Source organism: Protomyctophum parallelum (assembly GCF_964188405.1).
Source record: "Protomyctophum parallelum genome assembly, chromosome: 23".
In the NCBI taxonomy this organism is placed as follows: Eukaryota; Metazoa; Chordata; class Actinopteri; order Myctophiformes; family Myctophidae; genus Protomyctophum; species Protomyctophum parallelum.
In genome coordinates this window covers 20,786,453-21,074,810 of record NC_139715.1, presented here as the reverse complement: position 1 = coordinate 21,074,810, position 288,358 = coordinate 20,786,453, and the positions used below count along the sequence as shown (strand labels likewise).

Sequence of the window (288,358 nt, the reverse complement as noted above, 5' to 3'; positions counted from 1 at the left end):
GCATTATAGGCCTTTTTTACTAGATCTATTATGCTCCTCGAGGTAAGGGATGTGCCATATGTCATCACTTGTCTTGTGCAATATTTAATGTATAAGGGTCATGCAATATATGGGCCAGGATATAGTGCAATAACCAACATTGTCAGTACCTGTGTAATGTAATGACATTATTGGATGGAAGTGCAGGTTTCAAGAGTTTTATTAAGTCCAAGCAAAAGTACAGTACTAAAAAGCAAAACCGTATAGTCAAAGGCAAAGTTCAGTTTAGCAACAAACACATGTGGCAGGCTAGTTTCAGAGAGAGGCCAAACAGTACTGCCTTGAGGTGGAGTGGAACAAAGAAATATGGGTAGACGCCTCATTCGCCGCTGCAATTCATTGGAGCAACCTGTGCGCCCATAGAGTTACCTGTATATGGGCATGAGTGTCATGGCGGCCTCCAGTCACCTGACTCACGTCATGTCCCTTCCTTTCATTACGTTCATTAGCAGCAACACGGAAGCTTGCCCTCACTTGAGAGCATTATCACCCCAGAGCTAGAAGAGGCGTCTACCTTTCTATGTCTATGGAGTGGAAGAGAAGGGTAGGAGTGAACTAATATGGGACAGGTGAGGGTAGTCTGTCTGTCTGTCTAATGATTATGTCCACACAATCAAACAATCACCCCTGTACACCTGTTCCTGTGCTCTTATTGGCTGTGGTATAGTTCATATCTGCTCTCTCTGCTGGTGGTCACAACACATTTCATGCTACATGAATTGGAATCGCTGGCAGGTCCAGATATCTAGCATGTTAGATATCTCTCATGGATCTATGCGACATATCGGCGAGTTTCTTTGTCAAGTTCGGATCACGTCTTTGAATAGTCCAAAAGTGAGATCAAGACCTCAGGGAGCGAACACTGATTTACTTTCCATCTGGGGCTTAGCTCAGCTTACAAAGGTGTATAATCATTAATCAGGTCCGACTGAGTTCCCAGCTATTGTGCATACACTACACCTGCATATTTCCAGATGATTTGATGTAACATTTACATCAATGTTGCTGTTTCCCACAGAAAAAGTAATGCACACAGCAGAATTCTGGAAATGCTGTTCTTTGCAATTGCATGGAGGAAGAATTTTATTAAATGCCAAAGTTGGGTGCAAGAGGTGAAATAAGTTATTTGTTTTCCATTCTGCCCTATAGAGCGTTGCAGTCCCACCCCCTACCAGGGCCCAGGAAATGATTCCCCGTTCATTTTCCTCATAGACATTTCAAAAAGTATTTATTTAAAGACCTTTTAAGCCTCGTACAAAGCCAACTGGAGTTGTGACAAATCATGACAACAAACACAATTTCTTGGGCCGAACAAATAATTAGAAAGAAGAAAGAAACGGCAGGTTACAACACTTTTTTTGTTGTTTTTCTTCTTTGTAATTATTTGTTTGTTGTCATGATTTGTCACAACTCGAGTTGGCTTTGTATTTATTTAAAGACCTTTTAAGCGTTTAAAAGGTCTTTAAATAAATACTTTTTGAAATGTCTATGGGAAAAATGCATTGCATGCATTTCCTGGGCCTGGCGTCGTCATGAAAGGGGGCGGGACTGCGACACTCTATAAGGCAGGCACATTCTGCTATGTCTGTCTCCATTATAGTCCCTTAAGTTTGATTAAAAAAGCATTATTTGACACAGAATACACCACATGACTAATGTGACTAATGTGTGAACTATGAGCCCGTAGAATCATCCATTACAACTCTCTTCTATTCACCGACACCTGTATGTTCATTAACCAAACGACGAGACAGGAACATATACAGAAGGCAGGGTAGTAGAGGTCTCCCCCGCACATGCACATGCACATTTCATTTATTTTTATTAATTTTATTATTTTGAGGGCTACGCAGCACCCCTATTGACCTGGCGGGGAACTGTTCCACTACAAGCTCACAATGCGTCTCAATGCAATGCATTGTGTACCTTTGTACTTTCAATAAAGTACATTTTCAATTCCGGACATTTACTTGTAATGGAGTATTTCTATATTGTAGTATTGATATGTGAAAGTGGATACTTTTTTCCAACACTGCTTGCCCCCTGCAGGGTCTTTTTGTTGCCATTGACAACACTCTGGTGACTCATGCTAAGAACCTGGTAAGTGGTCCTGCACAGTCAGCTTTACTTCAAAGCACATACAGTATTTGAACAATCACTCAGCCCTGTAGGTTCTGAAGATCAGACTCTTTCCCCCTCTCCATCTCATGTGGATTGTCAAATTTGTCATATACCGTTAGCATGCACACAGATCAGAGGTCTCACTCCTGAGGCATGGTCTGCCACCTTTCAGATAATATTATATCTGACTGAAATCGTACTCTCACGACAAACTCCCGAAGGAAGTGTCATGCAGCGACAACCTGTCACATTGCAAATATCAACCTTTGATTGACTAGTGATTGACACACGGAATAAACAATCAGACGTTGTGGATTACAGAGAAATTTGAATGACAGAAAGATGGAGAGAGATTGGAGAGGCAATGAAGATGAGAGATGAGAGGGATGAAAGTTACAGTAGAGGGAGGAAGAACTGGTAATCACATGTCACGTTACTTTTTAATGGCAGTAAATGTCACTATCAAACTTTAAGAGGGCGGCCGTGGCAGAACCGGCCCACATGTGCATTCCTCAGCCACACACACATTCCCAGAAAACCGCCCAATGATAGAAGTTTGAACCACAGAATCTTCGAATAATTGTTAGCTGTTTAAGTTTAATTAGGATATTATTTGAAGAACGGTGATTAATCGATTAACTATTAACATCCCTAGATAGATATCACTTATCGTCTCTACCAGGCCGAAGGCATGGGGAGAGAGTATGTTCAAGATTCAAGATTCAAGATTGCTTTATTTGTCATTCTTTCCAACTGCAGCAGCAGAAAAAAACGAAATTGCGATGTGCTGAGTGCACTTGTGTGTGTGTGTGTGTGTGTGTGTGTGTGTGTGTGTGTGTGTGTGTGTGTGTTAAGGCTGTCCCCAAACATTCAAGGTTCGAATGTTCGCTCGTTAGGGTTGGCACTCGAATCTTAATTAATGGGTTTGAACCATTCGTTTTTTGTATTAATTATTTTTAATAAAAATAAATATTATTATTTTTTTACCTTTTTTATTAACTCGAAAATATATCTTGGCGAGAATGTGATATGAGCATGTCATGTGTGTGTGTGTGTGTGTGTGTGTGTGTGTGTGTGTCCGTCCGTCCATCCGTCCATTCTTTCCGTCTGTGAACAGCTAATCTCCGGCACCGTTAACCCGGTCGATGCCAAATTTTGCACACACACTCCTTGGATGCCAACGATGAACCTCTGCCCCAGAATTTCCAGAATGGCCTGTTATAGCGCCACCAGGTTACAACATGAGAGCTTGCACCTTTTCGGACAGCCCATAGTAATGTGAGCCTGCTTTGCTCTGTGTGGTCTTAGTAAATCACCATTCATGTTGTCATGGTATTTTCAGGTCTCATCATGACATTGTAGTATTTCCACAACTTTACCTATAGCCTGAGCAGAACACAGACTTATTTCCCATGACAATGTGGAGGCAAACTTCAAGCAACTCTCACTTTTTGTCTCCAAACTCAAAACACTGCAGCACACAGCTGGCTCCTGGGAGGTGGGGTGGGGGGGAATCAAATTATGAAGGTGATTTTGTGATGGACACATTCCTTTCCTGGCACTGGCAACGTGGGCCTCTGTTTATGCATGTGTGTGTAATAGACTTCAGTATCATTAACCAGTCCATTGAACTGGATAATAATATGACTTACATGACAGAGGCCATAAGCCACCGAGATCCAGTTACTGTAGGGTACTTATAGTAGTACGTATAATATCACCTTAATAGTTTTGTGAGCCTCTGTGAAGTATATTTCACTTCAGGTGGAAGGTAACAAAGTACTAAACATTTGGAAAGTATCTGATTGATGACTGATTGTTAGATTTTTAGAATGGGGAATGGTAAGGGTTTGACAGGTACATTAACAACAAGCAACAAAAGGTTTACCACTCAATAATATGCTGTACACTGTACAGCATATTATTGAGTGGTAAACCTTTTGTTGCTGTACAGTGTACAGTATGCATTTATACCAGGCCATATGTTGGACCTGTCCAGTAAAATCACAGTCTACTGTCAGCCAGTGAGTAATAGCAGCTGTACTTGAGCATGTGGCAATGTTGTAACTGTGGGTGGAAGGGACTGTGCTTTACAGACACTTTCACTATGCAGATTTTCTCCTCTCCCTACTGTATGTTAGTAGTTACGTAGTTAATACAATACAACTAGTACATCTGCAGTGGTTTGAGATGGTCCATATAGCTTCCATTGAGATATAAGGGCTATACTATACTATATCTTACGCCACCCCTTATTTATTTGCCATTTTGTACAATTTTGAAAAAACGTAACTTATAGTTCAAAAAGCCGATCTACAAGCTCACAACGTGTCGATGAAGATTGGCCAGTTGAACTATTTTAAAATGTTTAAAAAAAAAGTAAAACATGGCAAATAAGTTTAGGGATAAGGGCCGGGTGGGGCAAGATAAGACCCCTAGGGCTATATCTTGCATCACCCCTTAACCCTTATCCCTAAACTAATTTGCCATTTTTTACTATTTAAAAAAACCTTTTAAAATAGTTCATCTACATGCTCACAATGTCTCGATGTAGATCGGCTAGTTGAATTTTTCTTTTCAAAATAGTAAAACATGGCAAATAAATTCAGGGATAAGGAGTGGGACAAGATATCCCATATAGACTCTGGTGTTGGGTAGGACACCTATACTGGTTCATAAATAGTACTGCCTGAAGAAGTACAATATCTCTCACGGCCAAGACTGCCTCTTGGATGGATGAGTGATACAGTACATTAAACTGGTCTCTCGTCTCATGCCTGAGACCTTTGGTTAAATGCATAGAACATAAAAGTTACAGATTGCATCTTTAACCTCTACATTAAGTACAGTCGGTTCCTACATCAAGGCTTTGTTATGAGGTAATTATGCTCTCCCTTTTGAAGCAGGAAGATTTACTTGTATCCCTAACACCATCCGGCATTGTTTCAAAGCCTCCCTTTTCAAGCTTTTCTAATTGTCTCCCCAGAGAGATACACCACAAGTTGGCATCATAACAGCGTTCAGTGTTCAGGTTAGTTGTTTACCTGGTATGCATGTTTCTTGAGGCACTGCACTCCGCATTCTATTTATGTGATTAATTGCCCTGTTGTTAAGTCGCTCTGGATAAGAGCGCCTGCAAAATGTCTGAATTGTGAATTGTATAAAGAAGTTGGGCTTGCTCTACTGTTATGTTTATTTCTGGTGCTGTTTCTGGCGACCGAGCAGTACGTAAGTGAAATCAGGCGAATCCAAAAAGTGTTCATCAATTAATGTATTTTATCGACCAGACCAAGAATATCATCACAAACAATGCACAAAGCTACTTGCCGACTATCTATACCTCTGTTCCTTGTCCAATCAAAACAGATAAAAGCTAGCCCCGTTCCCTCACAATGACATCCTATTTATCCCCGCCAGGATTCATGTATTTATTTATCGCACATTGCCAAGATTTTCCCCCTTTCAACCCTTGAATGGGTTGCTTGATACTTTTTACAAAAATTATACTTGTCCTGTTTAAATGATACTTCATTAACATTACCTCTATAAATGTGTATTTGTATATATATTATGTTAAACTAGTTGAGATAGACTGGTATGAGATAGGTGATGTTATGGTCCAAATACACCACACTACTTTCTTTTACTTTCTACTAGGGGTGGGACGATATGGGTACCTCACGATACAATATTAGTCCCTCGATAATAATAATATCCCGATATTCGATGTATTACGATATTCAATATATTGCAAGAGATTTCATCAATGATATATCACAATATCTGAAAATGAAAATGAAAAAAATAACCATAATAGGCAAAAATCGGGAATTATGTATTCATTCAAAATTCTTACAAGATCTTTTTGGGTCACAAACTGGCCAATAAGTAAAGGAATCTTATGCCTCCTCCAAACAGTAAACCACTGACTGCAACTTTGCTACTTGTTCACAACTTGTCTGTCCACAACAATGGGTAGCCTACTACTAGTACTAATTTATCAATATCACGATATTGGGAGGACGATCCAATATCGTATATATTGCAGCGATATATATTGTGATATATACCCCTATATCTACTGAGGAAATACACCAGTACTACACGAGGGGATATCTACTGAGGAATTTGATGGATTGAATATTAACAGTTTGCAGAAAAAAAGCAAGTACAGTTCAATACAAGGTCTCTCCTCCATCTACTGGGGGGAATGAGCATGAGTAACAAGCTCCCAGGAGTGCTGCACATAAGAATGTCTCTGCTTAATGTTTATTCTATTATCTGTAGTGGGAGAGACCTGACTGTAATTTAACCAAAATACGTTCCATTATTGCAAACAGATTTGTGGTCCACCCCTGTGTCTGTTAAAATGTAGGTAAAACTGGAGCAAGGCCTTTTGGAAAGCACATCTTTCACAACACAAGATAAAGAAATGCACCTTTTTCAATCCAGTTAGTGTCAAAGTGTCCTTGAGCAAGACGCTGAACCCCTAATTGCTCCCGATGTGCAGCTAGGTGCCTTGCATGGTTTCCTCCGCCATCGGTGTATGAATGTGTGAAATGTGAATGTATGAATGTAATGCAGAATCTATGTAAAGCGCTTTGGATAAAGGTGCTATATAAATGCACCATTTACCTAAATGTCTGTGCACGGCGTGCACGGCACTGCATTTCAGTGATTATTCAGTGGAGTTCCTACAGTATACTAGACCAACTCCACATACAGTACATAACAACCAACACCACCCCTACATACTGTACCATATTGCACCCTCTATCAATCAATGTGGTCCAACATTTGAGAGCATATATCACCAATAATTCTAATCCTGTTGTATTAACTGGAATAACATTAGCACACTATATAGATGGATAGCTCACACCAAACATTGAAGTTAAGCATCTGACAATTCATATTAATTGATATGGGGTCAATGATCACATCCTGCTCTTTACTTTACTGCCAACAAGCTAAAGGATATTAATGCCTTCTCTCAACTCTTTGCCTTTATTCTGCAGAGTGGCTGAAAGAAGGGAAAAATACTCGGCTCTCAGGTTGACCTCTGGAGACTAGAGAACAATATTGGTTTAGATTCATATACACCCACACAGCATTACTTCAGCTAGTAGTGCTTTCTCTCTCCCACTGTGCTTCACGCACGCACGCACGCACGCATGATAACATGATAATAAAAAACACACGCGCAAGTCGCGCATAACATTCCCTCACACCCTACAGTATTGGTTCATTGTATAACTAAATACGAGACTTAACAACAGACTTTATAGCCTAACATATAACTCTAATTACTTTGATGAGTAAGTGTTATCAGGAAGACTTTCTCAGAAAAACAACAATAATTTACCCAGTGAAGTTACACACATGATACTGTATGAATCAGAGTTGTTTTTAATGTGCAACACTTCAATGCAAACCTTAGTTGATTTATTTATTTGTAATCACCAAAGGTCTGCAGAGCGCTTCTGAAATATTGCCTCTTTTATAGGATATGAGCAAAATAACCAGGGCAGTCTTTGAGGAAACACACTCATGTGACAGTGAGATAAAACTATAGCAACTGAGGGATGGCACTGAACCCTAGAGCTGCTTATCTATATGCATTCTTCTACTTGAGCTTGTTTGCATGTGACAGCTCTGAGATAAATCCTGCCTCATCTCACATATCGCAAAAACTTCACAATCCAGCACAGGGATAGTGCTGGATTAAAGTAAGCATCTGGTTCACTGTTTTCCCAGAGGAAAGCCGCAGCACCATTCACTCAGGTTTAGGCTTTGTTTCTTTAACTGAAGGAGAGTGGAGGAAGTCATCTGTACTCTCGACAAGACTAAAGGCCTATTCATACTCCCGTTTTAGGTGATAAGGTGACCACCGAAAACTATGCCGTGGTGATAAGCAACTCACCACTCACTCAAACACATCTTTCTGTTTTTACTAACCACATCATCACCATAATAATTACGTTTCAAAAGGATGGTGATGAACTCATTCCCATTCCCAACTAGAAAATGGAGTGATCATGTATAGGGCCTACATTGTATATGGTAAAATGGTGTGGATCTTCTGTCAACGACTTATACCATGACACTTTTTATGACATGTCACTATTGAGCAGCACACATTCCAACTGACATTTGAAGCTTTTTAGTCAGACTCTTTAGTTGTACTTTAGACATACTGTAGGCCTACACATTAACAAAAATGTGCCAACAAGGCAAGAGTCACAGTCACTGGAGGAGGAGAGGGCGTTACTTGCCTCCCGTATACCTTTGCAGATATAGTGGACTTCACGGACCCGCAGTAGCGTAGGACCAACCAGATTAGTTTGGAACCAGGCTATAACCAACCCAGCCCAGTATGCAAATATGGGGCGGGATATTGCAAGAGATTTGTTCCTTTTTCACAACAAAGATGGGTGCCGCCATAGCAGTAAACGGGACATATGTGTGCTCAAATATCTTAGTTACAATGAAATTGAGTTGAGTTCTTTTTGGGTAACTGTTGCATTATGGCAGTTCCGCGATCCACTAAACCCGGGCAAAAAGTTAATCGTGACGGCCTGGGAGCCCCAGAGCCCAAAATGACATACTATTTCTATAATTTCAATTAATATGCAGAAACAAACTACTGTACATGAACAATGTTGCTACAACCGGAAATACATCTATTATATACACAGATTCAATAATAAAATATTTAGTTTTAGTTTTAGTGCGAGGGAAGCGAGCCGAGGCGAGACCGTAGACTGCGTAGAGGGACAGTCAAGCGGGCTGCACTACTCTGGTTGGTTGTAGTGGTCTGACCAATAGAGTCCGTTTGAATCTTTTTGTAACCGCTCTCTCATCCTAACACTTCCATTAAAAAAAAGGAAGCGTATGTTCATTAAGTAGATAAAAGAAAAGCGAATTGTCGGGTTGTTCAGTAGATAAAATGCGCATATTAAATAAGTTCATGAAATATGCAGTATAGGTGGCACTGTTTTGCCAGTAAAGTGAGGCGCGTGTAAAGTAGGCCTAATCCATGTTCACACCATTGATTTGATGCGCTTTGTGCGTGCTCTCAGTTTAACGGACTTATAAAATATATAAGAATAGATGAAGCATGCATGGATCGACTAGCCTGCAGGGACCAGGCTATAGGTTATAGCCTATAAAAGTTTAAACATCCTTTATTGGCGGGGATAGATTCTCGACGCGTAGTCCAAGTTTGTGTGTGTGTGTGTGTGTGTGTGTGTGTGTGTGTGTGTGTGTGTGTGTGTGTGTGATCATCCCTTGCATCCATACAGTAGCGATCCAGATATCAAAATGATCGGAGCTCCCCGATCAACTCGGGAGGATTCAGATCTTTGAACACTCTATCCACAACATCACTCCCTCCCTAGCCACCCTCCCCCGTTCACTCCACTGCCTCCCCATCGGTTTTTAATTTTATTTTCCAACTGTTCAAAAGCGATAGGCTATATGCGAGTTCAATGCTTTCTAATTAAAAACCTTTTCCGCAAGTGGTTCCATACCCTATTTGCACATTTCCCTTTTTTCGATATATATATCGAAAAATATATATCCAAATATATATCCAAAATCTGCCCCTGCAAGCACAAAAGTGTTTTTGCGAAAAATGGAGACTTCGCATTTGTGTTTCCATACAAGAGCCAATGCGCAAAAAAACGGCTTATTGGAAACACACCTACAGTACTGAGAGAGTCCAGACTAATATCCACACAGTGATATTTGTATGGCTATACGTGATCATGTACCATGACTGTGCCATACTGTATGTCAAAGCATTGCTAAATCAGGCTTGGAAATGGTGTAAGGCAGTCGTTCCCAGACTTTTTAGCCCGAGACCCAAAAGAGAAATTATTTTGGGTCTTTTTTACTAGTCTCTCCAAACTAGTGAAAATAGCAGATACAAGCTCACAATGTGTCGCTTCTTGCCGCATTGTGAGCTTGTAGATCAGCAATTTTCACTATACATTTGTTTCCTAATTTATGGAATTTCTCTGATTTATTATTTTATTTCTTAATAAATTACTGAAAGTTGCTTTTAATTTGAGCATTCATGAAACATTTTGCTTTTTTTGGGAATGTTGTTTGAAAGTGTTTTGAAATAATAATAATTAAAAACAAAATGTAGGAAAAATAAATTGACCCATAAAGATGTGTCCGCGACCCACAAATGGGTCCCGACCCAGAGCTTGGGAACCTGTGGTCTAATGTATCCCGTTATTAAATGCACACTTGTTTGCCTCAAGTAGCCTATTACCAATACCCACAATATATGACTAAATGCCTTTGGCTTTTATATTAACTCTTTTTAAGTCAGCAATAGATAATTTTCACAGCAACCATTTTGACAGGGAAACACAGCTGAAAGTAATTATGTAATGTTTGTATAATTAGTTTTGGGTGTTTCATTTAAATGTTTCTGTGTACCAGCGTGAAATTATAACTCCAGTCCACAGCAGCTGTTCATGCTGACACCCAGTATAACACCTAAATGAAAAACACCCACAACTATGCTATTAACTTCAGCAATGTTTATCCCATGGCAATTAGTCCAATGGATAGCCGGCCCGTTGTTCCGAGGTACCACATCATCGTCGTCCGATCAATGGTGCACATTATATTTTTCAGACTACTGGGATGTCGGAATAATGGGTGGGCACCCCTAATAAACACGGTGAAAAATTATAATTAACACCAAACTACGTTGCGTCATCTAAAATGTATTTCTGTTGCCATTTGTGAGACATTTAGCAAACTGTAGGTTCTTTCTCCCTTTATCATGGCTTTACTTGGCTTGGTATATCTGCATTCCACTGTCTTAACCTGAATGTCTGCATGGCAAAATATGTTTAGAATTGATTCTGTCAAACTTACATGCTATGTTCAACTTCCCTGATGAATCCGGTTAATAAATAATATACACTTTTCTGAGGTGTTATTGAGGGGCACTAGCCCCTCCTATGCCCAGCTTTGTGTGCTTGTACCACAGACATTATTCGATTGGCTGAGCACGGATGAGTTCAACTTCACCTCAGATATAATTGCAGGCCTCTGCCGTCATCAAGTGTGTTGACATTAGGTGAAATACATCTGGCGCTCAGCTGCGCTGTGCGAGTATTCGGTGCTCACCGCTCCTCCTCTGGGCTGTTTGTTGTAAACGCTGTTGAAATGTGAGAATGGATTGTGCCCGAGGGATGAAAACAATCGCCATCACAGCAGCAGCAAATTGAGGAGGAAATTTCAATTATTAACAATTATCACCAGCGAGGGCCCTTTCACTTGCTGTTGTGGTTGATTGTTTTGAGAGTGACATCCTCAGCAGCTGCTGTATTGTTTGACTTGGCATTGTGTTCTGTATCAATTACGACAGCCCAAAGAGGATGTTTTCTTTCTTCAAGTCAGGATACCAATTCTGTCTGTCTGTCTGTCTGTCTGTCTGTCTGTCTGTCTGTCTGTCTGTCTGTCTGTCTGTCTGTCTGCCTGCCTGCCTGCCTGCCTGCCTGCCTGCCTGCCTGCCTGCCTGCCTGCCTTCCTGCCTGCCTGTCTGTCTGTCTGTCTGTCTGTCTGACGTGTACCTTTTATGGAGATTTCTCTATCTGTCCACCGGTCTGTTTTGCATGAATTCAACCATTCACACACAGCAGAACACAGTTAGAGATCATTTGTGTTATATGGACCATGATACACATTCACACACTGATGGTGCAAGCAATCATGCAAGGCACCAAGCTGCTCATCTTGGGCAATTAGGGGTTCAGTGTCTTGCCCAAGGACACTTTGACATGAAGTGTAATTATGTCATTGTGGCAACTCTTAGCTCCGTCCAATCATCTCTACGAGGGCTCATATTGTCCGGATGTGTTCACAATAAGAATAGGAATGCTGATTGATTTAAATGACCGAAATTATCTTCATCTTCTCTTATTCATCACAGCTAAATGCATTGCGCTATTGAAAGTGTGATGATCACATCACAGATACACACATGTTCTCTCTCTCTCTCTCTCTCTCTCGCACGCATGCACGCACGCGCACACGCACGCACGCACGCACGCACACACACACACACACACTAAGCCCAGACCACACTTTTCTCCATTCCGTTGTTGAGCCGTATGTATGAACTGTCTCATAATCCACCTACTGGAATTAATGTACAGTACAATGGATTGACGTTCCCATGCTAATCCTTTTAATGAGCATCTCTTTTCAAAAACAATACGCTCCTGCAATTTGCCAACAATAGACATTTTCACCCTGACGGAGACCGTGTGAGGTCGAAACATGTTGGTGTTTGCTTTGTTTCAATTGAGACTGTTTCCTCTGCTTTACCACTGCCTGCTCCTGTTTTTCTCGGAATATATAAATCTGTAACTCACAAATTAGCTGAATATTCTCACCTCACAGCTTTGTAGTGCATAAGTAGTCCATGATCATCTACAGTATTGGCTACATTACTTTTCCCTTTCAAAATCTCATTATGTCCTTTATCCTAGTTTGTTAACTGCATGTAATTTAATTAAAAATATCATTTAATTCCAACCGGCTATTGTTTTAATGCTATTGCTGCCAGCCTAACATGTTTGTGCACATGCATGCACTATTATATTGATATTTATCTGGTATCCTAGCTTCTTTGAAGGGCTACGTTGTTCCCTTTGCATTCTAGGCCGTTTGGTTACTTTGTAACCTTTGTTCTCTGAGTGAAGAGACTATGGGGTCGATTTAGGACTTCTATTTTACTTACTTCTATATTACTAATCTAATTACAGTATTATGATCTGGGGGCGTGAAGTATGTCATATTGCAATTTTGGGCATGTTAAGAAGCGCTTTTGAGTGCGCAAAACGGCCTTGAATTAGTCATGGGTGTGTTTAATTAAGGTATGCATTATTGAAGAGAAAAGAGCAATTATCTTGTTGAAATATAACAGCAGTGCAGACTCACTTCTCATCGTCGGTGTCATCAGAGTCACCACTCTCTTCCTTGGCTTCCCCTGAAGGTCCTGCCTCTTCCTCCTGTGGTGCGGCAGGTTCCTGCTCCTCTGCTACCTTCCCAGCCTTCCTCTTCTTGCCTTTTGTGGTCAACACAAGCATGAGTAGAAGAAGGAGCAGTCTTGCCTTTACTTACATACATTTATTCTTTCCTAAATTATGGGCCCCATATTCAACAAGCACATCATAATCCATACTAGAAATGCACCCTAGTTTAACTAGCACAAAACAATTATCCTACTGTACGTGATTTAACCTGTGATTTTTCTGCATAGAAATCTACATAAAAGCCTGAAACCTGTACGTACTACATTTAAGGCGTGTTTGAGACGTACCCAATCAACATGTCCGTACTATTCTCTTTACCAGTCAGCTGATGTCACATACGGAATGCGCACTTTGGGGATCGTGGTATGACATTTCTTCGGGCTGGCACCATAGAAGACATGACATGCCTTTGTCACATTTGGGTTAATTATTCCTATTGCACTGCATGCTGTCACCTTTATGCCTCAAAAGAACAGACCCACCTTTCAGATCGGAATGGAATTGTGAGTAGATGCGTAATTAATTAATTCGATAACGATAGAACCATGTACCATACAGCGAATGAAAGCAAGATTCCTAAGGAATATGGAGATTTTTACATTTAATAAAACGGTTGAGAAATGAGAGAACCATGAGTGTTTATAGGCTAATATCAAGGTTTTTTTATGAAAGACCAAACGGGCTGTGAACTTGAAGAGCTCAATCACCATCCCGACACGGAAGAAATATAGCCTAGTGCATGCATGTATATGCACTGTTGCACTTGCACACAGTAGCCTACACACGCTCTTTATTTGTTTCTATTGAAAAACACCAGTAAAATAACGTTTATTATATTTTATTTCATTCAAGTCACGACGAAGGAATGAGTTGAATGCGTGCTGCGTAATGCTGTGGCCCCGATGGTATGGTCTTCGCTGAGTTCGCTCGTAGCATTTTATTGAAGAAGACTTGAATCGGGTGTGATACAGCATATGAAAGCACATTCCCACGGATTATGGAGATGTTTTTATTTATTTTTAAGGTTGAGAAATGAAAGAATTATGGCCGTTTCTAATCTCAATTTTTTTTTTTTAAAGACGCAAAACTGCCATGTCTCATAGAAACAAGTAAATAGGTCTATAAAAATAAGCGCATATAACAGGGGTCTGTAACCTATTTTAAATGAAGTGCCATGTTTTTATTTTCTAAATAGTGAGTCTGCCATATCCAGATTAATTTGAATGACACCACATTAAAATAAAAAAACATATTTTGATTGTCCACAAATATAAAGTTCTTCCTTCTTTTTAAATATGTTCTTGCACATTGTTATAATGATCATTATATATCCCCCTGCAGTCAGAGTTCATAGTTTTAATGAATGAATGTGATGCATTGTGAGCTGGTATAGATCTGCTATTTTCAAAAGTAATCTTTTTATTTAATTTTTGGATTAGCTGTCCTTTGTTGGGCAAATGCATTCATCTGGGGATCCTTGACATGGGAATGTGCTTGTTTTGCACTGGTTTAAACAACATTAGGAGAAAAGCCCAAATAACCACTTTAGAAACAAGAAAAGCAATCACACAGAAAGCAACTTTACAGAAAAATAAGCCGCTTATAATAAACAGACATGGCAACACTCTACCAGCCTCCCAGAGCCAGTCAAGTGTCAAATCAAACAGTGCTTTTTGCGTTTATGAGGTGGTCAGACCCACGTCTAATCGTTATGCGCTGAGTGTCTTTAGGTCAAGGGGCTTAATAGCAAATTGCGCAAAGCGAGAATAATTAACATATGGACACTCCCACAATGCTAAAATATTCAGGGACGCGGTATGCCAAATGTGTGTGCGTTCAACACGGGCCGAGTGCGTTCAACACGGGCCGATATGCCTTTCATAATACGAATGTGCGCAGAGCGAGGCCAATTTATGTATCACGACCTGGTAAACCGCACCTTCAAAATCGACCTGTGTATCTTTCCACCCAACATATTTCATATGTGTGGGGTCATTCGTTCCCCATACATATGAAATATGTTGGGTGCAGGGTGGAGAGATAGTCTTGATACGATAGAGAACTTCTTATGTGACCATTCACCCTGTTGTTTGTTGACTATAGGTTCATGCCAATCACTCTGAATCAATCTGAATCTGATCTCACAGTTCACACTTCTGGATAAGTCAAGAGCGTATGTGCTAAATGCCTAAATTGGAATTTGTATCAATCAAAATGCCATATATGCATGAGTTAAGAGTACATTATTGTGCTAGTTGAGACAGTTTAACTAAAGAAAAAATACTAATTGCAACTCATAAAAGCAGTAAAACTTGAAAATATCATCACCAGCTGTTTCTTAAAGTGGGTTGATCATGTAAAACCTTAAATCTGATTGGGGAGAAAAGCTACAACAACAACAACGCAAAACGTATATCGCATACTGTACTCTCACATTGTTTCATTCCAGTTCAACATTGAACAAGCTGCATGGTTCCAATAATTAGTACTCTTCCAACTGGAGTCATATGAGTAATAATTAATTAGTGCAGGTCACTGTTATGATACTGTTCTAAGTATTGGACCCTCGTCTGGTTCTGGTGTGTGACGACCCGGTTGATTATTTCCTTAGTTCGGCGGCGGACAGACAGACGGGCCGGCCCGGGAGAAGATTAACATGACACGAGACTGGTCACATTAAAACGTTCACACAGTTTATTACACATACAGAATCATATATAGCCTGGATCCTGGTGTCCTAATGACGTGCCACTGAGACATAACAATAACAATCAGCTAGCAGCAAGTTGACTTTGCTCTATGAGCTGTCTCCAGTGGCTAACAAGACAGTCAGTCTATTACACTACACAATACACAGTACACAATACATATCAAGTACATTGCATATTCACGTACAAGTACCTTGTACAAGTACACAGCATGTTGTATACTACAACAGTCACAAAGCATGCTTGTAAGCATGGTGCCACCACAGGGGGGGGGGTTCCTTCAATACTTGTTACTTATTATTATATGATTATATGATTATGTGATTATATGATTGTAAACAATGGTTGTGGATGCGACAATGACACATCGCAATCCAGGCAATCTATAATGTGCAAAGCATACTGTAATATTTAGGAAGGCTAGCCTCTATTACCCGCTGCTTATGTGTGATCTCTCTCTCTCTGTCAGGAGTGAGACAACAGGCATAAAACTTAATGGAGCTACAGTATATTTAATTATGTGAATGTAGGCTTTATTAATATGTGTGATTAAGACCCTTATTGGGGGGTTATCTCACCTGAAAGATTTATGATTTCCCTTTATGTTTATACATTTTTTGAATAAATCTCTCCTCTGCAATTTTATCACCTCATTTTTATGTTCTATCCCTACATGCTCAGTTTGTACGATTATAATGCATTTGCATTGCCTGGGCTCTGTACATTGCTTTCATTTGCTACCGATATAACAAGTGTATTAAAGTACGGTCTGTACATCACACGCACACACACTCGCACGCACACACGCAGGCACACAGGCACGCACACACACAGGCACGCACACACACAGGCACGCACACACACAGGCACGCACACTAGGGCTGGGTGCAATAACCGCAATACCGCCATACCGCCGGTATGTAACGCATACCGCGGTATCGGGTTCATTACTGCGTTTTTTTTTTTTTTTTTTTTTTTATGAAATGAAAAGTGTATCATAATAAACAGTGACGCTCAGTCAGTCTAATCATGCCAGCAACACAACACCAGAGGGAGTTCAAAAAACCATGTGCAACCCAGATTCGGCACAAACAAGGATTGATTGATTGATTGATTGATTGATTGATTAAAATATTTATTAACAGTTTGCAGAATTACACTACATTTCAAGCACAACTCAATACAAAGACTGTTAACATGTGAGTGGACACTTGTTTACAAGAGGGTCCACCTAAATTCATTTCACTCCTATGCCACAAAAATGTGGAACGCCCTACCAACTGTCATTAAGTTGTAAATCCCTTGACTCCACCCACCCCCACCCACCCCTTTCCCCCCCCTCACTGTATACGTTTTTCCCCCTTTATGATGATTTCCTGTTTTTGGCTTTATAGAAGTGCATAGTGTACAAAATGATATGATGAATTGAAAATGGTGGACCCTCTTGTAAACAAGTGTAATGCTTTATGGCAGGGGTATTCAATTAGATTAGGCCTCCTATGTGACACAGACCGAGTAGAAAAAAACGTGCCATTTTATCATGATTATTAGTGAGGACCTATTATATGAATATAAAAGTGGTCCTTTAATGATTACCGTCATTATGGTAATCTCACAATTAATATCGCACACACCATACCTGTAACTCTTATTATTACAGGTATGGTATGGGGGGGGGGGGGGGGGGGGTTGCGGCAATAACCGCGGTAATAAAAATCCCATACCGCCCCAGCCCTAACGCACACAAACAGGCAGGCAGGCACCCACACATGCACGTACAAACACACACACACACACACACACTCACGCGTGCGCAGAGCCACATGAATACTCATTAGTTGTGATAGCTACCAGAAGGTTATTATACATAAATGTCATTTGGTAATTAATTAATCCTGTCTGCTTGTGTGGCTCTCCCTGCCTCATTAAAGAGCACCGGTCTGGCTGATTATATTTATATCTATGTGTCCAAGATATATACAGCTTTATTCAGGATTCTCCGATGCTGTACAAAAGTTCACTTCATTAGCGATGAACACCGGGATTCACCGCAGGGCCATTTGACAGACAGGCTGTGTGTCCCTTCCTGTCAGGCACCCCCCCCCCCTGCAGCTGGTATAATGAGGACAACATTACGCAGCTCTGGAGTAAAAAAAAAAATAGTATAACAAGAATGACTCAGTCATAACTGCCAGGTGCAGAAAGCTCTCGTTTATGAACATCTACAGTATAATCAGTTTGTGTACCGCAGCCTCTGCCTCAGCTCACAGCGTCACGTTGCGGCGTTCAGAGTATGGGTTTTATGCTGTTCAGACAGTTGTGGTTTTATGGGTAAGTCTCCCATTGGCTTAGAGGCAGCCTAGAGACGAGGCAGCCAATCATTAAACACATAAACAGTGTCCACTACGGCCGCTAGTAGAGGTAGTAGAAAATGTAGTCCTGGCGCTTTTCAAGCACCTGGCAAAAGAAAGTGAGAGTGAATGTCTTGGTCGATGAGGCATAGTTCACCCACAGACCAAATGGAATCACCTTCAGTGAATAATGGGGTCCAACGAGACAATTACAGGGGTAATTGTGTGTTGCTTTGGGGGGGAATTGATTTTTTAAAGCCGCCCCAGAGGCACATTTATTTCTGTTGGTTTAAGTTTGAATAAAAATCCAATATGAATTTGAGAAAGCAGAGAGAGGAGTGACTCACAGACACATTAGACTAATAGAGAGAACAAACTTTCTGGTAAACAGCGTGGCATTTAGCCTGCCATGCGCTCAATAATTAGAGGAGATTTAGAGGAGAAATCTATTCCTTAGGCTCAACTCAGACACAGACCGAGCCATTGTCTATAAATGATAATTATCTTTACAGACATCAAGGGCCACATAATAATGTTTGAGCGGGAATGTGTGTGCAGAAGAAGTGAGACCATAGCCATAACCAGCGGTGGACAGTAATGACGAACATTTATGTACTATTGGACTTGAGTACATTTCTATAGTATCTATACAAATATTGTATTTTTGACCCCACTACATGCACTGTATTATTAATCAACCACTTAAAGCCCCATTTCAAATTGTGAAAATAGCAGATCTACAAGCTCACAAAGCATCATGATTGTTGATGTTGTGAGCTTGCACTATTTCACTATTAAATAGCGCTGTGAGCTTGTAGACCTGCTATTTTAGTATTTTCACTATGGTTGATATTTTGTACAATTTGTTGAAAATATTTTTATTTGGGAGAGAAGATTTCAATACAACAATGCATTGATATTAACAAATACATTTGTAATTGTGCTAAGTAAAAGTATACGTACTTTTGAATATCCTAGTATTTATAGAAGAACGTATATAGAAGAAAGTTCTCCAGTAATTTAATAAAAGTACAAATTTGAAGAGGGACTTTAGGAGTACTGTAGGAGCCAAACAGCTTATTATTTGTATTTGTGCACTAAATTAATTAGATGATTGATTGGTGATGGATGTACGTAGGCACCGTACTAGCACTTCATTGGTGTCGGTCCTTACCTGCTCACCTCAAGGCAAGGGGTGAGCTGGGAGCGATTATATTTTGTTGACTATGTAGCGGCTGATAGTTACCCCCAATAAATCATTCAGCCAGCAGGCTAAAAGCCTGGGAGATAAAATAAAATAATTTACTTCTCTCGACAGTGCACCAAATATTATAATTATAATTTCCAATAAATATATGTAATAAAATGTGCAGAGAAATAAGTTAAACATTGAGCAAAATGTGAATCAAACAAAATGCGGTCAACTAAATATGTCTCTCCCATGCCCACCCTACCTCCAAGTTCAAACCGACAGGTGAGATCCATTACTTATAACTGCTGGAGGCCACCCACAGAGCAACTCCCACCAATTGAGTGCCAATGCGGTGCTTCCATCTATTAGATTATCAATGATCTAATCTAGAGCACAAATACAAATTTAAACCCTGTTTGGCTCCTACAAGTACTATTTGACCAGTGTGGGGATTGAGTACATTGTCCACCAGTGACTGTAGTAACTCTTCTCTAATGCCTGATTTATGCTTGGCGGTGACCCGCGCCTAAAATATTTCCGCCGCGGGACACGTCACCCGGCAGAATATATAGGCATGAGGTTAGATTTAGATCCTGTGCGAGAGCCAACGCGCTGATCGCCCTGTCAATGTGTCCTTGGTCAACCTACAGTACTAAGCCCTCCCGTATGCGCATAATAACTCACTCTGGAACACAGCATTGGCAAGATGTCCGCAGCAGTGTTCTATTTAAATGAGTCAAGGGCGGAGTATTTTTAAGTATTTTACTTATGTGTAAGGTTGCTTAAATGCCCCTCAGATTCTCTCTCTGTCTCCCCCCTCTCTCTCTCTCTTGTAGGCCTGTGTTATGTTGATACATTCCCTCTTTGTTATGTTGATACATTCCCCATTGAGGAGATTTCTGTTATGTCCTTAGGACGCATTAGTGTGGGCTTACAATAATGAAATGAACCTTGGCTTCAATAAGGAACAACAGTTCCACAGTTTCACTAAACACTAAACCCCATCTCACTATAACTTGAACACAGAGGGGAGGGTGTACTACGTGCTCCCTCAAACTATTCAATTGAATAAAATTGAGATGAGATGAGATATACTTTATTAATCCCCAAGGGGAAATGGAAGCGTTACAAACAACAGCATAACACCCGTGTGAAGTGAGGGGCGCTAATATATTAAAGTCTAACTCATGTTGATTAGGTGACGTAATGGTGACGTAAAACAAACGGTGCCAACACAAATTAAATTCTCTTTATTTATTTATCTCTTTGTCGAAGATTACTGATCTGCAAAATCTGTGTGCTTGTAGATCTGCTATTTATTTGTCAAATGTTTTCTTATGACATGCCCAGAATTGGGGTTCATTCATCGGTTGAACAATTTCATCAGTGGGTGTAGAATTTCTAAGGACTTTGTGTGTACAGTTATTTTTGTGAACACACTGGTGGTACAGGAATGTGAACATGCCCTCACTGTATCACCTGTACAGGCTATAATACTCTTTGGTGTGATACTAGTGGAAGAAGTGCTACCATTTTGCAGGATAACCTTTGTAATGTAATTGATTAATTAACTGAGTAATTATCTCCTGTGCAAACACAAACTGAAACAAACTTGTCAAAAAAAGAAGGGGGCATCTATCAACATGACCTCCAGAGTCATCCTTAAGGCCTATATTCATACTGCAGTTTTAGGTGATAAGGTGACCAACGAAATGGTGGTTAGTAAAAACAGAGAGATGTATGTGTTTGGGTGAGCGGTGAGTCGTTTACCACCGCAGTGTGCATGGTGTAGTTTCTGGTGGTCACCGTATCACTTAAAACTGGAGTATGAATAGGCCTTTACTGGTATAGCCTACACAACCGCTCAAGAGCACATAAATATATGAAATAAAGCAGTGCCCATACTTCCTGGTCAGGCAACTTTATTCTGAAGAAGAAGGGATGGACATGGAAACATAAATAGAGTAGGAACAGCAGTGTGCAGATTTATCACAATGGACACTACTGTTTCCGATGCCTCCAGACACTGTAACATGTTGCTGGCATCATTTTATTTGTGGTGGAGTACATTAAACATAAGTACTGTACTTTAAGTAAAATGTGTAGGTAGGTATTTGTACTTTCTTTCCAATTTTCAATACTTTTACTTCTACTCCGCTACATCAGGCAAAATATTGTACTTTTACTCCGCTGCAATTATTTGAATACTTTAGGTACTAGTTAGTAGTTACTTTGTAGATTTTGATTATTTATTACAAAACATACATTAACTACTTCAGCCCCATATACATTTTGGGCATTTGAAAATAGCCGATCTACAAGCTTTAAGATCTGCTATTTTCAAAAGATTTGTATTCAGTATTTTAGCTGTGACGTGAGCGCCCCCTCCTGAGATACTTCCGGGTCCTACTTTTGTGTCGTTTTTGTGTCCCCATGGAGTTATACTGTGACGCTCCGTCGGACTAAATCTGAGACGAAAACAACCACGAAAGTCTAATTTTACCGCTTTCCTCGCAACAACAAAGCTGCGCTGCTCTCCCAAATCTGACAGTGACAGGCCGTCTGTCCCACATGGAATACTATCGCCATTTTATTTTATTGTGTCAAATAAATCCTCATAATGCAAACTAGATTCAACATACTCAAGCCTGCACACATTCTAAATATACCCCAGAAATATTTTACCGATCAAATGGACTGTTGCCACCTTCAATAATAATGATAATAATAGTCTTTATTGTCTCCACATCATATATTTTTGTTGTCATGGACACTTGTACAAAACATTAATAATTCCACTCGAGTTGGAAGCATTAAGACCCATTTTAACCCTCAATGGCTTCCTTTCTGAAAAATAACGTCACTGTAAAAAGATTCACGCGTTTAGATATTCAATTTACAATGAGATGCGGACGGGAGCTGGTGCCACTTGGACCCGGACGTAACGTAGCACTACAAAATGACGTCGGACTTAAATACTGAATACATTTGAAAGCTTGAAATGAGACATTCTGCATAATTTTACTTTTGTTACTTTAAGTACATTTTGATGCAAATACTTTTGTACCATTACTAAAGTACATTTTGAATTGTACTTGGTATGAAGCAGGTGGTATGAACCAATTGTCGAATTGATGCAATTTAATCTGCCACACAATCAAACATGCTTTCAGTTCATCCCACATGAAAAGGTTTTGATTACACTTCAATGATGCTTCACTTCACAGCGCAAAGGCTTAGCAGCACATGTGACTAAATTCCCTGTGATTTATTCCCTGATACTCATTATCAGAGCCCACTGTGAAATGGAGAGATACGTCTTTAGATATATGTCATTTAGTTTCTGTCGGTGTACAAATTACACAAATGTGTCAAATAATTGATCAAAGTCTTACTTAATCTCTCAAGACAGATTCAGCTAACCAGATTGGTTAGGACTAAATAAATAAAATGTATCAAGTAAGTATGTTTAGGTAACTCTTAGAGTAGCTTAAGTTTACCAGTAAGACACGGTACACCTGAGGGCGAGAAGCGACCACGCCCTAAGAGGTTGCGTGCACGCATCCACCGGGGAGACAGCAGACTGCTGGGCGAGCGCTGGCGCTTTGGCATGGGGGGTAAGAGCTTAATTTTCGGGCCTAGTTTTCGCCGGCTGCCGGGCACTAATAACTTTGGGGCAGGCCCGTCTTGGACAGGTATATCAGTCAAAAGGGAGACATCGAAGAGGAAGGATGGATGGGGAAGGATCAACATATGGAATGTCATGACAGGTCAGCTCCTATGGAGATCTAATATTTTGAGGTTTGAGGTCAGATGTAGAGTTTCTGGCCAATATTGATGACATCAGGGATCTCCATATATGGGATTAATATTGATGACATCAGGGATCTCCTTCCCTGATGATGTCACATGATGTCACATGCTCCATCCCTGATGATGTCATGTGCCCGTCCGACCCACCAACACACTGACGGGAAATGCACGATTCCATAGTTAACTGCGACCTTTGTTCGCAATAACAGAACAAGTTACATAATACGAATCTCCCATGGTAGCATATGTATAACCCCTCTGCTAGACCATTGTGCTGCTTTGACAAGCTCCACCAAAAGAAAAAGCTAAGACTCTCTCGAGAGGGTGATGCAACCTCTTCAACGGAATTCTTCTTACCCCAGCCTGCATGTTCCCTTATAGCAAGCTCCATGATAGAAGGATTTCATAACGTTCCCCCTCTTTGATACACTGGTAGGAAATGTCCCTAACTCCCTCAGAGACAGCAGGGCACAGAGAAGTGAAGCATGTGCGTGATTAAATGAGTTGTGTGCATCAAGGCATTGTGCGCTAGCTGGCTGACAGCACATCTCTCTGAACCTCATCAAGCTCCCAGAGCCTGAGGGATCGAGCAGCATCGTTTCCTCTTGTATGTGCTACTATACTTCCTTCCTTGCTTCCTTGTGTCTGAAGTGGATTAACAGCACTGTGTTTGTTCCTTGTCACTGACTGTACCCGCCTCACTCTTCTTAAGGTTATACCTGCCTATTGTACCAGATCTATCTCAGAATATCTGTGCTGCCGAGTGCAGCCGAGTGCAAATTGCACAGAGGGCAAAGAACAAAAATATACAAAGAAATCACTGACGCATTTAATAATATTTCCAACAAATGCACAAAATAGCAGGAATAGTTGATATACAAGCTTTCAACACATGACATATAATTAATTGCATTTGCTATTATCTCAAATAATTGTGATTAGGCGAGACCTACTCCCACTTCCTAGTTACATTTATTGTCTGTCCCCTCCAACAGACAGAGAAATAAACAAATAAATAAAACACAACACCTCCCCCAACCAACCAGTGTCAACAAACATAGAGACACTATAGTCTCTTCGGTCTTTTCCCAGTGTCAGAAACTAGACAGCAGGACCCTCCATGAGAGTGGAACTGGAGATTAGGGAAGTGGAGTGTCATTCCTGCCAGAAGGCTTACTGCTCTGGGGAGACACTCCTGCGTGCCTGCCTGCACAGCCCGAGATACCTGGCAAGCAAAGTTTGCATCCTCTTCACCCCAAATGTGCATGAGTGACTGTGTGTGTGTGTGTGTGTGTGTGTGTGTGTGCGTGTGTGCGTGTGTGTGTGCGTGTGTGCGTGCGTGCGACTGAGTGTGTATGACTGAGTGTGTGCGTCTTCCTTTAGTGAGAACAGGAGTCAGAACGTGTGTGTGTGTGTGTGTGTGTGTGTGTGTGTGTGTGTGTGTGTCTGGCAGCAATAATGGCATGGAATATTTCCTCTCAGACTTCCCAAACTTTTCGCATACAGCACACGGCATCATGGGAGGTCTGCAAGCTGAAAGATTATGGAGTGAAATATTACCTTAAGGCTTACCGTGCTATCCATTCACATTCCGTATGATATACTGTACCAGCCACATTCAATGGAATGAAACACAATTTACTAGCAGTTTCATGGCAATCCCCCCATTACATTTTGAGATACTGCATCTTTTATTTTGTTATCAAATGTTTTTTATTTTAAGACAAATCCCACAGTACTGTATGTACTTGTCTTGCACTGTATGTAATGTTGCAGTTGTGTATACAGGACCCCCTCTAAAACGAGATGCTGCATCTCAAGGGGCCATCCTCCCAATAATATTCTGACAAATTCTATGTTAACATATTGAGAGACATACCTGTATACACAGAAGAAAATTATGCAACAAGGGTGATTGAAATAAACGTGAAAATTGTCACCATCATACGCCTTTATCTTAACCCATTAAAATCGGAAAAGCATCTCTGTCATTTTAGATTTTACGCATGCATATATATATATATGGTGTACTCTCCCTGTAGTGTTCTCTCGATGTAGTGGCGTGAACTCATCTCTTAGCTCTGTTATCATATTATCACCAGTCTCTTCATTCCGTCCGTTCTCTCCATTCTCTGCACCTCCAAATTCAGAACCATGTGCACTACCGGTGATATCGTCTCATCTGACACTTCCGGGTACCTCCCTTCCTTCTTGCCCAGAACAGGGATCCTACTCTGAGAACTGATAACTGAGAACTGAGAACTCTGAGAACTGATTGGCTTCCCCTCAATACATTGAGTTTGTGCTTAAAATGTACAGTAAATTCTACAAACTGTTAATAAATATTTCAATCAATCAATCAAACCTTTCAGCTCTTTAAGAACAAGATTTACATTAAAAGTCTGAAAAGTCTTGAAAGTGTTTGTAACGTTTATAATCATTTTGAATTTCTTCTGGGCGGGTCCCTGGCACAAAACCTTTTCAATTGGGGGTACATATCATTTTCCTTGGCATAAAGTGTGAGAACTACTGATTTAGAAGGCATTTGTAGAATTGCCCTCAGGTCTTTCTTCACTAGTGCTTTGAGTCTGTTGTTGTACACTCCATACCTTTCTCATCCTAGTGTATATAGAAGGCATATTTGAAAACGAAAGGTGGCAACTGGAGCATAATTACTACGAAACAGTCTTGTTTATGGTATACTTCTTTGAATGTTGAGAGTACATTTGTCAAACAGATGCTCTTTTCCAAATGAGAAAGCTTGGAAAGAAAATAGAGAGTTGGCTGTCTAATAGAAGAGGCCCAGGTGCTGATGTGTGCGTTATGAAGCCAAGTTGTCTCGTTTAACAGACAGGAGGGGTTCAAGCCAGCCAAATCACAACATCTACAACTGCCAAATCACAACTACTACACCTGTCAAATCACAACATCTACACCTGCTACAGCTTTCAAAGGGCAACAGAATGAAGCAGACTCACATGAGGGCGCAGAGGTGGAGTGATCATAGGCTGTTATAACGGATCATAATGAGTACCTTTACTTTTGGTACTTTAAGTACATTTTGATGCCGACACTTTTGTACTTTTACTCAAGTTTTGAATTCCAGACTTTTACTTAAACAGTATTTCTACATTGCAGTATTGATACTTTTACTTAAGTAAAACAATTCAGTACCTTTTCCACCACTGCTGTTCTACATGTTGAAGTTGCTTCAAAAAAGACAAAAAGTATAGCACGCACAAAATACAAAGTACTTTCTGAAGATATACATGACATAAGGGCACAAGTTTGGTTACTTTAGGCTAGTTCGACACAAGGGTTGAACTACCATAGGCTCAAGCTAAAATAAATCAATCCAAGAGGGGCTGTATAGGTCAGAGGTTCCCAACCACTGGTACTAGTACCACTAGTTGTACTTGAGTCTTGAGCCCCCCTCTGGTGGTACGCAGAGGAGTCGGCCCCAAAAAAGGAGAATGCAATATTTATACTACTACAGGTAGCCTAGTTCTTATGACCAAGCAATTGGTTGAAATAGGCTCTCCAGCTGTGCTGAAATAAGCATGACAGCACACTAGTCGTTAATAGAAGATTTGAGGATGGATTAATCACATTAGAAATTCCGCACACAGGGGGTGCACGCACCACAGTTTGGGAATCCCTGCGTTTAGCCCCTAACATTTCCACGTGCCCCAGCCCCCAGTGTTTCATACTTGTTTGTATTGATACTTGATAGTAATCTCAGCACAATTGGAAAAAAAATTGTCCCCTGAGAATGAACTATACTCAATAATTTGTTCATGACATACAATACTGAGTGCATATTTGAGAGGAGAGAAAGAAAAGTTTTTTATCCCTGTAACAGAGGACCAAAAGGTTGATGAAAGGAATAGTGAAATGGAAATTGACTATCATGTGGTTCCACGGAAGGTGGTGTGGCCAGTCCGGAGGAAGATCCATTGGGAACGAAACGTTCTCCTATTAATAAAATAAAAAAACTAGTTCCATTAGCAGGCTTAATACAGTGTGCAGGACCTTTTCATTTTTCATCGAGTGAAAAGTGGTATTGAAATGACAGCGCTGAAATGACTGGCACCCATGGGAGTGGAATAGATTGTCCTCGATGATTTGCTTGATAGGCATGTCAACAAGTCAGGGCTGGTCTTATCTGCATGTGGTTAGCCTCTCTAGTCTGTACCCCCGACAGAATACTCCAAGCAAAGTGACACACACACACACACACACACACACACACACACACACACACACACACACACACACACACACACACACACACACACACACACACACACACACACACACACACACCTCTACAGTATCTGAATAGAGAAAGATGGCGTGCTCTCCAGTTTTCATTAAGCATGAGGCATGACAGTTTCATCAGACAATGTTTGGGCCGTGGACTGTACTCAGAAGAACTGTCTCAAATAGTGTTAGTCATTTGTTTTCCTTTTTAGAAATGGACTAATCTCATCTAATCTATTAATGGCACGAGTTCCAGGCGGATCTTGGCTGTCATGTGATTAGTCTATTATTACGTCAGCATGACGTCAGTGCTATTATTCATACAATAATGATCATCTTCGAGGCGTGTTTGAAGCCCGTCCTGGACGGTAGTGTACGTTAACACAATATTATTGTGGTGGTTATACTGTATGTCGTCTCCCTTTGCTCTTCTATTGAGACATTTAGATTGAGTCAAAGGTCATGGCTCGCCTAGACACAGGATCTGATATTTGAGTTAATTAGAAGAAGCTACGTCATAAAAGGTTGTTGCAGACACAGAGGTGTTCAAAGTTAATTGTTTGCTAAAAATGCTAATGTAATAATCCCACATCCATCCTACAGTTAATTGATGCGTGCGTGTGTTCGTGCACATACTACAGCAGGGTGTTTGAGGGAAGGTGGTTGTTCAATGAGATACTTCCTATTAGTATAGCACCTTACATACTGCCCGGGAAACAGTTTTCTTCTACCAAAATGCTCATTAACTTTTAATTTGCCCTCGGAAAAGTGCTTATCTGTATAATGAATAATTCAAGTATTTCATTGCATCAGCCTTGGGCCATATTTTCGCGTTTTCTTTGCATGACACTAAAAATGGTCAGCACATGTAATCACAGCCTGTCAAAACCTTGCTTTGTGCATCAATATCTTAAATTTCATTTTGAACATTTAGTTCACAATCCTTTAACCTAAACCCGATATACTTCACTGTACGTTAAATAGTGAGAATAGCGATGTGCTTGCTTGTAGACTGAATGTTTGCCCATTTCCGTTGAATGTTATGTATTTTTCACTATTTTAAAATGTTTGTATAAATAATAATAAATCACACCCATGTGAAGTGAGGGACGCTCTTATCATACATCATCTGATTCCGGCCAATCACAATTTGCATCCTCACTTTCGTCTTCAATGTTTGTGTTTACACAAACACTCAAAGCTCGAGGGGCTATAGCTCCCCTCAAATATGGAACGGTTTTGGACATACAAGATTTCCAACCGACAGCAACAATATGTCATTTGATTTTCCATGAACCGGTGAAAGGTCCATCTCTGTGATTTGTGCTGGACAAGCATGGACTGTAGGAACGTTGGCTAGACACACACTGTCACACAGTACTCATGGCTCTCTGCACCTGCACCGATACCAATTTCACAGAATTTGTTCCAAGGATGTGAAATCCATAGTAAATCTCTCCAATCCTATTATCTGCGTACCCTTCGCACCCTTGACTGTACACAATAAAATCCAGTGTTAAAGGGCCTGAAAGAGTGTCTCTCTGGAATAGTTCAGGTTTAGTGACTGACAGAGGTGAGCAGGCAAGGCCACCGGCTATAGGGAATGAAAGGAGGCAGGATTATCTTTGGCCACAGTGTGGCAATTTACTTGTGGTATGTGCTGGGTACATAAAGAAAACACAGATTATAGAATTGTATCAGCAATAATAATAATAATCATATCCAATCAACAAATCATAAATAGCAGTTCAATCCAATAATAAACCATCTGAATATCTTGAGATAATTCATATCCAAATAAGGCATCAATTAATAATAATGGCATATAGGCCTATAGAATGAGGGCCACACACACGATCAATGGTCAAACACTCTAATTTGTCCACATTTCAGTTTCAATAAACCAAAGGGAAATAACAGAAATATGAACTGCTGGTCATCTTATAATATACACACAAACTGTAGCAAACCCCGCAAAGGAGACACGCCTATAAAGGCCTGGAAAACTGGCAAGAACAGGAGGATTCTGCCTAATGGTGGCCCACGCACCAGCACAAGGTGGGACAGGCATCCGCCCTCTGCACTCGAGAATGCAGACCAGAAGGAGCATCCGTCATGGCAAACAGGAGGTACAGTTCATGTGCCCTCTGGTGGCTGTCCGATTCATGAGCCCTGTGGCTGAACAAATGAGAAGGAGAACAGGCGGTACGCCTGTCCCACTGACCGACCGGAACACCGGAGACCCGGTCCGACTGTGTGAGCCAGCCAACCAGGCGATCAGGCGATGGCTATCCCAGGGACGAGCGCACAGAACAAGATGGTTCTTGACAAACGCGAGCCACCACCGGAAGGGGACCTGCCAGTGCCACGGTGTCCGGATGTGGTCCAGGAGCAAACCGGTTAGATCAGCTCCAATGACTCGTCTGACTGGCTGGACTCGTCCGATAGTGGCGCTGAAAACCTGTACATGCAACTGCCCCCCAACGTGTGGTGGACGGACTCTGGACCAACATCTGCCTGCTCGTTCTGCTCCAGGAAAGATGAGACTATCTGGGCCTCTTCCAATTTCTGTCTTGCTGGCCTCGCTGTTGCATCGTGTGCTTCGTAATGTACTCCCTTTCCTGCAGATGCCTCCGATCACTCTTCCTCTCGTTGATTTGGGTCTCATGCAGTCTCATCCAAATAAGGCATCAGGTTATTGTGGCCTCCTGGTGGCGCTATAATAGGCCATGATTTGCAAAAGTCCACCTGTTGGTGGCACTATAACAGGCCAATGTGAAAAGGGTGGGATATATTCCTCAGCCTAGCAGGAAAGTGAAAGATTTCACGTAAATTGCACGCTGCGTTCATGAGTTAAGGCTTTTTGTTCAAAATGGGCCAATCCTGCAAACTTTGAAAGCCAATGTTGGCCAATTAGGATGGAATATGAAATATCGGATATATAATATAAGTAGTATAATATAATATATTATGCTTAGAATAGAGTATCAAAAATGTGCTTTTCAAAAATCAGCCTCCTGGTGGCGCTATAACAGGCTGTTCTGGAAAATGTGGGGCAGAGGTTCATCGTTGGCGTCCATGGAGTGTGTGCCTTCGGCCTGGTGGAGACAATAATGACACATTTCAGTTTCAATAAACTAGATATGAACAGAAATATGAACTGCTGGCCATCTTGTAAATTACAAGTTGTAATACACAAACTGTAGCAAACATTTGACACAAAGCACATTGGGCCTATGTGCTGTGAGTCCATAATGGGTGAAGAGGTGATGATGGCAATGAACAAACAGTTGATGTTGGCTTTCTGACTCACGTTTGTTCTTTGATGCACACAGTTTGAGGGTTGGAGAGAGATGGTAGTTCTGGAAGTTGGGAGACAAGAGACAGCACTGGTGTGGTGATCTGAGCATGCATGAAGGAAAGAGTGCAGCTAGTTCTACTTAGCCTCCCACACCTGTGCGTGGCCAATGAACAAGCTGCCACTCACTAAGGCTTGATTGGGTGACTCTCCATGAGCCTTTTGACAGGGCCACTTCACCCCTTTTGCAACCAGATCTTATTTTAATTATGTTTAGAATACAAGAAACACTTTCCTGGTGTTTCTGTGTGCAATATGTGATTTTTGATATTTTTGTCATGGTGCCATGTTCATGATCAAGATTTGTCATAAAATTGTGGTCTCACTTCCTTCCTGGACTACAAGTCAAACCTCCACGCAGCCACCCCCCTCTCCACAAGGAGGGGCAAGTACACCAAAGCATTATGGGAATTGCAGGAATTCAGCAATCCAGTCAAACCCTAGACTATACCTACACATTTCAAATTGTGCTACTGTTCTACTACAACAAATACTATTAACATTGAGTGACTGCAGTTTCTTCCAGTGGTGAAATATATGTCACTTTAACTCTGAGAATTTACCAATGTAACCACATTTGTACATTTGTACACTCAGGATTCCACAGTTGACGGTTACTTCCTCTCGTTAAGATGTGGGAAACGATCTCACCCTCAAACGAATTAGCTTGTTTTCTGTAATCATAGCATATTGGCATGTTGCATGCATCTACAACTGTGTTTTCCAGACAGACACGGTCAATTAATCCCAGATAGTGCTGCTCCATTGATTTTGTGTTCAGCTTCATCAGTAGATGGCGGAAACATAGTTATTAATAATCTCGTCTGTGTGTTACAATAAGGTCAGCCTAAAGAGCATTATCAGTGTATTGAGGTGGGCCAAGTCAATTTTAAATTCATTATTGTAATGGGGTTGCTAATGGGTTTCTAATGGACGTGACTGCAGTAAACATTAGCATTTACATGCTCTGCTGAAATTAATTTAACCTTTTATGCCCGAGCTATATCATTTCCACTTGTGACTTATGAGACATCATCTTGAATTGCATTGCATTCAGCCATTTCCGTTACTTTTGCTAATACATTGTCCACGCCCCCCTCCGCTTAGTGTCATTTAAATAGGATTTATTTTTCCTCTCCCCTGTGATATGAGAGTGGAAGTCTGGGAAAAAAAGAGAGTTCTTCGTCTTCTTGTGTGTACCATTGCACTCCAAGGTCATCCAAAGGGCACCCGACATATAACGTTAACCCCCCATACATCACGGTTCATTTCTGTAGGCTTCGACACAATCGACGCAGAAATGGCATTTTGTTCCTCCCTGCCACATTGATTTCCCATCAGATAAAAAGATGACAATAGAATGGTGGGTGGGAGATGTGCAAGGGCGGCTGAATGAGCAGTGAATTGCATATAGATGGTATCCTTCAGATGTTGCATGCATACTGTCATCTGCAGAAGGTGCAGCAAATGTATTGCAGGTTGGATCCTCCGAACTGCATTGTGAGTATTTTGGAGTTTGTTATATTATAGCATTATAATACTAATATATATTTTTACTAATATCAATACTACTATGACTACCACCTCTGTATCATTAGTACAACTACAGTACCACTATACTTGTTGTTGTTGTTGTTACTAATATGCAACAGCAATTACCACAAAAACACACCCTGAAGCCTGGATTATACAGTACATGTTGCGCTGCGATGAGTCCGTATTTTTCGATGTGCGACACTGTAGCCTACTCGTAGTAGACAGGAATAATAGTATACATAATCATATACCATGATGTGCAGTGGTGGAAAGTAACTAAGTACATTTACTTAAGTGCTGTACAATGTTGAGGTATTTGTATTTGTATTTCCAATTTCCAATACTTTTACTTCTACTCCACTATACATCTCAGAGGCAAATAGTGTACTTTAATCACTCCATATACATTTATTTGAAAACTTTTGTTACTAGTTACTTTGTAGATTGTGATTATTATTACAAAACATATTATTAACCACTTCAGCGGCAGCCCTACTGTATATACATTTTGGCCATTTGGAAATAGCCGATCTACAAGCTCACAATTAATGCGTCACGAATCACGATGTGACGCATTCTGAGCTTGAGCTTGTTCAAGAGCTGATCCAGCCGACTCCATTCACTGCCATGTATCGAACTTCCGGTGCGAAGTTCGATGGAAGTCCATTGCCAACCACTCACGTCCTTTCCTTTCATTATGTTCCTTGCCTATTACATACACACACTCCAACATGCTCCTCCCTGCTCATCCCGCCATCTCTCTGAAATTAGCTACAGTCTCTCCCTCTCTCTCTCCTGGCTTGCTGTAATAAGTCAAATCAAGTTAATTTTATTTTATAGCGTCAAGCGTGTGCATCATGTGTGTAGCTGTCATGTCTGTCTTTTTTTTTTTTTTTTTAGATATTTTTTTTGCGGCTTACGCCTTTTTTTTAATTGATTTTTTTAAGGGATAGATAGTAGGCTGACAGGAAACGGGAGAGAGATGGGGGGATGACATGCGGTAAAGGCCGTGTCGGGTCCGGGAGTCGAACCCGTGGCACACCGCGACTGGATCACCAGTCCGGTGCCCAGACCGTTACGCCACGGCCTGGGCCGTCATGTCTGTCTTTGTCACACCCTCTCCTCTGTCTGTGTCGTGGGTGTAGGTGTTAGGTTTGGGTCCCGGATTTATGCCTGATGGTGCACCTGTTTCCAGCTCCTTCAGTTATCACACATCAACTCATCACGCAAGCATTTTAGACTTTATAAACCCCATCCGATCACAATGTGAATAATATGATTCGGACACAATTTAGGACACCCTCCCTGCCTCCACTCCCATGTCATTTGTCCATGTGTGGTCCAGCTCAAATGAATGTCATTAGCATGTCTTACTACAACGTAGTATACTTCCTGTTAATAATTATGAGCACCAAAACAATATTTTTTAAATACAGTTTTATTAGCACAATGCATTCCATACATTCCATATAGGGCTGGACCACACACATGGACATTGGACAAATTACATCATCATCTTGCTACGGGCGCTGTCCGCCTTGAGTATAAAAATATTAACTATTTATAAAATGAATAAAATATATTGTTTTTAATTTCATTTTTTGTTATGGAGGGCAATTATAATGTACTAAGGCATATTTGGCTTATTAGCCAGGGATCCTTTCAAGAAACCTCTCTCTCTCTCTCTCTCTCTCTCTCTCTCTCTCTCTCGCTCTCAGTTCTCAAATGACTGTGAATGCCAGATGTTCATATTGTGACCTTCTCATTAACAGCTAAAGGAGGTTGAGGTCATTACAGAGTTGAGTGACGGCAGCCTCTGAGGTTCAGAGACAGAGAGCCAGAGAGTTTTTATAGAGTGTGGACTTTATAAAATCTCTGCAAACAGGCTAAAATAAAACTTCATTGCATAACGCATCCTTCCCCATTTTAAAGTCATTATGATTTCCTTTACTGCTGTTCATATATAGCCTCAGCTCAGTGGTGTGGCCTGAGCTTTCAAACACCTACAGTAAATTATGCAATTTAGACAAAGCATCATTTCCGCTTGACCTCTTGAAGACTCATAATTGCTTTGGCTTTTAATGATAATGCTTTCTCCTGCTTCTAGACCAAAGCGCTTTAATTGCAGCACATTCAACAGTGAAAACTCTTTTGCGAACATTATGGTGTGCTGTTGCTGTAGTATACTGTATAATCATCATGCTATTCCAAGATGTGACATAGCACTTGCCCTATAGAGCGTCGCAGTCCCTCCCCCTTTCAGAACGACGAGTGGCCCAGGAAATGAAATGCAATGCAAGTATTAAGTATTTAATTAAAGACGGTTACGCCGCAGAGAAAGCCAACTCGGATCGTGACAAATCATGACAATGAACACAATATTTTGGGCCGATCAAATCATAGAAAGAAGAAAATAAAGGCATGAGACAACACTATTTGTTTTGTTTTTCTTCTTATAAATTATTTGATCGGCCCAAAACATTGTGTTCATTCACTACATTGTCATGATTTGTCACGATCCGAGTTGGCTTTGTCCGCGGCGTAACCGTCTTTAAATAAATACTTAAAGAAAATCCTATGGGAGAAATGCATTGCATTTCATTTCCTGGGCCACTCGTCATTCTGAAAGGGGGAGGGACTGCGACGCTCTATAGCCTTGACGACCTTACAGGCGTATGCAAAGGCTAAACTACATCTACAATTTAGATAGCATATGTAGACATATATAATGTATACTCATAGTTTTATTGTACAAATATTCTACTGTTAGACGGATGCTAGGTTCTTAGCTTGCTTATGATCCTATATGACTATTTCTATGTATTTGATGTATTTCCATGTGTTGTTCTTGCTTACTGTAAATCACTCTGGATTCAGAGCGTCTGCTAAATGCCTAAATTGTAAATAGTAAATACCGGTATGGTATGTATTAAATTACCGCAGAAGCAGCATTACATTATTAAGCAGTGCATTATTTTCCAGTATTTTATTACCTTGGATGAGATACTAAAACCAGTCCTTTGTTAAATATGTTTGTTTGTTTGTTTGTTTGTTTGTTTGTTTGTTTGATTGATTGATTGATTGATTGGTATGTTATGTGTGTTTCCTTAATTTGGGCTTTGTGGCATTTGATTCATCATTTTGTTTTTAAATGAATGCTTAATATAAAATGTTTTACTAACACGTTGAATCTTGTGTGTACTATACTACCTTCGTACCAAAGACTTGTGGATCATTTTGCTGAACCATGTGTTTAAGTGGAGGAGACACATTTCATCGACATTCAGTTTAGTCAATATAATTATGTTCTCAGAATGGCTGATCTTCTTGCCTCTCTCCATCACCCTGCTTTTCACTTGCTTCTGTAGACACAGACGCACAGACGCACAGCCACACAGTCGCACGCACGCACGCACGCACGCACGCACGCACGCACGCACGCACGCACGCACGCACGCACGCACGCACGCACGCACGCAGTTAAGTTCCTAATGATGTTTTTAATACCTGTGGAATATACACTACAGGGCAGGGGTGGTCTGTAATAGATTCCCTGCACCACTTTGTTGTCGTGGTGTTTTTCATTTTGTCACCGGTAAATACAAATTTGACCCCAGAATGCCATAACTCATGCCACCGAGCACACACACTGTGTCTCTGTGACCGTATTGTGTTAAGTACCCACCATAAAGAACGGTTTATCCATCCTCCCTGATGCTTTATTATAAACGCACAAAACATATTTTAATGCGAGATCAATCACGTGGGGCCTGCACAGCTTGACAAACAGATATGTTCACCTTCATCATGTCTGCTATGATGCAGGCGATCGCTAGCGTGGGTGCCTGTGTGTGTGTGTGTGTGTGTGTGTGTGTGTGTGTGTGTGTGTGTGTGTGTGTGTGTGTGTGTGTGTGTGTGTGTGTGTGTGTGTGTGTGTTGTATGTGTGTGTGTGTGTGTGTGTGTGTGTGTGTGTGTGTGTGCGCGTGCGTGTCTGTCTGTCTGCAGATAATCTTACAATCTACCGGGGCAATCCATATTTTATTTCTTGTGCACACTCACAGGCGGCCAAAGACCTCAATTCCCGAATAACGAATAACGACAACTGCCAATATTGATGTCCCTCAAACGGTTTGAGCCTAAATCACCACTCTGACATAACCAGTCCATGTAATTTCTGTCTGCCTTCTAAAGCAGTTTTATCTGCAGTACCACAATGTCCTGATGTGGTGGGAGATCTGTGTATGAAAATGATTGTGTAACTAAACTCAACTTAGCCTTCAACCATAAGAATGGCTTACCCGTCTGGGGCAGGCCCGGACGGGACCGGTTAAGACCGGTTAAGACTCACCCGTGGCTTCCACGTGCGGTTAACTTTAGGTTAGGGTTTGGGCGGGGTATAGGGTGTCGGACTATTGCGTGTCAGACTGTTTGGACAGTCGGACCAATAAAGATATACACCCGCCTGTCCGTAGCAGCAAGCTAGCTAACATCCCTGTATCACACCAGGACAGACAGGGGGGATTCAGTCATGAAGATCCATGCATGGCTTGGGTGAGAGCCCAGGCTGTTGAGTGAGATAGATGTCCTGAGAGGGAGACTGTAATCGAGGCGGGGCTCTTGGCTCATGTATTTCATCGCTGTCCCGTTGGCGGCCTGGTTTGGGGGATTGATGCACTGCTAAGGCGAAAGGGAAGGGGGTGGGGTGGGCTTTCTGGTTGTCCCAGAACCTCCAGCGGGCCTGGAGGCTATCCCTCCGTAATAGCATTTTATCTGAGTCAGGAGTGAAGGTTTTCTCCGACTCGAGGAAGGCTGATTGATGGCTGTTGTAAATCAATATGGAGAGCCATGCTGTGTGCTGGGCTTCAGCGACGGGGAGACGGGATAACAGCCGGCCACATAATATGGAACTTCTATTCCTCCAAGCCAACCACAAGATGATCAGTTCTCCTGTTGTCTGTTCATTGTATGTAATGTGTAGTCTGCATGACAACAAACCAGATGGTAGTCAATCATAGTGAAAATGTGCTATTAAAGGTAGAGTAAGGGATGTTTTTTGGTTAAAGCAAAATGTTAAAAGTTTCTCTATAATCTGATAGTAATCATTGCTATAGACTGTAGAGTGTTTGTTCAGTAACAGGAGTCTGCCTGTCTCTCCAGGTCTTCCCATTCAGGACGGGAACCGTACTCCTTTTGGTGTTTTACCCATTCAGGACGGGAACCCTCTTTGTTGCTATATGTACAGTATATAGCAATGTAGAACCTTTTCTGAAAACTTAGGTCAGTATTTAGAAGGTGTTTTTAGAATCAGCCTTAGTCCCAAATGGGTTAATAAACAGAAAATACATTTTCAGGTAGGGTGACAAAATGTCAGCCAATCAGGAGAGAGTTGCCATGTATCAGCTACATTTTTATAGTGTTCCAGTTCCAATTCCAGATATAAAGCTTGTATGATGTTTTTGAAAAATCGTGAAAATGTGTGCAAAACTTTGGATCTATATTCTTTCACAGAGAACGTTTTTAACTCAAATCTTCTGGGGGGGCCCTGAAACAACATATTTTCAAATGGGGGTCGGCGGCCAATTACATAAAATTTTTCGGGTCCTACATGCACCTAGGCCAATAGTTTGATAACCACTAACATAGAAACATAGATTTTTCCGAAAACTGTCCTGATTTAGATGAGGAATCCTGTAGGTTCACACTCTATAACATACGACGAATTAGACCGTTCCTCACCCAGGAATCAGCCCAGCTCCTAATCCAGACAACAGTCTTGTCAAAACTCGACTATTGTAACTCCCTCCTTACTGGCCTACCAGCATGCGCACTTAAGCCTCTCCAGCTGATCCAAAATGCAGCAGCTCGCTTGGTCTTCAACCAGCCAAAATTCTCACATGTCTCCCCCCTGCTCCGCTCCCTCCACTGGCTCCCGGTCGCTGCCCACACAGAAAGCAACCAAAGGTATGGCTCCCCCATATCTTGCAAGTATGATTGAACCCTACAAACCCTCCCGCGCACTCAGATCAGCCAACGCAGGGAAGCTGGAAGTACCCTCACTAAAAACGCCGGGACAACGCTCCACACGTCCCAGACTCTTCTCCCTTCTGGCTCCAAAACTGTGGAATGCACTTCCCATTGCAGTCAGAACTGCAGCATCACTCCCAATCTTCCGCCGTAGTCTGAAAACCCACCTTTTCAGACTCCATCATGGCCCATAGCACTTACCCTACCCCCTTAGATAGCACTTCCGTAGACTTAGATAGCATTTGATACAGACTTATAGCATGTTATGTAGACAGCACTATAATTGCATTGTATATAGTCATAGCACGCCATAGTACATATTTATAGCATAGTAGTATATATGTATAGTTTAATTATATAGATATTCCACTGTTACTTTCTTAGCTTACGCATGTTTCATGATAAATGCTTTTATGTGATGTATTCCCATGCTTTTGTTCTTGCTTAATGTAAGTCGCTCTGGACTAAGAGCGTCTCCTAAATGCCTGAATTGTAAATTGTAAATTGTAGGAATAAGAGAGACTGTACTATGAACCCAAAACTGTGCACACTGGCACAACTCATCCTGAACCTTATATGGCCTTGCAATTATCTTCTTGGAGTGTCGCACTCGCAAATACAAATTATCTTAATTTCCAGGTACGTTTTACACTCACAGTGTAACAGTGTCACACTCCCACACATTTGTGTCACATACGGTTTTGGACATAAAACCCCAGAACACAACTACAGTTACCAGTGACACCCCTCTGCTTACATGAATGGTATGACACCATCAATGTCACAGTGTGATTTCGGGGAACACGCCTTTGATACAACTAGTATCAAATCCAACAAAAAGGAATTTGCAAAAGAATGGGAAATGTGCATAGTTAAATTAATTATCGGAATAATGAGATTTTGTTTCAAAAGTGGCCTCAATATAGGCTTGGAAAACAAAGTATGACGTCTTAAAATGGAAAATGTTTGAGACATTGAGATGTTCCTTCCAAAGCGACCTATGACATCAGTCTCCAATGTGAAGACAGCTGCTGTGTGAAGCCTTCGTCGGGTCTAAACCCCTCGGTGGGTTTGCTTCATTCCCTCACCCCTTTAGACCCATCTGACGAGGCAAGGCTGACAGCACACTAATAGATGGTCTAATTAACATGGTGTCCAGGGGGGTTTCTGTTCATGCATGCATGTGTTGCATTGCAAATTAGTTTTTATTTACAAACCACAGGCCAGCAAGTACCCAGATGATGATGCACATAGTTGTATCTAAATGTGTCTTGTCGTCTTGAAAGAGCTGTGGTACTATCATGACTGCTTAATCTGTAATTTTGAGACCTAGTCAGTATTATTATTATTATTAGTATTATTATTATTATTAAATAACCACATTAACCCAGACATTTCTATTTTGGGCACATTTTCAAGATCTTTAAGCCTTTTTTTCCGAATGTTTCAAAATGTTTTAATTTCAAAATTAGAGAATATTAAATCCAATCTACAAGCTCACAATGGGTTGCACATGCACCACATGAAATAGTTCGAGAACCACTGATATAGAAACATAATAAAAATAGATATTTTTTAGAATTGGCCTCAGGTCTAAATGGGTTAAAGCCCGGAGCTCTGAGGGGCTCTGGTCAGTGAAGAATAGACAGGATATACACACAGTACGTGGGTTAAAAGAACAAAAACCTGTAGAACTGCAGCAGGTAATATCTTTAGCCCAAGGACATTCTGACAGGACATGTGGTGATGGTGATGGACACCTGGGTTTTTTGGGTTATAAAACCTCTAGCCTTCCAGTTACTGTATACAGGACAGCTCTCTCTACAATAGGCCTCCTTGGAGCCATGATCATATAACTCCAAATCTCCAATCCAATGAAGCCAGGGTTTATTATGTCAAATCTTGAATGAATGGTTGAAAATCATGAAGACTTGGGTGCCGCCCTGGTGGCACAGCCAGTAAGTGCAGCTCCTATAGTCTTTCTGCTTGGGCAATGTAAACGTATGTTTTCTCATGCCAATAAAGCCCTTTGAATTTAATTGAATTGTGAGCACTGCATGGGTTCAAAATCGACCCCAACTTATCTCGCATATCTTTCTTCAAAACAGTAAATGGTGCATTTATATAGCGCTTACATAGATTGTGCATTACATTCACCCATGCATGCATACACCGATGGTGGAGGAAATCATGCAAGGCACCAACCTGCACATTGGGAGCATTTAGGGGCTCTGACTCTTGCTCAAGGACACTTCGACTCTGGGGGAGCCCGGGATCGAACTGCGAAGCTCACGGTTACCATCCAGCCACTCTACCAGCCACTCTACCCCTGAGTCACTGTCGCCACTATACTGTATCTGTCGCCACTATCTCTGCACTTGGTTTTCCTGTGTATAGTCTACACCATATCTGAAATAAAAAAGATTTCTTTAGGGGCTAGCCTCCTATATTAGTTTTTTTCGTCTTACACAAACATTAAATTCCCATTGACAATGAATGGAGAATTTATGTCATATGTGGACGAGAAAATCTGTATTTTTGAATGGGAATTTAATGTCGGTATAGTGCTGTCGCCTCACAGTTAGAAGGTCCTGGGTTCGATTCCAGCTGGGGATGCTGTGACAGTGCCCATACGCGAGGCGGGGTTGGCGAAAGGGCCTTTCTGTGTGGAGTTTGCATGTTCTCCCCGTGTCCCCTAGGGTAATTACCCTCACAAAAAACATGCAGTAATCCTGGTCTCTAAACTACCTCCCCCTGGCCAGCTAGGGCGCCTGATGGAGGGGAAAGGAACTGGTTGGAATAACTTGTTCCTTCCATGCGCTACTACGTCATACAGTACCATACCAACAGCATTGTTAGGATTAATGCTGTCATTTTCTACTGAAACTGACACACTTCGAATGTTTTCTGCCTAGGGAGTGAATTAATTTGTAAATTAGTTATTGCAGGACTGCAGGAGGCAAATGTGGTTTGCTGGCAGGTTGTAAAACAAATTTACTAACGTAATCATCATCACACAGACCCCCCAACACAACTCAGAATACAGGAACATTAATAATTCCTCACAATGCAATAATAGGATTCACCTATTTATTGTAAGTTTTAGCTGTGTAGTTCATGAACAAAGCTGCAATTAAGACCTGAGACCAGATTCTACAAAATGTTTTCTAAATCCTAACAGTTTTCTGAAAAACCTGTTTCTATATCAGTGGTGCTCAAACTATTTCATGTCAAGGATATGTAAATGGTCCGTGCATTCACCAAACTGTCCGCACTCCACAGTCATGTGACTAGTGAAGTGATGTCTACCTAATTAATGTCCAATCAGTGATTTTTTTGCGTTTTTTATTTTAGTTTACAAGGTTGTCATAATCATAATCCTCACAGAAACCTATGGCAGAAAAACAAAAACAGTAATAAATATCGATAAACATCAACAAACAGCACCAATCATTACAAAGGTGTGTGACGCAAAGTTAAGTTGTTTATTGAAATGCAAAGGGTATCCTGTAACTATACTGTGGCTTTCATCAGAAGGATAGGCATAATGCAGAAGCATATTCTGGGGTTCATCTTAAGTGATGTTTTATTTCAATCTATATATGTGCAGAATTGTCTGACTCTCACAAGAGAAATGTTGGCCGTCTCTAGATACTGAGGGAACAACACTGACCCTGCTAATGTGGATATATCCCGTCTCAGTCTGTGAGCTTTTCTGGCACGTTTATAAAAAAAACAGCTCCCTGCAATTTATCTAGACAAATCTCTACAAACTGAGCATTAATCATCACAATCCACGATTTATTTTGTTGCGCATGAAATGAAATTCAGTGCAGCGATAGTTCATGGAGCCACGCAAGTCAGGAGGCTACTTCTAATTATGTCTCCCCGGACCCCCCCCCCCCCCCCCCCATTAATTTGCTAATAGTTAATTCATACAGTATATACTCCTACTAATCAGTCTATCTGTTTCCCCATTCGCTTCAAGTTAACTCACACACGCCCACAGTACCTCCAGGCGGTCCATTTAAGCAGTCCATTATGCGTTCAACTCATCTACATGCTAGCTGACACAGTAGTTGTTCAGATGTCTGCGTTCAAATTCCCTCCACCTCCCTGGCATCCTCCCTGTGGCATTTAGTTCTGTATTGAGTGAATCTGTGATTATATGTGATTTATGGGTTGTACTATGTGGTATCTAGTTATGAAATGGGTGATTCTGTGATTATAATGTGATTTATGGATTGTTCTACAGTATATGTATCATATCATTCATATGTGAAAGTTGGTTAATTCTGAGCTGAAGTGTCTTAATGAAGTGTGTTTTTGGGTTATACACGTTAAAGTGTATAGATTGCTTCCTTGAAGGTATAGTGGTTCTTATCCTTAGCATTGACAAACTGAATATACTCCTCGCACTAAATAGAAAATAGACTTGAGGCAATGATGTGTTGCTTCATTCAACTTTTCTTTTTATATATCTATATATGAGGGAATTAAACTGACACATGGGGTGCTCATCCTCACTTAAAGGAGGAGAAAAGTGTTTTGTGTTTTTTGTTTTTGTTGTCTTTACTTTGGGGAGAACTGTGACAGAGAAGAATAATAAGTAAGTAATACATTCTGAAGCACAGTGGTGGGTTTTCTCAGTCCAAAGAGCCATGCAGCCCAGAAGCACTCAGCTGCCTGTGCAGCAGAAAAGGCCTATACTATTCTGTATAATCTTACTATACAAAATGAAGAAAACTATCCATCCTAATCCATTTTCTCCTTTAGGGGTTTACCAAGCCACCTGGAATTGCACACGGGCATTGGCATTATGCAAGGACTGATTGAAGATGATTTTTCAGTTTTTGTCCCAAATTTACATCCGTTCTCATTTATTTATTTCTGCTCAGTCAACCACTTCAATTGATGTGCATCAAGTGATGTGAAATTGCATATGTGCATTGGTCATTGGCATTATGCAGGGACTGATGGAGGTCACTTTGTGTAACTATTCCCAAATTTAAGCTACAATGTCAAATGAATATGTGTGAGAACATCAGCCAATTAGATTCTGAATCTCGGAATCAGTAGGATAGCCTCCAGAGGTGTACAGTAGATCATGTCTTTTTTTACAGGGCAAAAATTCACAAACATATATTTGTGCAAATCAATAGCCTATAGGGATCATAGATCACAGAAGAATCTGTATCAGTTAATTACGATGTACATAAAATACACTGCGAACTGAAGTTGAACATAAAAGATCTATTGCACATAGATAGAATACACTCTGACTTGGCTGTTTGCACAGGTAGCAGCCACTGTGAAAAAATAAATAAGGAAGAAGAATGCTGCTGGTGTATACAATATACCAAGAACTATTTGCAATGTAGATTTGATTTGATTATGCTCTTGAATCTTCCTCTTTTCTCTCTCTCTCTCTCCTTGCTTTTTTGCACTTTTTTATTTAATATTAATTTAATATAAATAATATTAATATTCTTTAATACTTTTCTTTTTTTATACTGTTGTTATTATACACTGAAGTGGTTTGTGTGTGCACCCCTTGTGGTGCGCGAACCGCGCGGCGAACGCCTTCTATGGGGTGCGTGACATGAAAAGGGTAATGGCCATTTTAGGCTGTTATTTAGCAGCACAAACGGCAAAATCCAGTAAAACACTGTTGTAAGGAGATGCATAGAGCAGCTGTGGGAGTATACAGCAGCTGCATGTCTCTCATTGCACTGACATTCTGTGATTATTTGCCATAATCATATAAAAAATGTATAATTTTCAGCCAAATTCAACAAGACTTAAGCGTTGGGGGTGCGTCAGCTATAGGTCAGGAGGTAACAGGGGGTGCATGGCCAATAAAGTTTGGGGACCGCTGATCTACAGTATGCTGCTGCAATGTCCTGAAGGAAGCGAAACCAAAATATAAGTTTACTCTTATGTGCCTGTACACAAGATGTAACAATAAAGAAGTATAACTTTGTACCTTGATATATATCGGGTATATTTCCATGGTCTTGTGTGCAGACTGTGCCCACACTGGGCTGGCAGTGTAAACACCAGTACGGTCTTGCTGTAAAAGTATATGTTCTCCCTGACTCTTCCTTGACTCTGCAGTAATTGGATGTTCATTTTCTCATTCTTTTTTATCTTACTGACTGAGTTCAACGCCCGAGAACTTTTCCAATTCTCGACTGTGCATGTCGAGTTGCACAGTGAATAAATACTATTAAACCCCATTGACTTATCTTTAGACACTTGTTCCAGTGTGATGATTTGTGTTAGTATATCATGTTCTGTTTCAGTACATTTCTTGTCAAAACAGTTTACAGAATGGCCATTGTGTTCTTTCGTTGCGCAGGTATCAAAATATCAGATTGTACGAATGGAAAAGAATGGGCTTGGACACGATGTGCAGAGCTTCGTTGTTGAATACTGAATTAGGCTGAAAATTGTCAAACATGGAATAATATTATATATTCAGCAAAAAAGGTCTATTCATCACATGCGACCTCATTACTTCCATTGAGCAAATGCATGTCATGCATAAGGCATTTATAAAGGTGTAACAACATAATTTCTGTTGAAAAAGAATAATGCAATTGTTTAGTAACATTCAGTTGTAAATTGTATATTTCTATGTTGTGCACTTTTTGTCAGTTCTCAAGGTAATATTATCGTATATTATTATCTACACATTTATATAGGATCAAACAGAGCTCCAGTGGTGTAAAGAAACAAAGTATATTTACTTAAGTACTGTACTTGCACTTTACTTGAGTATTTAAGTTAACTCACACACGCCCACAGTACCTCAGGCGGTCCATTTAAGCAGTCCATTATGCGTTCAACTCATCTGCATGCTAGCTGACACAGTAGTTGTTCAGATGTCTGCGTTCAAATTCCCTCCACCTCCCTGGCATCCTCCCTGTGGCATTTAGTTCTGTAATTAATCTGTGATTATATGTGATTTATGGGTTGTACTATGTGGTATCTAGTTCTGAAATGGGTGATTCTGTGATTATAATGTGATTTTTTGTCAGTTCTCAAGGTAATATTATCGTATATTATTATCTACACATTTCTATAGGATCAAACAGAGCTCCAGTGGTGTAAAGAAACAAAGTATATTTACTTAAGTACTGTACTTGCACTTTACTTGAGTATTTCCAATTTCCAGTACTTTTACTTCTACTTCACTACATTGCACATATTGTACTTTTACTTCACTACGATTATTTGGAAACTTTAGTTATTTTGTAGGATTATTATTACAAAACATACATTACCCACTTCAGCACTATATACAGTACATTTTGACCATTTGAAAATAGCAGATCTACAAGCTCACAATGCATCGCGTTGCATGCGACGCATTTGGAGCTTGTAGATCTCTAATTTCAAAAGATTTTTATATATTTAAAAACTTGAAATTATACATTCTGCATAAAGAGTACTTTTTACTTTTGGTACTTTAAGTAAATTTTGATGCCAATACCTTTGTACTTTAACTTTTGTACATTTTGAATTCCGGACATTTACTTTTAGTGCTTCTACATTGCAGTATTGATACTTTTACTTAATTACTTATAAGAATTGAGTACTTTTCCCACCTCTGCAGAGCTCAATAATGCTGTATTACTGTATGATTTTAAAACATATAGGGCTATACACTTTTATATTGTCAGTCTAGTCATATGTGTTAATCTGATCTCCTCTTATCAGACACGTCTGATAGGATGTCTGTCATGTTCAGCTGGGAGATTTAATTTGAAATGATTGCTTTTGACAGTGCCAGATAATGTGATTGTAATCTTCTCAAAGAAAAGCTTAGATACCACAAATCCTCTGCACCCACCATTTCTAAAACAGGCCCATGTTGTACCGAAACAGACATCGCTGCTGTCCATTTTTCAGGAAATTAAAAATCTGTATATTTTGAAAACAAAGAAATAGTGCCACATCAAAGTTGGGGGTTTCCTCCCGACAGCAACGACATATAGACCCCAGGAAGAGTAGCTGCTGTGACTCGCATTATAAGCTAATGGGGATCTAATAAATAAATCAAATCAAAATATAGCTTGCATGAATTCTATGTGTTGTTTTCTGTGTTAGTGAGGCGACATGAAACAATATAACAATATCCCAGTATGCCTCAACTAAAGAATGACATTGCCTGCTGGTTGTGCATAAGTCATTAGATGTCCTTCAAGAACTGGCCACTATATTCTGCTATAGTACATTTCTGCCAGTTAATTCATACAGTATATGGAAAAAAGGATATGTCCCAGTTGCATGCTAGCAATGTTTTTTAGTTCTTGTTTGTTATTAAGCAAATATAATAATAATAATAATAATAATAATACATACTAATTTGCAGTGGTGCAAATTACATTACTTAATATATTTTCTAATCTGGTTACAGAATTATTTTTTTCACTTTTTACTTATATGTGTGTAGGACCCCCTCTAAATGAGATCAACATATGGAATGAGTTATGTACTGGCCATATATGGAGCGTGTCTTGAGTGTACAGGGTTTGATGAGGTCAGATCAACATATGGAATGTCAGAACATTTGTGTGGACCCCAGGAAGACTATAGCGACCACTTTGTGGAAGCTAATATGGATCAGAATAAAGAACAAGTCAGCGCATATGGAGATCTACGGGTGGCAGCGGGGGCAGTGTCTTGAGTGTACAGGGTTTGATAAGGGCCCAGGCGTGACACGAAGCGTGACAATGCACTGACTGACGGGATATGCAGGTTTTTTCATAGTAACTGCGACCTACGGTCACAATTTATTGATAAGGTCTCAAGACAATCTGAATCTCAAGAAGATACCTGTATAAGCCATCTCCTGTAGCAATATTGCAGCACCAACTAACTGCTATGCGCAGCATAAGACCACAAGACTTCGAAGTTGCACCAAAGAGGCCGCGATCTTATGCCTATTTGTTACAAAGCACGTTGAATGATGCAACTCATTGCAACAGGAGAGCGGTGCTTCCAAGGCTTATGTGCTTTCAGTACAGTTGGATGTACATGCAGTACCGTACCATCACACAACACTTACGAAGTTACTTGTCTTATTAGTGTTTTTTTGAATTTCTTCAAAGCTATACTACCAGTAAGACGCCTAAGATCGAGAAGCGACCTCGCCCTTGTGTGCACGCATCCGTCTTGTTGACGGCAGACTGCTGGGCGAGCGCTGGCGCTTTGGCATGTGGGGTCAGATCAACATGGAATGGAATCTGTACTGGCCATATAAAGAGCATGTCTTTGAGTGTACAGGGTTTGATGAGGGCCGGACCTTAATTTTCGGGCCTGTTGAGAACCCTAGTTTTCGCCAGCTGCGGCTGCACTAATAACTTTGGGGCAGGCCCGTCTAGAGTTTGAATGGACAGGTGGGCCTGTTGAGAACTCTAGTTTTCACCGGCTGCCGGGCGCGGTGAAAAAAAAGCTGGACAGACAATCACAATTATGGAGTCTTTAACACTTATTTGAACCTAAGAAAATCCCTTACCCTACCTTTAATTATGATGCATGAAAGTTGCAGTCCATGTCATGAATATCTCAGACTCGATCCAGCCAGGGGACAAAGGGAGGTATAACCCTAATAATTACACCTCTTAAATAGAGGGAGAAATCTGAGAACATTGAGTGTCTCATAAGGTTTTTAACATTGTAAAATGATATAGTTATGGAAGGTGATATAATTGCACTTCTGCAGTAAATCATAAAATATGAACCGTCTTAATGTAGTAAAATGATAGTTATGATGCCATAAGCACTAGCTATCCCTTACACATAGTAAATCATAGAAGATTAAATGTCTATTAATGCAGTAAAATTATAGTTATGATATAACTGCACTCCAGTAATTAAATGTTCCTGCAGTGCATTCACTTAATGATTAAGCTTCCACTGGTGCATAATTAAGGTGAAACTAACTGCATGGCCACAACCTGAGCTGATGATGTCACAGCACCAGTTTTCATTCCAGGCTTCATGGCCCGAATAGCAGCTATTATGATTGTCCTTATATGATATCTTTATTGCATCATCACAACTTGTCTAGGGAGTGTGCATGCAGCATGCAACGTTTCATGCAGATTGGTGCAGTTGTATAGGTAAAAATGGTGAAAAGCTGCCTCATGGTGGCGCTATAACAGGCCGTTCTGGAAGATTTGGGGCAGAGGTTCATCGATCATCGTTGGCATTCAGGGAGTGTGTGTGCAAGTTTGACATTTGGACAATAATAGGCCTTGTTGTTCTAATCCATGGTTTTCTTGAAAGCAGTAATTAGTGTGGGCAACCAGACTATTGTTATTGTAAATGAGCAATACTTTGCCGCACTACTCCCAGTTTTTGCCACACGCACTGGAGCCATAATATGTCAAATCGACCGGCTTCATCGGGAATCGTGTGCTTGCTCATTGCTAAGAGATCCGTTGTATAGTTTAATTGATATTAATTAATTAGTTCTCCATAGACTTATAATGGGAAGATCGAAGACTAATTAAGGCTCCAATTGAAGTGGTTTTTTCCTTTGGAGACCATAAGAGCCACATTTACAAGACTTGGGGGGGAGGTTCATAATAATTATGAAAATTAGGAATTACATCAGTCTCATGGTGGCGCTATAACAGCCCACTTTGCGTTTTTCCCTATAACTCTTGAACCGTAAGTCGTAAAATATGTTGGTAGTGCGTATCGTTCGGCCGTAATCGTCGTCCGAAGAGAGTAGGAGGGGCCTATTTTACAAAAAATGCCATAAATCACGAACGGAATGTCCAATCCATCCCAAATTTGAATCACATGTCGCGGCTGGTTCAATCAACCAAGTTCCAAAAGCAATTCCATTTTCATCCATAGTGGGCACCGCAAATGCGAGAAATGTAACCGTTTGTCGCAAAAACATGATATTTGGGAATTGGGGGGTAAATCCCGAATTACTTACACATGATCACAGGGGTGACGTGACATTGTAAATTGGCAAAATTAGTGGGAGGGGCCTATGTAAGCGACTGTGGCAACCACACTTTGCAATTTTTCAAAATTGTGACTTTTCTAGTTAAGCATTGCTTCCAGTTTTGAGTGTTTGTTCAGTGTGCTATTTCCGAACGCGCCCCCTTGTTTAGTGTCAGCCAATCCAGAGTTAATTGTTAGTTCTGTTCACTTGTGTATTGTTATTCCCGTGTCTACTGTCTTAAACCCTCAGTCAGTTGTCCCCTGCTTGAGTATGGATGTTATGTTCCAGTCCTGTTCGTTTGTATTTTGGAGAATAAATCAGTGTACCCGACACACACCAGACAGATATCATGATATGATGATAAGGGTGTGATTTTTACTTATTCACATCACCTACATGTGAAAAAAAAGCTACTCCTGTGGAAGGGTTATCACATAATTTACTTAGTTATATTGATCCTTTAAACAATTTGTACACGTGCGCGCAGACGATAGGGTTGGGTGTGGGAGAGAAGGGGCGCTGCATGAGGAGAGGAGAGGCTAGTGCGTAGCGCGCGTGTGAGAAGGCACCAGAGAACAGTCACATTAGTCCGGCACCACGCACGCACAACAAGAGCTATAGGCGGTGTGGATACATAAAGCAGAGAGTGTGTAGGCTACCGTGCGTCGTCACCCCCGTGGATTTTAATTTACAACAGAAGAACATTTCCAAACAGCTCCGTCCAAGAAGCCGAACACAAGGAACGCTGTCCTGGTCCGTCAGCTTCGAGACAACTGCTTCGAAAATGATCCTCAAAGTCGTTTACCTCCTCGGGATGTTTGTCTGCGGCATTCAAGGTATGAATCAGAATCATGCTCTCCTCCAGCTTTGTGACTTTGTGCGCAATAAGTTGCGTCGTTGACTTGATCCGCAGCAGCTGCTTGTTTGGGAGAGAGAGAGAGCTGAGATGAGAGAAGGGCGTATTGTTTAATTAACTACCCTGGTGTTTTGTAGTTAAAGCACGTCTTTACAAGGGGCATGGGGAATGTTTGCTTTTCCTCTTATGATTGTGAACTGCCCGAGTTATGTGTTGTGTGATCGCCATATATAGTTCCTTCCATGTAGCTTATCGCTTATGTATTTCTGATCAAGGCTGCCGAGACACTTTATATTTAGCAGGCTGATTTCTTTTTTTAAAAGAAAATCTGAATTTTTGTGTTGACTTACAGTATAGCACATTTTGAACTGTCACTCACACCAGTTGAACTTACACGTTTCTCGGCTATATTTCGTTATTTTCTAGCCATTGTTTTAAGCGCAGTAGTTTGACTGTTTTATTGTCTTATCCTTCCCTACCCATCTCGATCCCTTCATCTAGCTTAGCTCCAGGCTCTGTAGACAATAATGGTCGAAGAGGAACTGCCATGCCTATAGGACTGTTTAGATTTCTTCAAGATCCATCACTTGTCTTGCACAGACATCGATAGCGCAAGCATACTGAGCACCCATTACATCGAATATTGTGCAAAGTTACTTTGTGCCAATGCTATGCCAGCATGTAGAATAATAGCAGCATGTATGGGGCTAGGAGGCTACAAGTTGATGCTGAGCTGGGACTGTTGGGCGCACCTGTACTACCCTGTTGTCCTCTGTGGACAATCTGTAATTGCAAGACGCAGATTTGATAGCTTTATAGTTCACACACTGCGGCTCCACTGCTGATTCAGTTTCGTGTTTGTTTAGGTCTTAAAAGTGTCGTGGACCCCGTGCGTGTCTCACTGACTCCGCACGTTCAATCCCTGGCGCTATACGGCAGGTGGCAGCAGAGCGCGCTGCAAAGAATGAATCCACAAACATTAATAGTGCGCAAACATTGCGCCTCTTTGTAGTGCTTACTGGACAGCGCAAACATTGACACAAAAATAAATGCCTGCACATTATTATAATTTCAATGTATTTATTTATATCCGTATTATCCGCTAATAAATGCTTTCCAAGTGCAGGGAATTAAAAAGGTTACCTTTACTGTTTTAAGTTGATTGCTATAATAATATTGTTTAAAACTTTTTGGTTTTTGTTGAAGGTCTATCTATATTGAAATAGTATAAATCATTGCCACAGAGGCCCCTTTTCCACCGAGGTTGAACCGGTTCGATCTGTTCTTTTTCCACGTCTAATCTTGGCGGGAGTGTTTCCACTGAAAATTAACTGGTGCAGAACCCTAAGTTGTTTCGGAACAGGAACAAACAAATTATAATAAAATAAAAAGGCCCCCCAGTTCTGTGTAAGCACCAAGGTCCCAATAATCTGGAACGGAACCAGTTCGAAAGTTATTTAGGTGGAAAAGGGGCCAGAATGTTTGTTCAGTTAAGGTTCCCAGTTTCCTGTATCTCCAATTATTTAATAAACAAATACATTTTCTGGTGGGTTGCCAATTTCAGCCAATCAGGAGAGAGTACCCATTTACCAGCTCAATTGTATAATACCAGTTCCAAGTTTTGTCTGCTCATTTCTTTAAATCATTACACTTTCACTTTTTTATGTACAGTAATAAAAAAGACAATCGCTTCATAGTTCAGTATTGTTGCCATTGCATCACGTCAACCATCTGCAGCCTCACACGTTTTCAAAGACGATACAAACTGTTCTATGAGAACATGTACAAATCCTGCAAAAATGTTTCCAATATAAGACCTGTTGACGTAATTCAGTATGAACCTCTGTCAGTCAAGTCATATTAGTCAATAATATGCATAATCAGTGTAAAAATAACTAAATATGGTTTCTGCTCACCTTTCACGGGTTCAAGGTTGAAAGTTGACTTCATTTCCCCAATATGAAATAATTTGTATGCAATCCATATGTCTATAATGTCATTGGATTTTAGACTATTAACGTATTTTAGAAAAGTCCTGTGGGCAGGTGTTACTAGCACTCATGCTGCTAATACACTGCAAGCAACACATCTACAAATTGTGCAACTGTGCAATGTGATAGTGATGTCCATGCCAAATAAATAAACATAACATAATGCACTATAATCATACTAATAATGCACTATAATCTGCATATTCATTATATTTGTCGGGCAAGACCTACAAATACTAGCCGCAGAGCCAAACTAGTTTCTTCAAGAAGAAGTTCATGTAATGTAAAAGCAACGTAGGTTACAGTATCTTTGCAGATGTCATCTGTTCTGCTCCTTCCTTCCGGTTCATTTTCAATCCCACTTCACTCTGTTGACGCTGCACTTACTTGAGTTTAACGTCCCTGAAGCTTTTATGTGCATGCCATGGCTTTTTCCTGACTCTTAGCTAAATGAATGATGTGCTTGTCATGGTTCACCAGAGACACTCCCAAGACGATATGTCAAGTGGCAAAATCAAGCTCAAATTAATAGTACTCCATCACACGTGTGGACGTTTCATGCCGAAAAGAACAGCTCTTACTGCTAATACGTTACGCAATGCACTGTTGTGTGACAAAGTATAAATTGGCCATTAAGATATTTCTTTGGATCACCGTAGTCGTGGGAAGAAATGTCAGTGACTCAGGGTTTAAAAGATTTATGCCCCCGGTGCTCGAGTGACTCCCCGTGCACAGTGCAAAGCATGGGCTTAAGCATGGATTTGTGGTCTGCTTACATGCTGTAGTTCATGTTGCATGTTCACATTCACAAATAAGCAACAAGCAGCTTCTTCTCACGCATGTTCACATGCAGCGAACGGCCGCAAGCCCACCCAAATAGAAACATCACAGGCACATACAGGTATAGCATGCCTTTTTCTGAAATTCGCACCGATGGCCATGCAGCAACAACCCTCTATAAATAAACATCCCTCTATGATCATTTTCGACCTTACTCTTAAAACTGGATGCTGCGGTTCCTTTAACATTATGCAACATGCACTTAAGTCCTATTAAAAACTAACATGCAAAGCTCTTTTCAATAAGAAATGGCCTCTATCCTGGTCCTGCGACGTATAATTGATTGTGTTATTTGGTTAACGGAGCAGGAAGGCTAGGGGAGACGCACGCGTATAGCAGAGTCAGTGCATATGAAAATTGAATGGTCCCCCGCAGGAAGCTGTGAATGAAAAATCTATTTAAGGAACGGCTGGAGTCAGCAGGCCATGTGGGGCCCTTTAGCACCCAATCCAGTTAAGTTCATAGTGCGGCCCCCGTTTTGCATTTCGTCAGAGACAAGCATAAGCCGGCGTCAATGTCCGTTTCTCTTCCTGCAGGCTTGCATAAACTTCAACAGCATTTTGAGTCCGAACAATACCTAGGTCTGCATTTATTCTTTTAAGAGGTTGCAGTGGGTGATCTATAGAAACTAGCTGGCTTGGATAAACAATCACTCTATACAAGCTTTTTAATGTCAAGGAACCCTAGTTTGATATACACAGATTCATGACCCAGGGCCCTATTAACATTGTTTTTTAATATTTTTGAATTGTTCAAATAGCCAATTACAAGCTCACGTGTCGATGCACATACACTCAGACTTTTGGAATCTCTGAATTTGGACTTTCCACCTTAAAGGGATTCTGGCTCAAACAGGTGCTCTGAGTTTCCTGCTGTTTGTGATGTACTGTAAGAGACAGAAAATCCCATATGTCAATGGGATTTGCCAGCAGTTTTCACAGTTTTGCCTGTTTACATTGCAGCTCAGAAGGCTTCCAAACCAACAGAGAAAGCTCCAGACCACAGAAAATACACTGAATGTTCAAAGTTCAGGTTTTTTGGATGTAATCACCCGCTTCGGATGTTATCACCCGATAATCAAGAGAATTTGTAAGGCGTGCCGTGTCTGGTGGCCTTGAGCCACGTGAGGAACCGTCGAGCGAGGCACTGTGCCGAGTGCCGAGTTACGTCCCGATAGGCAGAATAGTAAATATTAGTAGCCCCTAGTTTCCATGCCCCGACAATAGAGTTGGAAATGACATGTTCAGCAGGGGGGGTCCTTGACCAGGCTATGTCTGTCCAGACTGGCATATGGTTGGATTGGACCTCACTTCTGTCTGTGTATGAGAGTTCTATAACATACACAGACACGCCGGTTGCACCGAAACGTTCTGTATTAAATACTCTATCTTGCAAGTGAAGACAAGTATGTGGCCGGGCCCGGGATCTTTACCTTTTCCACGTTGGCTGCATCTCTGAGTGTGAAAACATACTGTGTACTGTAAAGGGCTTAAAGTAGCACAATATATGTTGCCATTTAAACCACGTTCAGCGAAGAACTGAGGGACTGGGCGTCAGTGAGTGAGACTGGTGTCACGAAGAAAGAGTCTAATTCATTTGGTTCAAGTAGATCTGTTTTCCGTGGAGTGTATTGAATTGTATCCAGATCCCGAGTCTCACTCTATGGTGTCGCATTGTGGCAGAATTAATAACACATAATTTAATCTTGCTGAGACACAATTGAATCAGTCCAAAACAGATGTGATTGGAGGAGACAGCTGCTGCATGTCTTGCAGTTGGTCTCCCATGGTTTACATTTACAACATGGCTTCAGAGAGGGGCAAAGGCGGGTGGGCACCATTGATACTACAATTTACAATTTACAATTTAGGCATATGCAGCTATAGAGCGTCGCAGTCCCTCCCCCTTTCAGAACAACGAGTGGCCCAGGAAATGGTTCTCCATTCATTTTCTCCATAGGCTTTTCCTACAGTATTTATTTAAAGACGGTTACGCCGTGGACAAAGCCAACTCGGATCGTGACAAATCATGATTTCATAGGCTAAATGCGTAACTCCGTACGGTCGCACGCACAGGGCACATACGTTGGTCCGACGTACTAACAGTCCGACATGCATCAGACCAACATGTGTGGCCAGTTAAGACACATGCATGGCCGTTTAAGACTCACCCGTGGCTTCCACGTGCATGTGGTTAGGGTTGGGGTAGGGAGTCGGACTATTGCGTGTCGGATAGTCGGACCGAAGATATGCTCATTCTCTCCTGTGGATTGTTACTGTGGGTTCAGATGTGGTTCTGATGTGTAATAAACAATGTATAGGTGTACAGGTCGAAATGGTTTCATAGAAGTTCGAACAGTGGGTCACATTGGTGCATTTTATGAACCTGTGTCACCGACCTTAGCTTTTAACCACTTTAACCATTTTTCTATACTTTAAATGATAGATATACAAGCTCGTAGCGTGGCACAGATGGGGGTTGGCGGCCGAATACAGATAATTCTGGGGCTCCTTGACATGAAAAAGTTTTAACACCACTGATATAGTTTTTCATGTCATGATTTAGAAGATATTTTTAGAATTTGGTCTGGGGTCTTAATGTGTTACACGGATAGACACAATTCACGTAAGGGACAATAAGGTAATGCCAGGTGTGATTGCCGAGATGTTGTCCTGTGCAGGCTTAGGAGGATCGACCAAGGTTTTTGTCCACCTTTTTGATATTGTATTTTCCCTTCAGGCATGTTGTTTAGTCTGAAGAAGAGCCTTGTGCTCGAATAAACGTCACACAGATAATTCTGGTGCAATAAAAAAACATCTGTTGTCGCATTGGAGCCCTCAGTGTGCGAGCGTTGTATTTAGTTCTTCCCTTCAGGCATGTTGACACAACACCTGGTATAGCTATTATCGGGTTACACACCAGAACTCTGAAGCCCGCTATTCCGACGCATCGCCATTCCGACTCGGTGCATATTATTAACCCTAACCCCAGTGGTGGTAAAGTCCATTTACTTAAGTACTGTGCTCGCGTACAATTTTGAGGAATTGGTACTTGAGTATTTCCAATTTCAAATCATTTTTACTTTTACTCCACTACATCTTGGATCCAAATATTGTACTTTTACTCCACTACATTTATTTGAAAACCTTTGTATTAGTTAGGCTACTTTGTAGATTTAGAAATTCAGTCCTATATATATTTCGGCCATTTGAAAATAGCCTATCTACTACAAGCTTACAATGCGTCGCCCCGCACCGAAACTTTGACATTCCGGATAATGAGTACTTTTACTTTTGGTATTTTAAGTGCATTTGAAACCCCTGGCAAATTAATCAACGCTTTCCCCCTATCCTGTGCATGCTTCGGTATCTGACACTCACGACTTTCCCCCGCTGGTCTGCTCAAGCGCCTCCATTTAAAGCTGTATGCATTACCATTAGCACATCGTACTCCACGGTGGAGTGAGGAGGACAATACAGGAAACATGTCGATGCGTAATGAGCCTTCAGCGCTCTGCGACACACTGCAATAATGACATGCTTTGAGATGGCGGCTGCAATTTGTTTAAATATATGTAAACTGCACGTGTACAGCGGAGGACCCTGATGTAAACAAGCCTTAGTGCCTTTTTTATGGCTTTATCCTCTTAGCAGTTATTGTATTGACCTGTACCTTCCTCTTGGACTGTACCCATTCTGCAATCTGTTAATAATTTTTTTCACTCAATCGATACAAGAAGTACAGTGTTGGGTTGATGTAAACCTGAATTGTAATTCCATTAGACAGATCTTTACGATTACTGTAGCCAGCTGGGTGAAATTAATCTTTTATACACAGTGTTCTTCCTGTCTGCATAATATCTGCTCTATGATGGGCTTAGGTCATTAAGGTTATTGGTATGGATAACCTATTTTATTTTTCATGCTGTACAGACTTGGGAGCAGTGCGGAACTTAAAGTTAGGTAGAAAGATAATGGATGGATAGTGGCTCAGGTTCATTAGAAAAGGGCTGTGGAGAAATAATACTCAGCTGTTTGGGAAATGGGTTTTGCTTGGCTGAATAGACGGATGGATGCATTGCAACTAGGCATGTCCTGATCACGTTTTGTTGCTCAATACAATATCCAAGATCACATAGACGATATCCAGTCTAATATCATCATATGGATGTAATATTGATACTAGGATTGTTGCTCCCAATCCGTTCATTTGATTTTGAGTATCTGCCGATACCGAGTATATATTTTTTATAGAACACTTATGCCATATCACAATAGTACGTGCAACGCAGACACTGGAATCAAATGCCTTTTTTGGGTATAGCGTTGTCTACATGTGTATTATGGAGTTATCGGAATCTTTGATTGAGATGGTGAGGGGGAAAAACTGTTTATTGGCCCCATTGGGCTTCAATCCTGTTCTCCAAAATATTGGAATGGTATTGGCTTAGGAATCCATTTGACACATAGGCCTCCATCTATGGGAACACCGAAACGATTGTTCCTGTAATTAACAGCCTCTCTTATCTTCACTTGAAGTGGATGTTGTGTTTACCCATCGTGTGCCAGAGCTGTACACCATAAAACCCATACCCACTATGGTCGATTCCTCTTTCTCCTCCTCTACGATTTGAAATCAGACATGCACAGACTTTGCAGTGGTGTAATGTATTGTACATACAGCAAATTTACACAGGACGTCTGGACACGTCTTTAGCTCCTTTTTAATGGTATAACATGCGACCGCTAAATGCATTTTTTGACAGCAGACGTTGCTAGTCAACGCCTTGCTCAGACCTCCCGGGACATGTTTTGCGTGCACGCAGCCATTCACTTCTTTGTTTATGGGCTGACAAAACTTGCCATTCTCTCTAAATCTCCATGGTTTTGATCAGAACGCAGATGTCCTGTCCTAATTTCTGATTTAACCAAGCATCTCGTTTGGAATATTAACTCTCCTTAAGAGAGATCAGACTTATTAGCGCGAGGTAGTAATGGAACATTATACCTCCCGGTTTTGGGGGGAAATGGAAGGCGTAGCTTTTCGGAGTAAAATCTGTCTCATCTGCTGGGCACTCTATAGCGCCTTTATTTAGTAAAATCCCGGGGCATAAAAGGTACTGTACTCAAATTTGAGGTACTGTATGGTGTATGCATACTTTACTTGAGTATTTCCTATTTCCAGTACTACTTCTTAGAGTACTTCTACGTAGAGTTTGATTATTATTAGAAAACATACAGTAACCACTTCAGCGCTACAGTAAACATTTCAGCCATTTGAAAATAGCCTATCTACAAGCTCACAATGCGACACATTGCAAACTTGTAGATTTACTATTTTCAAAAGATTTGGAAACTTTAATTGGGACATTTCTGCACAATGAGTACTTTTACTTTTGGTATAGTATATTTCAATTGCCAATACTATTGTTATTTTTACTCAAGTACATTTTGAAGTCATTCATTTACCTGTAACAGAGTAGTTTTATAAATTGATACCTTTACTTAAAAAACATGCCAGTACTTTTTCCCACCACAGTTGCACGGCCCCTGGGGCACTCCACTGATTAGGTCTGAAGATAAAGTGGGCTGTCCTACCAGCCTCGCCTCCCTTTTGTTTATCCTAGAAAATCATTCCACCCCTCCTCTCTCTCTCTGTCCTCCCAAAATACTCTGGGGCACTCCTCAGTCATTTGTCAACACAATTGTCTGTACACGAAGCATGCCTGCATGGTTTGTTTGTGTTTCTCCTGCACGAGATGCAGTGTGCAACTAGTGCATGTGTGGGTCCGACGTATTAACAGTCCCGACAGGCATTAGTCCGACACCCTACCCCTAACCTATAACCCTAACCTCGCCATGGATGAGTTTTAACCGGCAGCGTATGTCGGGAGCCACGGGTCAGTTTTTTTTTTAATTAGTTATTAAAGATATTTTGGGGGCTTTTTCTGCCTTTATTGATAGGTCGAAAGTAGACTGACAGGAAATGAGGGGGGGGGGGGGGGGAAGAGACAAAGGCCGTCGGGATCAGGAGTCGAACCCGCAGCACGCCGTCAGGCTGGCTCAGCAGCCTAGGTTTACCGCTCAGATTGAAAGGCTTTTTTGACCAGATGGAATATACTAAGCTCTTAATTTCTGACTTCAACATGCCTCTCGTGTAAAATATGAACGCGGGGGACACGGTGGCACAGTCGGTAGTGCTGTCGCATCACAGCTAGAAGGTTCGATTCCCGCTGGGGACGTGTTCCCTCCTCCGTGTCATCAGTGCCGAAAGGGCCTTTCTGTGTGGAGATTGCATGTTCTCCCCGACGTCCCCGTGTCCCCTAGGGTAGGTACCCTCACAAAAACATGCAGTAATCCTGGTCTCTAAACTACCTCCCCCTGGCCTGATGGAGGGGAAAGGAACTGGTCGGAATAACGTGTTCCTTCCACGCGCTACGTCCGGCCAGGGAAATTCCCCTCTGTCAGGTGAAAAGAAGCAGCTTGAACTCCTCATGCATAGGAGGCATGAGGTCAGTCCGCTGCCCCACCCAGGTTGGCAGAGGAAGTGTAGTGCCCAGGATTACATTAGATAATTGGCACTGGGTGAAAAAACTGGGTTGGAAAATCGTGGGATAAAAATGAAGAAGTAAAATATGAACGCGGGATTATCGAGCGACTTTATCGTAATCATAGCCAGGTAAGCAAGCAACATTGTTTCTCCCGGTTTTTGTACAGAACGGGGTGGCTTTCAGAGTAAAAGCTGCCATATCTGTGCGGCACCCCAAGCTGCTATTTTGAAATAAATCCGGGCGCTGATTGTGTTAACCGGCAATGCATGTCGGGAGCCACGGGTGAGTTTTAACGAGCCACGGATGTGTCAGACTAATTAATGCCTGTTGAACTGTGCGGTTGTACGTGCAACCTTCTACTTCCGACCTGCTAGCCCTATGTTCCAATTTTGGGACAACAAATGTCCCAGGAAAAACAATTAGATCATTATCAGATTATTATGGGTTAAAGGAGCATGAAACACTAGGATGTTTTATGCTTTTAGAGGCGTAAAACATGGCAGGCTTGCAAGAAATTTGCAAGACATTAGCAGTGGTCTGGTTACAGGTTGGCGTAATTTTGGGATAATGATGACCTAAATCCAAACATAATATTATTATACTGCATTGCATTACATAAGTTGCATCCCAGTCAGGAGGAATTGGCATTGTGTTTGTGTGAGTACAGTACAGGTGTACATGTGTGCTCATAGGAAAGAACAAGGAGATGAAATCAAAGCAATTCAGCATCATCATTTAGTTCAAGAGGTGAACATCAAGAAGGGACTTTTATCAACTCTCCCTCAAAGTGCTATATGTCATTCTAAAATGATTGAGTAACGATAATAACTGCAAAATTCATTCCTGTTTGTTTCAAGTCGATATAGAACCACAGGAGCTATTTTAAAGTTTACTGTACTGTATGTCAACTGTGATTCATATCAAGTCACTGATCATGAAACTACTCAGACTAATGCAGGATGTATTTACTGTCACACTCTTCGTGACTCTTCATTAGATTCCTCAAAGCGTCGTGAGGAACAGTGTTTTCCGGATGCAAGAAGCCTGAAGATAAACCAGACACTGTTTTTTTCCCCCTCTCTAATTAGTTTTGATACCATATCCTCATTTGTCCTGTTTTGATGGCGTGTCCTCGTTTGTCCTCTGCTGGTGATGATAAGGAATGGCATCACACTGTGAAGTTATTTTTGATCCTCGCTTCCGGCTTCACCTAAAGCTCTTCAAAATTAATTTGCTTCCAGTGTGGCTTTGGGGGATGATGCATCTTTTTAATGAGGTTTGGTTGCCTGAATGGTGAGATTAAAGGGTTATCTTTGCTGCGTGGCATTACTGCGCCCGATAACCAAAAAAGACTTTGTCAAACAGAAGATGAACATGTTTTCATTATGGAAAGAAATGACACAAGGAAAGACATTTGTGGTTATGCGGGGCAGAAAAAATAAGATCTCATTCATATCATACATTATCTTCTGGCATGAGAGATGAGACTAGCTACAGTTGAGATACAATATGTTCGGTATCTAGATCTCAAAAATAGCTGGGTAAATTTATTTTCAACCTTTATTTAGTTCTCGGAGAACACATGAGGTCTGGGACCTCAATTCAAAAGAAAAAGTGTGTATATTATCGTCACAATATGGTATTATCCCAATATTGATATTGTTATATTTGATTTTGTTCAGCCCTGCATAGAAACCCTTTTGTTCCTTTTTCCTCCTTATTGCTTCTTTCCTTTTTTTGGTATCTGAAATGCTCTGCGTGTGTGCACACACACACACACACACACACACACACACACACACACACACACACACACACACACACACACACACACACACACACACACACACACACACACACACACACACACGCGCGCACAGTCCCACAGTTGACATTTGCTGTGATAAAGTGGTGAGAGGTTTGCTGCCCTGTACAGGCCCTGCTTTGTTGTTATTATCTGACCAATATAGTCCCCAGATTAGATACAGTCACAAATACCAGCACAACAACAGGAGCAGGTTTCAGAGGCCGGGCTTAACGGAATTCCTAATCGCCTCACTGGCTGGCCACAGAACACGACAACAAACGCTGATTCATATTGGATCACAAAACAAACTTAATTTAGAAATTGGTCTGGAATGGCTTTGTGCTGCTGGTGAGATAGTGTGCGCTGTATGTGCACACTTAAAGACTTGTTTTATCCTGCTTGTTGACAGGAATGCTGAAAAATGCCTGACAGTTTGAAGGATCTCCATAAATTATTGAGTTGCCGTCGGTGGGTGTACAAAACCAAACCATGACTTTTCAGGAAATGGAAAAATAATAACTCTTAACTCTGCCCGCACATTTGTAATGCTACTGAAATTTGCATGCAAGTGGCATATGCCAATAAGATGAGGAGTTTTTGTGGTTTTTGTTTATAAATATTTGTTTATATTTTAATTATAATTATTTAGGGGAATGTTATATGTTCTACCTGCAGATTGTGATCTACTGGTAGATGCCGGTCAACCTTTTGGCACCCCTGAAAATAAAACTGTACTGGCACACCCGAAATCATCATATATATATATACAGTTAATATGTGCATGTGTGTTTGTGTGTGTGTTAGGTTGCGCACAGGTGGTGAAAAACAACCAGTGCTCATAGCCTACCTAGCCAGCCAGGCAGGCACCCACCAGCCACCCACACACATAACTCCGTAAGGAAGTGGTTGCACCACTCAAATACAATGTTTGTGACTGACAACGACAATTGTAAGATGTCAATCCCCCCCAAGGGTTAGATAAACACAAAAAAATATAATGAATACACCAGGGCAGTCCGATAATACAGTATCTCTGCAACATCTAGTGTGTGTGTGTGTTCATCTCAGTCAAGGTCATGGTGGACAAATCTTATTTTTGCCTCCTGGCTCTGTCTTGGAATGTTCCAAGGAAAGAAATGTCCTTCTAACCCCCATTACATTTTATCTCTCCTATTTAATCCTCCTTTCATGTCATTATAGTTTTATAATCTATACACTCATTGTAAATCACTTGAGGAAAAATGGCACCAGATAACTGGCTAAAATATACATTTAAATGTCTTTGTGAGACGGAATATAACATGATTGTGATCAACACAAAGAAACGCCCATGCAATATGGGAGTAGAATATAGGATGATTTTAACGCGGATCACACTGACCATCTAGCATGGTATATACTCGTATATATATATACTGTGTGTGTGTGTGTGTGTGTGTGTGTGTGTTTATATATATATATATATAATTTTCTTTGTCAAGTATGTATGCATATACCCAGAATTCATCCTCTGTTTTTAACTTAAAGGGATAGTTCAGATCTTTTTTAACTTAAGCTGTATGAAATACTTGCCATTAATATGGCAGGCGGTGGCTCAGGGGTAGAGTGTCTGGATGGCAACCGTAAGGTTGCCAGTTCGAACCTGGGCTCCCCCAGAGTTACTGTCAAAGTATCCTTGAGCAAGACACTGAACCCCTAATTGCTCCCGATGTGCTAGTTGGTGCCTTGCATGGTTTCCGCTGCCATTGGTGTATGAATGGGTGAATGTAATGCACAATCGTAAAGCGCCTTGGATAAATGCGCTACAGTATATAAATGCACCATTTACCAATATAGTGGTTGCAACTGTATTAATTGATTGCCAGAGACCCGTGGTGGGAGTTCTGCTCTGGTTTTGGTGAAATATTAAGTAGTTCTGGTCATTTTGTGGGGGGGGGGGGGGCACAGGGGGCCAAGCTGTAAAAGTAAATTAATTCACAAAACTAACGTCAACATTTGTATTGTTGACCCATTTCTAAAATATTAGCACAACTTTCGTTCAACTTTGACCCCTCTATCACATGGAACTATTTTTTCGGGCGTAGTGATATGGACACAAAACATAGTTCTGTATGATAGAGGGGTCAAAAATTTACGAAAGTTGCACTAATATTTTAATAGGTCAACGATACAAGTGACAAGTGAGTTTTGTGGATTAATTTAATTTTACTGCGTGGCCCCTTGTGCCCCCCACAAAATGACCGGAACTACTTAATATTTCACCAAAACCAGAGCAGAACTCCCACCACAGGACTCGGGCAATCAATTAATATAGTTGCAACAACTATATTAATGGCAAGGATTTCATACAGCTTAAGTAAAAAAAATCTTTAATCTTTAATCAGGAGCAGAATTTGCCCTCTGTATTTAATTCATCCTAAGTTAGGATGACTGCCTGCAGCTCCTAATAGTTGGGAAAAGCAGGCAGTCATTCTTATGGGGACCAACTCCTGCTCCAATTGAAGACAATGCAGCATTAGTCACCACACTGCACTCGGGCCTGGCCATTGATCTCCAGTCACAACAACAAGGCACAGAAAGCAGAGACTTGGGTCAAACTATCCCCTTCTAAGAATAATTACTGTCATCAGTCATTCAGAAGATCCTCAAAGGCGGGAGAACAAAACATTACCCGGTAAGACTGGCTAAGCAAAAGAAGGCCATTTGAGAAGTCTGTCAGGCTCATTGTCACGTGCACTTTGAAATGGACGAGAACAACATCCACCTTCCTTAGTTTGTCATGATGTCATCATTGTCAAGCGATCTTCTTTTTCTGCGGTAATGTTGTATGTGATCTATGAGCACACGATAAACAAGCTGGATGGGTCAAATTCATTCACTTTATTTTAAGTTCCTTCACATAGGCTACATGTATATCATGCCATTGTAGTCAAGGCAACATTGTCATCCATCCATCCATCTTCAAGTGCTTTCCGTCGTCTGGTTGGGTCGTAGGGGCAACATCTCCACTAGAGAGCTCCAGAGCAACATTAGTAATGATTGATGGATTCCTCCATCGGATCCTTCATGGTCTGCCTAAATTATGTTTACATTATGTCATTGTTACAAATTTCCTTTTTATAAATTGGTTTATGCGTCCGCGGGCCGTCGGACCACCCAGTCACTAGACTCAGAAGTAACAAAAAAGACGTACAAATGTGGCGATTGACCAATCAGAATCAAGCATTTAACCAAGCCGTGTACTGGTCAATCGCTGAATTCAGCGGTGGGTTATTTCTTAATGATCTCTATAACAGACCGCCGCCTAATCAAAGCCTCAGAGCACCTGCTGCGCTGCTTGGATTTTATGCAGTATCCAACATGAGTGACTGAATGTCATTCAGAGCTAAACGTTGAAAAAACATTTTGAGCGAGAAATGGACGATGCAGTAACCGGAAATTGGTTCTATTTGATCAACTCACTTTCTTCGTTTTCCGAGGTGATTGTGCTGCAGCTGGGCAGACTATCAGCGAGACACTTTCAAATCATTACCGTAAGCAAGGATATACCTCGTTTTGTTTGTTTGTTTGTATGAATAAAGTAGCCTAGTTAATAAGCGGGATAATGTATGACAATAATGTATGACTACCGGCGTGTCATACATATTGCATATTGGTCTGATCTGAGGTGTGATGTAGGTGCAGGGCCGCGTAGCTAGCTCTAGTGATGAACATTTATGTAAGTAAAAATTACTTTGTACCCTGACACTCCTAATGTTTTAAATGTTTCAACCCTATACGTTCTAGACCCGAGTCTCCGTACTAGGATCCCTCCTGTTTTCGCAGCACTGAATATCTTTGCCTTAAACGTTAGCCCCCACAATGGGGATACTTGTTGGACTACCTTTGTGTTTGAGTAACTAGTTGTTCTTGTAACCTCGGAGAACAATCGCAAAGACAAAACTGTCCATGGTGTGCTTCATTATCCCAACATCCCCCGGGCCACTAAAGAAAACCATTCGTTTGATGTTGATGGAGGGAAGGAGAGACGGGGAGGTGGAGAGGGGTGGTGTGTAATGTACGTGCTGTTGGATGTGAGAGTGTGTGTGGTTGTGATAAAGCGTGTGGTGGTGCCGAACATGAAGAACAGTCTGTGCAGTTCTGGCATAATATGTTGTTCTAAGGCTGGTAGGAAGAAGTTTTCGGTCCGTTATGGATTAGGTCAGGATGACATGACTCCAGAGTACCAGCAGCTTAACTTGTGTGTGTGTGACTGTGTGTGTGTGTGTGTGTGTGTGTGTCTGCAGCAGGTGCAAAATGGGCACAAAGTAAAAATGTAAACGGAAAAAGATTGGTGTGCTGTGGTGATGATAGTAGTGGAGGCTGTAAAGGACCAGCAGCCACAGTTTATCACAGTGATTCTGTCATGCGACCAATAAGGGGAAGGTTTCCAACAGTCATCTCAAAATGCTCCACTATGTTAAATGTATTTGAGGCCTGACGGTCCCTACACAGTTCATCTAAAAGTTGAGGGGATTTAATGCCAGGGAGGTGAGAATAAAATGAAAAGCAAACCGATCATCCGAGGCGGTCATTCAATATTTTTCTCCCAAAGAATTCACTGTGAAATGTAAATGTCTTCTGCATCAGTGTGCTCGCCCGTGTTTCATTACCCAGCAGAGGTGTATGCCTGGCCAAAAGATGTTTGGTTAAGGAAATGTGCTTATAAGTGAGAGAGAAGCATGAGCAACAGCAATAAGGTGTCCATTCTCAATAAACTCTGGACACGTAGTAGAGGATCGGACCATTCTATGTCAACTCTAGATATGTACAGTAGAAAATTGCACCGTTCTAAAACTGTGTGAAAATCCCAGGGACGAATGAACAGCTTGCCTTAGTGTGCCTAAAAGTTGCCAGTGAGTTCGTATGGCATCTGAACTGTGACTTCTATTGCCATCTCCATCCCATTCAAAGTCAAACTGAACCAATTTTCTTCACTTGTCCTCTCGTCTTGACAACCTGTCTCCCCATCTCCTGCTCTGCCTCCTACCACTTTGACAGCATTATTTCATATCCAGCTTATATGTGCACTGTGCATTGCATGTGCGTGTGTGTTTCATGTGAGCTTGTGTCCGTCTATGTGAAGGGCTGGCTTAATGCATGGACATTAAGTGCTGCAGCACTCTGCAGTGGGCACCAATCTTGGGGGTGGTATGGTGAAAGAGAAAGAAGCCTCTACTATCGCGGAAAGTGGCTGCTGAAGAACCGGTAAAACTGTGAAACGTGTCGGCTAGTGAAGTGAGAATTATCCACTGCGTGTGTTTTTGGAGGTGACATTGTACTGTACAGTATAGACTCATACAGGCATGCCATATCTAGAGTCTATTGATGTGTTGATTATCAGTGGTTCCTGCGAGTGATCATTTCTTCTTACAAAGTTTCATTGCTTCATTCAGTCACGTAATAATGTTCACCTGGATTTTGGAGATGATGGAGCGAATCGATACGCTTTAAAATGCCTCATCAAAAATAAAGCCTGGGATTCTTTTTATTTTTGGACATGCCTTTAGTTGGAAATTATAAATATACCACGAAACCATCAAAATGGAAAATAAGTCTCTCTGCCTTTTGATGATAATGATGGGTGGTGTTGTGCGTGCGTGTCTCAGGCAGGGGGGCAGTCAGCCAGATATTTCGTGAAGCCTCATTTGAAATCGGTAGTTCATATAATGGCCTGTTGTGGCGCTGGACCGGACCCAAAAAGCCCCATAGCTCCATAGAGGCCCATGTATTTTGGCCCAACTTCACCTAGACTGTATTACCTTAATAAACATGGTCATGAATACTTTCTTCTTCCAGTCACTAGTTTAAAGTCTCATTTCTAATGTCATAATATTCTTTTTGGAAAATTATGGTCCCATTAATTAAAAAAATGACCATAAAGAAAAAAAAACATCGCGTATGTTCTGAGGGGCGTGGCTACCATTACAGTCTATGATCGGGATTCCCCTCCCACTCGAGTCAAAATAAAAACCAACGGAGAAGAAGGGGGGAAGTCCCGCCTCGTTGTCTGGGCAGCCAATGACCAGCTGGTATACAAAACGGAGCCAGCCAATGGCCAGCTGGTACCAAAGATGGCGACTTACATCAGGAATTAGCATATTATTACAGGCTTCATTTTACGTTCATGTTAGACCCGGGGAACGCTTTGTCCATATTTTTTACAGTCTATGGTCTCAGGCCACTGAAAGAAGCCTTTCATAGTGGATGTGCTTGCTGACTCTGTTGAAGAGTCAGACAGACTGCGTGTGTGCAGTGCACATGTCATGCACGTGTGCACGGTCGTCTTCACGCACTCGCCCATGCTCGTGTGTGTGTGTGTGACTGTGATTGATGTTCCGTTTTTAATCAGGTGGTAGAAAATGTTATTAGACAGCTCCTCTCTGACTCCCCGTGCCTGCGATGACAAGAGCCCCTGCTGCATTCTGGGATAGCAGGCTGTAATTAGTTAGTTCTATAGGAAACCCGGCCTGTTACCGAGTGAGGTAGAGGCAGGGAGGTGAAGAGAGGTGGAGAGGGAGAGAGGTGGATGTAGGGTAGCCCTGTCACAACTAATCGCAATTATAAGAGATAATTGAATTTTTTTTGGCATAATCAGCACAATTGATATCCACTCATACTGTATGTACAGTACACACAGTCATCTGTTGGAAAAATAAATGGCCGATCTACAAGCTCACGTGTCACGATGTGACATGAGGTTGTAGATGGGCTAATTTACGTAATTGTTGAAAAGAATTGACGGTTACCATAAAATTGTGCCAATGTTCAAAACCAAATAAACAAATACAGATGTGCCATTCCAACTCTTCATACTTTCCTGATCTTTTCCTGAAGGTTTTCTAAAAATGCATGTTTTCCCTGCAGGTTTTATTCACTAATTATTCTTGCTAATTCTACTGCTTTGCAAATTGCTACTGAAAAGACACCTTGGCAAATGCCCACCTTTTCTCAATGTTCTGACAATGCACTGACCATCTACTGAATTGCCAATGGCAGGACATGTGAAGTTCTGAAATGGCACATTTGTATATTGTTAATTGTAATTATTTACATTAATTGGTGAATCGTCAACCAATATTTCATGATCGTGATTTATTGGTGGAGCGAGGTGGAGCGTTATAAGAAAACGCGAGTTGCTGGTATTTTAGCATGTACAGTGTAAATGTCATCCACAACTTCCAGATCTTCAGATACAGTTGTAGACATTGCATGTCTAGTAGTCGGACACCGTGGCATAGTTGTGTATATTGTGTTTTTTTGGTGTTAATCTGTTTATTGCATTTCCCATTTGATGTGGTACCTTTTAAGTCCTCTGTGGCTGGATATGCCATAATAGTAAAGGTATTTTTAACGGAACCGATTGCTTTGAAGTTTGAACCTTTCCTTCAATAATCTCAGAACTGTTCTTGAAGTCTCTCTGAACATCCTCTGTGGCACCTATGTTGTGCTGTTTGATTGTCAAGTAAAAAACTAAACCTAATCAAATATTCAATACCTCTCACTATGTTTTGAGCTTTACCTGTATCAGCGTTTCCTCTCGTTCCTCTGCGTGCGCGCGTGCGTGTGCGTTAGATACTTTATTCATCCCAAAGGAAATTTCAGCTCTGTCTATGCACGTGCGCACGCACAAATTAATGCATCTCTCTATATTCTGGCTGTCATCCTAGTCTGTAATTGAGTCTGAGCCAGCTGCAGTGTGCATGTGTGTGTGCGTGTGTGTGTGTACCTCTCATCTCTCTTCCTTGAAAAGCTAAATAAATAAATGAACAAAGTCAAAAGACCATTTTAATTCTCCATTTGCAGTGAACATGAATAGTGTGTGTAACTGGCTGGCTGTCTGTATTTGGATCTACAAAGTTGTGAATACATTTCATAGTCCACTGCACTCATTTACTAGGCCAAACCCCTTGTGGCTAAATCAACAAACATTCATACCAAAAGTAATGGTATACTAAAGTCAGTCAATCAAGTCCTTATTGTCAGGTTTTGATGACTGCATATGGAGAAGCTTGTTTGATTTCTCTTGTTGGAAACCTTCGGGGAGTCTCACTTTGAGTCAATGGAAGAAATATTGACATGCATTTCCCTGTGAATGGCTTCAATTTATGAGCTCAACTACAACAAAACATGTTTGTATAGAGCCCTGAAGTCTGATCAATATCTGCAGAGGGCGCTGTTCCCAGGGTTCGTGTGCTTTTTATTTTTTGCATTATAATCCCCATAGGGAATTAGTTACATTTTCGCTAGAAACAGACTATCAAATATGAGTGACTGGCTGTCGTAAACGATCCTGAGACACGTCCCCGACACTATCGCAGTTTATTTTTGTACCACAATTGTATGAGGCGATTTTAGAGAAACATCCGCAAACTCCTTGGAACCAGGGGATGAGCGAGTGACGTCAGGACTTCGGCAAGACCTGCTGCCCTTGCAAGGACCCTCAGACCTTCACTCTTTGACTGCCATCATTTAACTCCGCCGCTGTCCCTTCACGGGATGCACAGGGCCTTTTATTTTGAATACCCCATACATATGTATATATTGTCAGTGATTCCCAAACATCTTCATGTCAAGGACCCCCACATTGACACTAATTAGCCCGCAGACCCCCATTTGAAGAGATATGCCAGTTTGGACTGGACCTCCAGTTTGACATTAGTCTACGGATCCCCCTTTTAATGGCATTTCTATCTCTTGAGACCCTAATTTATATTGTAAAATCAATGTTAATTTAACTCTGAGTGTATTTGTATACTCCATTTGTACGCTCATTAGAGACCCATAAGGGTCCATTTGGTTCCAAACGATCATTTAGCTGGGGACCCCCTGGAACTCCCTCAAGGACCCCTGGGGATCCCCGGACCCCACTTTGGGAACCACTATCCGCCAAATCTTACACGCTTATTTCCATTGTGGTCCTTTGTCATATAGCACTTGTTCTTTCCACTGTAAGCCCCTGCTTTACCCACAATCCCCATGAGTGCTGCTTTTGTTACTGGGCTCTTCAACGATGGGCAGGATGCAGGTGTGTCAGCCTAATTGATCTTAATTCTTGTGTGATGGGCCTGTCTCCGTTCATCAATACACGCACAACAAGGCCTCTCGCTGCCTACATAGCTGGAGCTGATTAGACTTTCTCCACTCAGTTCCCACGATGGGTTTAATGACTGCTGAAGCCCTCCGTTTGGCATCGTGTATATACCTCCTGCCGGCACTCTTAGTGCCAGTCAATTGCATTGACTGCCTGCCGAATCAAGTCTAAGTTCAAAAGGTATCCGAGCTTATCAATGCAGGTTTTAGGGAAGCCAGTCCACACAGGGGTTTGTCTTCTTTAAGCGGCGCATAACCGCTCCAATGTCTGGCCGTGTGTGTCTGTCCGTCTGTTTTGGGGTCTCATTCGGGTGACACACTGTTGAGCAGCCTAAAGGGCCATTCACACTGAGCACTATAACTGCAGCCAGCCAGTGGTCCGGTGGTGGTGTTGAGCAGCCTGCACCGCTCAGTTCACACGGGTGTGATTTATTGTTTTGTAACTCGCACATAAAGGTACAAGCGGCAAATTCTTCTGCATTACTTTGCAAACATCAATACAATTATACAGTAACAACAAGTTGACAATCATACTAAAATATTTTAATACGCAAGAAGAAGAAATACAAAAATAAAGTTGGCAAATAAACAGCAGAATATAGTTAAATAGATTTGGCAATAATACACATCAAAAAAATATCGTACTGTATATTCTATGGATTATAGAATGTGCAGTAAGATGTATAGCATACAGATGTGCCATTCCAACTCTTAACGTTTTCCTGATCTTTTCCTGAAAGGTTTCTGAAAATGCATGTTTTCCTGCAGGTTTTATTCACTGATTAGCCTAATGCTAATTCTACTGCTTTACTACTGAAAAGAAGTGTCCAGCAGAGGAACTCTGTCTATTCAGGTAATCTGAATAGAATTAACATATATCGCCTTGGCAAATGCCCTACTTTCTCACTAGCAATGTTCAGTTTCTGACAGTCTACTGAATTGCCAATGGCAGGACATGTGAAGTTCTCAAACGGCACGTCTGTATATACAGTATGTGCATTATAGTAACGGTGTGAGCAAAAACTAGTTTTTACAGGTTGAAGGCAGTTTTTTTGTTTTTGTTTTTATCCTCTGAAGTGTTCAGTGAATGTAATGCATGTATTAATTAAGAGCTTGAGATAACCCAACCCCCAATCTTTTTGTTAAGACTTGTACACTTGCTTTCAGTTCCTGCTTTAATTTAATTTGTGTCAATATTCATCATATCACTGCTTATTTATATTATTACTTAGTGAGCCCTGCAATGTTTTGCCCTGAAAGGCAGAATGTTTCAAGCACTGTACATTTGGCAGTATAAAGTATAAATCTTGTGCAAAGTTCATTCCATGAACTCAGTCAGTTCTCACTATAACTTTTTTTTTTTTAATATTTCTCTGCAACTGCAGACCTGAAATAGCTGATACTTTTACTTGTACAGTAGCTTGTGTCTGATTCTTCTGCAGGATCTCTCTCCTCCTTTCTGATGCTTCTTGTGGTTTGAAACTTGTTCTCGATGCTCCCCTGTGGCTCTCTGATTTCCGCCGCTCCCGTGTTCTTCACGGTTCCACCCGGCAGGCAGCTGGTGTTTGTGTGTCCTTAAAAGGAGGACACTTAAAATGACCTCACCTGTTTTCAACCCCCCTCTTCATTCACGATTTCAAAATGAATTTGATTATCACACAAAAAATATTTAATTAATAATTAAATTGTGTTTTTTTTTTTAAATAGAACGTCGGAACGTTACAATTTGTATTTCTGTTTGCCTTTTATGCTTCGTAATCACAAATGGCACAGGGCAGATGCATGATCCAGCCTGATAGGATAGGGGAACTGTCCAGCTGGGCAGGTGCTGAAATCACCCAGGCCAGTCAGTGCTCAGTACATACCGGTACTCAACTGCTGACAAGACCAACAAAACTGTAGCAGTGCTGTCCATGGTGCTGAAGTCCGGCAGTAAACCTGACACTGCAGCATGCAATCTCAAAGCCCCGCTCTGCTGTATTACTGACAGGTGTGTGTGTGTGTGTGTGTGTGTGTGTGTGTGTGTGTGTGTGTGTGTGTGTGTGTGTGTGTGTGTGTGTGTGTGTGTGTGTGTGTGTGTGTGTGTGTGTGTGTGTGTGTGTGTGTGTGTGTGTGTGTGTGTGTGTGTGGTTATTTCCATGAACTCTTGTTGGCTCATTTGCTCTCTCTCTCCACACACGGGTGCTCTCTCTCTTGCTGACTTCCTCGCTGTTTTGCATCACGTGCGTGTCTTTAATGTGAATGATAGAGCCAGGGAGAGACTTGAACCATGGAGAGAGACATGAAGATGTGACAAGGTTGCGCGACTGTGACGGTCGGGAATATGGGAGACGTAGCATTTTGGAGGCAGATGAGTGGGATGAATGAAGAAAGCAGAAGAGAGCGAGGGGAGGATGGTGAAATGGGGTGGGGGGCAGGAAGAGGCCCCTACTCACTGTCTAGGCTGGTTGGTACATTGTTGCTCAGAACTCACTGACACATGCAGAAATGTCACACCTGTTTTGACTCCAGAGAGAGAGGGAGAGGGGGACCATTGTGAACTAGTGTTGATTTCGTTGACTAAAACTATGACGAAAAATGTTCGTTGACTACTTTTTTTTTGCTAATGACAACTAAAAGAAAACGAAATAAAAACTGACATGACTAAAACTATGACTCAATATACTGAGAATTTCGTCAACGATTAAAAACAACACTAAATGTTATGGAGGGACTTCCATTTCAAATGGAATGAAATTTAAACACCTTTTCCTGACTATGTAGAAATGACGTGTGTCTGCTTTCAGCTAGTCCATTTACATTGTGTAACTAGAAACCATATGAGCCATTTGGAAACTGGTGATAAACTCTTCCATCCACCACAGCTTGCTAACCTGGAGTCGCGTCATTTCCTAGGTGAGATTTTTTGGGGGAGGCATGCATGTGTCATTCACTTTCATTTCCTAGTTGAGATCTTTGTGGGGGACGCATGCATGTGTCATCTGCTTTCATTTCCTAGGTCAGATGGGGGACTCGGGGGAGGGTGCGTAATGGGTTTAATTAATTTCATAGGTGAGATCTTCAATATGTGTTTCCTTCATTTCCTATAGGTGAAGTTCTTCAACGCTCTCTAGGCCTATGGGACTAATATGAAAGAGTGAGTTGGGATGTATATACTGCATGTGTGCAGCAGTACATCCTTACATGCGTGTGACAGATTTTGTATTTGCGATTGGGAGATGATTAGCATTTTCGTGTATGTGTGTGCTGCGAAGCATCACAGGAGCAGAGAAAGGGTGCTCGCTGACTGAGCCTGCTGTGTGTAACACAGCAGGCTGCCACCTCCTACTCTGTTTGGTCTAACAGTTTAAACATCATGACATACTGTCAAGGGGTGAGGTTTCGTTTTTTTATATTGCGTCAGAAACGCTGCCGAGAAACGCAGGGGGTGCACCCAAAAAAATCTCAAAATAGCGGGAATAGCAGATCTACAAGCTTGCGTCACAAAGTGACGTGTTGTAAGCCCCCCTCCACCACTCCCTGCCCTGTAGCAGGTGAGAGATCAGATGGCTCTCTCCCAGCTGGCCACCTTGTTCCCAGCAGCACCATGGACAGCTCCTGGCTTCCTGCAGCTGCATGATCCAGCCTGGAAGGATTGGGGTGCTGTCCAGCTGGGCAGGTGCTGAAATCACCCAGGCCCTGCCGCTTTTCACCAGCCTATCTTTACCGTGCATTCACGTGTTGCTCGCCCATCCATAAGTGCTCTTCGCATCCGCTGCTTTGCTGTTTCTGTGTCCTCTTCCGCTGATCCCGTTTCCGTAATGAAAACTTAGACTTGTTTGACAGCACTATCAGTGTGTGACATGTAAATTCATGTTGTTTATTTGTTAATTTTCTATTAATATGTTAGAAACATAATCCATTAATGACATTTAATCTCTTAAATCCTCAATACTCAAAACCTCAAATTGACCTTTGGAAAATAAAGGTTCCTATCACACATTTGGCAGCCATATTTTGACAGGCACCTTCCAATTCCCAGGTGACGGTCCTCTCGTGTGTGACATTGTGCGCCCCTGTAATAACGTAAAGGACTATAGGGGCCCTGTGTTGAAGACCCATGTAATAATATATGCTACATGTTTTGGGAAATGAACAGGCCTTTAAAATTTATATTTTCTATTGTGTTGAATTGTCATCAAATGCTTATTGCACTGTATCGCATCGCATTGTCCAGAATTGAATCGCCATCAAATCACATCACAATTGGGAAGAGGGGTGTATCTCATCATATCACCAGGGGATCCCATGTATCGCTAAAGTATCGTATCGCTGGCAGTGCATCGAGATTCGTATCGAATCGGCCTCAGTGATGAGACATGCCTAGTACATACAGTTGTACAACTGTTGACAAGACCAACACAACTGTAGCGGTGCTGTCCATGGTGCTGAAGCCCGGCACTAAAACTGACAACTGCAGCATGCAATATCAAAGCCCCGCTCTGCTGTTTTGTGTGTGTGTGTGTGTGTGTGTGTGTGTGTGTGTGTGTGTGTGTGTGTGTGTGTTCCCTCTCTCTTTCTCACACACACGGCGGGTGCTCTCTCTTGCTGACTTCCTTGCTTTTTTGCATCATGTACGTGTCTTTAGTTTGAATGATAGAGCCAGGGAGAGACTTGAACCATGGAGAGAGATGTGAAAAGGTTGGGGGAATGTGGTCCGGAATATGGGAGACGTAGCATTTTGGAGGCAGAAGAGAGCAAGGGGAGGATGGGGTGGGGGGCAGGGGGAAAGAGACCCCCCCCCCCTTGCTGGTTGGTATAGGTACAGTGTCGCTCAGAACTCACTGACACATGCAGCAATGTCACACACGAGAGGACCGTCACCTGGGAATTGGAAGGTGCCTGTCACGACCAACTAGGAAAGTAGTGGACCCAAGTAATGCAGAGAGACCCAAGGGAAGTTTCACAAGAACCTTAAAGAAAGGGCAGATGCAGTCAAACATTAAGCATATTGACACCAAATGGGTGGACAACAGTAGGTGTTGGTCGACAACCAGTGACATGTTTTCATTGGCTACTCTATCCTCCCTTTGGCTGGGAGGAAATGAAGGGTGTCTGTTGGGTGCAGTCTTAAGTTTAGACATACTATTGGTCCGACTGTCATTAGACCGACAACCTACCTCAAACCCTGACCTAACCGCAAGCACGGGAGCAGCGCATGTTTGACCACATGTCCGACCAAAATGGTGGAAAAGCTTACAACTATCACTCTAGAATATTGTCAAGTACTACAGTATGTGCCATTTGGAAACGGGTGATAAACTGTCCGATCCACCACAGCTTGCCAACCCCGAGTCGCTTCATTTTCCTAGCATTCACTTTCATTTCCTATACTGTAGGTGAGATATTTTAATGGGGGAGTGCATAATGTGTTCCATTCATTTCATAGGCGAGATCTTCAATGCTCTGGCAGAAATGCCACTAATATGAAGAGTGTTTGCCTGAGGTGGGATATGTACTGCATGTGTGCAGCAGTACATCCTTGCATGCGTGTGACAGATTTTGTATTTGCGTATGGGAGATGATTAGCATTTTCTCGTACATGTATCTGTGTGCTGCGAAAGCAGAGAAAGAGAGCGCTCGCTGAGTGAGTTTAAATAGCTGAGTCTCAGCAGGACAGTTGTGTAACACAGCAGGCAGTCTCTTCCTACTCAGTTTGGTTCCACAGTTTAAACAACATGACATGCTGTCAAGGGGTGAGGTTTCTGTGTTTTGTTTTTTATTGCAGCAGAAACGCAGGGTGGGGTAGGGGGGTGAAGTGTCGCACCCAAGAAGTGTTTTAGTGCTGTTCACACCAGCATTCAAGCTTTTGAGATATTTGAGAGAATAGAGTCAAAATACACATTTCGATTTTAGGTATTTATCATGTGATTAACAACTTCTAGTCACTATAAGCAGCATAGTGCCTGCAAATAATAATAATATATAATAATGGTATAATTTATACCATTTAAGTGGTATAATAGTCAATCATATATATATATATATATATATATATATATATATATATATATATATATATATATATATATATATATATATATATATTAGTATAATATCGTTTTGTATCTTTGTGACATGCCTAAACATTCTCCGCTTCCTCGTCAGTTTGGAAGTGGGTTTTACTTTTTTTTACGCACAAAATCGATATCGGCCGATCGTGAGAGAAACAATGGGTGATGGGGATCGGTCCCAAAAAACCTGATCGGAGCACCTTTGCCACACACTGACTGCCAATGCAAGGCACCACCCTGCTCGTAGGGAGCAATTAAGGCTTCAGTGTCTACCCAAGGACACTGTGTTTTCAACACTAAACCAGTAGAGACTCAAACCTGGAATTGTCTGTGTCCCAGACGGCTATTCTACCTTATGAATGTGCCACTGCTACCTTACTAGTGGCTGGCCTTCCACTGATACATTTTGTCAATTATCCCACTCTGACCTGAGATCAGATTCATACGAGGTTTCCACTGGACACACACTGGTCTGATGAACCCATTCTGACCTGAGATCAGATTCTAGAAATGTCAGTCGTTCTTCGATTTTTCAAAAATAGCAGACCTACAAGCTCGTAGCGCACCACTCGGTGGCGCGCTATGAGCTTGTAGATCTGCTATTTTTCAATAGCTAAAGCATAACATGATGCACCAAAATGGGTTCCCGAATTGGTTAACCACTTTAACCATTATTTTAAACTCTAGCTGTTGAAAAATGGCTTGTAGATCTGCTATTTTAGAAAAATTGTGCAAATGTGTGCAAATCTTAGTTTGAATACATATCATTTCACAGCAAACGTTTGTAACTCTTATCGTTGCTTCTGGGGGGTTCCTGGAACTAAATATTTTGAGATGAAGGTCAGTGGCTAAATACATTCTAGGGGTTCTGGACATGAAATAGTTTGAGCACCACTGATATAGAAACGGGTTTGTCAGAAAACTCTTTGTAGAATCTGGTCTCGGGTCTTAATTGGGTATAATGAAAGAACACCCAGCAAAGCAGGTTCTCTGTAGAGTGAATTGACAGATCAGATGGAAAGTAGAAAGTCTGGAGTTTCTCTTTGAGATCCATGCCTTTCTTAAATATCACTTTTAAGAAATGACCCAGTCGGCCTTTATTCATCATAATTTCACTAGTCTGCATTTAGTGTGGGCGCGTAGGAATAGAGAGAGTGACAGATTAAACTCTGAGGGGAATGAAAACCTGGCTAGCGCAGCTTGTCACAGGTGGTGTCATTAATATTCTGCCGGTGTCGTTTTGAACGGCTAACGGCTAAATGTATTTTATGTTCATTTATTTTCATCCACCCCCGCACTCTGTCATTTTGATGCAGGAATCACAAGCGGAGCCACATTCTTGGCGTCCATGGAACATCCATCTGGGATGCATTTCTGTTATAAAAGAAGAACATCAAAGACGGCTAATCGGCTCAGCCCGTTAGATTTGACTCTGCCTGCCACTTCGCAAAAATGTGACTGATTAACATAATCATACAAAATATGACAATGACAGGGTTTTTCATTTATTTTTTTCACCCCCTGTACATGATGTACAGATGATCTTTATAGAAGAGGTCAGATGTTGTGATGTATCAAATCATGTATTTGTAAGGCACATATAAAAACAACTCTTGTCGTACCAAAGTGCTTCACACAGGTCAGAGAAAACAATACTCAAGTACTCAAGCAATAGAAAAACACAATGGCAGTTAAGAGCGGTTAAAACCCATTTTGGGCGGGAACCCCTTTTGGTGTTTTAAACATTACTGTATGTTAGGCCATTCGCCTGAACGGCGAATGGCCTAAGAAATGGCCTGCTCTGGGTTAAGAGCAGCAAGGCAAACATTTCCTATCAACATAAACGTGCATGCTCATTAATGCTCTCTATAAGTGGTTCCCAAACTTTTTTTAACCTGACTCCGCCAGATGGCGGCAGTACTGAGTTCACAAGTTCCCTCCTCCTGCCTGCATCTAGTCTCTCTCACGCAGAAAAGATGAACCCTGAAGCAGCGGGAGAGAAATCTGATATCTCCATAATAATTTCGAGTTGTAGTCTTGTTGTGTTTACATTTGCGCTGTGGCACAGCTTCAATATGTCATAAATCTCACGTTGATCCCGCCTCTAGCGGCCCCATACAGCCGCATATCGCTCCGGCCAGAATTGGTCCAGAGTACATCGTCTCTGCCTGAGAGTTCCCAGACTCACCCTTAGCTGGCAGAATGCAAATGTTGTCCAGCAGGGGGAGTGGTTCTACCAGGCTAATTTTAGATTTTATTTTATTTAGATTTCTTCATGAAATTACTGAAATAAATGATAAATTTGAAATAAATGATACATTTTGGGAATGTTTTCTGAAAATCAAAGGGTAGGAAATGAAAAATGAAAGGACACAACATTGTGAACGCGACCCACAAATGGGTCCCGACCCAGTGTTTGGGTGCTCTAATCAGAGAGGTTCCCAACCACCGGTCTCGTAATCTGGTCTCTGGTTTGGAAGTTTCATCGCAAGCCCTCACTTTTCCCCGAACTCACCAGCTATAGCCACTTGGAACAATGGAATCCAGCAGTTCAGCACTCACTGAGCCAAGGCACAAAACCTCCACACAACTCCATGCGGATGCAATAAAAAGATAAATGTCTGAAGACGGCGCACAGCTCTCTCTGTCTTTCCAGTGAAACAAACCTCTTTAATCATTCTCATTTCATAAGGATTATTCTGTACATTGTAGCACAAAGGAGTCTGACAATCTCTATCTCTATAATACCCTTTAGAAATGATAACCCCCTCCCATACCCGCGCCGGCCAGCACCTCTTTTAAACCACAGCGTGCAATTATTAACATGAAGGTGTCCAATTACAGTTGGATCAGCCTGCAGAAGATGGCCATATTGAGGATTCTGCCCAGGCCCCCAGAGCGGCTGGCCAACGTCGAACTTTACAATAACCTACTGGCCAAAGCTGGAACTGCAGGACGTCCGTGGAGGTGGACAGGCGTTCAGTGACGTCATGACTTAAAAGTGCATGACGGAGGACGCAAAATGGGTTTCCCAGCACGAGCCAGCCAGTTATAACGACCCAGAGGTATTTCCGGAAAGACTTCCGGGTGCTTCAAACGCCACTGAGAACTTCCATTGAAATCCGCTCTCTAGTTTATATGTAACTCTGTGATTCTGCCATGTTGCTACCAGGATTCCAAGTGGCTGTGTTAGGCACTGCCCTATATATGTGCTTTGTCGTATCAATCTCTCAAGACGGATTCAGAATTCCGCAGGCGAATCTGTTGGCTGAGCAATGTGTGTGTACCCCATAGTGATTTTGATTGGCTGAGCACGGAATGTAATGTATGATTGTATTTATTTATGCAATGGGTTCCCAGATTGGTTGTGATTGGTCATGAATAGCGAAAATATTAAATCTACAAGGTCACACTTTGTGAGATTGTATACCTGCTATTTTTGCTATTGGGCGTATAGAAACAAAAAATCCCTCAAAAAAGCCTGTTGGTTAGAGCTGGGTTCGGTCTGACAATTATTTATGGTACAACCGTACAAGTGCCTGTTTATGCAAACCGTAAGGATTAGTCTCTTCATTCATTGATGCACTACATGCTGCTTAGAAAACAGTTCAAGTGGCAGGTGTACTGTATGTATGCATGAGAAGTCACAAGCACAACCGTGACAGTTTGTGCCCGCTTGTTTTGCCAGAATTTCCGCCAGTCATTGTCTGTGCCTCCCTACCGGTCCCTACCTAATTGAAAATTAATTATTAGGCAGGCTCGTTGTCGCTCCTGTCTGGAAATAACTTCACTCCAACAAATCAACAGGTTATCACCACGAGAAGCAACTCGCTTCTCACCTTATCTGTTGGAATAAACTAATTTGCTAGAATAACTGATGTCTTCTAGAGGTGTGCATTGGCACTGCCCTCACCATTCAATTCGATTAGGATTCACCCGGTAACGATTCAATTTGATTCTACAATGCATTGCGATGCATCTCTAATATTGATGCATCACAATTTTCTATATTACTGCACAACATGGACAATTTTTCGTCCGTCAATACAAGCAGTCAGATTATTCTGAACATATTTCATTTAGAACACTTTCCTGTCTGAGCGTCTCCTTGACATAAATGTCTTAACATTAAATACACTTAAATATATACATGGTACAGATTATTGATTATATCAGCCGAATCACGATGCATTGCTGAATTGATTATGTTTGACAACACTGTCTTCAGAAGTTGACTAGATGCAACACATGACGAAAAGCACTATGTATGACAGTATTATCTCTCTCTCTCTGGCTATCTCTCACCCTGTTGAGCTGCTGCCTATACGGAAATTGTCCAGCCTTTTTATGTCAATAGCCACGTATTTAATAATTAATTTGTCAGGTTTACTCAGCCTTGGGCTCAGTATTGTATGTTGTATGGCTCTGGTCCGGCTTGGGTTTCACCTCCCATGTGTTAGTTCAGGTTTTATTTTCAGATCCGTTGAGATGATGATTGATTCAGCATGACGTTGATTCAGCATGCAAGGTTTTAATGCTCTCTCTCTTTCTTTTTCTTTCTCTCTTTCTCTCTCTTTCTTTCTCTTTCTCTTTCTTTCTTTCTTTCTCTCGCTTTCTTTCTTTCTTTTTCTCTTTCTCTCTTTCTCTGTTTTAGTTAGATTTTTGCCCTGCAGAGATATAATTCAGTAAATATAATCTGTACAAAACAATTATTGCGACCATAGGTCACAGTTTACTATGAACACCTGCATCTCCCGTTTGTTCGTCATATATGGTCATGCCTTGTGACAACACACCTTATATGGTCATGCCTCGTGACAACACACCTCCATATATGGTCACGTCTCGTGACATCACGCCTCATGTCATTAGTTATTAGTGCAGCCGGCTGAGTCTGAGTGCCAAGCAGGGAAGTCTTTGGAGGTTTGACCTGGCCGGGGATTGAACTCCGACATCCCAGTTTCAGGGCGGACACTCTAACGACTAGGCCACTGAGCTGGTTAGGGAGCCATGTTTGGGAGATTGCAGGGCATCGGCTTCCCCGATTGGCCAACCCAGCTCATCATATTTTTCGGATCGTTCAAGCTTTGTGTGGTGTTTTTGCTGACCATACGTATAAGTGGTAAGGGTGCAAAATAGAATGCCATTCCGTTATGGAGAGTCTTCGGTAGTCTTCTGCCTTACAGGCTTACCCAAACGTGAAATGTTGCACTGGACGGTGCATCTGAAAGTAGGAACGGAGAGAACCCATCATGCTGCTGTGGCAGTGGAGCACAAGGTGTACTCGTTTGGAGGGCACAGTAACAACATTAACATCTGCGATCAGATCGATGTGCACATCTTCAACACAGTGTCTCTGAGATGGATGACACCCCCAGTAATGGCCGGAAGAGGAGACCTTCCCTGCATGCGTGAGGGCCACACAGCAGTGCTGATAGATTATATCATCTACATCCTGGGGGGCCTTAATCTCGCCGGTATGTACTGCAACGTTTTATATGGGTTTGACGTCGACGGCCACAGATGGTTCAAGCCCAGTGTTTCAGGGACTATTCCAGAGGTGATGGAGAGCCACTCGAGTTGTGCCTTGGGGGAAGGAATGTATGTCTTTGGAGGATTCAACATGATAACTGGTTGCACTAATGACATCCACAAACTGGACACCACCACGATGGTCTGGTCTTTAATTAATACCACAGGCACTCCGGCACCTGTTTCCTCAGGTCACTCTTCCACCATCATCGGTACAAATATGTTCGTATTCGGAGGCCAAGGGGATCAGGTCGATCAATACTACAATGACATCAAGGTGTTTGATACAGAGACCAACTGCTGGCTGAGCACGCCGTCTGCACAGCTCCTCCCAAAGGAACGAGAGAGTCACTCTGCGTTTGCCTACAATGGAGAGCTCTACATATTCGGTGGAGCTGACATGACCCAGATGTTCAACGATCTATGGAAATACAATCCGGAGACCTTCTCCTGGACGAAGGTCGATCCCAGGGGGACGGGACCACAACTGTGGATGTCTTGGATGTGTTGTTGCATGGCCGGAAATCGCGCCATCTTCTTCCGAGATTACGGATACACACCAAATGATCTGTACATCCTAGACTTAAGTCCTAGTCTGAAGACGTTATGCAAGCTGGAAGTTATTCAGGATGGTCTGGATCAGTCTGGACTCCCACACGACATCAAGTGGGAACTGGCAGTCATGACTACCAAGAAAAAGAAGAAAAGAAAATGTAAGAAAAGAAAAACGTCAGACCAACTTCGAGGCAAAGGAACAGAAGAAAGGGAGGTCCGATATAGACCCTAACGGGCCTATATCATGAAATTTCCTTCTTTTTTTTTTTTTTTTTTATGCTCCCTCCTATACACAGCTTTGTGTGTTACCACGGAATGTGATGATTTGATTGGCTAAGCACTTCACACTATTTTTAACCATTTTGACTTTTAGAAGCCCAGCAGTCACATTCATTAATTGCAGATTCACTGCCATATATACGTTATGAGACATGAATGCAATGTGTTACTTTACTGTACAAAACTAAGTATTTATATCAGCCATGTGACGTCTCACGTTGTCACGCAGTGCCCCAAATAAACATTACAAGTCCATAGACTTGGTTGCCATATCACACAATTTCAAAAGCCAGGCAATTGGAGGGGCTATAGCGCCCCTCAAAAAATATTTTTAGCAGTGTTTATTTGTTGTCTGGGAATTTCTGAAAATGGGCTTTTGTTCTCCCCAATAGTGACATTACTGTAATGTGCTGTTACTGTGCTGCTTGTAATCCCACCAGTGTGTTTGTGTGTGTGTGTGTGTGTGTGTGTGTGTGTGTTCTGCAGGGGCCAATAGATTGTACTGTCTAAACGGCAGGGTGAAAGGTCCTATACTCTAAAGTCTAAACCCATAGGCAGACGTGTAAAGACCCAAATAGGCAGACGTGTAAAGGCCCAAATAGGAGTAAAACGTATTCAAATATTTAATTTTGACTACATTCTGCTATCTTCATATAATTGGTCCTGACTCCTGAGTCCTCTCCTCACTAATGTTCATGATAAAATACCCCCAAAAATTCTACTTGACCTCTCATGGGAGGGCTGTGGGCAGTTCAGAAACTCGTCTTCCAGTGACGTCATCGATGGGGAATCCAAGCTAATAGAAACTGCAGGCTTTCGTGTGTGTGTGTGTGTGGGTGTGCTCGCTCTTTAGGCATTGCAGCAGAAGCATAAAAAAATTATAATAAAAATAAACATAAAAACGACAGTAGGCTAATAATGGAATACATTTTAAATCAATCGATGCATAATTTCACAGCCTAGCAACAGCATACACAACAGTCTTCTTTCTATGCTACTTTAGTTGTAGTAGTTATTTGCATTGCAGTGACAGATGTTTGGGTCACATGCTGGTGGTATGTCAGCTTTACGGTACACAATGAAGGCAAATTATCACTGACAGCTGTGATGTGGGCTGTAAGCATGTGGGCTGCTTGATCGAGGTTTTTGCAACTGTGTGCTTACATTTGTGGAAAAAGACACAAAGAAATGTACAAGTGAGCACACAGTTGGTTGTACGGCTGTACAGCCTGTAAATAGGCTAAGAGAGACCCTACGGTTGTGCCACTTCTGAAACAAGCTTGTAAATGCCTGAAAACCCCTTACCTGTATTGTAAATAAGTTAAGAGGGAACATTCGGCTGTGCCATTTGTGAATATGCCAAGCCAACCTTACGAGTGTGCAGTTTGTGATTTTTTTTTTATTTTTTATATCTGAAACCCTTTACTTGTACTTTTTTGTGGTAAAGGCCATCAAACTTTCTTCTTTACTGCCTTGATCTCCTCTCTCCTTTCCCTTTCTTTGTTTTCTTGGGGAAATAACACAATGGGAACTGATGAGGCTGATTCTGATTCTAATGAGTTTTGATCACATTTCCCAGAAGTAAAAAAGCGGAACACACTCTGCACTAGGGATGCCACAAAGTGACCATTTGCCCAATCGAATAATCTACAGCTCTGGCGATTAATAATCGATTAATCGACCCCCCCTTCCCCCCATTATATGTTGAGTGCATGCTTTGATGGTTACAGTTTTATAATCAGTTTTGATGAGTAAACCTTTGTGGAGATCTTCTCATTGCCATTCAGGATGGAAAATGAAATCCATTTGGATTTGGGGAGAAGTAGTTTCATAAGGGGCTGGTATGAAGTACTTGATATAAAGAGAACATGTTCAGTTCACTAGTCTACACTCTACTCTACACCTGCCTTCATTTCATCTGATTGTCTGTCTGGCAGGCACTTAACAAGCGATCGTTAACTGTGTCTGTTAGAGAGAGGGACAGAGAAGAGTGGCTTTGCTCAACTTGATTTATACTTATATTCTCCACTCTGATGAAGGTACATGTTCGATATATCATGCAGCCTTACTTATTGGCCAATATTTTGGCTATATAAAAATAATAATATATATATATACTTTTTTCGATTATGAAATATTAAAATCGATTTCGGAGACTGCAACTATTAATCGGAAAATCGATTATTTGGTGGCATCCCTACTCTGCACTGGCTTCCAGTGAGTTGAATAATTGATTTTAAATTGTGATCTTTAAATCACTCAGTGGTTTTACACAATATCATCTCCGACCCTCTGGGTTAAAGCAAAAATGTGGTGAGGCAGTGGTTTCATTATTATACCACACATTGGGAACAAACTTTCAGAAGAAGACTTGCACCAACTATGACTGAATGTTAAATCCAAGCCAAAAGCACATTATGTTCACCGACTTAATTTAAAAACAAAAACCTGGCATACACCCGTTTAATTTCTAATCGTAACCTTATTTTTCGGAAGGCCTATTTGTATGAAATGCCCTTTCCCCCTTTTAAATGCCCTATTTATGCATTATGTAGTGCAGAGGTTTTCCAACCAGTGGTCCTTGAGGCGGTTCCAGCTTTCCAGGTGGTCCCCAGCTAAAGGAGGGAGAGTTGATAACCAAATGGACAGTTATACATCTTTAACTCTTGAGAGCGTAACAATAAATCAAATTGATCCCTATGGTTTCATTTTAAAGTCACACTCAACGAGAACAAAATATTCAAGGTTTTGGGTCTGAGATGCTAAATCTCATCAATTGGCTTAAATGCAGAATAAATAATGGACCTTGATATGAAGAGAGATGACTGCTCTGTTGGAGAGTGGCTCGTGGGGGCTCGGCGCTTTCTCATCCATTTGATACACGCACCACTGCATCTACCTCACACACAGCCCAATGGAACATCACAGCAGTTATTTTTCTACTGCCATCTACATGCCATATCCCAACATTAAACTGGCAGCAGATTTATTTAAAGCCTTTTTAAGTATCAGGAGTCATTTGAGGAGACGGTCATACTTCTGTTCTCTCCAGGGCTCTGTTTTCGCTCTACATTTTAACACATTAAGACCTGGAACACATCTATTGTCACCTTAGCTTTGAACTACTTTAACCATTATTTTAAGCTTTTAGCTTTAAGCTTATTTTTTGTATTTTTACCGTGTGACACACAGACAGACGAGCTAGGCAGGCTTGTATAGTAATCGCTCACTGCATTTGCAATTATGTGTGGGGTCCTTGACATGAAAAGGTTTGAGCACCACTGACAGAAAAACATAGGTTTTTCAGAAAACTGTCATGATTTAGAAGACATTTTGTAGGATTTGGTCTCAATATCTTTGTTGAAAATAGCTGATCGACAAACTCACTGAGCCCACTGAGTTTGTACAAGCACAGAATAAAAATGATTCCCTTTCAGGAATTGGAACAAAATTGTAGATGCAAAGTAGGCATTCAAATGACGAAAATACAAAGTGTGTGTGTGTGTGTGTGTGTGTGTGTGTGTGTGTGTGTGTGTGTGTGTGTGTGTGTGTGTGTGTGTGTGTGTGTGTGTGTGTGTGTGTGTGTGTGTGTGTGTGTGTGTGTGTGTGTGTGTGTGTGTCTCTGTCTGTCTCCGTGTGGGAAGTGCTCCATCGGATAGATGGGGTTTCGTGGCATCTTTTATCACATGTTGGCAAAGGCATAAAGTAATCTATCATTCTAGAATAAAGGGCTCTCATTGCACCATTTGACATTGATGTCAAAGAGGAGAGAAGGATGGAATTGGAACGAGCTTGGCAGGCATCCCTGATTCCCTGTCCTCCTCAGATTGACGTTTGCCCTGGCCTGATGGAGCTGCTGGCTCTGGGCAGGACAGACTCTAGAGCCCTGATTGCCTGATGAACGTCTTAGTTCAGTCGCAGAAGGGTGAAATCATCCGTCAAGGCCTTCTGCCAGAAATATGGGGAGGGGTAGGGGAGGCTTCCCCTCCCCTACTGGGCGGGACTTCTGCCGGGGTTTCTTTCTTTTTACATGAGTTGGGCGTTGTCATATTCTAATGCAGCCTGAAAACCTATTCTGGCAGCCAGCTCGGTAGCATGACTGGCCACTGGCTAGTTATTAGACTCCCAATCCACACCTCTAGGGTTCGAATCCTGCTCGCGCTATTTTTGTGCCAACCGCAAACACAACATTTTTGCAGATAAAGTGAAGTTTTAGGCCGGTTAAGACGACGGAGGCGAACGGACTCCGACATACATGGCCGGTTAAGGGCCGATTCATACTCCTATTTTACCGCTGTTTCGGCGCTGTAGTGCCGAAATGATTTTGGCTCGTCAGAAATTTTCAGTAGCACCGAAGACCCGACTTTAGGACGGTACCCCCCCCCCCCCCCCCCCCGAACCTCACATTGTATACAATGTGAGCCTATAGGCTCTACAGAGCCGAACCGACTTTTATTCGGCTCTAAAATAGGAGTATGAATCGGCCCTAAGACTTCCGCGTGCGATGCCACTCAAAGTGACTACTGGGTTGGGCTGCTGGATGCATAGGCCAAGCCCTGTTATGTCTGGCAGATATAGTTGGCGGCTGATTTCATCCGCGTGCAGCTTAGTCAAACAAAAGTCTGGTCCTCCCATTCAAGACGGGCAGGAAACCAGTAACGCTGTCTGTCCGAATATAAAAAGTAAATACTAGAAAGGTTTGCTCAGTGGAGTATAAATATCTCCACCAGGAGGCATGGCTCAATTTTCAATAACAAGTCCCATGTGTTCAGTGCGTTAATGTCGTCTGTTAGATATAGTATAGTATATATATAGTATATATATATTCTAACTGGGGACCCACCAAAATATTCACATTTGAACACTGGACCAACCATAATAATCATACCGTAATTAAACTGGGGACCAACCAAAATAATCATATTTGAACTGTGGACCAACCAAAATAATCACATTTGAACTGTGGACCAACCAAAATAATTATATTTGAACTGTGGACCAACCAAAATAATTATATTTGAACTGTGGACCAACCAAAATAATTATATTTGAACTGTGGACCAACCAAAATAATTATATTTGAACTGTGGACCAACCAAAATAATTATATTTGAACTGTGGACCAACCAAAATCATATTTGAACTGTGGACCAACCAAAATAATGATATTTGAACTGTGGACCAACCAAAATAATGATATTTGAACTGTGGACCAACCAAAATAATGATATTTGAACTGGGGACCAACCAAAATAATGATATTTGAACTGGGGACCAACCAAAATAATAAAGGCCTAGATGGCGTTGTAATGCCTGATTTTACACTTGGTTGCACACAAAATATTCAGAGGGCAACCAAACATAAAAATTATGTTTCGCTCCCTAACATTTTTGTCTAGTTTTTATCTGTTGATGAAATTGACAGTATATTTTGTCTTAGTTTTAGTCATCATGGCTAATATATTATTATTTCGTTTTTCGTCAGTGAAAAAAGGTAGTTGATTTTTAGCCATAGTTTTTTAACGAAATCAACACTGCAACCGACCCACCCAAGCAGTGGGCTACAAATCACAGGCAGCATACTGCAGCGCATTGCACCATGCCTTGCTCGTTTGATGGACATTTTTTATTTCCTTTATCTGTACAGTATACAGTATATTTTTCTTCGATTCCTGCTCTCCAAACAACCCAATAATAGGCCAGCGGCTTGAACCACATTAAATCTAGTTAAGAACATCCAACTGCCGAGTGCAGCTCCATCCATTCTTTACCGAATACAGTTCAGTGAAAGTTTGCAAGCCTTTAAGCCCTTCACTGTGAAATGCAAACCTATTTACTGTATACTGTCTTGGTTGCATGCTCAACTATGCATAAATGAGCATCTCATACGCACATGGCACACACTGACCTAAAGTAACCTAAAGTATATCAACATACAGTACATACCTGGTGCTATTTTTAGGATTTCATTTAGGTTCCCAACCGTTTGTGGAAAAATGGCATTTTAATGGTTTTGTCTAACAAAGAAAAAGAAAATAAATACCCTAAGGGTCTTCTTTTGAAGTATTCTGCCAGCTTTTTTTTTTTGCAAGGCTCTTATCACAGAATTCATGCCGTTTCCTGTGCTGAGGGTAAGGATGGCCGGATGCCGTCTTTCCAATCCCAGGTTCTGTATTGATTGATTGCACAGCTGGAGTGTGATCCTCTGTGGAATGTTGTCTTCTTGTAGATTGCAAGGGGCCTCGCTTTGTGAGTGTGTCACACTCTAAACAATAGGATAGGAGAGGTGTTTGATTGGACATGCCAATTTGTGACAGCTGCACTCCAAGCTCTTGCACATAAAATGATTCACGGATAGAAAACTACGGAAGACAGAAAGACAAAGCAGTTGAGAAAGGTGCGTGTGTGTGTGCGTGGCTGTGTGCGCACGAGTGCGAGGACAGCTTTTGTTGTTAAAACTATGTGGATAAGCAGAGATTAAAAAAATTAAATGGGAAGGTGATTGACTAGCAAAACTGAAACTGAAGAGACAATGCTTCACTGATTTGGTATTTAACCTTTATTTAACCAGTAAAAACACATTGAGACTGAGTCTCTTTTAGATGTGGGAACAGACCAAGAGGCAGAAATAAAATTACACTTCAAACTACTACACTACTGAAACCAGTGACTTAAATGGTAAATGGCACATTTATATATACAGTATGCATTGTACATTCACGCATGCAAGTTGCATGCTGTGGAGAGCAGGAGGGTTTCTTCAGTACTGGTGTAAATGCTGGGGTGAATTGGTCATTTGTTACACTGATGGCACATTGAATGTTCTCCATTGATCTTCATTAATAGATTCAACCAATATATATATTATAGAATGAGAATAGGCCTAAAAGTGTGGATATAATAATTCATCTCTGCTAACAACAACCAGGAACGCATACGCAGAAGGAAGGCATGAAGAATGCAGTCCCCAATTATTGGTCAGCTGATTGCCACGTCAGCGAATGACATATGGCTCTTGCATAGCACTGAATACACCCACATAGTAATGCATTGTATTACTATGCACTAAGTATGCGTGACTGAACCAACTCTGCTAGCTTTACGTATCATTTATAGCACGGTGTGTGTCGTATAGTCACACGTGAGTCGTTCTGTGTGAGCTTGTAGGTTGCTTGTTTTATGACGCCAACAAGCAAATTAAGTATAAATTGCAATTAGGCTGAGAAATGGACAAGATAAGCGCCTGTCATTTTCCTGCTGCAGACGCCATAAAGGACACACTCAAAGTCAGACGCCTCCTGGCCGGCCAAGCCGACCGCCCTGGCTGCTCCCGGCGTGCACACACATAGACACACACACACACACACACACACACACACACACACACACACACACACACACACACACACACACACACACACACACACACACACACACGCACAAACAAGCACACACACACACACACACACTTAGGCATACGTACAAGCGCACACACATACACAGACAGACACACAGGCATACAGACACGCACACGCACACACACGTACATGGACACATACGTACACAACTCTCTGAGGCACTCAGAAATTGCACTTTTTTGCCGTTAAATGCTGAGCTGGGCTGCTTTATTGAATTACTACATAATTAGTCACGGGATGAGCCTGGTTCTCTGACAGGACCATGTCAATCAATTGATTTAGCAACATTAGATTAAACCATGGGGGTTGGCATGACATTAATGTGAAAAATGGGGCTTGGATCGAGAGGATGGAAAATCTATTTCAACCAAATGACCGACGCAGTGTCAGATGGAGAACTCTGTCATGTTGAAGTGATAAAGTGGTAGAATGTGAATCGACAAAGTAAATTTGTGACAGTCATTGGATAAACCTCAATCTGGCTTTATGAATACAAATATCTCCAAAAATGGCCCTTAAGAGAGATTAACACACAAGCCACTGAGTTGATTTTAGTTTTTTTATCATGCTATTTCTTAGAGAAGCAGTGCCACGATTTTTGCTATATTACAAATCTTGTTAAATTTGATTAATCGAAAAAGTAATCCATAGAATAATCATTGAATAATGTTCAATAAAGAAACAACTAAGATGCTGTGATTTTATTTGAGTCAATTGCCTTTGCAGTCATAAGCAAGGGCTTATGACTACAGTCAAATATGACGCAATTGTTATGAATTTGCCCCAATAATGTCTGCAATGAGACTATTTGAAATGCTTTTTCTTTCGTTCCAGGTACAGTATAGCACTGTCAGAGCTGCCAACCTGCACACATTTTGTGTACCAACCACGCAATTATAGGTGTATAGACACCTAGAATTGCGTGGTTGGTACACAAAATGTGTGCAGGTTGGCAGCTCTGCACTGTATGTGGCAACGTGGGATACAAAAGCAAAAACCTTCTCTCTTAGACCTAGAGCACAGTTTATTTTAGGAACCTGGCGTGTGAGCCAAACCTGGGAATGTTTATTGTGATAAGTGCCAGTAGGTTTCTAAGCTACTGTTTTTTTATTTATAGTCTTTGGAAGAAAACAGTACACGGTCTTTAACAGCTGTCTGACATCATGTCACGCAAGCCTTTTGTTTGGTTTCTCCATATTTGTATCGATTTGCAGCGAGACGTGTTATACAATGACAGTAAAGTGCACATGCACTGCACTTGGTTGCAGTGATTTTTTTTAACTGGCTTATTGATGGTCGGTCATCTCCATTTGAAAAATATATAATATGTAAATTGGAGATACTAGTACGTACACACACACACACAATTACACTTTCAGTCCTAAAAATTGCATTTTTGGGGGGTCCCGGTGGATCCTTCAAAAGAAGGGTTTCACTGAGAAATGCTGGTGGTTAACGAGTGAGTTTATGAATTAATGCTGATGGGGAATGTGTTAATAGACAACAACCATGATAAACCCTCATACATGACTAGCTTCGACTGCTGCAGAGACTTCGGTTCAAATTACACAGTTACAAGTTACATATTTTTTGGGGGGGTCCTTGACAGGACATAGTTCGAGAACCACTGATATAGAAACATGTCATGATTTTGAAGACATTTGTAGAATTTGGTCTCGGGTAAACCATGATGCTGTACTGTAATCATGTTTGAGTCTGTTTGCTTCAAAATCATAAGGAAGTGGGGAGATAAATACAAGAGGATTATTATGAAATTGCCTCAAGTAAGTGTATTGTCTCTGTTTTTCTTTTGTTCCAGGTATGGTGGATACAAAAGCAAAAAGCTTCTCTCCTAAAGCCGAGCTTATTTTGGGAACATAATGGAGTGCCAGCCAGGTCTGGGAGCGCCAGTATAGTGCCAGTATAAGTATAAGTGCCAGTATAGGTTTCTAAGCTACCGTGTCATTTTTTTTTTAAGCTTAGATCCTCTACCTCTCTACAATAGTGTTTGTTGGTTCATGAGTGGTTCATGAGTCTCATATATCCTGTGACTTAAAGGACAACTTTAGTTTTTTTCAACCAAGGTTCATGTTTTAGTTTGTTATTAGAGAAACTAAAAGGTGTGTGTTAATTTTCTTTCATTTGCTGCTTTCTTTCGTTTTTGGGATTTTAGCAGTTTCTGACAGGGGGGCGGGGGCATTCGAGCATGGGGCGTATTTTTTTACAAAATATTATGGTGATTTATTATTTTATTATTTACTATAGTCCTAATAAACCCCAAGAAATTACATCTGGCCACAAAATATCACAGGATCTATTGAATGTGACAAACTGACATATTGAGCCTATACACACAGTATAAGCCTTCCCCCAGTAGGTAGATCACATTCAGTAGATCCTGTGATCTTGTGTGGCCAAATGTAATTTCCTGGGGTGTATTAGGACTATAGTCAATAATACAAAAATAAGGGGCACGGTGGCACAGTCGGTAGTGCTGTAGCCTCACAGCTAGAAGGTCCTGGGTTCGATTCCCGCTCGGGACGCTGTGGGTTCTGGCGGCGTGTTTCCTCCTCCACGTCATCAGTGCCCATACCCGAAGGCGGGGGTGGCGAAAGGGCCTTTCTGTGTGGAGTTTGCATGTTCTCCCCGTGTCCCCTAGGGTAGGTACCCTCACAAAAACATGCAGTAATCCTGGTCTCTAAACTGCCTCCCCCTGGCCAGCCGGGACGCCTGATGGAGGGGAAAGGAACTGGTTGGAATAACGTGTTCCTTCCACGCGCTACGTCCAACCAGGGAAACTCCCCCCTGTCAGGTGTAAAGGAGCAACTTGGACACTCAAGCATGAAGGAAGCATGAGTTAAGTCCGTTGCTCTCCCTAGGTTGGCGGAGGGTGTGTAGAGCCCAGGATCACATCACAGGATGATTGACACAGGGGTGAAAAATGGGTTACAAAATAGTGGGACAAAATAAATTAATTAATTAAAAAAGAAATACAAAAAAAAATCATAACATTTGGTAAAAAAATACATATTTAGCCCCATGCTCGAATGCCCCCGCCCCCCTGTCAAAAACAGCTAAAATCCCTAAAACGAAAGAAAGCAGCAAATGAAAGAAAATTAACACACACCTTTTACTTTCTTTAATGACATCCTAAAACATGAACCTTGGTTGAAATAAACTAAAGTTGTCCTTTAAGCCCAAGCCACACCAAAGGGTCGGGTTGGGACAAAACCATTTTTAAGGTACAACACACCAATGCAACTCTCATTGAGTTGCATTGGTGTGGTCTATCGATTCAAATATTTAATCACGATTAATCGCATGATTGTCCATAGTTAATCGCGATTAATCGCATACTTTTTTATCCGTTCTAAATATACCTTAAATCATTGGTTTTCAACCCACAGACCACCATTTGATGAGATTTAGCCTTGCAGACCCAAACTAAAGTTCTTCTACATCCTCTAATTGTCTTCTTGTAGTACTCTTAAGTAAGGCAGATGTTTAACAATAATTCAACTCTTTGAGAGTGTAAAGTGGAACCAAATAGACCCATAAGGGTCCACTTGGTTTCATTTGTCAGAGCTTTTGTTTTTGACCAATGCTCACTTCAGAAAGCGTCTGATCTTACACGTGGAGCGAATGAATTAATAATGAACATAACGGCTGCTCTGCCTCTGACAACTAGCTCAGCTACGCAGCTCTGAGCTGCCTGCCTGCCTGCTTGTTGCACTGACTGCTTGCTGCTGACTGAATGAGGAGCAGAGCGGACTCGGAGGCGGGGCTACTTGGCCAGTGCAGTAAAACGGCAACATGCATGCATGTCTCTCAACCGTTCTTTCAAACTTCACCGACCACCGTGTGTTGTTAATCGTGCGTTAATTGAATTAACGCCGTTAAAATGAATTTGCGTTGGCGCATGATTAAGGCATTAACTTTGACAGCCTTAATTATTATATAAGGAGGAAGAAGTTTTTCAAAAAAAGTGTACAATATTTGTTAAAATGTTGTTTTTATGTGGACATACCCACCGGTTCATTAAGTATGAATGGTTTGCCTGGTGGTTGGTGATGGGTGGTGATCCACCTGAACTGAAGCCGCACCCACAGCTGTTGTTGTATGATAAAGGGGGAGGGGTTAGGCCGGGGATGGGATGATATTGTGATGTCACTATATCAGTTTTTTTTTCATTGACATTTGGCACGTTTGACTGTCAAGGTTTCAGCCTCCAGGAAGAAACCCTAAATACAAAGGGAAGACATCATTGTAAGGAAGTACTGTCACCACATAAACACATGAAAAACCAAAAGATAAATAAATACAACACTACATCTTTCAAAAGGATACTAACTCACACACAGCTGTTTCCAGGAAGATGGAGCACACAGCATTGCCTCCCAAAACATTCTATGTGGCTTCAAAACGTCGCTGGACATTTCGGCCAAAACATTGGTCAATAAAACAGAAAAAAAACGTTTCGAGCCAAATATGCAGTTACTTTATCACTCTTTCACAATACTTCAAAACACTTTAAATGTCCATTAATGGATGGACAGGAGCAGCCAGTGCGTCTGCTCTGTAAAGCCAGAAAATAATTCCACCCGCTCCTGACCTCTGTTCCCCTCATAGAAGCATGTCAATCATCTGTGGACAAAACCATCACCAGGATCACTTGAAGTCATGGATTTTCCCTGCATTTCTCTCTCTGTCTTTATCTTATATTCTCTGTCGGTCTCTCTCTATATATATATCTTTGGCTCGAAGTTATTCTCTCCATGTTGTACTATCTGTCACGGTTTGTTTTGTCCCCATGCGCCATCACCTCTCTCATTTTAGGCTTTGAAACAGAGTTGGCTTTGAAAAAGAGTTTTATGGGATAAGTTTTATCAGTTGTAAAGTCTGATATTTCTCTCATTTTAGGCTTTGAAACAGAGTTTTATGGGAGAAGTTTTAACGGTTGTAAAGTCTGATTTATTTTTGCACCCTTCATCATTCTTTGAGTGCGTCTAGTCTGCGTTTCGGTACGTTTATCCCCATCTGGGACCCATGCGTAGGGGGAGGGTTTCGGTAAAGTCTATGGCTGGAACTATCGATTATGTTCTTGGATGATTAACCACTCAATCAACAGCATCAATGCATCATGAAAGAAAAATAGCGATCTACAATCTCACAATGCATCAGTGACGCATTATAATATGTCGTTTTATGATTCATTCCGTTGCTCATAACACATTCAGGCTCTCTCTTGTACACTCTACTCAAATATAACAAATGAAACAATCTCCCGCTCGCAACCGTGCATGTGAACAGTGAATATAGAATATAGAGGTATACAAGAAGGGCCACACTTAAGGACTGTCTGATATGATGTTTGAACCGCCTTCCTCTCGTCTCCTCTTAACCTTGAACACTGCCGTGCAATGAGCCAGTAAGTCTTTTCAAACGAGCGTGTGTACCATGTAATGGACACACCGGGCCTGGACCCCTCTCTCCTCCATATGCTGCAACCTTCCACACCAGCTTTATGATTTATCTACCCCGCTAGACCCCTGCCTGATGCTGGGTTAACTCCCTCTCACAGGGGGTCATTACTGGGTACTCCTCCACGCTACATTGATTTGTGGACGGCGGTCTACAACTGCACAGATTTTACCGCTTAAATTGCGGTGGCTGTTAGCCCCCCTAATTAGCACACTGCATGTTCTATATCTGGGCATGGAGGATGGAGATAAATGTCCACAATATCAACATTAATGCAGCAAGAGGTCAGAAAACCAGGAGCATATGTACGGTACGGTACATAATATGTACATATGGTATACATAATATTTGCATGAGATTGAAGGCTTTTGTGTGTGTGCTGTTTGTGTGTACATTTAAACATGTTTGCATTTGTGTGAGTGTGTGTGTATATATACACACAGTAGGCTATGTCTTAACCTTGTGCATATCTGTATGCATTCATGCGTCGTGTGCATCTGGGGACCTGTAGACTTTCCTCCGTTTCTTTCATTTAAAAAATTGGCCCTGCAAGGGTTCCCGACAGACTATATAGGCTTTGCCATTGATTTATTTACCCTACTGTATGAATTACATCCATACGGACCTAATCTGTGAGCGTAAAATAAATATGGACCTAGGGATAGTGGCAGTGCTGCACAATTCTTGCTCAAATTTCAATCTCCATCTTCCTCCACAAGAATTGAGATCACGATTCTCACACTTCTCTTTTTTATTCCATGAAAATATTTGTGTTTAGTCTGTAGTTGCTATACATTACTACATTCAAAATGTGGCACCTGGAGCCACTTACTGTGGCTTGAAACGGATAATATCAAAGTGCTGGACTAAACCTCTCTTAAAGTCTCTTATGTGTAGCAAAAAAGCACAAGAGTAACTAAAATGAATGAGATCACATAGGTGTTTATTTTTCCGATCAATTGTGCAGCACACTTGTGCGACGTCACCCACTGGTTTCTACAGACCAGTAGAGACCACTATGAGGCGACTATTTCATGTCACAAAACCACCATATTTGGATTTCCGGCCTCAAAATGGAGCTGGAAACTAATGCTATTGGGTGGACGGGGACCTCACTCAGTAGAACTCAAAATGCATGATCTGCTACTTTATCATCAATTTAAAAAAAGTACATATTGTACATAATGTACAAAAACTAGGCATGTAACGATTCACTAAACTGATACGATTCGTATGAGGTTCACGATATTAAAAAATATATATTTTAAAGAGAAATTACAGTTTTTATAATTTATCTTCCCCCCCCCCCCCTGAGATTTTTTATTTAACTACGTTGCAAAATAAGTAGCATTACTTTTGACAGTGCAGGGACATAATTGCCTTCCTTGATGAGAATCAACGACCATCACCTGGGCACAGACACAGACACGCACAGCTCCCCTCTACAGTTAGGCCGTGTTGGGACCCATGAAAAAGTGCTTAGAAAATGAGTTTCGTTCCCATGTCAAGCGAACTACGCATTCAATGCATTTTTTCATAGATAATACCCTTCTAGACTTTGGGTAAAAAGTTCTACTCATAAAAACCTGCTGTTTTTTTTTTATAGCCATAAATGTATAAACAGTTTATAACCAAAAAACGAAAATCGTGTGCTGCTGTTTTTGCTTGTAAAATGTGTTTTTGGCAACACATTTTTTTTCTCAAATGTCAAATGCATATACATAACATCTGACATAAGTATTGGTGCCTTTAGTTTACTCATATGTGAATTTATATCATGAAATGTAGCATATTTGTTAAAGAATATGCTTCAACTTAAGTGTTTGCCACACAGTACAATGAAACCTACACAGTAAATTGTGCCAAGAGCTTATGTTTCATACATAGAAAATGTCTCAACCTAATGTGTAATGAAAGGTAGAAAAGAAAATCAGGGCACCTTGGACCAACATGGCAGAAAATCTATCAAAATGTTACCACGCCCCCTAAATTGGAATAATGCAAAGAAATGGACAAGACTAAAAATTAAAGTACTAGAGGTCAGAATTATTACAACATATGGTATGAAACATTTATTTATTTACAAGTTCCGCAAAGTGTCACAGCATCTGTCATTTGTACATCCAACCCCCCCCCCCCCCCAGGAAATATATGAAAATACAAAATAGCATACAAATGTCATCATCCCATGTACCTCTTTCTTCTGTTTCCTTTGACACATTTTCACAGTCCTGGCAGTGACATAAATCAGTGCAAGACAGTTTTGCAGACATACATGAACATCTTTCAGTCTCACATTTGCTTTTTTACAATTACAGTGGACTACCTGCAACACACTATCAGGGGCAGGATTTCTAGTCAGCCATGTTACTTTTAACTCCCCATCCTCCATGCCCCATCCACTGCCAATGGGTGAAGGAGCACACATCCTACTAGTCAGAGAACGTCTCATCACTGCTGCTTGGTAGTTTGCCCTTTTGCAATGTTGGTGGAGAGCATCACTTGTTGGGGGAATGGACAGTTCTGGCAAAGCTGATGATGCCGTACAGAATGATTTGTACCTTGCATCCTGAAACAAGTTCTGTGGCCCTTGTCTTTTAGACTGTGGATTGTGTTGAATGTAGGAGGTGCTTTCAATGTGTAAACTGACTTCGGCAGTGGCTGTCTGTCTGGTCTAGACATTGTTTCAACAACAGAACTTTGTAGCATAATGCCATTTGTATGGTGAGTAGTTCCACAACCTGACAGTGTCTCCTCCCCAAAATCAATGTTATCCCACACCAGTATGGTAGGTGCCTTCTTTGAGAACCCCTTAGGAATTTTGTCTCTGCCCTCTAGAAGTTGTAGTTGAGCTAGGCTAGTGTCTAGACTGACAACTGTGTTCCATGAAGCACAGTGTCCTAATCTATTCAGTAGTGACAGAACATTGGATGAACCTGTTAAATGGCGAACAGTTAGACCAAGACACAGTGACTTAGGCGTCTGCTTCCGACCTTTAGATGCACAATGTATTGACAAACAGATAAAACTTTTAGGTTTACATCTTCAGGAATATCAACATAACAGTCTAGTGTTGGTTCCTCTGTTGCACCTATAATCCAGGAAATTACATTGAATAGTTCAACTGGCACAACAGATTTTGCTTCAGAAACATTCAAATCCTCTGCTGTGGGAGGCCAAGGGCATTTCATACCGGGAGTTTCATTTACAAGTTCAATATCAGTCCTGCACTATACAGTGTCCTTGTGTGCTCTGTAGTTTGTCCAGATGTGTGTTCATTGTCACTTTCAGCTTGGCTTACCTCGTTGACTCAGTTGTGGTCGTGTCTGATGGATAGCCTGTCTAACAGTGTATCTGCTGATAATGTTTCAACAAAAACTAGTTCAGAGATGTTGCGTGTTGCAGCTGGGGGAAATCACGGGCCAACCGCCTTTTCAGTTTATCCTGCCTGCAAAATGAAAATATAGAAAAAGACGGGCACAAATGTATAAATAAAGGGATTTTTTCACAATGAGAAACAAATTAATTTAAACATAGTGTCATAGCCTTTCTTGTGAGCGAATAAATCAATAAAATTGAAACTTTTCAGTATGAAAGAGGTTCTTTTTTGTTTACTGAACTGTCAAGGACACAGTTACCTGTAGTCTGAAGCATCAATATCCTCATTCTTCTTAACAATGTCTATGAACTTCTTCCTTAGTTGGTTCATTTTCAGGATGACTCGTTCGCAGAATATGTTGTAGCTGGCAGCAAAGGGTTGTTAATTTCTGAAAACACACACACACACACACACACACACACACACACACACAGACAAAAAAATACTTAACATGTGCAAAGGTGTCTGCTGTCAACATTGTATCTAAAGACAGCCAAAATACAGAGTATATATATAGTATCACACATTTACAATTCAAAATGTAGGTGAAATTTGTTTTTGTATCTTCTATCCATTATATGGTTATGTAATATAAAAATAACAGTGACCTGCCCCCTTGACCTCCATGCATTCCTAATAATGTAGTAATTCAATCAGCAGTGTTTCAGTCTCTGTTCTGTAGATAAACACTTTTATCAATGATAAGTATAATATAATATAATAATATATAAATGCACTACATCACAAGACCACCGCCTTTCTATCTGCAAACTTCCTTACCCAAAAAGACATGATATTCAACATATTCAACAGAGTGATCCCACAAAGCCTTGGCCTCAAACACAGCACATCAAAGACCTCTGATCTAATGGGAAAATGATAGGTCTGTATGTAAATACCGGTAGCACAGTTATCGTCATAATCAATATTTCACAGTCCAAAACTGGCAATGCATTTTCCAGTCCAATGTTAACGTGTGTGTGTGTGTGTGTGTGTGTGTGTGTGTGTGAGAGAGAGAGAGAGAGAGAGGGAGGGTGGTCGCTTACCTGACAGACACTGTTTCTGCTTGTGAAAGCTTCTTCCGTTTTCCAAAACAGTAATATATTTGTCCACAAATGATGCAGATGGCTGGAAGGACATGGCCAGCAGAAGGGACGGGCAAACCTGTCCGAGAACGACGTTTCTTTCGGGGGGTTTCAGACGTGACTGTCCGAGGCAGCGTTCTCTCTTCCCCCTGCACCGTCTGTGTGCAGCGTTTCTCGGCCAAACACAATCGTCTTTTACAAATAAAGCGACAGTAACACGTGGCGTGAAACACAGCGTCCTCGTTAGAGTCCTTTGATTCCCTTTTACGCACTTTTCCCCGCTGTTTTGGTTTATTTTTCCCCTCTTGGCTGGTTGAACTGGTGGCCGCCATTGCTCTAATATTATTATGGGAAGGGAATAAAGCTGCTACGCGATTGGTCCACGTGACCAAAACAACACCACTCCCCTTGCACATATTATTACGCCTTGTAAGAAATAGTCCCGTTTTAATTCGCGGATTATAAAATAACTGCAGGGCGGGACGAGTAGAACTTTTTTTTTAGTACTTTCTACCTATAAATCTCTTTTATGGAGAAAAAATTGTGTAGTCCCCCTTCCGTGGGAACGGACCTGAACGAAAAGGGACCTCACCACACGGCCTAAGTGCTCTACTACTGAAAAGTGACTATCATTTCGCTCCAAAAGCACTTGAATATGATGGAATATGACTAAAGCTCACATTTCACATCACACACTACCCCCCCCCCCCCCTCCCCTCAGATTTTTTTTATTTCAATGAATCGATTCATATCGTCTGGATTAATATCGATATATATCGATATACGATATATCGTTACATGCCTAACAAAAACGTATAACATCATTGAAAAGACTTTAAACTATAGCGAGTATTAATTTGACCACATAACACCTTTTTGTTGGCTGCACTGCACTGTCTCCTTCAGGATCAAATTTAAGATATTATTAACTGTTAAAGCTCTTAATGGTCTTGCTCCTAGTTATTTATGTAAAATGGTTGAATACTATGTACCCTTAGATATCTCATCACATTTCTATGCAGTCCCGCCCCCAATGAGCGGCCCAGAAGAGAATTTCCCATTCCCATTTTTTTTTGTCCCATAGACGTTTCAGAAAGTATTTATTTAAAGACCTGTAAGCTTCGGACAAAGCCAACTCGGATGGTGACAACTCATGACAATAAACACAATAATACACAAACAAATAATTAGAAGAAAAAAGAGCACTGTTTTGTTGTTTTACTTCTTTCTAATTATTTGTTCGGCCCAACAAATTGTGTTTATTGTCATGATTTGTCACCATCAGAGTTGGCTTTGTCCGAGGCTTACAGGTTTTTAATTAAATACTTTCTGAAACATCTATGGGAAAAATGAATGGGAAATTCTCTTCCGGGCCGCTCGTTGTCATGAAAGGGGACTGTGACGCTTTATAGGTTGGCCTTTTCATCTCCTTAAGTAATTTCTTGTTTATGATTGCTTTCTTTGTTTGTTTTCTATTATTTCATTATTGCATTTTTGTTGTATTTAGTTTTTTACATTGTTTTGATTGTTCAAGCACTTTAACAAGGACACATTGTGTTTAAAGTGCCATATAAATAAAGTTGTAGTATTATTATAGTATTAGTGACTGAAAGCATTATTGTATACTAAGTTACTAACCATAACATAGCTCTAAACAAACATTAGAAAGTCCATAGACTTGGCTACCACATGACCATAATTCCAAAATGTTGTAGGGGCTAGCCTCAAAAGAGCAGATCGATCCAATGTTTGAAATAATCCTGATATTGATTTGAAGTCACATTTATCCACCCAGCCCTAGTCTCTCCCTGAGGGGATGGGGGGGGGGCTGAGATTATGATTACAGTATGCTCGACCGTCAAATGAAACTTGGCTTCAGGTTGACCTAATTAGGTTGGGTATAAATCACAGGACCCTGCGGGTGCCTGCATGGCTGCTTTCAGCGGGGCATGAGCTATGGCAGTGACCCCACAGGAGAAGACAGGGCAACCAACCGTCATCCTTCCTCACATCAAGGTTAGCACTACATGGGGTGGGGTTGTGTGTGCGGGGGACTGATGTTGTGTATAATATATACCGGTGCACACACAATAGCAGATCTACAAGGTCACAATGTGTCACATCGATGTTCATCATATCGATATAGATTTACTTCAAAATGCAATATCGGTAAAAAATATAGGATGTTAATGGTATGTATGGTCACATAATATGTTTATATTACCAGTAAGACGCCTTGGGGCGAGACGCGACCTCGCCCTTCTTGAGTGTACAGGGTTTGATGAGGTCAGATCAACGGTAAACACAAGGGCCCTCATTTATCAACCGTGCGTACGCCAAAATATGGGCGCACGCCGAAATTACCGACATTTTCGGCATTTAACATTTCCGGCAAAGCTTGAAATTGAACTTGAGTAGGACAAATAGTCACGTCTGGTCGCGAGCTGGCGTACGCTGTTTTTCTGTTTTACACAAGCGGAGCAGCCTTGTCTGAACTGCTGAGAGGCTGTCACAGGCATCAAAACATATATGTATTCACTCCTAAAATGTTTATATAAAAGGTATGTATAATGTATATGGGCTACATGTAAAAAATAAATAAATAAAAATGTTAAGGAATACATGTGTCATATGAAATTAGTAGGAGATAAAATCGCGCAATTAAAAACAATGTTGCAAGAGATGCTTAAGCCATTTAAACAGTGTTTTGCATGAGCGCATACATGCGAGGATTTGGGCTGTCTGTGCTGAAATATTTCCATGACGGGACGTTGGAGAGTATAGGCTAGTGCAGCAGCTGCTGCAGCTCAGCTGCGGAGTCCCAACGTGCAGGTATAGCCTACTGTAGCCTAATCTACAGCATGAAGGCCGATGTCTTTCTTACGGTATGTGCAATAATGCAATATAATAAACCCGACGCGTCGCTCGAATGCCAAATGTACCGTGCCAGGCTCCCAGCGCAAGTGGGAACTGCATCGGAGATATAGGTATATTACCCAGCCAGCCCATGCACCAGCCACATGGCTGCACATTCATATAACAGTGACTAACGACTGCGAGGCAATCTAAATAGACTGGCGAACGTCGGAACGTGCATGGTCAGTTGGTCACGGACGGACCACTGTGATAGAGAGAGAGAGACAGACAGACAGACAGACAGGACAGGAGGAGAACCTGCAAAACAGCAGCGTGTGTGTGCCTATTTGTTATTTAATTATGGTTCACAGGTTCAGGTTTTCGTTCACTAATATATCTTGTTGTATATTAAATTAAAAATACTTTAATAATTTAATATACAACTAACAACACACAGTTAAAGTTGCAAATAGCGATATGTGCGTGCGGGGGGTGAGGGGGAAGCGAAGCGAGAGGAGAAACAGACAGCTTTATTTAATGTGTCATGTAGGTGCGTGCGTGCATGACAGCAAGGCAAGCGAGGTGAGAGGGAAACAGACAGGGATCCTGCATGAATTAAATAAAGTTGTAGGCCTATCCTGTCACAGGGTAGGCCTACAACTTTATTTAGTTGTCTGTTTCTCCTCTCGCTTCGCTTCCCTTGCTGCCCGCCTCACCCCCCGCACGCACGCTTTATTTAATTCATGCAGGTGTTCGTTCTTTATTTGTTTAACAACACACCAGTTAGTTGGGCTTGCAAGTTGCGTGTGCGTGCTGTGCGTGTGTATGAGAGAGGGGGGTGAGGCGAGCAGCAAGGCACGGGAGAAACCTATTTTTTCATGTAACCATGGTTTCAGGAAACGTATTGCCGTTGTTCATGTCGCAAAAACGAGGGCGAGGCTTGATTTCTTAGGGCGTGCCAGATCAAATTCAGCCGTGACATTTATTAACGTGAGAACAAAATTAAGGAAGGATCAGCTGTTTGCGATCACTTTATAAATGCCGTGGCGACGTGGGTGTACTACGAAACCTGCACTCGAATCTGTGGCAGATTTTACACTCGATTGATAAATGAGGGCCAAGGACTGTCGGAACAGGTCAGCTCTATCACCCATATATGGAGATCTAAGAGTGGCACCGGTGGCAGTGTCTTGAGTGTATAGGGTTTGTGGGGCCCAGGTAGGGCCGGGCCTTAATTGTCGGGCCTGTTGAGAACTCTAGTTTTCGCTGGCTGCCGGGCGCAGCTGCACAAATAACATTGGGGCAGGCCCGCCTAGAGTTTAAATGGACTGGTACCAGTCAAAATGGAGACATCTAAGAGTCGAGAAAGGATCGATGGGCAAGGATCAACGTATGGATTGTCTGAACAAGTTCTGACATATATCCATGCATGTACTAATATTGATGACATCAGGGATCTCCATATATGGGCTTAATTGCGACAGCAGGTCTCATTTACAGTACGAGTACTACAGTACACTACTGTACAGTATACGAGTACTACAGTATGTATATAGTTGCACCGCTCACTTCACACAGGTGTGATTTTTAAACATTGTTTAAAAACTCTGTTGCACAATATTTAGCCTACCTCACAGACTTTGCATTTGCTGCTATAGTACCTGGATGCATGGTTACAAATGACCTTCATATTCAACATCGTTGACATTGCCTATGCTTTGTACTGTTCCCCTGATGCAACATAAAATTGCTCATTACTGCTTCACTGTTAATGTTCATACTATACGTCATATTCTGGATGTAATCAGTTTCTGTTCTGTTCTATCTGTTTTTAATATATTATATTGTTTATATACCTCACCTCACCACTTTGATTTACCATGGGTCATTTCTGTCTACTTCAAAGGTAGTTTTAGCGGAAGTACCACAATGTCCTGATGTAGTGGGGGTGCCATGTATGCAAATTATTTTCTCCACCACTCCCTCATCCCAGCTATACTCCCCTGGCCTACAACGCTTAGCATTTTAGACAAAGACAAAATGAAAATTTGGAACTTAAATGGGGGAGTGATTATACAAAGTAGGGATGTATGACATTACGAGTAGTAATGTCAGTTGGCCAAATCAGAGACCACTGTACATAAAGACCCATTGATGAGATAGCCTGATTGTTCAAAATTGGGTACTTGTAGGGATAGAAGACGCGTAGGGGAGCCCTACTCCCAAAAAAAGAAACTCACCAAAATCAAGTTGTAAGACAAATCATTTAAATGTGAAGACACGGGGCTAAAGCCCCTATTATTTAACTCTCCTCCTGCCCAAACAATTAATTCACAATCATTCTAGTTGGAAATTCATACTCACCCTGAGATGATCGCTGCCTCACCACCACGTCCACGGGGGGGGAGTGGGGAAAAAAGATGAAAAAAAAAAGGTTTGTGAGTTTGACCAGGCCGCTGATCTGGTCAATGAGAGAAAGTATTAGGCTTTGGGTCACCAGGCAGAGGAGGCTCTGAGCCACTCCCCCCACCGGGAAACCCCATCCAGGTCACGGCACCAATGTAACGCCCTGGGATTTGAATAGTCAACATCTTATTCACTAGCCTAAAGGGGAAAAAAATCCCCTTTGGCCGTGGGAGATATTAGGCTTTTAGGTAACCGGGCAGAAGCTCTGATGAGCCACTACACTAGCACCTTGCTCATGAGGCCCGATGGATGGAGGTTGGGTTGGGCTGAAAGTATAACACCGCCCACATATGGAGATGAGTGACATCATACCACTGATGTCACAGACCTGGACCACGTCACACCCGAGGACACGTCCGTTATCACCAAGCCCCAGAACGGCTGGCCGACGTCGAAGCCGCCGGGTCTTTGCTTTGCGATCACTGGGCCTGCAGGCTCGCTCACACGTATGTATTATTTTGTGACGTGACGTGGAGGTACCACAGGAGCAGCGCGAGAGGTACTCTCATAGGAGCCAACCGATTTTATATCGAGGCAACAAAGGTACTTCTGGCGAGACTTCCAGGTTCTTCAAAACACCACTGAGCAACTTACATTGGGCTGTCGTTCCTGGGCCGCTCTCTAGCTTATCCATCCATCTTCAACCGCTTATCCTTATCCGGGTCGCGTCCAAGCAAAGGAAGCAGTGACTTTACTCAGAGTCTCTCTTGCGCGACTGAACTTCTCACCTTATCTCTAACGGAGATGCCAGCCACCCGTCTGAGAACTCATTTCGGCCGCTTGTATCCAACAACCTTATTCCTTCAGTCATGACCCACACTTCATGACCATATAACTCTGGTTATCACGTTACTTTAAATTCGCCGCAGCCTTGTCAGTCAGTCGGCCAGCCTCCTCTCCAGCTCCAGGGTTTCGAGGCGTTTCTGCAGCTGCTTCTTCTCAGCCTCCAGCGCGTCCACCACGGACACAAGCTTCCTCTTCTCGTCCTCCAGATAGCCCAAGCGCTGCTGGAGCTGCTCATACTTGAGCTTCATCAGGTCGACGCAGCTCCGGAAGCGCGCCTCCTCGTCCCGCTTCTTCTGCCGGTAGACGCGGACGGACTCGCGGTTCTTCTCCAGGCGTTTCTTCCTCTTGCTGTGGGCGTCGTGCGTCGGGGGCTGGTCGGGAAAGCGCATCACCCACGGTGACTGCATCATGGAATACCCGCCACCGGGAATGTCTCCGGTCGCGGTGGGGGGTGGCGCCATGTAAAGCATGCCGTTGTATTCCTGGTGGGGGTAATGATGTTGAAAGTTTAAATAAGGGTATTGTTCGTGCTTGTTCTGGTAAGCAGGTGTAGGAATAAGGGCTCCTTGGAGATGTTGGACGTTACCTGACTGAGCACCGGGTGGCGCCGCTGCCGTCTCTTCTGAGTTGATCTTCACTCCGGCGGGAGGAAGAGGAAGAGCCGCCGGCGTTGACATCTTGCTTGGGTGTTCTCGTCCTCTTACGTTAAAACATGTGTTGACCTGCGTGGGAATTTGATTAGTTAACATTTCTCCCTTTTTACGGTATGAAAAGGTTTTCTCTTTTGCCTTCTATATCTCTCTATAATCTCACGTTCTTGACACCACGTCACACTTGCTACTGCACTAGGTCATAGAGTATGTCATTACGACACCTCATATAGGCTGACGGGCACTGCTCTGACATCACGCGCAACACAAACCGTTGCCATACATGCCATACCGTTGCCACAAAATAGGGGTTCTAGCTAATCATTTGTGTAATGAGGACGGAATAATTACCATGTATGGCGCCGTGATTGGCCGTTGTGATTGGCTGAAAGGTGTGCTATTCTGCGCTGTGATATTCCGCGCTCAAAAATTTAGGATGGATTTGTGCCGAAATGCGTATGTAGGTTAATGTATCATCTATGAACCTAAGTAGGTTTTACTGACAGAGGAAAGACGATAGGACAGAGCCTCATTTACCTGGTGAAATGTACTCACAATGTACTAAACCAAATTCACCACATTCAGCAAAGGAAATGAATAAATCACACCCGTGTGAAGTGAGGGGCGCTCTTTTCATATTACATCATCATACATCATCTCATTCCGGCCAATCAGAATTTGCGTCCTCACCTTTTTGAGTGGTGCAACTTAATAATAGCAGTAGGGGGCGCCAGAAACAGTGAGAGGGGTAGTGTCTCTAATGAGAGAGAGTGAGAGAGAGAGAGAGAGAGGGGGGGGGGGGGGGGGAATTGCACCACTCAGTTCACACGTGTGTGATTTTTTTTTATTCAAAAAGAATAGCGTCATATCCTCAAACGGGTATGGACTAATAATGATGATAATGACAACCACACTATGATAAAAGGTACCGTATTAATTCCCAGGTACTGAGTACTGTACCGTGCTGTATCGCATCATATTGTACCGTAAGCCATTCAAATACATATTCACATAGGGCACACACACACACACACACTTCAACATACAAGAGACAAGTCGTACTGTACACGCAGGCCATTTAACCCTGAGCACAAAGCTGCAGAAGCACTTCATCTTGAATCAGATATGGAAGCGCCGTGATATGTCGTGGGCAGAATGTCAGCGCACACACATTCCTTATTCCCTGAGAATATTCCGCCCCTACCACTGTAGAATGTACTGTACAGAAGAATACGGGAGAGAAAAAATTAGAGATTTGAATAATTCATATGCCGAGTGAACCAGGATGCCTCAACAATGCATACATGTATTTCAAAACCACTCTGTGGGCTTTGTACGGCTGTACAGCCTGTAAATAAGCTCAGATGTTGCATTTATATAGCGCCTTTATCCAAGGCGTGCCGTTTGTGAAACAAGCTTCTAAATTATCTGAAACCCCTTACTTGAACTTTTGTGGTAAAAGTGCTCAAACTTTCTGCTTTCCTGCCTTGATCTCCAATACCATCTTCTTCCCTTTATTTTATTTTATTGGAAAAAATGACATGATGGGAACCAGTATGCACAAAAACAAATTTCACCCATTTTTTTTAACTTGTAAAACTGTGATGTAACAATAAACCTGGTTCTAATTAAAGTCTAGTCATGCCTCCCTAATAACTGACACATGGGGTCAGGGTTTGGCTTTGTTTTCCCTCGGCAAACAATCCTTTTTTTGTCCACTTCAACATGCTGTTTAGTTTCCTCACAGAGAGCCTATACCAGTCACTGAAATGCAGCGAGGAAGGGAATATTATACCTGACATCCGTGAAAGAACAACTTTCTTTCTTTATATATTCTTTCACAGCAAACTTTTTAACTTGCATCTTTACTTCTGGAGGGTCCCTGGAACAATGTATTTTCAGATGGGGGTTGGTGGCAGAATTCATAATTTTGGGGGCCCTTGACATGAAATGGTTTGAGAACCAGGCACTGATATAGAAGCATAGTTTTTTCAGAAAATTGTTAGGATTTAGAAGACATTGTAGAATCTGTTCTCAATGGGTTACAGTAAGAGGTTCATGGAGACAGTCAGTTCCTGAAGTATTGCTCTGAAACATTCGTCTCCTGTTTGTTCTTTTGTTAAAATATTCAAATACAGTACTGTATTTTTCCGCGCATATTTTGCACACCGGCAAATGAAAGTGTCTTTTCTGCTGTGGTGGAACTTAATGAATTGTTTCAGAGAGAGAGAGAGAGGGCGAGAGATTTATGCATGCATGCATAACTATTGCGATTTTTTTCCCGATGGGCCACAGCTGGGCCTGTCACAATTATTACATAATCGCAATTCCTTTTGCATAATCCATGTTGGGTTTTCAAACCGTGGAAATAGCGGATCACGTTGTGACGTGTTTTGAGCTTGCAGATTGGCCATTTCCACTATTCATATTATAAAGTATAAAATTATTAGTTTTGTCTGTTATTTGCCCATTGCACCTTTTGTTTACAAAGCCAAACAGAAATTAAATTTTTATTCATATGTTCTAAGACTCTATGCCAAAACCACAATTCAATCATTAATAGCAATTATGTGTGTAGCAATTAATCGTCAAGCTAAATGTGTAGTCGTGCCAGCCACAGCTACCGCTATGAAGTATCCACTGTGGGACTAGTATCACTATGCATTGGTAGGAACTGCTTGGATCTTGTTTATGTTTTCCCGGGTATTGCCCCCAAAAACGAGTGTATCACAGCCATGCAAACTCTAATTAAAGTCGTTTCAAAGTCATATTTTTGGAGGAGAATAATTATTTGCCTATAAAAACAGTGTGCCTGTATCTCAAGCTGGGCAGGCAGCGGCGCAAATTGCAAATAAAAGACCTCAGGAAATGTATTGTAACTGGTTCAACTATTCTGTATCCCCCTGCTACTCCAGATTGGAAATTAATGTGCGTCCAGATTTTGTATGACCATAGTGTTAAACAGTGGTGGAAAAAGTACTTACATTTTGTACCCATTTTAGGCGGGAACCCCTTTTAGTGTTATAATTTAGCTATTGAAAAATAGCAGATCTACAAGCTCATAGCGCGCCACCGAGTGGCGCTCTACGAGCTTGTAGGTCTGCTATTTTTGAAAAATCGTAAAAATGTGGTGCAAATCTTTGAATATATATTCTTTCACAGTGAATGTTTTTAACTCAGGTCTAAATGGTAAAAAAAGTACTGCACTGTCGAAATACTCTGTTACAAGTATAAAAGTCTGGAATTAAAAAATTTACTTGAGTGAAAGTACAAAACTATATAGTCTATTTGTATCAAAATGTACCAAAAGTAAAAGTACTCTTTAAGCAGTCTTTAAGCAAGTCTCATTTCAAGTTTTCAAATGTCTATTTTTCTTTTTTTTAATAGCAGATCTACAAGCTTGTAGATCGGCTATTTTCAAATGGCCGGAATGTATACAGGCCGGAAGTGATTACTGTTTGTTTTGTAATAATAATCCAAATTGACATGGTAACAAAAGTAGTGAAGTAAAAGTATAATATTTGGATCTGAATTTTGAAGTACCTAATCCACTTTTTTCTTTTTTACTCAGTCTGTGTCTCATACGGTAGGAGGGCTGTGAGCGGTTCCGAATCCATCAATGTGGAATCCAAGCTAATAGAAACTCTAGGCTTTCTATTCCTGAAAGGTTCCAATGTGATGGAAGCCATCGTTCTCACGATAATAAAAATCTAAATATATTTTTTTAAATCTTGTTAAAAAAAATAAGAAAAAAATCTGCCTAACTATGATGTCACTGGTGGACGGGTTTCTGAACTGCCCACAGCCCTCCTATGAGACACAGACGGAGTAGAAAATAATTTGGTATTTTATCAGCAATGAACATTACTGAGGACCAATTATATGTGACTAAATTTTATTGAACTGCCATTGGCCATTTTATTTATTTTAATTTTGGTTTTGTCAATTCATTTGAAAGCAGGGAATTATAGCTTCAAATTGACATTGGTTGTTCAGTTTGACCCACCAGTTTTGGAGATATGGTTTATAGAGTAATGTCATGCAGAAAACAGCGAGTTGAGAAAACAGGCTTGAAAGGTTCACCTCTGTGTTCTCTAACATTACACCTGGCGTCATGTTTAAGCATTTATTTCATATTTACATGACATTTTTTTTCAGACATGCTCTAGTATGTGTCTAGACTAGTCTGCCTGTACTAGTAACTCATTTTGGGGAAAAAGCTTTTCTCCTCTGGGGAAAAGCTGGAGTTTGCGCGATGGCAGGCTCTCAGTCAAATCTGGTCACATATGAAGATAGGTTGAAAAGTGGTGTAGTGGTCCAAAGTAAATGTATTGTGATCAGTTACTTTCCACCACTGGCGGTAAACTTCTAGCATCCCAGAGCCCATGCAGGGCTTTGCCAGCTGCTGCACTGATCCTCGCCCTCCGGGCTCCATCCATCCAGGCAGTGGTGTTGATGAGGCTTGCACACCACACACACACACACACACACACACACACACACACACACACACACACAAAAAAAAGATTGGGAGGGTTTTTTACTCCCAGAATGTACAAAGAGATCCTATATGGGTCCGTTTGGTTCCATTACACACACTTTGAGTTCAGATAACACTGAGGATATACAGTAATGTGTGCTTGTTAGAGCCGTCACTTTTTTTTGTGGCTTTTCTGCTTTTTATTGATAGTTTGAAAGTAGACTGACAGGAAATGGGGAGAGAGATGGGGTGGGAAGACTAACTTGTGTCGGAGACTGTGCACTTTTTCCGTAACTCACAGATGACATTGAGTCACTGGAAAGAAACGAAAGGTTATCTGGAACCAACAATCTCACTGTGAGTCCAGTCCACTGCATCATGGCACTCGGTGGTCAGAGGGAAAAGATAAAAAACATTGCCTTCATCTCTTTTCGCCTTCTGGGAAATTCTGTGTTCTCCCGCCATCACACTTTTTTTCTTTCCCCCTGGCTGCCAGCCATGCTAAAAGACGACGTGGCTCCATCTGCCATGCTGCCATATGTCCAAAGTTACACACCCACAGGCCCAGAAGCACCCGATATACTGTCCCTTATCAGTTTGAGTCCAAGCGTCCTGGGATATTAACCCCCCACCAGTGAGCCCAACTTGTCAGAACAGGCTCACACTCTCCTCTACCAACCAGCCCTGAACTTCACTCAATCCTGCTGTTCCTGCAGGTGCCCTGACATTTTAACAGCTAGCGGGCGAGCATCGGGCGACTATCAGCGACTTGGGCGATACAAAATCTCCTAGGGGGCTTGCCTGCGGTCATTACCGTATGTCCTCTAGACGCTATCGCCAGTAGTTGGCGGCCGGGTCGCCCCCTGTTAAAACGCACCACCAGTGGTCCTTGAGGTGGTCCCCAGCTAAATGACGGAGAGTGTGAAAATGAAACCAAATGGACCCGTATATTTGGTTTCATTTTACACTCCACTTTTGTTTTGGGTCTGCAAGGCTAAATGTCATCAAAATGGTGGTTCGTGGCACAAATGCAGCATAAACTATAAAAAGTGCCCCTCAGGGCACAGGTCTCCACCAGGGCAGGTCAGGTTGTGGCCTCCTGTTGGCGCTATAATAGGCCAATGTGAAAAGTGTGCCATTTCTTCTTACACATTGGATGGCAATTGGATGATTTGAGGCATTTTGTTCCAAAAATGTGTTTTGCAAAAATCCACCTGTTGGTGGCGCTATAACAGGCCAATGTGAAAAGGGTGGGATAATATTCCTCAGCCTAGTAGGAAAGTCCATGAAAGATTTCACGTAAATTGCACGCTGTGTTAGTGTGTTCATGATTTGAGGCTTTTTGTTCCAACGGGTCAATCCTGCAAACTTTGAAAGCCAATGTTAGCCAATTAGGATGGAATTTGAAATATCCGACAGATCTGTCTTGAACACATGACTATAGAGATAGTGTGTAACGATTTGTGGGATTTTTGGACAGAATCTGGAGTAATATGAAAAAAGTTTTTCAAAAGTCATCCTCCTGGTGGCGCTATAACAAGCCGTTCTGGAAAATTGGGTCAGAGGTTCATCATTGGCATCCAGGGAGTGTGTGCGCAAAATTTGGCATCTACTGGGTTAAAGTTGCCGGAGATAAGCTGGTAACGGACGGACGGACGGATTCACACACACTGACAGAGTGCAGAACATACTCTCTCCAGACAATAATGGGCCTTGATATGAAAAGGGTTGAAAACCACTGTTTCTAGATCCCTACTGTTTCTCAGGTGCTAAAGTTCTGGACATTATACCCCCACCACTGTTGAGCTCTCAAATTATGTTTTTTCCTTCAAGGAGAGGTGAAGAGTATATGACTAAAAATAAACGGCATAAATAATCCAGGTCGAGGAAAAATGTAAAGGTGTATTTATTATTTATGATTCTTACTCAATGAGTCAAAGGGCCAACGAGGGCCTTCAGGGTCAGTAACCCATTGAGTCAAACGTACTTTACATAGATTTCTGTGCAACCTTTCATACTGCGGATCGGCTGTACTAATTTGGGTGCAATGTGCTCCGCGTTTGTCGAAGACATTTGAATGCATTTCAGAATTTTGGATCATGTCCATTACATTTGAATGTGCTATTTGTTTAATTATTTTCAAGAATGACAACTAGTGCATAGGTCAGTGCTTCGGCTACAGTACATGCGTTTGTATTTTATTTTAGGGAGGCATTGATCAAGTGCATCAGTAAGTGCACCTGAAGAAATTGGCTTGGCTAGCTCCTTTGCACATGTGTTGGAGACGGAGTACGCGAACACAGATGCACATGCGTGTGCGTGCTGGAGCAGGGGGAACGATGCTGGCAACAAGGCAGTTGGGCCTGTTTACTTGTTTTCCACACACACACACACACACACACACACACACACACACACACACACACACACACACACACACTCACACTCACACTCACACACACACACAGGGGACCGAGGACCAGTCGCTTCTTCTCTCCACATTGTGACAGCAGTGTTTTGGCAAGATCTTGGCTGATGTGTTGCAGCATGGAGCTCAGCTGAGTTAGCGAGAGGTCCTGCTTGTGGAGCTCAACTAATGAGGTATACTGTAGGTGTAAAGATGACAGATTTATTTATTTATACTCGATTGCGTGCTGCTGTAACGCAAACGCACACAGAAGTTGACGAACTAGGATCTAACCCACCAGATTGTACAAAGTTACAGTTACACACATTGTATTAAAAACTGGAAAACGTGTGGCACAGTGACACTCACACCTTTTCATGTCAAGGGCCCCTAGAATTTTCTGAATTGCCACGTACCCCCATCTGAAAATGTGTTTTCCAGGGACCTACTGTACCAGGAGCAAATATTTCAGTTAAAAACATTAGAATATACAGTATATTCAAAGATTTGCACACATTTGCACAATTAAAATAAAAAGCAGATCTACAAACTGTGCCACACTATTAGCTTGTAGATCTGCTTTTTTAATTTAAATAATGGTTAAAGTGGTTAAAACGGAAATAGGTGACCTAGGATCTAATCTCAACGCATTACGCAGTGTCGCAAATTTGTTAGCGATACCAACTGGCAGCTAGTGTTGCAGAGCATTTTGTTGATTGCAAAGAGCTTTCTGAACGTATGATCCAGTTAATTGTGTTCACCACTGCTCTAAACAGATGGCGAGATCACACATTCATCTGGTGAGCTTAAGTTCCATCACAGTGTGGCTGATGGTGTCAGAACGGTAGTTCTAATGAGTGAAGCACTGTTGTCTTGTCTCTCTGCCTTGTCATGTGTTGCTTTCTCTATGGGAAGGTCCAGTTACCTGGGCTGTGATTGGTTGGGGAGGTCCAAATACCTGGGCTGTTATTGGTTATTGAAGTTGGGAGCACTGAAGCTGCTAAGTACACGTCAGTTTCCCTGAAACCTTCTCCCCCTCTGACACACGGCAATGCTTAAAAAGACAAGCTTATTTAAAGCTTACACTTTGCACTTGCTCACTGAACATTTCCGCTCGTGCGTGCGATGTGCGTGCGTGCATACTCGTGGGGATTTGTGAGCATCTAGCCAGCAGTGAATGTGGCTTCAGGGTATCAGATGTGAATTCCTGAGCTGTATGCACGCAGGTGCATCACGCAGTATGTGATGGGGAGGTGTTTTCTTAAACCCAGCCTGATCAGGCCTGTCACCTGTGTACTGTAAAAATCTTCCTAGTATGTAATCATAATACCTGATGAACATGTTTAATTCACACCCCCTTTAGCGTGTGTGTGTGTGTGTGTGTGTGTGTGGCCGCCATTTAACGATTAATCGTCGGAGTCTCAAATCGAAAAAAAATAATAAATAATAATAGCCAACATAATAAGTAAGGCTGCATGAGTGGAGAATATAAGTATAAATCAAGTTGAGCAAACCCTCTCTCTAACAGACATAGTTAACGATGGCTTGTTAAGTGCCTGCCAGACAGACAATCAGATGAAATGAAGGCAGTTGTAGAGTAGACTCAGTAGAGTGTAGACTAGTGAACTGAACGTTTTCTGTTTATATCAAGTACTTCATACCAGCCCCTTATGAAACTACTTCTCCCCAAATCCAAATGGATTTCATTTTCCATCCTGAATGGCAGTAACTAGCATACAATGAGAACTGAGAAGATCTCCACAAAGGTTTACTCATCAAAACTGATTATAAAACTGTAACCATCAAAGCAGGCACTTATATGGTTATGTCACGTGACCATGGCATGTGCATAATATAAAATATTAAAAGTTTTATCTGATAGTGAGGGGGGGGGGGGGGGGGGGTTCAATTAATCGATTATTAATCGGCAGAGCTGTCCATTATTCGATTTGGCTATTGGTCACTTTCTGGCATCCCTAGTGTATATACAGTATAGGAGGATGGAGAGAGGAAGCACTGTATTTATTATATACCTCCTCCTTCCTCTGGGACAGAGTTGGAGACACGGTGAACATGGTGAGCTTGGTTTGTACCTCCTCTTTCCTGTGGGACGTCCTATAGTTGAAGAGAGGAGAAAAGGGCGCTATATACTTTACATTTATTTCGACAATATATTTACACCAGCTTCATTCTTGAGTTGTATATGTTTTTCTTAAAGTCTGGCCTATTATTAGATACGTTGTGGTCTTCTAGTGTCAGAATGGTTATCAGGGTGTAGCGTGAGGAGGGGGGGTTAATTGACAAGGTGCAATTTGTGTCGAACAATGAAAGGAAAACATAGCCCTCAATTTGACCCCCTGTTTCACCACTGCTTGAGTGCAGGTTTATGACAAAATCCAGACCGGACCAAGGAGGGTTGATTATTACAAATGGTCACGCTATCTGGTGTGACCACAGGGTTGACCTTTGTGACCGAACGCTGACCCGCAAGGGAGGACTCTCGCCACATGCAACTGCGCACGAACACCAACAGACACGCACGCCGAGTGTGGACATTTGATACACATCACACACCACTGATAAATGTGTTATTCAGTGTAGACACACATCTGATGAAAAGTGTAATATTCTTATGTTGATTTCTTGCTGATCCTATTTTCATCTTCAACCATTGATTTATGACGGGAGAAGTGTGTGTGTGTGTGTGTGTGTGTGTGTGTGTGTGTGTGTGTGTGTGTGTGTGTGTGTGTGTGTGTGTGTGTGTGTGTGTGTGTGTGTGTGTGTGTGTGTGTGTGTGTGTGTGTGTGTGTGTGTGTGTGTGTGTGCGAGACGTGCACGTGGATCACTCAGAGGAGTGTAAAAGGGTGGCTAGATGGTCAGCGAAGATAGGTATGAGTAATGACCCACAGGAAGTTTCCTGCGTGCTGTTAGCATTTTCGTTAATCTAGCAGTTTAAGAAATGTTTAAACTAGTTTTGGGAAGGACAAAGAATGACGCCTCCCATTGGTGTGTGTGAGACCACTTTTTAATATAATGTGGTGTAACCAAGACACCATGCTCTTGTCTAGCGATAGCTCTGAGGAGTGGTCGCATCAACTACTAGGCCCCGCCTATGCTCTTGTCTAGCGATAGCTCTGAGGAGTGGTCGCATCAACTACTCTGGCCCACACGCAGGCAGTCGGTCCCAACAGGACAGCCGCCTATGCTCTTGTTACGCGGTAGCTCTCCGGGGCGGCCGCCCCAGCTGACCAACGCAGGCAGGCAGGACCCTAGCTGGGCAACACACGCAGGCAGTCGGCCTGAGGACAACCGCCTAGTCTAACGGCGATTAGGGAACCCTAGGACTTGAGAGCAGTCCTTGTTAAATATACCAGTTTAATGCGAGTTTTACTCTGAGACAGTGATTGACTTGTTATACTTTAACTTAGAGTAAAGTTATCCTCGCGCACAGCATCTGGAACAAGTGAATGAACGAACGCTTGAGGATCCCGGTGAAGGCAGATTTACTTTCAGGTGGGTCGGAGACTTATTGTTAAACATTCAGCCTCAAAACGACATTGGTTTGATAGAGATCTTAAGTGTATGTAGTCTGGCTGTAAAGAGGAGCTCCCTTTTTATTAGATTATGATCCAACTGAGACCTTTAACCGCACCAACCACCAGGCCTAAATCTCTCTCTCTCTGCGAGGCGTTACTCTTCTCCAATTTCCTCCTCTCCTCCCTCTTTCTTGCTGTGCTTATTTGTATTCATACAACGTGTTTTAAAAGCGAACCTATTTCAGTTGTGTATTGCGTTCGATCAGACGGGACCAGATAACGCGTTCGCCCTTGATATACTGACACATATTCTGTGCAGGCTATATCAACAACGAATCGCATACCGGCCTGACTAAACGCAATAAAACAATACGCATTTAATTGTTTCTCTGTGGCTCATGTCCAAATGGAAACAATCTCATGACGTGCGTGCGTGTGGTTTTCATATCATTTGTAACCAGTAATTGATATAATAAACACCCATTTTGATAATACAATCAATCTTCGTTGGAGCAGTTTATTTGATTCATGGTATTACTGTATATCTGAAAGTTGCATATGCAAAGGGAATTCTATTACATTTCATTTATTCAAGCGGTTCAACAACTCACGTCCGACAGAAGAGACGTTTTTAATGATGCGCTGAAAAAGCATTGAATATTCCCGATTCATTTTATTATGATTTTGGAATATAATATTGCTGATTAATCATATCGGATTAATCCACCTATCTCAGTACTACAAGGGCTTTCCTGTCTATTCCTGTAAGTATGCATGAGCCAGAAACTCTGCTTTAGTGCTGACACTGTACTAAAACAACGTGGTATGTGGGGGAAAGGGCTGCCTATGCAAGGCTATACCCACTTAAATGACGCCACAGATGAAAGGGATTGTGAGAGTCAGTTTGGAGGCAAAGTCAGCAGGTGACTGGAAGTATCAGGAACCCTCCTGCTGAGCAGCACACAGGCATTGATGATGACGGGGGGACCACCCAACATATGGCTGCATTTCTGCCTCGCTCAAGTCTTTTCAGGCAGCCACTGCTTGTCTTGCTATTGATAAGGACATGAATATATACCATGGGAGGATACTGTAGCTGACTGCCTGTCATATCTGTTACGGTGTGATTAAAAAAGAAGTGCTCATTTTCTTCGAGTTCACCTCCCGCGCTCCTCCGGTGGCGGGGGTGTCCCGGAGATCCAATGGGATTTTCTCTTGTCAATATCTGTAGAGGGCGCAGTGGAGTAACAAAGTATTTCAGTCAGGACAACTCATGAATGGATGGAATATATATTTATTGAATATAAAATATTGCCAGCAAGGTGCTAACTAGGTGCAACTTTGCATTGACAGCCCATTCACCCAAAAATAAATCTGATTGTATTAAACAACGTCAAACTCACCAACATTGCAGCTGTGCAAAAAGCTTGAATTATCCTCTTTCTATCTGCAAAGTGTTTGTTTCATAAAAATCCACTGTAGACTTGTTATGAGCTACTTCCTGTCAAGAAATTCCTATTATATATATATATATATATAGTTCCATATATAGTATTGGAGTTTGGAAGCACTTATTTTTAGCAACCTCCTGCTGCCTCCTGCATTATGTGCAAATTGTTATGCAGGGCTGTTATGTGGTATCCAACGAGCACTCCCAAACTCTGACACTTATACATAGTGTATAACCTGCACAGAATTTCTTGACGGGAAGTAGCTCATGACATTTTTATGAAACAAAAACTTTACAGTTTGAAAGAGGAAAATTCAAGCTTTCCGTACAGCTGCAATGTTGCTGAGTTGTATACTTTGTATACGTTGTTGTATACAATCAGATAGGACTTTTCTGTTTGGATGAATGGGCTGTCAATGGGAAGTTGCACCTGGGTTAGCACCTTGCTGGCAAGATGGCTGCGGTTTGAATATCGTCAATTGTGTATGTGAAGTGGACTAATATAAATCAGTCTTCGTCCCACAGCCAACATTCAATGAATGTTGGCTGTGGGACGAGGATGGGATCATCCACCCATCCTCGTCACAGAGCCAATAACATTCATCCACCCATCCTTGTCACCTAGCCAACAGAGCCATACACACCAGTTGACCACTCGCGTGCGTGCGTGCGTGTGTTGGGGGGGCTGGTCGGGGTGAAGCCCAGGGAAGTGTGTCTAAATCGAATGGAAACGGCATTCACTAATCACACAAGGATTCTGCTGGTCTGATCATTTTGATCTGATTCAGTGCGATGTGGCTGTCTGGCACGGCCCTAAACTATGTGCTAATCTGTTATTAGCTGACTTGGCTAGCTGAGGCGTGTCGAGCTGTGTGTGGGCCCAATTGGTGTGATTAACTGTAACTATCACCCAAGGGCAAACTATACAGTAGCAACAAGAAAACCAGGAATGATCAAAGGGAACGTGTACGAGCACACAGAATATTTAGTAGATCAATGTTTGCTCTTTTTTAGCTTGTTGTGTTTTTGTTGCTCACCCTTTAATCTTATGAATGTGGTAAATCAAGACGGATACATTATTGTATAGGGATGTTCAGGGAAAACAATATGAAGACATTACATATTCTTATTTTGGTTCGTGAACGTGAAGTGAGTCTTAAACATGCAGACACATTCGTCTTCCATTGGAACAAAATGTTTCCAGTGCTTTGTTTTTTGCTCTTTCGTAATATTTCCCTGTATAATGTTCCACAGTGTGTTCCCCTTTAACTTTCACAGCTGATTTTGTACATTTCATACGCATATGGATTAAAGTTCTCAGTCGCTGATTTCAGTCATTTGGATTCCATAGAAGCCATGCATATCTTCTACAGAAGCATGTTGCACAGCAAAAATAGCTTATCTGTCAATGACACATTGAGAGCTTGTAGATAAGCTATTTTTGCTTATTTTAAGATTGGAGCATTTGAAGTGGTAAAACTAGCAATATGTCCAGAAACATATTCCATGCCATCTTAATGGGCTTGGATATTTCATATAAAAGCAAACGTTTAAAGCCTCAGTCTGATTTTTTTTTCCACCTGGTTGGCTGTATGTATATAGAACAGCCGGAACTGTTACTAAAACATCGTAATTTTACATACCAGTAATTGTGTTAATTGTTTAGTAGTGGGTGCTCCGTTGACACCGATTCGCAAATCACCCACTATAGGACTTTAGGCCATTCCAACATTCTCAGTCGTGAGATTTTATTTTTGCTTTAAACCATGATGCATACGCCCAATGACACAAAACATTTCCAATGTTAGGTGTACAGTACATTACTCATGCATACATGATCTCCTCACACCAGAATAATGGGATTTAGGTTCAAAATCTGCAAAAGTGGTAATTATTACAGCGCTTACAGTACATGCTCATTCTGTTGGTGGGTATTTCCTTAATGTCTGCAGTGGGCGAGTCTTTCTTATCCATGGACTACTACAGTATGTCCCAGATACCAGACTTCCAACCCTAAAGTCCGGTCGGCACATGCATTGCGTTGTGAGCTTGTAGATCGGCTATTTTGGGGACAGAGGGAAAATGGAGATGCCCTAGTTATAAATTAAATACAGTTCTGTATTCAGTTCCTTTATTGGAATGTGCATGTCTCTGTTGCTATATAACAAACTGTCCAAAACGGTACCAAATGAAGGCAAAGTCGTGATTTAGCAGCCAAATGGTCCCAGAACTCGGCAGCATTTAATATCATAACTACAGTAACGGTAGTTCCTCCTTCATGCATTTATCCAGTATTGATATTCTGTACAGTTCCAGTCTATACTTAGGCCTTGAGCTCGTGGCTTAAAAGTCTATTTCCAGGGTATAATATCGTAATTCTAACTGCAGCTCTGCTGTGGACACGGATGCATTAGTGTACTGACTCACTGTGGTGTTATGTATTACAGCCTGGCGTATTGAAACACCTTCCTATTATCAGACGGAATTACACGCAATGTCATCGTGCCGCTTCAATTTTTGAGGCCGCAGACTAACACATCTGTTACTCATTACCCAGAATCCTCAGTATATGCATGCACTTGGCAGTGGTATAACGAAGTACATTTAGGCCTACTTAAGCACTGTACTTACAGTACAATTTTGAGGTATTTGTACTTTTGTATTTGTACGCGTGAGGATGTTACATTTCCAGTACTTTTTTACTACTACTCCAGGGGAGAGGGAAGGGGGGGGGGGGGGGGGGGGGGGGGGATGGGAGATATGGAGAGCAATATAGAAACGGGGGAGTAGAGCGAAAGTCACCCATTGTCCCGACTCGAGTGATGATCCAGTGAAGTGTTCAGTTCACGGCCCATTTCCCAGATGTGAACTTTGATGCACAGGTGCCTCATCCCCTGCAGCGCGGAACACACAAAGGGCTGCTGTGCTGTTCCCCAACCTCAGATTTCATTAGATAAGGCTCTCAGGGAAATTGTGGCACATTTTAAGCACAAAGCCGTGATCTTATTGCTGCTTTTTTACTTGAACTATCACGGACGGTCGTGTTGATAACAGCAGCCTGTGCAGTGTCGTTCACAGTGGTGGAAAGTCACGAAGTACATTTACTTAAGTATTTATAAAATCAAGGAGTTTAGCCGCATAATCAAGGATTTTTGCCGCGGATCATGACCCACCAGCACAGTAATAATTAATTTATCCATTCGTAACTCTGAGCAAGCATAATGTACAAATGTCCTTTTTGTATACGTTCAGAGTCAAATAAAACACTTATGATTTTGCTGTGCGTGTGTGTGGTTAGAGAAAGATCAATGACACGTTTCAAATCCTCCCCTCCTCACACTTGAAGTGGAACGCAGAGAGAATGGACGGATGAGTACCATGGAGGAAGAGGAGGAAGTCATTATTGTTCATGTGAGCGCGTTGTCTGTCCCTCCTTAAGTTCCAACCTTTTTGCCGGCTCCAGCAGTCCTCCAGAAACGACCGGCCGCACCGTGCATTGGCGACATGCATGTCCTCCATCCTTCAATCCTGCTGTCCATGACCCCTGTAGAGAAGGCATTTTTACTTGTAACAGAGTATTTCTATATTGCAGTATTGATACTTTGACTTAAAGATGGAGTGCCACGATTTTTTTCCACCCTAAAACATGATCATCAGGTATTATTATAATATAACGGTGTACAGTATTTGTTAAAATCATGCTTTTATGTGGACACGCCACCAGTTCATTAAGTATGCCTGGTTTGCCTGGTGAGTGGTGATGGGTGGTGATCCACCTGAACTGAAGCCGCACCCACAGCTGTAATTGTATGATAAAGGGGGAGGGGTTAGGGGAGGGGCTGATAGTGTGGTGTCACTATATTACTGTTTACTTCATTGGCCCGTTTGACTGTCAAGGGTTCAGCCTCCAGCCAGGAAGAAACCCTAAATACAAAGTTAATACACCATTGCACATAAAACAACTCCAGGGTGTCTAATGAAGTACTGTCACCTCATAGACGTGCACATGAAAAATTGTGGCACTCTATCTTTAAGTATTTTTTTTTTTTTTAAATGTACTTTTTCCACCACTGGAAAAGGTGGGAGGGACAGAGGGCAACACCAAAGGGGCATTCCAAGGCCTGCAGGACACCATGTGGCCAGAGGGGGCAGCAGAGGAGCAGAACGTGACAGTTATTTGAATCTGTGGTTGTCGCTGTTTGTCCCGACATGGCCTCAAGGTTAGGTACCGTACGGCGGTAAAAAGGTCATTCATCCTCTCCCCTTTGTACTGTGATCCTGCACTGCCTGTCACCTTAAAGACATCCTTTCATCTATTATAACGCACACACGCACGTGCAAGCTCCCATGTCATGCTTTCACTGAGCAGGATGTAAACCCACTTCAAAGTGCAGTGTAAGGGGCTTTACCACGCCGCTAATATGACCTGTGGGTACCGATTTAGCCGCTATAGCTGCAATGCTAATCCCACGTCTGTACTGTACCAGCCATGCACTACATCTAAGTCTTATGCTGTCCGCCATACATGCGTTGCACATGCACACTCGCAACACATCCACGAGTTACACACAATTTAATTCTGGTGGCAAAACGATGCGCCCGCTGGCGCCCGAGGTCTTACTGCAACTGGCCACAGTTGGCCAAAGTTGACAACCAGTGTCGCTGCTGTCATTCCCCACCTCTCTCTCTCCCCGTTTCCTGTCTACCCCTACTATGTAGTATCAGTATTTACTATTAATAAAGGCAGAGAAGCCCCAAAAATATCTTTAAATAAAGTAATAAAAAAAAAAAAACTGAACCCTAAAACCTAATTAAGATCTCCAGTGACTCTGATCAAAACAAACACCATGAATGAGGAGTTGTAAAGCAATAAATAGCAGATAAACATGCTTATGCCACGCTATCGGTCAAATGAATTTGGGGGGTCCTTGGCATGAAACAGTTTGAGAATGGGCCCCAGGTGAGAAGCCCGTCTGTAGGTCATGCTGGGAAAGAGACAGACTCGAGGTGTGCTGATTGCTATATACATTGAATGGAAAGCTGAGAGTGACTGCCGGGCGGTATCACAAGTTCAAACCAACATTATGATAAACAATAAAGTCCCACAGACAATGACGAAGTGGGCCAAATGTAGTCTCTTCTTGTCGCACGGTCTCTGTCCTCTGGTTTGTATATTTTAAATAGAGTTGTTCCTGTATTTGAATACTAATAGAGATATGTCCCAGACACACAGTCCCAATCTGTCCGCTAACCTTTGGAGTACGTTTACTCGTATAGAGAAGTATCAAGTAGAAGTAGAAGTATCAATCTTCTTAGAACTACTCAAGTAAAAGCCTGTAATTCAAAATGCGCTTGAGTAAAAGTACAAAAGTATTGGCATCAAAATGTACTTTAAGTACCAAAAGTTAAAGTACCATTTCAGGTTTTCAAATGTATAAAAATATTTTGAAAATAGCAGATCTACAAACTCACAATGTGCATTGTGAGCTTGTACTGTAGATTGGCTATTTTCCAATGGGCGAAATGTATATGGGCTGAAGTGGTTGATGGATGTTTTCTAATAATCTGAAAATCCAAAAAATAACTAATCAAAATCTACAACGTAACAGTATTCAAATAATTGTAGTGGAGTAAAAGTATAATATTTGCTTCTGAGATGTAGTGGAGTAGAAAGAAGTATTGGAAATACCCAAAGTACAAATATCTCAAAATTGTACTTACTACTTATAGTTACTTTATACAACTGCCAATGAGACAATGGTGAGAGTAGTGGTTGGGGAGAAGAGGGTGGATTTATGAATAATCAGAGTGGTGAGATGTTTTTATTTTTTATTTTTCTTACCTCATCAAGCATCATCAATCAAACATTTATTTCGACCTTGCTCCGTGACCACCTGTCGGCTATAAAGCCCTCAAATAACCTGTGCAAATGCTACCATTGTTTACAGACCGTAAACTCGGATGCAGCATCTGAAAAAACACAGCTTTTCAATGTTGCAGCGGCTAGGAGGTGCCAATTGGAAAGTTGGGGGAAATGGAAATACTGTAAATAATAGATAAAGTATTTAACCCACTAAGACCGGAGACCAGATTCTACAAAATGTCTTCTAAATCCTGACGGTTTTCTGAAAAACTGAAAGATCAGTGGTGCTCAAACCTTTTCATGTCTAGGACCCCCATAATTATCTGTATTTGGCCAATGATCCTCATCTGAAAATATTTTGTTCCAGGGAGCAAATATTTCAGATAAAAACGTTTACTGTGAAAGAATATATATTCAACGATTTGCCACATTATCAAGATTAAAAAATATATATAAGATCTACAAGCTATGAGCTCATACAAGCTATGAGCTTGTAGATCTCATAGTGAAAACCTGCAAAGAATAGAAACCTGCATCTCCCGTCCGTCCGTTAGTTAGTCACCCACGCCTCCATATATGGTCACGCCTCATGACATCACCCTTAGATCTCCAAAGTATATGGAGCTGGCCAGCAACTCTACATCTGACCTCAAACCTGTTCTGACATTCCATATGTTGATCCTCCCCATCCGTCCTTTCTGATCTGACATTCCATACTGTATGTTGATCTGACCTCATCAAACTCTGTACACTCAAGACATGCTCCATATGGCCTGTACATAATTCATTCCATATGTTTATCTGACCCCCCCATGCAAAAGCGCCAGCGCTCACCCAGCAGTCTGCCGTCACCTGCTGTCACCTGCTTCTCACCCCCAGGGCATCTTAATGGTATGGATAAAAGCTAAGGTGACACAGATGCGTTACAGGTTTTTTTAGTTTTTTTTAACTGAAATTCAGTTCATACAGTAAGATTATTGTGCCTTCTTATTCGTTGTTCATTCACACAGTATAACGAGGTCCTTCTTTTGACACCATTATCACGGAAGGTTGACCAGTCCTCCACCCCACCATTCTCCAGCGAGTTATCCTAATCCTAATATCACCTTAACATCTGCAGGTAGCTTCGGTGTGGCCCGTCCTCCATATTTAGTACCCTTAATTGCGGTTCATTGCAGTTCGGGGAGATATGAACAGATGTTGTTCGCCATTTCCCGCTTGTCATTTATCTAAATTGACGATGCTCTCACTGCCGCGAGGTGTTTGTCGCATGCATAATGGCCTCATATATGCGGCTTAATGTTCGTGGAAGGGAAAAGCGGCGGCATTGATCACGAATGTGTGTATAGGCTCAATAACTACCTGGTTTCTTGGAGAGGAGCTAAATGAGGCATGATCGAGCACTGCAAAGTTTGTGATTTGTTTAACATAAGTTTACTCTCACCCAGAGGTGGAAAGTAAGTAGATTTACTTAAGTGCTGTACTTAAGTAGCGTACAATTGGTGAGGTATTTGCACTTTACTTGAGTATTTGAGTACAATACTTTTACGTACGGAGCGTATCTGGAGTGTACAGGGTGTGCTGAGGTCAAGCATGCATGCATGCATGCATGCATGCATGCCGAAGCGAGCCCTGGCTGTGAGGCTCGTGATGAGTTGCATATCATCGACAGGCTTGAAATCATAAGTCACGTTGTGCTTGTCAACGTGTGACACGACAGGTAAGCCTGCCGCGACCACATCAATGCTTGGTCAGATGTTGCCCAACCCAACGGATGAATAGTGTCTCTTGAGTGTAAAATGAGCATTACTAGAATTTACAAGAAGTCTACACAATTAGAGAATGTAGCCTAGAAGAATTGGTTTGATCGTTTGCCAACAACATGGAAAAGGGTTGAGAACCGCAGGTGTAATCCGTTAAGGGTGGCTGTCATGTGTCCTATCACAAATGGCAGGAGGAAGGAATTCCTTTTAGCAATAGCCACGCTTTTGAAAAAAAAAACCCCATGGCATTCATCAAAAGAGCTGGACCTTAACGCTGGCAGTGGAGTAATGCTTTATTCACTGAGCTACATACACAGGACCTCGTTTAATTACTGTGTTTTGTTGACACTGCTCTCTCTCGCTCCCCCTCCCTCCATGAACGACTAGCCGCTGTTTACTTTTTCCCTTGAAGAACTCTGCTGGCTGAAAATAATTTCGGATATACAAGGCTTCAAATAAAAACATAATAGTGAGAGAGCCCTGAGGTAAATGTCAAAATGATTAATCATTACTGTATGTTCATTTCTCCATGTATACCAATATGCAATCAAACGTCTCTTTGATTGCCATCCTATAAAGTTAATCACCTTTGCTGCCACACATCTATAGCAGCTATACAGTATAATGTAAATGGAGGTATACTTTGTTCTGTGGGAGACACTGAAACAGATTATAACAATTTCGGTTCATTTTATCAAAGTGTGGCACATTTCTGCTACAGTAATTTAATCAGTTGCAATCTTAAAGTGTTTGATTTGTCAAAGCAAGCAAATACTGTACGATTATAAGAGCACCCCTCAATTCACTACTTAAAAGTAGCAATACAGCAATTAAGTAAAAGTCCAGAATTCAAAATGTACTTCAGTAAAAGTACAATAGAATTGGCATGTACTAAAATACCAAAAGTAAAAGTACTCATTATGCAGAATGTCCCATTTCAAGTTTTATAGCAGATAGATTGGCCACTTTCAAAGTGCTGAAATGTACATAGGGCTATTTAGGCTGGTTAATGTATGTTTTGTAATAATAAAAATCTTCAAAGTAACTAAAGTTTTCAAATTAATGTAGTGGAGGAAAAGTACAATATTTGGATCCAATATGTGCCGTATTATAACAGTGGAGTAGAAGTAAAAGGATTGGAATTAGGAAATACTCAAGTATGTATGAAGTACAAATGCCTCCAAATTGTACATAAGTACAGTACTTAATTAAATGTATTACTCAGTTACTTTACACCACTGCAAACAATTATGGAAAGAACAGTCTCTGTTGGCGAGACATCAACCCAGGCCAACTTACTTTTAGCTCCATTATAAAAATCCTGTCACCGATGCAGTATAGTGCCTTTTGGCTTCAGCTGGAATAATATATCGTGTCTTCTTCACCAATGAGGAGGTAGAAATGAATGAATGCAAATGAATGCACTGCAGCCTCCATATTCCACATTAATGAGGAGGACTGAGGTAATTGGGAAGGATATTAATAAGGAACACAATGATTGTGGTATTGCAGCCGCACCACGGTACAGCGTTGCACTGGATGAGCCTGGCCTGTGGCGGTGGCTCAGGAGGCAGAGAGGGAGCAGCCATCTGGGACCTAGTTACGTCCCTGGCTCTTCCTGGCATCATGTTCAAGTCTTCTTTAGCAGAGAAGGAGTATCAATACAGTAAAGGTATCAATACTGTACTATAGCGCTATGTTGGAAGAATGTCAATGCCCCTACGATCGGCTTTTGGCTGAGGAACTTAACAACCAGTTTGGCACATGAGAAGCTAACATAATTATGTAATTAGGAAGAAACCTGCGGTATTCTATAAGATATGGGAGAAGTTCTTGGACTTCATTAAGCGAGGTGATATTGAAGAGGCTTTGGATGTATAGTGGTTAATTGGAGTAGTCAGCTGTGGGGTGGGGGTAGGGAACTGTGACGAACATTGTTTGTTTAACTGTATGTACTGTGTTATATTTTCGTTTTATTTTTAGTTTTGTCATTATTTATTTATTTTTGTTCTTATTTTATTGTTTGTGATTTGTATTTGTGCTGCCATGGGGATGTGGGGGGGGAAATATATGTAAATTGTTTTGAAAATACTTCTTTGTAAAGAAAATCAATAAACCTATGTTAAAAAAAAAAAAAATACTGTACTATAGCAATACTTCGTTACAAGTAAAAGTCCAGAATTCAAAATGTACTAAGCATTGGCATCAAAATATAGCCTACTTAAAGTACCAAACGTAAAAGTACTCATTACAGGGCTGTGTCTTGCTCAAGGACACTACATTGGACAAGTTTTATTAACGCTTTGTCTTTGAATGGTGGCTTCCATGATGTGACGTCCAAGTTAGCATGCATATTAATGTTTCTATTGCTAGATTACGGTCGTGACACTGACTAAAAAATGGCCAATTACTGCTCCAGATCACTGACTCCAATGGTGGGCAGGAATGTGCTAATGCACCACAGTGTCTAGTCTTACAGCTGTTCTGAAAGCCCCTGCGTTTTCAGACCTTGGTGCAGCAGTACAGTGTCAGACTGTTGAGCTGCAAGTCAATGAGCTACTGTGAATGTAGAGTAGAGGAGAGAGAGGGTACCGTGTAAAGCATCTAGAAATGAGACTCTGACCTTCAACTATCATCAGCTTTAATAAAGATGATTCCTCTAACCACACACACACCCTTTAATTTGACTGATCAAAACATGAGCTGGCAGTGAAATGGCGACAAATGGGTACATCTTACAGAACAGAGGGAGAGAGAGAGACCATCCCAACGCATCATGTTGAATGCTTGATAGAGCCATTAAATTGTCTGTGAAGACGACGGCAACATGAAGGTTTGTTACCATCTCCCTGAAGGTTTTTTAATAGTGTCATTTCAACACACTGCCGTCAGCAAGAAGCGGTTTAACTGGGTATTACTGAACAAATATATACTTTAATAGTAGAACAAGGTTAAATGGGTATAGTGGTCTGATAGGGCTGTGGTCTGATCAAATAAACCCTACAATCTGTTCAATTCACACTCCGGTCTTTACAGTGTATATTACAGACTAAGACCCCTTTTACACGAGAATGGTGTTCATAGAAGTATCATTTGCGGGTGTCCTTTTAGACGAGAACGGCGAGAACAGGCAAAACGGTGAATCCGTAAAACTTGTGACATGGCTCACGCCGGCTCATGTTACATTGATGCAGAGCCATACTGTATGTGATATAATATTTGGAGTTCCGACAATGAGCAAGCGCTCCCTCCTCGCCTACATAGCGCCGCTCATCAGCGATGGTGAATGTAAAACCATGGTGTAAATTAAAAAGCCTTGTGATAGGCGGCAGCAGCGTTTATGTAGCCTAATGTATGTATAAAATATAACCATCCCGTGGCTCGCTCTGCATCCATGCCTCTGCGCTGCCTGTCAGCCTGTGTCACTCGATGCGGTTAGTAGAAAGCAGGCAGAGACGGCCACAACTCCGTTGTGGTCTGGAAGCGTCATTCAAAAGAAAAACCCTGATAGTGTTGCGTAAAAGCGGGAGCTACGTGGTTCTTCTTCTTGTATGTGGGTGACTGGCAGTCCGTTACCGCCACCTAGCGACATTATAGCGTTTTCATAAAGTGTGCGTTAATAAAAAATGAGAACGCAACAGGACTTTACCATTTTCTCTGGCGACCGTTCTTGTGTAAAGGTGGTCCCAGACAGACATGAACTTCCACTACATCTTTCTTAACAGCCAAGCTGTTTTCAGAGGGCCAAGTATAGGAAATAAAAAGCTTTCAGCAGTATAGCTGATTGTATACACATCCTGATAGTTCAAGGTTACATTATAGTGGCAGAATTGATACTTTTACTTAAGTAAAACAATTGAGTACTTTCTTTCCCCACCACTGTTTCTATGGCGATGGAAGTGCGAGGTTTGGCAACCAAACGGGCACTATCTCAGCTCACTACACACACACACACACACACACACACACACACACACACACACACACACACACACTGCTCAAATCAATGATCCATGATTTAGGGTTAAATTGGTTGGATTTTTCTTTAAAGGGGAATACCACTCATTTTCAACATTTTACTATGTCATTAATATACCTTGGAGGAGTTGTGTGGAAATAATAATAACGTCCCCCCCATTCTGTGTTGCCTATAACTGGAGGTCTGAAAAAAAATAAGACATAAGCGGAGAGGATATATCCAATTGTCTGGCTGCTGGCAACACAAGACTAGTAGGATAAGAGAAGAAACACTCAGCAGTGTTGGAGAGGTATCCGGATATGGAGAAGATACAATGTGAAATAAAAGCCCAATCGTGATTTCAAAACATTTTTCACTTGCATAAAAGCTAGCGATATTTATTATATATTATATGTCTTCTTATAGAAGAAGACCCGTCGTGTCAAATCATCTGTGGCTTTTACTGAAATAATGCTATGCGTGTTTGACTGCTTTTCCTTCACACTTGATTTCACAACCTGCCAAACAAACACATTCATCATAACATCCACAATACGCATAATACCCAATGCTGCGGATATAACCTGAAGCCTGTTAAATGTCTCTGACAACCACAATATGTGTGTGTTCTTTTGGTTTATTGTGTTCTATCTGCGAATCCCACGCTTTGCACAGCTGGCTACTGGCAGGCAACTGTATATATGCCGACCTGTACGGCTGAGGACAAGAATAATAAGCACTTGCAGTGGTGGAAAGTAACTAAGTACATTTACTTAAGTACTGTACTTGAGTACGATTCTGAGGTGAATTTGTACTTTACTTCCAATTTCTAGTTCCATATTACTAGTTACTTTGTAGACAAAGCATTTGAAAATGGCTGATCTACAAGCTCACAATGTGCCGCGATGCGACACATTGTGAGCTTGTAGATCAGCTATTTACAAAAGATTGTTAATACATTTGAAAGGGTGCATGTGTTTGGTCCGACGTACTAACAGTCCATACAGGCATTAGTCCGACACCCTATACCCAAAACCTAACCTCACGGGAAGCCATGGATTAGAGTATGCCTGTCGGACTGTTAGTATAATGTCAAACAACATATGCACCCCAGAGTGTGTATTATCATCTCAGTCCCAACGACTAAATTATTTGTGCGTGGCTTGCTTCCTGCATGGGGGTCAGCTCCTGGGGATTTGCCCTCAGTCTTTGTGAGGGCTTGTTAGGGCTGTTTGTTATTTCTGTCTCTGTATTCTCTTTGTTTGTGTTCTATTGTCAGCAAAAAAACTGAAGGACCATGGTAGTCTGTGCTGTTTCTTGTTAGGCTCATGTTGAACAATCGGTGTGTCAAAGGTGTTTTAGTTTTTTGGTTTGTTGGTTTGTTTGTTTTCTTTACCTAACAGGAAGTTATGTCTGATTCTCATGAAACACTAATTGCATTGTTGCAATCTGTTGTTCCATCCGCGGAGACACACAATCACTTTTCTTCCAGTATACGAATGGCCTGGCTGTCTCTCATATAATTAGATCAAAAACAAAACAAATGTTAGACCCCGCGCTCACATCAAAGCCTCATTTTGATTATGAGCCTCCGGAGGGCTTGGAGAGAGAGGGAAGACGGTCTTGCACCGAGATGGAAATGAGATCTGACTACCTCTGTGGATTTGATATTAACCCTCTAAAAAGAGGAAATAAATCAGACCAAAACGAGACAAAATGAGACCACGAGAGATGCGATAGAAAACCAAAGATAAACTTATTTTGTTGTTACAACTCTCTCTCTCTATTGTCCTAACCTATCGCCTCTCTCCCCCTCTCTCTCTGTACTGGTACACTTGTTTGTTGCAACTGTAGGTTGCAGTTTACTATGAAAACCTGCATCTTCTCCAGTCAGTCTGTCAGTCACACCTCGTGACATGCTCCATATATGGCCAATACAGAATGAATTCCATATGTTGATCTGACCTCATCAAACCCATATGTGCAGCTGACCTGTTCTGACATTCCATATGTTGACCTGACCTCACCAAACCCTGTACACTCAAGACACGCTCCATATTGGCCACTACAGAATTCATTGATTCCATACAGTATGTTGATCTGACCTCATCAAACCCCTAGATCTCCATATATGGCTTGGCGTCTTCCCCTTTGAGGATGTCCAGGATGTTATCAACAACCCTGATTAATAGATTAATAGTTTAACTCCTGCTTCTTAACTGTACCGTATTAATAAGCTCTCGCCCTCAGGGCGTCTTATTGGTAGGAGTACATATTGCTGTATTGTTACATATTATTTACCATGATTGTACGCGCAACAACGCTGGAATTGGCTATACATTCATTCATACATCTGCCGGCATTTGTAAATATTCATGATTACAGTATTCTTTAGTATTTACACCCACCTCCCCCTCTTCATTTAATTTCCCTATTATCCTTACTAAGAGCACTATAAACATAACGAGTTAAGCGCGTGGAGAAGCCATTAGACAGAGAGGGCTAGTAGTGACTGAGGCAAAAGTAAATCGAGGTGCGGGTTAAGTAGCACGGCAAGCATTTTATTTTTTCACCATTAAAGTGTGGTTATGTGCAGTCTTTGTTTTTGTGGGTGGTCGTGAAAGGATGGGGCACCTTGGGAGTCATTTGCCAAGGGTTCGGAAACCCCCATCCTGAGCACCCCGTATTCCAAGGTGAATGACTCCTTATAAAAACGCTAATGACTCACATTTGCCAGTCTAGGGAAAGAAGAGAATTATAGCTGTCACCGCCCCTTTATTTCAAATGGATTGACAAGATTATGATTGAATAATCCATTACCATAGAAAGAGACAGTTTTTTATTTAACCCATTAAGACCTGAGGACCTCATTCTACAAAATGTCTTCTACATCATGTGTCTGTCAGTGGTGCTCAAACCTTTTCTCATCAAGGACCCCCAGAATGATATGTATTTGGCTGCCAACCCCCATCTGAAAATAAATAATGTTTCAGGGAACCCCAGAAGCAAAGATATTAGTTAAAATTTTTAACTATTTAGTTTTTAACTTTTAAACGAATATCTTAGTTGTAATGAAATGTAGTTGACGTGTCTTTTCGGCTCGTTCCTGCAGCAACGCAGGCGTGCATTAATGACCGTAAAGCACACCCTCTCGTGTAATATTGCGCGCTCAGTCAGTAGTGGAAAGTAACTACGTAAGTACATTTACTTAAGTACTGTATCTGAGTAATGTATTTGTACTTTACTTGAGTATTTCCAATACTTTTACTTATACATCTTTCAAATATAGTATTTTTACTCCACTACATTTATTTGAGAACTAGTTAGTTACTTTGATCATCATTAAAAAACATACATTAACCACTTAGGCCGTAAGGGCGCCGCCATGTTGCTCACATGGTGCTCCATGGAAGGAAAGAAACATGCGCATTTGAGACCAAGGAAGCTGAACGCGGAAGTGTTGGCTGCATATAGCCCATTGCGCATGTTTCTTTCCTTCCATGGAGCACCATGGAGCAACATGGCGTCGCCCGTACGACGCCATGTTGTATTCGCGTCTCGTCCTCTTTAGACAGTCCTTGTCTCCACCCATGAAGCTCACCTGTTGTTGTGGTGTTGTCACTTCCCTCATCAGCCTGCCTCGTATCAAACTGGACTCATTCCCCTCTGTCTCTGCCAGCTAGGTTGCAATAATGTGCTCTTGTTTTGGCTCCCTGTCCTGCTGTTCTTAGTGTTGTGTGTGTGTGCCTGCCTGGCTGCCTGGGTCCCATCCATCCAGGCTCAGGCTTCTCTTGTGCCAGGTGGTAATAATAATCTTTATTGTCCCGAAGGATATTATTTGTCTTCACAGTCTGTTCAAACACCCACATAAAAAACAACACATAGCACATAACACCAGACAATACAAAAACATGAGGTCGCCACTGTACACATCCTATCGGCGGGGCAGTTTGTTAAATGCTGCGACGGCTGAGGAAAAAAATAATAAAACTGGCAATGTTCTGTATCTTTGTCCTGATGGCATGAGGGTAAAATGGCGATACAGGGATGTGATGGCTTTATTGTTCATTCCAGAAAGTGTGGGTGTAGGAAGTCCGATGATTTTGGAAGCAATACTGGTAATACTGAAATGTTAGTTTCTGTTGGGCATGGACAGTATGGTGTTCTCCATACATCCGGCCAGCTCGTTGGTGCTTTGCGCTGCTTCTTCCACATATGTACAGTACATCCACATATGTTGGTATGGGACGTCCTCGTGACCGGTGCCCAAAACCATTATTAAATGGTAACTCTTAGGCAAAAAATGAATAAATAAATAGCATGCCCTTTGGTTAATTTAAAACACAGACTATAAAAAACATAATCATGGACTGTATTAAACTGGGAAGATTGCGCACACTCTAGCTGATAAAGCAAATACCGTTTTGGCTATTTTTAGTTTATGTGTTCTAGCTAATGAGGATCTAAATAGGTCATTTTCCTTTGACTTGAATGCCATTAAATAACTTCTGTATTTCTTGATGGCCTTTTAAGAGGTGCGATATTATTTTTAGGCTGTGCCATTTTTCTTTATGATGAGAGTCCAAATGTTTCCATAAATCTGAGCAGAATCCTGTGTTTAACTATAGGCCTACTGTAAAATGATGAGCGTTAAACTGGGACACCTACAGTTGTGTACTGTATCATGAGCTCATAGTGTGGATATAGCACATGTCTGGTATGACACATTGGTTTGACCCATGCTTTAAAGTCACAGCTTGTTTGAAATAACTACTGTGCTGTGCAGATGCAGAGTACAATGTATTGAGACAAACCAATTACTTAGAAAAGGAACTGTTTATTTTAGTACTAACAAGCTTTCTCTCTCTCTCTCTCTCTCTCTCTCTCTCTCTCTCTCTCTGTCTCTCTCTCTCTCTCTCTGTCTCTCTCTCTCTGTCCATTCAATTGATGAAACCACCCTGCCGTTTGTCTGATCAATGGACACACTCCTGTTTTCACCAACATCATCAGGTAAGAGATGCTTGTGAATTGTAAACCATGTCTGCGGGGTAGAGTGGATGGAGCAGAATTAAAAACATGGATATCCGTGATCCAAAAATGTCTCTGCACTGTAACGCAGCCAAGCTGGATCCAAAGTGCCGCTAAATGTGTTAAGGGTCAGAGTGTACAAATTGAACCCATTTTATACACTATACAGATTTAAAGTAACACAGAGGATTTGTATCAGACTGGGGGGGGGGGTCCTTGAAATTAAAAAAGGTTGAGAATCAATCACCACTCTATGGCATATAATGTGCATTCAACCATCAGTGGTGGTAGGTAGGTAGGTCACCTCCCACATAAGTAGATAATGTCCTTGTGAAGTTAGAAGTGCATGCCGCAGACAATCTCATGTATTTTTTCTAAACTCTGGATTAATGCATCGCAACACATTGTGAGCTTGTAGATCTGCTATTTCGAAAAGATTTTTATACATTTGAAAACTTGAAATGGGTCATTCTGCTGTGCATAATGAGTACTTTTACTTTTGGTACTCTTTTGAAAGGTATTTTTTTTGTAAGTTTGTTCATTTTATTTTAGTTTTATATAGTGTACAGTAGTACGGTATGTGTGCCCCATGGTGACATCGATCAATTCTGGATTAAAAGCTTCTAATATATTATTATTATTATTACCAAAATCTATAAGTCTCACACACTCCAGCCGGCGGTTCCACACGCCACACAAGGTTCCCTTTTTTACATGAGCACCTGCCCCTCAAAATGTCTGTGCACGTTTGTGTTGTATACTATGCTACGGTTTCTCATGTGTTTCTATGAAGAACGGGCCCTGAAAACAAATGTCTCGCTGGGACAATGAAAGTCTAATCTAAAGAACAATAATAAGCTTTGAAAAGGCTAATTAAAGCAGTATATACAGTAGGTACACCAGTGCTACAGTAAATACAGTCAGGTTGTATGACTGCAGAGGGACAGTATGCAACTGGCATAAGATAAGGAACAGTTTTCTTGCAGCCATATGGCCACAGATTGAATGAGTCATACAGATAGCCGTGAGTCAGAGCAATTGTGGCTAAAGTGAGAACAAATTGAGCGAGAGATCACTTAAGAAGAGCCCGGCGGGGTAGACATGGATCCTCCGTGTGTGTGTGTGTGTGTGTGTGTGTGTGTGTGTGTGTGTGTGTGTGTGTGTGTGTGTGTGTGTGTGTGTGTGTGTGTGTGTGTGTGTGTGTGTGTGGTGACAAATGTGAGGAACACTGCTGCATGACAAGGTCAGCACCCACACATAAGTAGATTGCTTTCAGTGGTGGTAACTACATTGATTACAATTTCGAGGTACTATTTTGTATTTCCAATTCTTTTACTTCTACTCCGCTACATCTCAGATGGAAATATTGTACTTTTACTACACTACATTTATTTGAAAACTTGAGTTACTAGTTACTTTGTAGATTTAGATTATTATTACAAAGCATACATTAACCACTTCAGCGCTATACATTTCGGCCATTTGAGAATAGCCGATCTACAAGCTTAAACTTGTAGATCGGCTATTTTCAAAATATATTATTTACCCATTCCACAATAGCACTCTTTACTTTTAGTACATTTTGATGCCGATATATATACTTTTGTACTTTTGCTCGAGCACATTCTAAATGCGGGACTTCTACATTGCAGTATTGATACTTTTACTTAAGTAAAACAATTGAGTACTTTTTCCACCACTGCTTGTCACAACAGCATTGTGTTTATTCATCACCCTCTTTACACATTTGAAAATAGCAGATCTACAAGCTCACAATGCGTCGCATTGCGACGCATTGCTTGTAGCAATGTATCTTGTAGATTTTTCTGGACAGTTTTATACATTTGAAAACCTGAAATGAGCAATGCTGCATTGAAGCGTACTTTCCATACTTTTGGTATACCTTATGTACATTTTGATGCCAATTCTTTTGTACTTTTAGTCAAGTGCACTTTGAATAGTAGAGTAGTTCTACATTGCAGTATTGATAAAACAATTAAGTACTTTTTTCCACGACTGGCTGGTACAACATTCCTGTCAATGGTATTACTTATTCAACACAGAAACGGTACTTCACTATTCGGTGGCTGGTGAACAAGCGTGCAGAGTGGCTGTTGGGATATGGAATAATTGATCCCCTCTGCTTTAAGTTCACAAGACCACGGGCGTTGTGATGATCTATTTGACATGAGGAGCAGATTTAATGTAGTGGACCTTGAGGGGTGTGGAGCTTTGCAGACATGTGCGTGCGTGCGTGCGTGCGTGCGTGCGTGCGTGCGTGCGTAAATGCAACCATTTTGTTGATAGACTCACAAGTCGGTCAGTCTCTTTACGCTTCTTCGCTCAATAGAGATCTCTCAGTCTCTCAGCTTTCTTTGCTAAAACCGGGTGGTGGTTGAGTTAAAAAAATAAAACTGAATCGCCGAACCGCGGCGGTGTCCTGTGTCATGTAAGCTTAGGTTTGTTAGATGTCATTCTGTCGTAGCAGACGAGAGAGAGAGAGAGAGAGAGAGAGTGTGTGTGTGTGTGTGTGTGTGTGTGTCATGCATCTGTCTGTATCTGTCAGCATGTTTTGATACGTGAAGTGGAGGTAGTTTGTCATGGTGGAGCATGCGGTCGATAAGCTAACGGTATAGATCAGTGCGTCATTCAATAACGCGGAGGGAGCTGCTTAAAGAAGCTACATTGATCTTCTCTCAGCTCTAGTCAGTCACTTATAAGAAGCTCAGTGCATCTAAATGACAACATCGATATCATGAGCTCAGGCTTCGTTCATACACTACTTCATATAAGGCCAATACTGCAGTGGTTCTCAAATTTCACCGCTGGAAGAAACTCCAGTCACTCAATGTCAATAGTATTTGTAGTAATATGACAGTTGGCACAGTTTGCGATTTGCAAATGGCCAGAAAAAAGGGAGCACAGAGGGACGGGGAAATGGCTCATACAATGCTCTTCTGGCGATACAGCCAGGGCGATCTGGGAAGCCATCGGCAAACACAAGGGGGATTAGGGTGAGGAGATGAGGATAAAGGGCAATGCCATACTCCAGTTTTTAGGTGACTCACTGTGGTGGTTGGGAAAACAACAACATGATGTCACTGAGCCGTGGCAATTAATAAGCGACGCACCCACCGCTCACCCCAGCACATGCATCTCTCTGTTTTTATACTAAAACTACAACATGATGTCACTGAGCCGCGCCGATAAGAGACTCACCGCTCGCCCCACCACTTCTCTCTGTTTTTGAGGGGCGCTAACCCCTCCTGTGCACAGCTTTGTGCGTTTGTACCATGGAATGTGATGATTTGATTGGCTGAGCACGGAATGTGATGTTCCCCGGTTGGACGTAGCGTGTGGACTGTGGAAGGAAAACATTATTTCCAACCAGTTCCTTTCTCCTCCATCAGGGGTCATGGCTGGCCCGAGGGAGGCAGTATAGAGACCAGGATTACGGCATGTTTTTTGTGAGGGTACCTATACCCTAGGCCGGCCAGGACATGGGGAGAACATGCAAACTCCACACAGAAAGGCCTTAACAGAATATTTCCTATATTGCAGTATTAATACTTTTACTAAAGTAAAACATTTGAATACTTTTTCCACCACCGCATACGAACACACGGCAAAGAACTGCAACAAAGGAACTGCCCCTGGCACATGCTATGCACGCACGCACGCATTGATCTGTGTGTGAGATTGGGCACGATGGCTGCATGTGAATAGAGGCTATTGTGTGACACACATACACACACACACACCTTCACCCTCCCACACTCCTCTCCTATTGTTCTTTGCCTTCTCTCTTTATTGATCAAACAAGTGTGTTTGTCGTCCCCTCTGCACCACACCAATTACCGGCTGTCCATTTTCTCCTCTCCCCTCGTTTTGAGAGAATCTTTTGATGCTCTTATTTATGCAGCAGTTCTTAAACATTCTCATGCCAAGGAAGGACCCCACACATTGATGTGCATTTGGCAGCAGGTGGAACCCCTATTATAGAAATGGTTTTTTTCCCCAACAAAATAGTGTTTAAGCTGTTCCTTAGGTTGTATGGGGGACCCCCTGGAATGCCATCAAGGACCCCCCGGGGGGTCCCCACACACCACTGTGAGAGCCAGCGTTCCAGTGGTGGAAAGTAACTAAGTAGGCCTACATTTACTCAAGTACTGTACTTAAGTATAAATTTGAGGTATTTGTACTTTACTTGATTGTTTCCCATTTCCAATAGTTTTACAAATCCACAACATCTCAGATCCAAAATATTGTGCTTTTACTCCACTATACATTTATTTGAAAACTTCAGTTACTAGTTACTTTGTAGATTTGGATTATTATTACAGAACATACAGTATCCCTTTCGGCCATTTGAAAATAGCCGATCTACAAGCTCACAGTGCGTTGCGATGTGACGTATTGTGAGCTTGTAGATCGGCTATTTTCTAAATATTGAAATTTTGTACTTTTAGTACATTTTGATACCAATACTTTTACTCAAGTAAATCTTGAATTCCGTCATTTGTAACGGAGTAGTTGCGACATTGATACTTTTACTTAACATGTATACCGCCATTGGCCGAGATCTACGTCAATTAAAGCTCATTATTTAATAAAACCCTCAACGCCATTGCCATAGATCAATACAGCTCTCCTCTGACCTGAAATGGGATGCACAAGTTCAGTTCATGCTGAAGAAGGCTCAGCCAAGGGTTCATTATCTGAGTGGCCAAATGAGCACAGCTCCCCCCAGATGTGTTGACCCAGGTATATGTCACCTTTATCAGACCAGTGCTGGAATATGCTTCATGCACCTGTCTGGGCCGGCCTCCCAAAACACCTGATACAGGAACTGGAATGTCTGCAGAGAAGGGATACCAACTAACTCCTTCCCCTCTCTGGAGGCGAGGAGAGAGGAGGCCACTCTAAACCCATTCTGACCGGGCACCCATTTTGGTGTTGGCATCATGTTATGCTTTAGCTATTGAAAAATAGCAGATCTACAAGCTCGTATCGCGCCACTCGGTGGCGCGATATGAGCTTGTAGGTCTGCTATTTTTGAAAAATCGAAGACACTTTTAGAATCTGATCTCAGGTCAGAATGGGTTAATAATGAAACTGTCAGGATGTAATAGACATTTTTAGAATCTGATCTCAGGTCAGAATGGGTTAAGGGAATTCAATGGACTACTGAGAGAAGGGACCAGTCCAATGGTCCAGAGGACACTCACACAACCTGTGAGTCACACAGAAAGGCACCAGATGTCGTTCCTCCCAAGAGCGTACAAGCTTTATCAGAAGTAATAGAAACGTTTTTTAGTGTTGTATTTGTATTAGTTTTTTTGTTGTTAATAGAGCTGTCCTCTTGTGTCTCTTGTCCCTCTTGTAAGAAACATCATAATTCATACTGTTATGCAATGATGTTTTTTTTTCAAATACACTTGAACTTAAACGTGTGAGCTTGTAGATCTGCTATTTGTGACTGTATAACTTGTCTACTCATACTGGATCTCTTGTCCCTTCCTAACATTTTAGTCTAGTTTTTGTTTTTAGTCTAGTTGTTTGTTGACGAAATTGTTAGTATATTTAGTCATACTTTTAGTCATGATAGCTTAGTTTTCATTTTGTTTTATGCCGTCAGTGAAAAATGGTAGTCGACATGTTTCGTCATGGTTTTAGTCCACAAAATCAACACTGCTATGCTGTACAGTATAATCAATCCAATAACGGCGGTGTCGTCCAATGACGACGGTGTCATCCACAGACTTTATAAAGGAACTTTGAGCAGTAAGGGTTGTCGAATTGTGGATATACTCTCTATGCCTTCACTGAGACTGTAGCAAAGGAAAATGGATCACGTAGCAAAGAAAAAAGGGATCACGCTGGAATTATCACTCCGTTCAATCACTCGGAAAGCCCAATCATCTCTCCATCGGGCCACCGCAGAAATGACGGAGGTTGTTCAAGGGGAATAAATTGTCCTTTATTGTCGTAATCATACATCTGAGCACAAGACATTCTCTGGTTCACATTCACAATGAAGGCAGTGGTTTGGATGGGAGATAGAAAGAGTAGTGGGAGCGGGGTGGGGGGGGAGTAGTTAATGAAGCACATTTCAGTACAGAAATGATAGACACGTACCACATGCTTGAAATATGGACACGCCTCAGATGCTCATCACAGCAATCTGTAGGCAGCGTTTGGATGTCTTTTTTTGTAATTCTGTTCATTCCATGGTTTTCTGGGGAAATGATGATCGGACTGAAATACTCAGTACTCCACATTTTCACATTCCCGGGGGAGGCTGAATCACGGCTGAATGCTTTATTCACAAGTGGTTTGTGAATACGTGTCTGTATTTATGTAATGAGAGCTGATACATTTTGAACTTCTGCTATTACAAAGTAATGCATATATACTGTATGTAGTATAATGCTATAATGATTTTTTTGGTACTACTATGCCCATACTGGGGATGTCTTTGAATGATTCCACTGGTTAATATATTTCATACAGTTAGATTGTATTGCTGGTTGACTGCCGGCAATGAGCCCACATAAATCCTTAACAGGTCATTTCACACTACTAAAAGAACACATTCAGCATATGGCTGGCAGCTAAAAATGCTGTGTGTGTGTGTGTGTGTGTGTGTGTGTGTGCGTGTGTCTCTGATTGTGTGCACGTTATTGTGTGTGCACATTAGTCATTCAACTTGCGCATCATATTTCCTTCAACGAATAACCTCGGTGACCTTGAGTTTATCTCGACATCAGCAGCATCATGTGTCTCTCTACTGTCTGTTATTTATTAACACTTCCAGTGCGCCAGGGAAAATTTCAAAATAAAGGCGCCCAGAGTGCCCAGAGATGAGGCAGATTTTGCTCATTACCCTCCCAAAACTGGGAGGCATAACCGTCCGTTAGTATACCTTGCGCTTTCACATCTTAACTCTCTCTAGAAGCGTTTATATTCCAGACGAGATGCTCGATTAAGTCAGAAATGATGCCGTTTGATCAAAACCATGGAGGAGCGCCGTAGATTTAGAGTAAAGAGACAGTTTAGTCGGGCCGTAAAACAATGAAGTGAACAGCAGTGCACATGAAACATGTCTAGGATCGCTGAAGAAGGCATGGCCAAGCAAAAAAATAAATGTAGCGATCCCGTTTCATATCATTAATAAAGACCAAGACGTCCCCAGACGTCATGGGCTTCCTGCGGGGGTAATTCTAAAGACGTGTGGGGACGTGTTGGCCACACACGGTGTTAAAGGTGCAAATGTCACCATCAACAACAACTGCTGCTCTTGTGATGATCCTCTTAGAAATTGGCCTCATGAATAATGGCTGCCCAGTGATGTGTAAAATGAGAAAGTGTGGTGTGAGGACACTGTTGTTCTCCCCGAGGTCACCATGTCCCAGGACAGTGGAATTGTTTACAGCGCTGTCTGCAACATATTGTGATTGTGATGTATTTCAGCCCTGCACTCAGTTTCTTTGTCCGGCAAAGACTGCATCCCATTATAGTGCGATTATATCATAATAAACTTTTAATGCAGCTTGCGTTGGAAAGCAATTTGCTGATCTTATAGTCTTAAGTGTGTGTGTGTGTGTGTGTGTGTGTGTGTGCGCGCGTGTCTGTGGCTCGCTCAAAGATCTTGCAGTCTCTTATTGAATTCTTCCAGCTATTAGCAGGCACTTGTTATGTTACACATGCACACAGAGAGAGAGCGCAGAAAAATATAACATTTTCTTCTCGTCTAGCAAACTCCTCCATCATTCAGATTTCTCACGTGTTAGTGCGGCACTTACAGCCAACAGACAAGCATATCTGTCATCAAAACAAAGTCGTGAAAAAACGACGTATGGTGTTTCATCGCCAAGTTTCATAAAAAAATATTCTCATATTCTTATGTTGGCCATTACCCAGGAAACATTTAACGTGTGAGATGATGTTATCTTCCCCGCTAATGGTATCATTAGAGATAAACAGTGCATGAACCCGGAGTTAAGAGGCTTTTTCATGGAAAAACGTGTTTATCCATTTTCTTTTTTTACAAGCATCGCAGCGCCAGGTCTCCGCCGTAAGAGAAATAGGAAGGCTTATGTGCTTTTCTTTTTCTTCTATCCTCTTAAAATTACAACGTTCACAGTTTCCTGTACGGCGTGATGATGACAGAATGATACTTAGTAATCTCATGCATAGTATAGGCAAAGGATGACTATGAAACAGGTGTTATAAGGAGAGGAAGAGCGGAAATATTCCTCGGTTGTTAGAGAATTCTGCCTGCATTCTGCAACGGTTCACTTAGCAGCCATGGACAAGATTCATCATTATTCTAACTAAAGGCCTCAAGGGCCCCCCACATTTCACTAGAATAGTGTCCACTCAGCCATGCAGCCAAAAGTATTCTGCATTGCCGATTTTAATTCATTTTCAGTAGCCGAATGTTGATTGTGTTGGACGTACACTTAGTCAGATAATTAATTAAGGAGGAACAGCTGGATTTGGGGGTTGGGCGGGGGTCCTTTAACAACAAATTGTTCTTCTGAGGCTCAACACAAATCAAGGTCTAGTCAGCCGCGGGCGTGTGCGTGAAACAATTTCACGGCACCTCGCCAACTTCTCCGCACGTACAAAACAAACGCACGCCTCTCATTGAAAATGAATTACTAGGCGCGTCAGTCGCTGCCCGTCTGAAAAGGCCTTAACTGGTGCAGCCAAACAAAGTGATCGATGCACACACCTTGAAGGAGCTAACTCACCAATCAGTGTTCACAATGACAGTATGTGGATTATGTCCATCTGCCCACTATAATAATAATAATACTACGCTTTTCGAAAACAAAGTGTGTGAAAATAGCAGATCTGTTATGAGCTTGTAGATTGACTATTTTCGTTATTTGTTGTATGATTAAATATATACAGTAGGGCTTATGTTATGTGGTTAAACCGTTTCCCACCCACTCTCCGTTTTCCATTGTTTTATATACGATACTAGATCGGTGCTGTAGAGCACAGTCTGTAACGATGGAAGTTGGAGATCCATGCCCCACCCGGCTATGCAATACCCGTTGTTCCTGTGTCAGAGTACCCGTTCCACCCATCTGTCTGTGTCCCTTTTTATGCCCATATATATATATTTGTGTATCTGTCTCTCTGTGTCCCTTTATTTCTATATATATGGAGTTCTGTGTCAGGCCAGCTCCATATATGGAGATACGGCTTTTGTGCTCGTTCTGGACAACCGGCTATCCGAGGGACTCGACACCGGGCACTGCACTCCCTGTGGTGGTGTGGAACGCATGTGTCCAATTTGAGGTCGGTGGGGCGAACGGTTCTCGAGTTACGTGGATTACGTACACACGTACGTACATATGTATATGTATGTATGTATGTATGTATGTACGTACGTACAGAGACTTTAAACAAAGTACTTAGACATCTCTAATTGATTCAGCATGGTCTGCATCAGTAAAATGTTGACTTGAGATGCAACTTATTAGTTCAGAAAGGTCAACATTCATGTCAGCATAATATCGTGGCTCTACAGAAACATCAAAATTCTTATCTGGCAATCATCAGGCTGTGCAGTGAAATCTCACCGCCGCCCCATGCTATTGCAAGCTTTCTGTGGGACAAAACATTTGTCATGAGGTAGTAGTAGAGGAACCGAGTGATGCGTTTGGATTGTGTGTGTATACAATTTACTATTTACAATTTACAATTTAGGCATTTAGCAGACGCTCTTAATCCAGAGCGACTTACATTTAAGCAAGAACAAAAGCATGGGAATACATCACATAAAAGTATTTATCATGAAACATGCGTAAGCTAAGAAAGTAACAGTATATATATATATATATATATATATATATATTCTGCTCGTCATCCAGCCCACGGAATGTGATCTGTCTTCAAGGACACACAGGTGAAGTTCAGTCGGAACGTTTGATGCTTCTGTCACTACCGCTGACACTGAAATATTAACTATCTTCAGAGCAGGCATCCAAACGTCTGAGTTTCCGAGACTAGACATCTACTGCATTGCCAGGATGCTGTGACCCTTAATACCCACTACTGGCTGCCTGTAATGTTTGCAAATTCATTCCACCGCTTTGCACTCGTTGTAAGCTCCAATGTGTAGGCAGCGTGCCGAAAGAGCAGAAAATAAGACTGGAATTGAGCAATTTTAGACTATAGTCCGGCACCCACCACCCCACCACTTATACCACTACAGATATAAGTAATCAGTAGAACATTTTTAGATGGAAGTATGTCAGCTGACGCGTGACAAATCCAAGCCATCTGAAAGCTTTTTGACATGAATAAACCGAATGAGATTATGTCAACCCATGAACCCTAACTATGGAACTACGTTATGTCCTTGCTAGCGCTGTGCTGAAACACATGTGTTCTGAAGCGTCTCATTTGAGTGTCATTTCTTTCAGCTCTGCAAGTGCAAATAGGTGGAAATTCCATTTGTAATATGTTATCAGACTCTATCAGAAAAAGTCTGATAGACACTACATACAGTACTGCATACACTGACATCTTCTAACTTGAATTCCTATTAGACCAGGGGTTTTCAACTGATTATGAACCAGGGAGGGACCACCACCCTGACTGAGAATCAACCTGGGGGACCACTGTTGTGTTGGGAGAAGGGGGGGGGGGGTAACCTTCCAGATTAAACTCACGATGCTGTTCATTGCAATTTATGTATGTATGCGAGCAGACATGACATTGATGGATGATTATGGGCACATTCCCTTATAATAATGGTGACTCAACCAGGCAATCCGGTACAGTTTCCCCTTGAGATTCGAACTCTCTTCACTGTGGAAGTTCTTGATGTCTGACTTCCCGGTAACTGACAACATACGCCAACTACGCCTACATAATACTTTCCTACGTACTGAATGCATGGTTGGGGACCACGTGCAATACGCCAGTTGAAAATCCATGCGTGCTAGACTGAGACGTGTTACAAACTCATTGCATACTGCGGACTGATCATGTTACAAACTAATGGAGGACAAGAAGAGACATGCACATCCCACGCCCGAAATTGGGCCAATACTGAGCGACGATCAGTGCAGGAAAATGGAAAAACAATATTATAGGAACGAACAATGACACAAAACGCCCGTGAGTGAAAGTACAAAAGTATTGGCATCAAAATGTACTTAAAGTACCTAAAGTAAAAGTACTCATTGTGCAACATGTCCCATTTCATGTTTTCAATTGTATACAAATCTTTTGAAAATAGCAGATCTACAACATTTTCAGAGAGGCAGGCAGCTACACATGACCTTCAAACTGATGTTGAATGTGGAGTACACAGACTCTCTGACCGCCCGGCTACATAGAGGAAAGTGCATTGGGGGATGTCGAGTCACGGTCATCAATCCTGTCACATCTCGCGGGCCAATCAGAAGCCGTGGATGATGACAGCTAGGAGTCCGGACAAAAAGGGCTTAAAAATCAGAGATGCTTCAGATCGGAGGACAAAGCAGACCCCAGGCAGGCTGGCAAGAGCCGACCTCTCTCCCAAGACATCAAGAAGGGAAATACTGGGCAACAACAACACAATAAAAAGCGATGGTTATTTCTCAAGGCTCCATGCAGGGATGCTGTACTGTACATGACAGGGCATACACGCTTTTACAGACTATAAAATATATTACACCACAAGGTGATGTCAGTGATGCCTCCCTTGAATCCTGACAGGCTGAATTAATTCCATGCTTGGGTCTGAAGTGCTGAATCACATGCAGCCAGGGACAAGAAGAAAAAAACATACACCCCATCGCGGAGCAGGTACTTTGGCACAAGGAACAACCCTAAAGTACAGTACAATCAATCCATGTAAAGCTGCAGGAGCTGATAGCATACATGGTCAGGTGGTGCACCGCTAGCAGGTGTCTCTTCAGACATTTTTAACACATCTCCCAAGCATGCTATTGTACCCACAGGATATTCAAGGCTGCCTGCCGCCATCCATCGTTGCAATTGAAAATAGCAAAAATAGAAGATCTTTACATGCCACAAGCTCACGATGTGACACATTGTGAGCTTGTAGAGTTATTTTCAAAAGATTTTTAGACATTTGAAAACTTGCATAGTGTGTACTTTCCACTGCGTGAAAAGATTTGCCCGTAAACCTCAAGTTTAGCAGGCATATACAGTAATATACGGGAATATACAGGTTTATTGGTACAATTCGGGAGTTTACCGGAGTTTGTTGGAAAGTTTAACGGGAGTTACTGTATACACATCCGTATTCCATGCTTTTTGCGCAGTGCTACTTTTGGCACTTTAAGTACATTTCGATGCCAATTATTTTGTACTTTTACTCATTTTCCATTCACCATTTGTCAGCCTTCTGATTGGTCCCTGACTGACAATCAGCAGGCTCTTTCTGTTTCTTTTTTTTGGAAAAAACTAAAAACAAACAAGATATGCCCAGTCACCATGCTGCACCTGTGATGTTCCTTTTTACCAGGTTTAAAATAAGAATTGAATGCACAGAATATCAATACGAAGCAATTTTTGTCCAACCACGAAACGCCAACCAATGGGTGCGAAGAGGGGCACAACCATGGGCGGGACTTGACAAAGGGTGAATTCCGGACTTTTACTTGCAACAGAGTATTTATATATTGCAGTATTGATACCTTTACTTAAGTAAATCATTCAAGTACTTTTTTCCACCACTGGAAAGTGGATATGGATAGGATTATACACTTAGAAAAGACTGTGACAGGCTCTGGGCTATAATCCGCAAGGGAAGAGGACACCAGGTAGACTAAGAACCGACTGGAGGCTGTCCAGGCTCGATGAGCACAGTTACGATCGGGACCACCTCGCGAGATGCAAACACCATCGAGCAAAATTAAAGGAGACTTGCAGCATACACGGTGGACGCCTTACGTAAGCCACCAGAACTGTAACCTGTCTCAATGACTCTAGGGGTGTCACAGGTATTCATCATCGATTTTTCGACCGCGGTCGAGATCATGGATTTCACAATGCCACGGCAGACTTCCCGTTCCTTCATTGCCATCCCCAGTTCCTGCCTACTGATGCATGTGTCCCTAGCGATGACATCGGGGAACGACAGTTTTTTACCTCTGGTCTGCCCTTTTTTCCCCACCCAGAGTCAATTGTCTAGTGTAATCGTGGGCGCTACACTCCCTCTGCCAACCTGGGGAGAGCAACGGACTGACCTCATGCTTCTTTCCATGCATGAGAAGTCCAAGGGGGACCACCTGACAGGGGGGAGTTACTCCGGTTGGACGTAGCACGCCGTGGAAGGAACACGTTATTCCATCCAGTTCCTTTCCCTTCCAACCAGGCGCCCCGGCTGGCCAGGGGGAGGCAGTATAGAGGACAGGATTACTGCATGTTTTTTTTGTGAGGGTAGCGCTACACTAGGGGACATGGTGTTACGGACCACTCCTGGTCTAGGGGCAAACTTGGCCCACAACAGTTGGAAGGACGAGACTGTCACTTATGTAAAAGTATTTAATGCTATAAGCACTTAAATAGTTATGTACAAGCGTTGCTCATGACCGAATTACAGAATATATATATATATATATATATACAATGGCTCAGAATGGATGAAACATATATCTACAAAGGCTCAGAATATTGGATATCAAGTTCAGGCATCTGACTAACAAAAGAAAAGATGAACCTAATCCTAACTCAAAACCCTGACAAGCATACAGGAACAAAACTACAACTTAAACCTACCAAACGGACCTCCTCTCTCACCGGCACAAATAAAGCAGAACTGAACACAAACACAAACTAATGAAGTGGCTAAACATAACGAAACATGGCATCGGCTGCAGGGAGAGCTGCCGTAGTGTTTCTACTCGAAGAGCTGCACAGACTGTGTTTATAAAGCCCTCACTCCAGGAGGACAGCGAAGTCACGTGACAGCCTGGCCAGTGGGGAGCGTTGGGTGATGTCACACCCACAGGAATGGTGGCCCACGACGGACATCTCCTGCGGAGGACAATTCCCAAACAGTAACATGTCCAAAGAAACTCATAATAAGCAGCCTACTTATAGTAATAATCGAACTGTCACACATGGGGAGAACATGCAAACTCCACACAGAAAGGTCCTTTCACCAACCCCACCTACAGTATAGGGTATGATGGGAACTGATGAGGTGGAGGAGAGGACATGCCCCCAATCAAGTGCGATCACAATCCCAGTTCGATCCTGGGCTCCCCCAGAGTTAATTGCTCCCAATGTGCAAGTTGGTGCCTTGCGTGGTTTCCTCCGCCATCAGTGTGTGCATGGGTGAATGTAATGCACAATCTATGTAAAGGGCTTTGGATAAAAGCGTTATATACTGTAAATGCACCATTTATCATTTAGCTGTGAGGCCACACACACACACACACACACACACACACACACTGGAAAACAGGAACACCACCATCCACAGCACACAGCAGTTAATGGAGAAGCTCTTTCCGCACATCCCTCTGTTTCCTGTCAGAAAAGACAATTGACAGACGATCCGCATTGGCAGCAACATCTCACGTACCATCCCACCGAGTGCAAGGTATGGCCCCACAAGGCTGTGCGCTCCGCTCTCAGTCCGCTACTCTGCATTCTGCTCACGTGTGACTGACTGCTCTGCCGAATCCAGTTCAAACCAGTTCATCACATTTGCGGATGATACGACACAGAGGTGGGTCTTATCGATACCATGGGAGTGTGAAAGATAATACACAATAAACTTGTATTTATTCGCTCGCACATGCATGCAGACGCACGCACACACTAGGGGTAGGCCAGAGAGGGACGGTTCCAAAATGTTAGTTTTTATCTCACACACTGCAAATGTTTTTTTTTATCCAATACTTACTGTATATTCTGCATGTTTTCCCTGCATCTGGCCTAGTCCTGAACGTCACGAACGTCACCAGAGGACGTCATCATAACGTCATTTGGCTTGGAATTTGGCTAATTCTGCTTTACAACAAAAAAAAAGTGTCCAGCAGAGGATCAACTCTATCTATTCAGGGCATCTGAATAGAAATAACATATAACGCGTTGGCAAATGCTCCCCTTTCATACTGAAAATGTTTTGACAATGCTGTCAATCTACTGAATTGCCAATGGCAGGACATGTGAAGTTCTCAAACTATATAGTAGTAACCACCATGCACAGTAAACTTACAAAATGCTCTCCCAGAGTAGAAAGAATAATGAAAAAAAACAAAAGGTTGTTTCACTCAACATCAAATTAATCATGTGATATTTCTGGAACTATAGAGAGACTGCATGAATTACATTGTTCTGTAGAAGCCTCTGTGAGTGCAGCTGAAACATAAAAAATGAAAATAAATCATTTCTTGTGCCAACAAAAGTTAAAGTACCAGTTATATGGGGATATATCTTCATCCGTGACAGAGAAAATATAGCGAGTGGAAGCTTATACACATGGCCTGCGGCACATCCACGTCTATCTAAACAGATCTACCGCTGAGCCTGAAAGAAACAAACCCACAACGCCTCCTCTTTCTGCCATTTCTCAAAGGAAAAACAAGTATAGTATTCGGCGATGCACTGAAGTCGATTTGAAAGTCATTGACTTATAAAATTCAACTCTACAGTTGAGCTCAAACGTGTGTGTGTGTGTGTGTGTGTGTGTGTGTGTGTGTGTGTGTGTGTGTGTGTGTGTGTGTGTGTGTGTGTGTGTGTGTGTGTGTGTGTGTGTGTGTGTGTGTGTGTGTGTGTGTGTGTGTGTGTGTGTGTGTGTGTGTGTGTGTGTGTGTGTGTGTGTGTGTGTGTGATGGGAGATTAATTGGCAAACACATCGGTATCGGACGATTTTACTTGTTTTTAGATTAATCGATTAAACAAGCCCAAAGTAACAGCTTGGAACAGATCTACAAGCTCACAATATTAAATATAAAGGTATTTAAGTTAAATCTGACTTGCCTAAGCCTGCAGCGCAGATACCCTGCTACATGTATTTTTTCAGAATGGACAGAATTATTATAATTTTCAATACAGAATGAGATCATATAGACATCGGTAATATCGGTTATCGGCCATAACAGCAATTAATTATATCGGATATCGATATCGGCCGAAATGTCTCATCGGCACATCCCTAATATATGCATGTACAGTATGCATGCATTGATTGATTGAAATATTTATTAACAGTTTGCAGAATTACAGTACATTTCAAGCACAACTCAATACAAAGACTTAACTGTGAGTGGACGACCCAATAAAGCATTACACTTGTTTACAAGAGGGTCCACCTTGTTCAATTCATCAAAACATTTAGAGACGTACAAATAGTATGTATGCATGGCAGGCAGGCAGGCCCCAATGCTAGTACTCTCATTGTGTTTTCACATTATATTAATTGTAATGTATGCATATCCCAGGAGAGAAACAAACTTTTGGCTGAACAAAGTCAATTCAAACTACAAGCCCTTTTACTCCTTGAAGGTGAACAGCTATAGCAAACGTTCTTCTGTGGAAGACAAATGCATGTTAGTTCTTTTGAAACAAGAATAATTCAACGCTCCGTTATTTCAAGAATAAAACGCTGAGGGGGGGGGAATAATCTACGACTTCCATCTTGTATCAAATACTGAGCTGTACATCACCGAAATACCAATGCTCCTAGACAAACGGCGCTGCTATCACTATTTGACATTCAATTCATTCTAAAACAGTGTTTAGCAAATAGGCTCATACTGGGGTGGGCCACTCTGCAACACTATACCAATAGCTGCCAACGTATATTTGAAAACGTTTCTATTTCGACGTTCCGTCCAAGAAAACGACAGCATCCACAATCTAGTAACTCACTCTGTTCCGCCAGTTCCTGTTCATTGAAATTCAGTGGCGTGCACAGGTAGACACGAGGTAGTGTTAGCCCTTTTGCCCCCTGGACAGCAATGGAAGTTTGTTTTTAGTACAGTTTGTTAATTACATTTTTGTTTTGTACAGTCTACAATATGTGGCACATGGTGACATTCTGGATTAAAAGCGTTTAATATATTTACGTATTTATGTACAGTATGTATATTATATGTATGCCCCAAAATCTATAAATCTCACACACTATTAAGGCAGCCCGGCCGCGCTTCCATGCGCCACACAAGGTGCCATTTTTTCACTTGAGCATCTAGCTGCCCCCTCAAAATGTCTGCACGCCACTGTTCAAAGTACATGACAAACAATAATAGTCAAAATAGTGACTAGCCTACTTTTTATTTTCTTCTTATTGTGAAAGTATTCTTTGACTTTGGTTTTCGTACCTTTGCATTCTATGAAAGAACGGTGCAATGAAGCTGTGTCAATACTCTACAAGATAAGCTGATTGTCTACACAGCCAATAAACCGGAGGGAGAGGAGGGTTTAATTGTCTAGTTAGAAGTATTATAGATCACATAAGCCGGAGGGACAATTGCAATGTAATTGGCCAGCACATTGTACTGTTATCAGAGGTCTGTATAACAGAGAGGAACAGTAACATAAATCTGTTTGTTGATTATGAAATGCATTATAACATCTTTTCGCTTATCGTCTTACAATGTTTCGCTCAAGGACATTCTGTGCGTAGCTTGACCGGCACAAATGAAGACTGTGTGCGGGTTCTTTTTTTTTATCTCGTTAATGTCTGCTCCACCAAGGCGTCAGGCGTCCCTGAGTCTAAAAGCAGGTGTGCAAAATACTTTTGTTTGCCCGCTTATCTATGCTTGATTTGGCCTTGACCATAAGCGCTTATACTCCAAGACAGCATGTTTACCCTAATGATTTCACAGGATATTTTCTGAAGAGATTAAAACTAACATCAATTAACACAAAGCCAGACTGAGACAATAATTGAGGCTGTGACAGGCCACCCTGGCCTGCCCACGCAGTGTACTCACAGGTACGCAGTGGTGGAAATTAACTAAGTACGTTTACTCGAGTAATCTATTCAAAATGTCCAATACTTTAGTTTACTACTCCTTTACTTTACTTTCTTCCATCAGCGCTGGAAGGGGGGTGCGGAGGGTGCTCCAGCACCCCCTGCTGGTGGAGAGGAGAATTCTTTGACATGTCTATCAGAGCATGCTGAATGCAGAATGCACAGCGAGTGAGTTGACAGATAGACACAACATGACGAGACAGCAAAAACCTTTTGTAGTTTTACTTTCACCTGCACCAGGTTTAAAGAAATCTAACCCAAACAACAACACAATAAGAGTCACATACTGTTATTATGATTAACTCGGTTAACTAGGTCCTAAATAAGTCATTATTAGGCCAATTATACCTGAATAAGACCCGAAATTCTTCCCTCCCACCCTTCAGCCCCCCCTGGTATAAATACCTTCCAGCGCCCCTGCTTTCTTCACCACTCCATCTCAGATTTTACAATCTTACAATTTAAGAAATTTCTAATTATTTCATTTACTTAATTCATTTAATCTAAACATTCAGCTAAGTTTTTCTCCAGGTACCAGTAACTTGGGTCTGTGTGCTATTTCAACTCATCAGCATGGGGCGACTGTCTGCTTCATGGCCGTGACTAATATAAAGACTTTGTTTGCCGCAGAGTTTTTTTTCCACATTGTGTGTTGATGGAAGAACATTAATGCCCTGTCATAATAATGAGAACCATTTGCATAGCCAGCCACTACAAAATATCACCAGGAGGTACAGGGCATGCAAGGACTTCAGAATACTGGAGAAAGAACACACAGACGAGAGGTCTTCACTAGTCAATGTCTGATTGCTTGATTATGTTGTAGCAATTTTTTGAGTGGTGCAACCACTCCTACAACCAGCTTGCAATGTCCTCGTACCTGTTTGTGTGTGTGTCTGTGTGAGCACGAGTATGTGACTTAATAATAGCAGTAGGGGGTGCCAGAAACAGTGAGAGGGGTAGTGTCTCTAATGAGAGAGAGAGAGAGAGAGAGAGAGGGAGAGAGGGGGGGGGGGGGGGGGGAATTGCACCACTCAGTTCACACGTGTGTGATTTTATTAGTATTATGTTGTTGTAGAGGTGGTTTGATTTGATTAGTGTTATGTTGTAGTGATGTTTTGATTCACATAATGTAGTAAAGGTGTGTTGATAAGAATGATGTGTGTTTAGATTAGTATTATGTTGAGTGGTATGTTGATTAGAGGTGATTATGTTCGTTTGCACATAATTATGCCTTGACTCATGCATAGGAACACATCTGTCACTGCCCTCAGATTTTCCACCTGATTTGAAAAATGCTTAAACCTTTTTTTTTTTTTTTTTTTTTTTTTTGCAATTTGCGTGCAACATTATACACACAATCTAATCTATTGACTATTATCTGAAGTCGCTGTTGAAGATACGTTTGTACGTGAACATTAGATAAATAATAAATGTAGCTGCAAACAGCGATAACGGGCACTTTGAACAGGCATAACTCATGCCTCGTTTGGCTAAATGCCATGTAACTTGTTTACACATGTGCCTTGACTCATGCGGAACACATCTGTCACATTGCACGTGAAGAAATGTGTAAAAAAATATATATACCTGCAAGCAGCGATAAGAGAGGCCAAGGAATGCAGCAATAACAAAAATTGTTATTGTTGAGCAGCCTAAAGGGCCATTCACACTGAGCACTATAACTATACTGTAACTGCAGCCAGTCAGCTGTGTTTATTGAGCAGCCTGCACCGCTCAGTTCACACGGATGCAATTTTTCTTATTGCTTGGCCCCGTCTTATCGCTGCTTGCAGATATATTTCAATTTTGGTTTCCTGTTCACTGGGCATCCCCTCTTTCAGATCTGTATCTGTGTAGAGAGATTCATGGATGTGGTTCACCCACGATATTCTTCCTCGAGTGCAAACCCCTCGGGTACAGGATGGCTTGCACTGTATTGGCCTGGTTGGTCATTGTTGGACCTTCGCTATCATACATATGCTGTTGGGTGTATGTATAATAGAGTTCTCAAACTCTGCCCGAACCCGACCCGACGTTTTTGGGCTGGGCCAAAAATGTATGCTAATCAGTAAGCCCGGGCCTCGGGCTCCATGGAAGAAATAAATAATAATAATATAATTATAACTGGGAAAATGTTATATTTTTATTTGTGAGTTAACGCCTGCTTTTTATGTTGGCAATGCAGAGCTCTGAAACGACCCGTGCCATGGAAGGTGATTAGGGCGAGGGACAACATCAACAAGAGAGAATTCATCTTTTTCGGAACCTACTTTATTAGTTGCATTGTTGTTGTCATTGTCGAGGACAATTATTGTCACATGTCATTAGCTTTACATATAAGTGTACTCATCATTACTGTGGTCACTGAGTTTGTTCATCCACTGCTGTGGTTCATGGTGACTTTTACGTACAAACACTACTTTTAAACTTAGCACACACATTTTAACAGCTCATCTTCACATCACATCAGGTGTATAGCCTCATGTTTGAGTCCTAATGAAGTCAGACAAACTGTATTAATGAGCAATCATTTGATAATGAATCAGTAATAATTATCCTACACTCTGCTCTGGTTCCCACTGTACCCAGAAGTCCTTCAGTAAAGCTTTAATTTTCTAATAAAATTAGACAAACTGTATTAATGAGCGACCGTTGGTTCATTAATCTGTAATTATCTAAGACTCTGCTCTAGTTCACACTGTGACCAAACTTTCTGTGGGGTTATTTTTCACCCCAAGCTAATTTCCTACTCGGTTCAATTCAAAATGTGCTAGGCAAATTAGCATAGACAAATTGGCTTTCATCACATTTCACACAGAGTCTTTCACATGGTGGTTTTGGTCACATTGTTTGCCCAGACAGGCTTCCATTTTAGCTAGCCACTGAGGTGAAGCTGTTCGCCACCGCAGTGGTGGTGTGTCTAGATGTAGCTGCGGTGGTCGCATTCCCAGGTCCTCGGGGGGACTGGTACCAGAGGTGGAAAGTAACTAAGTACATTTACTTAAGTAGTGTACTTAAGTACAGTTTTGAAGTACTTTTACTTTACTGGAGTATTTCCAATTTTCAGTACTTTATACTAATACTACTTACTTGTATTAGTTACAATGTAGATTTTTATTACAAAACATACAATAACCACTTCAGCCTTATATATATTTTGGCAATTTGAAAATAGCCATACAAGCTCACAATGCGTCTCATCGCGACGCATTGTGAGCTGCTAGAGCTGCTATTTTCTAAATATTTTTATACATTTGAAAACCTGAAGTGAGACATACTGCATTAAGAGTACTTTCTACTTTTGGTACTTTCTTTTTTTTTTTTCCCACGATTTTGTAACCCAGATTTATTTTCACCCAGTGCCAATTATCTAATGTAATCCTGGGCGCTACACTTCCTCTGCCAACCTGGGGGGGCAGCGGATTGACCTCATGCCTCCTTCTATGCATGAGGAGTCCAAGCTGCTTCCTTTCACCTGACAGAGGGGAATTTCCCCGGCCGGAGGTAGCGCGTGGAAGGGACACGTTATTCCGACCAGTTCCTTTCCTCTCCATCAGGCGCCCCGGCTGGCCAGGGGGAGGTAGTTTTAGAGACCAGGATTACGGCATGTTTTTGTGAGGGTATCTACCCTAGGGGACACGGGGAGAACATGCAAACTCCACACAGAAAGGCCCTATCGCCAACCCCCGCCTCGGGTATGGGCACTGACGCTGATTCCCACAGCGTCCCCAGCGGGAATCGAACCCAGGACCTTCTAGCTGTGACAGCACTACCAACTGTGCCACCGTGCCCTACTTTTGGTACTTTAAGTACATTTTGATCCCAATACTTTTGTACTTTTACTTAAGCACATTTTGAATTCCGGACTTCTACTGTAATGGAGTAGTTCTACGTATTGCAGTATTGATAAAACAATTGAGTTTTCCTCCACTGGCTGGTACAACACTCAATGTTATTGCTTATTCAACACATAAACTGTACTTCACTATTCGGTGGCTCGCCACAAGAACCTTATTAGCTTGTTTGAGGGCTTTAGTCTGCTCTCTGATACCTGATGAACAAGTGTGCAGAGTGGCTGCTGGGATATGGGAGAATTGATACCCTCTGCTTTAAGTTCACAAGACCATGGGCGTCGTGATGATCTGTTTGACATGAGGCCTTGAGGGGTGGAGCTTTGCAGACATGTCTGTGACTAGAAGTGTGTGCGTGTGTGCGTGCGTGTCTTGTCCTGTCTTGTTATCCCGACCCTAAACTTATTTGCCATTTTTTACTAATGATGCGAAGCCTGCAGAGCTAGTTCAGGCAGGCAACTCGTGAGCGAGCCTACCTAATCAGGTGACTAGTCTCATGCACTCTTTTACCTGATCAGAGCGGCTATTTAAACCTGCCTACCTGCTCTTTCCTGGCTTCTCTCCCGCTGTGCGGTCGTGCGCTGCTGCTGCTGCTGTCTCCCTGCCTCGCTCGCTGCCAAAAACTTCATGAGCTGCTGCTCATGAAGTTTTTGCAAATCCCAGCGCCTCCCCAGCATCCACCTGTATACAGGCTCTGTTTCTAGATCCCCCTGCATGGGGGTCTTATTCATTCCCTGTAATTCTACTTGGCTTATAATTTAATTAAAATGTTAATGTTACAGGGAATTAATAGGGACAGAGCCCTGACGCCAATCTATGCTTCATATATCTATGCTAAATTATGCTCAATAAATATATATTCTAAATTCACTCTAAGGGTGCCATTTTGAAGATCCGTTTTACAATGGGGTAATACATAAATTGCCCTCGCTCTGCGCACAATCGTATAATGAAAGGCATATCGGCCCGTGTTGAACGCACACACATATGGCATACGGCGTTCCTGAATATTTTAGCATTGTGGGAGTGTCCATATGTTAATTATTTTCGCTTTGCGCAATTTGCTATTAAGCCCCTTGACCTAAAAACACTCAGCGCATAACGATTAGACGTGGGTCTGACCACCTCATAAACGCAAAAAGCACTGTTTGATTTTACACTTGCTCTGGGAGGCTGCTGGAGTGTTGCCATGTCTGTTTATTATAAGCGGCTTCTTTTTCTGTAAAGTTGCTTGTAAATAATGGTAGTTGTAGCCTACTAGTTGTGGTTGCTTTTCTTGTTTCTAAAGTGGTTATTTGGGCTTTTCTCCTAATGTTGTTTAAACCAGTGATCCTCACACAGCACATTCCCATATCAAGGATCCCCAGATGAATGCATTTGCCCAACTAAGGACGGCTAATCCAAAAATGAAATTAATTTTTTCCAAGATTACTGGAAAATAGCAGATCTCTACCAGCTCACAATGCATCACATTCATTCATTAAAACTATGAACTCTGACTGCAGGGGGATATATATAATGATCATTATAACAATGTGCAAGAACATATTTAAAAAGAAGGAAGAACTTTATATTTGTGGACAATCAAAATATGTTTATTTTATTTTAATGTGTCATTAAAATTAATCTGGATATGGCAGACTCACTATCTAGAAAATAAAAACATGGCACTTCATTTAAAATAGGTTACAGACCCCTGTTATATGCGCTTATTTTTATAGACCTATTTACTTGTTTCTATGAGACATGGCAACAGCCTCTTTTTGCGTCTTTTTTTTGTAAAATGTTGAGATTAGAAATGGCCATAATTCTTTCATTTCTCAACCTTAAAAATAAATAAAAACATCTCCATAATCCGTGGGAAGTTTGCTTTCATATGCTTTATCACACCCGATTCAAGTCTTCTTCAATAAAATGCTAAGAGCGAAGACCATATACCATCGGGGCCACAGGCACAGCATTAAGCAGCAGCATTCAACTCATTCCTTGACTTGAATGAAATAAAATATAATAAACGTTATTTTACTGGTGTTTTTCAATAGAAACAAATTATTTTGAGGCATAAAGGTGACAGCATGCAGTGCAATAGGAATAATTAACCCAAATGTGACAAAGTCATGTCATGTCTTCTATGGTGCCAGCCTAAAGAAATGTAATACCACAATCCCCAAAGTGCGCATTCCGTATGTGACATCAGCTGACTGGTAAAGAGAATAGTACGGACATGTTGATTGGGTACGTCTCAAACACGCCTTAAACACACCCATGACTAATTCAAGGCCGTTTGCAATCCACGGGGTGTCGAAAGCGCTTCTTAACATGCAGAAAATTGCAATATGACATACCACACGCCCCCAGCTCATAAAACTGTAATATGATTAGTAATATTATTTGAACTGCTTAATGAAGCCCTAAGAGTTGTCTGACTGAACAAACAAAAAAAAGAAACATTTTAAAATAGTTGTTCACTTGCTATTAAGGATCCCCATTAGTCTACACTCTACACCGTAGTGGAGACTATTCTTCCTGGGGTCCAGGCAAAAAAACATCAAACGTGAGCTTGTAGATCGGCTATTTGAACAATTTGAAAAGGTTTTTCAAAATTGTAAAAAATGGCAAATAAGTTATATGGGGTAAGGGGTGGTGGCGCAATATAGCCTGTTGTCTGTTTCAGTGTAGCTGGGATGGAAGTCATGCGGCTCTGTGTACTTGGAGCATTTGAACTGACACCGATCGAGGGCTGAGTGGTTTGTGTTTGTTGTTTTCATTGGACTGCTTCCATGGCCACTGGAAAGCCCTCGACACACAACAATAGCCTTTCTGTTAATAACTAGTCCATTCAGCAGCCTGGGAGCCAGTTTACTGTTGATGGTTGACCTAGTTACACTCCACTAGAGGAGGTCTTGACAGGCCTTCATTATCAAAGGGACAATGGGTGCATTTTTAGCTATCTGAGCTCAGTGTGTTGGTGTAATTATGGCTCATTGTGCATCGAAATGTTGTTGTTTCGGACGCTCTGGGTTCAGGCTCAGTCACCGAGTCTCAGAGTCTTAAAGTTGCAGATCTACAAGCTCACTACATGTCACATTTTCGGCATGCGACACCCCCCTCCGTTCGACGGAGTAGTTAAGCATCAGAGGACACATTTTTTGTCCTGTACAGTATACAGTGTATACAGTATTAAGCCCACCAGTTCATTAAGTATGCCTGGTTTGCCTGGTGGGTGGTGATCCACCTGAACTGAAGCCGCACCCACAGATTGTTGTATGATAAAGGGAGATGGGTTAAGGGAGGGGATGATATTGTGATGTCACTATATCACTTTTTTTTTTCATTGGCATGTTTGACTGTCGAAATGACTGGCGAGAAATGTCCTCATAAACGGCCTTGTTTCTGTAAGTGCAAGTGCAAAGTCTGACGTAATTTATTTCACATCCTACATGGTTTGCATTTACCACACCCCAAAAATAAACAAATATATCCCGGTGGTTTGACTCATGATGGATATGAAGAATCAACTGACGGCGATAAAACGCTAATGTTACTGCCATCGAATTATAAACATTTTTGCTAGAAACAGACTGTATGAAATATGACTGACTGACGTAAACGATAAATATCGCAGAGACAGTTTGTTTATTTTTGGACCACAATGCTTATGAGACAATGACCTTGTTGTTCTCCATGAAAATAACTTCTGCAACCCAGGGGATGAGCGAGTGATGCCAGGACTTTGGTACAGTACTATTGTACAGTAGGGATGAAGAGGTTCTTCCTGTTCCTCTCTTCATCCACCACACACACACACACACACACACACACACACACACACACACACACACACACACACACACTCTCACAGCTTGGGCTTGATAGAGTAGAGCCGACTAATGGGTTAAATCTATTATAGTTCAGTGAAATTTACTTAGGGAACATTTCCCACGAGGAATGGGATATAATTTCATGCTCTGAGCATTTCCTGAAACGCGATCACACAGGACTGTGGAGCTTTGCCGTGTAAATTAACTATACACCAGATGGTAGGACAACCTGCAGACAAGCCTGAAGACTTTTTATCTCCATTCATGAGACGGTATTAGCGCTGCAGCTCATCCTATTAAGTTTTTTATTGGAGTGATTTATTGATTACTGTTCCTGGTCCATTGTGTGATGAGTACGACACATGGATGTTACACATGGAGCCAGACAGATACAGTATATCGGCCAGACGATATATATCTGTCAGCCGCTGAGTCAAGCTGGCATCTCTTGGTTATATTACACGAGAGCATTTTCATAAATAAATAAATACAAATGGATCTACAAGCTTAAGTTCTGAGCTTTTGTTAAATGTTCTCAAATAGAAACTTTAATAATTTAATAATGTACAGGGTTAAAGGGATGTTGACGCTATACTGTATATAAACACATTTTGCCGGGGACCCCCCCTGGAACCTCCTCAAGGATGCAAATTACGCCTCTGTCACGCCTCTGGTTATATATATATATATATATATATATAGCGACAGCATCTCATGTCTCTGCTCGTGTTTTATTGATGGGTGTTCTCTCTGTATGAACAGCTCTCTGTTAGGTGCCATACAGCCCTCTGTTAGGAGAGAGAGAGGGCTAGAAGAGAGTGATCTTCATAAAAGGTGTCATCTGTGAAATCCTGCATGGGGAGACTAGCTGGAGCCTCCTCCATGGTAGCATAATTTATTCATCAACCATGTGTATGCGTGTCGAACACACACACACACACACACACACACACACACACACACACACACACACACACACACACACACACACACACACACAACAAGCTGCTTCATTGCTGTTTAGAAAAGGGGGTGGGATAAGCAATCAGGTCAACTCAACAAATAACTTTATAACATTATTGGTTGGGTGGTATCTTCATTTATCACATTCCCTCCCGTTAAAAAGAAAATATTTGAAATATCTATACATTGACCATGGGCTGGAGGATGGAGATCCCATGCACTTTCCCCACTTTTTGTGAAACGTATCCTCTTGTTAGTCTGAGTATGAATGTTAATCAAACTTACTAACTCCCCTTCGGTCTTGTGCCCTCCGCTCCAGTTGTTGCCATGACAGCCCTTGTGCCTTCATCTCCTGCTCTGTGGTTCTTCTCTAGGTGGATCTAGGCCTTCCTCTCTTCCTCTTGCCTTGCGGGTTCCATGTTAGTGAATGTTTTGTTACTGATTTGTTATGTCTTTGCAGTGTGTCCTATCCATTTCCAATGTTAAATAAGCTGCAACGGTTGGCTTTTCCTTTCAGGCTGATTCACACTTTCCGCTGCAAGTTAGGAGGGAGTCTGATATCATCTTTAGTGTTATAATATGTCGTCTGATTGGATCACTGGTTAATGAATTCATCTATTCACTCGTACTGTAATTGTATAATCATATAATGATCATATTCAGTCATTGTGTGTGTGGGCTGCCTTGAAGAGTCTGGGGCATAATATTCATCCAGAGGCATCATTCAGTCTGCTGCCAATTCCCCCAGCCCGTATTTCTGAATGATTTCCATACCATTATTTTGTCTACAACGTGAGCATAGCGACTCAGACAGGATGCAACGTTGTAGCCCATTAACCCAATGCCGTGCCCTCGCCAGGAGAGCAGGCCTGTGGCGTGACCCATCAAACTTTAATATCCCCCGGCCTGATATAAGACACCGATACAGAGCCGGAGAGAGCATGATGCCATTAACTTGGAACGGTTTGAGTGGAGAATCACGGAGTGGAGATTATTTTACGACCCCTCCTACCCCCACCCCACCTTCTGATTTAGCAAGGTGGCATGAGTCCATTGGCTTTGAAGTCTCATTAAAAGTGAAGTGCCTGAGCCAGAGCTGAGCAGTGATATCCTCTGTGTTGGACATTTGGGGCCCTATTTTGCGCGTCTTACAGTTACAGATGGAGTGTGTGATTTTTATGCTTTTTCTGTTTTGTATGTGTCCATGGAGTTAACATTACTCTAATAGACTCCCAGGTGTGGTTAGAATATTCAAATATGTCTTCCCTGTGTATCTTCCTGAAAGCTGAAAGCCTTTGAGTCAAAAGGCCCAATCGAAAATACCCCATTTTTGTGACTTAACCCTAAGAGGCTTAAGTTCAGGTGGGCGGTGCTAAGGTGAAAACCAGTTACACTTAATGAACTGGTGGGTGTGGCCACATAAAAACATATTTTTAACACTTTCTGTACACTTTGGGAAAAAATATTCCAAATCCTAGTATGACCATAATAGTACCTAGTACCTGCTGATCATGTTTCACGGCACTATCTTTAAGGTGAACAGCTGCACATGCCAGGAGTATGCACCTCTGTAGCCTACTAAAAGAGAATGCCCTGCTATAGACACTGCCCATTCCAGTGAGAAATACAAATCCAAGCAGTGAATCAAGTAAGAACAACAATAAAGCAATAAGCCACGAGAGGTCTCAGGTTACCGGGTATGCGCGTCGGGTCTGCCTATACGCCTCCCAGCGATTGTAAAATACCCGGTAAGCTGGGGCCTCGAGAATATTGCTTTTCTAAAACGGTTACAAACATATAGCAATATTTACCTAATAAAACTATTACATTCACAAAAGTAGCTATACGCTTTGCGCCACCAGAGCGAGCCACATTATTTTGCTCTGCAAGTAGGCTATGTGGCGGAAGAATAGCGCTTGATGTCTTTACGGGGCTGCCTGGAGCCACACATTCACAGTCATATGAGCCGGGCGGTGCTTAGACGCCCGCACGGCAGTACAGCTACAGAGATGTGGAATCAGCTGGGAATGATATAAAGTGATTGAAGGTGTGGGTTATCGGTAAAATTTACAACGACCACGTGACTGTAACCAGCCAATCAAGTATTGGGACTAACCGTTTTAGAACAGTTCATTTACAATTCTGTTTTAAAAGCAAGAGCTGGCAAAAAAAAAAACTGTGTGTGTGTGTGTGTGTGTGTGTGTGTGTGTGTGTGTGTGTGTGTGTGTGTGTGTGTGTGTGTGTGTGTGTGTGTGTGTGTGTGTGTGTGTGTGTGTGTGTCAGTCAAACGGAGAGAGAGCCACGGTAGCCTTATTTGTTTAGTTTTTTGACAAAATTAATTGCATTAGTAAAAAAAAAAGTGCTGGCTAATTGTCTAGTGCTGCATTCACACGGGCATATTCAAAGATACAGTCTACTATTCACTGTCAATGGAAGCCAGCGACATGAAGATGCATCCGATGTTTGTAGCTGAAGCAAAAGCTACAAAGCTACAAATATGCCGTGTAGCTTTGAATCTTTTGCATTCGCCAGCGTAAACACAGATGTCGGTAGACAGAGAACTGACTGTGTCAACCTCGTTCAAAAGATGGAGGGAGATGGATGGATGACAAAATGAAAGGGTGGATGAGCACGCTCATCGAGGCCTGCCCGGGGATCGTACATGCCTCTGGTTGGCTAGCGTCATGGCAGCAGCCGCAGTGACAGATGCAGACGGTGACAGTGTTAACAGATGAGACACCGTGAATATATCATTCAAAGAGAGAGAGAGACAACAGCCCAAATGTTCGCCAAGACGCATGCATGCCTACTTCATCATTGTGGTTATGTGGGGCACGTCGTGAATAGGAGTGTGTGTGTGTATGTGTGTGTGTGTGTGTGTGTGTGTGTGTGTGTGTGTGTGTCCTAATTTCTGACTTAACCAATCATTTTGTTTGGAATATTAATGTTTCTAAAGAGAGATAAGACTTATTAGCGCAAGGTAGTAATGGAACATTATTCTTCCCGGTTTTGGGGGGAAATGGAAGGTGGGACTTTTCAGAGTAAAATCTGCCTCATCTACTGGGCAGTGGGCACTCTGGGAAATATTCCGGGGCATAAAAATTTAGCAACATCCATTTTTGATTACAAAATGTCCCACCCCTGAATTGAATTACTCCGTCTTTAGTTATGCCACAGACTTTTCCAATATTTTCCCCACTAATGTTAAACATTGGCATCCGCTGTGACACTGCACAAATTGTCTTGTGGAATAATTACTTTTTAATACGAATGGCAACACAGACCCCAGATTTTTTTTTAACTACTAAAAACATACCATCTACTATACAATACTGGATATTCAAATTAGTGGGGAAAAAATGTCATAATCAAAAAATCGGGTTGTAGACTAAACAAAGTGCAAGAGAGAGGTAAATAAATAAATAAAAAGCAGAGAAGAGTTCCTTGACACACAAGTGGAGTCAGTCTGCTTAGATAGAATTATATTGTTGCAGCCAATCAGCACTGTATCCCAATGGGGACATAGAAGTCGAGTAGGAAATTGTCAAAGCCAGTGCCACGGTCAACAGAGTATAAATGTAGTAGAGGAGTGTTCAAAAAGCAACAGTAATCATCACCAGGAACAGCTCTAAACACCACGTTTAGAATAATTTACTTTGTTAACATCTGTTGGTATTGTTGTTTATGTTAGTGGTCCCTGCCCTGTAAAGAAATCTATAGTGTACATGCATGTACACAATGCACTACATGTAGCACGCACAATCCTAAATGGGAACATTATCAAAATATCAATATCTGAAAACGGATCATGTTCCATATCCTATGATTGTGTTTGAGAGAACTATCTACGTTATAAATGTTGCATGCTAAATGCATGTATTCAAATGTTTAGTGCTGGCTATACCGTTCCGTACGTGCCTTCGTGGCAGTCTTTGATTCTAATTGTATGCTTATGGCTGGCAGAAAGGCAGCAAACAAAGGCCTCAATAGTGGCTCAGCTTATCTCAATACAGCTGGCTGTCTGCACATCAGCCCTATTTACACTGGATTAGTGACTGTGTGGTGGTCCTCGTTTCTTTCTACAAGGTTAAGAACGTGACAATAACCACTCATTCTCTATTTAGTGGGTCAGTCAGTTGTGTCATCTTTCACGTTTACCACCTGTCCATAATATATACTTACATTATCATTGACGGTAAGAACTCAAGACAATTATAAACAAGGAACAAACGGATTAATAGGACATGTAGGATCTGGTGAAATAAGCCGACCCATAAGCTCACAACGCCCCTGAACAACGAAGCATATATAGGGCTTGAAGAAGAAGAAATCAGGTTCATAATATGGACAGAGTCGAAACTGGGTGAGTGGAGCTGAACTTTTCCCCCCCGCCCCCCTCTTTTTTACCAGGAGTTCTGTCAACGGTAATTTTAGGAGCTTCGTATAGAACGATGCCAGGTGCCCGCCGCGCTCAGGCTCTGCTCATACCAGCTGAAAATGGTAATTCTCCATTCCACTCCAATGACACATTGAGCATAGGAGCGTGCTATTCTTTTTTCCTTTTCCTCCCCTTCCTGTGGAGACGGCGTCAGAGGGTGTGAAGGTTGAAATGACACGGAAGCATTGAGCTGATTATTCTCCCGCCACGTCTTCTTGCCTGAAGGCTGTGACACGGCCATTATCTCGACCCCGCAGCTTAAATCAACCACAAAGCAGAGGTCACAGGCTCCTGCCGGCCCGAGGGGGGGAGAGGGGGGAGAGGGGAGAGAGAGGGATAGAGAGAGAGATACTCTCTCTCTTTCCTGGGGAATTCGGTGACCAGAGCAAGGAGGACGGTTTTTTTCTCGGTCTGCCTCCAATGAATTTTAAAACGGACATTCAGGGGGTCAAGAATCCTAATTGGGAGGGTGGATCACATGGCAGCTGCTGTTCTCGATCTCCCTGCGACGGCAGGCAAGGAGTTCCTGATGGGTCAATAAAAGCCGATTTCCCGCCCTGCTAAATTACCCCGGCCGAGTCGAAACATGGATAACGTTTGGGTCCATGTTGGATTTCATTGTCGTGCATGCGTATTAATAATAATGTTGCACCGAGCGCTCATGATTTAAACATGAGGGTGAACGGATTACATCAAACGCAGAATGAGTACGAAATGAGAATATGCCACGAATCCAGGATAACAAACTGAGAGGCTGTATTAAGCTGTGGAGTATAGGCCACATGAGGAGCTGTAGATTTCATCTACATTTTCATTCATATACTTGCACATGCAAATGTATGGAAATGTATACAATATAACGGATATAAATACAAAATGTATGGATATTACAAAATACAATGTACAGAATAAAAATCTGGAATGTGTCTATCAGATTACTATTAGCACCTATAATGTGAAATGAGGAGCACAATCTGCACAAAACCTTAAGGTTTAAAGAACAGCTTGACATTGTCTGGCTGATGATATCCAGAGGAATCTGTGTGAGTGTGTGCGCAAGCATGCGTGCGTGTGTGCGTGCCTGCCTGCCTATTCATAGTCCAGTGTTCGGTGAAGAGGTGATACAGTGGTTAGTAGAAACGGAGAGATGTGGTGTGTGAGCGGTGACCACCGCAGCGTGACGTGACAGACGTGGTCAGGTTGTAGTTTTCGGTGGTCCCCTCTTCACCGAAAACTGGACAGACTTATACCGTGGATTCACCGAGTCTGGACTTCGGCCCATAGGCAGAGAGTATGTGGAAGCTGCAGAAATCTGAAAATGACCGGGCCAATCAGTGACTGCGTTTCAACTGCTGTCCGTGCAACAGTGAAAAGCAGCCTCTTGATTGGTCCATGTGTATATGGTGATGTAACATACATGCTGCTGCCCGAATTGAATTACTCCGTTTTGACACGTAAAATAAATAAAAGAATGCTCATTGATGGCAATGAAAGAACAGTCTTTGTTATGCCACAGTCACATTTTCCACACTAATGTTAAACATTGGCATCCCCTGTAACACTGCATACAAGACGACACATTGTATTACTGTACAGTAATCTCTCTCTCTCTCTCTCTCTCTCTCTCTCTCTCTCTCTCTCTCTCTCTCTCTCTCCTGAAACAGGTGTCCTTCAGGTATCCATATCCCTAAACAAAGTCGAGTTGAGTGTTGGAGAGTCAAAGTTCTTCATCTGCACAGGTAAAGATTTACATCTCATGTACTGTGAATGGTAAATGGAGCATTTAAATAGTGCCTTTATCCAAGGTGCTTTACATAGATGTGTGCATTAATAATCATTCACCCATTCATACACCGATGGTGGAGGAAACCATGCAAGGCACCAACCTGCACATCAGGAGAAATGAGGGGTTCAGTGTCTTGCTCGAAGACATGACTACAACACTAACTGAAGACATGACTACAACACTAACTGAAGACATGACTACAACACTAACTGAAGACATGACTACAACACTAACTGAAGACATGACTACAACACTAACTGAAGACATGACTACAACACTAACTGGGGGAGCCCAGGATCGAACTGGAAACCTTGCGTTTGCCGTGCGACCACTCTATCCCTGAGCCACTGCCGCAAGTACAAGTACACAAGTAAATAAGTAAAAACTCATTGCATTATTTGTAACCAAAGAACATACCAAACACACCAAAAAACATAAAGATACAACATAGCATTCACCTCGCAATTGTACCGAAAAGCACAATTGACACAAATAATAATTTATATAATGTGCGTGCGTGCGTGCGTGCCTGCGTGCCTGCGTGCGTGCGTGCGTGCGTTCGTGCGTGCAGGCGTGCAGGCGTGCATGCTTGGCTGCATGCCTGTGTGCCTGTGAGCATGTTGTCAGATGTCCTCTTCAAACACACCCAGCGTGACAGTAACCTCACAGGGACTCTGAACATCAGGGCAACAATGTTTAATTGAAAGGACTGAGGCAGTATTATATCTATATATATCTATATATATATAAGCAGTGGTGGGAAAAGTAAAAGTATCAATACTACAATGGAGACATACTCTATTAAAAGTAAAAGTCTGTACTTGAGTAAAAGTACAAAATTATTGGCATAAAAGTAGTCATTATGCACAATGTCCCATTTCACAAAATGTATATTATTTTGAAAATAGCAGATCTACATCTGAGATGTAGCGCAGTAGAAGTAAAAGTATTGGAAATTTGAAAGACTAAAGTAAAGTACAAATAACCTCAACATTGTACCTAAGTACAGTAGTAAATGTACTTACTTTCCACCACTGACAGGGAGACAGATATGCAGCTGTCATCATTCATCAAACACATGCTCCTGGGTCAGGGACCACCCTATAACCAAGTGACACTGTCCTGGGATGCCCTGTATTAATTATTTGTATGTCAACTACGAGATATCGCATAGATAACTTTTGCTTTATCAAACGTGAAACGGTTTAGCTGAAAATCTACTTTTAACACTGGACCGGTTGCTATAGGCAACGCCTTGCATACCCCCAGCACCAGGATACGTCCGTGCGCACCCCATTGGGTCCCATTAAAAGTAAGATCTTCTTTGGCTCTTTTCTATGAAAAACAATGAAAAAAAATGCGTTGTCCGCGGCGATGATGATTTTTCATCGTCATTTCATAATGCTAACATAAGCCGTTCCTTACAATGGCGGTCTCAGAGCGGGGGAAACGGAAATGAAAGTACCCATTATGGTGAAAATACCTTGGCAAGGCTTACCCTTTGCTGCCACCGTGTGGCAGACTCTTCATAATATTTACAATTGATTTCACCCCTCAAGGACCACCAGTGGTCCTTGAGGGGCTCCAGCTGGTCCCCAGCTAAATGATGGAGAGTTGGTAACCAAATGGACTTTTGAGAGAGTAACTCAAGAGTTACATTATTGTTACATCTACATTAGTTCATTTACAAGTCTACACAAATTAGAGAATGTAGAATATTTAAATAAATAATTAATAAATAATAATAATAATAATAATAATAATAAACGACAATGACAACAAAATATTCGAGTCTTGTGTCTGAGAGGCTAAATCTCATCAAATGGTGGTTTGTACGTGGCTGAAATGGCAATTAAATAATGGTCCTTGTCCTTGATATGAAAAGGGGTTGAAATCCACTGGATTACACTATCCTCGAGCGGCGCTGTCTTGCCAGTTGGAGCAGCTTCAAGAAGCGTGCAGGGCAGAATGTAAAACGCCCTGGCTCTGTGCGTGAGGCAGCAGCCAGATGGAGTGAGTGGAAGAAGCTAGAATCAGAAGTGGAGAGTGCAGAGACATGGGGTTAATTTTCAACCTCTTTCATATCAAGGCCCATATTTTCAGCATTTGAGCCACGGACCACCATTTGATGACATTTAGTCTTGCGGACCCAAGACTAAAGAATATTTTGTTATCGTTGGATAACATTTTGTGCAAATTCCATGCTGTATTGATATTGGTACCATAGGAGAGATAACAGGCAGATGTTGATCAAAATAACAATTATTTTTTAATTGTGTAGACTTCTTTTAAATTAACTAATGCAGATGTCTAACAATAATTTAACTCTTGAGTGTAAAATGAAACCAAATGGACCCGTAAGGGTCTATCATTTCGCTGGGGACGACCTGGAACCCCCTCAAGGACCACCTGTTAAGAACCCCTGCGCTAAGCTGTTTACATCCATATTTTGGGTGTAAAGGAACTTTCCAAACTTCCTACGTCTGATTCAGTAATCATTTTTCGTCTGTGAAAGGGCCGCTCTTTCTCAAGTCTGCTCGGATGCAGACTTGTATGGGACATGGGAAATTTGTAAGCTAGTGAATCAGGTGTGTTCATCATTGTTCAATTGGATCAATGTGCACTGTGGAATTATAATTATACACTAAAGACTTTCACCCTGGCATATATGTTTTTGGCAAGTGATTATAGAAAAATAAATTCAGAGAGGGAGAGAGAGGGAGAATGAATCACTGGACATGGAGCACGCATGCACGCACGCACACACACGCATGCACGCACGCATGTGCGTGCACATTGCATTAAATTGATATCCTAGAGCTGGCTGTATAAACACAAGCTGACCCATTGGAACTGATCTCTTCCCCTGCTCTCTATTTCCCTGCAGACCTTTAAATCAATTGCTAGCCAGGCTTTGGATCCATGCTATTGTGGAGTTGCATCAGGGGAGAAGGCAGCGCCAGTGCCTTTTGGCAGATAATTTTAGCACCGAGCGAGGGGCAGGCGAGACAGCAATACATCTTTTAAGTGTGGAGAGTTGAAGTTGCTTCGGCGTTTCATCTTATTTCTGCTGTCTCTCTGCTGAAGAAAATCATAAACCTTACCTGGGATATCTTCCATATATACTGTACAAAGCTCTCTTGTTTACTCTGGTCTCATTTACGATTTCCATTGGCCACAAGTTGTTTATATAAAAATGCCAAACTCAGTATTCCCTGCTGTAAAGCAGCAGTAGTAAGCCTTGGCGAGTCATGAGGCCCATCTCCTGTTTCTGTAGCGTGAGGCAGCTTGATGTACAAGAAAACCCTCATGACATGCACATTAGTATGTCGCACTCGCAGGTCCCATTTTTCAGAGGCTTTGGTGTGACCCGGCCGGGGATCGAACCCCGACCTCCCAGTCGCGGGGCACAAGCTTTATTTTTCCTAGGAAAGCTGCGGTAAGGAGTGCTTGTTGAATTAAAAGCTGGACATATATTTATTTACAAACTGAACTAAAAACGATTTAAAATAATCACACCTGTGTGAAGTGATGGGCGCTCCTATCATCGTACATCATGGATCATCTCATACTGGCCAATCAGAATGCCTGTTGCCACAAATTTTGTGGGGACAGAAGCTGTATATTGTGTGTGTGTGTGTGTGTGTGTGTGTGTGTGTGTGTGTGTGTGTGTGTGTGTGTGTGTGTGTGTGTGTGACTGTGTGTGTGTGTGTGTGTGTGTTTTCCTGGTATTCTTTTTTTGATATGTCTGTTTAGTTTATAATATTATTATAAACTATAAAACAACATATCCTGCCAAATAGTGTAAATCTGCCGGTTAAACACAATCGCCATTTAAATATCCCACCCATGTTTATGATGCTTCAGAGGCCTTGCCCCCTCGCGTTTCAACACGAAGCAGCGGTATATACCTCCAAGAAGAGGAACTTTTCAAACGTGGGAAGTTACTGTTCCCCCATCAATCATCTCCGTAGTCCTACGCACCCCTATTTGCATACACAGCACACACGCCAATCACGTCTGCGTACTGTACGGGCACAAGCCAGCTAATTTGCATACACAGCAGCGCGCATGCAGGCACACTTGACATACCGACACATGCAATAAGAAAAGAACACAAATATAGCCTAACAAAAATACGACCGCACGCAAGTATGAATCTAACAAACAAACTATAAAGTGTAATATTGTCAGTAGGGTTTGTGGTATTGGAAGAAAAATCACTGGTGTTGTCAGCTGTGGCAGAGATACCGTAGCCTAGTAAATCCCTGATCTATGACCGTTTAATATTGCCTCAAACATGACGGAGAAACCAAAATAATAATAATAATAATAATATAGAAAAACAGGATTGCAGTCTTTGTCCTCTGACTCCTCTCCCACTCCCAGTTCTTCTTGAAGCATCTTCATAACATATAACTGTTAGAACAACTGTGCATTTGCCCAAAGTTCTGGTTCAGTTCTGTTGATTGGGTTCACTATTCCCCTGGTATGATTCCGTTTAGTTCCTGGCGGGCATCATTAACCAGGTTTGGCCCTGGTGCAGTTCTCTTGCTACAGTGTAGTCTATTTTCTTGAATGATGCAGCTCAGTTCCTGGTGGGTGTCACTGAGCCCATTCCTGTGTGTTCCTTTCCTTTCCTATCTGAATGCCCTTTTAAAGGCTCGTTGTGGGGCAGCTGAACTCTACTGTGTACACGCCATGCATTGCCAGCTCAAGTGGCAGACATTATGAACCTACAGGAGTGTGACTGAGGTTCGGCACAATATTGTGATAATGTTATTGCATCAGCGGAGTTCCATTGGATGTTCTGTTGTTGCAGCCAGGGAGCCATGGATATGCCAACCCCAAGACTTTGGACTGTACGACGGAGACAGAACCTCATTCATTGCTTCCAGAATGATGTTTGGTTTGGTCAGTTTACAATACGTTTACTCAAATAGGCCTGAAGGTTTCCCTTCACGATATTGATGGAATACTTTATTAGCAGATAGAATAGAGATAGGAGCAGAGATCAATCAATCTTCTTCTTTTTTGGCCGGCGTAAATATTATGTTCACAAGGTGCAAATATCGAATCTTGCATAACTGGCTGAGCCACCGCTGCCAGAATTACTTCATGTAAAGGCTTTTCACTTTGTGTCCAAGACAATACTCACAGATAGGCTATACCTGTGTGTCACCTTCCAGCTCTAAACCCCCCCAGAGGGAGAGGGCTGTTTGATACATGACATTTTCCCCTGACCTTCTCTTGCTTCAGTTCCCCAGGGGAAACCACTCCTCGGTGGGCCACAGCCGCCAGGATCTGGCAGGTTGATGCTCCCACAATAGTCAATAGAATAGTGGTGGCCAGCTCCTCCACACTGGCACTCTGATCTGCTGGATTTACAAGGGAAAGACACCGGGAGTCTGTCTCTGTCTCTGTCTCTGTCTCTCTGTCTCTCTGTCTCTCTGTCTCTCTGTCTCTGTCTCTGTCTCTCTCTCTCTCTCTCTCTCTCTCTCTTTTGTCGTTGCGTGTTTGTTTGCGTAGTTGTGTGTGTGTTGACTTTGTTCCCACCATATTGATGACATTTGTTGCTGTAAATCCACGATTGTGACGTGAACAATCGCATCATTTCAGGCCTTATGTTCCAAAAAACAATGTCGGATGGAACTCAGCTGCTCAGAGCAGCAGCAACATGTGTGAATTATTAAAGCTCTCATAATGCATGCATCACTGAATTGAACCCTGTTGGCATGCATCACTGAATTGTTGTTCAGTGCACAGTAAAATAAAACAGTTTGTGGTCAACAAACGCTATTTTCATACTCGGACGGGCAGACAGACAGTCACAGCCAGGGACACACATAGGTGTCTATAGGAGTGGCTAGCACCACTCAAAAACGGTTAATTGTCTCTACCAGGCCGAAGGCATGGCGAGAGACTATGTTTTGCACTCTATACAGTGTGTGTGTGTGTATGTGTCCGTCCGTCTGCTAATCTCCGGCACCGTTGTCTCGGCTGTTGCCAAACTCTGCACACGCACACACACTGACTCCCTGGATGCCAATGACTAACCTCTGCCCCAAATTCTTCAGAACGGCCTCTTATAGCGCCACCATGAGGCCGAGTTTGAACACATTTAATTAGTCGGATGGGAGCGCCACCAGGAGGCCACAACCTGACCTGGGCTGGTGGAGACCTGTGCTCTGAGGACCACTTTTTCTAGTTTAAAAGTGCAGTAGACACGGGCACGGTGGCACAGTTGGTAGTGCTGTCGCCTCACAGCTAGAAGGTCCTGGGTTCGATTCCCGCTCGGGACGCTGTGGGTGCAGGCGGCGTGTTTCCTCCTCCGCGTCATCAGTGCCCATACCCGAAGGCGGGGTTGGCGAAAGGGCCTTTCTGTGTGGAGTTTGCATGTTCTCCCCGTGTCCCCTAGGGTAGGTACCCTCACAAAAAACATGCAGTAATCCTGGTCACTAAACTGCCTCCCCCTGGCCAGCCGGGGCGCCTGATGGAGGGGAAAGGAACTGGTTGGAATAACATGTTCCTTCCACGCGCTACGTCCAACCAGGGAAACTCCCCCCTGTCAGGTGTAAAGGAGCAACTTGGACACTCAGGCATGAAGGAAGCATGAGTTCAAGTCCGTTTCCCTTGTCCCCCATATATGGGGACTAGGTTGGTGGAGGGTGTGTAGAGCCAAGGATCACATTAGATGATTGACACAGGGGTGAAAAATGGGTTAGAAAATCGTGGGATAAAAAATATATATTAAAAGTGCAGTAGACAACATTCAGCCACTACAGTATATTTTAGCACCCCTCTTGCAAGAGCTTAGTCATTTCCCCAATTCGTGTCTATAAGGCATTAAGCATGTTTGCAACATCGCAATGCAATGACTGCCTCCTCCAACCATCTCTTTAGTGGGAAAAGAACCTTGCCCAGCAAAAACAAAAAACACAAATGGGTAATGTCTGCCGTTAGTGTAAAGAGGTAAAGATAACAGTCATTCTGGACTAGACAAAAGTATTAAAATGATGATGGAAAAGCAATACTCATTGTATTACCTTCAGTGATTCTATAGCCTACAAATGGCTGTTGTAAAAAGGTCAGCTCATCTTTCTTTGCGCCGCTACAGTGGAATGATATTGTAGGAATAACCCATTTCAAACACTGGCATTGAATTTAATCTATAGGGTTTGTAGATTTGTACAACAATGTCCTGTTCTGGTGATTTGATTGATAATAAAATGTGATGATTTAGACACAGCTGAACTTTTATGAGGAGGGGAGGCAGAGAGAGAGCCTCAAGGGTCTTCACCTAGATATGCAGTTAAAATCTAATTATCTCCTTTATTCACTTCCAGTGGTGGAAAAAGCACTCAAGTGTTGTACTTAAGTTTCAATACTGCAATGTAGAAATACCAGAATTCAAAATGTACTAGAGTAAAACTCTAGTACTGTGTGCAGTCGACTTGCTTTCGTTGAAGCAGCATATTTTATAGTTCTGCTTCTTCCCGTCAATGAGGCACGAAGACCCCGTGAAAGGTGTGAGTTCAGAACGTGTGATGTTGAGTACCAGCTAAAAATGGAGCAGCTCGCTCATCTGTGTGTTGCTGTTATCTCGGTTGACGCTCCAGTGTTCCTCTCACTCACTCTGTCTTACTTCCCCTACCCTCCTCTTCCTCACACTGTGTATTGTTTACATGCACAGCAATATCTCCTTGATATTAAGTATACTGAGCACGTAAACGTGAAATAAACGTAGAAAAACTCTGGAGAAGTGTGGCATATTCAGCATACTGTGTCATCCTGTTGTTTACAGTTGCCGTTCAGTTCCTCCTCATGCTCTGCACTCTCATCCATAAGTTTGAGATGATATTGTATTCCTACAAAACTATTGTAAGCTACCTCACCTTCACAGTAAACTGTCAGCACTTGAACAGCTATAGCTGCGGGAGTGAGTGTGAAATTAGACTATGTGAGTGTTCCAGCAGGGTGGCCGGCTGGAAAGGAGAGGAAAGGGAAGAAATTAGAATATATAATTGTGTATTCACCTTTTTCCTAGGCTGTGTGTGTTCCACTTCCTGTCGATTTCATTGGATATCATTGGTCATCTGACCAGTTTCATTGGATTTCATTGGATCAAATCGACAGGAAGTGGAACACACACAGCCTAGGAAGCAGGTGAATAGAGAGGGCGGTTGTCATTTGAATTCAGTATCAATTCACACGATTTTATTGTCAGTTCAACCAGACCTCCCTAGTCAGAGGCTATAGTGATGATCCCTGGCACGATACAGTTGGGGAACCCAACCCCCCTGGTTTCAACCTTTTTCAAATCAAGGTCCATTATTATTCTACATTTGAGCCACGGACCACCGTTTAGCCTGCATGCACCTGCATGGAACCCCCTCAAGGACCACTGGCCGTCCCTGCCCCCGGACCACTGGTTGATAAACCCTGGTCTACATGAAGATCCAGAGAAATACCACTAGGCCTTTAGCAGATGATCTTAATCCAGAGTGACTTTACACTTACAATAAGCAAGTTAAACACATTCAAAGTAATACATCAAATGCATAGAAATAGTCATCTAGGATCATAGGTAAGATCCTAGAACCTGTCATCAGTTTTAACAGTATAATGTAAAAAAAGGAATAATTTGTTATTACACTATACTAATCTGTAATTTTGCTGTTAGCACTGACACATACAGTAGAAACATATTGGAAAGCAGGTTATTGCACTTGCATTTAATTCCAAGCATGTCCGGAACAAAAGGGTAACATCGATATGATTCAGTACTGAGAGCTTTTTCACAGCCGGCATGTTTGGCATGCCAACTTTTGTTCAAGCTGGCACACAGTAACACCTAAATAAAACAGACCTAGAGCTACTGGTGCAAAGTCACTAAGAACATTTACCTAGTACTGTACTTAAGTACAATTTTGAGGTATTTGTACTTGAGTATTTCCACATTTCTGTACTTTTACTTACTCCACTACATCTCAGATCCAAATATTGTACTTTTACTATTTGACAGCTTTAGTAACTGGTTATATTATACATTTTGATTATTATTCTTAGAAAACATGCATTAACCACTTCAACCCTATAATCCTATATAAATTCCATTTGAAAATAGGCGATCTATAAGCTCACAATGCTCACAATTTTAAACTTTTCCCACCACTGCCTAGAGATAATGTTACTCCACTCCACTGTGTTCAGCCTTATGATGAACTGTAGTCTCTAGAGAGACAGACTGTTGGCTCACATAATGTTCAAATGCTTCTGTCTAAAAGTGTATCTGAAGCACTGAAAATGCAGAGAATATAAAGTGGAATTCCCGCCTATACCCACTTCGGTTTCGGCTTTGCATGCTGTCTCATAAATAATTCCTACTGTGAATGAAATTAGTCGAAGCCTGCATGGCTAGCTTGCTGCTTAGCAGAAATGGACATTTCTGAATAGCGGATGACAGTGTGACAACTGCACACAATGTTTATAAGGCGTGGTCACACTCACAGACCGTCTGTAGCATTCAAAGTTCAAAGACTGTGGAAGAGTTGCATGGCTTGGGAGACTAACTTCTAGTTCTAACTTCTTAGCTTGTATATCTGCTATCAGCGACAGTGGCTCAGGGGTAGAGTGGCCGCTTGGGAAGTGTCCATGAGCAAGACTCTGAACCCCTAATTGCTCCTGATGTGCAGGTTGGTGCCTTGCATGGTTTCATCCACCATCGGTGTGTGAAAGTGTGCATGTGTGAATGGGTGAATGTAATGCACAATCTATGTAAAGCATAGTGCACAATCTATGTAAAGTGCCTTGGATAAAAGCGCTATATCAATGCACCATTTTACCATTTTTGCTATTTGACATGGAACAAAGCATGCAGCGTTTGTGGTTGACGGTCATCTATGTCTGTGACATACTGTACAGTATCTGCTGTGAAAAAGTACCCATATTATATATTATAGAATGGTCTATAATATGCACACATAATAACTCGTCCTTCGTTCACAGGTTTTAACGTTAAGGACCCCCATAACTCTTGAGAGTGTATACACATGGAACCAGATGGATTGGTTCCATCTGTACACTCTCAGAGTTACAGACCTGTATGGTGCCATTTGGAACCCACTCAAGGACACTTTGGTGTTAGCAGAGTGTTTCCAGTGAGCCAACACGTACAATTTGACCAGAATGGAACAGAGCCTTCATTATAGTATCGGCGCTAACGCCTGTGAAGGAAGTAGGGAACGCCAAGTTCTTTCCAAAAATGGCCTGTGTGCAACTGTGCATGTTCATTCACTCAAGACTCAAGATTGTCTTCTTTCTTTCTTCGTTTCCTATCATCCTCTCTCCCTCTGAACCCGCCCGCCCCGCCCCACCCAGCCATCGGCGAGCCGGTGGTGCGTCTGGAGTGGTTCAACCCGGCGGGCGAGCGCATGGCGGCGTCGCGGCGCGTGGCACTGCACGCCGAGGCGTCGCGCTCGCGCCTCATCATCTACAACGCCGTGACGGAGGACGCCGGCATCTACCGCTGCCAGGCCACGGACGGCGCGGGACGGAGCCAGGAGGCCACCGTGGTGCTGGAGATCTACCGTAAGTAGCTCGCACTATAGCCTCAGAGTCGATACCTAGGCTTTTACTTTCGTTCGCATTCGGCTCAAAAATGAAAGCCTGGGGGAACGAGATACTGTACATTTCCTGGTCTAGGAGTGGGAGTGACGTCAGTTTTCTCAGCTGTTTTCTACCAGGGAGGGGAGGGGCGGAGGAAGGCAGGGGTGGGCACTCGGATCAGTGAACCAATATTATCCAGCGCTTGGTCCATGTGCTACCCGCTACCCCTCTAGACCAGAAAGCACGCAGGCTGGGCCAAGCTACTCGCACTATAAACCAGTGGTTCTCAAACCTTTTCATGTCAAGGACCCCCAAATCGACATTTATTAGACCCCCATGTGAAAAGCTATATGCCACGGACCCCCACGAGAGAAGAGTTTTACGGCTCTAGGTAGCAGTGACTCTCAACTATTTTAATTTGAAGGACCCCCAGTTTGGCATGCATTAGGCTACGGACCCCTCCATTTAATGGCATTTCTATATCTCTGGGACCCCAATTTATATTGTAAAATCACTGTTAATTTACGTTACAGACCCATAAGGGTCCATTTGGTTCCTATAACTATCATTTAGCTAGGGACCCCCTGAAACTCCCTCAAGTACCCCTAGGGGTCCCCGGACCACCACTTTGAGAACCACTGCTATAAACGTGCCAGTGGTGGGAAATCACACCATAATGTGAATTGAGCGGTGCCTTTGGAGTCGAGCACAAAATTTTGTTGACTTAAAGCACGAGAGTTGTAATGACCCCTCCTTCCTGGAATCCGACCCCAATCAGCATCAGCTGCAGGGGTCAATAGGTCATACTCGGGCCGACCTGCACGCAGAACGACCTGCACGTAGATGTTTTGTCTGAGATGTAGTGGAGAAGTATTGGTAAATTCAGTACTCAAGTAAAGTACAAATACCTCAAATACTTTTTTAATACTGCACCCACTGCACATGAACACATTCATATCAATGTTTGCACGAGCCCATTCTTTTTGTTTTACCAGGCCAAACCGATTAATCATTGACGAAATAATCGACAGTTAGACCAAGTGAGTGACCAGACCGCTCTGACAGAGAAACGGTAAATGGAAAATACAAAGCACCTAATTCATAAGCCAGTATAGGCAAGTTGGCAACAACAAATACATTATTTAATGTCAAATATTTCAAACTATGACACACAGAACTGCACCATAAATAACATTTAGAGGATTGTTAATTCTATTGATCTCCACAGTGCAAAAGAACAAAGGGAATGCAGCCATGGAAAACAAAAGGAATTAAGGCGACCAAACAATGACCAATTAAATATGATCCACCACATAATGAATAATGAATGAACGGTTTCTCCTCTAAATGCTGAATATTACAGACGTACGTTTTAGACATGCATAATTTATGAGCCGGCGTTCTGTGTGCGCCGTGATGATAAATCTGGGATATTTCTGAGTGCATGCAAGTTAAAGAGTGCCTCCCGTCGTCATAGCCTGCTATTTTAATGGGGGAGAGTGCAATTAGACAGGCGCACAGAGAAAGTAATTCGGAATAATTAACACTAATGAGTTGACACAGGAAACATTCTCTTCAGTTTAATTTTGTGTTATTATTGCTGGTCTGGAATAAGTCCTGTCACTGTCAAGACAGGCAGCCGTCAGTGACAATGTGGCGTTCTCATTTTTTTTATTCCCACAAGTAAACCCCATTTTTCAGCCATTGTCAATTATCTAATGTAATCCTGGCGCTACACTCCCTTTGCCAACCTGGGGAGAGTAACGGACTGATCTCATATTTCCTTCCCTGCATGAGGAGTTCAAGCCACTTCTTTTCACCTGACAGGGGGGCAGTTTGCCCAGTTGGACATAGCACATGGAAGGAACACGTTATTCCAACCCAGTTCCTTTCCCCTCCATCAGACTGGCCGGGAGGAGGCAAATTAGAGACCACTGCAGACCAGGATTAACGCATGTTTTCTTTTAAGGTACCTACCCTAGTGGACACGGGAGGAACATACAAACTCAACACAGAAAGGCCCTTTCACCAACCCCACGTAGGGTATGGGCACTGATGACACGGAGGAGAGAACACGCCCACAGCGTCCCCAACGGGAATCAAACCCAGGACCTTCTAGCTGTGAGGCGACATCGCTCACAGCTAGAAGGTCACTGCCGTTTGCAAGTCACCAGATCCGATCTGTGTGTTCAGACTGACATCCAAATCTAGCCTGAATCAGATCTGTGCCACATCCACATTGGAATCTGATTTGTTTAAATAAGTCGAATCGGAGTTAGATCTGGTTGTTGCATTCAGACTGAGACAGATCTCCTGAAATCAGATTTGAATCAGATTTGAAACCAAACATCTAATTCTGTGAATTGTATGTATGTGACCTGTCTGCATTTAGACTTATTTAAACAAATCAGTCTCCAATCTGGATGTGGCACAGGCTCAGCTCTGATTCAGGCTAGATTTGGCTGCCTAATTGATGCTCAAATTCCATGTGAATTTCACAAGATTCATGCATCTAATTGGATGCAAAACAATTCATCATAGATTCACTTTTTGCCGGGCATTCACACTCGGAGGTGCTTTCTTTCCCTGGCTCAGTGACACCAGCGCACCGCCAACCGATGATGTTGGCAGGCTGGGAACGGGAAGCGAGGCAGCAGAAACGGAAAGAGTGAAAACTCCTCTCGGCGTCTCAGCTGAACCAATGGCTCAGAGGCAAACTGGCACAGCTCGTATGCGCACTTGACATTTTGTCCTCGACATTCGGCGAGCACAGAGCAATACTTCAAAAGACAAAGTCCTTGTGCCGCGCGAGCCAAGTTTCTTCTCAGTTCACCAGTTGACACCACCAGTCAACTGCTGCGGGGAGAGAGTTGCAAAGTTGAAAGCATGTTTCTATGACTCATTCATGTAACTACGAAAGCGAGGGAGAGAAGAGTTTAATACAAACAAACAAAAAAATATTGAAAACGAGAGTGTAGAACAAATGAATACCAACGATAAAAGCTTATGGCTTCATAGGATGTAAGATGCAGACACACCTTCCCCGCTCAGAGGGGGGCCATGGTGGGCGAGGGGGTTGCAGAACTCATTGTAAAGGAGCAGACAGGTTTAAATCTATCGACAAAATGCAAATGGCGAAAACCAGCGAGCAGAAGGGAGGGGAGGGGTTTGGGGGGCAGAGGGGTGTAGGGGGTGAGAGGGGGGATGAGATATTGTTGCTGTCAGGCAGAAACCTCATCTCCATAGTTCAACTTTGTATGTTTTTCCGCAAATTGATGCCCGATCGCCATACTGCCGTTTCGTACAAAAGTAGCAAAGTATAGCCGATCAAGAGCTTGTAGATCTGCTATTTTTGCTATTTGTCATTTATTTTTAAAGTGAAAGTGCATGGGTGTATCTGTGGGTATATGATACAACAACATGAAAGTATTAACAATCATGCAATGGGGCCAGTATGGACATTTCCTACAAATTGGCATTGTTGTCAGCCATTGTCAGACGTCGCATTTGACGCGCTGTCCGACTACTAACCTAAATCTTATACTTGTGTATTTATGTGATGGTCTCTTATGTCACATTTATGCATCTTTAATCGATTAATCGATCTAGATATTTATTTAGGCTATTTTGAGACACCTTTGTTTATGTAGGCCTACTATAATATTCCTTACACCTTTGCCTCTGGAAATAACAGCTGTCTGTATACAGTACAGTGTATATAAATGTACCCCAGGAGTATAAGAATGTTTATTTATGAAGTCAACTGTACTATACTGTATACCCCCAGGGAAATTAAATGCTTGCAGAAGTCCTCTTCTATGCACCAGTGCTCATCGGGCTGTAAACGGAAGACATCGACAGGATCTAGCTGTCAACATGCATACGCCCCGGATCACAGTGGGCACGATGTGATTAAGGGATGACTGGGGCGCGCCAACCTAGCTGTCACTGAGTTCTCTCTGGGGATTGTAGTTTAATCGTAATATGCATGTTTGTGTTTGTGTGTGTGTGTGTGTGTGTGTGTGTATTGGCTTAACTCTTTGCCAGATCCAAGGCATTTCAATGTAGTTGATACAGTACTGTCCCCTTCGTCTGTACCAGGCCAGTACCTAGAGGTACCTATAGGTTTTTAAAAGAACCTGGGTACCTCTGGAAGCCACACCTCTGATGGGTGTGGTTTAGTCTTAAGGGGTGTGTTTTTTTCACCCACTGTGTAATATAATAAACGGACAGTAGGTGGCAGTAGGACAGTAGGACAGAGGCCAGAGCAACAATATTTGCCTCTGAGATGTAGTGGAGTAGAAGTAAAAGTATTGGAATTCATGAATACTAAAGTAAAGTACAAATGCCTCAAAATTGTACAGTACTTAAGTAAATGCACTTACTTTCCACCACTGTGGAATGGTGAGTGACTTTCTTAATATCATTTAAATATAAAAACTTAAATTAATAGGTTTACCATGCATGCCAAAATAGGATCTTTTCAATGGTTTTGTGATGTCATCAGGAGTAAGTCAGTAACAGTTTATATTTACCCCTGACTGTCACTAGGCTCTTTGAATATGCTTTCTCAAAGCCTGTATCTGTTTAAGAGTAATAAAACAAGTCTAAGGTTTAATCCAGGGGTTTTCAACTGATTATGAACCAGGGACCACCACCCTGACTGAAACTTAACCTGGGGACCACCACCCTGACTGAGAATCAACCTGGGGACCACCACCCTGACTGACAATTAACCTGGGGACCACCACCCTGACTGAGAATCAACCTGGGGACCACCACCCTGACTGAAAATCAACCTGGGGACCACCACCCTGACTGAAAATTAACCTGGGGACCACCACCCTGACTGAGAATCAACCTGGGGACCACCACCCTGACTGAAAATCAACCTGGGGACCACCACCCTGACTGAGAATCAACTTGGGGACCACCACCCTGACTGAGAATCAACCTGGGGACCACCACCCTGACTGAAACTTAACCTGGGGACCACCACCCTGACTGAGAATCAACCTGGGGACCACCACCCTGACTGAGAATCAACCTGGGGACCACCACCCTGACTGAAAATCAACCTGGGGACCACCACCCTGACTGAGAATCAACCTGGGGACCACCACCCTGACTGAGAATCAACCTGGGGACCACCACCCTGACTGAAACTTAACCTGGGGACCACCACCCTGACTGAGAATCAACCTGGGGACCACCACCCTGACTGAGAATCAACCTGGGGACCACCACCCTGACTGAAACTTAACCTGGGGACCACCACCCTGACTGAGAATCAACCTGGGGACCACCACCCTGACTGAAAATCAACCTGGGGACCACCACCCTGACTGAAAATTAACCTGGGGACCACCACCCTGACTGAGAATCAACCTGGGGACCACCACCCTGACTGAGAATCAACCTGGGGACCACCACCCTGACTGAGAATCAACCTGGGGACCACCACCCTGACTGACAATTAACCTGGGGACCACCACCCTGACTGAGAATCAACCTGGGGACCACCACCCTGACTGAAACTTAACCTGGGGACCACCACCCTGACTGAGAATCAACCTGGGGACCACCACCCTGACTGAAAATCAACCTGGGGACCACCACCCTGACTGAGAATCAACCTGGGGACCACCACCCTGACTGAGAATCAACCTGGGGACCACCACCCTGACTGAAACTTAACCTGGGGACCACCACCCTGACTGAGAATCAACCTGGGGACCACCACCCTGACTGAAAATCAACCTGGGGACCACCACCCTGACTGAAAATTAACCTGGGGACCACCACCCTGACTGAGAATAAATAATAATAATAATAAAACAAGTCTAAGGTTTAATCCTATTTAAAGAAATAGGCCTATCAGTTTTTTTTCTTCCTGAAAACCCTAAAAAAAATAACTTAGGCATAACTAAAAAAACATTGCATGGATGCACCTGGGACGTATCCTCAGTGATGTATCCTGAGGTCATTATTTTAACAGTTTCCGTGCCGCGAATGGATTACTCCAGGTTAATGTCGCTGCCGTATCGGACATACCCGCCTTTTGTTTTATGTGTTTAATCCGCCGTAATGTAATGAATCAAAAGAAAATCCGTCTTCGTCGTGGAGTTTGAGACTGGATGCCTTCGCTGTGATGACAAAACCGGAAATCGTCACATGCTGTGGGCTGCTAGGGCTTCTGGGAAATTGAGGCCAATGGAAATGCATTGGGTGCAACGCCTCATTGAGACGAGTCTTGTGTGCGTCTTCCGTGTGCATCCGGGTGGTGGATGCGACACTCGGATCATAACAAACCACGGGACCTTTTTTCGCTGGATTTTCGCGGATTAAAAGCCCAAATAATCAGCGTATGCTCTAAAGGTAATACAACAATCTCGGCAGTGAAAGGGGGTTGATTAAAATGCGTGTTAAACGTAAAAAACAGTCAAACTGTTAAGAAGAAGACAACATTGAAGTGACATAATGGACACATTCCTTTGTTTTGTTTTGTCTTGTTTGATTATTGTTCAATGACATTCATTTGGAAAACTGCTTTGGGGTTAAGCAGAGGAATATACTGAGGGTGGAACCCCCCCCCCCCCACTCTCTCTCTCTCTGTAGGCTGACTACTGTATACAATTAACATAACCTGTTTGGAATACACATTAGTAGAATACTTGAGCACAGTAACTGACCCAAAACTAAGGAAAACTTTAACTCAATATAGACTCAGTGAACACAGTCTTGCGAGGAGAGCACAGTTGGCACCCTGGCACCATTGTTTGGGACACAGCTAAAGGTGTTGAATGCGCCGTGGGGGGTGGGGTAATATGAACTGTCTTGCCAGTAAACTGAAGTTCCCTGGCAAGTATTAAATTAAATTTGTATTTAACATCATTAAATACTCTATATTCTCTTGCATCCAAAGAGCCTAAAGTATTACCGATTTCCAATACTTTTACTTCTACTCCACATCTCAGAGGCAAATATTGTAATTTGGCAGGCAGACAGACCCTTACTATCAATCTATTTTTTTAAAACCTCCTTTTTGTAAAGAAAAACACTTGTTTCCCAATAAGTCACTTTTATTTTCTATAAATAACAAATCAAAATGAGAATAATAAAAGGTTTAACAACTTTGGGTTTTATGCCCTAACATTTTTTAAATGTTTCTTTAAGATGAGATGACTTGTAACATTCTTGTTAAGCTCTAAGTAAGTAAAAGAAAAAAAGAGACAAATAGTAAATACAAAGTTCAACCAAACAATTACGTTTTTTGGCTGTTACAAATTCTTCTACTTTGTAGAATGTTCACATTGTTTGAACAGGTAAGACTATAAGAGCGAAAGTGTGACTACTAGTGCAATTTGATCTGCATGGCTCAGCCCTTCAGTGATTTGTGCCCTCACTTTATCATACTGTACATGCCAGGCAACACACGTGTGGTCATATGCGACCTGCATGGCATTTTGTAACGTGGTTCTGCAACTCTCTAAGCCCTTCCAGCCTTTCAAAGTGTGGTGTTAGTTGGATTCGGGGGTTGAGGCCAAGTAGTAGCCTGACCAGCTTATTAGCATGTCTAAAGAGACACTTGAAGCTGGAGATCCTATCATATCGTTCTCAACCTGTGGGACCCCAGATGACAGTGAAGTGACAATTTAAGGACTTTTAAGACTTTTATAATGCCTCAAAGGCTCTAAAAGAAAAAATACCATTACTGCATCAAAAGTAATCAGCAAACCATGCTATAAAAACTGGTCAAACTGGTGAAAATAGCCGATCTACAAGTTCACAACGAGCTTGTAGATTGGCTATTTTCACAATATTTATCTGTGGAACCATTCTGTTGCTTGTCTGGGTGGGGGATCCCCAGTTCAAATATGATTACTTTGGGGGTCCTCAGAACAGGGGGTCCTCTCAAAAAAAATTACAAGATATATTGTGCCAGTTCAATTCTTGTTGGGAGCGTACCTATGTTCCCCAGGTTCTATGTTCCCCACCATGCAAAAAAGGTTCTTTGTTGAATATTTTGTTTTACATGCTGTAATTATACAGTTTGGCTGATTATTCCAATGAATTGGATTCAGTTGTAAAAAGAGCTGGCTTATTTAGTGGGTGGAAGGGGCCCGGTTGAAAAGTAATATAAAGTAATATGTAACTATATTACTCTTGATTCCAAGTAATAAGTAATGTCATAGTATTACTATTTCTAATGAGTAATAAGTAAAGTAAACATATTACTCTTAAGTAATATTGCCCCAGATGACAGTTGGTAACCATTTGGTTACCAACGCTCCATCATTTAGGCTGCATATGGGGACCACCTGGAATCCCCCCAAGGACCACTGGTGGTCCCCAGACCACCTGGAACCCCCCCAAGGACCACTGGTGGTCCCCAGACCACCTGGAACCCCCCCAAGGACCACTGGTGGTCCCCGGACCACCTGGAACCCCCCCAAGGACCACTGGTGGTCCCCGGACCACCTGGAACCCCCTCGAGGGCCACTGGTGGTCCCCGGACCACCTGGAACCCCCCCAAGGACCACTGGTGGTCCCCGGACCACCTGGAACCCCCTCAAGGACCACTGGTGGTCCCCGGACCACCTGGAACCCCCTCGAGGGCCACTGGTGGTCCCCGGACCACCTGGAACCCCCTCAAGGACCACTGGTGGTCCCCGGACCACCTGGAACCCCCTCAAGGACCACTGGTGGTCCCCGGACCACTGGTTGAGAACCACTTATTTAAATGCACTAAGGGGGTAGCTTCATCTCTCTGCTAAGGGGGTCCCTGCTTCATATCTCTCTCAGCTAAGGGGGGTCCCTGCTTCATCTCTCTCTCAGCTAAGGGGTCCCTGCTTCATCTCTCTCTCAGCTAAGGGGGTCCCTGCTTCATCTCTCTCAGCTAAGGGGGTCCCTGCTTCATCTCTATCTCAGCTAAGGGGGTCCCTGCTTCATCTTTCTCAGCTAAGGGGGTCCCTGCTATTAAGACTTAATAGCTCTGCTCATCATGGGCCGACGCCACCTGGTGGTTGAATAGCTACTCCACACTCCACAATAAACCTGTGGGTGTGGCTGAGAATCTGGGGGTGTGTCTGTGGGTGTGTCTAACATAGATACCTGTAGGTACCCATGGATGTCATTTTGAGATCGAGGAAGAAACGGATAGGATTGTACCGTATGATTCTCTATGGGATAATGCCGTTTTTGAATGATTTATTGAGCCAGAAAAATGTGTGCAAATCTTTGAATATATATTCTTTCACAGCTACTGAGGGGGGTCCCTGGAACAAAATATTTATTTTCAGATGGGGGTCGGCGGGCCAATTACATATAATCTTTGGGGTCCTTGACGTGAAATAGCTTGAGAACCACTGACATAAAAACAGAAGTTTTGCAGAAAACTGTCAGGATTTAGAAGACATTTAGTAGAATTTGGTCTCCGGTCTTAATGGGTGTATAATGCCGCCACCACCACCATCTCTCTGTCTCCCAGAGCGGCTGACGTTCCAGGAGGTGCAGTCGCCGCAGGAGTTCCGCCACGGCGAGACGGCGGAGGTGGCGTGTGACGTCATCAGCTCGCCGGTGCCCGTGGTGGTGTGGTACTACCAGAACCAGGAGATCACAGAGGAACGCCACAGTAAGATCACGCATGTGACCTATCTATCAGTGTTCTTGTCTTAAAGGGACATTTCACCGCTGGAAGAAACTGCAGTCACTCAATGTTAATGGTATTTGTAGTAGATGACAGTAGCACAATTTGAAATTTGCACAATAATGGCCAGAATTCTTACAATGACCACTGCACTCACCTGTCTTACTGATACAATATGTCGTTCAGGAAGGAAGTGAGAGCGTGACATCACAGGCATTTTGAAATACTAAAATACCGGTATCTAAAAACTACATTACACATAATAAACCCATGTTTCTTGTGTCCTAAATGTCATTAAAATAAGATCTGGTTGCAAAAGGGGTGAAGTTAAATATAGCTCTGTTATTTTCTTTGTTGTTTTGTGTGAATAAAATGTTATTTCTGTCCAATCTGTATGCTATTGTATGATAATGCAATATAACGTGAAAGGTACAATCCTGAGGAATTGCAAGTGTGGTAGCCTAGCTGCCCCTTGCGTGACTGCTGGCCTAGAGGGGCGGATGCCGGCGAAAACAGGCAACCTATTGGTTCATCTGAGCTCACGTCCACCGCCCCCTCCTCCCTGGTATAGACAACCGCAGAGAACACTGACGATTCTCCAACGGGTTTCCCCGGGCCTTTCCTTTTGAGCAGAGGAAAAGGAAAATAAAAGCCTGGCTACCGAGGCTACAAGTGTGGTTGCAGAAGAGGGCAGGGCATATAGACATCAGATTGTGATGTCACATCATATTCTCCAATCATATGAGGGCAATTATAGGCAGGGGCGTGTAATCATCGTCCAATCGGAGGAGAGAACAAAATATGACGTCATGGGGGAACACACACAGATAGATACAAATAGAAATTGCAATTAGTCCTTCGCTAAGCCCCACACACTCCAATCTGCGATGGCAAGCTGTCCTTCTCACCTCATCGAGATGTTAAATGATGGCGTTTCTCCATAGCTAATCGATCATTTCGGTAGCGAAATCAAAATGTCTTCTCTAATCTAGCCTATAGGCTAACAAGGCCTGCAGTATGCACTGGAAAAATGTGCATGACATTATTTCAATTAACTAGAAACACTATGAAATGTTAGTATCCAACTCAAATAAACTGTGTATGCGTTCCACAGCACAGCCATGCAACATAACACCGACAGCTATGAGGTGGAATTGGACAATCACTTTGGGTGGGGTTTAGTTGCACTGACCACACTTAGCTTGCATGTCAAGAACCTTTGACATGCTACACGTATAAATATATAATACAAAATTGTCGGGCAATTACTATAGTCTGGTTGGCAACCACACAAAACATATTAGATTAAAAAAATAAAACCGGGCTTAACCACTTTAACTCCATATTATGGGGAACCGGAGTTCCTCAGAGCTCAGTACTACCTAAATAATAACACTTCCATTCTGTTATTGTGGGGAAAGCCTTCGGTAAAAATTGTTGATCGACAAGCTTACAACGCGACGCAACTCATGCTGGGATTAAGACCTGGAACGCATTTTGTGTCAATTTAGCTTTTAACCACTTTAACCACTATTTTAAACTTTAGCTATAAAAAATAGCAAATCTACAAGCTCATATAGCGTGGCACAGTGCTATGAGCTTGTAGATCTGCTGTTTTTGAAAAATCTGGAAAATGTGACGCAAATCTTTTAATACATATGTCACAGCAAGCGTTTTTAACTTTGCTTCTGCGGGTCGCTGGTATAAAACATTTTCAGATGGGGGGTGGGGGGAGGTCGGCGGCCAAATACATCTAATTTTGAAACAATTTTGAGCACCCCTGATATAGTAACAGGTTTTTCCGAAAACGGGTCTGGATAGTTTTCTGCGCTCCACTTCTTACGAGAGATCACAGGGAATTACAGCCTTTGAGCACCGACTGGATCTGTTTGGCGTCCATGGTTTCGTGACTTAGCAGGGCTTCGGCCAGCATCCTGTGCTCCTTGCTGTGCGTCGTCAGTATGCTCTTCGCCCGCTCGTACGAGTCCTTCAGCAGCACGCCGACCTCCCGCTCTATGGCGGCCTGCCTCTCGGGGCTCTGCCGGCTCGGGTTGGGGCAAGTCGCGACGCCGAGCACGTCGCTCATCCCGGCCCGGGTGACCATCATCTCGGCGATCCTCGTCGCATCGTCAAAGTCGCTGGACGCTCCTGTGGTGACATTGTCGCGTCCGAACACAAGCTCCTCTGCCACGCGGCCTCCCATGCAGACGTCCATGTCGGCCAGCAGTTGGGCACGCGTCTGGTACCAGCGGTCGTCCTCCGGTAGCATAGACACGTGGCCGAGCGTCAGGCCTCGAGGCATGATGGTGGCCTTGTGGATGGGCATTGCATGCTGGGTGTGGAGGGCGACGATGGCATGGCCCGACTCGTGGTAGGCCGTGATGGTCTTATTGTTCTCGTTGATGTGTGCGCTCTTCCTCTCGGGACCCATGAGGATCTTGTCCTTGGCAAACTCCAGATCTGTCATGGTGACCGCGGGCCTGTTGGTGGCCGCCGCCTTCAGCGCCGCCTGGTTGACCAGGTTCTCCAGTTCGGCTCCGGAGAAGCCCGGAGTGCCCCGGGCGATGGCGCGTGCGTCCACCGCGGGGTCCGCCTTGACCTTGGACAGGTACCAGTCGAGGATGTCCGTGCGGCCCCTCACGTCGGGGATGGGGACCGTGACCTGCACGTCGAATCTCCCGGGCCTTACCAGGGCTTTGTCTAAAAGCTCTGGCATGTTCGTGGCGCCGATAACAATGACGCCTTGATTTGGTATGAAGCCGTCCATCTCTGCCAGCAGCTGGTTGATGGTTTGTCTGGCCTGCGCAGGCTCTGCTGGAGAATCCACCCTTTTGCCCCCGACGCTGTCCAACTCGTCGATGAAGATGACACAAGGAGACTGAGCTTTTGCCTTTTTGAAGAGCTTCCTGACACGGCTGGCACCAAGACCCACAAACACCTCTTCGAACTCCGACCCGGAGGCGTAGTAGAAAGGCACGCCGGCCTCCCCCGCCACCGCTCGAGCCAGGAGAGTCTTCCCCGTACCCGGGGGGCCGACCAGGAGGATCCCTTTGGGAAGTTTTCCGCCCAGCACCGTAAATTTGCTGGGATTCCTGAGATAATCCACGATATCTTGAAGTTCATCCTTTGCTTCATCCACGCCTCTCACATGATCGAATGTCACGTTGGACATCTGGGAGGTGTGTGCCTCCCCTGAGTCAGAAACAAGCTGAATGTTTCCCGACGACACTAGGCTGTAGATGCCAAAGCCGATGAGGGCCAACAGGAACAGCCTGAATCTCCTGGTTTGTGTTCGACTGACGTCCTGGGACTTTAGGAAGCCCTCGATGAAGCCTGTCTTGAAGCCGTCGTGCTGGTTTTCTGGAATGTTCTTCAGTTTCATCACTTCCACCGGGTCGGTGTCCAGTGTGGAGCGCAATCGGCTGATCCTGGACGACGACAGCGTCTTGAATCCACAATGTTGGATCCATACGGGAGAGCGGCGTAGCTCCGCGCAGACAGCACTCTGTGGACTTTGGTATTGTCCGTAGAATGTCGGCAAGCCGAATAATCCTGACGTTGTGAGCGAAAAGCCATGTTTGTTCTGGAAGAAGGTGTCTGCCGATATGTGGGTGGGCCGCCACGCTGCTGGGATGATGTGATGGGTTTCCTTTGCTCTCTGTGTCGGCATAAACCTGCTGACCATCGGCTGCACCAGCTGCTCGAGTGGAGTGCTTCCCAGCTCCCTCAGGCTCACCCTGTCCGTTTGGAGCGACGGCTTGTGTTCGGCCGCATGGCAGTATTTCCGCAGCCTCTGCATCGACAATGTGGCTGCAGAGTTAACCAAACCCCTCAAGGAACGGAACGCGACAGAGATCTGATCGAGAGGCAGCGCCACTTGCTGATGGTGCTGGAATGAAATCATTGTACTGTATATACCGTAGTATAATATTGTATAATAGACAGTATCTGTGTCGTTCTCTCTTTGTTTCTCTCCGTGTCTCTGTCTCTGTCTATCGCAAACTGACGACTAACATTTTAAATATTTGCCCAAAAGAGTCGTTACATCATGGATGCTGACATAGACGTGGAATTGCAAGAGTGGTTGCGATAAGTACTGTGTGATGATGATGTATTGTCCCACATTATGCCACAGGGACCCTAGTCACTAGTGTATACACAACAAACAGATAAACTAGACAGAGGCATATCCTGTGGATTTGCGAGTGTGGTTGCCTTTATAGCATATAGCATGATGTCACCGTATATTACCAATCATATGAGGACACATAGTTCACATGTTCTGATGTCACCGTATATTGTCCAACCGTGAGGGCAGTACAGTGCCTTCAATTAGGTAGGGCGTGTAATCTCAATCAGAGGAGAGAGCAGAAAGGCCGATAACAGTAGTCTGTTTGCCTTCGCTAACCACATATTCTAATAATAAATAAACCAGAAAAGCAGTTCCTGCAGAAACTGCGTGGACTCGCTGAAAACCCGCAATGTACGTATATGATATACAGTAGAAAATGTATTAAAGTTGAAGAAAAAAAGTGTATGGACTATGGACATATACTAATGACATCAGGGATCTCCATATATGGGCATAAAATGGACACAGACAGACGGGTACAACGGGTACTCTGACAAGGCCCCGGCACTATAACTCAGAGACATATTGGTCGGATAGGTGGAGCAACATACTGTAGTGTGAAATGTGTATGTGAAAAATACAATCAAGTATGTGGAAGCAGTTAGATGCCGAAAAAAGTATTTAGAAGAATAAATAAATAAATAAATATAAACTGTAGTGTAGAGAATGGTGCACAATTCTGGGAAATTGCAAGTGTGGTTTCAATTTACTTTGAGCAGCTCGCTATATGTACAGTATGATGTATTGACCCACAATACATCACAGCTGGTAACCAGATAAAGTTTATACGGAATAAATATATATAAAAAAAGAAAAGAAAAAAGTCAGGCAATTACTATAGTGACTGACTGCAACCACACTAAAGACAATAAAACATTTTGTTTTAACCAAAAAATATCACTTACCCTACCTTTTTAATATAAACCCCAAAGAGAGGTCAAAGGCATCATTGGCAGGATTCGACATTGGGGAAATAAAGACATGCAAGACGTCATAGGCAGTCAATACCCAAGAGTGTGTACAGGACACGTTGCTGACCCCAGAGTGCTCAGCAATACTCTGCACAGAATAATAATAACCATAAAATCACACCATGGTCTCAGAGCTGCTTCTACTGATGTTATCTGAACTCTCACTGAACCAAGATGAACATTGAGATGGTCAGATGTTTTTAATTTAAATTGACATATTCAGCACTGCTGGCGATGATGAAAAGTGAAGATGGCCATCTCTTCATCATATCTTCTTTGTATAATTACATTAGATATTGGCTTGGGAACAAATTGGCTATAATAGTCCAATCAATCCCAGTATTGCTGCAGCACTAGTATACAGTACTGTATGTGGGACTGTATGAAGCGGTTATCTATACTGTATGTGAACGTTATTATCAGGCAAATGTGCCGAGCTGAAGATTGACAGTTGGACTGTTGAGGAATGGAATGGAGGTTGCGTTTCTCATTCATCTCTCTCTCTCTCTCTCTCTCTCTCTCTCTCTCTCTCTCTCATAATTCTAATAAAATCTACGTAAATAATGGTTCATGCCAAGTACTGCACACCCAGTAAGTAATTAGGCCTGTCTCAAGCAGGAAGGATCTCCCTCCTCCTCCCTGTGCACCTTAATTGGAAATGAACCATTTCTGCCTTTTTTGATTGACAGTAAAGTTATCTTGAATCTGTGTCTCTTTCCATGTGTATCTGTCTTTCATTGTGATTCTCTCTCTCTCTCTCTCATATGGATGCTGGTGGATCTTTATGACACAGGTGTGGGATGGGTGTGGTATTGTATTTGGTTTATGTTTTAGGCACATATAAGCTTTCAGCTTCAGCCTATTCCTTTTGATCACCTCTATCTATGTAACAGTTTTCTTATGTTGATGAATAATTGTATTGATACTGTGAAGATGATCAAATAAGTAATATCTCCGTCTCTGTGAAGGCAGGTACCAGGTGTTGCCGAACAACAACCTTGAGATCCGCCAGGTGACCAAGGCAGACGAGGGCGTGTACCGCTGTGAGGCCAGCGTCGAAGCCCGCGGCGAGATAGACTTTGTGGACATCACTGTGGTCGTCAACGGTGAGCGAGCTGCCACTCCGAAGTTTCCTTAAGGGCAAAAACACACACAGGCTGCAAACGGCGCGCGTCAAAACAGCGGTGAAAAATGATTTTTCTTTACTACAAACATGACAGCCGTGCACCACATCCTGTTGGTGCTTATGGGCGGCACTTTGCGGGTGTCGATACAGTGCTGCTACGCTGCCTGTTCACAGCCTGTGTGTGTGTTTCCCTTTATACTTACACACACTTACACACACACACCCCCCCCCCCCCCCCCCCCGCTGGCTACATTAATGCAATCATGGCGGCCCCTTTGAGCGAGCGAGGCGAAACGCAAAGCAACGAGCAATGTGGGACAGTTTTGTTGTGATTGTCAACACCTCTGGTAAGAATGTCGGTGCACTAAAATGCACTAATATTATGCAAGTTTGCAACCCTCCACTGCACTGCCTCGAGAGGCGGGGTGCACATGTCGCTCATAGAGAGCAGTCTCATGTTGAAGCATATTATATTGCAGAGAAACACACTATGGGTCTGGATCTATATCGGATCGGATTGGTCGTACCGGGTCCAAACCAAGGCCCCAGTGAGGCTCTCCAACGTTGAGGCCCTAGTGGTAAGAGGAGGGACTACAGGCGGACCCGTGGATTCATGACAGGGAAACCCAGTGCAGCTCGGTTGCACTTCCGCATTTGACCACCAAAATTTGGTTCGGTTCAGATATCACCGGTCCCGTTTCGGACCGGGTCCAATTTTATGGACCCTGCCCTCTAGCTAGTATACGTATACTGTATGCTAGGGTTCAATTTATAATAAAAAACTTAACTTAACACGCCTAATTCATTCTGATATACTGTATATACTGCACTATGTAAGGGTAGCCTACAATAATTAATGCTGATATACTGTACTGTGTATATACTGCACTGTATACTGCATACTCCTACTACTGTTTGGGGATATGACATACCAAACACAAAAGCATGTGCAGAGTTTGGGTTTATGGATCCATGCTGTAGTCTTTTTGTTGTCTTTTTGTCTAACGGAGCTCTTTGAGGGAGATCATGTGTGACGTGGGCGTGTGTGGAGTCTGGACACAGAGTAGAGAACTGAGCAGAGGAGGACAGGGTCCAATACTTATCATGTTAGACAGATGCTGCTGCCTCGTCACAGTTGTCCAGTTAGTGCTATTGGACACGACTCATGGAGTTTGATCATTGCGTGGACTGAGAGTGTGTGTGTGTGTGTGTGTGTGTGTGTGTGTGTGTGTGTGTGTGTGTGTGTGTGTGTGTGTGTGTGTGTGTGTGTGTGTGTGTGTGTGTGTGTGTGTGTGTGTGTGTGTGTGTGTGTGTGTGTGTGTGTGTGTGTGTGTGTGTGATTTACAAATTATAATCATTGTGAAGTCATGCCAGAAATAAATGATAAAATATGAGCGCATGCCCCTCTATTCTGACTAGTGCGGTATCCAAATTGAGTGAATTTATAGTCCGGTGATTACGAATTCGCAAGAATACGATGGCGAACATTCCAGACAACAGAGGCGGGAGTGGCAGAGGTGCATCTGCCGCTGATCCAAAGCCAGCCAGCAGGGTCCGGAACCCAGCTCCAAAACACACCGGAAAACATCATGGAAGCATTCCTGGCTTCATCCCAAAGGCCGTTTCCGGCCAGATCAGCCAAGTCCTACCAGGTGAAGATGTCCCCTTAATAAAAGCCATCCGACCCACTCCGAGAACGCCCCGGAGCTCCACTGTGTCTTCATTCCCCTCCAGAAGTCAGAGCCAGAGTCAGGCCTTTAAAGCAGTGGCATTTGATGACCGTGATGATGATAATGATCTTAATCTTTGTGTAGAGAAAAAATACCCGATTTGCTCGTCCACATAATATGATGTAAATTCTCCATTAATTGTCAATGGGAATTTAATGTTTATGTAAGACGAAAATCTACACTATAGTTGAATATAGGAGGGGCTAGCACCCCTCAAAAAGAGTGTGTGTGTGTGTGGGGGGGGATATCAGGTTTTTGTGACAGCATGAATAACAATTTCACGCATATTACCTGAATTTTGATGAAGTGTAATTGATCAGTACTTTCACCTTTAACTCAAAAGATATTTTCATACCTTCTAAATAGACATATTTGCACACAACACAGTCTAAAAATGTAAGGGATATGAACAGTGTCATTATTACAGGTCATTGTTGAGAAATACACACAGAGGGATCTAATTAACCTGAAGGGGTTTTTATTTCTCAATTAATGACTAGCTCACTATTCATTACCCTGCTTGTTACACGGCTACTTCATAAAGAAATTACAATGACACAAAATGTATCAACAAAACGATGTCATTGATTTTTAAATAATTTAATTTCTTACAGTAAAGAAAATGGTCCGTCCACCATGACATAGTATGTGCTCAAATATGAATCAATGTTGAGTTACTGTACTGCCTATTTCTTGCCTAGTTGCCTACATTGTCTTATTGTCTGGATTTATTTATCTTCTGGAATATATATATTTTTATAAAGGTTGCAATACATCAAAGCAAGTATTCATATGCTCTCTCCCCCCTCCTCCTCCTCCTCCTCCTCTCTCTCTCTCTCTCTCTCTCTCTCTCTCTCTCTCTCTCTCCCTCTCTCTCTCATTAGCAGGCAACACGCCCCTACTGGTACTCATTATATGATGCTCATAGGTGAACGTATAGGTGAACGTCACATACATAAGTGAACACGGACAAAGCTGTTCCTTGGAGTGGTTGCACCACTCAAAAAAAAACAAATGATTGTTAAAATTGGTTATGCAGTTGAGAGTTGCCACCTGGCATCCCACAATGCAATGCTTTTCTAAGTGAAAAAGGAATAAATATTTGTCAGGAGAGTTTTGCCCAAACAAAGAGATGCATTCAACAGTCAAATAAGACTAATCTCGCCACACGTGTGCATGTGTGCGTGTATTTGTGCGACATTTTCTCCAGTTGAGTGCCGCATAAAGAGAAAGAAAAGAGATTTGTCCATGCAGGTCAACTTGTTTCTTATCGGAAATGAGAGAGAGAGAGAGAGAGAGAGAGACACGGATGAAGAGATGAAGAGAGTCCCATTTGTATTGAGCTCTCTTTCTGCATAGGTGTCATTGTCACCAGAGCTCCTGTCTGTCTCAGAGACAACTGGGCCAGCTCTCTGCTTTACTTTGACCTGTGGATAAGATGACACCTCTGCAGCTGATTGGAAAGCAGGAACACTCTACTTTGGCTGCTGCTAGTCTCAGGGGAGCACAGATTAATTTATTCCATACTGTATTGCCTGGAGCTTGAACTGCTGCTACTGAACATTGTTTGATCAGCTGAGTTTCCTCCATGTGTTGTTATACATGTTTCTATATTTATTTGCTATCTATCTATGTAGATTATCTGGCTGCCTGGCTGGCTGTGTCATGAGATAAATATTTATCAGTGCCCTTCCCCTAGGCGGTTGGCTAAAGGGCCTTTCTGTGTGGAGTTTGCATGTTCTCCCCGTGTCCCCTAGGACAGTGGTTCCCAAACGTTTTCGTGCCAAGGACCCCTAAATTTACACTAATTAGCCCGCGGACCCCATTTGAAAAGATATGCCAGGGACACCCATAAGACAAGATTTGTATGGCTCTAGCAGTGATTCTCATTCATTAGTCTACTCTACGGACCCCCATTTAATGGCATTTTCTATCTCTGGGACCCCCAATTTATATTGTACAATCAATGTTAATTTAACTCGGAGTGTACAAATGGAACCAAATGGTCCGGGTCCATTTGGTTCCATTTGTACACTCAGAGTTATAGATCCATGGTTCCATTTGGTTCCTAACTATACATCATACGTAGCTGGGGGTCCCTGGACCCCACTTTGGGAACCACTGCCCTAGGTTACATACCCTCCAACTGGGGAAACTCCCCCCTGTCAGTTGAAAAGAACTTGGACCTCTCATGCATATAGAAGGAAGCATGAGGTCAGTCCGTTGCTCTCCCCAGGTTGGTATAGATGGAGTGTATAGCACCCACGAAAATCGTGGGATTAAAACATTTATAATATATACAAAAGAAAGGGCTATTAGTATGACCCTCTTGTCTTCCAGTGCCTCCAGTTCTATCAGTGTTCCAGCCGTCCTTCAACGCCACCGCTGACTACCAGGAGTCAGTCACCTTCACCTGCATCACGTCTGGATCCCCTCAGCCCGACGTCACCTGGCACAGGTTGGTAGCACTCCGTTTTAACCTGTTATTATTTTAAGATGTTGGCACATATTTCTCCTCCAACATGAGGTCCTGTAATATTTGAATGATGCCTGGACGGGGCACTGCTGGTCTAGCGGTAAAGGTGCGTATACCACCAAAGACCAAGGGGGAGATTTATGGTCTTGCTTTGATTCAGGGTCTCTGGTTTGATTCTGACTGGAAATGTACGTGCGTCCACCTTTTCTGATCATATACTTGTCTGTTTCTTCCGTCTAAATAAGCCAATGTGTTTTTAGTTTTTTCATCTGACTGAACTATAATTGTATTTCCTCTTTAAAACATCCAGATCACAATTATGTTGTCAGCCCAGACTTCAGTTGGTGTGGATGTTTCCATAACCACTTGAACATTATCTATATGCATTGACCAAAGTCTCTGGGCGTCTATACCCTCTTATCCCCTCCTTTCCCCCCCTCTACACCAAATCCCTTTGCCAGAAATACAAGCTCACAACGCATTGTGAGCTGAGTAGATATGCTATTTCCTCACAATGTTTGCCTATTTTCACCGAATGTTTGCCTGAATGGGCTCTATGCACACAGGCCATGTTGGAAAGAACATGGGCCCCTTCCCTACTTCCTTCACAGGCATTACCACCACTGATGCCAATAAAGGCTCTGTTCCATTCTGGTCAAACAGAGACAGGGGTGTTGCTATTGTGCGTGTTGGCTCACTGGAAACACTCTGCTACACCAGTGGGTCACAAGGTGTCCTTGAGTGGGTTCCAAATGGCCCTGTATGGGTTTGTAACTCTGAGAGTGTGAGAGTGTGCAAATGGAACCAACATAACATTTGTACACTCTTGGAGTCCTTGAAATTAAAAAGTTTGAGAACCACTAAATGAAATAGAGCCTAGTATCATCGGTAACACCTGTGAAGGAAGTATAGGGAATGGGCCCGGGAGTAGGAAGATTTATTCTGTGTGCATAGAGCCCCATTGGGATGATAGGGTAAGGGTTCATGGGGGTTAAAGCCTTTGAGGTATACCTTCTGCTACGTGTGATTTATTTTCACATTACCGTGCCCTTGTTGTGACTACCGCTCTGTTGCTTAATGGCTGTAGACGTTTCAGGCTCTCACACACTTGAGTCAGTATTTCTCGTCCAAAATCATCGCATGTTCAAAAAATAAATACAACCTCACATTGTCGGTCATGTTTACACACACACACACACACACCTGCCTCTGGAACTGTCGTCCCAATATTTCAGATCAGGTTCAATATATATTGCACTGCGTTTTTAGTTTTCTTTTTTTCTGCATCTGTCAACGTTTCTATTTTGTGTTTCAAGGTGTGTGTGTGTGTGTGTGTGTGTGTGTGTGTGTGTGTGTGTGTGTGTGTGTGTGTGTGTGTGTGTGTGTGCGTGTGCGTGTGCGTGTGCGTGTGCGTGTGTGTGTACTGCAGGTCGCTGTTCAGCATCAATTGAGTTGCGGAAATTGGTTTTCTTTTTAATATGTGGCTCCAGTATTGCTAGCAAATCATCAAACCCGGGCCACTGAAATGAACCTTGAAACGATGTGGATAATTCCACAGGTCCTTGCTCAGCAGGTGAAACTGTCTCCTCGCTCTTTACCTGCAAGACCAAATTATTATATTTCCTTTTTATTTTTTCTGTTTTCAACAAGCGAGAGGACCACAAAATCACCCTCGCTGATGCTGCTGACTCAATTCTGTTTTGTCCTGCGAAACAATGTGCAAGGTTTCTGTGATGAATGAAAAGACAATATGTATTTGGCTGCCAACTCCCATCTGAAAAGATTTTGTTCCAGACACGCACGCACACGCACGCACAGTCGCACACGCATCACGCACACAGTCGCTGCAGGAGATACAAATCACAGAATCACCCTGGATGTAAACACTTTTCTTTTGACGTCGCCCTCCTCCTCTTACATTTCCTCAGTGTGTGTGTGGTTTCCTTTCAGCATGGGGGCTTCACAGCATGGGGAGAACGGACATCAACAATGATCTCAGATCCAAATATTGTACTTTTACCTTTAGCTTTTCCCTCTAGTTACTTTGTAGATTTGGATTAATCATCACGGAACCCGCTCAAGGAACACTGGATATCCCCGGACCACTGGTTGAAAACCACTGCCTTAGAAAATTGACACTGGGTGAAAATAAACTGGGTTACAAAAATTGGGGGATACAAAAATACAAAAGAATAAAGGCTCATACATAGTCTGGATTTTCTGTGGTTAGGTGACCACCGAACTACAACATGACGTCACGAGTCGCGGTGAAGAGCAAACCACCGCCACCGCTCCAGCCCTTCTCTCTGTTTTTACTCACCACTCCTCAACGTTATTTTGCGGTGGTCAGCGGTGGTCAGCGGTGGTCGCGGTGGTCAGCTCACCACCGAAAATCCAGACTATGAATAGGCCTTAAGGGTTCACCCTCTATTTGAAGTATTCAAAATAAATAAATTATGACGACGATCACTTCCTTGTCCTTATCTCGTGTTCCTCCAGGAGAGGTCAGCAGCTGCAGCAGCAATTGGAGAAGTACGTGATCTTGGGTCTGGAGGCTGGCCGGAGCACCCTGACCATCCACAGCATCCGACAGGAGGACGGGGGCCCCTACGCCTGCAGGGCCACCAACAAGGCCGGCTCCCAGGAGCGAGAGCTCCTCCTCAAAGTGTTTGGTAAGTAAGCCCGCGTAGTGGTGGAAAAAAGTACTCAAATGTTTCAACCCATTCTGACCTGAGATCAGATTCTAAAAATGTCTTTGATTTTTCAAAAATAGCAGACCTACAAGCTCGTAGAGCGCTACTCGGTGGCGCGCTATGAGCTTGTAGATCTGCTATTTTTCAATAGCTAAAGCACATCATAATGCTAACACCAGGGGTTCCCGCCCAAAATGGGTTAACCCATTCTGACCTGAGATCAGATTCATACGAGGTTTCCGCCGGACACATACTGGTCTGATTAATCCGTTCTGACCTGAGATCAGATTAAAAAAAATGTCAGTCGTTCTTCGATTTTTCAAAGAATAGCAGACCTACAAGCTCGTATCGCGACACTCGGTGGCGCGATATGAGCTTGTAGATCTGCTATTTTTAAATAGCTAAAGCATAACATGATGCCAACACCAAAATGGGTGCCCGGTCAGAATGGGTTAAGTATCAATACTGTGCTGTAGAACTAAAGTCCGTAATTCAAAATGTATAAAGTGCAAAGTATTGGTATCAATTCAAAATATAAGTAACAAAAGTACAAAGTGCTCATTATGCAGAATGTCTCATTTCAGCTTGTAGATCGGCTATTTTCAAATGGCCGAAAGGTATAGCGGTAAAAAGTGGTTACTCTGTTTTGTAATAATAATCAAAATCTACAAAGCAGTAGCTTAGTAGCTAAGGTTTTAAATACGTGTAGTGGAGTAAAAGTACAATATTTTGATTATTTGCCTGTAGTGGAGTAGAAGTAAAAGTACTGGAAATTGGAAATACTCAAGTAAAGTACAATTACCTCAATTTTTTAATTACAGTACTTACAGTACAGTACAGTACTTAAGTTACTTTACACCACGGATTTGGGGCAGGACAAGGTTGCAGAGAAATCAAAATGTTTTAATTCTCTCTGAAGCAGCCTAACTGTGAAATGACACTGAGGGCTATATTTTGCGTGTCTTAAGTACCAGGTCTTATTACTTAACTTAAAACCTGGAGGCGTGGTCAATGCTCTATGGCCACTCAGAATAGCCAAATGGCATTGATCACGCCTCCAGGTCTTAAGTTAAGTAATAAGACCTGGTACTTAAGACACGCAAAATACAGCCCTGAGGGCTCCATTAAGCAGTTCAAATAATATTACTAATCATATTACAGTTTTATGAGCTGGGGGCGTGTGGTATGTCATATTGCAATTTTGGGCATGTTAAGAAGCGCTTTCGACACCCCGTGGATTGCGCAAAACGGCCTTGAATTAGTCAAAATAATTAACATATGGACACTCCCACAATGCTAAAATATTCAGGAACGCCATATGCCATTATGTGTGTGCGTTCAACACGGGCCGATATCCCTTTCATAATATGATTGTGCGCAGAGCGAGGGCAATTTATGTATTACCCCATTGTAAAACGCATCTTCAAAATGGCACCCTGAGGGTCTACAGTATAAGGATCCCATGCCAGGAGGTAATATCATGAATTTCTCATGTTATCCATTCACTTCCCCCGAATTCTCGCCAAATGGGACACCTGAACGAGTTAACCCATTAAAAGTGTGACACCGGTGCACAACCAAGTATAAATCCATTAAGGGTTGCACTAGAGCACCATTTCCCAAACAGTGGGTCGGGACCCATTTGTGGGTCGCAGACACATTTTTATGGTTCCCTTGAATTTTTGTTTCCTACATTTTGTTTTTAATTATTATTATTTAAAAACATTAAAAAAGAAAATCCCTAAAAAGTTAGTTTCATGAATTAATACCAAATTAAATGATTTAAAGTAATTTCTTGATCGAAGAAATTCCATGAATTAGAATGTTTAATATGTACTGAAAATAGCCGATCTACAAGCTCATATAGCGGCGCGAATCGATACCTTGTGAGCTTGTAGATCGGCTATTTTCACTAGTTTTCTTCCTGGGCAAACGTCTAATTTCTCTTTTTGGTTAACTGCAAAAAGGTTTGGGAACTACTGCCCTAGAGGAAAGGCACCAAAATCTGTATGGCTTTTTGGGAACATGACACTCTGTTCCATAGTGGTGGATAGATGAGATGATAGATGAGCCACCCCTTGGGGCTTGAAAGGTTTATGAGCTATACGCGTTGCATTTATGTCACCTTAAATCACTGACGTATACAGCACTGCGTTGATCAAAAAACAAAAAAATATTCCCATTTGATAGAAATGCATCATGGAATGCGAGCAATGTCATCAATGTGATTCATTTAATTTCAAAAGTCGCATTTAATTTACTGAAACACCGAATATGAGATCCTCGTACAAAAAAAAGTTTGTAATTATTATTTTCATGAAGCTCTGAGCTGTTTTCCACACATTCTTCATATAGTTCTTCTCCCACCGTGAAATTACATGGAGATTTATACGCCATTCATCAACAACTTGTCAAGTCGAGAGAAGCACTCGTTCTTCAAAATGTACAGTTTAATGAAGGTAACAGGGGGAGTTTTGTTTTGCAATGGGAGGTATGGGGTGTAGCTGTAAGTTAGTTTTATTGTCCTTGACAGCCCATGCGGGGGAGGGGCACAGGGAATGTATAAGCTGATGTGCTTGTATTGTGTACGTGCACATGCATATGCCCCTGCTAACAAACGACAGCCTAAAATTACCTATGAAAGTAAGAAATGTCAGTCCTGCTTATGCACGATTCCAGTAAGTAGCCTAATAATATCTGAGGTGCCACCACTCACATTAGAAGTATTAAAATTCTGTTTGAGTTTAGGTCAAAAAATAGTCTTGCAGAATGTTGGCTGTCATAGATAATTGGTATCCAGCTATTCCAGTATCTCAGCAAGAATGCTAAGAATTACTACCATAGCAAAGCTATTCTTTCCACAGACAAGTGCTTTAACTGCCTTTGTGGACATTCATCTATACATCTATTAAATATAAAGACACCAAACTGCTTAGCTAGCTAATACGTTGTTAATGCAACTGAGATATTGGATGGTAAAACAAGTGTTTTAACTATGGCAATTCAATTAAAGCTCTGATCATTTGCTGATGTTTTAACGCTAATTTCCAGGCTATTGCCAAACAATGCCCTGACACCAATAAGGGTGATGATGTGGGTGGACTGGAGTGGGGTCGAACTGGACCAGTTTTCTGAATTTATTCAGCTGCTGCAAGAAGAGCAGCCCTTTGTTGAGCGCTCTCGGTGAGGATCGAAGGTTCTCCTCCCAGCTTGAGTTACAGATTGTTGTTGCAGCAACTACTTTTGGTCTTGTCATTCAAAAACCTTATTGCTTGGGGAAGTACAGCTGCTACAGAGCCTACAGTACTTCTCTTAATGACCTTCTGGATGCGGAACAACTTGTCTCTGCCAGGCCTAAGGCGTGGACGAGAATGTTTTGTCCCTCCCCTGTCTGTGGACAGCTAATCTCCGGCACCATTGGTCCGATCGACGTGAAACTTTACTGTGGACACACACACACACACACACACACACACACACACACACACACACACACACACACACACACACACACACACACACACACACACACACACACACACACACACACACTCACACACACACACACACACCTTGAGGAAGAAAGAAAGTGGAGATTATGTGGTGGTGAATTATGATTAATGTACATAACTATGTATGTACCATTAATATGTGTATCTTATTCAGTTCGGCCACACTCCACAGCCTGAGCAAAGACTGAGCTGAACTGTCTTGGGAGGTAGAAATGTCTAACTGTGTTGGTCAGCAGCTGGAAGTTTGAAGAACCGACCGGGGAAACGGTCCAGAATGCTGGAGTGGAGTGACGGGCATGCTGGATTCCAGCCATGCATGTCTCCTTGAATGCCAGAGAACACAGCATAGTACCTAATTTCCCGTTGGTGTTTAATCTGTGCGTGCAGCTTGTTTAGATCATTTTCGAGGGACTGAACATTTGGCTAGCAGAATGCTACAGGCAGAGGAGGTTTGTTGTTTTCTCTGCCGGGTTGTGCAGAGTCCTAGGTTTTCCTCCGGTGACGACGAGCAAGTAAACAAAGTACCCATGGGGGAGTCCATGGACCGTGATGATGCCAAAAGTTGGCTTAAACTTAAAGTCTGAAATGGCTGACAATGGTCGTATCTCCTAAAGTGTTTGACGGAAGATCTGTCAGAATGTTTAATGAGTCTGTCTTGAAGCGACGGGAGTATTAATAAGAACATGTTAAGAACTTCTTTCTTTTTTAATACGAGAGCATCTTAGGTCTATGGTATTTTTCTTTTCTTTTGAAAGCTTTTGAAAATGACGTCATAAGGCAGCCAAGTCTATTGTTTAGGGCACTAAATATCAATGTGAGACATCATGTGGCCAATATAAATACATGGTTTCGTTTTACACAATAACACACTGACTGCATTCATGTCTCGCAGTCATTATAAGAGAGCTGTCTGGCGCTTATAGACAGCTATATGTTGTTCTGTACCTATCTCGTACCGACTCGGCCTCTACTCGGTCTTGACCTCCTCCCACACTCTGTCTTGACTCGGAATCGACTACAACACTACTCTTGACCATGCTTTCTCTCTCTCTCTCTCTCTCTCTCTCTCTCTCTCTCTCTCTCCATCCTCCAGTCCAGCCTCACATCACTCAGCTCCGTAACGTGACGGCGGTGGAGGGCAGTGCAGCCATGATCTCCTGCGTGTCCGAGGGAGAACCCATGCCTGATATCTCCTGGAGGAGAGCCAGCGATGGACACACATTCACCCACGGAGACAAGGTATGTGTGCGGAAAGGTTGGGGTGTGTGAACAGTGGTGGACAAAGTACTCGCCTCGTGTTTTACTCGGGTATAAGGGGCTATCGCCTCACAGCTAGAAGGTCCTGGGTTCGATTCCCGCTGGGGACGATGTGGGGACGGGGGGGTCGCTAAATAATTTGGGGACGGGGGGGGTCCCCAAATTATTATTATTATTTTCTTTTTGCAACTGAATGGCTGGAAAATGGAAATTAAGAGTGTACATAGTACACAGTACATGCATACACCTTCCCTAATGTAGCAGTAGCAGTCAATTTATATTGGGGGTCGGGAGGCGGCAGGGCAGGGGTCCCGAGACATTGCCAAAGCATTTGGCAAAAAACTTTGATGTTATAGGCAGTGGTTCTCAAAGTAGGGTCCGGGGACCTCCAGGGGTCCTTGAGGGAGTTCCAGGGGGTCCCCAGCTAAATGATAGTTAGTAACCAAATGGACTTTTATGGATCTGCAACTCTGAGAGTGTACAAATGGATCCAAATAGACCTGGCCCGTTATGGTCCATTTGGTTCCATTTGTACACTCTCAGAGTTAGATTAACATTGATTTCACAATATGAATTGGGGTCCCAGAGATATCAATTCCATTAAATGGGGATCCGTAGCCTAACGCATGTCAAAGGAAAAAGGAAAAAGTTGGTATAATGTTCCTTCCATGCGCTACGTCCAACTGGGGGATTTGCATGCTCGTCGATGCATACAGTGTTGGTCTCTCCAGATAATTAAATGAAAAGGGTGATTCCCTTTTGTGAGGTTTTATAACTGTTACCATGGAAACATGCAACAGCTTGCGCTGGTCGGTATTCCTGCATGGCGTTATCTAAAGTGTCCATGCACCAGCGTCACTCAAGCCCTTGATGTGCGATCACATTGCTCACTATTCAAACAACCTTCAACAGACAAGCACTTATAGATTTCATATCTTATGTATTCTCATGGTACTCGTATGAGAAACCACATTACTGCTCTGTGACTATGAATAATAACAGAACTGATGTTGAAGAGTAGCCTACAAAGCTAGCAGGAGCCCATTTCTTTCATTTTCATTAGTTTTTTGTAGTCCCTCTCATTGTAAACATAAGTTACCTTGAGGCAACTCATTTAAATCCTTTATTGTAGGCTATTAGCCTGTGTAAACCCACTCCCCCTGCTGGACAACATTTCATTCTGCCAGGCAGAATGCAAATCTGGCGAGGGGGAGGGGTTTACCCAGGCTAGTAGGCTATAGCACTGAGAATCCAAGACAGTCAAATATTGAATTTAAATCTGCTTTGGTCAGCCTTCATGTAACGTAATACTTCATACTGCCCAGCCCCAGAATGGAATAAATATCACTATTGCTCATTTACAGCAAGGCTTTTATTTTTGGTTGATAATAAATGGATATTGATATGACAGACAAAAAATAAAAAAACATACACACACAGTCAGAAATTGCGGATTTGCCTGTTTGGTCAACTACTAAATAATCTGACCACATAACTGCAGCTGTTATTTTTCAGAAATAAAAAAACCCATATATTTTGAAAACAAAGCAATACTGCTGCATCAAAGTTGTATGGTGACTTTTGTCAATTACTTGCATGAGAGGGGGACAGGTGGTGGAGTTTTAGCAGACAGTTTAAGTGTCCAATGGAGTTAAGAGGTTTTGTCCGAATCGCCTTTTAATACGTTTCATTGGTTCCATATGTTTTTAGCCAACACACGTAAAGGGTGTTCAATAGCACTGATTTATGCAATACTGCAGTAAAAGTCTCATTCAAGTGAAAAGCTACTACATGGTGTGTCAGTTTCTCTGGGTGATAAGTGAGGAACAAGTGGCCACGGTTGACAAGGTGGCGTGCGGAACGGGGAAACTCCCAAGGTGCATTGCCTCATTTACAAGCGTTCATCGATTACAGGAGTGACTGCACTATTTCACTCTTAATTGACCCGTTTGCCCAAATTGATACAATCTGTCTTCATACAGATGTAAAGACCTTGAGGGTAAATCCACAGCTTTATGAGATCGATGGATTGATGACTCAATCTAAAGCAGAAGGAGAGTTAATGTTCAAAACCAACTGTATACCTACGTTACTACGTATAAAGCACTCAAAGTGCTCGGAAAAGAACAATATAGTTATCATGGTCAACACCAACTCTAAGCTACCCACATAGCAAAATTGCTCCAGCCAGTTATGGCCCACATAATCCACTACATTCGTCCCACTTTGAGCAATGAATTTCTTTTATGGCCCAGATCTGGTTTGCCAGAGCTGTGGAAACACTGTTCTGGCCCAGTATATTTACTGGAATATGACTATACTGGAATATAATTGTGCGTGTGATGGTGTACATGTGTGTGTGTGCGCGTGCTTGTGCGTGTGACGTTGTGCGTGTGACGGCGTGCGTGCGTGCGTGCGTGCGTGCGTGCGTTCAGAGCAAAGATGGCCGTTTTGAAGTCCGCGGCCGCCATGGGAAATCCACGCTGAGCATCAGTGACGTGCAGATGTCCGATGTGGGCCGGCTGGACTGTGAGGCACTCAGCAGGATCGGAGGCCATCAGAAGAGCATGTTCCTGGACATTGAGTGTGAGTACACCAGCCTGAAATCTGGCGTGGTCGCATTCGTAATAAATAAATCGATACATGCATCACACCTCAAATGTGTGAAAGGAAATAAAGGATTGCATGCGGTATTGGTCCGAGGCCATATAGACAGACAACTCCCTGGGCTGACAACTTGCTGGGGGCAGCAGATGTGGTGAGTATTCTCATCCTCATTTGGTGAGCGAATGTATGCGCCCCCACTATCAGTATCCATGCTGTCTCAGCATATGATGCTTCAACAATATGCCACCCTCCTCTCAATAAGTGGTGCCTGCCCTGCATGCCAGCAGTGGTGGAAAAAATATTCAAAAGTTTTGACTTAAGTCAAAGTATCAATACTGCTCTCTTACAAGTAAAAGTCTGTAAATCAACATTTACATGAGTAAAAAAGTACAGAAGTATTGGCTTCTAAATGTACTTAAAGTGGCCTATAGTAAAAGTATTCATTGTGCAGAATGTTCAATGTAAAGTTTTCAATTGTATAAGCACTGTGAGCTTAAAAAACTACATTTTTCAGTAAAAGTACAATATTTGGATGCGAGATGTAGTGGAGTAGAAGTAAAAATATTGGAAATAAATTAATAATACCTCAAAATTGTACTTACAGTACATGTTATGTACTTTCCACCACTGCCTCCCAGCCACAGAAGAACGCTTCAGGGGGAGGGAGACACTGTCAAAAAAATTGCATAGGGCACCAAAATCAGCTATAGGACACTATGTGTGCAAAACTTATACAGTATAAGCGCATGCAAAGTGGCAAAGTGATAGACAGACTGGATTTGTACCCAGGAATATTTTAAATGGTTATTTTTTTAGAAATAAGTCCCATGGATGGTAGATATTGAATGGAATTTCACAAGCACCCGGTTTCTTGCTGAAGGATGCAAATATACAGTATTATGAAAATACATGGTCATCCCACAGTGTTTGCAGGATGGATGGATCTCATGTTGTTCTTTTTTTTTTTTTAAAGAGACAGAATTTTCAAATACTTCTATCAAACTGATATTGAGGTATAAATATGAAGATAAGATAATTAATACATATCGTAATGCATATATACATATCACATCGGGTTATTCCCTGCGTGTGCAGTCACAACGACGTATCCATATCGAGATGCAACGGGAGCAGGCTGGGTGGGAATCAACATGAACGAATGCGGAACGGGACAAAAGCCGCCTGGAGCAAAGAGTGTGTTTTCCATCCGCTCCACTCAGCTCATGTGCACTGATAGCTTACACCTATCTTGGCTATTAGTGGAGATATGGGATGGATGCCCATAAATATCAGACACAAAGGTGGGATGTTTAGACTTTGGAATAGACTTTCTTATTTTCTTCAAAATAAAGGCGCTAGAGTGCCAGAAGATATGGGAGATTTTACTCTGAAAAGCCCCGCCTTCTGTTCCTCCCAAAAACCGGGAGGCATAATGTTGCTTCATTGCTTGCTTGCCTCGCGATGATTACGCTAAAGTCTCTCTAGAAGCATTAATATTCTAAACAAGAGGCATGTTGAAGTCAGAAATGACTTAAGTGGGTGGATCACTTACATCTTGAGTTTGACCAGATGAAGAGCCTTGGCTCGAAACGTCGTCAATAGATTTATCATACAGAAGTATGCTATTTTGGTCAAAACCATGGAGAGCTCCCTATATGAGATACGAGGCATTCTTTCTCAGCCGTAAACAAGGAAGTGAACGGCAGAGTGCATGCGCGAACAGCCAGGAGTATGATTTTTATTGTGATCTCTCGCCCTTGAAATATATAATCCTTGGTTTCTGTTGTTTGAACAATAATAGCAATTCAAATCAGTATGTATCCTGGGGTGCATCTCACTAGCCAACACACAAGAGAAGGTTGAATGCACTGAAACCAGCACTCCCCAAAACAACAGGTTTGGAGATCTGTTGGGAATTGATTACATGGAACACCCATGCGCCCAGTCCCAATGTTTGTAAACAAATATTTGGTCTATATGTCTGATGACAGACTAACCAAAAAGATTTTCATAATTGTATTATTTAAATAGATTATGCTGTAATATTCATGAAATACAAAACTATGTGTTCCTTGGGTATAGGGAGAGTTGGGTTGTTGATTTATGGTACAAACCAAAACTAAGAACATATTGTCTTATTCAAAATTATTATGGCAATGAACCGTATGTTACACAAAATGTATCCAAAAGTCAAAGATCTTTTTGTGCACAGTTGCATTCCGGGACCTTACCATTATAGCTTTAGAAACGGGTAGATTCATTGGTACTCCTGAAGAGGACAGAATGTGTTTAGAGTCTGATTTGGAAGAAATTGAAAATGAAATAATGTTTTTGTTTTACTGCCCATGATGAATTAAGACATTATTATTTTGTAAAATGACAACTGTTTGTGTATAAAAGAGACAATATACCTATTTGCTCAGACACTATGACATAAAATTGTCAATGGGAATTTAATGTTTAGTGTAGGACAGAAAATATACACTAATAGCTTAATATGGGAGGGGCTAGCGCTCCTCAAAAATAACTGAAATTCACTCTGTGTGATATCCACTACCCTTGTTTTTCATGATATTGATTTGAATGGATATCGCACCAGAAGTGATTACAAGAAAAGTCACTTAGTTACTTTCCACCACTGGTGATCAGTGGCAGCAAAAACACTGAACAAAGCACACAGAAGCGCACACAGAAAATAAATACGCACTCAGAAGAAGTATCAGAATGCACACACATTTAAAGATACGCACGCACGCACACACCCATAGGACGCACAAGTAATGAAGTCATTTACTAAGTCACCGCTGACTGAGGGACAGGGGTGTGTGACAGAGAGCTGGCCATCAATCTCTTTAATGGGATCCTGTGAGCCAGCATAGAACAATAGTAATACCTCTCCGTCTGAGCCGGGCCGGGCCAACCGGGCTCCAGGGGGAAGCCAGAGAGACGTGCACGCTGCTGCCACTCATGTCATCCATTAATCATCTTTATGTTTTTGGATTATCTGCTCATAGACGCCAGTTTGAAAAGTTGCTAAATCTGTCTGTGGATTTTATACACATTTAACTAATGAAAAGTATTAAGAGCTTGTGACTAAGGGTGGTGCAGTCGGTAGCGCTGTCGCCTCACAACTACAGTAGAAGGTCCTGGGTTCGATTCCCGCTGGTACTGCTGGGGGCGTGTCTCTCCTCCGCGCCATCAGTGCCCATACCCGAAGGCGGGGTTGGCGAAAGGGCCTTTCTGTGTGGAGTTTGCATGTTCTCCCCGTGTCCCCTAGGGTAGGGACCTTCACAAAAAACATGCAGTAATCCTGGTCTCTATATACTGCCTCCCCCTGACCAGCCGGGGTGCCTGATGGAGGGGAAAGGAATTGGTTAGAATAACGTGTTCCTTCCACGTGCTACGTCCAACCGGGAAAACTCCCTCCTGATAGGTGAAAAGAAACGACTTGGACTCCTCATGCATACTGTAGAAGGAAGCATGTGGTCAGTCCGTTGCTCTCCCCAGGTTGGCAGAGGGAGTGTAGCGCTCAGGATGACACTAGACAATTGAGACTGGGTGAAGAAATGGGTGAAAATCGTGGGATAAAATTACAAAAAATAGCTTGTGACTAAATAATAACTAGTCTACATTGGATCCCCCCCCCCTCCCCCATTTCGTACCGGTTTAGGATGTGCAATACAAGGATTCAACCTGACACTGAAGACGATCATTTATATTCAGGATTCTCTCTCTCTCTCCGTGTGTTCTTTCCCTGTGTGCAGACATGCCAAAGTTCCTGACCAACCACACCATCTATTACTCGTGGGAGGGCAACCCGGTCAACATCAGCTGTGAGGTCATGTCCAACCCGCCGGCCACCATGCTGTGGCGGCGGGAGCGTCTCACCATCTCCGCAGAGGGCATGGCCAACATGCGCGTGCATGACACCGTGGACCGCTCCCTGCTAGAGGTGAGTGTGTACCACAGGCAGTGGTGGATAAAAGTGCTTGCATGTTTTACTTAAGTAAAAAGTACTCTGTTCGTAATTCATTCATATATATATAAGTATACTCAAATGTATAATAGAACTTATAGTTCAACCAGGTTGAACTATAAGTTCAACTCAATATCACTTTTTTCAGGTTTATTTGTTGTTGTTGTGGTTATGGTCCCATGCATGCAGGTGACACCAATGTCTGACAGAGATTTTGGACGCTACAACTGCACAGCCCGAAACAACATCGGAGTACGCTACCAGGAATTCATCTTGGCCCAAGCAGGTGAGCCCACTACAACCCTGTCACAATACAGACCTAACGAATGGTTACCTGTTCCCACATAAAACGAACACTCACCATGTATCAGTATCGGCCGATATATGCAGTTATCGGTCAATATCTGTATAGGCAAATATAACTGACATTAATCGATATTTATCTGTTGTTGATAAGCATACATTTTGCGTCAGCTACTGTATGTTGGTATGTTGGTTATCTGCAGCCTGCCAAGCTGTATATTCTGAACATTTATTTCCTGTATTGAAGAAGTATTTGTTTCCCTGGCACAAAGGGGGGATTCAACAAAAGGTAAATAAACAGTATCGACTAGCGGTAAAATTGCTATTTTAAACATCAAGAATGTCCTATATCGGCACATCCGCAGCACAAATGGAATCGAACCAAATGGACCTGCAAGCGCAATAAGACATTTGGTGCCATTTGTACACCCTCTGAGTTACTGGCCTGTAAGGGTCCGTGGTCCCAGGAACACCCTAAAAAGGGACCCCCATTTAGAATCACATTTTGTATTTATTTTTGTATTGAATTTTCCTTGTGTGTAAACAAACGTAGATGAAAAATCACACCCGTGTAAACTGAGTGGTGGAAACCCCCCCCCCCCCCTCTCCTCTTTCTCTCTCTCTCTCATTAGCAGGCAACAGTGCAGCACTAATACTATCTCTCTCTCTCTCTGTTTCTGGAACAACAGCGCCCCTACTGGTACTCATAGTCATTGGCTCATTAACCAACGTCACATAGGTGAACACATACTGTAGTCTGTAGGTGAACACGGACATTGCTGTTCTTTGGAGTTGTTGCACCACTCAAAAAGAAAAGACTAGGACATTACATACAAACCAACCACTCTCTTAACAAGACACCCACCAATTCAGTACAAGACTGGGTGACTGAAGTCGGTCACCTTCAAATAGGTATTCAGAGAGCTCTCAAAGCAAGCTCAGCCTTTGGCTATGTAGTAGCCTTGGAGCTCTCTGCTATCGCTAGCCTTTATGCAATTCCCGTGGAGATACAGTACATTCCACTACAGCTTGCAGCCCCCTTTTCAGCATAGCCTAATCTCAAATAGTGCTGCGGCTGCTGCCTGATTTACCATATGTGTTGACTATTTACTGAAGTACTTCCTAATTTACTGTGGCGCAGCAGCCCAATACACAACAGTGTGGTTTAATTTTCTTTAGTGGAGATTGAATTGCCACAGCTTAGTCAGGAAACTTACTGGGCAAAAAGATGAGCTAATGTAGTGTTTAAAGAGGCAGTGCCATGATTTTGGTACTTTTATCAGCTTGCAGAGCTGATCAATGATCAGACTTTCTAGTCTAGTCACGTGGTCTAGTGTCGAGATTTTCATGCTGCCCTCTAAGCCAAAGGGAGACTAGCCCTATACGGCCAATGGGACACTAAACCCGCTCTCCTCTCCTCCACCGCACCACGACTAGACACTGCAAAAGCCCCCTAAGGTACAATATGCAAGAGAAGGGAATGCAAGCTGATATATAATGACTTGAGTCATTTCTTGTTTTGTTTTTGTGTCTATGGTGTTGACATTGCTCCGATCTATAGGCCTATGCCACTCAAGTGTGGTTAGATTACGCAACTGTGTATCTTTGGTTTCTTTATTGTAAACTGCAAGCCTCTCTGTCAAATTAGCCTGCATTGACTTGGGCCAAGTGCCCAAAGCCATGCTGTTCCTCCCATCAAATTAATTTTAACATTGAATCACATCACTCAAAACGACATACCTGTCGTGTCTCCCCTGAAGTTAATGTGCCTCAACAAACAGGAAACGAAGAGAATGTGGAACATCTTGATAGTCTGTGTAATCTATGCATATAAAACGTTATTTGTTGCAGCTAATGTCCAGTTACACCATGATGCACTAGACTTGAATGACATGAATGAGCACGGACACATTAAAGGGCCACTTCACCCCTTTTGCACCCAGATCTTATTTTAATTATGTTTAGGACACAAGAAACACTTTCCTGGGGGTTTTTATGTGTGTAATATGTGTCAGTCACTGGTCTCACTTCCTTCCTGGACTACATGTTGTCACATACAGTACACCCATAGACATAGAAAGGTAGACGCCTCCTTCGGCTCTTGGGCGTATGCTCTCAAGTGTGGGCAAGCTTCTGCGTTGGTGCCAACTGCCAAGGAACGTAATGAAAGGAAGGGACGTGAATCAAGTCAAGTGACTGGATGGTGGGGATGTGCCATATAAGGGTGCACTTCCACCTGCGATACATGTCACGCCAATGAATTGCAGCAGCGAATGAGGTGTCTACATTTCCATGCCTATGGTCACACCTCCATGCAACCTCCCCCTCTCCACAAGGAGGGGCAGTGCACCAAAGCATTATGGTCATTGTAGTAATTCAACAATCCAGTCAAACGCTAGTCAAACACACAGACTTCATTGTTTTTTCTGGCCATAGAGTGCAAATTTCAAATTGTGCTACTGTTGTCTACTACAAATACTATTAACATTGAGTGACTGCATTTTCTTCCGGCGGTGAAATGTCCCTTTAAGTGCTTAATCGTTGCACACCGTCTTTGACAAACTGTTCTTGTTTCTGTGTTTTGTTAGACGTGCCGTCCAACCCGTACGGCGTACGTCTGTCGGCCGTCTCCCAGCGCACGGCCACCGTCACCTTCATGAAGCCCGACTCGCACGGCGGCGTTCCCATCGGACACTACCGGGTCCAGTACAAGGAGGTGGGCTCGTCGGACTGGAGGGACGCCACGTCACATGGCATACAGAGTAGGTACTAATGCCTGTGTGCATAAGGGTAGGCCTGTCGCAATTACCCCTTTGATAAGCCCCACCCCAAAAAGCGATTGTCCAATGCCAAACCATTATCCATATAGTTTAGCAACCGTTGCTAAGCTGGGCAAGCTTTCGTCACCTCATAGCTGTCAGTGTTATTCTGATCAGGGTATTTGGTTTCCCATACTCAATGACATCAGTGCTATGATGACAAACTGATGACATCAGGTATCTCCATATTTGGGTATTTGCATGGTTAAAAAAAATGTCACAACCGGAAGTGTAATTTCATATTTGGGTAATGCTGACATCAGCAATGACCTCATCAAGTCAGCCTATATAATGCATTGTATCCCAGACACCGCACCATTCATAGCTGTGTTTTCAACCGATAGGTTTCTGAGGAATAACAAGCAATACTAAGCAATAATAAGCAATACTTTTTAAGCTGTTCAAGGTAGCTACTCAAATTGCACAAACATGCAGATCTTTGTCAAGACCCTAACTGGCAAGACCATCACCCTGGAAGTTGAACCGAGCGATACCATCGATAACGTCAAGGCCAAAATCCAGGACAAAGAAGGCATTCCTCCTGACCAGCAGAGGCTGATCTTCGCTGGTAAACAACTAGAAGATGGCCGCACCCTTTCTGACTACAACATCCAGAAGGAGTCCACCCTCCACCTGGTGCTGAGACTGAGGGGAGGAATGCAGATCTTTGTCAAGACTCTCACCGGAAAGACCATCACCCTGGAAGTTGAACCAAGCGATACCATCGATAATGTCAAGGCCAAAATCCAGGACAAAGAAGGAATTCCTCCCGATCAGCAGAGGTTGATCTTTGCTGGTAAACAATTGGAAGATGGCCGCACCCTGTCTGACTACAACATCCAGAAGGAATCAACGCTACATCTGGTGCTGAGACTGAGGGGAGGAATGCAGATCTTTGTCAAGACTCTCACCGGCAAGACCATCACCCTGGAGGTTGAACCAAGTGATAACATTGAGAACGTCAAGGCGAAGATACAGGACAAAGAAGGCATTCCCCCTGACCAGCAGAGGTTGATCTTTGCTGGAAAACAACTGGAAGATGGGCGGACCCTTTCTGACTACAACATCCAGAAAGAATCCACCCTCCACCTGGTGTTGAGACTGAGGGGAGGAATGCAGATCTTCGTCAAGACTCTCACCGGCAAGACCATCACCCTGGAAGTTGAACCAAGCGATACCATCGATAATGTCAAGGCCAAAATCCAGGACAAAGAAGGAATCCCTCCTGACCAACAGAGGCTGATTTTTGCTGGCAAACAGCTGGAAGATGGACGGACCCTGTCTGACTACAACATCCAGAAAGAATCCACCCTCCATCTTGTGCTACGTCTCAGGGGAGGCATGCAGATCTTCGTCAAGACCCTAACTGGCAAGACCATCACCCTGGAAGTTGAACCAAGTGATAACATTGAGAACGTCAAGGCCAAAATCCAGGACAAAGAAGGCATTCCTCCTGACCAGCAGAGGTTGATCTTTGCTGGTAAACAACTAGAAGATGGCCGGACCCTTTCTGACTACAACATCCAGAAAGAGTCCACGCTCCACCTGGTGTTGAGACTGAGGGGAGGAATACTCTCACCGGAAAGACCATCACCCTGGAAGTTGAACCAAGTGATAACATTGAGAACGTCAAAGCAAAGATACAGGATAAAGAAGGAATTCCTCCGGATCAACAGAGGTTGATCTTTGCTGGTAAACAATTGGAAGATGGCCGTACCCTGTCTGACTACAACATCCAGAAGGAATCAACGCTACACCTGGTGCTGAGACTGAGGGGAGGAATGTAGATCCTCAAGTTGAACGGAGCGATCCCTTAACCCAGCAAGACCCAGACAGAGATGCTTTTGGGCAACATTTATATTTTATCAAAAGAGTTTAAATAATTTGTTTTCCTGTTCATTTTTTCACCTAAACATCATCATTGGGTCCTATTGTTTAGTCTTACAATGCCATTGCCAGGATATTTGCATATAAATACCCCCCACAGAGGCAGAAATTCACACAACTTCAACATCTCTGGAGAGATTTTCTCTTTTTCACTGGAAGATATTCCTCACATAAAAATTATTACAATGCTTGTAATGTTTTTTTTTTTTTTTTTTTAACCATTAAAATGTCTAGAACATTCTTCCACCAGGAAAGCAAGCGGCGGCTCTGAATTTGAAACAATGACATTAACTACAGTTGTGTGGTTGGATTAACTATATACAGCATACTTTTTCCTAGAGGTCTAGAAGATTGTATTTTGTGTGTGTTGTCTGTAGGCGGCTAATCATCCAATCGGTGCCAAATTTCTTGTGCACAAAGGAAGTACCTCAACGCATTTTTCCCCCCGCCAAAGCTGCTTAACATTATGGTCCGATCATGTCCAGATTTGGAGTGTTATATGGCATAGATGAAGATGACTGAAAGTAACATAGATCTGCACATCCGAGATCCACATGGGAGCCACACTGTTTTTACCCAGTATAACTCTTTTTCTATTTTCGTAATAACACACTGAACGAAGACACGTCACAATCAAGGAGTGCTTATATTCTCCTCCTCTTTTCCTTTTTTTCTTCTTCTTTTTTTCCCCAACTACACTGTATGGAAGATCTACAGTATATTGAACCTGGTTATCTTGTAAACCATTTAATTCCCAGGAATATGAAATTCCATGTCCCCTCTGTCAAATAAATAACGGTATAGTGGGTCGCACACACCAAGGCTTTTCGGCTATGCAGCCTTCATCAGTGTGGAGAGATGTCCTCTCTGTCCCCACACTTCATTGTTCTAAGGTGTGTTAAACTGAAGGACAACACTGGGCCAGACAGGACAGAGTGAGGCAGAACTAGTACAATGCTCAGCCATTCAAATCATCGCTAAGGGGCACACACACACACACACACACACACACACACACACACACACACACACACACACACACAAAGTTGGGCATAGGAGGGGCTAGCGCCCCTCAAAACAGAACAGGTACTTGGAGAGACATACTCAGGAAATGGCCCGGGTTGTATAGGGTTTCTCGGAAAGACAAAGAGTCAGAACAACATGACACTGATTGCTGTCTCCATTTATCCAGCAACGGTGGTGCTGATTGGTCTGGAGCCCAACATCACATACGAGGTCCGGGTGGCAGCCGTCAACGGCAAGGGCCAGGGAGAGTTCAGCCACACGGAAGCCTTCCAGACGCTACCCATCCGTAAGACGCACGCATGCACGCACGCACGCACGCATGCATGCCATGCCAGACACTTCCAGACATTAGCAGTGGTGGAAATTAACTTAAGTACATTTACTTACGTAAGTACTAGGGTGACCTGCAGATCCCAACTCACCAGATGTGGGACAAAGAGTGTGTTTGTGTGGGACAATGTGGGACACGTGCGGGGTTATGTCGTACATGTGAATGTTGTTAACATGAAAACAAAAATAACATTTCTATTCCTCAATTAGACATTTCTATTCTTCTCCATCGCATAGCATCACTATGCTTTGCCATCTGTTTCATTCAATAATGTTATGTTGTTATGTTTCATAATAGGACTATGATCATAATTAACCTTTATTTATATAGCACCTTTCAAAACGAGGTTACAAAGTGCTTTACAGAAAAATAAGAACAAATGCAGTGCACACCATAAACAACAGTTGACAATAATAAAAATAAAGAACAGGCAATGTACAGAAATGCAGTAGGACATAAGAACAATAGGGAATGTTAAAAAACGTTTAGGTGTTAAAAGCAGCTTTATAAAAGTGAGTTTTTAGGTGGGATTTGAAGCGGGGGACGGATTCTGCGAGCCTTATCTCGAGCCTTATCTCGATGATAAACTCAACAGAAATGCATTTAAATTAAATATTTACTGGACAATACAACCTACAAACAATACAACTGGACCATGAACCATCCAACAAAGGGGCTCTGATTTGATTGTGAAGGCATGAATTACAACAATACAATAACCAATAAAGAAATGTTTACTTCATCAAAATATCTTCCTCCTAACAAAGCCAACTACTGCAATTTAGAAATTACACAGGCACTACAGGCCTGACAATGGATCACATAAATAAAACCAGAAATATAATCAAAATTGGTTAGCGTTGGAGGCAACTTATAATGAAGTAAATTGTAAACTTAACAAACTTGTCCACCATAGCAGCACAGGCTATGCACTTTTTAGGTTTTGTCCATCACAACACCAAGTCTCTCAGTTTTCTCCATCACAGCAGCAGCTATAGGCAGGTCTGTCCACACAGGTAATGCACATTCAGCACCATCGAAAGCACACGGACCGCCCCCTCCCCTGTGTCACACACTCTGTGATGACAGCCTCCGCTGCTCACAGCCAGTTTGATAAAGCCAAGATTTTAAGCGCACATATGAAAAACTGGAGCCTGTCAATCAGAATGCTGGGACAACGTCTCAATTTGCGGGACGCATGAAAAGTCGTTGAAATGCGGGACAATCACGCACAAATCTGGTTTTTGACCGTTGAACTCGCCTGCATCATTCCATGACATTTTATTTTTGCAAGATCATAATAAATAATAAGTAAATATAGCTGCAAGCAGCAATTAGGCGGTACCAAGAAAGAAGACAATACGCAATAAGAACAATATGCACAAATAAGAATCACAGGCTGAGTTGTCGTTACCTGCATTTGAACCAGTGACCCTGTGAAAGCTCTACCGACTGAGCTATGCAGACACAGTAAGTTGACTCATTCTAAACAGTAACATCATGCAGTATTTTTGGTAACAACTGTCCTGGTCTTTATCCATTACTACAGTGTGTTTTCACGTACAAACTTCTTTTTGTACGCTTTCAGTGCTATTTGGCATGACCCTCTACTATACTGTACAGTTGCAAAAGCATTATGACGCTGCATGCATGTATTAGGGACAAAAGAAGAATTTTCACAAACCAGCCATTTTCATTGGCTCATAAACACTTCCAAAACGTCCAAAGGTCACGTGTAGACGTTTTTGTGCATTTTGATCAAAGATCCTTGGAGGAGATACATTTTAAATGTTTTTCATATGATTAAAAATGGCGGGTGATCTAAAGGTCAGAGGTCAAAAGTCAGAACACGAAAGTTGTTTGGCATGAGGAGACACATATGTGTATCAAAGTGTCATTGCAACATGAGATATTCACGTTCAAAGTTTGCATTTTCAATTGAGTGCTATAGCGCCACCATTTGGCCAATAGTCACGGGCTTCGCATAGTCATGGCCAGGCATGGCCCTCTACCAGATTACAGCGTTTCGCGAAACCGACTGCACCGTTCAGTCAGAACTGCAATTTTTGGCGGAAGAAGAAAGAAAAAACACAAAAACATTAAGTGACCTTAATTATTATGATTATAATGTTATAATACATTATAATAACTGTTTTTAATATTAGTCACTGTAAATGGTCATAGTGGGCTTTTTGAGTAAAGGATGATATTCCTGGAGGTGTAGAAACATTTTGGGTGTTCTTGAATAGCTTTAATGCTATTTTTACTTGAAGAACCCAATGTCCACTTGCAGTATAGTGACATACGTAATCGGTATAATGTATTGTGTACCATTTATTATAATTATGAAATCTCACTCGTGTGAAGTGAGGGGCTATCTTATCATTATACATCATCATACATCATGCTGTGCTCAGACAAACAAATCATCACAGAAGTCATTCCGCCCAATCACTTTTGGCATCTTCACTTTTCTGCCCTCACTTTTATCTTCAATATGTACTTTGCTCAACCAATCAAATCATCGCTATGGGGTGATCAGCCAATCACCAGCCAATGTTTGTGTTCACACAAACACTCAAAGCTGGGCATAGGAGGAACTATCGACCTGCCCAAAACAAAATGTCCATGAATGACCAGCAATTATTAACTTGTACTTCATGCATGCTTTATGCGTATTTAACCACTATTATACAGTTTTATAAGCAGCTTATAATGCATTATAGTTATGTTTATAATGGATTATAGATTATACAATTCAACTGCATGCACACTTGCGCAGGCGTGCACATGCGCGCACACACACAAACTATTTGCCCTTTCTCCATGTTCCTAACCATATTCACCTCCCCTGCCGTTCCTCAGGAGAGCCGAGCCCCCCAGCCGTCCACGGGCAGAGAGGGATGGGCAAGGCCTACCAGCTGGGCTTGGTCAAACAGGACGATGGAGGGATGCCTATCGTCGAGTACATAGTCAAATACAAGACGGTACGTATCACTGGGTCTCAAAACAAACATGGCTCCTTTGAGCATCATTGACGTGTAGGATATTGTCAAGATGCAGGATTCTCATGCATTCGCCGAAAATAGCGGATACGAGTTCGTAGTTCGAACCTATTTAATTTCGGAAAGTGTGTAGATGAAGTGTGCAGGCGCCCAGTACAGAGCTGACCCTGGTCAGCTAAGTATTAGTTTACTAAATATAAAGGGTTTAAATCATGAAAAGTGGATCAGGCCGCCTCCCAAGTACATTTAGTGTCTTGCTGGCCGGTAACCAATCACAGAATGTATGCACGCGCACACATGAACACACACTCACATGAACACGCACACATGCACACACATTAAGACGGAATGATACATGGTCAGTTTTAAAGCTCAGCCCCGTCACGGGTACTTCACAATGTGATGTTAATGTGCTTAAGAATCAGTATCTTAGACTTTAGGAATAGAAGCCTGTTGGCCACAAAAGTCTGTCTGTCTGTCTGTCTGTCTGTCTGTCTGTCTGTCTGTCTGTCGCTACGCTTCACTTTTGGGTTTCTATCAGTCCTGACCATACAAAGGTGTCAACGAAGAGAAAACACTGACAAAAACATGAAAGACCATGAAGGAAGGGAGAGAGAGGCTGCTGGGAACGGCTTACTTCAGTAAATGTGTTTACGTATAGGTGTGTAGACATCACAGGTTATTTGAATCCACACATTAAACACAGAGGGCAAGATGTTTACTGAAGTGAATCAGGGCTGCTTGGATGATGTCTCAATTAAACATACACGTCACACGTCCATTAAAAAAATATTATTTCATAGGACTGGAGCCATAGGCGTGACTATTAGGGGCCTGAAGGGAGGGAGGCCCCTATTGTTTTTTCTACCGTTTTTTGTTCTTCTGCCACATTTTGCAGTTCTGCCCGTTCTGTGCTGTCGCTTTCCATGACATTCGGCAATATGGTAATGGTAGAGGGTCAATGGAACTGAAGCTCACAGTCATCCGTCAAAGGACCTCTGACCTTTAGATCTTCCAATTACTGTATATGATTGTATGAATTATTTGACGCGAGTGTTATTTCTGTCTCTCTCTCTCTCTCTCTCTCTCTCTCTCTCTGTCTCACTCTCACCCCTTCAGGACAAAGAGGACCAGTGGATGACCAAGCTGGTGCCCGGTTCAAACGACGTGGCCATGCTGCAGCCTCTCCAGTGGAACACTCGCTACGAGGTGGAGATCACGGCGCGCAACGTCAAGGGCCTGTCGGAGCCCACCTTCTACCAGTTCTTCATGCCTCACAAGCCAGACATCACAGGTATGAACCACACCTCGAAAGCCACAGGTACGAACAACAACACCTCACAAGCCAGACATCACAGGTATGAACAACAACACCTCACAAGCCAGACATCACAGGTATGAACAACAACACCTCACAAGCCAGACATCACAGGCATGAACAACAACGTCAACGGCCTGTCGGAGTCCATGTTCTCGGTTCTTCATGCCTCGCAATTAAGCCAGACATCACAGGTGAACATAGCAACGCTTGATTGAATTCATAATCATGACATGAAAAGTAACAACAAAATCAAATCATCATAAAAAGTAATGACAATAAAAATGTATTGGTGCCATTTTTTTGAGGCCGGGAGTCGGGGGCATTCCACGCTTGGGTGGCAGTGCTGTAGAAGGAGAATTTACCCACCCGCAGCACGGGTGATTTGTAACCTGCAGCACGGATGATTTGTGACCCGCAGCACGGGTGATTTGTAACCTGCAGCACGGGTGATTTGTAACCTGCAGCACAGGTGATTTGTAACCTGCAGCACGGGTGATTTGTAACCTGCAGCACGGGTGATTTGTGACCCGCAGCATGGGTGATTTGTAACCCGCAGCACGGGTGATTTGTAACCTGCAGCACGGGTGATTTGTGACCTGCAGCACGGATGATTTGTGACCCGCAGCACGGGTGATTTGTGACCCGCAGCACGGGTGATTTGTGACCTGCAGCACGGATGATTTGTGACCCGCAGCACGGGTGATTTGTGACCCGCAGCACGGGTGATTTGTGACCCGCAGCACGGGTGATTTGTAACCTGCAGCACGGATGATTTGTGACCCGCAGCACGGGTGATTTGTGACCCGCAGCACGGGTGATTTGTGACCCGCAGCACGGGTGATTTGTGACCCGCAGCATGGGTGATTTGTAATCTGCAGCACGGGTGATTTGTGACCCGCAGCATGGGTGATTTGTAACCTGCAGCACGGATGATTTGTGACCCGCAGCACGGGTGATTTGTGACCCGCAGCACGGGTGATTTGTGACCCGCAGCATGGGTGATTTGTGACCCGCAGCATGGGTGATTTGTGACCCGCAGCACGGGTGATTTGTGACCTGCAGCACGGGTGATTTGTGACCCGCAGCATGGGTGATTTGTGACCCGCAGCATGGGTGATTTGTAACCTGCAGCACGGGTGATTTGTGACCCGCAGCATGGGTGATTTGTGACCCGCAGCACGGGTGATTTGTGACCCGCAGCATGGGTGATTTGTATCCAGCAGCATGGGTGATTTTTATGTCAGACTTTTGGTATGTCAGGTGTGTGTGTGTGTGTGTGTGTGTGTGTGTGTGTGTTCGTAGAGTGCATGCGTGTGTGCGTGCGTGCGTGCGTGCGTGCGTGAAGGAAAAGTGAAAGCCCACGCCCACGGCCATTTACAGGAGTAGAATGAATAATACTGATAATAATAATTATCATCATTATCACAGGGAAGCAGGTGGAACAGGTGGCTGACCAGGCTGCTGCTGCTGCTCAGAATCCATGTATTCCTCGTTGAGCCTAATCTCTGCTCATGTAGACATCTGTTATAGCTTGACCTTTCAACTTAATAAATCACATGCTCATTCTCACTTAGGTTCTTTGTTTGTCCACGGCATGCAGGGCAGTCGCGCGTATAGCCAGACAACTATTCCACAATCTCTGAATGCCATTCATTGCTATGTGTATAGAATCTGGAACTACACCTCCCGAAATCCGAGCAAGGAATCTGCCATTTCGGTTCACGGAAATACATTTTAAAATATCTTTACATTTTATTAGTCCAGCTGCTCTGCCGGCCACTCTACCCCTGAGCCACTGCCGCCTAATTCAGTTGTCATGGTAGCAACATATTGCAGGAGACGCACAACCGAGGAAAACATTTAAGGATTACCAACTTGTTCATTTTTATTTATCTCCAAAATACAGCGTTTCCCATCTGTCTGTGTTTTGTAAAAACAAGGATTTAAGGGGCTTATCTTAAAAAATAGAAAGAAAAAGCAAGAGGAGATCAACACGCACACTCTCAATAGATAAGAACACTTAAAAAAAGAATCCCTCACACTTTTATCTGCCTTATTTGTCACCGTTTCTGTATCTTTTTAAAAGTACCATTTATTTAAGTGAGCTACTGTATCGTTTTTGAGATGGATACGCAGTAATGTCCTCAGTGTTAAGTTATCCATTTGTATTGATACAAGGAGAGTGTACAAAATGTAACCAAATGGACCCTTAGGGTCTATTACATTTGTACAGTCTTATCTCTTAACACCGTTGATTTAACTTGGTAGATGCCAGATGTCACTGAAGCAAATTTTCCTTTAGGCTGGGAGGCTATACAGACAGCCTGGCCTATAAGCCAACAAGCAAACACAGCAGTTTGAGGTTTAGTCTGGGTTTTATCTTCATTTTCGGGCGAGTTTGCCGGGGGGTGGGGGATGGGGGTGCAGCAGACAACAAGTCAGTGGGATCAGAGCAGAATCCAATGACACCCCGCAGAGCTCCCTTCGGGGACACGGAAAAAAAACGGGGGTATAGCCTGGCCTTTTAAACCAACAGGCAAACACAGCAGTTTTAGGCTTAGTCTGGGGTTTCTCTTCATTTTTCATTCAACCAGTGAATCCAATGACATCCCAGTAGGTCCCCTTTGGAAACGTTAAAAAAAGTGTAAAAGTAAGTGGCAGTGACAGGGTGTGAGCAGATGGGTGCCTGTTCTTCCTTAGCCCAAGGCAAACCTTTCCCAACATTTTTGTGGTGTTGGATGAATCCATTAGGAAGTTGCATGCCTTTTTGAGCACCCACTCCCATCCTGGCCACACAACCCGTTATGGCCAATTAGTGTAAAAAATGCTTCCTTTCCCAATACTGACAAAGTTTAATGCATATCCTTTCATAGCTTTTGGAGATATTGTGAAACAGGCAAACAAAATGTTTATCTTGTTGGCCTTTATGTGAGTTGTGTGTAATGCTTCTCAAATAGAAAACAAGGCTTCAAAGCTTCAAGGTTGCCTGTCCTCTCTTAAGGCAGATCTCTTTGATTGGCTGTCCTCTCTCGAGACGGGTCGCGTTGATTGGCTGTCCGCTCTCTTAAGATGGATCACTTTGAATGGCTGTCCTCTATTTGTAATTGAGCATGGGACGTTGGAAAAAGACAAAGTGAGGGGGAAAAGAGAGAGAGAAAATAGGCTTCTCGCTTAATGTGTTGATTTGTTTAGCTAATAAGACAATAATGGATACAGAGCTATGTTGAAAGATGTGTCATGCTGTGAGCATGCAGGTATAAAATAAGCGATACCTCTGGTGTCACCCGACTATGACTGCCTTGTTTGTTCATTATTCATTTCCTTCTTTACTTATCTTCCCTTGCTCTGTCTCCCAGGCACATGTAAGCAAAATGTTCTTTCATCCACTGTGTCTGCCGGTATATTCTCAATGCGGTGTCAATGTGAGCTTCTATATACTAATATTCAAACATTTTTCAAAACATGCCGATCTACAAGCTCATGCACAACGTGGTGCTGTGCAGCCGCAGCACGTCTTGTGAGCTTTTAGATTAGTTTTTTTGTTGTTGTTTTTGCGGCGCGTAACACCGGTGTGCAATTAAGTAGAAATCGGGCTAAATAATGTCTGCAGTCATCTCAGGCTTACTCTCTCACACACCCACACATACAGTAGTATACATACATACAGTACATACATACTGTGTATACATACATACATACATACAACCCCCTCTCCACCATACACGCCAGTTATTTAAGAGACACATATGATTTCCTGGAAAAAATCAAGCCCATAGCCGTGCCACCACACACATACATTTTCACCATAGACATTGACAGCCTTTACACTAACATACATACAGCCACTGGTTTACAGGCAGTTAGAAATCTCTTCCAGACACACCCGGACAACACTAGACCAGACAATGCCATTTTACAACTATTAGAACTTAGTCTTAATTGCAATGATTTCACATTTAATAACAAACACTATTTACAGATAGAGGGCACGGCTATGGGCAAGAAATTTGCACCCGCTTATGCCAACATTTACATGAGTGAGTGGGAGAGAGAGGCCTTGGCAAAGTGTCCACTACAACCTACCATGTATTTCAGATTTTTAGATGACATCATAGGGCTCTGGCCACACACCTTACAACAGTTTGATACATTTTTACAGATTTTGAACACACACCATGCTTCCATAACCATCAAACACATAATTCATCCAACAGAGATTAACTTCCTGGACACCACCGTATTTTTTCATACAATAGATCCTACACATAAACAACTACTGACTTTAACTACTTATTTTAAGGACACAGACACACACGCACTACTCCATAAACACAGCTACCACCCCAAGCACACTTTTGCAGGAATCATCAAATCACAAATCATTCGGTTTTTCAGGATTTCATCCAATAGGGAACATTTTAATCAGGCCACACACACACTTTACATCATCACTTTACATCATCACCTGCACACAATGTCACAAACACTATATAGGAGAAACCGGACACACATTAGAAACACGCCTCAAACAACATTTATATCACATCAAACGAGCAGACATACACACAACTCTGTACACACACTTCCAATCCCATCCCATCACTAACCTCATCATTTCAGGTCTGGAATGTGGAGTCCGATGGACCAGTGGACAGCGGAAACTCATGGAGCACAGATGGATTCAAAAATTGCAAACTGTAACACCCACTGGTTTAAATGAAAGAAGTTGAATTTGATCCCTTTTATGTTCATTTATCTTAAATAAATGGTATCCAGGCCTTGCTGTGAACTTTTACTCTTTTATGGTTTTAGGTTGTTTTATTAATGTCAATTTTTACCATTGGGTTTTAGACGATATTTTCGGACCATGGTTTAGGTATGCGGTCTAGTCTAACTTGGACTCAGGGGGGTGAACGCCTCTGCCTTGCATAGTCCCCAGTGAATAGGCAGTTTGCCCTTCACTGGTAACCCTATTTTGAATTATTTTTTAAATATATGGAGGTATTGTGGGCTGGTCTTTTTACATAAAAGCCCCCCTTTTAAATACATACACACATACATACATACATACATACATTTCAGAAGTTTTAGCAGTTTTTAAGGACCACTTTTAGGCCAGTGCACCAGAGCAAGCTCTTGCCTTTTTTTAAACCCTACCCATTTTAACCAAATGCATACAAAAGTGAGTCCAAGTCTAGACCAAGTCTGAGGGGGGTTGAGTCCAAGTCAAGATCTAGTGTGGGAGGGGGTCAAGTCCGAGTCAAGGCCAAGACCGACGGGAGGCAAGACCGAGTTGTGGCCAGATAGGTACAGAAAACACTGCGAGAGCAGGCAGGTGCATCAGCTACACTCCGTTAGTGCCAGCTACTCTTATAATAGGGTGGCTGTGGCTCAGGAGGTAGATCAGGTCGTCCAATGCTCCTCCTGTCCACAGTATCCTTGGGCAAGACACTGAACCCTACATTTCCTCCAATGAGTCGGTCGGTGTGAGCTTGCCACCATGAATGTGGGAAGTGAGGACGATCGCCGCTTCACCTGAATGAATGTACCATTGTAAAGCGCTTTGAGCACTTGGAAAAGCGCTATAAAAATGCAATGAATTATTATAATGTTAATGTGAATGGGGTCCTCATAATATAGGTATAATTGCATTGTAGTGACTCGTGACTCGAGTGGTCTCGGTGGGGGAAGAGTCCCAAGTAAGTGTCCTGAGACCCTTGGTCCGACTCCCAGACCGAGTCCAAGTCAAATTAAGGGCGAGACCGAGACGAGACAGAGTAGATGAAAATGTGGACTCGAGACCGGACTTGAGACGAGTCAAGGACTTTAATACTACAACACTAGTGTATTATGTATGCACAAGTACATACCCACTCAAAGTACCTACGTACCCACATACTGTACACTCACACTGATAAATGGCAAGGCTGTCCTTGGCGCTACAAAATCTGTATGTATGACTTCTATCTTTCACAGTCTCTCCTTTCCTCTGTTTTATGAATCTGCAGAGGGTGGAGTCTATATTGATCCTTCCTTTTACAACCTTTTCTGTCTCTCCTCTCCATCTCTTCTCTCTCTCTATCCTCTTTTCTCCTCTCCTCTCTTCTTCTCTCCACTGCTGTATGTTCTATCTCTTAAACTAAAATGTCAAAGTTGTCCTTGGTTTGTTTCAAACCCCCCCCCCCCCCATAGCATTGCATTTCATTGTCAGAGGCTGACTCATCCATAAAGAAACCTATCCTTTGGTTTAAACTGACTTGTGTACTTGACAAATGTTAGTCGTCCTGTCAAGGAGGCACTTTATTTATAGAGCCCATTACAAGCAAACAACACTGACCAAAGTGCTGCACAATACCAAATTAAAAAGTGAACAAATCAAAGACACAACATAATTTTGCTACAGGGCACAGTAACGACGACGAGAATACATGGTACAAACAAACAATGAAAATATGACCTTCAGGGAGCCTCAAACATAGTCTTGCGTAGCCAGACAAAGTCTATTCCACAATCTTCAAATGCTATATAGAGTCTGGAACTACACCTTAACCCTTTTACTGCTGCCATTTATTGAGAAATTAGGACCTAATTCATGCCAGCATTTTTTTAATTTGAGCTCTTATTTTGAAAAGCCACATTTTGCCTCAACCGGAAGTGAGCTTATCCCTGCCAGCTTTACGTTGCCAAGACAACCTTTGTTTACATGATCGAATCATGCCGGTACATTTTAGCACTCCACAACGTCGGCTCGTGCCGTCAAAGAAACGCTGTTTTGACCAAAAATGCCATCTGGGACAAGGAATAGGAGATACAGGCGATTGAAAGAAACGGATAGAATGGATTCTTATGGCGACGGTGAATTAATATGAACGATCCAGTGCAGTGCTAACAAGACTGCTAGCTAACCGGCTAACGTGAGTAGCATTATGGCTTGATCAATCATAAGCACTATAAAAGAGCAATTGCCGAAGGGCTTCGGCAATGGCAGCAAGCGTTAATATCAAATTAATGCTTCAATTGCCGAAGGGCTTCGGCAATGGCAGGAAGACGGTTAAGGAACCATCCATTTTGGTTCACGATAATATATTTTAAAATATTTTTTTCTTTCTTTTTTTTACATTTCTTGCTAAGCAGCAAGCTATATATACTTAGATTTATATTAGGATACATTTGCGTGACTGTAAAGACGAAAAGGAAGTAGGGAGGAGGCCTCACTTCCGCTTCATCGCTTGCTCATGATCAGAGCTTCCGTTTCTCCAGTCCTGTAGGACTGTATGACGGAAGCATCCGGACTGTATGACGGAAGCCTTTGAAAATTGGGAGGGGCAACAGTCTGGCAACGTGAGAACTCAAACACAATGGGATATATGGTATTGGCTTTCAAGTGAGATTCAAACATGGCAATGATAGAGCAGACCCTAACACAGAGACAGCTTATTCTACAATTTGTGACCAAACGCAGCATCTATAGATGGTCCTTTTTATATTGTATTTCATATCATTATGAAATTATTATTATGAAAATCAGGCATCGCTTGACTGGCAGATTTAGGACTACAGGTTGTAAAAGTTTGTCTCTGAAAACTGAATTCTGGGGGTAAGATTTGAGAAGGATTTTCATACTTTCATACTACAGCTCCAAATATATCTTGCAAGAGTTGGATTTGCTCAGGGCCACCACGTTTGATATTACTCCTCTGGTCATTTATTTGGCCGGTGGGGATATGTTTCATCCCTGTTTCTGGTCAGAAAATACATGCATTTCCATTTGGTAAATGTAGTAGACTGTCTGTTTCATATTTAAGTTTGAGTTTGTAAATACATCAAAGATGCGTTGAAAGTTAGAAATGGGGAAAGCGAAAGAATATACAGTTGGAGGATGTATACCGCATTTAGTAAACAGAGCTATGTCCCATTGCGTTAAATACATGTTATACTGGATATAAAGCTTTTTTGAAACATAATTTTTTGTCACTTTGGGACAAAATAGCAGCATGTTTTCTCAACAATAGACTAGACTGTCACTGTCCTTTGTTGCCTTGTTGTTGTTGATAGTCAAACTATGTGGTTTGACCATGTTTTTTAGTCAATAACCACAAAAAAGTTGCAAAGATAGTTATTTGTCCTCCCGCTCTTTGTTTAGCAAACAAAAATCCCTTGTAATGCACATTGTAAGGTTCTTTGAATAAAGGTACTATAGAGTTGTAGAGCAATTCCAAAAACAGATCACATTTGTTGGTGCAATGGAGCGAATGCCAACACTTTCATGTTTGTCTTGCATGTTCTTTTTGCTCTTGTGCTGGTCATGCTTCATAAAAAACACTTGATTGCAAAAATAAGGCACCAGCTTGAGTTTTATTTGTGCGGGACACAATAATGGCATCAGAGATATTCATGAGATATCCCAGAGAGGCACTTCATCTCAGCAGGGATGAGAGAATTCCTGGAAATGATGCCAGCAAATCAAAATGGATGCTTTTTATCTCTGCCTATTACATTAATCATCTTCCCCTCATACATTTTCATTGTACAAATTATCAGAAAGCAATGGAATGTAAAAAGACGAGGCTTGCTTGGCTAGGAGCTCTACTATGTTCTATCATCTGTATTCAAACCACGCTGTCCACTAAACAAGCTCTTTTAAAAGAACCACTTTTGCTTTTCTTGTTTATGGCATCGTGTTTATTTGATGAGATTGCTACCGACTGCTCTTTACAGATCTGATTACCAATAAACCCGATGGGCATGGCAGTGAGAATGTTTTACATCAGCTAATTAATAGTGCTCTTTGCAGATTAATCCTTAGAGATGGGCCTGGACCGAAACACAAAAGGGTCGGAAAGAAAGCCTTCAAGAACATTTTGGTCATACTTATGGGGTTACATAATTATTTAGCTTAATTTGAGCTATTTCTCTAATAAAGCATAAACATAAAAAAGGATGCACATTATTATTATGAATAATTAATATTATTATTATTATTATTAATAATAATAACAAAATTGTGCAGTGCAAATGATTAAAAACATTTCAAGAAAGAAATGGATACTGCCACTTTATACGCCAAGCATAGGCCAAGAATGAGTGCATTCATCCATTCTGTTCTACAACCCTAACGGACACTTGGGTGCTTTGCTCTTTTTTTTATTTTTTTATATAACTTTGTTTATTGGTTTTTTTCACAGAAGCATTATTGAGATAGAGTTTGAAAAAGAATAATTAACATTAACAGCTTCTCTTAAATAAACCCCACAAGTATGACATAAAAGAGTAAACACATTGAATTTTCACCCCAAAGAAAAAGGACAACAGAAAACAAGACAAACAAACTTAAATACAAGATCAGTAAAAGTTGAAAAATAAAAGGCAGACAAAAACAGACAAAACAACAGTACACAACATCCTATATAAAAATAAAAATAAACACAGGTACATGATACATCCATAATCCAATCCAATACAATCCATACAATCCAATCACAGTATAAGCTACTTTTAAAACAAAAGTCCAGCAGACCTCACTCATCCCCAAGCAGAGATGGATTCAAATTCTGAATGAATTGAAAGAATGGACCCCATATCCTCCCAAACCTATCGGAAGAACCATTCAAGGAGTGTCTAATCTTCTCCAGTTTTACACAGTACAAGGTGTCCCTAACCCAATGAGTGTGAGAAGGGGAAGTGGGCGATTTCCAGTTGGTCAGAATTAGTCTCCTAGCTAACAAAGTGACAAAGGCCAAAACATCCCTCTCTGGTTTGGAGAGCGACGGTATTGAGGGAAAAACACCAAACAGGGCCCCCAAAGGTGTGGGCTCCACTCTTTGCCCGACTATCTTTGATAAGGAATTGAAGATATCGGTCCAATATTTGTGCAGAGAAGGGCAGAGCCAGAACGTATGGATGAGGTCTGCGGGAGCCTGCCGACATCTATCACACTCAGGAGACACATCGTTATATATTCTAGACAACCTGGCCTTGGTGTAGTAGACACGGTGTAGTAATTTACATTGAATAAGAGCATGCCTCGCACAAATAGAGGACCCATGTACCCGATGTAGAATTGTATCCCAAACCTCCTCAGTTATCTCCTCTCCAATATCCACCTCCCAACGAGCCTTTAATGAATCCAAAGACTCTGGGCGCAAACAACAAATCTCATCATGGGTGCTTTGCTCTTTAAAAGCTTGTTCTGTGGTGACACTCCATTTAGACTTTGTCTTGGATCTACCTGGGGCAGTATAGGGCCCTGTTGTTTCCACTTTTCACAGATGCATTATACTGTAGCTCTGCCAAGCCATTAGGAGAATGAGAACTTACAGTAAAACAGCTCCATGCCTGTTGGTTGGTTGGTGCTGGTAACATCCCGTTAGTCGGTTAAGACTAACCCGTGGCTTCGGCATACGTAGCCGGTTAAGACTAACCTGTGGCCGGTTAGGACTAACCCGTGGCTTAGGGTTAGTATGCGCGAGTTGGACCAATGCAGCATTGGAACAATGAGCTGCCGGACTAATGACATGACACCGGTGGCTCAGCAGGTTGTGAGTTTGGAAAGGAGAGTATCCATGTGGTATCTAGTTTACTTTTATTACATTTTACTAAGACTATAGTTTACATTATTACATTATTATACTGAGATATGACATTCATGTTGTTGCAGACGGGCAGACATCTTGTTGTTGTTCAAAAGCTTTACAGGAAATACCTGTATTCCCAATGTATATTATTCCAATGGATCCTTGTAGTTTTTAGTATTAGTATTTAGTCACAAGCTCTTTCTTTTTCATTTCTTTAAAATAAATGGTTTTGGACAGGTTTCCACCCGTAATGGTACTCGTGTTTGCTTTTAACTTGAGAATGTAGTTTCCTTGGTTTTCACTTTTCTCAAAGTTGTCTCTTGACGTCTTGAGTATACTCGAATCCCATCAGGACGCCGATTGGTTCTTGACTACTCCGCAAACTACCAGATAAGATTTAATTACTGTGTTTACTTCTCTCTGGACTTCCTGCAGACAAACTTTCTCTTTCGCTCGCTCGCTCGCTCTATAAAGGAGATTAAATTGAGCACTCAGGAAATGTCCCTCCCTTAGTCGCACACATCCACTAATGATTATGTTTATCCCACAAAGCATTAGCACCTGCTAACTTCCCCAATCAGTGAATGCCCATTCAATCATCATAAATCGACCAGCGAGCCTCCTCAGATGTAATCAAGGGAGAGTCAATCAGCTGCTGAAGCTGTAATGAGCTGATAATGTCAGTGGGATGCAGATGAATGGTCGCCCAGGTCAGGTGCAACAAGTTGGATGACTAGCAATTGCAAGCCAATCGAATGATACTTCTAGGCGCCCTATATATCACCAGCCAATCAGAGGCATGCAAAAGGGTCATTAGAGCGAGATAATTATAATTGAGGATCAGAAAGGTTTCCTCTTCTTTTTCTCTCTCACACACACACACACACACACAAACACATGCACACACGCTCACACCCATACACTGCACCGCCCAGTTCTCACGATTGCAATGTTTATTTTTCTCTAACCCATAGGATGACAGGAGTTTTTGATATTGTGCGATTATGATATTGTGTTATTTTATTATTGTAAAATTCAAAACAACAAGGTGGTGTTAACCAGCTGTGCCAGATACCCATCTCTCACGGCAGAAGTTGTTTATAATTCTCCATCCACATACAGTAGATGAAATGTTTCAGATTCTGTGTTTCATCGCTCACATGAAACCCTGCTGATTCTCAACAGAAGAGAATGATACAGCAAGAATTGGACCATGTCAGCGTAACATTTTTACCTAACCTGGTACGTAGATGGAGTGCAATTACTCCTTCATCTCCTGCATCACTATCTATGTTCTAATTCTCTCCATTCCTGACACCTACCAAGGGCTGTCAGAGTTGGGGCGCAGCCTTCAGGCTTTTGGGTGACTTGAATCCCCATAGTTCTATTTATTAGGCCATTTTGTTCACTGCACCGTGCAACACGGATGCATAGACTGACTCCGTGCTAAACTAGCCGTACAACTAAAACATACAAGCATTAATGGTATTAATGCTTACATCTGCCGGTGTGCCCTGGGGTGGCTGCACTGACGAGAGCTGTGGATTTGCTCTATATTACTTGCTCTTTTTACACATTTGGCGCTATCATATTCAGTGATAGACAAACACATTTGGAGATACGATCCTCTAGGGTCCTTTGTTTACTTGCAAAAATAAAAATAAAACAAGATAGGGATGCCCGGGGCTCCGTAATAACCCCAACGGAGAAACAACAAGCCTCATCTGTCCCGGCATTCTGCTAGCAAATGTTCAGTCCCTGGAAAACAATCTACTGTGTATGAGTTGCGTGCACAGATTAAACAACAGGACATTAGGTAGTGCTGCTGTGTTCTTGGCATTCCCTGAGACGTGGCTGTAGCCCAGCATGCCTGTTAAGTCGAGAGGAGCTTTATGGATAACTCTCTCCGTCGGCCATGTAGGTCTGTGTGCTTTTAACAACACACCGTTTGCTCGTTCCGGAGCTGCTGACCATCAAAGGTAGACATTTCTACCTCCCAGGAGAGTTCAGCTCAGTCCTCCATCGCAGCTGTTTACACCTCCCAACGGGCTGATAAATCTCTAGTACTGGACTTGCTGAATACGATTGTAAATGGACTGGTGTATACTCACTCACACACCCACGAGCATGCCGATAGCAACGTTGTGTTGCACATATGGTACAACACATAGTTCAGTCAGATAACTCGCAAGTAGATATTATAGAATGAGAATACAAGTACCCACGAGCATGCCGATAGCAACATTGTGTTGCATATATGGTACAACACATAGTTCAGTCAGATAACTCGCAAATAGATTAAACAAATATTTATTATAGAATGAGAATACAAGTATGAATATGGGCGCCTGAGTATGGATATTTTTCTGCCCGGCACAATTAGACAACCATCTTTAAACATTAAGAGCAGGGAGATACAATTAATACAAATTATACAAATGTAGGCCTAGGTGGGCCTAAGCGGGTGCCTATATGAATAAAAAGATCATGCACATTAAATTATTTAAAACTCTGCACAGCTACTGTAATTAGAATCTAATTAGCTGTGCATGTTTTAATCAAAGCATACTTTGCCCCCTGAACGTGTACACACCCAGTAATGTTTGTAAACAACAAATCCATTTATTCAAAATGCTGTTGATTTTAACATCTTACTAAAAGTGGAGTCAAAGCACTGCTACTATACACAGTGTCGCTGCTGGTGCCTCCACTGTAAAATAATGACTAATAATAACATATATTAAACCAGTAAGACGCCTAAGGGTGAGAAGCGACCTCGCCCTTCGCATCCGCCTCGCTGGGCGAGCACAAAGCTTTGGCATGGGGGGTCAGATCAACATGGAATGAATTCTGTACTGGCCATATAAGGAGCATGTCTTGAGTGTACAGTTTGATGAGGTCAGATCAACATTTGGAATGTCAGAACAGGTCGGCTCCATATATGGAGATCTAATGGTGGTAGCGGGGACATTATCTTGAGTGTACAGGGTTTGATGAGGGCCGGGCCTTAATTTTCGAGCCTAATTTTCGAGCCCGGCTGCCGGGCGCGGCTGCACTAATAACTTTGGGGCAGGCCCGTCTAGAGTTTGAATGGACAGGTATCAGTCAAAAAGGAGACATCGAAGAGGAAGGATGGATGGGGAAGGATCAACATGAACACATGGAAATCGCATTTACTATGACATCAGATGTCATAGTAAACATTTTCATAGTAAATGTGACATTCAGTTCTAATAATACACATTTATTTGATCAGTTTCCCTCGGTGCACAATAAACAGAAGAATGTTAGAACTAGTTAGTCTAGTTGATTTAGTCGACTAAAATAAATGTTGGTAGGTCTTGATGGCGATGCTGAAAATAGCAGATCTACAACATGTTACATTGCAACGCATTGTGAGCTTGTAGAGCTGTTATTTCTTATCTTCTCTACTAGTCCCTCCACAACATTTGTTGATGAAATTGTCAATATATTTAGTCATAGTTTTAGTCATCATAGCTTAGTTATTATTTTGTTTTTATTTTGTTTTCCTCCGTGAAAAAAGGTAATCGAGGAACATTATCCGTCATAGTTTCGACAAAAAAAAAAACACTTGACTGAATTGAATATTCTGGAAGAGGCATCATCCGGGGCGCTTCAAGGGTGAATAGATTCACCTCTACCACTGAGAGTTTAGTGTGTAGCACACAGGGCAGAGTTTGGTCTGTAGCACACAGGGCAGCACGGCAAGAAGTGCTGGCCTTTTTCATTAGTTGTTAATGGTGCCAGAGTGTGTTGCGTCTGTTTTCATGGAGGGTTGAACAAGGTCTCCAGTACTGCATAACAATGGCAAAACGTGTGTTTCCTCCCTCTATTCACTCTCACTGCATGGAGAAACTGGTCTCAAAATCACACCAAAAGATTAAACTCAAACCAGGTGGATTCTGACAGTATGTAAATCACAAGAGAATATAATGTTTTTCTTTTTCTAATCATTCCAAAAAAGATCCTGACATGAAGATAGAATTGTCAGTTCTTCCCCATAGAAATGGATCTGAACCGTATTTCCAAAACACGCACAGAAAAAGTATTTCCAATGCACACACGTGCACACATACTGTGCCACACACGCACACACACACACGCGCAGCCACAAACCTAGAAAGCACGCCTACCACAACCACCACTGTATTGGTGACAAGCAAGGGGCGGCAATGGCTCAGGGGTAGAGTGGCCAGTAGAGCAGGCGGATTGCAACCGTGAGGTTACCAGTTTGATCCCGGGCTCTCCCAGAGTTATAGTGTCCTTGAGCAAGACTCTGAACCCCTAATTGCGCCCAGTTGTCGCCACCATTGGTGTGGGATGTGCATGTGGCAAGATGCTGGCGTCGACTGTTCGCCGTTTCACCTCCTAATGTATGAATAAATGGACCATTGTAAGGTGCTCTGACTGAGTAAGCACACTGTGGATGGAGCACAATCTACTGTGCTATATGAAAATGCAATATTAAAGGTTTTATGACATTCATTTTCATTAATTTTTTGTTTAAGTTTTTCTTTTAGGTTTCAATTACACCCACACAAGCTGGACTTTAAACAGTCAGTGGATTTCCTGTGGTCTGGGGTTTTCTCTGTGTGTTCTGAAGCCTTTTTAGCTGCAATGAAGACATGCAGAATCCCTCAACAGCGACATCCACTGGCAAATTATGTCATATATGGGATTTATCGACTGTTACATCACAGTCCACAGGCAGGCAAATGAGAGTACTCGTTTTGAGCCAGAAAACCCTAGACAACAGAAAATCTTAATGTTAAAAGTTTAGTTATGTTTTTTTGTGCAGTTGACCTATAGCTACGCCCCTCCCCAAACTGCTATGATCCAATCACAGCTAAGGATAATATGGGTTAGACAAACCTCTCCACCAATAGTTTTCCTATTATGATAAAACATTGTTTTAAAAAAGAAATGTCACACACATTTTTCCAGTGCATATGGCAGGCCTTGTTGACAGATTTGGAAGAGATTTTGAAGGTCTGGTTCCAAAAATGAAGCAGTATTTAATGTGTAAAACCCATGATATTTACATTGGAATGATTGAGCCTTGCTGGAAAGTGTCCAAGTGGGAGTGTCTAAGTCGTAGAGGGCGGGTCTTTGCTAAAGGTGAATTGAGCTCAGAAAACCTAAAAAACAATAAGAAATTACCAGACCTTTAAGCAAGCATTGCTTGACTGTTTTCTTCCTCTGTGCGTGTGTGTGTGTGTGCGTGCGTGCGTTTCCCTGTCTCAGCAGAATCTCTGTTCAGCGGCCTGGGTCTGGGCGTGGTGGTGGGACTGGGCCTGGGGGCTCTCCTCCTGTTCCTGCTTCTGCTGGACGTCAGCTGCTTCTTCCTCCGTCAGTGCGGTCTCCTGGCATGCATGACACGCACACTGTGCAGCAAGAAGACCTCCACCAGTAGCAAGGGTAAAGAAATGGAGGAGGGCAAAGCAGCCTACCTGTGAGTCCCCCTGATTTACCATTTTTCTTTTTCAGTGGTGGAAAAAAGTACTTACAATTGTTACTTAAAAAGGGCCACTTCACCCCTTTTGCAACCATATCTTATTTTAATGATGTTTGGGAGACAAGAAACATTATCCTGCAGGGTTTTATGTGGGTAATGTGTGTTTTTTTTTTGTATTTCAAAGTGTCTGTGATGTCATGGACACTGGTCTCACTGCTTACTACAATGACCATAATGCTTTGCTTCACTCACACCACGCCACCTTGTGGAGAGGGAAAGGGAGGAAGTGAGACCACTGGAGATCACTGGCACTTTGTAAAAGAGACTTCAGTCTCAATGTGGATTTTACTGGTTAAATAAAGGTTCAATAAATTAAAAACAATAACTTTTGAAATACTGAAATATCTAAAACACCACACATAAAACCCCCATGAAAGTGTCTCCTATAGCTAGCCCTGGTCCAGTGTGTTTAGCGAGTCTCTCACTAACACCCTGACGGGAACGCCTCTGTTGCACACAGGTACAAATTCCACTGCCGTGCAAGGGGTCCAACTTTACCGAAAATGAACAAATCTACTCCGCTAATCACCGAAACAAAGCCTGTTTTGTGTTGGTTAAAGTCTATTCTCTAGGCTGGGAAGCATCTTATGTCCCCAGCTTCTCTATAATATGCACTATGTTTGCCATGAAATAAAATGCATCCAACTGGATCGGTGCAGGTTACTCTGTCCGGTACATATACTTTATTAAAATGGCACAAAGTGAGAATGAGAATAGACTTTCACCAACACAAAACAGGCTTTGTTTCGGTGATTAGCCAAACATCATTAAAATAAGATCTGGTAGCAAAAGGGGTGAAGTGGCCCTTTTTAAGTAAAAGTATACTGCAATATAGAAATATTCTGTTACAAGTTAAAGGCCAGCATTCAACATTTACTTGAGTAAAAGTACTAAAGTATTGGCATCAGATGTGCCTAAAGTATCAAAAGTAAAAAGTACTAATTGTACAGAATGTCCCATTTAAAGTTTTCCAATGTATACGAATCTTTTGAAAATAGCAGATCTACTACTATTTTCAAATGGCCAAAATGTATATAGGGCTGAAGTGGTTAATGTATGTTTTATAATAATAATGATCAAAATCTACATAAATAACTAGAAACTAAAGTTTTCAAATAATTGTAGTGGATTAAAAGTACAATATTTGCCACTGAGATGTAGTGGAGTAGAAGTAAAAAAATCATACATCACATTCTGGCCAATCACAATTGGCGTCCTCACTTTTCTGTCCTCACATTTTATCCTCAATTTGTGCATTGCTCAGCCAATCAACTCATCCCTATGGGTTGCTCAGCCAATCATGGCTATGGGGTGCACACACAAAGCATAGGAGGGAGGGGTTAGCGCCTCTCAAAAATTACTATCAATTTCTTAAATTAGCCTTGATTGTATATTCTGGACAGCAATCCGAATGGCTTACAAAGAAATTGGCCCGAGGCCAAACTTAATTGCAGACCCTTGGTGGTTTAGGCCGCAGTCACACTGTGTCTTGTTCAAACTGTGATTACAGGAAGTAGGTGTCAGAGAGCCAGCTCCTGTGAGTTGCATTTTCTCTGACAAAACTGAGTTAAGTCAATTGGAATTCTGATACTGATTGCCTCAAATGACAGAGCACAAAAAATAAAGAAAAAATCACACGTGTGAAGTGAGGGGCGCTCTTATCGTCATACATCATCACATTCTGTGCTCAGCCAATCAAATCATCACATTCCGTGGTACAAACACACAAAGCTGGGCATATAGGAGCGCCCCTCAAAAAAACGTTGCAGTCGGTTTCTTCATTTTCATTTTATCTTCTCCTTAACAAACATCAGTTTTCCTGAAGTCTCTTTCATCAGTTCCTTATTTGCCCAAAGTATCTTTTTGTTTCTACATTCATTCCTGATGGAGACCGGTTGGGCATAGTAATTCCTATTCATAGAGATCGTTGTGGTCATATCTGCCACTACTTTCAATTATACTTCCACCGGCAAAAGCCATATCCGGAGGCATTATTTCTGTTCATGTCAGTAGTCATGGCAGCCAGTTCCCACCTGATTATACTTCCACCGGTAAAAGCCATATCCGGAGGCGTTATTTCTGTTCATGTCAGTAGTCATGGCTGCCAGTTCCCACCTGATGTCGTGCGGGAGTCCCAACTGCTCCAGACCGTAATGAATAACTGCTAGCTTGCATAATGTCTTCAGACTAGGACTTAAGTCTAAGATGTACAAGTCATCGGGTGTGTATCTGTATCCTCCAAAGAGGATGACACGATCTCCCACCATGCAACAACACATACTGGTCATCCCATGTCCTTTCCCCTTGGGCTCAACCTTCGTCCAGGAGAAGGTCTCTGGGTTAAATTTCCACAGATCGTCCAGGAGCCAGTCCAATCTTGCGAAGTTATCGCCACCAAATATGTACAGCTCCCCCTTGTAGGCAAAGGCTGAGTGATCCTCTCGTCCTTCCGGGAAAATCTTCACAGAAGGCGTGTCGAGCCAACAGTTGGTCTCCGTGTCGAACACAGACACGTTGTTGTAGTTGGTGAAGTCTCGCCTACCCCCGAATACAATCATCTTTGTCCCGATGATGGTGGCAGAGTGACAGTCCGAAACAGGCGCTGGAGTGCCTCTGGTGTCGATCAAAGACCAGACCATCATGGCGGTGTCCAGCTTGTAGATGTCATTGGTGCGCTGGGTCAGCTGGTTGTACCCTCCGTAGATATACATGACCTTCCCCAGGACGCAGGCCGAGTGCTTGTACCTCGCCTCGGGAACGGTCCCTGAAACCTCGGGCCTGAACCACCGGTGGGCGTCGACGTCAAACGCATACACCTTGTTTGAGTACGCCCTCCTGTACGTGACCCCGCCCCAGATGTAGGCGACGTCGTCTACGAGCACGGCCGTGTGGCCGTAGCGCATGGAAGGAACCTCGAGGGCGGTGCGCTGTCTCCTTCCCTGTACTGTCACCGGGCGCAACGTCATCCAGCACAAAGACACAGTGTTGAAGACGTGCACATCGATCTGATCCATGACCATGATGGTCTTCACGTTACACTTCCCCCCAAACGAGTAGACCTTGTGTCGGACTGCCACAGCAGCATGGTAGTATCTGTTGAGAACCCCTCTCAGGTGCACCGTCCAGCGAAACATTCCACACGCACAAGCTGTTTCAGAAATGTGACACAGAATGGAGTGCTCTGGTTCACGTGCGCTGACACTTATATAGAGCTGTCCACGCCCAAATATGGATATGGCTGATGTTACGACATCACCGAAGGAGTCGGCCACGTGGTTTATTGTTAATAAACACCCAGTAAAACCTTATTTGCTCTGACTTCCACTCTCACCTCCCCCCCCGTACTACTCACCTAATACCTATACCTTCCTGAGAGGCTCCATTATCCATGCCATACTCCTCCACATTTTCTATTTTCCTACATCCGAATACAACCTCAGATCAGAACTGATAATCTGTTAAATTTAAGCATTATACTAAGCAGAGGAAAATAATCAAGTATTCCCCCATAAAAATTAAATTTCATACACTTACCTCTCCCTTCTTTCTCTCGGCTCCCTGTCTCTCCCCCTTTTCTCTCTCCCCCCCTCTCTCTCTCATCTCCCCGCTCTCTCTCCCCCTTCTGTCTCCCCCTCTATCTCCCCCATCTATCTATGGGTGTCCCCTATGGCACAACCGTTATGCGATGCTCAGCCAATCGCAGCGCAGAATGGCACACCTTCCAGCCAATCACAGTGTGCAATATGTGCTGAATATTCCGTCCTCAAATTTCAAATTTTGAGGACGCAATTACTAACAATATAAGTTATTAGATAGATGCACAACGGTGTGTTCCTTCACCCGTGCTGACTTGTCATATTTCATTTCTATCAAAGTCTCTAACTAGAGAACTCTGTAATTAGCAGGTGCGCAGGTACGCATAACTCACCTCTGCGTGTTTCTAGTATTGATTTTGACAGCAAATTGTATTTAGTTTTGGTCATAGTCTTTTGAATAAATTTTCATTTAGTTTTAGTGTCATTTAGTCAACTGAAATTCTTTCGTGTTCATATCGTGTTTCGTGTTCAAGATTTTAGTCGACTAAATCTACAGTTGATTTAGTCTACTACAATGTATCTTGGACGGGCCTTGATGGCGTCGTACGGTCGTAATGACTGATTGTAGAGTTGGTTGCATGCTGAAAATAGCCGATCTACAAGCTCGCAATGCTCCACATTGTGAGCTTGTAGATCTGCTATTTTCAGCATGCAACCAAGCATAAAATGACTTTGTCTTTTAGTACTCTCTTCTCCACTAGTCCCTCCATGACATTTTAGTCTAGGTTTTTATTTGTTAAAATCGTTAATATATTTAGTCATAGCTTATAGTCCTCATAGCTTAGTTCTTATTTAGTTTTCATTCAGTTTTCCTCTGTGAAAAAAGGTAGTCGACGAAAAAATGTCATCTTAGTTTTAGTCGTCGAAATCAACGCTATTCTGCATTGTGTGTGTGTTTTTTTTTAAATCTACCACAGGAAACTACCGCTGAAGGAGGAGAATGGCAAGGACACTCTGAAGCAGCCGGACACGATGGAAATCAAAGAGCACTGCAGTGACAACAGCATTCGACACACGACACACCACCACAGCAAAGCATGAGAGGAGGATGATGCCCCCCGCCATCCTCCTCCCCTCCCCCCAACCCTCACATCAACCCCTCCCACGGTACCACAACCCACCCTTCCACATCCCCCCCCACATCCACCACCACCACCCCTCCACGAGACCAAAACCCAGAGAAATCTCTGCACTGGAAAATACTGGAGAGAAGAAAAAAAACCCACGAAAGAAACGTGTTTAGAACAATGCCCCGGGGAAAGGCATTTGTAAATACAAAATATTACAGAGGAAATGGGAAGGAAGGCTCCGAGATGATTCAGTAACGTGGTAGCCGTCAAAAAAGGACCCAGTTCCTGCACCTTCTATAACTTACTGCCAGCACTGTGTCGCAGGCTGAGCTGATCTTAACACACAACTCTTCTCCTTCAAAGTGTTACGTGTCATTGCAGGTTTGCAGTGATATGGACTGCACTAGCCTACGCATGGGAACCGGCAATGACTACATTAAGAGAAAAAGAGAAAGACCTGTGTAACATTTTTAATAAAAACAGTGCTTTAAACTACAGAGAATACAACTTAACAAAACAAAACAAGAAAAGTTTTGCCCAGGGCCCTTAAAAATTGACCAAACCTTCAACCTCAGCTTCCTGTTGCGTAACAGCATCGGTAAACCAGACCAACGTGAAGACGAGGAAGCAGCGCGCCGACCCGCTGAGGACGGACGAGCCGAGGACCCCCCAGAAAGACCCTCCGCTCCACCCCAACAGGTCAGATATGTCAGACTGACCCTCACCACTATAGTGCTAGCCTGGGCAGCTTTCCTTTTCGGCTTTATGATCCGGTCGATTATATCGTTACGTCATGTTGTAGTCATTGTTTTGTAGTCCTCAGTATTCAGGAAGTATTATTATTCCGGTTTGAGGGAAAGGATGTTCTGGTTTAGAGGCTTCCGGCCTGATGACAACAAAACAATGACTACAACATGACACAACGATATCATCCGCTCCTGACCGGATCATACAGCAATTTAGTAGCACAGACCAGGCTTTCCTCTAAGGTGGAAAGCCTGATGACGTGAGGTTACTATAGTGCCAATGCTTAATTAGCCTAGATTATGATATCAAAGAACATCCATGTGTATGATTATGAGGTCCCAGAACATCCAGGTGTATGGTTATGAGAACATAGAGGCCAATGGCCATGGTGATGAGGTTGCAGAACATCCATAGCCTGACACATTTTGTTTCACTTCATTATGATGATGTTTCTAAAACCTGTCGTTTCTGTAAAGAAACTATTCATCATAGGGCGATTTAATAGCCATATCGATATGGTCACAAGTTACCACAGTGGGGGCATAGCCATGTTTGTTTGACGTCATCGAGTTGAAACGGCGCTGATTTGGTGTCAGATTTTCAACCGAGGCTGACATAGTCACCAGACCTGAATCGCCAGAAGAACATGTTTTTTAATCAGCATGGCTAGCGATTCAGGTGCTAGAGCCAGGCTATAACATCCAGGCTATAATGATGAGGTCCCAGAATATCCAGGCCATGGTTATGAGTCCCAGAATGCCCAGGCTGTACTTCCCTACAAAGCCGTAATTACTGTACTGCTGTAATTACGTGTTTGTGTGAATTGTTCTCCTCAGCTGACCCATCTCTTGGAGCGGTTAGTTACCCCCCAATCAAACACTTGATGCCCATTTTTACAGTTATTTTTATTATGACCCGGCTGGGGATCAAACCCAGACCTCCCAGTTTCAGACACTCTGACCACAAGGCCACTGAGCTGGAGCTGGTTAATCTGTGTAATATCACTTATATGTCTATCTCATTTGGCTGACCATGCAGTTAAAACACTTTAAAACCCATTCATCAGTGTTTTGATTGTTTGTTGTTTTTCGTGGTTACTGCACTCTGGCTTTGTAGGGCAGTAAGTATAGTGATGATGTAACAGAGCATCCAGCTTTGTGGTTATGTGTCCCAGAACATCAAGGCTATGGTTATGAGGTCCCAGAACATCAGGCTATAGTGATGTGGTGAGTAGGCGGAGGTAAGAGTTTCTGGAAGGTACTTTCACAACAGTGCTTCATGCAGTACGCTGCTGTTCAAGCAACTAGGGTAAACGGGTCATATCAAATCTAGCATATCCGTCTAAACTCTAACATACATCGATCTTCTCCCAGGAGAGAGGAGTCTATAGTAGCAGGTCACTTAATTGGAGCATTGGCCAAGGCCAGCACTGTCCTGTGTTTTCTGATGGAAATGTGTTGGAACAGTGGTTCCCAAACTTTTTCGCCCGTGATCCAAGAAGAGAAATTAGATGTTTGCATGGGACCCTAGACTGGGGTCCACTTATGCATTATATGGCATAGGCAGCTCCCGGCAGGATCTGCCGGGAGAATGTAGACGCAGCTGTGCGCCATGAGACTAATTAATTAGAGCGACAGAGAGATAGAGGAGTGTGTGTGTATGTGTGTCAATTTAACAAAGGTGCAGACGATCAGAAATCAGCAGAGAGTGATCAACGTTTGCGCTACTGTATGCCGAATTGAAGTGGACTCGGCCCCAGACTTTTTTTCTCTCCCTAGAAATAAAAACGTCTGGGTTTCCGTGGACCCAAACTAGTGGAAATCTCTATCTCTATCTACAAGCTCACAACGCATTGCTTCACTCCGTACTTGTAGATTGGCTATTTTCACTACTACTTTGTTCCCCCTATTTGTTTTTAGTCTCGCCAGAGTTGGAATAAAATATAGATATACCAAACAAACTATTCCAAGACTTACTTGAAGAAACTTTTCAGTTTCATGCACCACATCAACGCTTTCATTGGGTAGGCCCTAAATTACGATACCCTTGATCAAAGGGAATTTGGGGTACTGGCTACGGGCTGGTTAGGTTAGGGTTTGGGGTCGGACTAATACCTGTCGGACTGTTGGTACGTCGGAAACAAACACATGCACCCGTGAATGTGATGCACATTGTAATAATTTAATGCAATGTTTAACTTTGTATTTCCTTCCGTCTCCCTCCTGCTTTCTTCAGGTTGAGTTTTACAGGAAGCTCGTCCCACCCGTTTCAATTAGGCAACAGTGATGATGTCATATCCTAACTCCTTATAAAATGGTTTACTTTGACCGCCACGGCCAACCACACCCCCTGCTGCTTCTCCAATCATGGACCTCTGCTTTCTGTCGTGTGAGGTGAGGTTTGATTGGCGTAAAACATGGAATAGCGGCCGATGGAAGTGATGCTGCAGCCGTTGCTGAGCTCCAAGTCCAGGAACCTCTTCAGAGTCAGAGGGGCATTGTGGGAAAAGGAGTCTTAATTGCTCTGCCATTTAGTTCAACAGATAGCAGAATGGGCACGAAACACAGACCTTCCCCAAGAAGGGTCCTATTTGTATGGGGGGCGCAAGAATGACCATGAACTCAATTTGACTGATGCTGAAATTGTTCCGCCGTTTGACATGTTAATTTGTAGTGCTGTTGATATCAAAAGTATACGTTTGGACTTTGTTTGAGATCACTGAACAGATTTTTTTGAAGACAAGGAACATACATTAATACATTATATTGATCATTGTCAGCGACTTTTGTCTGACTGACTAAACAGACAAACTCTGCAGGTGGTCGTACGCTGCTGACATTAGAAACTGTATAAACTTCAGATACGATGAGATAACAAAATAATTAATTGTATTTTTCTTCATCAAACTGCTGAAATACACTTCACCTGCTATACTTTTCCACCCCCCCCCCCCAGTCAAATATCTTTTTTCAACAAAACAAAGCTAGTGGGTGTTTCCATGTGTTGCAATGCAATGCAAAAAAAAGTCTGCTTAAGTTTATGAACTTGGCAACCATTAATCTAAATTTACCAGCATAGGCATTTCACATATTTTTTTATACAGTAAATACATGTATATGGCTGAATTGGTTAAATGTACACACTGTCATGGGAAACTTGACAAACTGATAGTGTGGTATACTGGTATAGTGGTATATATAAAGTAAAAAAAAAGATAGATGTTTGGATAGATGTTGAAAATATTGCGTATAAATTTGAATTGTCTTCAAAACTTTTTGAAAAATATTTTTCAAAATGTGTCTAGAGAAAGATAAGGTCAATCCTATTATCACTATGATTTTGTAGAATACCAAACAACTCGCCCCTTTACCAACTCGCCCCAGGCGTACAGCCGGCAGAACTGCGTGGCCTGGTATTCCTAAAGTAACCTAAGTAAATTATGCTTAAACGGTTAACCTAACCTTATTCCTAACCTTAACCTCAGTAAAGCTATGCCTAAACCTAACTTTCCGTATACTTACATCGTGATAAAACTGATCTATAGAACAAAGTCTTCAAATCCAGACAAGAATGTAAACTATGGGCAAAGTAAATGGATTTAAAAGGGAGAATAATATGTGGGAGTGAACTGTCAAGCCATATTTCTCTTAAATGACCTGGCATTTTGCCTGCACTTTGTGAGATCAAACCTTCAAGAGCAGAGGAAGTGAGTCAACAACAAAAACGTTTTCATCGAAGGCACCCCTGAATTATATTGTTACTTTATAGTGTTGGCTCCCAAACCTTTTAGCCCGTGACCCAAAAGAGAGGTAGGTCTCCCCGGACCCAAACTAGTGAAAATCGCAGATCTACAAGCTTGCAGATCGGCTATTTTCACTACTTTTTTTCCCAAATGTTTGGTTGCTACATTGATCAAATGCTATTTTTATCATCTGTGTGACTAATTAAGTCTATATGGGTATGTGATCAACTGATTCCCCAGGTATTTGTCATTTGTCAATTTGTCATAACCTCAGCAGCGATGTTGTACGTGTGTGTGTGTGTGTGTGTGTGTGTGTGTGTGTGTGTGTGTGTGTGTGTGTGTGTGTGTGTGTGTGTGTGAGTGAGAGAGAGAGAGTGTGCTCAACAAAATAGGTCTGCAAAATTGCAAGCCATATTCACTTCTAAAGGAATATTTGACTGTAATACCACAGTTTAATAAAATTATCTTGTAAATCTCGTATAAGGAATTATTTGGCGAGTAGAAAATCCAATGTGTGTGCTCACCACAATCTGGCCATGAGAATGAGAACAGATTATCTATTGAAAAGAAGCGTACAGTTCCATAACCCATTCAATAAGTGTGACGACTTCCAGAATGGCTAATCATCTTAAGCATACATTATTCTGTGAAAATGCATTCGCTTGGGAAGTAATACGAATGGATTCATTTTTTTATTCAAAAGCTAATCATCATTTTACATTCAATTGAATGTAAAACTATACAAACTATACAATGTATATAAATATGTTCCCTTGGTGATGAGCTTTTTTTCTGTGCCCCATTTGAAAATGTCAGCACAATAAAGATGTTTTAAAAACATGGTTACATAATTAGGTTCAAGCTGTGTCTTTCTGATTGTAGACCTGATCAGAGCTGCATGGTTTGAAGTGAATCTTTGTTAGAAAAACAACATAAGATAAACACAACATTGACGACAAAGTTCAAATACTTTAAAAGTGAACAAATGTAACTTTGCAAATAAATGTGGTTTTGTGTCCAATGTCCATTCATACTTTCACTGTATCAATGTTGTAGGACCCCGATACGATTGTACAAAGGATTTATTGCCCCACACAGTGTTTGTAAAACAAAGTGTAATAAATTGATACATTTCAAATGTTAATATCTTTACAATGTTTACATCTGGTTTTCAGTTTAGCAACTTCAACTTGGCTTGTGGCAGACATATCAAAACAAAAAGAACAAGCATATCTCTGCTGTTTGGAAGTATTAAACAATTTTTCAGGAAATTAAGAAAAAACAAGAAATTATCACATAGTGATATTTGTCAGGTGAAATAAGCGCCGTCTCTGTTGTGTTCCCCCCCCCCCCCCCTCCCATACTAGTATGATTATTTTAGTAACGTATGTTTGTGTGACAACCTCGCACCTCGCAGCCGTTGTGTGCGTGCGCTATCTCCGTTGTGTTCTCCCCCCCCCCCCACACACACACATATTAGTCAGATTTTTTTTTTTTGTTTCCGATGTTCTGTGCGTGGTTCAATGACTGTTTTGTTGTAGCTTTGCGTTGGCTGCGCTGCGCTGTTCCAGACGCGTTTGGTTTTAAGTTATATCGAGTGACGTGCGAGCATTGTCAACTAACTGTAGTATTAGTATAGTATGTAAGTACTAGTAGGCGTGCCTGTCTGCAGCCTGCTTTGCTGCTAGGGATATTTGCCCCTCCCCTTCCCATTGGCTAGCTGGTGTAACTATATTGGTACATTTACTAAGTACTGTACTGTACATAAGTACAATGTTGAGATATTTGTACTTGAGCATTTCCAAATATCTCTTGAGCATTTCCAATACTTTTGTACTTTTACTAAGTTTCTACTTAGGTAAAACATTTGAGTAGCCTACTTTTTCCACCACTGGTAATATTGGAAAAGAAATTGCTATAGTCAGTCCCTCGGCGATGCAGGTGAAAGGCCTTCTCTCCGAGTCCGGCACTCACATGATCCGAGGTAGTGTAGGTAACTGGCTTCTTGCGGTTTCTTCCATCAGAATGTTATTTTCTCTGCATTTCAATACAACCCCCTCCCCACACACACACACACACCTGCAGTACCAATTTAGCTGTCAGCCGGCTGACATTTCTCCGCATTCACCCTCCTCCACCCTCTCCCACCCCAACCAACCAGAATGAAAAGGTGAGAGAAAAGGATCTTATAGCAGATACAGTATGCTGGTCCATTGGACTGGTCCCACTGTGCGGTACTACACTACTGTACAGGATGCACTGATATAATCCTATATTAAAAACCCTATATTAAAATTTGCTATGGGAGGATTGGTCGGTTCGATGTGAGGGCCTGAAGCTCTAGTGTTATAAATGTGATATAAGGGGCAGGTTTCACCTCTCACACCAAGTTAACAAGAAAGAAATGTTAAATCATATCCTACTGTATACGGGTACAGATGTGCCGTTTGAGAACTTCACATGTCCTGCCATTGGCAATTCAGTAGATTCAGTCAGTGCATTGTCAGTGAGAAAGGGAGGCATTTGCCATGGACAACATATAACTATGTTAATTATATTCAGTTTCCCTAATTAAATTGAGTTTCTCTACTGGAAACTTCTTATTAATAGTAAAGCGGTATAGTATTGGCATTGGGCTCATCAGTGAACCTGCAGGGAAAACATGCATTTCAGAAAACCTTAAGAAACATATCATGAAAGCACGAAGAGTTGGCATGGATGGCACAAACAATGCTCTGTGTCTAGGTGTGCATAGGTGTCTAGGTGTTACAACTAACCCGTGGCAGGTTAAAACTAACCCGTGGCTCCCGACATGCGTGACAGGTTAAAACTAACCTGTGGCTTCCTGTGAGGTTAGGTTTAGAGTTTGGGTTTTGGGTAGGATGTCAGACTAATGCCTGTCGGACGATACACATGCACCCCTGTGTCTGTTTTCACATTAGGCTGTTTGCTTCACACTGTTTCAAAGCATATTTTATTTGGTTAACTGTCTTTTTCTCAGTTTTAATTAATTAAAGTAATGATGTTTTCTGAAATTATCCATTATTCAACTAAACACAGTTTAGGAAAAGATGATCTTTCCGCTAAATATGCTGTGGAAATCTTCTCTAAGGGACAGATTTACATGGTTGTGTTAGCTGGGTGCATGTGTTTGGTCCGATGTACTATACATAACAGTCCTACAGTCATGAGTCCGATACCCTGCCCAAAACCCAACCCTAAACCTAACCTCACCGGAAGCCACATGTTAGTTTTAACCTGCCACGGGTTAGTTTTAACCTGCCACACATGTCGGGAGCCACAGGTTAGTTTTAACCCGCAGCACGGGTTAGTTTTAACCTTCCACGCATGTCTAACAAACGCATGCACCCTGTGTTGGCGAAACCGCTAACCTGACGGGACTACTCTAATCTGGGTCCCTGTCCTGCCTCGGCTCCCGGGGCCGTGCCACCGGGGGTCTTTTGTCTACTCGAGGCAGAGGGCCGTGGACGGGGAGCTATACCGCCTTAGCCACTTAGCTTAGTGCCTCTATTGAATAGGACAACAACGGAGAGTTCAGAGTCAGACCTTTAATTTACAGAAGAACATGAGCTGTATAGTTCCAAAGTGCAATAGGTAAATGCTCCAGTGCTAGTATCTAATGCTCGGGTATGGGGACAAGTTTGGCTCCGGCATGCACCTCCTTCAACCCTGTGTAGTTTCACTGAAAGCCCACGTCCATGGCATGCCGTGTTCACTGCGCAGTGCTCACAAAGAGCACGCTTCGTTCTTTTTTTGTGTGTGTGTTTATCAGTGGTGTAAAGTAACTACGTGCATTTACTTAAGTACTGTACTTAAGTCAAAATTTGAGGTACTTTTAGTACTACTTTTTATTATTTCCAATTTCCAGTACTTTTAAATTCTACTCCACTACATTTTTTCAGAGGCAAATAATGCACTTTTACGCCACTACATTTATTTTAAAACTTTAGTTACTTTGTAGATTTAGATTAATATATACATTTACCACATCAGCCCTATATACTGTACATGTCGGCCTATTGAAAATAGACGATCTACAAGCTGTTTTATAGAACAGTGGTTTTCAATCCTTTTCATTTAAGGTCCATTATTTATTCGGCATCTGAGCCACGGACAGCCATTTGATCAGATGTACAGTAGCCTTGCAACAGGAAAACGTTGATCAAAATAACAATTCTTCTACATTCTCTAGTAAATTATGCAGGTGTTTAAAATGTTAAAATGCTCCCCACCCGCCAACTGCGGAGATTTGAACAATAATGTAACTCATTGTACACCCTCAAGTGTTAAAGATATACAGTATAAGGGTCCATTTGGTTACCAACTCTCCATCATTTAGCTGGGGACCACCTGGAACCCCCCATGACCACTGGTGGTCCCCGGACCACTGGTTGAGATTGAGAACCACTGTTATAGAATGTTGACAGGCAGCTGTGAAAGATGGAGAGTTCCAGACAGAGACTCCAAATAAAACAACATGCATATTGATGGGGTCTTATAACTGGAATCCCTGTGAGCTTCTAGCTAATTAAGAATGTGACTTCACAAAATGTGGGGATCATAAAGGAGAGTTCTTTATCACCCAAACGCTCCCATACACAGACATATTTCTCTTTATCTCCCCCTCATACAGACACACACAATATCTCCTAGAGGACTCTGAAAAATGCATTCAAACAACTCGGATAAAGAGCTTACAGTATAGCAAGAGCAACATTTTAAAAGTCACAACTCAAAAGTTCCATTCACCCGCGAATACAAAGCACAAAGCAAATGTGTATGCTTTCATCACATTTAGCAATGGTTTCACAGTCTGGCTTACTATTCACAGTACAATCAGAGTGTTAATTCTGAAAGGACACTGTAAGAATATTGATTTAATTCTGAAAGTACACTGTAAGAATATTGATTTAATTCTGAAAGCACACTGTAAGAATAAGGTTGATGTTGACCACATGTTGACCGCAATATCCTTGCTGGTTTGATTCCAGCTGTTATGTGCAGTGGTGGAAAGTACCTTTACTTACCGTAAATACTGTAGGGCCTACTTAAGTACGATTTTGAGGATTTTGTTGCTACTATACTTTAACCCAATCCAAGCCAAGGAACGACAGGTTACAGGTTTTATTTATTTTTTACTTTTTTACTTTTTTTTACTAGTTACTTTGATTATTATTACAAAACATACATTAACCACTTCAGCCCTATGCGACGCATTGTGAGCTTGTAAATCTGCATAGTGATTACTTTCTATTTTTGGTACTTTAAGTATACATTTTGATGCCAATACTTTAGTACTTTTACTCAAGTGCATTGTGAATTCCGGACTTTTACTTGTAACGGAATATAGTTCTACATTGCAGTATTGATACTTTTATTTAAGTAAAACAATTGTGTGTGTTACGTGTCCTTATCTTCTGCAGTCAGTCCATCATTAGCTTGTATCTGAGTCAAAACCTCCTATGGACCTTGGAGCGCGCGTGCAGCGCAGCTCAATTTCTTTAAAAGGAATTCTAGTTATCTCTAGATCACAAGTTAATGATGTTCTTATACCACAAAGATAGCAAGCTAAATTGCGTAGCTTGACGATGATGTCACAGATAAAGATTGTGTTCCTTATTGGATGGATGGCTCTCTAATAAATGAAAAGCAAGTTGGCAATAGCAGCAAGATCGTATACGGCTTAATAGTCTGTCTAGTGTAGAGCATAGCAGTGGGTCTTCTGGACCCACTGAAAAATCGGCAATTCATTTTTCTCATCAAGAGTTTCACAAATATTCATATGAATTGTTTTAAGCCTAGAATGAAGCCATCCGGGATCCTGGTGAGTCATGACCACCACTTGTTAATGTTATTATTGATGGAGGCAAATTTCACTTAAACAGTCTTTAAACGTTCAACAAAGGGACACTTGAAGCTTTATTTCAAGCTTACCAGTTGTTGTCTGGCCTTCTGACGACGTCAGTTATATTTAACCGCTTTTCTGTCAACATCGTATAATCTAATCTTGACATAATATTAATTTATCATATCAAGTTTGTTCCATAAGACCCACATGGATCTAATGGATCTTATTACTGACAATTGTAATGGTACTGATTGTTTTTATTGACAAAAAATGCATGTACATTAACATAATTGTACATATCTGTCAAAAGGATCAAACAAAAACGCTCTACAGCTAATTTCCATTGCGGTCCTTTGAGTGCAAATGTGTGTGAAAATCAATACCATATTGACTCAGAAAGATAGAGAAAGGCTGAGTTGATGGTTAGTGATGTGCTCAAAAAGTCACAGGCACAGTCACTGCTGATCAATAGTGAAGAGAAGACGCATGCTTGCGCTAGCGGGCCCTCGATACGTAACAATGCACTCGCAGTGCATTGTGGGACTTGTAGTATTATGGTGGTCCGTGCAATATACCAGAGGGCCAGTTCTAATACTAATTCAATATCATCCCGCGGGCCATAGATAATTCACGGGCCTGATTGATTTGGCCCCCTGGCCTTGAGTTTGACATATATGGTCTATATGAACACATTAACCATAATTATTCTAGGTTGAACATTTGGTAAAAAATAGCAGATGTACAAACTCATAACCGACCACACCAGCTGGGCATTCTGGTATAGAATGTGCTTCAGACTGGAATATTTTCAAGGACTATTCTGAAGTCATCCCGAGGCGTGGTGGTGGTGACATGTAGAGAATCACTGATCTATGCAAGTCATTAACTGTTCAAGTCAGCTCCCGCTATTCACAATGACAAGCAGCCACCATTCACCACCTTGCATGGGAATGAATGTGCGAACTCATCCAGGAATGTGGATGTGAAATAAAGGCACAGATCCTTAACAGGAGTAGAGCCATATGGTGCTCTTTGTTTTGTCCCCTCACACCTTTCGCTGTAGAGCTGCAGCAGCTTTGAGTCATTGCGATGCAGGGACAGCATACTATTTGTTACCAGAAGGATGCTCGCTCAGGGGCTTCCATGCAGGGGCTGAGATATATGAGAGCCCAGCTTTCTGCCCCATTGGCCAAGAGGAACATTTCCCTCCAGACCCTCGATCAGTTTGGCCAACCTCCTCTCCCCTCTGTGAGGTGTGATGCTTCCCCACAGCCGTTCGTCATACCTCTGTAAAGTATGACCCTCGGGTTGCACTGCTGTACTAAAATGCCTGCAGCACGCCGAAAGTTTGTCAGTTCACAGTGTCTTGAAGAAAATACGAGCGTGTGTTGTGTTTGTCCTTTTTAACTGATGCGTGTCACATTTTTCTACCAGCATTACCTGCCCACCCATGCCTCAACAATGCATGACAGCATCATCCAAAAACACCACCTACTCCATGTATCATTTGCATACAAAGTGGTTCCAGATCTTGAGATGGGGAACTATATCCACACGTTCAAATGTATGAGAAATATGTACATCTAAGGATGCTTCATGTTTACCAAAGAGTAAATGACAGGGAGAGAGAGAAGATTTAACACCCAATAGTCGCTTTCAGCCCCCTCGTTTTAAGATACCAATAATTTACATGTCTTTGGTGCTTTAAATTCCATTCCCAGTTGTTTCATATTCATAGAACGTTATCGAGAAGGGAGTCTTTGGAGTTTACAACCATTTTATAATGGCAAAATTGCTCTCCATCTCTACTTTGTTAGTGAGTGTATAGTGGGGAAGGGCAGGGGTGAGGCAAGAGAGAGAGAGAGAGAGAGAGATAGAGTGCATTTTAAAAGTCCCTTCTGTGACAAAGATTTTTGTTTACTGACTGGACATTGAGAGAGTCAGTCAGACAATATCGCAACCTAAATACTAGATATAAAATGAGAATGAATGTCTCGTGTTGGCTTCTAGCTATACTTACATTGGAATGGGTGACTCTAGTAGTGATTCCTATTTTGTGATGCCATGCATGCAGTCTCACTGTCTGCTTTGTTGACAGCTTGAGACAACCTTGGTTAATAATTAATTAAGCTTGTCTTTTTCACAGTGATTCTTTGTTTGATAATAATAATTATAAAAACAGCAAATAATTCTCACAGGCATATATAAAACTAGTGCTCAGGGGAATGCATACACAAGAGCTTTTTCAGGTGAATCTCTTAAACCAATTATTAAGCATTTTGGTGATAGAGCAACAGTTTGTTCATAGAACTAAAATAATTAAAATCTTAAGTAATATCTGAATATTGGAAAATCGGAACATCGGGATATAAATTGAATGCTGGCATTGTAAGGTATAAGCAAATGGGAAGAGGGTTTTAGAAAACGCTATAAGTAGGCTATCATATGTGTATGTACTGTAGATTGTGCCAGCATACATTGACAGACACCCTGGGTAATGCACATCTCAGCTGGTTACAGTAAGTCATTCGTGGCGAGGTTGTTGACACTGCAGTGGTCTCAATCATCAGCCCACACAGCAACGCGACCACACAAGGTCTACAGAGAGAGAGAGAGTATTCTTTGAAAAGAAGGAGAAAAAAAAACACTAAAGAGATGTGGCCACTGGCCAGTAGGCTCAGTCTGTCCAATGAATTGGCCCATAGGGTCGGTGGAAAGGGGTCTGTTATAGCAAGTGCAGATTGAAATGTGGACGGTGGTGCAATGAGTTTGCAGCCTTGCAGGGAGTTTGAAATGGGGAAGAGAGGCTTATGTGACAGGGAAGCACCGTGGAAAGTGATACCGTCTTTATATGAAGGCATTAGAGTGGCTGTGGGGAGAGCGGAGATGAAATGAGGAGGAGTTAGCCCTTCACAAGCCCCCCTGACACACACGCGAAGACACACACACACACACACACACACACACACACACACACACACACACACACACACACACACACACAATCACACTCACACTCACACTCACACTCACACTCACACTCTCTCTCTCACACACACACACACACTCATACACATCTCTTACTGCTCTGCTCAGCATGTTTATATTAACAGTAGATTACAAAATATGAATAATGTGAGTCATTCAATTTACCTCTGGCTGTTATGTCCCACTTCCCTCTCAGTGCAGAAGGTACTGTACAGCCAACCTTGTTTCACTTAAATATTCTGCAAAGGCCGGAGCTAATATAAACAATATGATATTCGTTGTTTAATCGTGTTATAAGCGTCGTTTCCCCATTAGGTCATTCTCATTTCATCCCTATAAGATTTCTATCACACTCCACTTGTAAAGGAAATTGCCTTTTCTTAAAGGGGAAAGGGTACGGAAGCACAATTTTAAATATGTTGTACCTGTGATCAACCGTGGATGTAAAGACTATCTCTATAGTCTACTCTAGATTAATGCCACCGTCGTGAACCATGTGCACCCTTTAATCAATCTATATTAACATCATCTGCTTATTCCGTAATTGGGTTCTAGTGTGCGTGTAAAAGATGCCATTTGGGGTAAGAAGTGAGGTGATTATTAGAAGAAGCCTTTCTGTGATTCTGTAGGCCTGTTTGTTATCGCTTGGCTATTTGAAACCAACAGGCAACACTGTATCTCATCAAGCTGTTTTTCAGCTGTCTATAGCTTTCGAGCTTTGAAGGTGTCGTGGCTGGCTGGCAAAACAAAGGATCAAATCTATTCTAAGCTGACACCCTAGATACAGTATGCATGGGATTTGTTACATATTGTACACTGGTTAACCAAATACTTTGTCATATGTACATGGATGGATTAAAGTGAAAATTGGCCCTGTGCACAAAATCACAAAGGCACTTCCAATTATTGTCCGTCTGACAAAGACTCACCTCTTCAGACTCCACCTCACTCCTATAGGCCTAGCACTTCTCCCTGCTATACCACTTTATGCTAATTGTTCTCAGGTTTTTGTTTTGTAGATGTGTTATTCTCGACCATAAAATGTTAAGAATGTGATTTAGATGTTAAGATGAGTTAGGTGTATTGTTTGCCCGTGTATACTGCTGCTTATTTGACTTTGCCCTATTGCTCTGGATAAGAATGTCTGCTGAATGCCTACAATTCTAAATTGGCTATTTCCGTTAACTTTGAAAACAATTAAGATTCTGGAATGTTTAAAACAAATCACACCCGTGTGAAGTGAGTGCTCTTATCATCATACATCATCTCATTCCAAGCATTGCCAATCACAATTTGCATCTTCACTTTTGTCTTCAATGTTTGTGTTTACACACTTTTGTCTTCAATGTTTGTGTTTAGTATGTTTACACAGGCCCTCAACACAGGAGGGGCGCCCCTCAAAAAAATATATATACAGTATATCTCTGCCAGGTAGAAAGTGTTTAAACTTGAGTCATTAGTGGCAGAGAATGAATGGGTGTTTCTTTCAACAAGATTTTTAGCACTTCATAGATCAAAAGGAACAGCATTATTTCATACAGTAGGATATGGTGTTCCTCGAACGGTGGTGGACTATGCATGGCAGGGGCGTCCTCTTCCCTGAGCCGTGACCTCATTGCAAAAAAGGAAGTTTTGCTAAAATAACACCACGTTGACGGTCAGGCTGACAGTTTTGTGAGACTTTCCGGGAAAGCTGAAGGTGAATGCGTCTCCTTCAAAGCCTCTTTCACTGCCCCCACCCCTCCCCCCCCCCCCCATCTCTGCTCCTCGCTGCTGATCTGATTATCAATATGATATTAATGCACTATTGGCCTTGTCAGCCATTTGTCATTATATATTGATGGCGGATCAGATTCCCCAGCTGTCTCCCTGATGGACGGTCGTTCACAGCCGCATGATCCTCACATCAACTCCACGTCTTGCACATCAACATCCAGGCTCCTCTCTCATCTTGTTTTGAAATGGAAGTCATTCCTTATTGATTTTGGATCAGACTGCACATCCGTCAGATTTCTTCACTTTCATATATACGCCTCAGTCATACTCCTTTGTAGCTGCGTGATGCTATACTGACTCACCTCAAAACCTGTCCCCTGTCCTGTGTGTTTGTGTGTGTGTGTGTGTGTGTGTGTGTGTGTGTGTGTGTGTGTGTGTGTGTGTGTGTGTGTGTGTGTGTGGGGGGGGGGGGTGTACCAGGAACAGTTTATCTGTGGTAATACAGTATAATGAATTCCCGCCCACGCCCGTTCCCGTTGACTTTTCATTCCCATCCCGTCCCAATCCCGAGATTAATAAAAAATAAATCTATCCCATCCCGCGGGAAATCCTGAAAAAATGTCAGCCTGGTGTGTTGGTCTTTAAATATTTTCAGTAGATGGCCTTTTGATGTTGAATCATATACTACATGTAGCCTATATGAATGTATGTAAATATCTCTGGTTATTAATTTTGTATATCATTTTTACTCTTTGTTCTGGTTACGTGAGATTGTACACAGCTGTCACACATTCCATGTGATCACGTAATGTGATCATAAAGATGTGTTCCTCTGTGTTCTTCAGTCTGAGGAAGAGCCTTGTGCTTGAAATGTCACAGTCACTTTAATGGTGCATTGAATAAAGGCATTGTTTTCTTTATTTTTAGGCTCATGATACCCACATGATATGCCGTTATTTTGTGTTATTTTCTTTCTTTGTTTTTGGTGTATGATGAAGTGTGTAGGGCCGGCTTCATGATTATAAGAAAGTGTCTTATCCCTGTTTGTTTGTTTACAAATACTTATAGTAGGATATGCATGTGAGATACATTTGCACACCATGATCACGCTTTCAACATTCCCATCCATGTGCGTTCATTATCGGCTCTGTTGTTCAATAAGCATATTTCCCCTCTTGTGGTATAATTACTTCCCAATGTGACTGCTCTAGTCTAGAGTTCACCATCTTGCGAGAGTATGATCCTAGTATAGACAGAGAGAGAGGGAGAGCTAGAGACGAGAAGAATAGGTTACTCAATTTATAGCCAAACATACGTCACACATCCATAATGCAATCAGAGCTCATGCATGCTCTTAACAGAACGGTTCCCTTAATACAAAACAGCTTTGCATTCACTTAATCTCTGCTTGTCTTGCTGCCTGCTTCGCATTCACTGATGCTCTGCCTCCTGAGGCATAGGTATAGGCATAGGCTCAATTTAGCTCAAATACAGGTATGATTTATGTCTGCTGATCCAGGCTAAATATCATGTCATGTATTGCTTATGTATTACTGTCATATCCCTGTGGGGGTTTTGCTTTATAACGTTCCCTGATCTCCCATAAACGGGAGCCTTTAACGCCAAATCTAACCTCATACCACAGACCCTGTGTGTTTCCAAATATTCTCATGTTCTACCAGGAACAAGTAGGCCACAGTTACACATCACTGAGTGAGTATTACTATTAACATGTATGTATGCTATGTAATGAAGTAGTACCCAGCAAGCCAAATGATGTTATGATGACGCTATGACGACGACGTCCGGTGACTCTGGTGACGTTCAGCACTAGGCCAGATCCCAGCTCATATGGGGATGATCTTTACAGTACGTCATTTCCAGGACGTCTTCACCAGTTGAAATAATGTAACTTATTCTGGGCCAGATCTGACTAGTTATGATATGACGTAAGTTGATCTGGCCTCGATCGGACACTCTCTGATTCATCCAGGGACGTCCGTCTTAGTGGGAAGAATTTATGTTGGTTGAAATCAGGTGATATTCTGGGTCAAATCTGACTAGTCTTGGTTTGACTTGATCGAGCCCCAATCGAGACGTCACTAATTCGTCCAGGTCTTGACCGTGCTTGCTGGGTACAAACAGTATTCAGTATTCAGCTTGTTCAAATAAACCGTACTAACCGTTATTGTGCTAATAAAACAATTATCTGTAGAATGGATCCATTCGTACTGTCTGCCATATAGTGGCAGTTTGAGACCTGAGACTGACTACTATAGTGACAGATTAGCCTGTGAGAGATGTAATGCATTGATTAATGGTGATATTAAAAGTTTCAAATAACCATCACTGGCCCACAACCAGGTGATATAATGTAATCCTATATTTTACTCATGTGGTGTGCTTATAGGATCATACATATGTGTATGTATATTTGTATAGGGATGTCCCGATCGAGTTTATTTATTTTTTGTTCCCGATCCGATTCTGATCCGATTTGATTTTGAATATATGCCGATACCGATTTATCCCGACAAGAATTATGCCATATCACGATAGTATAATATCCAAAATCACAGACAATATCCAGTCTAATATCATGATATGGATATAATATTGATACTACGGATGTCCCGATCACGTTTTTTCGCTCCCGATCCGATTCTGATCATTTGAAAATGATGTGCTCGGCCCCTATTTCTGATCACGTGATTGGATTGGGACAACCCTAATATTGTATGCATGTATACGATGCGTATACACACACAGGCCAGTTTAGTACAGACAAGAACCTATAGTGATAAGACATTCAAAAGCCTATGTCTGATTATTGCCACTAATTAATTAATTAAGGTAGTAATAATAATAATAATAAACTTTTAATAATAATAATAATAATCTATTTAGTATAGCTCCTGACCTGGCAGTATCATCATACAGTGCAGTAATTTTCTCCTGCTGCCTTTAGATTATTAATTGTACATGTTATGATACAAATTAGGCAATATGTTAAATGCACTGTAACATATGGAGATGGATCAAAAATAGACGCAAACAGCAGGTGGTTTGGTTGCTTATTCATCCATTATTATGCTTGCATCTTATTATCTTGGCAAAAACAGCACTTCTGGCTGGCATATACATACGGCTCAGTGCAACTCGGGTGCAATATAAATTACATCACACAATTTCTTGAATAAATCCCGCTTCCACCTTCCAGAGAGCAGGAAATGACAGGTGAAGGATGAAAACGGTGCCGGCGGCCGACAGTATGGACAGACCCGTGGACGGATATTAAGCCGCCAAGACCTGGAACGCATCTGTGTCACTCACCGTATAGCTTTTAGCCACTTTATCCATTATTTTAAACTTTAGCTGTTGAAAAAATAGCAGATCTATAAGCTCATAGCGCAGCACTCTGTGCCGTGCTACGAGCTTGTAGATCTGCTTTTTTTTTTTTTACCGTGAAAACGTGTCGCAAATCTTATATATTATTTCACAGTGAATGTTTTTAGCTCAAATATTTGCTTCTGGGGGGTCCCTCGAACAACATATTTTCAGATGGGGGGGGTCGGTGGCCAATTTCATATAATTTTGGGGGTCTTTGACCCCTGAACCACTGATATAGAAACATAGGTATTTCAGAAAACATGATTTAGAAGACATTGTTGTAGAATCCGGTCTCAAGTCTTAATGGTTTAAGACAGAGAAGGAAGACAAGGTCACATTGCTGTACCAGGGGTCCATACCCTTGACGCACGCACACACACACACGCACACACAGGGCCCCTCCCCCCAGATCTGACGACCAGGGAGAAACGGTGTGGATGAGCCTGACCGTGACGTCTTCTCTTATTTTCTCTGGGACGATCTGTCAGTCCCTCCACCTTCTTCTCTTTTTTTTTAACCTTTCACTGCAGGATGTATTTCACACCCAGAGAAAAAATGATCTGTCAAAGCTGTGAAAGAAGCGGGTCACCGAAGGGCTGACCGGTCACTTTGAGGCCTGCAGGCGTAGCAGCTTTGAGGTGTTATTTCACAAGTGACCAGCCGTGAAAATGTCTGAATATATGTTGCGTCTCCTGGCCGTCACATTCTGTCGACCTGAAATCTCCACACAAAGTTTAATGGTGTGTGTACACACGAGCAAAACTAATAAGCCAAATGCTGCTCGTGCTGCACTTGTACATTCAGCGTCCAAATGATGGCTTTGTCGGATGTGAATGATGAACCAAATCAAAAAGATGACTTTGTATTCATGCCGGCCCTCGTAGATGATCACATGCACGTGCATCCAAGCTGACACACTAAACAGAATACAAGTGAGATTATAGGCTTTGTGTGGGTCAGCCACACATTGTTCTCAGTTAACCCCATTAAGACCTGAGATTCTACAAAATGTCTTCTAAATCCTGACAGTTTTCTGAAAAAACGTATCTGTGGTGCTCAAACTTCATTCAGCCGCCGACCCCCATCTGAAAATATTTTGTTCCCGGGACCCCCCAGAAGCAAATATTTGAGTTAAAAACGTTCACTGTGAAAGAATATATTCAAGGATTTGTACACCTTTTCAAAATTTTCAAAAATAGATATGCTATTTTTCAACAGCTTAAAATTGGTTAAACGCTAATGTGATCAGAACTTAATAGGGCCTGGCGTTCCAGGTCTAAGGGGAATACCACTCATTTTCAACATTTTACTATGTCATTAATATACCTAGAGCTGTTGTCTTGTCATCAAGATGTGTTTCACCATGTTAATGATGTTTTTCAGATCTCCAGTTCTAGGAAACACAGAATGGGGGTAGCCTACTTTTTTTTATTATTTCCACACAACAGCTCTATGGTATATTAATGACATAGTAAAATGTTGACAATTAGTGGTATTCCCCTTTAATGGGTCAATGCTATGGCACACGTATGAGTAGTGCATGTGCAGTGCATGGTGCTAACCAGCAGGACCTGTTTACGGAACGGGCATGTCCCCTGAGGGCCCACGGACCTGGGGATGCCTGACATATTCACTGCATATACTGTACATATGCAACATAAGAGTATAAATATCACACTGACAGGCCCCTTGGCTCCCATACAGTTTTAAATCATTATGGTGTCCCTAGGCATGTTCTGTATTGATATAGAGGGACCTACAGTCTCTGCTAGCAGGTCCTATAGCCACCATGTGCGTTGCAGCCTTGTTTCTACTCTGTGTGGAAGCGGGTGGCCTAAGGGTTAGAGGAGCGCCCTTGTTGCCGAAAGGCTGCTGGTTCGATTCCCCGGACGGGCAGGAAAAATCTGGGTCGGGAAGTGATTGTCATCACTCACCCAACACCGCTTAAGTGCCCTTGAGCAAGGCACTGAACCCCAACTTCTCCAGTGGAGCTGCTTAGTGGCCAAGAGTATAAGACTGTGGTTGTACTGGTCAGCTCCCAGGTTTTAATGTGTGTACCCTGGGTAAATAAAGGATACAAAACAAAAAAAAGCCTGCAGTCTTAGCTATTTAGCGTTTTGACTCGAGAGCTACTTCTAAAATGACCCGGTGAATTGAGGTCTACCTGCACAGCCTTTGTGATCTACTGGTAGATCACTATCTCCCTTTTGGGCACCCCTGGTCCATAGGGACAGTTGTTACGTGTATAGGTCCCAGATAATAGAGTCACTGCCTTGGGCCCACATAGTAAAGACCGTGCCTAGGGCCCACACATTAGAGGTACTGGCTAGGGCCCTTTGGAACAGGGGTTTGATCAGTGAGCACAAAAGACCCTTTGACGAAGACACATCATTTATTTGTTTTGGATGTGCTTAAACAAAAAAGTAAAATTGTGAAGTGTTAATATTAACGTTTTAATATTTTGTGAGGGCTTTACTCATGCCACCTATCTATGCCGCATATAGTGTATATAGTCACGACATGTACTCCTGTACTGTACAGCCTTCACAGCAAAGTGTCCAACCACTGAGGACTGGAGGATGAAGTCAAAATGACAGCGAGTCTCTTCGTTCTCCATTTATCTTCCCCATGCATCATTCACATGAGCCGGTGGCACCGCACAGTGCTCTGTGCTCCATTAGTTTAACTGACCGATGAGCCGTCTGCATGCAGGGCCTCATTGATTCCTCTTTACTCATGCTTGGAAACATACAGAGATGAATACTGACACTGAGAGGTGGTTTGTTGGATAAAGATGGCTCTTTGAATGCAGAGCAGCTTTGCTCAATGGCTACGGCTCACATAGTATATAGGCAGGGACAGATGCTAGGGAGAGAAGAACTCAGGGAGGACACAATTTAAGGCCCAAACCACACCGGTAGGGACTGCTTGGGACACAACCGTTTTAAGGTCAACCACACCAATTCAACTCATTGCAACTCAATGAGTTGCATTGGTGTGGTTGACCTTAAAAACCGCCTTGTCCCGTCTCGACTCTTTGTGCAGTTTGGGATGATGACAAAATTAAAGAAAAAAGAAAATTAAAACTGAAAAGTATAAAACTGATGCTGATAAATGGCTTTCACTCTCCGGGTTGAATGAAGTTGGTGTCCCACCTGGAAAATGTATTTTCTCTTCACTAAAGAACTGGATCTATACAGTACAAACACTCTTATCAATGAGATTATCTGCATTTAACTTGTGTCTAATGTACCCTACATGTTATAGCTCTCATAAAGTTGGCAGCTATAGACTGTTGGGTCACAAATAAATCAATCATACAAATTAACTGTTCACCTGATGGAAGGTTCGTGTTTCTTTATGGTTTGGACAGGATATGTACAGTATGTCAGCGGCTGCAGATATGTGGGCAGGCAGACCATAATTCACGATGATGAAACACATAAGTATACGTCCATTTAGAGAAGAGAAATTTGCTTCCAATTAGGCATTCATTACGACTCTACTCAAATTGCCACCTGACAAAACTCCTGTACCTTTCTCCTGCAGTGTTTAAATGTCCTGAAATGTTCTGGAAACGTACAGAAAGAACATTTTAGCCTACAATTAGCCCTTCACTAAGACCCACCCACTCCACTCTGCGATGGCAAGCTGTCCTTCAGTTCTCACCCATTGAAATGCGATTTCTCCATACAAAAATAATCTATCATTTCCGTAGCGAGAGCAATGTCTACTAAATCTAGTCAACGAGGCCTGCAATAGGCTATGCACTGGACAAATGTGCATGACATTATTTCAATAAACTAGAAATACAAGCAAATGTTATAGGGACAAACGGTATCCAACTCAATCAACTTTAACGACCGTCTGACATGAGTTTTCACGTAATGCATGCACGGTAAGACTACGGGGATTGGCATTACGTGCTATCACCTGAAGTGGGTCAGTCGTGTAACTTTCCTGATGTTAAGCTGTGTATGTGTTCAACAACATAGCCATGCAAAATAACATTGACAGACAGCTATGAGGTGTCGAAAGCTTGCCATCCTTAGGAACAGTGGCTAAACTGTTTGGATTGGCATTGGACAGTCGCTTTTGGAGTGGGGCTTAGCGAAGGGCTAATCACATGAACATACAGTGGACCTTTAAGTTGCCACTGCTATGACATTGAAACACTGTTTCGGAACACACCGTACGCAGGTGAATGTTTCCAGCAGAGCGGTGTGTGATTCACCCAGGCAGATCTTTCAGAAGTTACTGCCTGTTCTCTCAGAGATCAATTGGTTCTCTGTTGTTTTATATATGCTGAGAAATTGACAGAGAGCCCCAGTGCCTTGGCTGCAGTCTTACTTGATTCATCAGGCATGACAGGCACCTATACTGTACCTGTGGTGCTTTGAAGAGAAAGGTTGTGGTGGAAATCCAGAGATGAGGCGTATACTTAAGTTAAGATGGCTCATATGGGTCACTCAGCAAAATTCCAGAAGTCCATTCAGGGCTGCAAGCTAAAAATGTCAGTAGTAATTTGAAACGTTTACAATTTTATTTTGTACCAGAGACAGTCTGGTACAAAATAAATTAAGAAAACACATTGTACAAAATGTGTAGAGAACATAATGAACAGATTATCACAGGTGAATCAATAAGTGGTTAATATTATATATATATATACATATATATATATATATATATATATATATATATATATATATATATATATATAATGGTCAGGCCATATCACTTTCTCTTGATACAAACAATACAACAACTAGAATTTTGTTCAAAACAATGACAATAACTAATTATATTTTTATTTGTACCATGACGGGCCGCAGATACATTAAGCAGGGGGCGCATGCAGGGTAGCACTGCCATAGAGTGTAAAAACAACATCAGAATGTCTCCAATCAGCACCACATTTCTTGTGCACACTGCCAGTAGGCAGGTCAGTGAGTCATGCTTGAATGTGAATGCACAGATGGGGCCCAAAGAGGGATAGACATAGAGCAGTGGTTCAGGATTTCTTTAGCAGTGTTATTCTTGGCAGCAAATTTCTATTTTAGTTTTAGTCATTTAGTCTCTTGAATAGTTTTCATTTAGTTTTAGTCACATGTTATAGTTAACGAGTCGCAGTGCGCGGCGTTGTGAGCTTAAGTAGCCTAGTTCTGCTATTTTCAGCATGCAACCTAGTGTAAAATCATATACTGGATCTCTTGTCCACTAGTCCCTTCCTACATTTAGTCTGTTTTGTTTTTAATTCATGAAAATGTGTGCTTTTTCGGGATGTTTTTTGAAAATGTTGTAGGAAATGTGTCCACGGCCCACATGTGGGTCCCGACCCAGTGTTTGGGTGTTTTGTGCGCTAGAGCGTGCATGTTGATTTACTGGCAGTCAGTATTGGCCAACTATCTTTCTATCGGAGAGAGCAGCAGTGTTCTTGGAACTGATTGATGGCTGTTCTTCAGCCGTACGGTACGGTACGCCACTCCACATGAGACACGACACAACGCTACTCACCGAGGGCAATTAACCCGCCGCCACGCCACCTGCCACTGCTCCTTATTGCCAATGATCCAACAGCAATGAAAGGTGTGAATTGCGCAGATAAGAGTCAAACCTTCACTATAGCCTACAACAGTACCGCGGTGAGCTGTTCTGTAGCATTAACTCTACATCACTGTTTCCCAAACACTGCATGTGTTCACTGTGTCCAAAATTCAATGATTTGTTTCAGTAACTTGCATGAAGAAATAAAATAATAATCTAAGAAATTCCATAAATTAGAAGAAATAATTAGTGAAAATAGCTACAAGCACACAACACGGGGCGTTATTGAGAGCTTGTTGTAGATCTAATTTCTTTATAGGGTCTTGAGCTAAAACGTTTGGGAACCCACCGCTCTACAGTACATTGAGCCAGGTGGCCTTGTGTGTGTTACTTAATGACTTACCCCCAGATGGGGATCTGATAATATTGTGTGGTTTGGGACCATACCATTTAGCTGTGGGGGAAGCAGGGGTCTTTCTAAGGAAAGTGAAATCATCCATCTTTGGGACAGACTCTGGATCAAAGCTCAGCCGTGTTGGAAGAGGACAGATGTCTGTGTTGGGAGAGAAACACAAAGCACCGCTAGACAAGAGACAGAGGAATTGTCTGCTAAGAGGACGAGCTGGCTAAAAAATCAACAGCTGTGCATTTGTCTCAGTCTTTTTTTTTTTTTTGTAAATGCGGGAACATGCATAAATGAAAGAGTACAGTCCAAAATCCTATGTAATCATCTTGTAGAGAAAATGGGCTATATGCACACATTAATTCTTCCTACTTCCAGGCCCCTTCCCTATACTTCCTTCACAGGTGTTATGATTGATGGGTATTTTATCGCTAAAACACCCATAACAACTATGAAAGGACTGTATAGAAATTTAAAGACTATAAATAGCTTCGATAGCTTGAGAGCTATGATACTGGGAACGCTCCGGAGCAGAGAGCTAAGATGCACCGGAGCTCTGGAAATACTTTTAGGAGTAATCCAATTACAATATATACTTAACTTTAGCTTTTACCAGGATACTTTAAGTAAATAGCCAATATAAACACTGTTAATTACCTTATAAATACCAAAATGTTACCTGAGTCCACCCAAGGAGAGACATCCATATCAAAGTGAGGCTTTTAGTCATCTTTATATATTGTTTCAGAGAGACAGAACAAGGATTCACAAAACAGCATTATAATTTACAATCCAATTCACCCAGACCCCGTAGGGTCTGGTGAGTAGATGGTTTCTCTCTACCGTCTCAAAATGAGAGACAGTATTTATACTTCTTCAATACAAAATGGAGAATGGTACAAAGTAAACGTGGCAACATAGAACATCTTACTCAATGAAAAAGGGATATGTAGTTTAGGGAAAGACCTGTAGTTCATAATTCAAGTCACTGGATGGAAAAACACAGAGGCGGCCTGGTTGCCATGGCACCCGGCTGATAAGATACCCCAGCAAGGTCAGAAACCTGCAGTCTCAAGACAGAGACAGAGTGAAGTGATAATACTTTTTACTAACTAAACGCCATAAGACAGCGTGAAGTCACTACACAGGGCAACCAGATTAAAAGGTCAAAAGGTCAAAGGACCATTCACCCATAAAATATACAAAATTATCTATCAATGATACTATAAAGGCTCTGTTCCTTTGTGTACAGTGGTTCTCAAAGATTTCATTTCAAGCACCCCCTTATGCAAACATACCGAGTTAGTTCTAACCTGCCGCGCAAGTCGGGAGCCACGGGTGAGTTTGAACCCGCAGCACATGGGTTAGTTGTAAGCGCATGTCGGGAGCGACGGTGTTGTCGAACTGTCGGACTGTTACGTCTAACCAACAGGTGTATTGGTCCTTTAGCATGTCTTTGTTAGTACTATAGGCTTATACATCCTTCTACCCTAATAGAAAGGGGGTACACAAGCACATTGCGCAACATTTCGCTGTGATGCAAATTACATCACAACTTCCTCATTCCCCGGCACCTCCCCTTTTCACTGCACACACACGCACGTGCGCACACACATACACAGGGCACAGCAGTACAGTACAGTACAGTACAGTACAGTACAGTACAGTACAGTACAGTACAGTACAGTACAGTACAGTACAGTACAGTACAGTACAGTACAGTACAGTACAGTACAGTACAGTACAGTGGAGTACAGCACAGTACAGTGCAGTGGAGTACAGTACAGTGCAATACAGCGGAGTACAGTACAGTGGAGTACATTGGAGTACAGTACAGCACAGTACAGTACAGTGGAGTACATTGGAGTACAGTACAGCACAGTACAGTACAGTGGAGTACAGTAAAGTGGAGTACAGTACAGCGGAGTACAGTGCAGTGGAGTACAGTACAGCGGAGTACAGTACAGCGGAGTACAGTGCAGTGGAGTACAGTACAGTACAGTGTAGTACAGTTGAGTACAGTACAGTGGAGTACATTGGAGTACAGCACAGTACAGTGGAGTACAGTAAGGTACAGTAGAGTGGAGTACAGTGCAGCGCAGCGCAGTGTACTGCCTCAGGTTTGAAGCCATAAACATTTGTTGGCATAATTGCAATGTTCGGTGTGTTGGTTCATTCACAAGAGCAAAATTGCAAGGCAAAAGGCAAGTGAACTTTGGGATTGGTTTCACAAAATAACTTTACCCTTCCATTACATTGTTCACTGTATGCCTCTCCAACATTGCCATTCTTTGCACGCACGCACGCACACACACACACACACACACACACACACACACACACACACACACGCACACGCACACGCATACTTGTAGGTATCTGGGGATTTCTGTAAGCCTCTGCCCTTTGGCCAGGTATGAGAAAGTTGTTCTGATTGTATGACAGGCTCCAACACTTGTCCTCTTCGTAAACAGGTCAACACGGTGAGTATTGACAATCTGTTTTAGGCATCAAATGGCTGCTCTCTCTCCAGTGACATTTCAGCACTTCTCCACCTCTACACTGTCTGTACACTGATGAAATATGGCCTGATCTCTGGCCTCTCTCCAGTGGCCTTTTAACACCTCTTCCATCTCTGGCGTCTGAGCGCTGATGATAGATGACCTGATCTTTGTGCGCACAGTGTCTTGTCCGTCTCGTTCTGTCTGAAATTAATTTCCTTCTGAAACTATATCATCTCCTCTCAAACTATACTTTGTTTTCCCTCACGCTTCTTGAACACCAGGATCAGTATAATTATTTGTAATTTTCACTCCTTTTGCTTGTCCAGAAAAATACTTTACAAATTGTTATTTTCCCATGAACTGCAATGATATCTGCACATGAATGAACTAATGGACTATCATTGTGTCGTTCATGGCATGTACAGTCACATACAGTACGCAAAAGCCCTGCTTTTTTAAACCTATAATAATAAATCAAACTTATTACAATGGTTTGATACATGTAAACATGGCTGGGCCTCAAAGAGGTGCAATATCGCAGACATGTTTTCCACCATGCAGCCATGCACGGCTCATCATACACTGTAAGCTCTGATAACCACAAGAAGAATGTTCCGTTGCTGATGTGTTGATTTTGCTCACCTCTCGATATATCTCACTCTTGCAGCGTGCACGTGCCACATCCATACCTTTAGGCCATACATGAGCGGACAGCACAAGTAAATAGCAAGTTTTTAATCCATAAAGACCTGGAACGCATCCGTGTCACCATAGCTTTTAACCACTTTAACCATTATTTTAAACTTTAGCTGTTGAAAAATAGCAGATCTACAGCTTGTAGATCTGCTATTTTCAAAATTTGTGAAAATGTGTGCAAATCTTTAAATATATATTCTTTCACAGCAAATGTTTTTAACTCAATCTTTACTTCTGGCGAGTGCCTGGACAACATATATATCCACATGGGGGTCGGAGGCCAATTACATAGATTTTTTGGGGTCCTTGACATGAAATAGTTTGAGAACCACTGATACATAGGGTTTTCAGAAAACTGTTAGGATTTAGAAGACATTTGTAGAATCTGCCTGGTCTCAGGTCTCAGTGGGTTTAATCCAATATTACCAGCCACAGTGGCATTGCAGTGGAAAATTACTTGGTTCTTGCATGCAGCACAGGCCGCGCTGTTGTGCAATTGGTGCGTGAGATTAAAGTTATACTCTCTCCCTGCAGAGCCCCAATCGGCATGCAACATCAAAGCAAACGGGACGCCGGCCGGTGTCTGATTAATCAGAGAAAACATTGGCCAATATCGCCACTCAACTGGGCAAGTGGTGAAGGAGAAAAAAGTAAATAATTAAACAATAGTGAAACAAATAGCAACACACACACACACACACACACACACACACACACATAAAACCTAATTTTAATGAATAGGTTTTGATTAAACGTATTGCATCCACCACGGAAGGTCCAGCTGATTCAATTGGCATTTTAAGAAAGGACTTCGCCCTGCAGGAAATTTTGTGATGAATGGAAGGAGAGGCTGTTTAGGACAGTTGGCTCAATAACCAGGCGATTGCAACTCTACTGAATTGAACATTAAGCCATTAAGGCCTGGAACGCATCTCTGTTATCTTGGCTTTTAACCACATTAATCACTATTTTATACTGTAGCTGTTGGAAAAATAGCAAATCAAGCTTGTGTAGATCTGCTATTTTATTTAATCGTGAAAATGTGTGCAAATCTTTGAATATGTATTCTTTCACAGCTATTTTTTTTAACTCCTATCTGCGTCTGGGGGTCCGTGGAACAACATATTTTCAGATGGGCGTCGGTGGCTGAATACATCATCATTCTGGGGGTCCTTGACATGAAAAAGTTTGACATATAGAGATAGGATCCAAAAGGAAGCACGCACATCTCCAGGAATTCTACATGTGCTGAACAAAACCACTGACATAGAAACATAGGTTTTTCAAAAAACTGTCAGAATTTAGAAGACATTATAATCAGGTCCTCAGGTCTTAATATGTTAAACAACTGCCTGCAGTATTGATGATGTTATCTGCACATAACCTTGTTTTGAAAATGCTAGTTGGTCTACTTCATTGAAAATAATCTTATTGTTTCACACACTTTCTTTTCTCTCTCAATACTTACCCTCTGTTGCTGTCCGTGGTGCTGAAAGGGTGCATAGCATAAGTATGACCTATGCCATGCACCCTTTCAGCACCACGGACATCAACAGAGGGTAAGCATTGAGAGAGAAAGAAACAAAAGACCTGTGTTCCAATTGAAATGTGTGAAACAATAAGATTATTTTCAATAATTTCACTTTCCTTAGAAAGACTCCCGCTTCCCCCACAGCTAAATGGTATGGTCCCAAACCACACAATATTATCAGATCCCATCTGGGGTATAAGTAACACACACAAGGCCACCTGGCTCAATGTAGAAACAAATAGGCCTATGCCATAGGCCTATCCGAGGGAAGTTGACAAATCGTATAAATGCAATATCTTGTATTTGCATGGATTTTGCACTGTTAAAATAAATTGATTGTATCCCTGTACTATCTGGAGGTTCAGTGCAGTTTTGTTGATGTGATATTAAGCAGTGAGCTGAGCAGTGATTTAATTTATCAATGTGCTGCTTTAGTTTAATTGATCAATGTGAAATTCTTTAGTTGATGTTATTTATACAACCAGGATCAGGTTTTTTGTTTAATTGCACCCCCTCTGTATTTTCTCCTGGTCTATTTAACAGTTTTTTCCCCGGTTCTTGTATTCTTATAATATGTTCTGTTACGGATGTAGGGGTGCAGGTCTGCTACATGTGTTTGTCTGTGTGCGCGCCTGTCTGTCTCGTCTCTGCAGATCTGTCCTGCCCAGCCATTTCTTAATATTATGTTTTCAACTCACACTAACTTGATTGTCTTGAACAATGTATAGCTGAACTGAGATACTTAGTTTTCATTTAAAAATGTGAGAAATGAGAGAGCCTCAGAAACATTGTGTGATCATTTTGAGGGGGTCTTTTGATTCCAGAGCACTTGTGTTCTTAATCCAGCCCTGTCTACTGTGTCTAGTGTAATAGACGGTTATATGACTGTACTAAATCTTATATAACAACAACAATTCTTCTCCTATGAGAAGTGTTGAACAGAGGCATGAGGCAACAGGGATTAAGAGACTGCTAGAGTTTGCAGGCCTGCAAATTTGGCTATGTATTGCCTTTGAATGCTGGAATATCAAACTGCTTGAAATGAAACGACGGCCATCGATTCAGAGGCTAAATCAAAGAATTAACAAAACAAAAACATGAAGAAAAATAAATAAATGAAGAGAAACCTTTTCCACATTTTAGTCTGTTAATTCTCCACCTCGCCAATAGTAATGGCCTGGCTCGATTTTGTTTTGTTTCAAATGGGGTCCATGGGCCTAACACATGTCAGTTTGACCGTTGCTTGACATCAGAATGTTTGAGAACTATTGCTTTATAAAGTGTGCAGTGAGGTTGCAAACAATCTTATTCTGACTTACTTTCCTTTCTCCGGTGATGTGCATACACCTGCATATTTCCACAAGGTTTGAGGTAATATTTACATCACCTATTTTCTAATGAAAAAGTAAAGCACATCAGCGGAATTCAGGAAATGCTGTTCTTGCTTAGAAGACGGATTTCATCATGAAATGCTAAAGCTGTGTGCAAGAGGAAATAAGTAATATTTTCCCGTTAACACAAACTCATACAAATTAAAATTAACGATGGTATCCAAACAAAACATGTGTAAAAGGCCAGCATGACCAATTATATAAATAATATTTATTTTGGGGCTTTTATGCCTTTATTGATAGGACGGTGTACTGACTGGAAATGGGGACACAGATGGGGAGTGACCACGCAGCAAAAGGTCGTCGGGAATCGAACCTGCAACACGCTGTCAGGCATAGTGCCCCGACCACCACGCCGGCGACCCGGGCCAGATATCTCCAGTCAAACACACAGAGAAATCCAGACGTAATTGAACTGTCGTCTCCTATTAACATTGGTATCAGAAGTAACAATACCACAATGTAGAACTCTGTTGCAAGAAAACGTCTTATATTTAAAATTATTCAAATGTACAAATGTATTGGCTTCAGAATATACTTACAAAATGGAAAAGTATAGGGCCATTACCCATGCATTAGTGGCCCATGCTGTAGTAATGTGTCTGTGTTCATCACTTTAATGTTGCAGCTCTGGTAAAGGGGGGCGGGGGTGGTAATTAAACTACAATATACAGTACATCATATTGCAACATTTAATGTACTGTATGTTTTGTATTAATATTATAAATCTGTAGAGTAACTACCAACTATAAAGCTTTCAAATGATTGTGTTGTAAATCGTACAATATTGGCCTCTGAGATCCTCTGAGCATGCAGTACTAGTTGAGTAAATGTAGTGTGTTACTTTACACCAGTGGTTTTCAACCCTTTTCATATCAAGGTCCATTATTTTTTTGTCATTTGAGCCACGGACCACCATGTGATGAGATTTTGCCTTTCGGACCCATAACCTAGAATATTTTATTATCGTTGGATAAGATTTTATCCACAATTGCTGTATTGATGTTGGTACCATAGGAGAGATAACAGGCAAACGATCAGAATAACAATTATTTGACATGCTCTAATTGTGGACTTTTGTAAATTAAGTAATCCAGATGTTTAAGAATAATTTACCTCTTGAAACCAAATATACAGGTCAATTTGGTTTCATTTTACACTCTCAATAGTTAAAAGATCTACAAGGGTCCATTTGGTAACCAACTCTCCATCATTTAGCTGGGGACCACCTGGAACCTCCTCAGTGACCACTGGTGGTCCCCCGGACCACTGGTTAAGAACCACTGCTTTACACCACTGCCTATTAGACACCTGTATGTTCATTAACCGAAAGACGAGACAGGAATATATATCCAGGCCGGCCATTAGGTGGCCTGGCAGCATTTCCTCTCACCTTTATTGGGATTTAAGTGACTTTTATAAGGTACGCTGGGCAGTGAGCAGACTGTTTGGGTTGCTAATAAGGCCTGGCTCATGTACTGCAGCTCAATTGCCCAAGGGGTTTTTATACGTGAGTGCTACTTAAAGAGATATGGTGAGATTTACAACGAGGCCTGTTGCAGTCAGAGCCTTTGGAGGCTCCTTAGCAATGGCTCTCGTCGGATGGAGAAGAGACTGGAACGTTATTTCCCCCCGGAGACTGCATTTGCTGTGTGGCGTGGTAGAGAGTATGTGTTCAATCTTTATTGTAGAAGACTAAAAAGATCAAAGGAAGAGAAGTGTACGCGGGTACCGTCTTTTCCCTTCGTCTTCTCTCCTTCAGCATAGTAGGTTGACGCAGCCAGCCGGCCTGTGGGGAAAAGGCTGTCAGAGAAACCTGCGTGACCGATGACTTTCTGTACATAAATGGTACTGGGCTCTTTTTTACACATTGGTTCCAGCCAGGAAATTCTTCCTTCTTATTATTGAAAGGTATAATGAGACATAGGGCAACATTTTCAGGCTCTTGCATTGCCATCTGGTGGCTGTTTTGCCATATAAGCTCTGGGTTTGATGCTCATCAGTGATTGCCGCCTGTCTATCGCCATATAAAATAATAAATTGCTAAAATAGATCTATACAAGGCAATGCGTGGTCAGTTTATAGATCTGCTGTCCACGGGCATCCATCTGAAAATGTGTTGTGTTAGAGACCTCCATACAGTGTTGTTAAAATGTTTCAAAAACATTCTCAATATGTTTTTAAATAACAGATGTACAAGGTATTTTCCTTTTTGCCGACTTAAAGTGATAAAACATTTGGGCTTGTTTCCATAGACCTGGCCGCTTGTTTCTCTTGCAAAATCTGGCAACACTGGTCACAGCAGCAACAGGAAGAGGATGTTATGCACACATTTCACGCAAAGGCTCATGGGACACTGGGAACAGGTGGATAACTGGATAAGCATAGAAAACCTTAAATGGATCAACTTTCATCTCTGAGTCTGCAGGTACCTACAAAAAACAAGTACTCTTACTCTTACCTGTGTTTCAACAATGGTGATCGAGTGAGTCTGTCAGTAGCACATAGGCTATTTCCTACTTTAGGCCGTCCTGGCTCAGCAGTCTGCAATAACATGCTATCTGAATAACATAGGCCTATCAGCCATAGGGCTTCTATGCTCTGACTGCTCCAAGCTTACTGGCTGCTACTCCAAAGTTATCTCTATGTGGCTCAGAAGCCATGCTGCACAGTGACACTCATCATCGTGACACTGAGGAAGTGTTGTGTGTGCCACAGCCATCACTCCTGGCAGCATTTGCATTCGTCTCCCCTTTTTCCTTTCAATTCCTGTTTGCAGGAAGCGCTCCCATCGACGTTCAGTCATTTTGAGCAATGCTTCAGGTGCCCAGGGTTAAAAAAAAACAGCCAAACATGATAGAGCACCTCCATTGTGGCAAAATTGGTAAACACTTTTTTTGTATTATTATTACCTGGCCTTTTGTGCTTTGGAAGTCTAAAATTATTTAATAGTCACTGTACAGTAAATCAAACACCAGCGAAGACGAACTAAACGTCTTTACAAGTTTAAATGAGGATCAACTGTTTCATAATCATAAGAGGGATAGTGTTAATTATACACATGCAGATAACTAGAACAGCATCTGATCTTCTCCAACATTATGTCCCCTCTCGTTCCCTCAGGTCAAGTGAAGCCAACCTCCTGGAGGTCCCCCACACCAAGTATCATACCTGGGGGGGACAGACAGGGCGTTCTCTGTTGCTGCCCCCTCCCACTAGAATGCGCTCCTCAACCTCAAAGATGTCCTTTCCTCCCTCCCTTCAACACCACACACTCAAAACCCAACTCTTCAGGACAGCTAGCCCCTCTCAGAACCCTACGTAAAGTTTGTTTACACTACACTTTACATAGGGTCCCTCCCCATCTGTACCAGGCTAAATGTTATACAGACGTGCATACCTTCGGAAACGGCCGTGCTGCGCTTTATTGATGGGGGTGAAATGTTTCAATGACAACGGAAACCTCAGCGAATTTTCATTTGGCGCAGAAGCCATTAAGTATTTTGTACTTTGTTTGACCATTTTGGCAGCTCTGAAATTCTCTCTTCCTTCCTTCCTTGAATTCCTTATTGACATCCCATTGTACCGCCTCCCGCACCGACAGTGGCTAGCTGCGACAGAGCAGATCAGAGGCAGGAACGTAGGGACGTCTGTATAACATTTAGCCTGGTACAGATGGGGAGGGACCCTATGTAAAGTGTAGTGTAAACAAACATTACGTAGGGTTCCGAGAGGGGCTACAGGACAGCCTTTCCCAGCTGAGGTCAAGGTAAGATGTCCCCCCATCCCATGCTTAGCCTTTTTATCATTTTCAATCTAGCACTTTTCTTTTTCTTCTTTTTTTTCTTGATAAAGTTGGTTAATTTTCTATTATGCAAAGTGACTTTGGGTACTTTTTATTATTATTATTATTATTATTATTATTATTATTAGTAGTATTAGTAGTAGTAGTAGTAGTAGTAGTAGTAGTATAGCTTCTGTCACATGCATGTATGAGTTCATACAACATGCAACAGACTTTCAGTAGCCTACTTTCAGAGTTTGAAACTCTTTGCCAGGTGCTTGAAAAGTGCCTGGACAACATTTGCACCCACTACTACTGATGACCGTAAAGTTGACTTTAGTGGCGACTTTAGTGGCGACTTTAGTGACGACCTAGTCATGATTAGCTGCCTCCTAGAGACCTTACTAGCGACCTAGTCATGATTGGCTGCCTTCTAAGCCAATGATAGTATGAACAACAAACTATACTCTGAGCGTCACAACGTGGAGCGAGTGGCAGCAGAACCTAACATAAGCTATTATGAGCTAACTGGAGCTAGAGGTCAACCATAACAAAACACAGTGAGTGAACCAACAAAAGTCGGAAACTATTGAAAACGGGCGCTACAAGAGCTTGTTACACATGGCAGTTATGACCGAGAGTCATTCTTGTTTTTTTTTTTTTGTTACTTTCTGGCAAACAATATTTCTAACACCACCTCATCTCTCAGCATGGCATGGTAGTATTTCCACAACAGTGGCATAACCTGAGCAGAACTCATATTTATTGAATGACAATGTTGAGGCAAACTTCAACTCTCTTATAAAGTCACTTTTCTCTCCAAATTCAAAACACAGCAGCAGCAGCACACAGCTCGGCAGGAGGTTCAAATCAAAATAATGCAAAATAACTTTCTCAAACTCAATTGTAATAAATTGGAAATCATCATCTTCGGTCCCAACTCCCTCATCAGTTCTACCCAAGATTTCTCACTTAACATTGATGGATCGATCCACTGTCACTGTTGCTTGCTGTAAATCGCTCTGGATTAACGTCTGCCTAAATTGTAATTATAATTGTAAATTGTTGTAACAGGCGTTTTCCTAACAAGCATGGAAAATGTCCATAGGCCTCTCCCCTTTTTAAGCCTTTCTAATTGATTCCTCAATGACTTGTACCGCAAGTAAGTGTCACATAATAATGTGAGTCAGCAGTGTCAAGTGAAGCCAAGCGATGAATGTCTGAATGGATTCATTTCAGGACGTCGCCACGTTTTGCATTTCAAAGTCATCGTTGCTGAATGGGGAAATTGGGCTACAACAATGCAAGACGTATGCTGCGGTAAGCTACATTCAAATCCACATTGAATAATACACTAATGCTCTACCACCTGCACCATTCCAAGTTCGCACACACACACACACACACACACACACACACACACACACACACACATACACACACACACAATAAGTGGGGAGCTCGTTGTCATGGAATGATAAAAATATGAGAATAATATCTACTCCCGAGCCACATAGTCCATAGTTCCCTACTGTGTGTGTGTGTGTGTGTGTGTGTGTGGTGTGTGTGTGTGGGGGGTGTTATTCATCGTATAGAGGCCTTCCATTATTCACATGCAGCATATCACAAATGAGCTCCGGGCATCCTTTTTTTCGCCCTTTCTCCCATATTGTGCTGTGCCTCGGTATAGCTTGAGGATATGTGATTATTGGATTTGATGTAGCAGCCAGGCGATGTACTGAAAGGTCACTGCTTCTGCTCCTAGCTGACCCAGACCAGGCCACAGGGGGAGAGACGACCCTCTTGCATTCTGGACGCTCCATATGGGCCTACCAGCACTGTAATAGAATTGTCCACTTTTTTTGTAACGCGGAGAGGCTATAAGCCCTGCAGCTCTAAGGAGAAGGAAGCTTATATACGGTTGCCAGTGGTAGAGAAAGTACTCACTTTTTTTTTTTAATCAGTACTGCAATTTAGAAATATTCCGTTACAGGTAAATTCAAAATGCAATTGAGTAAAAAAAAACAGTATTGGCATCAAAATTTACCAAAAGTAAAAGTGCTCATTAAGCAGAATCTCATTTCATGTTTTCAAATGTATAAAAATCTTTTGAAAATAGCCGATGTACAAGCTCACAATGGGTCGCATCGCAACGCATTGAAATAGGCTGCTGTTTTCGCTATATTTCAATCTATTGTTGAACATTTCTGCCTATAATGACATGCCCAAAATAGGGATAGCACATTGAACGAGTGCATACAGTATTTAACCAAAAGTATTAAAATACCTTGTGACTATATAACTAGACTGGATCCATTGGAATAGAGCCCAGGGTCTTTTCTCCATTCCCTGAGGTTTCCGCCCGACAGCAACAATATAGTTCTATATCTTGTACTGAGGATGAGTGTGCAGTTAACTTCATCTTCAGCTATTATTTTTGCAACAACAAAGGGTTTTAGTCAGAGAAGTTCAGAATTAATTATTTTCAGAATAGCACAGTTGTAGATCTATTGAAATGTTGAGAGGCGATATACTCTTAATTTATTCTCCTGTGGAATAACATTTCCATCTCAAGCAGCAGTTCGTTCCCTTGAGTAACTCTCCTAGAAGAGCTTTCAAAAGGCCCTGAGTTTAACAATATCTGTTGTTTCAGTGGGGAACTGTAGGCTACTGCTCAGAAGCTGTTTCATTGTAAAATATGTATCAATTGAATCATGCTGTTATAAAGTGTGGCCCTGTAGGAGGATGTGGCATTTATGAGAATCTGGTGGATGCTGCGGAAAGGCTACTCAAGGTTAAACCTATTTCAGCCAACTGTCACCTGGGTTCCATGGGTTGCCATAGCAACTGCTCCTCCAACCTCCCTCAAAATGAGATGCGATGGTCGAGAGATGGAAGAGTCAGACCCTCCTCACCATGAAGGAATCGGAGGAGATCGAACTACGTATATGAAACGAATGAAGACAAACAAAGCTTCACATGATTTAAAATTATGACCGTCAATTTAGTTAAGCACAACTCCTCCTTCAAGTCCCCCCTAGGCCTGGAGCAGTACCACTGCTGTGACACTTTGGAGAAGTGACGATGTTTGAATTGCTTCTAAATAAGCGCTCAGATAAGTCTCTTGCTGCAGCGACGATATATGGTCTGCGACGATTAATGAACGCTGTTGCTAAGAACTAAGCTATACGACAACAATGCCCACAACGGCGACAGCTAGACGCAGAACCCAAACTGGTTCTTCCGACTAGTGATGCCATTTAGAAGAAATAAACCCTCAGACCATTGTTCAAGAAACCTTAAAACCTATATGCACTTAATCGACCGGTGTCTCTGCAGGGGTTTATTCGATCCACTGCTTTTTCCTCCTCTACAACATGACATCATCATTTGATTTCACACACCATGATGAGGTTGTTCAGACTAAGTTCTCGGTATTTGAGACATTCCCTTCTCCCTGCACACATTCTGACTGACTTGGACTATTTGTGTTGCTTTTACTTTCATGTTATGTAACTCACACCCGGTCCCTCACAAACACTAGTATTCTATTCGCCAGTGCTGCTGGTGTTCCATTCATATTGTCTCCTGTATTTTTCTATTTGGTTCTGTTAATATACTTATATTTCCCCTGGAGAGAGTAGTAGCCTACTGACATTGTAGTCACGTCCAACACCTTCAGTATATACTTGATCCCTAACCATATCAAAGTTTTTGTTTTCTGACGCAACCCAAAGAGCAAAGGGGGGGGGGGGGGGGGGGGGGTGTTGTTTTTCATGGTTTTCGATGATTTATTTTTCCCGTATAGATTTACAAAAGTATTTATATCAATTATTTTTGGCCTAGAATCAAGCCATCCAGGATCCTGGTGAATGATGACTATAAAACCTTTGATTCTGTGATAGAAAACACTAAACAAAGGGTATTTATTAAATATCATATCATTTATTATAATGTATTTATTTATTACTTTCACAGAATCAAAGGTTTTATGGTCATGACTCTCCATGGATCCCGGATGGCTGGATTCTAGGCTTAAATTAATTTATACAAATATTTTAGTAAATCTCTATATGGGGAAATATGAATGGCAGATTGTTCAGTGGGAGAAAACCACGCCCACTGGGTATGCTCTATAGTATGTCGTTTTTCATGGTTTTCATATATGGAATCATAAAAGGAAAGCGGGCTATGAGCTTTAGTTGAAGAAACTCGCTCCAGAGTGATGCTGCTGTTAACCAAAACCTGATTGTCCACCTCCATCTTCTGGGGAGAGCATGGCGGGTAACGAGCTCCCAGGACAGGATTGCTGTACATGAGATTATGTCTCTGTTTGATGTTTATTACTTATGTGTTTATCTGTAGTGGGAGAGACAGGGATTAAATCAACCCCATTTCATTTTGGTTACTCATTAATTTAAAACCGCTCTCATCGAAAGAGAATTAAGTTAACCTCTGACCAGTTATGCATTCTATTATTGCAACAATTTAGCAGTGGTGGAAAAAGTACTCGTTTAGTAAAAGTCCTGAATTCAACATTTACTTGAGTAAAAGTACAAAAGTATTGGTATCAAAATTGACTTAAAATAATAAGTAGAAAGTAGTCATTGTGCAGAATGTCACATTTCAAGTTTTCAAATGTTTAACATCTTTTGAAAATAGCTGATCTACAAGCTCACAATACTATTTTCAAATGGCCGAAATTAAGCGGTTAATGTTAATGTTTTGTAAAAACAATCAAACTCTACAAAGCAACTAGTAACTAAAGTCAAAATAAATGTAGTGGAGTAAAAGTAGCCTATAATATTTGGATCCGATATGTATTGGAGTAGAAGTAAAAGTATTGGCACCTCCACATCCCATGCTTCCTCCATCAATCATTGTGGGCCAACATTTTGGTTGCGTAACACCATTAATCCTAATCCAGTTGGAACTCCAAAATGTAAAATTTTCAGGAAATGAAAAAATATAAAAATTTCAGGAAATGAAAAATATACATTTTTCAGGAAAATTAAGAAAACCTTATATTTTCAAAACAAAGCAATAGGCTACTGCTTCATCAAAGTTGGTGTTTTTATATTGTCAATTACTTGCATGAGAGGGGAGAGGTGGTGGAGTTATTTGCTTTAGCAGACAGTTTTAGGGTCCAATGGATTTAAGAGGTTTTGTCCAAAGTGTTTTTTACTACTTTCCATTGGCTCAAGATTTTCGAAACAAAACACACAGACGTAAAGGTGTTCAATAGCACTAATTTATGCAAAAAAATAATATCATAAACCTCAAAAAGTTTGGAGTTAGGAGGTTTCCTCCCGACAGCAACGATATACTGTAACTCAAACCGACACACCAAACATGGAGTTAAGGTTGAGAATTCAAATTAATTCTTAGAGGTCAATGATCACATTCTGCTCTCACAAATATGCTCTCTTTGCTGCCAACAAAATGAAAGGGATATTAATGCCTTCTCTGAACTCTTTGCCTTTATTCTGCAGAGTGGCTGAAAGAAGAGAAAAAATACTCTGCTCTCAGGTTGACCTCTGGAGACTAGAGAACAATATTGGTTTAGATTCATATACACCCACACAGCATCACTTCATCTTAGTGCTTTCTCTCTCCCACTGCTTTCCCTCGCACGCACGGGCACGCACTCACGCACAGTCGCACACATGCACGCATCGCATGTGCACACACAGTCACACGCTCGCACGCCTCCTGCAGTGCAACAAAATCACTTTCCACGGTCATTATGAACGTTTATTTCTGCAGTTATGTGCACACAAGGAACATAACTGGTGTCAGAATTGACAAGAAAAAGATTACTTTTGGGGCCTTTATGCCTTTATTAGACAGTAGACTAACAGGAAATGGGGACAGAGATGGGGAGTGAAACGCAGCAAAAGGTTGTCGGGATTGGGATTGAAACCTGCGACATGCTGTCAGGCTGGCATTGCAGCCTATGGCCCAGACCAGCACACCGGTGGCCCGGGCCTTGACAACACATCTCTATGATGCAAATACCTGCATTATAAATCACACCCAGTAGGCCTATGAAGTAAACAGTGTCTTTGATGAGTAACTGTATAGCTCTATTTATAGTATTTCGCAGTGTTGGAAAGTAACTAGGTACATTTTAAGTACTGTTCTTGAGTACAATTTTGAGTTATTTGTACTTTACTTGAGTATTTCCAATTTCCAGTACTTTTACTTCTACTCCACTACATTTCAGAGTGCAAATATTGTACTTAAGTCTTTTACTTACTTACTTTTTAAATCTATTTGAAAACTGTATAGTTACTATAGTTACTTTGTAGATTTGGATTATTATTAGTATTAGAAAACATAATTCAGCGCTATAGTTCGGCCATTTGAAAATAGCCGATCTACAAGCTCACAATGTGTTGAGATGCGACACATTGTGAGCCTGTAGATCTGCTATTTTCAGATTGGTAGACATTTTAAAACTTGAAATGGTAAGAAGATTTTACTTTTAATAAGGCAACGTTTCGTTCCGGACCTTCTTCAGGCTTGAGTACATTTTGAATTCCGGATTTTTACTTATAACGGAGTAGTTCTACATTGCAGTATTGATACTTTTACTTAAGAAAAACAATTGAGTATTGTTTTCCTCCACTGGTATTACGTTGAGTAGGGCAGCTTGATGTACAAGTACACCCCTGGACATATCACCTGTATGTCACAGGGTCTTAAAACCAATCCAGCCCCTTGATGCTGAGTGACATGCAGGAATTAGCTGGGTCAGATTTTTATAGTCCTTGCTATGACCCGACCTTCCGCTCTCAAGGCGGACAGTATAACCATAAGGCATAATATGATTTGGGGATCGTTACAATACAATACAATACCAATGCAAAAACATCCCATACTGTATGCGTGCATGCGTGTGCACGCATGCAGTGCCAGCCAGTGTGTGTGCCGATCCTATAAGCGCCTTCTAAATACTGAAGTTTTCTGTAAAACTTCACGGACGGACAAGTGGCGGCCGGCACCAGCATAACCATTAATGGCCTGAGAACTCCTCAGTTTGAATCCGGCGACTTCCTCAGATTTCAAGGAGTAGCTGAACAAAATAACCAAAATCAAGGCAGTTTTTGACAACAGACTCATGAGAGTTAAGATCAACCTAGGAACCGTCCGGGAGATAGCACTGAAGCCTGGACTGCTCACCATATTGCATTATTCTAGTCACGCTTGTTTGCATGCATGTGACAGTGACTCTGAGATAAATCTTATCTCATGTATCGGAAAAACATGAGCACAATCCAACAGGGGTTTAAAGTAAGCATCTGGTTCACCCCGAGGAAAACCTGCATGCATTCACTCACCTCTTCAGGGGTCTCATTTATAAAACGGTGCAGATTCCATACTAAAGGATGTGCGCACGAAACACAACAATGCATGGCCTGCAAAATAATCATACAGTGTATTTAATAAAATGCAGCTCCTACATGATAAATATCACAAGTGCACTTGTGCATATTGACCCGAGACAGTTCAACAGTGACACTCGGTCTGTTGCTGTGAGTGCGAGTCAAATTGAATTTAATTTACTGCTGGTGTCATATTTTGTGTGCAGTAGCTTTGGTGCAATTGCATTTGCTGTGTATATATAGCATATTCGTTTGTCTGCTCTCTGTTTGGTCAACATGGTCGCAATTCATTGTCGCTTTGGTGCTGAAATGTGGTGTGCAGATTGTGCACATAATATTACTTGGGTAACCTTTTTCTAAGATATTATTTGGGCTTTTGTTTGCCTTTATTGATGTATACGTAGTAGGTAGACAGGAAACGGGGAGAGAGAATTGGGGGGGGGGGGGGGGAGACACACAGCAAAGTTTGTCGGGATCGGGACTCAAACCTGCGACACACTGTCATGCTGGATTTACAGCCAAGGTGCCTGGACCGCTAAACCGGCCCGTGCCATATTACTTGGGTAACTTTAGTTCTGCTGGGATCTTGTGCTCCAATCTTATAAATCGTGTAGCCTACTGCCTAGAACAACAGGTTGGTTATTCACCCTTGTTAGACAGCCAGTACATGTTTACGTAATTCTCCATTTGTACAACAGTGTTGTATTTTCTATATTGTTCTGCTTTAACATGTGCAGCACTTTGGGTCAACCACGGTTGTTTTTAATTAAATGTGCTCTATACATTTGACTTGACTTGACTAGCTAGGCCTGTAAATTGTCATGCAGTCGTTCTCTTTGCCAGGCCAAAATCCATCCTGTCTTTGTGTGTGTGTGTCCGCAGCATATAGGCATATATGGGCATATAGGCATATATGGGCATAAGGCGGCGGAACAAACTAGCACTGGAAACTGACGCCGCCTCCGCCTCCCCTCCCCCTTGAGCTTGTAGATCTGCTATTTTCAAAAGATTTGTATATAGCCTACATTTGAAAACTTGAAATGGGACATTCTGCACAATGAGTATTTTTTACTTTTGGTACTTTAAGTACAATTGATGACAATATATACATTTTCAATTCCGGACTTTCACTTGTAGGGATCCGTAACAAGCGAAAGTTCGGAATTGAAAATGTACTTTTTTTTTGTTGCTGATTTTTATATACTAGGCTATACACAATGATCTTTGTTTAATCCACATTGTATTTCTATTTTCTACACTGCACGTTTAGTACATGTGAAATACATCTGGTGGTATATTTGTTGCTTGCCGTTCCTCCTCTGAGCTGTTTGTTGTATAAACGTTGTCGTTGGTGGAGCGGGAAAGAACAGTGAAATTGGATTACGCCTGAGGGACGTGAACTGCATCATCACGACGGCAGCAAATTGAGGAGAATTCAATTATTACAATTAGCACTTCATACTTTTGTTGTGGTTGATTGTTTTGAGAATGGCCCCCTCGTGTAGTACATTTACTTACAGTAAGTACAAATTTGAGGTATTTGTACTTTACGTGAGCATGTCAAATTTCCAGTACTTTTACTCAGAGGCAAATATTGTACTTTTACTCCACAACAATGATATTAAAACGTTTCGGCCATTTGAAAATAGACGATCTACATAAAGCTCACAATGTGTCGCTGCTTGATGCACATCTACGATCTGCTTGTAGATTTTCAAAAGATTTGTATACATTGAAAACTTGTGAAAAGGGACATTCTGAATAATGAGTACTTTCTAGTTTTGTTACTTCCTACATTTTGATGCCCATACCTTTGTACTTTTACTCAAGTAAACATGGAATTCCAGACTTTTACTTCTAACAGAGTATTTCTATACTAGCCTACAGTACTTTTACGTAAATAGAAATGTCAGTAGTTTTTCCATCACGGAACTTTAACAGAGGACTAGTAGTCTTTCAACGTGTCATATTTT

The 288,358-nt window shown here is 42.2% G+C and overlaps 3 protein-coding genes across 3 annotated transcripts; 1 reads left to right on the top strand and 2 right to left on the bottom strand.

The window, feature by feature from the left end:
* The first annotated feature begins 50,206 nt into the window (after positions 1-50,206).
* ncam2 (neural cell adhesion molecule 2) lies at positions 50,207-245,181 on the top strand. Its single transcript, XM_083758886.1, has 17 exons — positions 50,207-50,286; positions 168,363-168,437; positions 178,865-179,074; positions 188,583-188,726; positions 194,813-194,950; positions 199,041-199,158; positions 201,676-201,848; positions 206,475-206,620; positions 209,074-209,224; positions 213,010-213,197; positions 213,411-213,507; positions 216,113-216,286; positions 219,423-219,542; positions 222,453-222,574; positions 223,712-223,886; positions 239,753-239,960; positions 244,537-245,181. Exons 1-17 carry the CDS (start codon positions 50,235-50,237, stop codon positions 244,658-244,660), a joined length of 2,415 nt encoding a protein of 804 aa, XP_083615012.1. The 5' UTR covers positions 50,207-50,234; the 3' UTR covers positions 244,661-245,181.
* LOC310854321 (ATP-dependent zinc metalloprotease YME1L1-like) lies at positions 190,591-192,540 on the bottom strand (the record flags this gene model as incomplete). Its single annotated transcript, XM_083758918.1, has 1 exon — positions 190,591-192,540. The coding sequence occupies one exon, from the start codon at positions 192,538-192,540 to the stop codon at positions 190,591-190,593; it is 1,950 nt and encodes a 649-aa protein (XP_083615044.1).
* On the bottom strand, positions 242,030-243,157 carry LOC310854320 (kelch domain-containing protein 3-like; the record flags this gene model as incomplete). Its single annotated transcript, XM_083758917.1, has 1 exon — positions 242,030-243,157. One exon carries the CDS (start codon positions 243,155-243,157, stop codon positions 242,030-242,032), a length of 1,128 nt encoding a protein of 375 aa, XP_083615043.1.
* Positions 245,182-288,358: the final 43,177 nt, after the last annotated feature.

Excerpts from the sequence above, each read along its gene's own strand:
- ncam2 (XM_083758886.1), top strand. The coding sequence starts at position 50,235 with ATGATCCTCAAAGTCGTTTACCTCCTCGGGATGTTTGTCTGCGGCATT. Across the intron at positions 50,287-168,362 it reads GTTTGTCTGCGGCATTCAAG|GTGTCCTTCAGGTATCCATA; the intron begins GTATGAATCAGA and ends CTCCTGAAACAG. Across the intron at positions 179,075-188,582 it reads CGTGGTGCTGGAGATCTACC|AGCGGCTGACGTTCCAGGAG; the intron begins GTAAGTAGCTCG and ends TCTGTCTCCCAG.